Source organism: Crocodylus siamensis, chromosome 2 (genome assembly GCF_052110815.1).
Source record: "Crocodylus siamensis isolate JL-2025a chromosome 2, ASM5211081v1, whole genome shotgun sequence".
NCBI classification, from domain to species: domain Eukaryota; kingdom Metazoa; phylum Chordata; order Crocodylia; family Crocodylidae; genus Crocodylus; species Crocodylus siamensis.
Genome location: NC_143396.1, coordinates 5,927,953 through 6,212,728, shown reverse-complemented (window position 1 = coordinate 6,212,728; position 284,776 = coordinate 5,927,953). Strand labels below are relative to the sequence as shown.

Genomic DNA, 284,776 nt, shown 5'->3' with positions numbered 1-284,776 from the left:
AGCGCGAGGAAGGAGAAGTAGGAGTCAGTCCCACTGGGCAGCCTGGTTATAGCCTCTGGCAATGCGCCATCACAGCCTGCCCAGTCTGGCATGCCAGCACCCTCCGGAGAGGCAGGGTGGCTCTTGCCCTGGTCAGACGAGCAGATGAATGAGCACCAGGATCTGTGATGTCACAGTGTCTGCTATGACATCGCCGAGATTCGAGTGAAGGCTGCACTGTGTGCAGCAGTCTTGGGGCACGCACAGGAAAGGTAAGGCGGGTGCTGGGCAGGGATGTCATGATGCAGAGCAGCCCCGGGGACGCCGATGTCACACCTGAGGCAGCGGGTGATGTGTAGGGGTCTACACAATTGGCTATTTTGCAGATTTCGCAGACACTGCAAAACCGGGGATTGCCTGCAAAATTCACCTTAAAAAAAACTTAATAAACATAAAAAGCTGACTCCCCAGTGGGAGCCAGCAGCGCATGGGCCAGCCTCGCAGCCCGGGGAGGCACCCGCTGGTGGGGTGGTATGAAGGGCAGCAAACAAGATGGCAGCTGCCCCCTACTCCCCCACGGGGGCCTCCCTGCCAATCAGCTCCGAGGGGCGGGGCCAGCAGGGCAGTCTGGGAAATACCCGCATTATTTACTCTTCCTGCCACCACCTGCCGTGAAAGCTGTCCTGTCACCACGGTGTAACTAGGTCTGTGCTGTGGAAAAGTGCTGCGAATGATGCTCCCCTTTGATGTCATGATGCAGAGCAGCCCTGGGGTGATGACATCATGCTGCGATGTGAGGTCACACTCTGGTTCTGAGCAACCCTGGGAGTGATGATGTCATGCTGTCTCGTGGGGCGTGACCCCCTGGACCCAGTGGCAGGGGTGTGACGTGATGCCGTGACGTCACCCCTCAGCGTACACCCCTCCCCCTTCAACCCGCACCGCAGTGACGTGAGTGCCGTGACGTAGGCGGGGGCGGGGGAAGAGCGCGGGCGCCACCTGCCGGGCGCGGCCGCCCCCTCTCCCGCGCGCGTTCTCCTCCGCCCGGCTTCCGTCGCGCTGGAAGTTCGTCAGCGCCCCGTGGCCGGAAGTGCTCGCGAGCGGCCCAGGCTCGCCCGGACCCGGCAGCAGCTGGAGGCCCAGCCCGTGCGGGTGAGTGCTAGCGAGCCCCTCCCCCTCCCACCCCCCGGGACGCGACGCGCGAGCGACCGACCGCGGGGGGCGGCGCGGTGCAGCCCCGCGCCTGGGCGGGCCGGGCCGGGCCGGGCCGGGCCGGGGCCGCTGTTGCCGGGGAGCTCGACGGACCCTGGTTCGTTCCGTCTGACGCACGACACGGGCGGGGGACACGTGCTTGAACCGGGCCTCGCGTCTGGGTCACGGCAGAGCGGTGTCCGGGCCTTTCCCCAGTAAGATCCCGAGCTAAGAAACCTCGAGGCGAGCTTTCTGCTCGCTCCCGACTGGATGTGCCGGGCCCGCGGGCGTGTAAGGGCCGGTTCGCTGCTCGCGTTGTCTCCTCGCGCCGCTCGGGGGGGCTCCGATCCGGCTGTGGGCAGGGAGCAGGGCAGCCCTCGCCTTCAGCGCGAAGGGTCGCCCGCTGCAAGAGCTCGAGCCCCACATTGCGTTGCCATCCAGAGATAGCTAAGGCACTCGCGCCTCATCTTGGGCTTGACGGCAACGTTTAGCTCTCTCCGTGCCAGACAGGGCAACAGCGTTCAAGCTGCTGGCTCTCTGCCCCGGGCTCGGCCGCTTAGACAGCTAGTACTAGACAAGACGTTGCACAACATATTGTCGCACCATTTTTCAGCATTTTTAAAGACTTTTCCCCGTCTTCTGCAGTCCCTGCGCTCTTTGATTTCTCTCCTGTTTCCTGGTTCTGGTCTCCTTTGCTTCCTCCTTAAACTTGCATCTCTTCCTTCAAGCTTATCGCTGCGTCCTGCCGCCTCTTACCCTCCTCCTTATCCTTCTCCCAGAGAACACGATCTAGGCTTACAGCCGGCTGTGCAGTGAGGGTGAGGAAACTAGAGGACTAAATACTCTGATGTCCATCAGAGGGCACTGCTTGCTGTCTTCTCTTTGTGCATGAAATTGTGCCTGAAACTGGGTTGAGCATTCACTGTGCTTGCTTTCTTCACAGAGGCGTGACCTCCTTGGCTTCAGCTGGGAAGCTGTCTCAGTGTGCACAGTCGTAAAGGCTTCCATAGTGCATCAGTGACCCTTTAGTTCCAGGTCTCAGGGCAGAGGAATGCAGAAGCTGATACGTATCGCTCCTGTAGTGCCTTTCTCAAGCTTTGCTGTCCCTAGTTACTTATAGTCCTCTGGTTTCCAACAAGGGGTGGGCAGAATACGGCCTGTGGACCAGATGCCTCCTGCCATGTGATTGGATCTGGCCCATGGAGGGTGCCTGACGGTTGATTTTATCCAGCCCGCAGCTGGCCCTGCAGCACTCTGCATGGGGCCACATCCCGCCTGGGGCAGGCTTTACTGCACTCCTGTGCCCACGGACACCCCTGGCCTGGCACGCACAATTTCCTGTCAGGGCCACACCCAGTGTGACTGCAGCTGCCTGGGCACTGCTCTGCTCCCTTCTCCTCCATTGATTCCTCCTCCTCCTCGCTAGCACCATAGCCAAAAGGGACTTGGGGGTCATGATTGACCACAAGATGAACATGAGCCACCAATGCAATGTCACAGCTGATAATATGAGCAACGTGCATCCATAGATGCTTCTCAAGCAAATCTCAAGATGTCATCCTCCCATTGTACTAGGCCTTGGTGAGGTCGCAGCTGGAGTACTGCATCCAGTTTTGGGCTCCACAATTCAAGAAGGATGTCGAGACTCTTGAGGGAGTCCAGAGTAGAGCCATGCGCATGATCAGAGGGCAGGAGAACAGGCCTTATGATGAGAAGCTGAGAGCAATGGGACTCTTCAGCCTGGAAAAGCACAGGCTCAGGGGTGACCTGGTAGCTGCCTATAAGTATATAAGGGGTGTTCACTAGGATCTGGGGGGAACGCCTATTCACTAGAATGCCCCAAGGGATGACAAGGTCTAACAGTCATAAACTTCTCCAAGACCATTTCAGGGTGAACATAAGGAAAAACTTCTTTACTGTCCAAGGTCTGGAATAGACACCGTCCAGAGGTGGTGCAGTTACCTACTCTGGACACTTTTTAAAGAAATGTCTGGATGCTTATCTTGCTGGGATCCTTTGACCCTAGCTGACTTCCTCCCCCTGGGGCAGGGGGCTGGACTCGATGGTCCTCCGAGCTCCCTTCCAGCCCTAATGTCTATGACATCTACAAGGTCTGCAGAACCGAGCAGTACCCAGACGACTGCAACCACGCTGGAAGCAGCTCTGCCAAAAAGCTGTATGCACTTGCCAGGGCTGGAACAGGCACGGGTGGGAGCAGCCAGGGCTCGAGCCCAAGGTGGGGCAGCTGTGGGCTGGATGCGGCAAGGGAGACCATACCTGTGCCACACCGGTGTGCCCAGGCAAGCTTTGCTGCTCACACCCCCAGTCGACTCCCGGGACCTAGCACAGGTAGCCCCCCTCCCAATACTGTATACTCTTGTAAGACTTTAATTTGAGCTATTATGCAATCGCCTCTATAGACACTACTCAAACATAGATCAGAACAAAACCATATTTTGAAATAATATTGAAATACATTATGGCTGATGTTTGGGGGGTTTTTTAGTATATGATTTGGTTTTTAATCTATAATTTGTTAAAGTTATTTCTTCTGAAGGATTTTGTGCGTGTGGCCTGTAACAGCTCACCAAAACTCGTTAAGTGGCCTGCCAGCCAAAATATTTGCCCATCCCTGTTCTAACATATTTCCTCTTTGTAGCAAGAGCGGGGTGCAGATTTGAGGAAGCTGAAGATGCCTGTCTAATGCGTCCTTGAGGTTAGCAGTGCAAGATGGGGGAAGCGCATGGTACACAGCACTGGCTTTATGCTGTGGCTAATCGCCATCTGACTCCTCGTGACGGGCTCAGTTGGCCCCTCACACAGGCTGCCAACACTGAGATGCTGTCCAGATTTCCCATTGCTACCCTGCCTCTGGAGCAGTTCTGTCTACAGAAGTAGCAGGGGAGCGTTCATATGGACGGGGCCCAGCTGGCAGCTGGCATTTTAAACCTGTGTCCTGAGCCTGCTGGAAACTTTTCCCAGCTGAAAGATTTGAGTGCTTGGTTCCCTGCATGGTTCCCTTTCTCCTAAATACCCAGTTGTACCCTGGAAACAAGTAACAGCTCTGGATGCCTCCTGTTATTCCTCTCATGTTCTTCATTGTCCTCCTTTTGCTTTGGAGCTGCTTCTCTCCCTCTCCACTGTCTACCCTTGCTTTCACCAGCAGTTTGCCTTCCTTGAGGCAGCTTGTCTGTCCAGTTGGCCAGTACTCATTCTGCGGCCCCCTTTATGTGAGAGAGATTCCCAGACAGGGTGGATAAAAATCAACAATTTTTTTATTTAAATCAGACTTTTTTTTAATTTGATCATATTTTTTTGTTAAGATGCTTTTAAAAAAAAACTATATAAAATAGTTTTAATGTAAGATAGGTTAAAGCTCAAAGATGTCATCACGGAATTAGGGATTATAACTTCTACTTATATACTATTTGAAACAATATATGCATGTAGCCTTTTTAGAAAATGTTTGTAAATAGGTCACAGCAGGCTATATTAGGGGCCCAGTCTTATGGGGTTCCCAGAGACTCCTTTATAGATTAGTAAAGATTAAAGAAAACCACTCTACCCAGTGGGGCTTGGTGCTCATTCAGTCTAAAAGGTCCTATTAAGCCATCTCTATGATGCTTAGTTTCAGTTCTCAAACTGGATTTGTGTCTTCAGAGATAACATCCTTGTTAACAGCAGTACAGTATATGGCGATGAGAGAGAACAGACCTGATTTACCTACCCTTCAGCCTTCTTGTCTGTCTGCAAGTTTGTGTGCACAGAGTCAAGCCCTTACTTCTCTGTAAAAGTGCAAAGTTTCAAGAAGTTAAATGAATAAAGGATATCAAACATCAAGAAGGCACTTTTTGTAGAAAACAATGATTGAATCAAAGCTTCCTGACCAGTGATTTGAATCGTGCTTTAAATCATGTTTTAAATCAAATCCACCCTGCTCCCGGATCTACATCTCTTCCTAGTACCTCAGCCTGACACTGTTATTTCTCAATATTTTGTCTGTGAAGCTGGGATGGCTTCCAGCTTGTATTTTGAGAACTGCTTAGTTTCTGATTAGCACGTCTTCATTTGAAACACAAACTGATTGAATTAATAGCTTCAGAGATGCAAAGCTATGCAAAAATAAAAGGAGAGGGTGTTTTCAGCTTAAAATTTAGTCACTTTAAAAAAAGCGGGGGGAGGGGACTGACAAGCTTAGACCTGCCAACTGAAAGAACAGTCACATTTTTCTGAATATGAGAGCGTTGTTTTAGGAGTTCCTTGTAGCAGTGAAGCTGTCAACCATATCCCATCACTACGATGCAACAGGTCATCAGATTGCAAAATAACGTTGATGATTGACCTTGGATTGGCCTTGTGGTCTGAACTGCTGAATTCTGGACTTGCAGGCAGATGTCCAACACTCAGTCACTACTTACAAACCAGGTGGGAAATGCACCCTGACACTAGCTAACTTACTTACTGTAGTGTTATAGGCTTTGTTTTAAAACAAAATGTATCCTAATAGATGGAAACCACTCATTCTTCATCTGCCCTTTTTTCAGTACCTGGAAGCAATTCTGACCTCAGTAACTTGTGATCCATGACTACAGCGATAATATGCCGAAGACTTCCAGGAGGAGTCAGCAGGGCTGCGACATTTTCAACTGTGTCCAGGAGTGGGGCCAAGAAGATGATTCCCAGGAGAAAGCCAGAGGAGGATGGGAACCCTCAGGTGACTGACACTAAAGCAGAGGTGATTCTGAGGCTGCAGAACCCTGTAGAGTACAGAATATTTTACAGTCCATCAGCCTACATGGCCACCAAAACCACATCATATCAGAATGCAGCTGGAAGCCATGCGGCTGGTGATGAAAGGCCCTCTGTTAGCAAATTCTCCAGCATTGTCACCAAGCAAGTCCAAAATACCTACAGCATCACCTGGCACCGAAGTCTGAGCACAAAAAGCACCATGCTGCATCTGGAATTTAGCAAACCCTTTTCCACGCAAGCCAGCCTGAAACAGCCAGTTGAACCCAAGCCCAAAAGAGATGAAATGCCAGATGTTGAGGTGCAGGCTTATCACAGTAAGGAGGATAGCCGGATGTTTCAGAAACAAAGGCCTGAATACAGCTGTCTGTGTTATGACACCTCTACACCCATGGAGCCCCTACCCCTAGAAGAAAGAGACTTGATCTTACACAGTATAAGTACACTTAAAAGTGAGCTGGTCCCAGGAACTATTGTGGAGTATTTTTGCAAGCTGAGCTGTCTTCCAATGGAGCAGCACGCTCCCCTGAAGTCCCATGTCGAGTTCATGATGCTATGTCACTACTCAGTTAAAAAGATCAAGATGTTCAGCACATCAGAACTCATCGCTATTTTAAAGGCACTTGTCCACTTAACAGTTCTTCCCAACCACTTTGTGATGAGTACATACGAGAGGGAATTCTGCCTTCGGGCATGGACCATGAACCTGGAACAGCTGCTGCTAGTGGCAGATCTCTGGCGCTGCTTGGGATGTAACGTGCCTCACTACTTGCGCATCTTCTTGAGTTACATGAGCATGCACTGGGAAAGCCTCACCTTGCCCCAGCTGGTGCAGCTGATGTACATCATAGGAGAAGGCCGGAATGCTCCCCAAGACTTAATGCGGAAGCTGGAGACCTTGGTGTTGGTGAACTTGGATTCCTTCAACTTGGAGGAAATTGGAACTATTTGCCTGGGGGCCTTCAAGGCACACTACTGCTTCTCAGAGCAGGTCATGAAGGGAATCGGAGACAAGATCTCACCCCGGCTGGAAGACATGAGCAGCTGTGCTTTGGTGAACGTGCTGAAGATGTTCCGTTACACTCACGTTGATCACGTGGACTTCGTGAAGCAACTCGAGAAGGTGGTTCCACCTCGGATTCCTAGTATAGGCATCCAGGGTATTATGCACATAAGTCTCTCCTGCGCAGCCCTGCGTTACCTCAGCAAATGCATTCTGAATGCTGTCGCCGCTTCGGTGCCTTCCAGGGTGACATACTGCCGAAGCAAGGATACTGCCAAGTTCTTGTGGTCATATGGAAGCCTAAATTATGAGCCACCTAACGGGGAGAGGTTTTACAACAGCCTCATAGAGCAGTTGCGCAGGCAGTTGCATGAGTTCAGGAAGTTCCCTCAGCATCTTCTCACAGGTTTGCTGGGTCTGGCATTCACTGAGCGCTACCCATATGACCTGATTAACTATGCCTTGAACAATGAGTTTATCCAGTTAATCAATAAAACTAGATTTGACCTGAAAAGGGACCTGTTCACTCTTGATGGCAGCGTAGAAATTGAGTGCCCAAATTACAAAGGCAATCGCCTTGCGCCCCAGTTTCGGCAAGAAGCTACCGAGGTACTGTTGAGTTTTGCAGAGCGAGAAATCTACGTAAAGCCAGAAGTCCAGGAGGTGCTCGCTATCCTAGAGAACATCCTAGGTGGGCCCAAGTACGTCAAAAACCATATGATCTTACCTCACACCAGAACAAACGATCTAGAAGTTCATTTGGACCCAGACCGAAACCCAATACCTTTTAACTTCAAAACTGCCCCAGCAGATAAACAGGTGGTTAAAGATGAGCAGAAGGACATTGGAAAGAGTCCCTCAGATGATTTAATGAATCAGCTCTTAAATGGGAAATCTAGTGGCAGGTCTTCCGAGATTGATGATAAAACTGAGGTGCAGACTCACGGGCAGAAGAGGGCAAGAGACGAGCAAGCCCCATCCCCTGTGGATTATTTTGCATCTCCAGATGGGGTTCCTCTGACTGACTCCCTCCTAAAGGTTTTGACCAAGTCAGCAACCTCTCCTGAACATCCTTCCTCACCACCAACGCCGCAGCCTGCAAAAGTGAAGCTCGCCATCCAAGTAGTAGCCAGGAATCACTATTGCTACAAAACAAAGCACTTGCTGGGGCTGCACAGCATGAAGAGGCGGCAGCTGCGGCGGTTGGGCTACGTGGTGGTGGACGTGGAGTTCTGGGACTGGTTCCAGTTGCTAAGAGAGACCCAGGCAAAGAGGGTGAATTACCTACGCCACAAAGTGTTTGACTCAATTCCCAAAAAATAGACACTGTTAGTTAAAAAGAAGCCATTTGACAAGACTGATACCTAAATCCAGCACTGCAGAGGAACCTGTCTGGCTCTCCAGCGGGGAAAGTAGCTGGGCAGATCCTTCCCTCTTGTTTCTGATCCTTATTTTACTCTTCCAGTGGTTTATCAAGCTTTGCTGGCGCTTTGCATAGTCAGGGCTGGTTTGACAGCCGCCTTAGGAACCTCATCAACAGCTGTATATGCTGTGCTCTTCTCCTCTTGTAAATGTTCCCCAGCATGATTCTGTTTATAAATAAAAGCCCTGACAATATAAGATTTTCACACCTCCATCTTCCTCGGAGCGAGAGACGGTGCATTTGTTTGCCAGCTCACTTCAGGATGGTTGTTATGCTCTTCTGGTACAGGGAAGTCAGCCGGAGAGAATCCTAAGCTACGCGCCCGGTCCCTGCGACAGACTTCTTGCATGTAGTGCAGCTGTACCCGCCAATTCCAGTGCAGCTGGGCCGGATGTCAGGTCATACTCTCCCATACCTTGGCTTGTTTTCAGGCCCACTGCTTCACAGGGGACAGGGAGAGACTCCAGCGCTTCCCCTTTTCTCGGCTCTTTCCCTGCAGTGGAAGTGAGCAGGAAGGTGTGTGGATAGTGTGGAGGTGAGAGCATGTGCCATGTCAGGAGTGGGAGGGAGAGGAGAAATCTGCTGTGTATGGCAGGTCTGTTTTGCATAGGCACATCTCAGTTCAGTCTAACAGCGAGGCCTCCACCCTGTGCAGCACCCACCTTGCTGGTGCTTTTCAGCTCCATTGACCTCTCGGCCCATCTAGGAAAAAATGGAGTGAACCTAGAAATCCAGCTGCCCTGTTCCAAGGTAACCCTCCCAGTCGGGCTTGGATCACACAGGCTGGGCAGCATGGCAGGAGTTTGTGTTGCCACCAGCTAGGGCAGAGGTGGGCAATTTTTTGGGCTGGAGGGACACTTAAGGATCTGTTGTGGGCTGGGGAAGGTGGGGAGCAACTGATCCTATCTGGCCCTGGTGCCCACCACCAGGGGACCAGGTGGAGCCGGTGGGCAGGCGAGATATCCATGGAGACTGGCCCAGGACCCCTGCGGGCAAGGCGCACTCGGCCAAGTGGATGGGATGGGGCTTTGGGCAGGCAGGAAGCAGCATCCAGGAGTGGGCCAGGATCACGGAGCTGTGACAGCACAGGGCTGGGCCCTGGGACAGAGCCACAATTAGCTCCCCACACATCTCTGTGACGGACACCAGTTCCAGGTCCCAGGCTGATCTCTATGGAGACCTTGCCCATCCGCTCCATCCGGCGTCCCCAGTGGTGACAGCCTGGGGTGCCTGGGCAGTGAAGCTGGGTCCAGCGGTGGTGGCAGAGATGGTGGCAGCTGGGCAGAGTGAGCCATCACTGCCGGGACTGCCGGGAAGTCAAGTCCGGCTGCCTTGCCCTGTGCCCAGCGGTGGTGAGACCAACTGCACATGCCACGGCCCAGACTGCTCCCTTCGCCTGGGCCAGGTGGGGCTGAGGGACCTGCCATGGGCCAGATACAGCCCCTTGGTGGGCCGGATCCAACCCACGGGCCCTATTCTGCCTACCCCGAGCTAGAGTGTATACGCTGAGAAGAGGGGGTATATTTCCTCCACATTCATAGGGTTGCATCTAAAATTTGGCAGTAAGGAGTCTTCTGGGCCAGAAGGTCTCTGCTCTGTAACATGCCTGATGCAGTTTGGAGCATGTTATAAACTGCAGTTTTCATCTTTTTATGCTGCGCTGTAATTTCAAACACTTTAGTGTCACACTGGCAGGTCCAGGTATAACATTAAGTTGAATGTACATTTACTTTGTGAAGCAAAGTGAAGCTATGAAATGCTGGAACTGAGGCTGAATTTGTGGGGGAGCTGTCGGCACAGGGAGGGACTCTGTTTGGAGTTACCTCCAGACTCTCATATTAACCCTTTCATCTCACCCGATCCTGTTTTGCACTGGTTGCCCCCAAAAATCAGTTGGGAGCCTGGGTATGTTGCCTCTTCGTAAAGGGTGGGCCCAACCCCTGCCGCTCCTGGAAGGCCCTAAAAGTTGGCAAGAGTAAGGATATGGTGGAGGGGGGGCAGGCAAGGTTAATGCTGGCACTGCATAGCCATTGAGGGGTTCCTGTTGTTCTGATGTAGCTCATTTCCTTACGCTTGAATGAGAGGGAGGAAAGCACCCTGGAAATTCCCCCTGAGGTGCTTGTTGGTACCCACGGGGTTGTTCTTGGGGCAGAACCGTTGCATCAGCTGTGCAGGCCGTAGTAGCCGGCAGCAGTCGGTCCCCTTCTCTGCGGAGCGGTGAGAGAGGTCTGCAAGGCATGTTTCAGTGATAGCAATGGGAAGGGGAGACTGGGATCATGGGTGGCTTACTCTTCCCCATCCCATTGCCTACGTTTAGCGGGTGCTAGACTCCCCGCGCCTGGCCTCTTGTCCAAGTCTCTTTGCCCAGCATTTCTAGTCTCATCCATCCTGGCATCTCAGCCCAGTCTGTCCCTGCATCTCCTCCAGTCTCCTTGTCCAGCTGATCCATTCCCTTCCCCCATAACTCTACCAAGCTGTCTCACCCTCTCTTGCCTTCATTTGTGCCCGCTCCTGGGCTCCATCTTTGTCCCACCCATTGCAGTTTCCACCTGGGAGACTGATTGCTTGTCTGATCTGTCTTCCTTTTCCCTGCCAGTTTGCAGTCTCTAGTCGTTTCTCAGCCCTTCCAGTGTGCAGACTTCTACCTGCTAGTTCAGGGCCCTCCCAGGTTTTCCTGTCTTACCACTGGCCAGTCCCAACCCCTTCTGGTAAGATCAGTTCAGAATACTAAACGGAGGAAAGAGAAATCAGATGCACAGATAGAATCAGAGGGTTTAACTGCCTAAGCAGGGGTACAGCAGGCACATTTTGGGGGTTATTGTGGAGCACAAGCTATGTGATAGTGTTGCAAAAGGCAAATCTCCTGGGGGCTGCAATAATAGGAGTGTAGCATGAAGGGCATTTGCAGTATATTCTGACATAAGCTAGATGGAGTCTGGAGGAGAGTAATAAGAACAATATACTTAGAAGACATGACCCACAGCAGAAGAGTGAAGGACCTGCTTTTCTTTTTTTGTCTAAAAAAAGAGGTGAAAGGGGTTAAACACATTTTAATATGCAGCGTTGCATCAATAATAAAATATAAACATGTTGGGGTTTGTGATTCGTGCCCACCATGAAGAAAGGTGCACCTAATGAGGAAATCGGCTTTATTTGCACAAAAGGTGATTGAGAGGATACTGGGAACCTCCTCACCGGAAGGATTGGGAAGGACTGGAACGGTTGAGGAAGATTGGGTATTGTCTTCACTGGCAGTTTTTACGATTTGGCAGACGTCTGCTGGGAATTGCTTGGTAGTACTTGATTCTGCCTTGGAGCACCAGGGTGTGGATTATGTGGCCTCTAGAAGTCCTCACTAAGCCTTCATTTTATGATCAAGGACAGCAGTGCCTGATCTCCTGGCCCCATGGGCTGGAGGAGCAGCACAGAGCCGGTCCCTGAGTGCCAGCTGGCATGCTAGCTGGGCTTTGGCTGTAAATTGGTGTGCTTGGGAGTGCAGGGTCACATTATCCAGCCCCCATGACTCCCATAGATTTTTAGCAGCAAGGGAGTGACAATTCTGCCACTGCTCCCCTGCCACCAAATTTCCAGACCTTTAGGGACCCCCATGGGCTGGATCTGGCCCACAGGGCAGGGGTTAAGCACCTCTGTCCTAGCATAGGAGATGACTAAATTACCTTCCACTGGAGCATGTTATTCCTCACATTGCACCTCTTCTGCAAAACTAGCCTGAAGCACACTTTGTGTCTTGACCAGAAATCTTTCCAGAAGAGGTTAACAGTACAGTGCGGGATGATTACAGTACAGTAGCACCCGGTTTGAGTCCTCCCCCAAAAGTGTTGGGGTCCTAGCAACCCAAACTGCATTTTAATTGCCCAGTGTTCCCATCTGATAACAGTCTTGGGCACTAACACGAGATCAGTCTGTTTGAATGTGGGTTTTTATTTTTAATTTACTGACATTTCTCTCTGTTGGGATCCCAAAGTGTTGAACAGGTTATAACTGTGTGTACACAAAACAGCAGGGAGCTCAGAGGTGGAGGGGGGACCTTGCTGTCTTTATTGTGCTGTCATAATACCTGTGGATCTAGGCATGAACCCGGAGCCTGTTGTTAGGTGCACACCAGAAAGGCAGTCGCTGCCCCAAAGAGCTTACGGTCTTCGAGCGAGAGGATGCCATGGTTACAGACACACACAAGGGAATGAGAAAACAATGAGACCTTGTTGATCAGCGTGATGGGCAGGGGTCTCGGCCTATCCACAGCCTCCCTCCAGTCAAATATGCATGAGCGCAGACTGAGGCAGTTTGCAGGGGGATAAGAGGAGAGCAACCTCCCACAGAGAGATGAGAGACATGAAGCATATACTTTCTGCCTTCTCATCGCACCCCAACAAGAGAACAGGTATCTTGAAAGTCTGCCAGTTCACCAGGATGCTTTCACCTATCGGGATTTTGCAGCTAATCTCCACAAGATCTGGTGGAGGCCAAGAGCGCGGTAGATTTCCTAGGAGAACTAGGCAGGCATGCTCTCGCAGTGGATATCCCCCTGAGCTAGGATCAAGAGAGTATATTGAAGAGAATGGAATTTGGAAAATAAGCTAACTAGCCCCTGCCTAGGGACAGGAAGAAAATACCTTCATGAGCAGATGGTAACTTAATTCTCAGCTACAGAGTGAATTGCATTTACCTCTGAGTTATCTGGTAGGGGTTGTGGACCAAAAGTTTCATGAGACCTTTAACAATCAGGCTGTCGAGGCATCTGTTTCAGGTCTGGAGACACGGCACCTCCAGCACTGAGCTGTAGACGATTGCATACTTAATGTTGTGTTCAACAGATGCCCAGTTTGCAGCTGTGCAACCTTGAAAATGCCTCTTTTTGCTTACCTGGATGCAGTGCAACATTGAGCATTGCTTTCATGAGAGCGTCCGATTCGGAAAACAGCCAGGCAGGCGTTGGCGTAGCCGAACTTCCAGGCTCAGCTCTTTCAGGAAGTGATTGAGATCCGCCCCTCCTTCAACCCTCGGTTGAATCGGGCGCTTAAATCACCATTTCTGACTTCCATAGACAGGTACAGCAAAACATCATCTGCTAACCTGCCTTCTTGTTTTCCGGCCCCATTGTCCAGAGCAAAGTGTCCCCAGGATTTCCAATTTCCTTCTGGCTGAGCTAATAACCTCAACTGAAGATCATTTCAGGTGCTCTTTGTTCTTGATGGAAGTGGCAGGTTTTGTGATTTACAAGATAGCTCTAAGCACCGAGGCTGGTTTCAGAGGTTAAATCTCTTCTTTGCAGAGAGCATTATTTTTTTAAAAGAATAAGGTCTCACTGGCCTGCACGTAGTTCTCTGGATGGACATATATGCTCATCTGACTTGTTATCAAAATAGCTATCTCTAGTCGCTGTTCAAAAAGTTGCTGACATCCCTGAGCTCCAGTGCTTCCTTAAGTAACTTGGCAATGTTGTATAATGATTATTAATTTTGCATTCAGGGGCTTCTTTCACCTGAAGATCTTAAAGCACTTTGAAAACTTTGGTCCTTGCTGTACCCCTGTACACCACGAGCTGCGTGCATGGCAAGAAGCCCGGGAGGTTGTGTTTGAGATTGGACAGCACCCAGTGCAGTGGGACCTCAAACACAAGTTTCCACCTCCTGACAATGTGGAGTCTCAATAAGCAAGGCAGGCACCGGCTGGAAGAGGCAATGGGTACAGAGAGGTGATATGATTTTTCTCAAGGTCATGCAGTAAGTTGTGGCAGAGACCAAAGTAGAAGCTAGGTGTATTCCAAGCCTGATGCCCATCTGCAGAGGGAGCGTGGCCTAATGGTGAGGGCAAAGAACAGGCTGTGACTTGGTGGGAAAACATTTTCAAAGGCAGAATGAGGAAGCAGGCTATGGCTGGGGAGGCAGGCAGTTCCTATTTGTGCCTCTGGAAAATCTCCTTTGGGTTGAGTGGATACCAGGACAGGCTTGAGGTCCCAAGACTCTTCCTGTAATTACCTGGCTGTGCTCCCCTTAATAAGGCTGAAAATCAACTTGCCAGCCTGCTTGCAGATGCTGGATTTTTTCATGCCAAATACTTGTATGTTCAACTGTATGTCCATCAGATCTCGGGTGAATTATAACTTGATCTCCTGTCTTCACCTGCAGCCCCCACAACCGGTTATTGGGTCTCTTGGATTATGAACAGTCTTATTCACTTGACTCTAAACTGCATTTTTTGAGCAGACCTGGAGATCTCCTGTCACTCGGGATTATTCATACAAGCACCTTCTCTCGTTCACTGTTCACTGACTTCCACCGTTTTTTTGCTTTTTTTTGTTTCCCAGCTGATTCGGACACTTGGAAGCTGAACGCTCTCAAACTGCCAAGATGGTCATAAATGCCTGCCTCCCACAGTTCAAGCCAAGGATTCACTGCAACAAGGTAAAGTAAAAAGGCATAATGGGCATTTATGCATGTGCTCTGGGAGTTGGGGGGGTGCTTTAATTACAGCAGCTCTTAGAGCCACTCTAGTTAAAGCACTTGGAGCGTCTCGTTTATCAGTATCCCCATGCTTTAAAAATGGGGGGGCGGCACTTTAACTAATTAGTGCATTGGAGCAGCCTTGCTGCTCATATATAAGCTCCCAGTGTTTCCTGGGCTTGAGGAAATGAGTGTGTGCTCTGGTATTGGGTGGAAACAGCCTGATTCATCTTGGTTAGATTAGGCTTGGGAGCCATGGGAGGGAGCTACCTACTTGGTACTTGGTTTGAGCAAGGGGAGGAGGTGGGGTAGTGGCTTTTTCTGCTGCCATGCATATGTGGTGTAAGAAACAGCAGGTACTGCAGCTTGCCAGGCTCCATGGTGAGATTCCTTGGCAGACTCCTAAGTTTCCCTTTGGAAGCATTTCAGAAGGAGGTGCAGAGAGGCACTACTGAGCCACTGTGCTGGAAGGCATGTGGTCTCATAGTTACGGATGCTTCCCATGGAGGCTGGGCTGTGCTTCTAAGCATAAGGCCAGTAAATCCTGTGCGGTCTTTTGGCATTGCCTCTCCTCTTAGTCCTGTTGTTGGCCTCTTTGTATTTCTACTGAGGCAACATCCTGAATCCTCTGCAATAGGTACCTGCCATTGGATTCTCATGTTCCCTTTAATGCACTAGGCTCTGCCAGCTGTTCTAACAGCCCGCTTTCCCCAGGCAGACAGGCACAGCCCACTATTCCCAAGCAGCCGTACAGGAACAACTGGGCAATTCATGTGAACCAGAGATCAGAACTCACACTTGGGTTTTAACCTCCCCGGCCAGTCATTTCATCCCTTATTTACACCTTGTCTGGCAAAGACTGGGTGACTGCTGGCTACACCACGTTCCTCTCTGGGTTCGGATCGAGACCGATTTCTGCTTTCTTTCGCCACGCAGATCTCTGCTGACGGATATGAAGTGGAGAACCTCATCTCTGAAGACCTGGCGAGGAGAAATCGGGGCTTTCGCAGCGAATATTTTATCAAACCTCCGGTGCACATCACCATCTCCTTTCCCTTCAACATAGAGATCTGCAGGATTAACATAGATATCTCGTCAGGAGGCTACCAAACCTTCACCGGGCTCGATATTTACACGTCTACCTCAGCCAATAAGACCTCTTGGAACAGCCCCGAGGGTCAGCTCTCGCCTCTGGCCAGTCAGCCGGTGTCAGATAAAGACGTGTTCACCCTGGTGGGGAAGGCCGTGCTCAAAAATCAAAGCAGAGTGACTTTCAGCCACAGAGGCTTCAAGCTGAGGCCTCCCTTCCATCAAATGGAAGCTGGCTTCTCCTACCCAGGGTCTGCATCTCAAGACCTGTGGAATAAAGGCCCAGCCTCACTCAGCAACGTATCACACTTAAAGATTTGTATCACCCACGTAGCGGGAGGTGGCCTGCCTTGCATTAAGAGGCTGGAGGTCTGGGGCCAGCCAGCCAAGTCGTGCCCCCCGGAGTTGGTCGACGGTGTGTTCCAAGTGGCCTCTGGGTGCCACGCTCAGGACTTTGGCGGCATAAAGCCGGAGCCGTGGACACCAATGGAAAGCGACTGTGTGCCCTTTAGCAATGCTGGCAGCGAGCAGCAGACTCTCCGGAAGCTGGTTGATGTTATTCAGGATATCCCTGAAGAGTTCCTGGACCCCATCACTCTGGAGATAATGCCTTTCCCCATGCTGCTGCCCTCGGGCAAGGTGATCGACCAGAGCACCTTGGAGAAATGTAACCGGAGTGAGGCCTCCTGGGGGAGGGTGCCCAGCGACCCCTTCACAGGAGTCGCCTTTAGCCAGCACTCCCAGCCCCTGCCTCACCCAACACTGAAGGCAAGGATAGACCACTTCCTCCTGCAGCACAGCATCCCAGGCACCAACCTTCTCGGCAGGGCACAGGACTCTGAAATGGTCGCACCTTCTTCCCTCACAGTATCTTCTCTGAAAAGGAAAATGGACTGTATGGAGCAAAGTCCCCATGACGGCAGCCGCCTGCAACCTTCCTATTTTTCTACTGCAAACTTACTAGTCACGTCTACCTCAGAGAGCGGCGCGAAAAAAATGAAAACTGAGAGCGACTCGCACTCGGCCCAGATGGACTGTTCAACAGGTATCTTGCATTCCTAATTCCCTGCGTCTCTCAGCCCTCCTGACCTCCCAGGACCAGTCGCATGCATCTTCCCAAGTGTGGTTTTCCTTAGCCCTCCTAAGTCCTGCAGCTTCCTACGCCAGAACCGGGGGCCTTTTTGTGAGCTTGTATATTTTGCTATCGTCAAATACTTCTGAAAGGATTTTACTGTCTCATCTGCATCCGATCTCTCTTCTTCCCATCCCCAGCATAGTCATCCTGTAAACATTATCTGCAACCATTTCTGCATTGTTTGTTTTATTTTCCAGTACCAAAGCTCACTAGTCTCCCCTTGACCTTATATGATCCCCTGTTTGGGACTGTAATTGGTTTCCATCACTTGATTTCCTCCCCTGCCTTGGGTCTGCATTTCCTTTCTCCCCATCTTTTTCAGGTCTCATTGGCAAACTTTGTCAGACTGGAAGAACATCCCTTGCCACAGTAATTTTCCAACAGGTTGCAGGTTTACTAGCCTAGACACAAGCCACTCACCCAGAATGGGGATAAGCAGGGTGAAATCTTAGCTGCCTTGGGTGAGCTGGTTAGTAGAAGCATGCAGGGGCTGCTCATACAGGTGAGGCGAGGCTGAGGGTACTGGGCTTATTTGGTTCGGAGAAGAGAAGACCGAGGGGGATTGAATAGCAGCCTTCACCTCCCTGCAGGGGGGTCCAAAGAAGGTGAAGCTGGACTTGTCTCAGTGGTGGCAGATGACAGAAGGAGCAATGGGCTCAAGCTGCAGCAAGGGAAGTTGATGTTGGATATTAGGAAGAACTTTCCCACGAGGAGGGTAGTAAAGCACTGGGACAGGCTCCCAGAGAGGTGTGGCGTCTCCATCCTTGAAAATGTTTAAGACCCAGCTAGATATAGTTGGGGATGGAACAAGCAGAGGGCTGGACTAGATCTGACCTCCTGAGGTCCCTTCCAACCCTAATTTCCTATGATTCTGTGACAGCAGTTGGGCTCCTGTTCCCTGTTATGTTTCCAGTGGTCCTAACCTTATGTGGTGTTTTCTGGCTTGGAAGATTGGCGTTTACCCTAGCACCGCTTGAGGACACTCCTCGTATCCCAGTCAACAACGCTAATCTGAATTCCAGCCCTGGGGCCCCTACCAAGGACGCTCGGATGTAATAGCCAGTAGAAAGAGCACACAGGATGTCTGTCAAGCTTTAGCAAAGGCTTAGGGGTAGCACTGCACACAAGGGGCTGCTGGCGATTTAAGGGGGAGAGGTTGTTTCTGATGGAGAAGCCTTCTCACTTGCTCTGTGCAGAAACCCAAGGGAGTGTCCAGAGGGAGCAATGGGAAGCAGCCACGGTGTCAGGCTGTCTGCCTAAGATATAGTCATGGTGTTGTAGCCAGTCTCCTGGCTCCCCTGGATTGTAGCTCCTCGGGGGTGTCACTGGCGCATTAGGCATAAGGGATACTCCCAATAGGTCTCAGTACGGTGGATTTTCAAGTCCTCTCTTTGACTTCTGAGCATCGTTCGCTGCTGGGAGAGGGGGATGGCTTGGGGGCTGAGTGTGATACACAAGATAAAGGCACCCTCCTTTCCTGAAGACTGGTGGCTCTACTCTTCAGGTCTCTAACAAGGACTTCATTCAGCCTCACCTGGCTCGCAAGGGGTGGTAGCGTTCTTGACTTTTGCTTTGTCCTTGACTTAAAGTATTTTCTTTTCTCCTGGCAATTTTTCTTCCTCATTTGTGTCTTAAGTTGATTAACCCCCAGATCGCTCTGTCTGTACCTGTTCTTACCGGCACAGGGTTACTTTTCACACTACATCTTTCCTGCCCACAGTGGTTCTCAGCTGGGTGCCATGAGACCCTTTGAGGAGTGCTGCTCTCCGCATGCCTGTTTGCATCAAGCACCTGAGGAGCTGAAGTGGGATGAACAGGCAGGAGCCCTTTCTGCCACAGGACTTCCCAGTCCCACTCGGCAGGTCCCTCCAGAGAACAGAAGCGTGGGGCAGTTCCCCATGCCAAGGCAGCCTGGAGAAACACCCAGTTCAGAACCACTGCAAATCTTCACTCCATAACCGATATCAGCCTGGCTTATTTTTTCTTATCCAGGTAGAAAGAGGTAGCTTGCCACATCCTATCTCCAGTCATAAGGTTATGATCGGACCTGGAGCGAGTTTCCTGTGAAGTTAATGTGCACCAAATGAGGCAGCAGCATTGCCCACGTCCTGCAGCACTGGTTTGTTTGCAGGTTGGGAGCTGCCAAAGGCAGTGGGTGTTTCTGGGCTCCACAGTAATGCAAGAAGAGGTGGCAGCTGTGAGAGGGTTAACACAGCGGAGGGCGAGTGAGGATGAGGTGGGGAGCCTGCAGGCCCTGCGTGAGTCTGTGCCGTGGAAGATAAGACTCTGCCCCGTCCCCCACACCCGATGTGTGTTCAGCACAACCCCCTCTCTTCCCCCTGCCTTCTCCCCTCACCTCCCTGCCTATGTTGGCCAACTAGATCATCCCAGCCTAGGCTCTGGTCTTCAAGACCTCCAAGGATAGAGATCTCCCCCACCGCTCTGGGTAACCTGTTCCAGTACTTCACCCCCATACTAGTGAGAGAGTTTTTCCTAATATTCAAACTCAACGTCCCTTGCTGCAGCTTGAGCCTGTTGCTCCTTGTTCTGTCTGCCCCCGCTGAGACCAGTCCAGCTCCATCCTCTTTGCAACCAAAGGGATCCTCAAAGGAACTCTGTACTTCCTTTGAAGTGGTGTCGGCTTTTTCTTCTCATTTCAGATCTCGGGGCTGTTGCCAAAACCTTTTAAATTTATCCCTTCTTTTTATTATATCAACAGATGGACTCAGGAGAAAGTCCTAAACACACTGTGAAACCATTTTGTGTTCAAATGGAGTCTACCAGCAGTTCTCAACTGTGGTGCTGTTAAAATCAGGGAAAATTATGGAGGGGTGCCTTGAGCCTAAAAACGTTGAGAAAAACTGGGCTAGTTGCTCAGTATAGTTACTAAGTAATTTAGTAATCCCCCAGAAAAAGAGGAAAATTTAAGCTGAATACATGTTGTGGGTTGGGGGAAGAGAGACAAAGAATCTATGAGACAGTAAAATGCAGAAAGTCTGTTGCAGTGTGAATACACAGCTCACAAATGCCTGCTGGACGTAAGATTGTGTCTTTGAGGTGAGTTGAGTTTTCTTTTCCACATTTTGCAAAGGTTTCATTTCAAATCACCAAGGTTTGGGCAACAAATGACACAAACCAGGTCTGTCTGGGAGGGACCTGAACATGCTAAAAGTGAATTACAGCTGCAGGTCTTGAGCCTGAACTGTGAGTTTGGGGCTCATTGATTGATGAGTCGATAGTTATTTTTATTGCTGCCAAACCTACAGATCTTGTATCTTTAGGTTCTTGTATCTCAGTAGCACTTACTTACTTGTATCACCAAGACACCCATTTATGTTCTGTTTTATACTTAGACAGGTTAAAAGACTTTCCCTGTCCTGAATGGCATAGTCCCATATCTTCCATACTTACCTGGCCTTCATTGCTTTAATTTTTAGCACCTGGTTTCTTTGTTTATGTTCTTAGGAGCAGGTAAAGTAAAAAAACGCTGTATGCTGCACAAGAGTCCCATGTTCTCCAGTTTCCTTTCTAGTTTGGTCCCTCAATTCAGATGCATGCTTGTTTCTGAAAGAAAGTGGTAACCAGTAGCGTGACCACCAGTGGTCCTCAAATGACAATGGGGCTTTGTTTTGGCGTGATCGTTCTCTGTCTGCCTGAGCGGCCGAGCATGAGAGCTCTGAGCTAGTGCTCCAGGGCCAGAAATTGGACCTGACCAGTCCTGGCTTCCCCTGCTTGAATTGAATAGGACGTGCAGGGGCAGAGGGAGAAGGGCTGGGGTTTTCAAGAGGGGCTGATGGAGTGAGGTGCCTGAATCCTATTGTATAGTGAGCCCTGATCTTACTGAGCTGTCCACGCCTCCTGGCATTTTGAGGCCCAGATCCTCCATAACACCTAGGCGCATGCCAGATTGGAGCGATAACTGAGATTTCAGCGCTCAGTTCCCTTGCTCTGAAGCAGTGTAACACGTAGCAAGTATATTTGGGCTGCTCTTCCACAGATCTCGAAGCATTTTTCCCTTCGTAAGTGAGGTCTCATGCTCCCCCTTCTGCATATGGAGAAGTGGAGGGGAGGTGGAAGACCTTGTCCAGTCCATCACTGAATTGGCGCAGCAACAGAGCGGAGATCTCACCCCTAAATGCTATGACCTCCGCAAAGCACATTGGTTTTTCAAAACCCTTTTAAGCTGAGGGATCTCAGACACTGTTGGGAAGGGAGCTGGGAGCACTTCCGCCTGGGCGTTCAGTGAAGAAGATCCACGGCAAAGTGGCACGTACGTGGTCTCTTCCCAGCTGCTGTGCCTCTCTTTGCAGATCCGGTCTCCCACGAACAGAAACTGTCACAAAGCTTGGATGCTGCCTTGAGCTCTGCCCTCAGCTCCATGCCTTCCTTCACAGCCAGGTTAATAAAGGGCCACCAGCAGCCCCATGGCGAGGGGAGCTGCAGTACTTCGTGGACTACAAGTACTGCCCCAGGTAAGGTGTGGCCAGGGAAGCTTGGGCATCACTGAGGGGAGGTAGAAGACTAGCCTGTGGCCCTGTGCAAACTGAACAGGAACCGCAGGCTACGCTGGGCAGTGCCTGATCTGCCATTTCTTCTCTGCTGAGCTAAAAAATGATGAGCATCTGAATTTCCACAGCAGGGGCTTCCCCCAAAGTAGCCTAGTAGTAAGGTACTTTCATGCTATAGCATTTGAGTACCTCGCTGTCCTTTATGCTTCCCGTACCCCTTGCAGGGCAGGAAGGTATTGTTTATATCCATTTTACCAATGAGCATCTTAGGCACTGAGAGCCGTAAAGGTATTTATGCACAACAGGCAAAGATTTGCTTGCAGCATGGATTAAAATATTTGCATGTGCTTCAGTCTGGCTAGCAGGAGTAGTGAGCCGCAGCAGGCACGTCAGTGCAGATGTCAGCATGGACTAGCATCCTCGGTGCACGCTCACAGCCCTCCATGGGCTTGCCCAGCCACCCTGGAAGTCCATCCTGCTGTGTCTTCGCTATCCTTGCTGGCAAGACTGAAGTTAGCCCTAGCTTGTCCCTTCTCGAGCCACCGGTGCTTTGTACCCATCACTGAAGGGACTCACTCAAGGTCTTATGGGAAGACTGTGGCGGAGTGGGTATCCTGCTTCTCAAGCCGGTGCACTTCTTCATGAGCGTAATGAAGATTCTCTCACGAGCACAGAGGACTTGGGAGTTTTCTGTTGCTGTTTCTGGGTCACAAAAATACCCTGGAGCCAGCTTTGCCCCCTCAAAGGGCACTTGGTTTTGCAGCTTCATTTCAGCGTGTGTGGCTCTGAGCTGCTTTTCCTGGGAGCATTGTGCTCTTCAACGTTTTGCCACACCTCCAGAGTCACGCCTCTTGCAGTGGTATCTGGACAGACCTTCATAGCTGTTAGGTGAGGAGAATTCAAAGTGATATTCAAAGTGTGTATGTTCTCACAGTGCAGGTGACAACATCTGCAGAGCATGGAGAAAGGCAGTCCCTGGTTGGGCAAAGGGGACAGAGACTTGAATCCTGCTAAAGAGAAAAGCCACTTGCTAGTTTTTCCTTCAGTTAAATCCTGGTGGTGCCAAACTTCAGTGTGCTCCAGCCCTTTCCATACTATGATTCTTGGAAGCGGGAGGTGTGCACGTAAAGCTATTCAACTGGTTCAAAGAAAAGAGGGACCAGCCTGAGCTACCGTGAGCTTCAAGTGCTCAAAATGAGCATGGTAGGAGCGGTAGGTGTTCATTCTTCTCAGGGTCAGGCCCCATGTCGAACATCTGGTGCCAGAGTTTAACCTGGCATGGGTTTGCAGGTGATGCTGTAACCTCACCCAGCTTGGGTTGACAGAGCTCTTTCTTCTCTCTGCTTTCCAGAGCACGACAGGAGCAGCCAAATCCACGCCTGTGCTTCCTGTGGTAAAACATTTTCCGCTTACTTCAAAACAGAGCCTGTCTACCAGCTTCCCTGCGGCCACCTCATGTGTCGCCCATGCTTAGCCGAGAAGCAGAAATCCTTATCGATACTGTGCATGAATTGCAAAAGGTCAGTGGCCACCCACGATGTGCTGAGGGTCCACTTCTAGCTCCTCTCTGTGGCTATCGAAAGGTTGTGGCTGGAGAGCCCCCAGGATGGCTCAGAGGGCGAGATCAAGAGCCGCTGCTCTTCCACTTGCCTCTCTTGATCAGTCCAAGGATGTGGTCCTTTAAAGAGCTTGCCAGATGGTCGCCCATAATCTGAAGTGGACCTGGTCTTCTTACGCTCACAGAGTAGTGGGGGGTTAGAGCATCACACAGGAGCTAAGCGATTACAAGGATACTTAAGCCATAGCTTCTTTAACAAGGAAAATGTATTTATATGATCCTGACCTCCACCCAGTCATGCGCCATCCATCTCACCATTCCAACGGCTCAGTGCTTAGCATAGGTGCCTTTCGGACTGTGTGTCTAGCTTCCCTGTGATTTAAAACCATTTTAAGTATTTGACAAGCTGCCGTTCCGTCATGGACTAGCGGAAGTCCTTGTGGTTGAGAGCACGTGAACTACCCGACTTCTCCCCTTCTCCGCACCCCCACCCCACCGTGCCCGGTAGTCTCCCAGTTACGTGAAGAGCCCATAGGTCACCCATTCTGGAGACCAGTAGGCAGCGAAGAGGGGACGTGGTTAGTGCATTAAGTAACTGGCAATGATCTCATTTTGCTCATGCAAACGGTGTAGAAAAGCCATTGCATTACACAGTGTCACTCTGTTTATGTCGTACGACTGGACCAGCTCCCATCCTGCTGATAGACATTTAAGCCTTAATAAAATTATGGTTAAAGTCTCTCTCTCTCTCTCTCTCTCTGCTTTGTGCTTGGCCTCTCTCTGCGTCTCCTTAATGAATTCTTGCTCAGAGCAAAGGTGAAGAAGACAGCCAGGTCCAACAAAGGAATAGCCCTGTATTTTAAAGGTAGGGGCATGGGGGACTTCAGTAGACTGGGTCCCAGTTTGCATTGATACAAGGTCAGAATTGGCATGATCCCTATGAGAAAATGTGACCTAGCTGTTCAGACCTCTGGGCACTATTGAAAGTAGTAAATGACACGGGAACAGTATATGCAAAAACATACTTCCAAACCGCTTTCAGTTCAGAGGGAGCAAATGGCAGACCGAGCGGGATGTATCTGAAGGTGTCTGGGTTTCAGCCATCCAGCAGTGACTCACCATTCACACCTCCTCCAGCCCAGATCTTCTGGAAGCTCATCTCTCTTAGCGCTTCCAGGATGAGCACCTCCTCCTTTCCACTCCTCTGGAGCTTAATGAAGCTGAGCTCGAGCCAAACGGCAGCTCAGCCAGCCCCAAATGTTACGAAGGCGTCCTGGAAAACCGCCGCTCTGACTCAGTGTCACCTCTGGAAAATCTGTGCAGCAGACTTACTGCCCGTGGCTCCTCCGAACCCAGGGGAATGGCACAGGGATGCATTTAGCTCTTTGTGGTACTGGCTGATATTTCAGAGACTTGCTTGTGCCCAGGCCTGTCCTATAGATTTCTGCAGGGTCCAGCATCTTGGGCTCTGTGGGCTGGGAATCCAGTGCAGAGACACAGGATGTGCAAATTTCAGTGTTTGTCTGCTTTTTCTCTGGGGTTACCTAGTCCAACCCCCTGCTCAAAGCAGGAAGATGAGCCAGGGCTTTGTTGAGCTGAGCCTTAAAAACCTCCAAGGATGGAGATGCCACCACCTATCTAGGTAACCTGTTCAAGTGCTTCACCACCCTCCTAATGAGAGTTTTTCCTGATATCCAACCTGAACTTCCCTTGCTGCAACTTGAGCCCATTGCTCCTTCACCTGCCCCCACTGAGAACAGCCCAGCTCCATCCTCTTTGCAACTCCCCCTGCAGGGAGCTGAAGACTGCTATCAAATCCCCACTCGGTTGTCTCTTCTCCAGACTAATAAAGCTCAGTTCCCTCAGCCTCTCCTCGTACGTCGTGTGCCCCAGCCCCTGAACCATTTTCATTGCCCTCCACTGGACTCTCTCCAATATGTCCACATCCTTTCTGTAGGGGGAAGGGGCCCAAAACTGAACACAGAACTCCAGATGTGGCCTTCACTACTGCAGAGCAAAGGGGAGGGCTCACTTCCCTCCATCTGCTGGCAACTCTCCTACCAATGCAGTCCAGGATGCCATTAGCCTTTTTGACAACAAGGGCCAATATTCAGCTTATTCTCCACCGCAACCCTCGGGTCCTTTTCTGCAGAGCTGCTGCTTAGCCAATCAGCCCCAGCCCGCACTGGTGCATGGGATTGTTCAGTCCCGAGTGCAGGACTTCGGACCAAATGAAATCTTGTGAGGTTCAGTATGGTTTCTTAATGAACCGCATGACATTTCTTTTGGTCCAGTCTTCCAGTTTGTCCAGGTCTCTCTGAAGCCTTGCTCTACCCTCCAGAGTATCTACTACTCTCCCCAGCTTCATCTGCAAACTTGTGGAGGGTGCGCTCTGTGCCATCTTCCAGGTCGTTGATGAAGCCATTGAACAAAACCAGCCCCAGGACCAACCCCTGGGGTACCCCACTTTATATCAGCTGCCATCTAGGCATCAAGCCATTGACTACCACCCTCTGAGCCTGATGGTCCAGCCAGTTTTCTACCCACTTTACAGTCCATTCATCCAACCCATACGCCCTTACCTTGTTCACAAGAATGCTGTGGGACACCGTATCAAAAGCCTTGCTGAAGTCAAGATATATCACATCCACTGGTCTCCCCACATCCACAGATCCAGGCATCTCGTCATAGAAGGCCATCGGGTTGGTCAGGCATGACTTGCCCCTGGTGAATCCATGCTGTCTTCTTCCTAATCACCTTCTCCTCCAAGTCCTTAGCAATGTGTTCCTTGAGGACCTGCTCCATGACTCTTCCAGCAACCGAGGTGAGGCTGATGGGTCTGTAGCTCCCTGGATCCTCCTCCTTCCCTTTCTGCAGTCAGAAACCCAGGGTCAATTTGTGCTTCAGCCTCAAGGAGTTCAGGCCCACATCTCCCACCTTCCAGCAGAGTGCCCTCATCACCAGGCTAGGGGGTGGCCCGGGTGGGCGGAGGAGGAAAGGGCCTTGCCCCGCTTCCTGCTGGAGCTGGACCATTAGCCATTAGCCTTCTTGGTAACATGGGCACACAATGAGGTGGAGTTATGTAGGTGGGCGGTTAAAACGAATGCCCAGGGAACCATTGGATGCTTTTTCCGAGAACTGAGCGCTGTGTGGTTTGTTCAGTCCCTTCCAGTTGCTGGCACGAGTTCGTACTCCTGTTCGCTCCCTCTTCCCCCCGTAAACTCCCCCTGCATGCATGCTCATGATCACTAGCTCATGCACCTTCGCTCAGGTGTTTTACAGTGGGACTCTGCTTGGAAACGGACACGGCCTTGTAGGATTCTGCCTTTATGGCATCTCAGTGTTTCCCGGTAAAGAGCGCTGGGTTTATAAACAAAAGGCCTCCAGCTTCTATTGAAATACCGGTACCGTGCAGGTGAAAAACCAGGCTCGTGGCTTTGAAGCTCGGTACCTTTCCTTTGGGTTCTGGGAGGAGGGGACTGGAGCTTCAGACGAGCCCTCGGGTCTGCAGTGGGCAGCACGTACTCTCCAATTGATTGTTTAACTCCTGTTCTTGGTTAGATCAGGGTGACCGAACAAAGCATCTCAGACCTGCTCCGAAGTTACCTGGAGTCTTTGTCAGTATTGCAAAGACTTGGCCAATTTAAGGAGCATTAGTCCCATTAAAAGGTAGCATGGGTCTTGCATTTGGCAACATAACCTGCTTTATAGCTACAGAGCCCCACAGCTGAGTATTGTACGAGAGGCCTGCCTTCCTGCAGCTGTGACTGTCTGGGAGGCAGCCATCTAGTCAGCAGTCGCTGCCGATCCAAACGAGAGAGGTAACCCACACATCAAATTTCAGAAAGCAAATGGAAAGCTGCTGGGGGTTTTTTCCAAATCGATGGTAGCAACTTAGGGCTTTTTTTGATCTACAATAGCCCAGTCTGGCTTTAAACACTGCATCCAACTGTGTTCCTACATTGCATTGCTGATCATTGTGGGATGCTTGCTATGGTATGCGAATGAAAGGCGGGGTGTGGCGGGGCTCTGCGTTTGCTTACATACTACCTGCTTCCAAAGAAGAAGCACTGTGCTAGGATAAAGCACAAAAAGATTTTCCCAGAGGCCTGACTTAATCCTGGCCATGTGGAGCAAGGGCACAGTCTGCCCATCAACATCTCACCCTCCCCTTCCTACTCAGCCAAAACCTAGACGTTTAACCCCATCGCAGTTGCTGCTGAATTGACGTGACTTGCCCAGAGCCAAAAGCTGCTGTCAATTCGGCAGTGGCCGTGACAGGGTTAAACGTCTAGCTTTTGGCTAAGCCCTTGTCTCTACCCCTCCTCCATACAGCTGGGAGGGAGCCAGGCCCTGGCTCCTATCCCAGCATCCCCGTGCCCCCGGTTTTGTGACTTAAGACGTGCCCCCCAACTTTGACAGCTAGTGGGAGGGGTATGGGTATGGTACGCCAATGAATATGATATTTGCTGAAAATAGCTCTCTTTCAAGTCGATGGTGCCACTTTGCTATGACCTTCAAGCAGGAAAGCTGATAGCGTATGGTCAAGATGCAGCTTCTGAAGCCCCGGTTCCCCCCTGCCCCCCCAAGCTGAGACTTGAACCTGTCTGAACTGGCATTCCCCAGCACCCAAAAAGCGTGCAAGGAGCCGGCAAATAAAACCACACGCCATTGCCCATCTCCTGGGGACGTGGCTGTTCCTCATCTGTACTACAAGGCCTGGGCTCCATGGCTTCTGGAGGGCTTTTCTCCATAGGCATTTCCCAGGGGAGGTTTGGTTTCCCTATCGCTGGCACCATCGCTGCAGTGCTCAGCACGGGGTTTCTCCCCGGTGATGCTGTTTCCCAGGACCCTGTTTGGATTCTGCTTGAACCTGGGTGAGAAAAACAGATTTAAAAGCTGCTTTTCCCCTAGCCAGTTAATCACAATGCAGTCCATCATGGCCTGCTCGCCTCCGTGGGCCGCAGAAGTGCTAATAAAGGCCAAAGGATCAGTAGTAATCTCCTGTTAGGCTGGGGCTCAGTGGAAACATTGGAATGAAGTGAGATGCTGAAATGCCGGTTCTGGGACCACTGTTTGCTCCCTGTCACCTTGTGCTTCCCTGGCCGTGTCTCTCACCTGTCTCCGCATCACGGGGCCATTGCGTGTGCGCTAAGGCTGTGGAATAACAGTAGGGTTTGACGTTTCCAGATGTGATGGCAAACTGACTTCTGGCTGAAGGGATCTCTGAACCGACACCAGCTGATGCTACTTGGGATCTGGCTTTGGTATGTAGCAAGCTCCCTAGAGAGAAGCAATCTCCTTCGTAGGAGGTTTTCCAGAAGAGCCTGGAGAGGCAGTTGTCTGCGATGGTTCAGAAATCGTGCATCCTCCAGCTGTGCATTACATCGGAGCGTCCCAGCCGGGGTGCTGGGAGAGCCTTTGAAGGGTGCTGCTTGATATCAGCACTGTTAGGTGTGCAAGCACCTGTACGTGATTCACGAGATCGGCCCAGAGAGTTCAAAGAGGCATCCATAGTGACAAACGCCATGCTGCCCTGCTCTGCCCTTTCTGAGGGCTTTGGAAAGGAAGAATTGCCCTGCTAGTTTTCTCCATAGTGAAAAAAAATGAGTGAAAGCAAAGAGCTGGCATTTTCGGAGACAGCCGGGAGTCTAAATTAAAGATTGAGATCCACTCGCCCAGGTGGCCTTCTCAGCTCTGTGATTGCATTAAGCGCCGGGTGTAGAAAATAACCTTGGCTCGAGCGATCACAAATGGATTTAGTTTAAGTAGAACAGGGGGGGAAAAAAGTCTCCTGATTGCAGAAGGTACAAATGTGGATGAGCTAAGGGCACCAGTTAACAAAGAGGGCTGGACTGAGGAGCAGGGGGCCATGAGTGTGGAGATGGCCAGGACTTTTTTGGTGTCAGGTGCTGAGACTTTCAGGAATCTCTATCCAAGGCAAAGGGGGAAAAAAACTAATAGGACATAGCGCTAAAGGGATGAACCAACCCCCCCCCCCCCCCCAACAGAAAACGGATAATAGGAATAAGCAGAGCTTACAAAAGGCCTGACCAGCATAGAAAGCTGCGTCTTTCAGGCGAGGAAGAGTAGGGCTAAAGTGAGCATTGCTAGCTGGCAGGCTGTGCGACTAGGGGGCGGTTTTTCATCCGTATAAATAAAAGCCCCCGGGCAGAGGAAGCGTTCCTGTGCAGTAGGATGCATTAGACTCTGATGGCTAGAGACTAAAGATAATCCAAAGCCAGTACTTGGCCCCCGGCTTCATGGATGACGATGTTGACCCCCGGGGGCAATCATTAGCGCACGCTGGGGATGGGACCAGATGACGTGCACTGGTTCCTCCATTGCGTACACCAGTACATATTACGCCGGGGTTGGAGCCGGCGCACGGCTAGCTCTCCGTGGCTCCCAGTAGACACTGTTACAGCCTCCCACCCCGAGCTGGTAAGAGAAGGCAGTGGCCTGTTTGGCTGCCACAAATGCCCACGCGCGGATGGAAGCAGACGGACGGTGCCAGCGCGACCTGCGCTGGTTTAGTTGCACCCTGGATTGTTCCTGGGATAACTGCTCGGGATTTGAGTCCGATGCACCCAAGCCAGTCTGTATGGGTCTGCGCCAGGCTTACCGGGGACAAACTCACTGTGTGTCCGCATCTGAGTGGAGCAGCTCCCTTGTCCAAGGACCTGCAGGGCTCACTAAGTATGTCCAGGTGGGAGGTTAGTGCCAACTCCCTGCAGGTCTTCTTACCAGGACAGGTACGTTGGGCAAGGATGCTTTGAGACTAGGCTGTGGGTACTTCCAGGTTTCTGGGCTTTGCTGGTTCCTACATGGGACCAAGAAGGAAATGTCCCCCTTTCTGCTGCTACATGTGTCAGGATTTGATTTTTTTTTTCTTTTTGCCTTCTTCCTCAGGGCACTGGGTGTCGGATGCAGCTGAGGCCGGGGTTTGCGCCTGGGCTGTGCTGGGACTAAAACCTGGAGGTTCCTGGCTTGAGGATCTTGCCCCGCTGCTCAGTGTCAGACCAATCGCCACATTTGGAGTCAGGAAGGAGTTTTACCCCGTGGGGTTTGCCTTCCTCCCCAGGATCTCTTGAACGCCCTTTTACAGCAGCTGCCGGACGTTGGCTGCCGTGGTCTTCCTGCTTTCCCTGTGCCCAGTTCAGGTGCCGCACCGTGCAGCCGTGTAACAAGAGCTGGTTGTGTAGGGTTAGTAGTAGGTTAGACAATGGTGGGTTAAGGCTGATCCCGTCTCAAGCAGGGGGTTAAACTAAATGACCTCCCCAGGTCCCGTCCAGACCTGCTTCTCTATGACGCTAGCACCCCTTAGCTGCTCTGGGGGTCACTTGCTCCCCTGCCTGATAGACGCCGCGATTCCCAGCCGCACGCTGTGCAGCACCGAGACAGCCGCGCTGATAGAGCCAAGTGACTGCCTGCTCCGGCCCAACCCTGAGGGGTTCGTCAGCCCCAAAAGCCTCCTTTGTGACTAACTCTGCGATGAGATGCAGCCACGTGCTCGCCTTGCGCCTTGCATATCTTTCCATGATCATCACTAACAAAGGGCCCCTCTGGGGCACGAGGAGCCTCGAAAACATCTGCAAACAAGCAAGTGCCCTGAGTGCGACGCGCATGCGAGACCTGCGGCAGAGGCAGGCGCCGGCTCCCCAGCTCAGGCCCCGCTGGAGCTGGAGCTGGAGCTGGAGCTGGGCTCTGTCACTGGTCCCCGGAGCAAGTCCCAAGGCCAAGCAGCTGGGCTGAAGACTCAGAGGCAGGGGCACAAGATTCCCAGCGAGGCAAAGACCATACGAGGCTTTGCGGGGGTGACTTTTCCAAAGCACGTGAGACGGAGAGGTGCCTAAACCCCATTTCCCACAAAGGGGCTCAGGCACCTGGCCCCTGTAGCAGAAGCCACAGGCCCCCAAGCTCTGTGCCCCATGCATGGGGGAGAGAGATGCTGCAGCAGGGGATACGCCAGCCAGCGGAGCGGGGGGCTGCCTGCTCTCGCCTACAGCCAGAAACCTCAGGTACTTCCTCCCACTTGGGATTTGCTACAGAGCTCTGGCTGCAAGGTTGATGCCTGAGCCTTTCTTTCAAAGGTTGGGAAGGCCCTTCACGCCCCAGTGCTCAAGCAAAGGTCCCAAGTCCCAACTTCTGGGTGATTGCGTGTGAGGCAGGAGAGATGGACGTTTAACACGTGTCTGTCGGGCTGGGCGAGGTTTCCATAATTGCAGGGGGTAGCGCATCATAGGCACAGGGCTGGATGGGCCCTCAACAGGCCACGGCTGCACCCCCTGCTCCAGGCATGACCAGCCCTGGCTAAACCCAGCCCAGCTGAGGGGTCGTGTTGGGAGGGGGCAGCGTGCCGCCTTTGCGAAGCCCAGCAGGCTCAGGTGGGAGCCTGAAACCAGCAGGACCTGGACTTCCACACACAACAAAAGGCTGCGTGATGAAGCCGTGCCCAGGAGAGGGGAGACCGCAGCATTTGGACCTGGCAGGGATGGGTGAAGCAAGCAGGATGGACAGTCAACTGTCGCGTGACAGTGCTATGGCCCCCCACAGCCTCAGGTAGCAGTGAAGACTTCCAAAGCCCCTTCAAGACCGAGGTGCCCAAACCTGTCGGTCAGGGGAGCTGTTGGGTGCTTGGTGGCTGCGGTGCGTGGCGTAGGGACGGTATGTGTTTTGGACTCTGAGACCGGCGGCTGTGACGGGCGCTGGCCTTCATGAGCCAGGAGGTCTGTTCTGATGCCGTTGCAGGCTGCTAAGGGCTGGCTGTGCCTGCCGCGGCTGGGCGCTGACGCTCAGCCTGTAGCAACTTGCATCCTTAGAGCCACAGGTTGTGGGTCCAAACCCGGCTGCCAGGGACCTGCAGCAGGGGGAAGGCAGGTACAGAGCTCAAGGAGAAGAGCCCCAAAGTGCGTGAAGATGAAATCGTGCAGGACAAATGTCCTGACGGACCCCTACCCCAGTAGGCCAGCTGAGGCTCGGCTGCTGCTCCTTGTCTATACAGTGCTGAGTAGTAGTAGCTCCACCCGATCCTGGATGGGCTCTGGGGCAGCGATACGGGGGCTTGGGTCTTCGGTTAGTCTATATGCTGGACTTGGCCATCAGCAGACCCCATGTGATGCTCGCTCTTGCTTCCTTCTCAAGAAGCAAGCAGGCAGTCGCCTCAGTCTTCACTGACCCTCACCCTCTTCCTCTGCTGATGTTGCCCACCGGGTCCTGTACAAACCACGCAGGGGCTGCATCCCAGCCCGGTCATGCTGCAGCTACACCAGCTCACTGCCACAGCCTGGCATGCAAGCAAGCGTGGCCCAGACTCTCCCGGGGCCAGTGTGAGACCAGCGGCATGGGCAGATGGGTCGCTGCAGCAGGGCCTTCTGGACAGGGAATAAACCCTTTGGTTTTGGGAAACCAGGAGCTGCCTGGACGCTTTCCCAGGAGCCTGGTATGCCATAATGGGCCGCGAGAGAGGGACTTCCTTGCCTCTTCCACCAAGCTGGTGACAGTGGCTCACGTGAGGGCCTGGCTGTTGCATCTTGGCTTTGCTCTAGGTCCTACAGGTAGCATCTACGTGGTCCTAGTCCGGGGAGAAGGCGCAAGCCAGTGCTTTTCCTATTCAGAAGGAATAGGCTGGCTGAGATCAGCTGCCCTTTGATTCCCTTGTCTGACCTGGCATTTCTCAGCCCACATCCCGGCCTTTTTGCCTTTTGTGTCTTATCCCCCTCCTGCTCCCCCCCACGTCGCTCCCTGACTGATCTTCTGCTTGATTCCATTAAGTGATGCTGCGTCGCGGCTGTGAGTCCTTCGCCGCTCGCTCGGAAAACAGCGTATTAACCTTCCTTGACTTGAAAGAGCGTAATTGCATTTTAATCTTATATTCCCATGTTATCATTCCAGACACAGAGTCATTGGCATGCGGATCAGCTCTGGCTAACGTCATTTTAAGATACAGTCAAGGGAAGAGACGGGGCATGGGTGCGTAATGTCGTGGTCCAATTTAGCGCCGGCTTTGAGTTGTGTTCACATAAAAGTTTTTCTTTTGATGCCACCTATCTCCATATTTTTTTTTATATTTGTTTTTTTGCTGTCTTCTCTGGTGGTTCAACATGGGCTGAGTGCTGAACTCGCCAAGCTATGCACAGGATTTGAGTGGAGGATGCAGCGTTGAGTTGATAGTACCTAGCTTGGGGCTTAAGAGCATCCACTGCTCCTTGTATACATGTACCACTATCCCTGCATCTCCTGGGAGGCCAGCACATGGAGCACACACTCAATCCCCAGCCCATCTCGTGCAATTCTGAGCGTGCGGTTTATCGCCGAGAGCGAAGCCTCTCCACGTCAGGATGCCTGCATTTCTTTTTCCAGCTTTGCCACTGGTGGTCCTTGGTATCGCCCAGGGCCGGACAAGCGTGCCCCGGCCCAGCTCCTCTGGGCTTTTGAGGCCCTGAGCTCTTGGGGCTGAGTTACCAGGAGCGCAGCATCCCGAGTCTAAGCCTTGGGCTTCCCCAGGCTGCACCAGCTCCTTGCAAAGAGCTCAGTAGCCACGTGGGGTCTTGAATGGCCCCTAGATGAGTGCCCTGCTGCTCCGAGCTGTGTCCACACCCCATGGAGTACACAGCACCCTGCTGAATAATGTGGGGCTTCAACTCCTCCGTGCCTCAGTTTCCCCAACCTGTAAAATGGAGCCCGATGTGCACTGAAAACAGCCTGACCATGGGCTGTCAGCTGCACATCAAGCTAACACTGCCAGGCCTCTGAATTGCTACACCAGGAGGCGGCAGGGCTGAGCGGGGGGGTCATTGCGATGTCGAGGCATTCCTGCATCTCCGTCCGGCCTCCGATTAGAGCCGCTAAGGCAGTCGATAGCCTTGTGCTGCTCGGTCACGCTGCGAAAACCTGCACAGCGCCTGCTTCAGTGGTCACCGTGCCTGGCTTGGTCACTGGCTAAGCAGGCCTCCTGGCCGACCGCCGGGCCTGGCGCTGGAGCAGTGAGGATGGGGGTGGCCACGTCCAGCCCGTGCTGCAGCCGGAGCACCTCGGCCTCTGCATGCAGCAGGGGGTGGCTGGGATGCCTGCGACCCTAGGGGACCAGCACCTATAACCCTGGACCCCCCCACCTTGTGGGGCCAGCAGGCATGTATCCAGCGGGCCAGCAGGCATGTATACTGTCTCCCACACTGTGTGCAGTACCCAAGGGCAGGGTGGGGAGTCCTGGGACCCTCCCCACCATGCACACCACCCCCAGGAGTGGGCAGACAAGAGCAGGGTGCTGGGCTGTCAAAGTTGCACCAACCAGAAGGGCTAGTTTGGGGCATTGGCAGGGGCACAGAAGCAGGGCCCAGGGGCTGTATGCAGCATGCAGCCCCCTCCTCTAGCTGCCTAGAAGCTGGCCAGCCTGGCTAGAGGGAAATGAGGGTCAGATCAGATGCAAAAAGCCCTCAGGGCAGCAGCACTCGTGTGCCCCAGAAAGCACTGGGGACCCACACGAGTCACATCCAGCCTGTGGTCACAACAGGCGTCACGCCAAGGTGGGCTGGGGAGGGGGCTCCTGGGAATGGAGGTGGCATTCGTGTCTCGGGGGAGCTCCAGAGATGGGGCACCCACGTGCAGCACCAGTGGGCCGTGCTGCTGCTGGCCAGAGCTCCCCGCGCAGCCAGGAGACACGAGGGCACGAGCCGGCGCGGCTTGTTCACGCCCGAGCGGTGCTCACGCCCCAGCCGCATGTCGAGAACCAGAGGGAGAGAAAGTGTGAGTGTGTGCATGTGTGTGTGTGAGAGTGATTATGTGCGTGTGAGAGTGCAAGTGTGCGAGAGCATGAGAGTGACTGGGTGTGTTTGTGTGCGCACTTGAATGCCTCTGTGTGAGTGTGTGTGCAAGAGTATGTGACTGTATGAGTGAGTGAAAGGGAGAGACTGTGTGAGTATGTGTGTGTGTGTGTGTGCGAGAGAGAGAGACAGAGAGAGTATATGTGTGTGTGTGACAGGTGTGTGCATATGTGTGTGTGACAGAGTGGGCAAGAGCATGTGAGTGACAGAGTGTGTGTGTGTGTGTGTGCACTTGCATGCCCGTGTGTGAGAGAGTGTGCAAGAGTATGTAACTGTGTGTGTGAGACAGAGTGAGTGTGTGTGAGTGTGACAGTCCGAGTGTGTGTGTGTGTGAGACAGAGTATGCAAGAGCATGTGAATGACTGAGAGTGTGTGTGCCTGAATGCCTGTGTGTGTGTGCAAGAGTATGTGACTGTGTGTGAGTGAAAGCATGTGTATGTGTGTGTGTGTGTGCAAAAGAGAGACCGTGTGTGTGTGAGAGTGTGTGTATGTGTGAGACAGAGTGTGACAGCAAGAATGTGTGCGACAGAGAGTGGGCAAGAGCATGTGAGTGACTGAGAGTGTGTGTGTGTGCCTGCAGGCCTGTGTGTGAGAGAGTGCATGCAAGAGTACATGAGTGTGCGACAGAGAGAGCGCCGCACGGCGCACGCTGCCCCGCAGCTGCTTGCCCTCCTGCAGGCTGGGGTCCCGTGCCCGGGGGGAGCCGGCCCGCGCGAGCAGAGGTGCCGGCACGACCTCGGCCCCCGTGCGCCTTCGCCCTCGCCGCTGGGGCACCAGCCAGGCCTGGCGGTGATGTCGGCTGCGCCGCTCAGCCGCCTACCCCAGCGGCCGGCACCCCTGGGATCCCCCCAGCGAGCCACGGCGACAACCTTCCCTGAGTGCGGTACAGGATGAGCCGTGGCGGCCCGCCAAGCCACCTGGGCCGTCGAGGGGGGCCCTGCTGACGTGCGCATTAGGCGGCTGATTCCCCGCTGCATGTTAATCTCACGTTCCCGAGGTCGCCCCGGCAGGAGCCTGCCCCAGGCCCGGCCCCACCGGGACCCTCCCCGCAGGCCTTGCCTGGCGCCGGCGCGGGTGTTGCTAGGACGGGGATCGTGGGACAGGAGCAAGGGTACCAGCACGGCGCAGCAAAGGAGCCGGGGGGTGAGGTCTGCGGGGGTGCAGGCGAGGGGGCATCCAGACCCCGAGCGGCTGGGCAGAAAGAGGCCTTTGCACCAGGCTGGATTGCAGCCACAGCTTTGTGGGGGACCCAGATGTTGAAGCCGAGCTCTGCCGGCGAGGAGCAGGGCTGGGCTGACGCGGACCCCGGGCACAGCCGGGCTTCAAGCAGCCAAGGCTTGTGTGTGGTTTGTCTTGGGGGGGCAGCACCTCCCCGCCCCAACACACTTGCCCTGTGCCTTAAAACAAACAAACAAAAAAAAGGGGTCGGTATCACCACGTAAGATGGAAATGCTCGTTAAACAAACCAGAGGCCACCAAAATACCACCCCCGCTTCATCGTTTCCATTTCAAACGCATCTCTGCCGTCCGGCCTTTGCCACTGGCTTACGCAGGTGACACTGGCTCTTCAGGTGACACCCGTGGTTAACACGATCCTGGCTCTCGTAACACGAGTCGCTTCGACTTTCTGGCGCCACTTGCTCGGCTGGCAGCCAGGCAGCAGCGCTCGGCGAGGGGGTGTTTTCCAGCTGGGCACCAGGCACGGGTTGAGCGTGGCCAGTCCCTGGGTTGGTAAAGAGCCGAGATGTGGGCACCGGTGACTGGTTTAATGACGAGCAACCCACGGACAGGATTTAGTCTGTCCAACTGCGCAGAGAGCCTGGGGAGGAGCGCGCCGTGCTGCGTCGCTCCGTTTGGCAACGGATGAGATTGAAGACTTCACCCCCTGGAGACGTGGCTCATCGCTGACCGTACCCCCATCCCTCCCGGGCTGCACCGACGCCAGCTCGCTTGGGGGGACCCGGACCGTGACCTGGCCCTTAGCTCCACACCGGGAAACACCGGCTCACCCGTTACGGGAGCTCTTGGGTCCCTGCTCAGGAGAGCTAGGCATGAATTTTGCAGCCAAAAACCAATGAAATAGGTAAAATCCAAATGTTCATGGGGTGACAAGACAGCATGCTGCCACCAAAGGGGTCTTGCATCCTGGATAAAACTTCTGACCCTTGCCATCCAGGCCAGCCTCCCCGGGACAGCGAGCGACCAGTGTTCAAACCCCTCCTGTGTCCACTCCAGCAGGGCCTTGAACGTCAGTGCCAGCCGCGCGCCCCCTCCCAGGGCACCGGTAGGTCTCAGGTGGACGAGTTGCTTGGAAAACCCCTACTCTGGTCCAGGTACGGCACAGAGAAAAAGGATCTGAAACAAACACGCGCTTGAGAAGGGAGAACGGCTTCCTAGCCAGCCTTACCCCCACCCAGGCCCTTAGGACAGGGCCTGTGTCTCCTTGTGCCTTTGGGGCAGACCCGTACCACCGCGAGACGGCCCCTGCGGCGAGCGGTGTTACACCAGCGCCCTCAAGCACTCGGGTTAGAGCCACTTGCCTCTACCTCCCCCACGGCAAGGACTGCACGGGGGCAGAGGCTCGGAGTCACCCTCGGCTAGAGAACAAGGTCTACGGTCTCCCAAAAATAGATGTGCGTGGTGCCGAAAAACTCGAGGCATGAGTCGCGCAGCAGATGGAGGAGAGGGGTCCCGGAGGCGAGGCTTCCAGCTGGTGCCCCGGCCCCCTGCCTCAAGCACAAGCACTCGCTTTTGGTCGGAGAGCAAAGGTTTGAAAAACGGCTGCCAGTCCCTTCGGCCCGAGGAGCGTGCACCTGGCTTGGGCCCGTTGATGCTTAGCTCCTGCCCGAGCGGGTAAATCGCTGAGAAACAGGGAACGGTGACTGGTTTGCTGGCACGCAGGCGGTGGAGACCTCCACCACCCCAGCACGGAGGAAGGAGAAAAGCTGGTGCCTGTATTCTGGTTTGCTCTGCCACGTGGCCTCGGCGGGGCTCTGCGCTTTGCAAAGAGATGGGCCAAAAAAGAAAAGAGAAGGTCGGGCCTATTTTAAATGCATGAAGCCCATTATTGGCAGAGGCGAGGCAGCCCGGTTCTCCCTCTCCTGCCCTGCCTCAGCCCACGCGCCGTGCCCCGGTCAGCCCGGCGGAGCTCTTTGCAGCCCAGGTTTGGCTGGGCAGGAGGCCGAGGTCTGCGCGGGGGCTAGGAGCCAGGCGTGCCTCACTCCCACCATCCCGATGACGCCGGCTGAACCAAAGAGCTTCACCACGGGAGGCGTATCCAGTGCACGAAGGAGAAAATGAGCCGAGGCTCAGGGGCGACAGCCGGCCGGCTGGGGGCACTCAGCCGGTCCAGAGCCTCCGTCATGCCTCCGGCCCGAAGCTGGGGCTGCGGTCAACCTGGAGGCACCGAGGTGGGTTTCGGGCCAGTCTGCAGAAGCAGGGCAGAGGGGCAGAGCGTGTGCAGCGTTTGCCCCTGTGGAGCGGGGGTAGTTCCCAGGTTAGGGAATGGGACCCAAGTCTGGCCTGGTGCCACATCAGCGAGACCTGGCGTCTGCAGCCAGGCGAGCAAACCTCCGCGGGGCGCTCTGATCCGACGTGCGGCGCGGTCCTGGCTGGGAGCAGGTGCATTCGAGCCCGGTGAGGTGACGAGTCCCCGCTCCTTGCGCTCCTGGACAAGAAGGAATCAGCTGCCGGTGAGGCCAGCCAGCAGCGTGTGGGTGGCCGCTGGCTTTGGTGACGAGGGATGGCGTCGCTCCATTGGCTGCAGCAGGGGTTACGCCAACGGGGAGGTTGACTCAAGCTCTTCCGGCGAGGGGGTGGGAGCCTTCGGGGGATGCTACAAAAGGCAAGAAAGGGCACAGCTCAGGACAGCAGCTTCCCTCCTCTCCGCAGGGTTGCGCTTCGGCTCTGCAGCCAGGTCACCGCTGGTGATGGTTGTGCAGTGGGGCCGCAGCCGTGCCCACGGCTCTGCTGAGCAAACAGAGACGGTGCCTGCCCCAAGGGACCAACAGCCTCCAGGAGTGGGTGATTCTCCCCATTGCGTGGAGGGAAACCGAGGCACAAGGAAAGCGAATGCAAGAGCTGGCACGCCAACCAGAAACCCCAACCCGGCCATTGCTTTAGCCACCAGCCCAGTAGCACAGCAAGGGGGTCATCCAACCAGGTCCGAGGGGACACAAGCGTACCCTTCCGGGGCACTGAAGACCACCCTGGCCTCTCAAAGGGTCACCCCACCCCCAGCTTCATGCAGGGAGGGGCCACCTAAATGGTACAGAGTGTCACTCATTGGCAAGAGCTGCAAGGGGGCACACCTCGCTCTCCACCACGCTGTTCCCAGCACCATCTGAGAGGCATTTGCAAGCCCAGGCAGCCTGCCCCAGCTAGTCATGGGAGCGCGAGAGGCCTTGGAAAGCATCTGCACTCTTGCTCCTTTGTGGGCTGCTCTGTAAAGAGCAACGGCATCAGCAGAAATCTGTTTCTCTCCTTCCCCCCCCATCTGGAGCAGCCCACAGCTGACGTGTGGGAGAAACAGCTTCCATCGCAAGCGCTGCCTGGCGCTACCGCCAGCCGCCGGGCACCATCCCAGCCATCCCGCTGGCAGCCACAGACCCACGAGCTACGTGGCATCCCCACGGCGTCGGCAGCCTCACAGCAGGATGGATGCACACGTAACGACAGCATTTCCACCACTCCATTTTTCCCCTTTGTCAACCCTGCACACACCGCATAATCTGAGATGCTCGTGGGGGGAGGGAGGGGTTCAGTGAAGCTCCTTGCAGGTGACTTCTGAATCCATTTCCCAGATAGTGCCTCCACCCGACTATCAGCTATAGTTAACATGCCAGCTAGTGTCAGACACCCCCGGTTTGGGTGGTCTGTGGGCGGCACGTATCTCCTTGAGGCCTCATTGTTGCAGGCTCCATTTGTGACAAATGCTCAGCCGGGATGATCACCTGCAAAGCACCATCTTGCAGAGCCCACAGGTTGCAGGTACCAGAATATACATGGTAAGGTTCAGGCAGGATTCATGAGAGGGGAAGACAGGGGGCAGAGGATGATTGGATAGGCATGACCCTGCCTCAGGCAGAGGGCTGGACTAGCTGCCTCCCCAGAAACACTCCCCTCCAGGGCCTGAGTGGAGCCCCAGGGCACCGGTATATGCCACAGCATTTAATCCTAATCAATTTAAGAGGATTATAACATTTAAACATGTTTATTTTGGTGCATCGCATCTGTGTTTGCACGCACAGGGCTTTCGAATGAATTAAGCCTGTAAATTCCAGCAGGGGGAGCCAAATACCAGTCTAGGCCAGTGCTGTTTTTCCTACTGAATTACGGCAGGAGGTGCATGTCCACCAGTAAACCTGTAAGTAATACCCCACGGTCCCCCCCCTCCCTCTCAGCAGCCCAAGAGGCCCAAGCTGCACAGTCAATGTGTGTAAAACCCACTGGCAAAGTGCACAGCACCTTCCCCTCTGTGGCCTGGCTACAGAGGATGACAGACCACCATGCCCAGGTCCTCCCTTAGCTTGAGTGACAGGCTCCACACTGCGGATCAAAAGGTTCGAGCCTGCCGATGACACGTGGACATCAGTACAAGCCTTCTGGACAAAAGCTGGGATTTGCACATCATAGGATCACAGAGCAGTGGGGCTGGCAGGGACCTCCAGAGGTCACATCTAGTCCACCCCCTGCCTGAAGCAGGATCTTCCCTTTCCAAACCCATACTCTAACTCTTCATCAAACCTGACACAGCACAAGGCGTAACACCCGAACCTGCCGCAGGTAGATCAGGGGACCACGGCAGCCAATGTCCCGCTTCTGTAAAAGGTTAATAGATGCTCAAGAGATCCCTGGGAGAGGCCTTCACTCCTCTACAGCTACAGAGAAAAGCAGTCGCCGCCCCCCCAGAAATCTGACCATGGGGTAAAACTCCTTCCTGACCCCAAATCTGCTGACCGGTCAGACCCCGAGTGGAGGGGCCAAACCTCTAGCTAGGGAGCTCCAGCTCTGCTGCCAGCAGGAGCATTGGCACAGCCCAGTCGCCATCCCCAGCCTTGGCTGCACCCAGCACCTCTGATGAAGGTTTAATTTTTTTTTAAAACCCTGACACATGTAGGAAAAAGGAGGCAGAGGGAGTTTGCTGAGTTTTCTCCCAGCCCCATGCGGCACCCAGCAAAGCTCAGACTCATAGGAAATCCCCCCTAGTAGGACATGGGCGTCGCTACCCCTAAATCATCCCTGCCCAACCTCTTCTTGAACCCCGCCGCCAGTGGAGAGTCCACAGCTTCCCTGGGCACCTAGTCCACTGCCTCCCTCTCGGGACAATGGAGAGGTGTTTCTGGACATCCCGTCTACACTTACCTTGCTGCAGCTTCACGCCATTGCTCTGCATCCTCCTCTCTGCAACAAGAGAAAAAAGGCTTCGCCTCTTCTTCCTGGCAGCCCTTCAAGTAGCGGTTCACCGCTGTAAAGTGGAAGGGAATCACCCACCCCCAAGTCAGAGGAAACCTTGACGCTGGGAGGGCTGGACCAGGGGCCAGATTAAGGACGAGGGTCACTTGGTGCCTCCCCACAGGGGCACAGCCTGCTCGTGGAGCACCAGCATGTTTGGGGCACGGCCCCAGCAGGCCTGGCTCTGCCATCTCACACCCTCCTGCCTTAGCTGCACCTGGACTGCACGAGGGCAAGAGCCCCGTCCTTAGGGGTAAGTGGGTGCAAGAAGGACCACTGTGTCCCGTAGCCTGGCTGCCCCTATCACGCAGCCCAAGGGGTTGCACGAATGAGCTCCGCTTGGGCCAAGGGGCTGGTGAAAGGCCGGGGGAGCTCGCCCGAAGGCCCCGATTCCCGCACAACGCCAGTGGAAGGACAAGTCAGTCCACCGATCCCCGCGCACACCCAGCGACGGCCAAGAGCAGGAAGGCTCCATCCCACCGCCGGCGGGTAAGCAGCCCTCTTGAACCACTGCAGTAAGGGAGGACAACTCCCGCGAGTGCGGGGCATAAGCAACTGCTGCAAAAAAGACACCTCGGAGTCACAAAACACCTCTCTCTGCCTCGTGCCCCAGGGGCCCTCGAGGAGCCGGGACTCCTCAGCCAAGGCCCTTTCTACCTGGGGCCTCCCCTGAGCTCTTGTGATAGATTTCCCTTCACCCCAGCCATGCTTCCAGCCCTAAATACCGAACCAGAGGGAGCCGCAGCCCCCCACATTGCCAGCATCTGCTCCTGCTCGTGCCGGGATGTGGGGGCTCGCATACGACAGCGACGCAGAATCAGGCCCGTTCCCCCCACTCCTGTTTGGACATCTCCAGTGGGGATTTTGCACTAGACTGGCAGCATTATTCCCCGCCGAGCAGCGTGTCTGCCTGTGCCTCTGCACTGAATCACCTCAATTACAGGATTTGCTGGAAGTTGAGTTTGGGAGAGACGACGGTGAGCCCAGCCCTCTGGACGCGGTGACAAAGCCCCAGGGAGGGGCCGAGGCAGCGCAGAGACGGGTATAAAGATGCAGCAGGTTCAGCAAGGAGCCAGATGCCAACAACAGGCGCTTGGAAGGCAGCATCGCTTCCCTCTGCGCCTGCCACGATGCCAGAAGCCTCCCTCCCCGTGTACTTCCTCTGCCTCCTCGCCTTGTCCTCAGCCTGCTACATCCAGAACTGCCCTCGAGGAGGGAAGCGAGCCTTCCCCGACGCAGAGCTCAGACAGGTACGAAGGGAGTGCGGGGGGCCATGGAGGGGAGTCAGATCCCCCCGGGGCTGGGAGACCGTGTGCACAACCCGCTCGACTCCAGGGGGGCTGCGTCCCACTGGTCCGTGCTTGTGGCTACCCTCCCCGTCCAGGGCGCGAAGGGGACGAGGGCTCCTGTCCGCCAGGGCTGCGTGCCGGTCACTGAGCAGAGAGGCCGTGTGAGCCTGCAGGGGAGAGGTGCACCTTGCAGGTGACCTCAGAAATGTGGGTTCAGATGGCTGGCCCGAGAGCCGGGCTGGATTTCCCTGCAGACCCAAGCTTTCTCTCTTTGCAGCGCTCTCTGCAAACCTTGCAAATACGAACTGCTTAAGTTTCTTTGGAGAAGGGTGGGGAGGGGGGAGCTGTGTTCCAGTTTAGGAAAGGTGCTTTGTAGTCGCACGCAAAACCCTGGTCCTGGCTGAAAAGGCTGGGACTTGGCTGCAGCGGGGGGTGGGAAAGTGGCTGCTTTACTGAATGAGGGACGCCGCTCCCTTCATTGCACCCTGGCACCCTTCCACCGGCTCTTCTGCCTGGTGGCTGTGAACAAAAAGGTGAGCCCTCCTCTTGTGCCATGCGCACACGGGGCACGTCTCACAAAGACTCGAGGACCCGAGCTGGCGCACGCTGCGGTCCCAAGCCAGCTGTGAAAGGGATCGGTCCCCAACCTCCCGCACATCCATTGCCAGTGCAAAGCGAATGGTTGAGAAAACCTAAACAGAGACGGGGCTTCTTAGGTAGGTAGGTAGGATGAAATCCTGACCCCGCTCAGGCCAAGGGGAGTTTTGCCGTTGACTGCAATGTCGTCAATGGGCTCCTAGCTGGAACACGTTCCCACTTAGCATGAACAGATCTCGTCACAGCAATACCCCCAGTGCTTTTTAGACCCACCTTGACTCGTATGTGGAAGAGGCTGGCCCTTTTCAAAGGCAGCAAAGGGTTTTGTACCACTTGGATTCCCCCACCGTTTGGATCAAGCTGGCCCCAAAAAAGGCCGTGCCAAGGGGGTGAACTGGGAGCCAGAGCTACCAAGAGGGTCTTTGCCTATTGTGGAGGATGTTAGTGACCCCCCGGCCCGATTTTGAGACGAACCCTCTTTGCATGATTCGGACAGCTGAGAGTCGTCTGAGCATCTCCGTTGAAGGTGCTCGGTTCGAGCCAGTCGTTTGCTTTGAAACCAGTGGAAGGTGCAGCTGGTCCCAGGCCAAGAGAAAAGGTGATGGTTGAATGGCAACATCCTGGGACCACAACTTTACGTAAAGGTGCTTTTCTGGAGACCGACAGGGCTGTGCTAGGCGTGCTCATCCTGTGGCCGCGGCAGGAGGGGGTCGCTTGGGAGCGAGGTGCAAAGGCGCCGGCAGCCTCCGCCTTTGGCCCTGCAGCCGGCGTACCGCGGCCTGCAGGCTCTGCTCGCAATGCCTGTGGGTGTCCGGACTGTCATTCATCCCTAGGACTGCCACAGCAGGTCTCGGAGACCGCTAGCATTAGGCACATCTTAAGGTCATAGGGAAGTTGGGCTGGATGGGACCTCCATCTAGCTGCGCCAGTGCTTTCTCTTCCTGTGCTCCCATCCCCTCCAGCTTTCCCCCTGAAGCGATCTTGCTGCAGTTGTCCCTAGACATGCACATCCCGAGGGCTCGCGAGCAGGGTTTGAACCCCCGGGGCTTCGACAGGGATTTCTAGCACTCAGGCTGGGAGAATAACCCCGTTGCTAGTAACGGTAGTAGGCTGTTATCCTCCCTCCGGCAGGCCAGCATGCTGTGCTAGGATCGGGTACCCCGATACTCTTTGGGGTTTGTGGACTGCTCGCTTCTCTCCACGCAACCCGGTCGGTGGCCATATTTAACCCCTTACGCCCCCCACAGAGCCGGGGGCCACAGCCGGCGCTCTTTAGTGCTCAGCCTCCCAGCCCCACCGACCCCTCCAGCTTCCTGCTGCGCCTCGCCGAGCGGCGTCCAAGAAGCTGCCGCATCTCGACGAAGCGGGTGCCTAGAAGTCAGCCCCCAGCTCCGCGCCCGGGCCCAGCAGGGCTGTGGGGGGACGGTGCCGCTCGGCCCTGCTCCAGTCAGCGGCACAGAAATGAAGGGAAAATTTTACCAAGAAAATCTCACGGAGCAGAAACACGGGTGGAGCACTGACAGCCACGGCCCGTTCGCTTGGCACAAGGCCCTGATACCTGGCAGCACCTAGGAGTGTGGATTGAGTTGTGGGAGACACTAAAAGCAAAGCGGGGGCATGTTACAACCCTCCACCGGCCATTTCTAGCTCCTGAAGCTGTGATGACTTGCTCATCAAAAGCGCTGGGGGCCATCCAGACCCCTGCCCCGACTCCTGGGGGAAAGACGGCACACGACCTAGAGATTTGATGGAAAAGGGAATTTGCGGCTGGGTCCACCTTCTTCTGAGCGTGGGAAGATCTGCCCCCATCACGATGTGAGCTGCCTCTTTCTCGGTCTCCCAAGAACAGCCTTTCCCTACACGAGTAGCTGGAGGGTTACATCCTCCACCGGCTGCAGCTGCAGGGGATCAAACCAGTCGCCCCAGGATTTAAAGAAACAGCTGGGCTCAGACACGTCACACCTATGAAGCTCATGAATGCGCCCCAGTGGGGCTCCCAGCCCTGAGACTTGTCTCTGCCCCGAAGCTGGGCAGGGGGGGCAAGGGGAGGCAGGAGGGGCCACTGGCTGCTGGGTCAAGTGGCTTCAGCCACCAGCAATACACACCCCTAGATACCAAGTGCCTAAATGCCTTGACCAGCCCTCCAGAAAATCCAGATAAGGGAGCGTGTGCGTGTGATACACACACCCCCCACAAAAGGCAGCCCTGAGCAAGCAGCCCTGGTGCTCCGGTGGCGGGTGCAGGAGACAATGTTGAAAATCAGCTCTTCCGCAGCCAAGGAGGATGCCCAGATCCCCTTGCAACCAGGAGACGTCAGGGGGCCGGGGCCTGATGAGCTGGCTGGCATCCCCCTGGGACGCACCCGCCCTTCTGGAGAGAGGTGGGCTGTGGGCATCGCCTGCAGCAAGCGGAGAGGGAAGGAGAAGGGGGTCTGCACTCAGAGCCTGACCCTGCCTCCTTGCTCGTAGCTGCTGATCTGTGTCCTCTCTCCCTGCTCCAGTGCATGCCCTGTGGCCCTGGGAACAGAGGGAACTGCTTTGGCCCCAACATCTGCTGCGGGGAGGAGCTGGGCTGCTACGTGGGCACTGCTGAGACCCTGCGCTGCGTGGAAGAGAACTACCTGCCGTCCCCGTGCGAGACTGGGGGCAAAGCCTGTGGCGCGGGGGGCAGGTGTGCTGCACCCGGGATCTGCTGCAGTGATGGTAAGAGGGGCCACCCCTTCCATCGCACCAAGCTGGCAGGGGGAGATCCCCAGACACCAGCCTGTGTACCTGCCTGATCCCATCACTGATGCTCTTTATAGTCTCTTGTGCACTCATCCCCTCACTGAGGGAAGGTGGCACAACGGTGCACACAACAAAAAAGCTAAGGGAGGTGACCAAGGTCACTCAGAGAGTCTGTGGCAGAGGAAGGATTTGAGCCAGGTTACCCGTGGCCTCATTTGATGTCTCTGGCCCTGGGACACTTTACACCCGCCATCCAGCCACATCCTGGTCCTTTCTTTGAGAGTAGCGGTGGGCAGGCTCCTGCAGATATCACGCCATGGGATGCAGGATGGTGGGGTGGGGTTCAATCTGGGGCTTCGGCCTCAGCCGCGCTCCCCAAGGAAGGGGAGCAGGTCAGAGCAATGAGCACCACCAGGCCTAGGATGCTGCCCTATGGCAACCAGAGCAGTGACGCGGCATCCCCAAGTTCGCACAGGGCAGACCCAAAGCTCAGGACTCCCGGTCCCTTCTCCTAAGCTCTGGGCATAACCGGTTTGCCTAGAAGCACACCTGTGGCCTGTGCATGTTGCACAGAAATCCAGGCAGGGCGGGATGCCCTGGTCAATAAGGGAGACACAGCTGGAGCTCGAGCGGAGTAGGAGCCTGTTTTTGGCTGCAGCCCGAGCTGTGCCGTAGCCCTCCTTTGAGACCGGCGCCTCGTTTCAATGCTGATGTCTTGGTTTCCTCCCCTGCTCCTGCAGAGAGCTGCACCATGGATCCCGTCTGCCTGGACGAAGACAGCGACAAAAGTCGGCAGCTCTCAGAGAAGAACCTGACCCTCCTGGACGGCTCGGCCGGCGACCTCCTGCTCAAGCTGATGCACCTGGCCAACCGGCAGCAGCAGGGCAAGCACCAGGTCTACTGAAGGGAGGGTGGCGATGTCGCGAAGCATTCACACAGCCAAGGGGGCGCATCGGGTCCGCAGCCCCCCAAGGGGGGCAGGGGCACAAGCCCTTGAGGTCCTTGTAAATACATGGCCAATAAATATTTTACTGCACTGCGCTTGTCTGCTCTGTGCTGTGACGTTTGCCCTGGAGGCCTGGGCCGCAGGAGTCCGATTCACCGGGGGTCCTGCAAGCTGGCTTTAAAAAGCAAGGTGTAAACCTGCCCGGGAAACCGACTGCTGAGAGGCCCGGATGGGAGGCCGGTTGCTCCGCAGCCAGCGCAGCCCCCAGACTCGTTAGCGCTCGGCCTCCCAGCCTCGCTCAGCTGGGGGCCTGCAGAGCCCCTGTGCCATCCCCACGCAGACCCCCAAAGAGTTGCCACGTCCCTCTGCTTTATACGGCCTCGGGTGGAGGTGGCATCCTGCCAGGTTGGCGGGTAGGCCCTTAGCGTAGCCGTGCAGCTACAATGCAGCACTGCACAAAGGACGCAGGGTCCCATCATGCAGGCATGGACGGCTCCCCGCGTTTGATACAGGTACAGGGCAGAGCACACGGGCACCGAGGCCGTGTTGCAGCTCCAGCACAGCCAGGAGCTGAACAAAAGTCTTGCGAGTCCCAGGAGGTCATCTCACGGAGAGCAAATCTGCTGGGGGGTTGCTCTACACATCTCCCATGGAGCAACCAGCTCCCGGGGCTGAGAGCCAGTGAGGGTCCTGCTCACACCAGCCCCCGGGGATAAACGCAAGGCAAGTACTTGCACTTGCCATTGCACCCTGATGGCCGGCCTCAGCCTGCAGCCTGCAGCCACGCGCACGCCTGTGGCCCCCCCCCCCCAATGCTGCCTGCCCGAGCTGGAGGCTACGAGCCAGGTCTGCTTGGGGTGACGCCAATGTCACAACTGAAGCCATTCAGCCCCTCAGCAGAGAGGAAGCGGAACAAGGAAGCTCAAGGCACAAGTTTTCTGCCACACTTCTGCCCGAAGGGAATGCATCGGGTGGTGCATCAGAAACCCGCTTCCTTTCTTGCAGAGTCTGGGCCCGCAGCTGTAGGAGAGGCGTTGCTGGGCAAAAGGCTGGGAACGCCATGCCGTCTCCCCCGTGGTCCCTGAGAAAGGCTTGTTCCTTTTCCCTGGGGTCTCCACCACGCTCCCCCCTGCCAGGGGCCAGTGCCGTACTGAGACACCTGGCAGCCCCAGGCAAACTTTTAGTATCGGGCCCCCCTTCGCCACTCCGCAGCATTTTTTGGTTGCAAAAGTCTTTATCACATCCGTGGTATCGATGTCTTTAAATAATTCGTTCTCAATTGATAACAGCACCGGTCCCATATATGCACAATATTAAAACTTTTTCTTTTTGCAATTGTAATTTTTTTTTTCATTTTCAGGCCCCCTTTCTGTCTGGGCCAGTTCGTCTGGGCCTTCTCAGCTCACTGGTGCCCCTGGCTCACAACAGGGTTTTCCCCCCTGCCCAAGACACGTTACACTATCAAGGCCCAGAAGCTTATTAGTGGCTCTTTCTTTGTGCCTTTGTTACACGCAGGAAGACACGCCTGGAAGGTTTTGGTGGAAAGCACCTAGCATAACTGTGCTGTTAAAATACAGCAATACACAAGGATACAGGGTGCTATGATGGAGGAGATCCCATCAGCATGCTCAGAAATGCCAGCACATGGGCAGCGATTCTCCAGGTGCACCTTGGGGTGCCTTGAGATCTTTCCAAGGGTGCCACATAACGATAGCACACTTAAGTGCGCAAACACCTCTCATTGATTTGTGATATTTCAAAGAGGAACCTGGAGTGAGTGATACACGCCGCCCCACCATGGTCTCTCTCGGTCCTTCGCAACAGAAGAATTGCTCTAGGATTTTTCCGTAGTCAAAGAGTGAGTGAAAGCAAAGAGCTGGCATTTTGCAGGGAGGCAGGGGGCAGCCTGGACCTGCAGGGGAGAAGGGGACTTAATGTCACCCCACCTGGCCCCGCAGCAGAGGGGAAAAGCAGGCTTGACCCAGCCTCAGCCCAGCCTGACAGCGCCAAACCCAGAGAAGGAAATCACCCAGAGATGCACCCCTGAACGGGGCTGCTCAGAGGGGTGCTAGCCATGCGTGCTGGACCCTGCTGTAAACCAGGCGTAGGATCCTAAGACCGCCCCAAGCCACCCAGAAGCTAAACCTCCAAAATCAAGGTGGCCAATGCCGAAGCTGCAGCCCATGCAAGTGGCAGCTCAGAAAGACCTTCCTGACCCTGCCAGCAAGAGGACCTGGGACACGCTGCCCAGGCCTGGAGGCAACCGGGATGGGTTTGGAGCATCAGGGCAGGGCTTGGCTGGATGAGCCCCGAGGTCCCTCCTATCCCAGGATCCTGTGTGGGGCCGGCTCTGTGTGAGGGGGAGATCAGGGTTTGCTTGGGACCTTGCTGGCTGCAGGTTTGGGGCCTTGACTCCATCCACCACGATATTCCCTGAGCCTTAAAAACCAAATATGCTCATCCCAGCTCTGCCCCTGCTCAGCCAGCAGCTTTTCTTCCCCTGACTCCTCATCCCTAAGGTGTCCCAGGCAGCCGGGATAGCTGGGATGGTAGCCCAGGTACCATATTTCCCCACACACAACACCCCACCCCATAGGATTCATATCCTGTTTTTGAAAAGCAGAATGAAGAAAAAAAACCTTTTTATGCGGAAAGAAAAAGCACCCACAGCCAGCAGTCAGGGACCCCCGGCAGAGGCAGAAATAGCTGTTACCACTTTTCCTCACTTATAATGTGCAACCCAATTTCCAGGAGCTGAATTTGGGGCGGAAAAGAAAGGCGCATTGGTATATAACAGGCTATGGTAACTAGCCCCATAGTGCAGATGGGGAAACTGAGGCAGAGTTGGGAAGAGCCAGACCACAGGGCTTCAATGGTGTTTCCAGGGGCTTCTGGTCACAACCACAGCCTCTCCTTGATGCTGGATACCCAGCTGGGCCAGGGCTGTGGGGAAGCCCTTGGAAGGCATCAGGCCTTGGATCCAGTCCTCGTGCAGCTCTGGGAGAGAGGGGCAGATGAGGTACTTTGGGTAGATGTGATATTATTTATTAGACCAACTAAATAGTCAGAAAAAATGTTCTTTGCAAGTGTTTGGGCACAGACACCCTTCTTCAGGCAGAGGGAAAGTCTCTGGGAGAGACGGCGCTTCTGGGGGCAGGGATGGCTGGAAGGGGCAGCTCTTGAGAAGGGGGTGAGGGAGAGCAGAGGTTCTCGGCGGAGCAAGTCGGGGTGGGAGGGGCACTGGAGAGGCTGCGAAGGGATCAGGGCATTGGGTGCCCGCTGGCCCATCTCCCTGGCCTGTGCTTTCTGTCTGCATCGCAACGTCCAAACTCCTCCTGGGTGAGCCCTGCCGGTATGCAGAGGCAGCTGCTGGGCTCCAGGGACCCTTGTCCCCTGCTGGTGATCTACAGAAGGTCCCATGAGGATTCACACGTATGCACATGTGCGCGCACACACACACACTGCATGCCTTATGATCTACAGAAGGTCCCATGGACACACATACATGCACACGCTCACGTGCACTCCTTATGGGCACAGCAAACCTGCCCTGTGTGGGCTGGCAGCGAGATGCTCAGTAAAAAGCTACGGGGTAACCACTTGGGGCAGGTGAGGTGGGATCTGATGGTTCGAGGTACTTCGGATTTACGAGAGGGGCTCTGCATGTGCTCTGCCCAGGCCGAATGGGGCCTTTCCCTCCCAGCTGACCACGCTGCAAAGCCCCAGTCGGATGCTCTTTCAAGTCAAGTGCCAGGTGTTCGTACAAGTCTCCCTCGAGCCCACTCTGCATCTTCAAGCACTCGAATGAAACTATGCCTTTAAATCCCTGACCCTGGTTCCCCAACCCAAAGCCTCCAGCCTCTCTTGGGAGGCAGAGAGAGACCATCTCAGCTCCCATCCTGCTTGTACAGCACCAAGCCCCACCGCGGGGCACTAGCAGATCCCAGTAACACCTGGGCTCAGCATGGGCCGTGCGGAGCCTTGTGCATTAATCCGCATTTGTAGCGGCGCAAGGCCAGTGCCCAACGTCGGGGCTGGCGCAGGAGCTCCCCCGTCTCACACCAGGGCTTTGGGTCCTCAAGTTAACAACCGCTGAGAGCAGGGCAGAGGCAATCCAACCTTACACAGGGCCTGGGGTCACCAAAATACTTGTACAATGGGTTAAAAGCAATCTTGGAATTAAATCTATGGTGCTTAATTGGCAGGGAACCCCACAGGCTCGTTAGCTGGAAACAACCGGCCAATTATAAAAAGCAGAGTTGTGCACAAAGCAGATCGGTTCGGTTTGGTGACCATGCCAGGGGAGAGGGAGGGAGGGAAGGATGGGATCTTTTCACTGACCCCGGCCCAAGAGTCCTGCATTGCTTTCAGACAATGGAGCTCCCTCCTTTTAGAAAAAGCCTGCGAAGTTCAAAAGAAAATGAAAAAAGCCATTTCGAAACAACAAGGCCAGTACATTGTTTCACAACGGAGCTTTTCAACCTCCCCGCTGTTTCCGGCACAGCTTCGCCACCCAAGTCATCCCAAGCTCACCGAGTTTCAGATGTTCCCAAACTGCATCTTTTCCCCCAGCAGATTTTCTAGTCACCAAAGTAAAAACAAAAAAAAAAGCAAAGCAAAGCACCCAGGTTCAATGAGAGAGAGAGAGGAGGCTCTACCTGGACCTTCCTCCCCACCTGCTTTCTGCTTTCCAGGCAGGCGTTTTCTGCACCTCATTCCCTCGTCAAGCCCAGTGCCAAGGGGTCAGAGTCCTGGGGCCACCATAATTAAACAGGTACCTCCATTTGAGAGCTGCTTCTCATCTCCTCACCTTTCCCTGCCCCCATTTTCACCCCAGCAGCAGTGCCCTTGCGGGGGTCTGTTCCCACCGGCTGAAGTTATGGTGGTGTCGATGCAACAAGCCCGTCTCCAGCAGACTTAAACACTGCGTGCATCTCAAATGAGACAGAGAGAGAGAAGGAATCATAAGCAGTGAGGGCTGGAAGGGACCATAGAGGTCACAGCAAGTCCAACCCCCGACTCAAAGCTGGACCAGCCCCAACTACATCATCCCAGCCAAGGCTTTGTCTACCTGGGTCTTAAGCACCTCACTATAAAAGAGCACGCTTACCATCAGCGGCGGTTTGGTGTTAGCAGAGAAGCCTGGAGGCAAGTGCCCAGCAGCATCTACCACCAAGCTTGGGCAGCACCTATTTATCAACTCCTGGGTAGGAGGCAGCTCTCCAAGGGAGGTGGAGCAAGAGGTGGGACCTCCAGTTGCAAGCGTGGCATCCCCCAAGCTCAGCCAGTCCCCCTTTGTCAGAGCTTTGCATTTCAGGGTGGCAAACTCATGGAGCCAGGGGGTGAGGGAGCTTGACTGCCTAGTGTAGTGGTTAGAGCACTTCCCGTTGAATGCAAAGCAGACCAGCTTCACCGGCATCATCCCAGCTCAGGAGATGGGGCAGCCCCGTGGTCAGGGCCGTTCCACAGCCCCAGGTTCAAATTACAGCTCCAAATCAGCCACGAGGAGGGATGTGACCTTGGGTCTTCTCCCTCCCAGCTGGGCTCTGACCATGAGGATGCTGGGGAAGGGGCACGATCGGAGAATGCCTCGTGGATCAGGCCCTGGGGGTGGCCTTGGTGCTCACGCGGATTTGAGTGGCTGCGCGTAAGCCCAGAGCAAAAACACCAAGGCCTCAAGGACTTTCCCAATGCAAACTCAGGCACCTTCAGCTGACCAGAGGCTTTGAGAGTCCTGGTGCTGAATTCAAGTGAGCGTCTCCTTCCTTTTGTGCCTCTCGCCCTGCAGCATCTCACAGGAATTCAGTAGCAGAGGAGAGGTTTGCATGGAGATCCCCGCCAGGCCCATCCCTTTGGACACTGTATTATCTGCTGCCCTCCGACAAGGCTTTGGTGAGGTTTGCACCGTGCTTGGAGCTGCCTGGGGGAGAAGCAACCCCAGGGTGACACCAGCTCATAGGACACGTGCTGTTCTCAGGCTGCACCCCAGCCGGGGCAACCGGAGCAGGCCAGATTCGCCCCTCGAGGTATTACCATCACGAAGCCTCTTGATTCATCCCACTAAGAAATTAGTATCAGGGCAGAGGGATGCAGGGGAGCCCCCTCCACCTGGGTCTCGTACCAGTATTGGCGAGACGCTGGCCTTGCAGCCACAGCGCAGACGGCACCAGGACCCTCCCAGGCTATGAGCAGACACCCCCCCGAGTCCTTTTTCCCCCCCATCAATGGTGTAAGCAAGGACTTGCTCTTCCCCGCTGGCTGCCTGACCCCGCTCAGATGAGGAAGACAGGAGACAGAGCCTCTCTGACCCCTGCTATTGTCTGTCGCGCCCTCGATAAGTGGCAAATCACAAGGCAAAACCATAAGGAGGACAAATGCTACTAATTACACAACCGTTAAGTGTCCAGGCCAATGGCTTCACCAATTAAGCAGGCCGAGGGCTGCGGGGAGGGTAGATTAATAGATTAGACTCTATTAACATAAGGATTTCAGGGCACAGTCCACACCGAAGGAGTTGATGTGAGCTGGGAGCTGCTAATTGTGTTAATGAAGGTGAGGGGTGGAGGTGAACAGAGTCCCTGACTGATTGCGCCGTGCATCCACCTGGCTCATTAACCACTGGCACCGCGTCTTCTGCCCTCCTCCTCCCTCTGGCACAAACCCCCGAGCGCTGCCATACAAAGCCAGCCCTTGCCCATGTCGCTTGGGGAAAACAAACCATCTCACGGTAGGCTTTGGACCAGGCTCCACTAGCTGCAGCATGGGCAGAGGCAGGGCTAACGCCCCCCGAAGCTACTCAGCCAACACACCTCTCCTGGGCAAGACGGGGCTCAGTCTGCTCAGCACGCACCTTCTCCAATTGCTCCTCTAGCTATGGGGTCTGTATAATTAGAAACAGCACTGGAAAGGGGCTTCCCAAGCCACTGAGCCCAGTTTACAGCGCCCCCAGGGAACCTCCCAACATTGCCACCTCCAACCCTCACCCATCGCTACAAGGCACAAAACCCAAAGCACCGAAAACACCTTGTCACGTGGCACAGGGAAAAGCAGATGGTCATGGCCAATGCCCTGCCCCTGGCACGATGGAGAAGCAGCTGCTCAGAGGGTCCTAGGAAAAGTGTCCCCCACTGCAGAAACCACCTACAAATCATGCCAGTCTGACCAAATCCTCCTGACCCCAAATGTGGTTGGTGATGGGTCTGACTCCGAGAGGAAAAGCAAGACCCTGCAACCAGGATCTCCTGCAGGAGCGTGTTTTGCGAGCACTACGCCAGTCCCGAGGCCTGTTCCCAGAAGCCCCAGATCCTGTGAGGTATGGTGGTGGCAGGCGAGGCAAAGCAGCCGCCTGTGCCCCTCATTAGGGCACCGCTGCTCCCCCCAGATCCACCCTACAGTGTCAGTCGAGCCCCATGGGCACACACATTTCTACCAGTGCAAAGCTGACCAAATGCTGATGTTGCCCCAAAACCCAGCGCTGCCCAGAGCTCACACCCAGGGGCCTGAGCAGGACTCGCCATGCAGGCCTCTCCCATCAAGCGTACTTGGACGACTGCACACGTGAGACAGACAAGTGCAAGTACTTGAATCCTCCTGTCCCAAGGACGGGCCCCAGCCCCAAGGTGGGTGTCTCCCCTCGGTAGCATAAACCATGCATTGGTGGCTGGTGCACAAAGAGGCAGCCCTGTGATAAGAGCTCACGTCCCTGCTCTGGTTTAGACAGAAAAAGGACTTGAACCCAAGTCTTCTGCAGGGGGATGCGGGTTCCTGGGTCTGTCGCAGCTAGGCAGAGGTCAAGCCTTGCCTCTCTGGCCAGGCAGGCACCTGCTCCCTGAGCAGCTCAGCCAAAATCCCACTCCTTTGCCCTCCATTTTGCCCCGGCTTAATGAAGGTGCCCCCTATTCCCTTGGCTGCCTGCGGGATGGGCACCTACCTCTGCTGAGGCACTAATTAGGCTACAGAGGTCTTGGGAAGGAGGCCACATCTTACCAAGGTCCTGCAGAAAGCAAGGACCTGAACTCAGGCCAATGCCCTGCACCTCTGGCCCCCTCCTCCTCTGCATCTCTCACCTGAAGGGCCACAGAGCTGGACACAGGCTCTTCCCAGGGAAGACCCACGCTCCCCACCCTAGGTTTCACAATCCTTGAATGGCCTGCCCGGTCCATCTCCTCTGATCTCAGTGCAAGCCATCTCTCCCTCCGGGCATGACCTCTACACTCCCTTCTGCAGGGCCCCGGTGGCAGCACCCTGGACCACAAATAACTAATATCACAGACCCTTATGGAGGCATCTGCATGCTCCTCTCGGTTGCTGATCTTCTGAGCATGGCCACAGTGACTCCCTTGGATGGCCACAGGCCTGCAGATGGGCACGTAAGGAGGCCCCATCGCAGGAACTCAGCATCACTCCAAGGACCTCAGCCCACTGGCAAGGTGCAACCACGGGACTGCAGCATCACACAGACGCCTTGCACCTGGCACTGTCCCTGGCCACCTCAGGTCTTGGTAGCTCTAAATCCAAGCAGAGCTGGAGGACAAGGGCAGGAGACGGGCGAGAGATCTGCAGAAGGGGCTGGGTGGCTTGGTGCAGGGTAATCTTCCCCCAGAACATGCTGACCCATGAGGGTCAGGGGTGCCAGGCAAGCACTGATCACACTTTCATCATGAACCTGGGAGCTTCTGCATCACCTGAACACCTTCACTTACCCCCAGCTCCTAAGTCCACTGGGCCACGTCCCCCAGCATCAGGCTTTTAACAGAGGACAACATAGGAAAGCCAGGCCCAATGCAAAGTGCAGACCGCATACCGGGGCCTCCTGGTCTATTGGAGCTCCTCTATGAGGTGCTCTGGGTCCAGTCATCTAATGCATCAGGCCATCACTGTGCTCCTCCATCCACAGCTGCCGTGCTCTACCCCGGATGTAGTGAACATTTGCCTCTTGATCGAGCAGCGAGGCCTGTCGGTCGAAAGGCTTTCCGGGGACTTGAGACAGTAGATGATCTTCTGCAAAGAACAGCAGGGAAACCATCACCCCTGAGGACTCAACCTGCCACTTGGCCGCAGGTGATGCATCTCTCCCCGCGTTGGGAGCAAGTGCCAAGGAGAAGATGACTCAACCCTGGTTGACCTCACATCCTCGACCCCGGCTGATTAGCAGGGGCAGGTGGTGTGGCCAGCAATACCTTGTTTTCCTTAAGGGAAATGAATGACGAGGGAGGTGGCGTGGCTCGACACCGGCAGCCAGGCCCATATATACCAGCAGCTCTCAAACAGCGAGGATGACAATCTCTGGGTCCCCGCCCGAGCGAAGCAGAACCTGCCGCCGCTCCCATGGCCCACAGCGCTCTGGCCGTCTGCGTGCTTTGCCTCCTGGCCCTCTCATCGGCTTGCTACATCCAGAACTGCCCCATCGGAGGGAAGCGGTCCGTCCTGGACATGGATATCAGAAAGGTGAGGGTGGCGGGCTCGCCTTGAGGCTGGGCCGCGGTAGCATCACCCAAGGTGGTGGCAGTCATGAGGGCACAGGCAAGAGGCACGGTGGGGAGGGAGTAGCATTTATGGGACCAGTTTCACAGACAAGGGTGATCTTTATGCACCAGAGCTTGACAACCCCATGGTGAAGCTGGCTCTTAAAGGGTATTCCTTTTACCCCACAATTTGGGCCCCTCCTGTCTTGAGGTGCAGCGCAAGGTGGTCAATGGGGAGCCCGCAGAAGCAGGACGGGCTGCTCCCACACCACACCAGTAAGATCGTGTGCATGGCATGAAAGCAGGGGTTTCAAGCCATTGCAGCCCAGGCAGCTTTAGTCTACAACGGTGATGACCAGCAGCCCATGCCCACTACATGTGAAGTAGCTGTCTAACCTCGAGGCACTTTCAGGCTGGGCAATACCAGCAGCCTAGACCTTGGGGCTCACTGATACTGCCAGCTCTGCTGTGGTGTGTAAAGCTTCTGCCAGAACTATTGCATTTGCCTACAATTTACCTGCCTCTCCCCCTCCCTGTGTTAAGCCAGCAAAGGAACCAGAGACTCCAGTGCATATCTGCTGGAAAAAGCTTCCTGTAGCTGTCAGGGTCCCTGTTCAGCTGGAAAAGGTGTCGCACCATCAAGGAAGGCACAACCAGAGCAGCTAAGACAGAGACAGGGTGGATGCACTGTGGAGCAGGTGCTGAGCCCCCTGGTCTGGTAAACAAGGATCAGAGCATGTCCCCAGCCTGCCTGGTCCATTCAGGGCAGGGCAGGGCTCAGCATCTTGAACTGCAGGGCTGCATTTTACTGTAATCCCACTCATGATGAGCAGTGCTGTACCCGTGGCCAGCAGAAATCTGTAGCAACAGGGAACAGGAGATGCTATGACATCTTATATAGCTTGTAAGGCTGAAAAAAAAAAACCAAACCAGGGTTATTTAGTCCTGAGAACAGAAGACTGAGGGGGGATTTGATACCAGTTTTCAAATACCTGAAGGGCAATTATAAAGAGCATGGAGATGAGTTCTTCTCTGGACAGGACAGGACTAGGAGCAATGGCCTCGAGTTGCAGCAGGGCAAATCTAGGCTGGAGATGAGGAGGATGAGGGCAGTCAAGCCTTGAACAGGTTGCCCAGAGAGGTTGTGGCATCTCCATCCTTGGAAAGATTTAAAATCAGATTAGACAAACTCAGCTGGGACGGCCTGGTCAGGGGTGAACCTGCCTTGAGCATGGGGCTGGATGAGATGACCTCGTGATCCTATGGCCTATTGTGGCATAGGCAGCACCACTGAGGATGGGATGCCTGGCACGCGCCAGAGTAAAGCACAGCTCTCCGGTCCTTACCACACTGTAAAGCTCTAACCAGCTCTCTGTTGGGTGCCTTCTGCTGGCTGTTTTTCAGTTTCCATTGGGAGAGGCCACTCTTCCCACAGAAAAATGAAGCACTGGTTTGCCCACGTTAAAACTCCCTGAAACGGTGCCAGCTAGAAGCTCGTGCCCCATCCTGCTTTAGATGAGGGAGGGCTTGAAATTCGACAGCAGAGACAACTCGTCAGGGTCCCTTATGAAAACCATCCAAATGTGGCCATGCTTTAAACCTCTGGGGAGAGGCAGGGTGGGGAAGGGATCCGAGTTTGTGTATGTTTGTTTGAGGCCCGTTAGACCCTAGCATGCTGCAGTCTGGAGCTAGGGTTTTCCCTAGTTGCCACTGCCAGGAGCTTCTAGGCTCCTGTTGCAATGAGAAGTTTACCCCTTGGGCGCTGACGCCATCCAGCACAGACACCTACAAAACACAGACAAGAAGCAAAAGTGGCCAGCTGGGAGGCTCCAGAGGCGTAGCACCAGCAGACATGGGACCCAGTATGGTCCCCAGATAGCCACAAAGCCTGGGCCACACTAGCTTAGTAAAACTGACTATCTGCCAGCCAAGGGTCACAGCTCATGGAGCAACGTCAGGCAGGTGAGAGGTCTCACAGGAGGGCTGGGCTGGGCCCACTGAATGATTTTGCATCCAGTTTGCAGACAACACAAAGCTGGAGGATGGCATCACTGAAGCACTCTGGAGAACAGCATACCCCTTCTCCTGGTCGCCCTCTTGCCTACCCACGTAAAGCCCAGATCTAATCCGTATGCCTGGGGAAGGTAGCAGGGAGTGTTACCCTTGCAGTGACGTGCAGTCCTGCAGCTTTCAGCAGAACCTGAACTGGGATCGGCTGCAGGACTCGCTGCTCCTGGTGTCGAGCTTCAGGTTGAACCCGCAGCTGTCTGGATTTGTTCCTTGAGCTGGATGCACACTTGAGGTCCTGATAGGACAGGAGCCAGGACAGCCACTTGAGCGATTAAACGTTGTGCTGAAGAAATGCAGAACAGCAGGCTGGGCAGTGCAGCACACACTGCCCAGGGGTCAGAGCCACTGGCATCAGACGGAGGTCCAGCCAGGTGACTTCTGACCATTCAGAAGGGTCTCAGCTGCTAGAGGAACCCCAGCAATCCACTCCATTTCCAAACAGCTCCTTCCCTCCAAATGATTACCTACCCCCCAAGCTATGTTTGGTTCCCTTTTTCCTAAAGGCATAGGTCCAAGGGGGTTCACTCCCTGGAGGTGTCACCTATGAGGTGCTCTGGGTCCAGTCATTTGATGAGTCAGGCTCTGCCACCCCACAGCCACCTTCCCAATCCTTCCAGGCAGCCGAGTTCATGGCTTTCCCACCTCCAGGCTTATTCCATAGTGCGCTAGCTTCAGCAACAGCTTTTCCACAACCTCTGATCAGACCCCTGGCATAAGGAGCCGCAGCCTTCCCCCCGCTAACCGGCCCCTGGGTCTCTCTCTCCGAACAGTGCCTGCCTTGTGGACCGAGGAACAAAGGCCACTGCTTTGGCCCCAGCATCTGCTGTGGGGAAGAATTGGGCTGCTACTTTGGGACCTCAGAGACCTTGAGATGCCAGGAGGAGAACTACCTGCCCACACCCTGTGAGTCTGGCCGCAAGCCGTGTGGCAACGCCGGCGGGACCTGTGCAGCTGAGGGGATCTGCTGCAGCTACGGTGAGAACTCCCCAGCTCCACTACAACTGGAGCTTCCCATTACCGCTCTGTGCCTCCCCACCCCACCCCTTACCCAGCATCACCCACTTTAAGGCTCCCCCATAATCTTAGCTCAAGGAGCAACAGTCTCCGAGCTCAATACAGGACTGAGACTCCAGAAACAAGCATCCAGCTACAACCCCTCTAGGCCAGTTGCTTAACTGTGTGGTGCCTCAGTTTCTCCATCAATAATTAGACCCTGTCCCACTTATGGAGAAGGCTAAAACTGATGAGCAGGTTGCTTGGAGATGCACAGGTTGGAGGGAAGGGGCTGTCTAGCAGAGCAGCGTGGTTATCTCACTGCCAGCACAGGTCCACACAGCAGACTGCAGAGAAGACAGATCAGAGCTGGCTTGTCCAAAGCTAGAAGGTCAGTGTTAGCAAGTCCAAGACTTAAGCCAGGTCCACAGCAGAAAGTGGCTACAAACAGGAGTGATGGCTGGTCAGCTCCAGGCTTTGCAGCTCACCAGTTCCACCCAGCGCAGCATTTTACTGAACCCCCGTTGGAAAGGTGCCACATCCACCTAAGCTCAGGCCTCAGCTACGTGAAGCCACAAATCACCATTGCCTTGGATAGGGTATTATCCAGATCAGCTGTGCACAACCGGGGGTGGTGGGGCCACAGGCACAGCTCAAGCTCTGCTTGCCTTCACCTGCCTGTGTTCCCCTTCAGAGGGCTGCATGATGGACTCATCTTGCGACCAAGCCTCCATGTTCTCCTAGACGACATCAGGTGCCAGACCCACCCCTGTGCAAGACCAAGACAGCGCTCCCCATGGCAGCTGGGACACCTCAATTGACACCTCCAAACACAAATAAACCTTGTACTGAAGGGTCCTCTGGCTGACTCATTCTTTCCCAGCTTTGCAACATGCTCAGCTTTGCTTTGCTCTGCAGCCTCCCCACCTGAGACCAGTGCCTCTGGTCTGGGGAGACTGCTTTGAAGAACAGCACCGATGAAGACTGACACAGCATCCACTAGTGGAGGACCAGCCTGGAGTTTATCCAGAAGCTGAAGGCAGGGCTGGCACAAGTTATGGACCTGAAATGGCACTCTATGAATTGGGAGGATGTGGGGCCCTGCAGGAGGTAAGAGCAAGGCGCTGGCAGCCAACACTCTTCCCATTAGTTCCCAGGTGCTGAGCGTAGGATGGAGAAAAAAAAAAGGCAGCTCTGAGTAGAGAAAGGGATGAGTGAGGGACATGAGGCCACTGCTCTGAACCTGAGCACCTATTGGCAGCATCCATGTCTAAAGGCAAAGGCCTCAATGTCAGTAGAGGCTGCAAAGAGGTGGGAAAGGGACAGCTGAGGTGACCACGTAGGACCCCTAATTTGGGGATCCACCCACAGCCCCCAGTCACTCACACTGCTCCAAACCATTGGTCACACTGGGATCTGGCTTGCTCCTTTCACAGGCAATTCTGACATGTGAGGGAAGAGTTCTGCTCCAGTTCAGAACAAACCCAGCTGGACCCAGACTCCCACCCACAAGAACCTCACCGGGTTTCACTGTGATGGCATCAAGAGGCTTTAGCTTGGTCTTGGCTGGTCCTGGTCAAAATTAATCTGAATATGACAATATGCAAATCAAATCCAAATGGATCAGTCGCTGTCACAATTAAATGTTTCCATTTCTTTCCTGCTGAAAAGTTCAAAGGTCCTGTGTCTTCCCATGAAATGTTTCAGGGCAGAGGGCAGCAAGGCCTCACTACAGCAAAACGCCAACTAGAATATGAGAAAAGCAGGTTAAAACAATACACCTCTACAAGAATTAGCAGAGCACTTCAGAGGCAGCATCCCTGACTACTAAGCTCATCCTGTTAACACACAACCTGAGGGATCTAGGAAGGATCTAGCGCCAGGTACAAGGGAGGGGTTGATTCCATGCTGCAATGCAGGTTGGGGACAGAGTGCCCACTAGTCACACCAGAAAGGGCTAAGACAAAGTCATCAGATTAAATGACTACTAATAAGCAGGAAATGCACAACTGACCAGTAAATCCTCCAAACCCTGGGTCTGGGGAGCAATGGTTCTGTCACATGCTACAGGAGTAGGACTCTAAATCCCAAGTGAGATATAGCAGAAGCTTTAAACCAAGGGTTGGTGACCCCCAGCATGGGTGCCAGAGCACACGTGCCTCGGGGCAGATGCCAGGGAAGGGGCTGGGGCTGCACTACCACAAGGATCAGGCCCCTTGTGGCTCCCCCAACATCTTACAAATCGAGGTTATGGGTGCTTTTGGCACTCTGCCCAAAAATATTGCCAATCCTGAACTCCTGATGCCTTTCCACATTGCCCAGGAGGAGGAGTGCAGGGCAAGCCTCCCTCTCTTACAAGCTGCCACTCAACCTCAGGCAGAGACACAGGATGGACTGAACTGCAGGACCCCAATGAAGAGCTCTGTGCCCCCAGACTACATCCATGCATCAAAGAGGGGACTCCATCATGCACAAGTTCATCCGGGATCCACAACTCAGGAGAGCAGGCACACAAGGCCCAAAGGAACTGGAGAGCAGTCAGAAGGAATTAGAGCAGCAGGCTGTAGGCAATGAGCTGGGTCACTGCCAATGGCTCCAGGGTCACACACTGAGGAGAAACACACAGGAGAGCCTGAGGGCCACCAGCCTGGCATGAGGCAGGGATGGAGGAGAGGGGAGGCAGAGCACTGTGGCCCCCAGGGTTTCAGCTGTGTGTTTCCGCAAGGGCAAGTATCAGGGCTTCTCTTAGAGAGTTCAATCTGGACATGACTTGCCCCAGTTCTCAGGGTTTCTTCCCTTTTTCCCTTGAAAACTACAAGAGTTCCCGGGTGGGGAACAACCTCTGCTCTCAGCCTTGACTCCAGTTCCAGTAGAGAAGTGCACAACAAGGGGAGACAGCAGTAAGACCAGAAGGAAATCGCTCAAGACAGACATTCCAGCTGTTACCAGTTCACAGCTCCCCTGACCCTTGAGATCTCTGGACACAAGAGGCAGGCGGCAGACACCCCCACCCCTGCCGTCCATGGATGGAAAAGCCAAATGGGTCACAATCCCATGGAATACTATGCCAAGAATAATCCAGATGGGCAGAGGATGGAGACCCTGAGACCCTGCAGGGACACAGGTTGCAAAGGCCCTAGGGAGAAGCCTAGGGAAGGAAGGACCCAGCACCATACAAAACGTATCCCTTTATTTCCCAGATACGAGTGATTAGTGCTGAAGGAAAGGGCCGTGACCCGGCCAGTAGGTGAGACCATTTCAAGACAGGAACCACACGTGGCCACCAAAGGCCATTTGTTCAAATGAGAATCCCCTGGCTTATCTGTGTCCCCAGGGCAGGAAGCCCCCTCCCTGCCATGAGCTCAACACCTGGACAGAAACTGTTGGGCCGAGGTGCAGGCAGCGCTCCTAGGACAGGGCAGTGCGCCTGACGATGCGCTGCTCTTTGTCGATGGCAAAATTGTAGTTTTGGGGGTTGTCCAGGCACTGCTCAATCCGCTCATCCAGGTTCTCAGGGGTGATGAAGGTTTGGGCTTCCTCCTGTGAGCAGAGGAGAAGATGCAGCAACTCTGAGCATGGGGGTATTTGTGCCAGAAGGGCTCCTGTTTGAGCAGGACCTGCTTGCTGTAGCATGCTCTGCTTGCCTTTACCCCACAGGGTTGCCATAACGAACCCTGGCATCATCCAGGGCTTCTCTCTTGGGCATTCCAGTGACCAGGGGACTCCAGCCCACCCCAGTGCTGCCCACAGGACTGCTGCTTCCAGGGCACTGGTGCAGGGTACACAAAGTGGCTACTCTATGGCTCTTCAGGAGGGCAGAGCCTGAGTGGCTGCAGTGAAGATGCCATTTCACCATGTGGGCAAGAGTTGGGGGCACCTCAGAGACACAAAGCTTCCCTGGTTGCCACCTGCAGCTATTCCCCAGCCTGCCCCACGCGGGATGACCTACTGACGCAGGCAGTGTGGTGGCAGCTAGGAAGGCTAGGGGCACTCCTCAAAGCCATGCAGGCCTCTTCTCCAGAGAAGCCCAATAGTGGCTATGCTTTCAGCCCCACCTCAGGCCACAATGCACTATACCTCGAGGCCCCATAGTCCCCTTAGGCCTGTGCTCAGCCTCTAGCCCTCACCTGTAGTTGGAGGACCTCCTTCTCCTTCTCCTTCATGAAGTCCTCCATCAGCTTGGCTTGGTTGATGGCCCCTTGCAACTTCTGTTTCTTCAGCTCTTCCTCTTCTCCCCTGATTCGCTCCTCCCTGCCACACACATGGGAAAGGGGGTATTAAGAACCCTCCATGAGACAGTCAGTCACAGCAGAGCTGCCTCCTCGGGAAGCACTTAAAGCTCAAGAAAAGCCTGCGGCCGTGTCGTGGGACCAGGAGGAAGACAAAGGGTGAGCTGGGCTGACTTTACCAGCAGGCCAGACATGAAGCCTGGAGTCCTACCAGTTCCCAAAGCAGGGGCAGAATGTTCCTTGCATTGGTCACAGCCGTCCCTGTACAACACCTTAGCACAGGCTCTGGATAACAGGCTGCTGGCTGGGCTGGTTGGTGCCATGACTATCATGTGCTCCCTACACTGGGGCTGTGAACCCAGCTGAGCACTCGGAGGCAGCAGGACCTGCTGGAGCAGGACTTGGAGCCCTCTCAGGACACCGCCACCTTGTTCACAGCCTGTGGGGACCACAGTGGATGGGGATGGCCAGGTCTTTTCCCTTGGCTTCTCTTTGTTGTATGGGTGGTTTGGGGGACGTGGCTTCTCTGCTCAGCTCCTAGCGTGTTCGTTTTTGTAGTGCTATACAGTGCTTTGGTTTTGTACAGTGCTGGGTGTGGCACCTCAGGAGGGACGTCGACAGCACGGAGAGGGTCCAGAGGAGGCCACTCGTGTGATCAGGGGGCAGCAGGACAGGCCCAACAAGGAAAGGCCAAGGGACCTGAACCTGTTCAGCCTCCACAAGAGAAGGCTGAGGGGGATCTAGTGGCTGTTTACAAACTAGTCAGAGGGGACCAGCAGGCACTGGGGGAGTCCCTGTTCCCCCGAGCACCGCCAGGAGTGACAAGAAATAACGGTCACAAGCTGGCAGAGGGTAGGTTTAGGTTAGATATCAGGAGGCGCGACTTCACGGTCAGGGCGGCTAGGGTCTGGAACCAAGTTCCAAGCGAAGTAGTGCTGGCTCCTACCCTGGGGGTCTTTAAGAGGAGGCTGGCTGAACACCTCGCCGGGGTTGTTTGACCCCCGTACTCTTTCCTGCCATGGCAGGGGGTTGGACTTAATGATCTACTCAGGTCCCTTCCAACCCTAGAAACTATGAAACAGCCTGGGAATCATGCCACTGCTGCTGGTCTGATTCAGGAGTGCTGTGAGGAGAGCAGGCAGCTGCAACAGGTCTCCAGCGTTTCAACTGTGTCAAACAGGTGCTACTAGGACCCCCCTCATGCTCTGGCAGGGTCCTCAAAGCTCCACACAGGGCTCAGGATCCCTAACCCATGGCCCAGGTGGAGAAGTAGCAACTGCAGTAGTTGTGACACTCTACTCAGCAGTGACAGCATGTCGCACAACTCACTTAGCTCCCTTCCTCTGTGCCCTGCACTCACAGGCCAAGATAGGAAGGGTAAGAGGGAGCCATCCCCTTGGCTTAGGAGACAGCTGGCAAGCATCAGAAAGGTGAAACATGGGCATCTCCTTGGGTTTTATTTTTGCCCTGGGAGAGAGGAACCTCATGCCAGAGAGGAGCTGTCAGCAAAATGACATGCAACCGCATCTATGGTGTGTGTTCTCTTGAGGACAAAAGGTGTAACGTGCTCAGATGGCAGCAACTCCCATTCACTGTCCAACAGACGTTGGAGGAACCAGCAGCTGTGTGGACAATGGGCGACAAATGGGAGCATTACAGCGTTAGAGGTGCCTTACAAAGGGATGCAGGGGGCAAGATATTGCTCGACGACAGGGGTAGAACTCTTGTTCCCTTGGGTCAGCTCATGATTCACAGCTTCACTCCAGGTTTGAATTTTGTCATGAACGGCAGCCAGTAAACACAAGCAGCACCCACTGGAACTGCACCCAATGACAGCCACAGCTACGGCCACACCATACTAGGGATAAGTGGCTGCAGCTCAGCACACCGACCCAGACAGTTGAGAGTACACATGCTGGAGCTAGCTAAGTGCCAGCCATACTGGCTCTCTGGGCAGGACCCCGCAACTAGGGCCAAACCAGCCAAGCTCCGTGACCAGGGTTGCCCTGAGCTGGCTGTGAATCAGCTTGGGCAGATAAAAGATTTAGAAGGGGGTGGGGGGAAATGGAACTCAGCACTCATTTTATTCCTGTTCAGAAGAAACTAGAAGCTTTACTAGTAGGCTAGGGGGCTATCACATTATTCAGTTTAAGATCAAAGCAAAAAACAAATAAAGCCATTGGAATGTGCACTAATTTGCTAGACTATATACAAATTTAAAAAACCCACAGCAGGCTAGGAAAAAATAGTCGAAGTTATTACATTTTTAGGCCTGCAGTCATTACAGTTAAATGTAGGTCTCCTTCAGATTTGTAAAACAAAATCTAGCCTTGTTGAGCATGTTGACCATGCCTCCAATACTGCACTGTCAGTCACATCCACACCCGAGTTATTACTAGACCTGAGTTAAGGATTTTAAGACAGAGCTAGAAAGTCTGCAGGGCTGTGAAATGGAAAAGACATTACCACAGATGGCTAATAGAGAGCAACATTGCAAAAGAAAGGAGAGTTTGACTAGTGAAACATAAACGTTATTAAAAAAAAAAAAAAAAAAAGAGAGAGAGAGTGTTGTTAACACCTCTGCAGAGGAGAGAGATTAGCAGGAATTAGGGAGGCAATAATAAGACATGAAATCAATGGACTCTTTCAGCACTACCTGACTAAAAATGCTGCAGCCACTGCCAAGCACTTGGTTTTAAACTTCACACAGAGCAGAAATGAAGGAGGGGTGCAAGTGCACCACTCCTTCCCCCCGCCTCACCAGCTGCCCCTGTGAACCAGCAGTTGAGAGGTAGAAGACTCCAGAAGCCATCAACCTGGCCCAGCATTCTTCTGTGTGGTAACCAGGCAGGATAAAAATCAAGGATTACATTTTGAAAGAATTAATAGATTTCTTAATTAAATCAGCTTTCAAAATATTTACATTCAATGTTTCAAAACATTTACATCCTGCCCACCAGGCAACTAGTGGGCAGGATCGCATGGGAGGCCAGTCCAAGGGGGAAAGGAGTCCACGAGAGCTGGCTGAATTTTAAAGAAACCTTACTGAGGGTGCAGGAACAAACCATCCCCATGTGCAGGAAGAATAGCAAATCTGACAAGCGACCAGTTCTGGCTTAGCAGAGAACTTTTCAGTAAGCTTAAACACAAAAAGGAAGTTTACAAGAAGCAGAAGCTTGGATAAAACTTTGGAGGAGTATAAGAATATTGCTTGGGCATGCAGGAATGAAGTTAGGAAAGCCAAAGTGCAATTAGAGTTGCAGCTAGCAAGGGACGTGAATGGTAACAAGAAGGGTTTCTCCAAGTATGTTAGCAACAAGAGGAAGGCCAGGGAAAGTGTGGGTCCCTGACTAAATAGGGAAGGCAACCTCATGACAGATGATGAGGAAAAGGCTGTGCCTTTTTTACCTCAGTCTTCTCAGGCAAGGTCAGCTCCCAGACCACTGCACCGGGCAGCACAGTTTGGGGGAGGAGGTGAGCAGCCAGCAGTAGTGAAAGAACAGGTTAGGGCAGGGGCAGGCAACTATTTTGGGCAGAGGGCCACTTACTGAGTTTTGGCAAGCCATCGAGGGCCGCATGACAGGCAGCCCAGGGCAGACAAATATTAATTTTCTAAATTTTTTTAGGGACCCTGTGGGGCAGATAGAATGGCCTGGTGGGCCGCATCTGGCCCCCAGGCCACATTTTGCCCACCCCTGGGTTGGGGCTATTTAGAAAAGCTGGACACGTGCAAGTCCATAGGGCCAAATGTAATGCATCCAAGGGTGCTGAGGGAGTTAACTGATGTGATTACAGAGCAGCTGGCCATTATCTTTGTAAACTTGTGGCAATCAGGGGAGGTCCCGGATGATTGGAAAAGGGTAAGTATAGTGCCCATCTTTTAAGAAAGGGAAGAAGGAGAATCTAGGGAACAACAGTCTGGTCAGCCTCACCTCAGCCCCCACAAAAAAACATGGAGTAGATCCTCAAGAAATCCATTTCTAAGCACTTGGAGAAGGCAGTTAGGAACAGTCAGCATGGATTCACCAAGCGCAAGGCATGCCTGATCAACCTGATTGCCTTCTATGATAAGATGACTAGCTCTGTGGATGTGGGGAAAGCAGTGTACATAATATATAGAGGTGCACTGATATATCAGTTACCTATCAGATCAGCACCGATAAAAGGAAAATTATCAATGGCTATCAGCTTTTTTTGGCCGGCGTAGCTGATAACATCACCAATATATAGAATCTGCCTTCTGGCCAGGGCCCCGGAGGCTGCATGCATGTGCACAGCCGCAGCCTGCACGTGGCTAGGAATGTAGCCAGGCAGCGTGGAGAGCAGCACCCCACAGGTAAGTCTGTGGAGGGATGGGGTGTGGGGGAGGGAAGGGGTGTGGGTGGGTGAAAGGGTAGGGGGCACTACCCAGCCAGGGCAGTGAATGGGAAAAGGGGCTGGGGCTCATCCAGAGGATCAGTGTCCCAGCACTTAAAAAGGGTGGCAGGGTTGCTTGAACTAAACTTCATCCAACAAGCCTTAGTTCAAATGCTGCCACCAGCATTTTTAAGCACAGGGACACAACAGGAATAAAGCAAGGGTGGATGCATTCTGCTTGCTGTGGGCTCAGGGCTCTCCACTCTGATGCCTTTACCCTGAGAGCCTGGCAGCACGAGGCACAACTGTGCTGGTGTGGGGCTCCTGGTGTGAAGGCAGCAGTATGGAGAGCCCCAAGCCCACAGCAAGCAGCCCAATTCCACCCTCTCCCCCACTCTGGTTAAAGGCTTAAAACTGGTGGTGGCAATAGTGCTTGAACTAAAGACCATTCATCACCCTGGCTGGGCAGCATTTTCCCCACTCCCTCTTCCCCACTCCCTCCATCAGCGTGGCGGCCTCAGCCTGATCTCCCCCCACATACCCCCTCGCCTCCACAGATTTACCTGCAGGGCACTGCTCTCCACGCTGCCCAGCTACATTCCCGTAAATTGGTTATCAAATCGGAATTGGCCAATATGGCTGGTTAATAATTAGCTATCAGTACTGGTCATGAAAATCTGTATTGGTGCATCCCTAATAATATACTTTAACTTTAGCAAGGCTTTTGATACTATCTCCCGCAGCATTCTTGCAGGCAAGCTAAGGAAGTATGGGTTAGATGAATGGACTGTAAGGTGGCTAGAAAGCTGGCTGGACTGTCAGGCTCAAAAGGTAGTAATTAATGGCTCATAGAATCATAGAAGTAGGGTTGGAAGGGACCTTATAGATCTTCAAGTCTAACCCCCCACCAGGGCAGGAGAAAAAAAAAAACTGGGCTCAAATGATCCCAGCTAGGTAGGCATCAAGCCTCCTCTTAAAGACCCCCAGGGTAGGAGCCAGCACCACTTCCCTTGGAAGTTGGTTCCAGATCCTAGCCGCCCTAACTGTGAAGTAGTTCTTATGGATGTCTAATCTAAACCTACTCTCCAACAACTTGTGGCCGTTATTCCTTGTTATGCCAGGGGGTGCTAGGGGAAACAAGGTCTCTCCCAAACCCTTCTGGTCCCCCCTTGTGAGTTTATAGACTGTCACCAGGCCCCCCCTCATCCTTTTCTTGTGAAGGCTGAACAGGTTCAGGTCCCACAGTCTCTCATTACAGTGTCTGCCCTGTAGTCCCCGGATCATTCGGTTGGCCTTCCTCTGGACCCTTTCAATGTTGTCCACATCCCTCCTGAAGTGGGGCACACAGAACTGGACACAGTACTCCAGCTGTGGCCTGACCAGTGTTGCATAGAGGGGGAGGATCACCTCCTTGGCCCTGCTAGAGATGTACCTGTGGATGCATGACAATGTTTAGTTGACAGCTGGTAACAAGTGGAGTGTCCCAGGGGTCAGTCCTGGGGCTGGTTCTGTTCACTATCTTAATTAACAGTTTGGAAGATGGGATGGATTGCACCTTCGGCAAGTTTGCAGATGACATCAAGCTGGGGCATGTAGTAGCTATAATGGAAGGTAAGGCTAGGATTCAGTGACCTAGACAAATTGGAGGATTGGGCCAAAAGAAATCTCATAAGGATCAACAAGGACAAGTGCAAAGTTCTGCACTTAGGATGAAACACTCCCATGTGCTGCTACAGGCTGGGGACTGACTGGCTGGGCAGCAGCTCTGCAAAAAAGGACCTGGGGGTGACAGTGGACAATAAGCTGAATATGAGCCAGCAGCGTGTCCTTGTTGCCAAGAAGGTTAATGGCATCCTGGGCTGCATTAGTAAGAGCAGTGCCAGCAAACTGAGGAAAGTAATTATTCCCCTCTATTGTGTACTGGTGAGGCCACATCTGGAGTCCTGTATCCAGTTTTGGGCCCCACACTACACAAAGTTGAAGATAATTCAGGAGGGCAACAAAAATGGTTGGAGGCTGGGGCAGATGACTTCTGAGGAGAGGCTGAGGGAACTGGGCTGATTTAGTCTGCAGAAGAGAAGACCGAGGGAGGATTTGATAGCAGCCTGCAACTACCTGAAGGTTGTTGCCAAAAAGGATGGAGCTGGACTGTTCTCAGTGGTGGAAGATGACAGATAGAAGGAGCAATGGTCTCAAATTGCAGCAAGGAAAGTTTAGGTTGGATATCAGGAAAAAAAAACAACCTCTCACTAGAAAGGTGGTGAAGCACAGGAACAAGTTACCCAGAGAGGCAGTGGCATCTCCATTCTTGGAGGTGTTTAAGCCCTGGCTAGACAAAGCCTTGGCAGGGATGACGTAGCTGGGGCGGTCCTGCTTTGAGCAGGGGGTTGAACTAGATGTGACCTCCTGAGATCCCTTCAACCCTCATTTTCTGCGAGGGTATGATTTTTATTTTGTAAAAATAAACCAATTTGAAATTCCATTTGAAACAAATTGTACAAAGGCCTCACCTTGCTCTTGTCTATTCCAGTCATGTAAAATAAAATACAAATATTAAGCTGTGCACAAGGACTGGAAGCCACTGCCTGATCAGCCAGAACTAGAGCCAATTCAAATGCTCACGCTGCCCATGGCAGCAGGTACAGGGATTATTTTCTTCACTTCAGTTTATTTGGCTCATTCAGTTCAAAGCCTTGTTCATTTAAAAATAAGAACTGAACAGAAAGAGAGCAGGTGAGGCAGCCTATGAACCAAAAAAAGACCCAATCTCCTCATTCCAAGATTCGCAAGGAAACAATGGCCAGACAATCAGTGCAACCGACTTGCGGGGTGTTTTCCTTTGCGCTGTTCAATGGGATTTCTCCAGCTTTTCGATACCAGTTTTATGCCTCCAAGCACAAAGCACACAACAGAAACGCTGCCAAGTCGGCAGCTTCCGACTGAGCTGCCACTCGCGGCCCTGGGACGAGCCGCGTCCTCACCTGCGCCTCCGCTGCCGCTCATTCTCGGCGTCATTCCAGGCCATCAGCACCTCATCGATCTCCGACTCCTTGCGTGCGTTGTTCAGGCGCTCCCGCTTCTTCTGTGCTGCCTCCGCCCTGAACGCAGACCTGGTGGAGACGACAGTGGTGCCAAGCACGTCACGGCCGCTCCACGGTACAGCTTCCCCGCCGGCACCGACTCCCCTGCCCCGGGGCAGCATCCTGCCCAGTGGTTGCAGCACCCCTGGACCCCGCAACCGCCCACAGGCCCCGCCCCTTCTGTAACAGCCGGCCCTGTAACGGCAGCCTAGGCTCCGCCCGCACCTTAGGGCCCGCACTATGCTGTAGTACTGGCGGTATCGCTCCTGCACCACGAGCAGCTCGGCCGGGTCCACGGGCGGCGGCACCTTGACGCGCTCGGCCTTGGACTTGGCGGGCGGGTCGTGCCGCGTCTTCCGGCCCCGCGCGGGCACCAGCACCGCGGCGGGGAAGGGGCCGGGGCGCACCGCAGCCCAGCAGCGCCTCAGCGCGGGCAGCATGGTGACGGTGGGCGACCTCAGCTCGGCACCGCCATTGCCGCGACCCGCGCTCCGGAAGCGGAAGTGTGTGTTGGGGGGGCTGAACGGGGCATGCGCAGAGCGAGGGCTGGAAGAGAGCGGGGGGGGTGTTCTGAACGGGCGCATGCGCAGAGGAAGGTGCGGCTGGGAGCTGCCCCCGGCCCTCTGCCCCGTTTCGGGGACGGGAGAGTGGGGTCGTTCTGAGCGGAGCATGCGCAGACGGAGATGGGAGCGAGTTCCGCCCCGCGGTGTTCCAAGGCGCCCTTGCTGCTCCTCCCTAGAGCCAGCCGCATGTCCCTGGCGCGGTTTTAATCCGGGCAGGAGCACTAGCACAGCCCAGTCACAATCCCGCATCTTGGCTGCGGCCAACAGTCCGTTGCATCAAAACTACTCTGCCCTGATGTGGTCTTTCTGAGGTCTTCGCCGCAGTAACGTCACTGTTATTGTTCATAGTCAAAAACCAAGTGAAAGCAAAGGGCTGGCCTTTTTTGGTGGGTGGGGGAGCCTTCAGTGTAGTGAATCAGGCCTTGAGCACAATTGTGGGGGTGGGGGGCAATGCCTTGAGTCTAAAGCCATTGAGACTCCCTGGCTGCACACTGATAACGTGGCCACATCTGGACTAGCGCGTGTGCACTAGCATCCCCTCGACGGCCTGGGGAAAACAATTATGGCAGGCAGACAAGGTGGGGAATGGGAGGAAATGACCCAGAGTTGGCAGGATAAGAGCACCTAAATTAACACCTGTCCCAGAGAAGTCCGAGCTCTTCTGACCCCTTGTTTCCTAACACAAAAAGGAAGGGGCATGCCATGAAATGGGGTGAGAAATCTCGCTGGCAAAGGGAGACACTGTTGTACCTGATGTTGCCCTAGGAAGCTGTGGGAATAATTTAGCAAGATTCCCAAAGGACTGGACAGACAGAGATGGGCAGGAAAGCCCAGAGTCATCACAGTGCATAGGGACACGGCGCTGACTGCAACCGTGTCTCCCTTTGCCAGCGGTGGATTTCTCACCCCGTTTTATGGGATGCCTCTTTCTTTTTATGGTAGGAAATGAGGGAGTTCTGCTTTGGGCCTTAGGGTAGTCAGATGCTCCTGGATTTGCTTGGCCTGAAGAGCCTGGCGCCTTGCTCTGGTCCCGGTCATCCCTGGATCTGAAGCAGGCTGGCAGTGCCCAGGCTGCTTTGTGGATTTCTACCTATTTCCATCAGATTTACCCTGAGGTGCTTCCAGCAGTTCCTGTGGAGTCACTTCTGGTTGGCCAGATGTCTCAGTGGACATGGCAAGGTGTAAATCAGTGCAGAATCCAGTCCCCATTAGCAAAGAGCCAGTCTGCTCTCAGTGTGGTACATCTGAAGTAACTTCCACATGCACGGAGTCAGTGGAGTTATCCCAGGTTAATTAGTGTGACATCTGGCCTCTGCAAACCGCTTAGGGATCTCCTCAGAGGGAGGTGTTATACAAGCTGGGTTGGAAAGAGGAGAGTGCTGTTCGGTAGGAACGATTGTCTCCATTTCTTCCCCACCCCAAGTACCTTTAAACTGATACGCTAGCAACCAGTTAGGCTGCTCCTACATCTGCCCGTGTTACCGGTTTCCGAACAATCAGTAGGCAGGTCGAGAGCAGCAGCAGGGTAAGACTACATCATATCTGAGCACTGTTCACATTCACGTCTGCTCTGCCCATTGCTGGTCAGCCTGGGTCTGAGACCTCAGTGTGTGCGAGCTCCCGGCAGTTTGATTGATGGGGCCTTTGCCACTTTTGCACCTGGGTAGTAACCTACATTTAGCCCTGAAAATCCACATACCCCTTCCCCCTGCTCTGCCTTGTCTTCTGTGCACTGCTGCCTCAGGGAAGTCGCTTCACCAGGAATGGAGTTAGACGCAGCCTGCTGCAGTGCTGACGCACACGGGACTTGATGCCTCCAGCTGCTGTGGTCTTATTAGGGACCTCTAAGCACTTCGCAGTCCTTGCTGACCTAGCCTCACCCCATGCCTGTGACTTGTGGACAGCCCGGTTCCCTACCTCATGTTCAGAAATCAGGGCTGGCTTAAAGTGACGCTTTTTATTTTCCAGAGAGGTGAGGACACAAACGTCCCTGGGATTGGGTGTGTAGCAAAATAAAGTCTTTTATTTAACGTGGTGGAGTTGCAGGAGGGTGTGAGGGAGACTCCAGGCAGGTCCTCGCTCAGAGATAGACCCTGAACCTTGCTCGTTACCTGTGCTCTTAGTTGTCGAGTTGGGCCAGCTGAGGCCTTCCCCTGTTCTCACCCCATCGCACGCACGCACGGGATCCACAGACACGACACCAAGCTGCAAAGGACACGATGGGGAGGGCTGCGGGGCAGGCAAGCATTTCATGAGCAGGCTGTGTGGGGGTCACTTCTTCTTCTGCAGCTGCCGCGCCAGCATGTCAGCCTGCTCGGACACAAAGGGCAACATGGTGCACAGACTCATTGGGAAGTCGGGCTGGAAGGGACCTCGCAAGGTCATCTCATCTGGCCCCCCACTAAACCATCCCACCAAGCATCCTTCCAACCTGCTAACAACAATTCCCAGGGATGGAGATCCCACAACTTCTCTGGGTGCCTGTCCCAAGGCTTGACAGCCCTCGTAGCCACAATGTTCCTCCGAATCTCCAACCTAAATTTCCCCCGCTGCAGCTTGAGGCCATTGCTCCTAGTTCTGTCCCCTCTACAGCCACAGGGAAAAGCCCATCTCTACCTCCTCTACAATCACCCTTCAGGAAATTTGAAGACTGACAATTAAGTCTCATTTGATTAGTCTTCATGGAATTTTACTTGACACTATGCAGTGGGGTCCAGCTCTGGGGCTACCCCAGGACAAGTAGCGGTAATAATAATGTTGAGCTAAAGCAGTTGTTCCACCTGGTATTCAGCTTGGCCTGTGGCTGCTTCTTTCCCAGATCTAATGAAAGCTGCTTGAAACCCGAAAGCTTGTCTCTCCCCACTCTTCAGCTTGGTCCAGTAGAACGTATGGCCTCACCTCCCAAATCTGGCTTCTCTCATCTCCCTGGACCATCATGGCTACAGCAGGAGTGCTGCCACAATCATATTATTGCTACTCTTGTTATGAGAGGTTCAGATATGGCCCGCTTATCCAGCCTTCAAAGAGGAAACTCCACTGGGGCGGCCCCGAATATCTTCCCTGACTGGTATTGACCATCTCACTTCTTCCAGTTCACTCCCTGCCCCACACCTTAGGCACATGCCAACCCCTGGGTGCACTGCAGTCCCTTACAATCAGTAATAACCATTCATATGTAGAGTGATAATCATCCTGAGGACAGAGATGCCATGTTCAGCTCCTGCGCTGGCCCCAGCAGGAGCTTGGTGAGCTGCCTGGCAGGCCTGACTCTTACCAGCAGGGTCTTCACAACGTTCATCCTTGGGCTCCTCAGGTAAGCGCACTCCTCCCCGTCACAGATCTTGATTTCTTCTGAAGCCTAAACTCACAAACAAAGCAGAGCGTGAGCCCCACCCCAGGCAGTGTGGGGAGACCAGGGCGGCTTTCATCATAGGTTTGGAGCCCAGCTCCATGAGAACAAGAGACTCAGGCACAGCTCGACCTGGGAAGGAGCCAGACAGGCTGCAAACCCTCCTGCAATAAGTCGAAACCGAGTCGGAAAAGACCTTCCCCTCTCCGGGGGGGATCACTGTTTGCTGGGGGGTTTCGAGCTAGTACTGCCTGTGCGGGACCCTTGTCTATAGCTGAGGCACTGTGGCACTTCCGGTGTCCCTAGGGCTCAACAAATTCCCATCTGAGGGCGGCTGGCAGCCTGCAGGAGACACGTTTTTGGCCCTCGTGCAGCTCTGGGCAGAGACGGGCCCTCCCGACCGCCCTCAGTGTCCCCGACACTGTCCCCTGCTGGGCTGCAGCCTGCGGGTGGTGGCTGGTGATGAGGTTCAGTCAGGGAGAAGCAAACCTTTCCCTCCCCTCCAGAAACCCTGAGGTCTCCACTCAAACCCACCTCCGCCAGGCAGGGAACCGGAAGGTAGAAACCTCCCGGGAGAGGCCGCCAGGACTCTGCCCTCAGCATGGCTGTCGGCTTCTCAAGGTTTGGTCCGTCACAATGACCCAGCTGCCCCGGAGGATCACAGGGAAGGGACTTCAAAAGCCTGTACCCCTGCCCCGTGGCAGAGCCAACTCCACCCACTCTGAAGGATCCCAAAACGGTGGCAGCCAGGTGACAGGACCCCCCGCCCTGACCTCCTCCTATCCTACGGGATCCCACCGCCATGAATCTGCTCCAGTGCTGAGCCCTCCGCGCGGTCATGGGCACGGAGCAGCAGCACAGAGCAGCAGGCCTGCTTGAGCCAAAGCCGAGGGCTAGAGGAAGCCCGGAGTTTGGGTCCCTTGCTGCATCCATGGTCTGTGGGCTGGTGCAGTGCTGGGAAGCAGGTGGTCAAATATCCGAGCCAATACATTCACAGAGGACTTGCTCTCAGGCCCCTGCCAGCCCCCACAGGACCCGTGCAAGCAGCGGGTGCTTGGTGGCGGCAGTGGAAATGGTCACTGTGGCAGAGGCTGCAACATACCTGTGGTGCCCGCGACAAGTCCAGCTCCCTCTTCCCGCCAGGGTACCAGCCGTGGGACCAGTGCTGGGCTCGTGCCAGGGGCACGCCGATGGCCAACAGGAGGACGAGCAGGAGCAGGAGGGACCTCGGGCATGCCATGGCGCTGTCTGTGGGGTGGGGGTGGCCGGCACGGTGCACTCTGCAAGGGGAAGGGGGTCAGATGGGTTGTGCCACTGCTCCGGGGCTTGACACATGGACTCCAGGCTCCTTGCAGGCCTGGACTCCTGGGTTCACTCCCAAGATCTCCCACTAGCTCACTGGGGAGCCTCAGGTATGGTGCTCACCCTCCTCGAGTCCTCCTTACCTTGGCAAGGATGGCATCCGCCTGCCTGGCGAGGCTCAGTTGGGTAACGCCAACAAGAGGTGGTGCTCAGAGAAATGCTCTCACTGGTGCCCTGACATTGTTCCTGGCCATGGCCATGGCCCTACGCTGGCAGGACCATTCAGGACCTCTAAACCATTATCCCCAGAGAGGCTGGGAGAGCACATGATGGTGCAGCCCCACCTCAGTCCCTCCACCATGGTGCCAAGGCAGTGGGCATAGCGGGGCATTAAGGAGTGCTTTCCCCCAGGAAAGCAAACCAGACTGGCTCTGGACTGACACCGCTGGCTATGTGTAACACCCCACTGGGTCCAGGGCACTGCTTTGGGGTCAGGCCAGCGCAGCAGGGGAGGGGAGAGCTGGGCTGGAGCTGGGGGGGTCTGTCCTTGTACCCTGAAGGGACTGAGACAGTAAGTCAAAGCCTCCTCAAGGGCTCCTAGGGCATGACACCCCTCCCCGCCCCCCACCAGTCCAGACCCTGGCTCCAGGGAACAAATCCCACCCTCGTGCTAAGCTGCAATGCAGAGGCACGGGGGAGCAGGGGACTTGCCCATGGCCATGCAGGATGGCAGTGGCAGAGCTGGGGCCACTGGTCTGGGGTCCCAGTAGGAGACTGGAACAGCCCTAGGCTGCATCATCCCCTGAGCAGCAGCCACATGGCTCTGCCCAGGGTGTCTGAGAGCTCAGGTCTGGAGAAGGGAAGCTCGTTCCTTCCAAAGGTGATGCCCAGAGGCCAGATCACCTCAGATCCAGCTCCCAGTGCTCTGCGGCTCTCTGGAGGGCTCCGATCTGCATCTCCAGAGTGCCCAAACTGCTCAAAACCTTGAAGCAATGCCTCTGCCCCAGCCTCACGGCTGTGAGCCCAGAGGCTCTGGGACTGGAACCGACCAAATAAGCTCAGGAATAAGGTTTCTGTTCCCCTCTTTGGTGTCAAGCAGCTGCAGCACGTGGGATAGCCCCTGGCCTGGGACAAGGGGTGAACGTGCCGTCTCTGCTCCTCCGCTCCCCAGCTGTGTGTCAGGGCTAAAATCCAACTTTCCCTGGTTGGTGGTGGGGCAGAGAGGAGACCGGCTGGACCCGCAGGGGCCCGCTCCACCCAAACCAATCCTGACCTCTTGGATAAGGCTGGAGGCCTTCTCGAGCCAGGCTGCCAGCAGAAGGCGGCTCTGGAAAGAATCAGGTGCACTCACCTGTGGCCAGTGCCCCCTGCTCTTCCCCACAAGCAGCCCGTCTCCCCCTTGCCCAACAAGCCCCGGCTCCCTTGCCGTCCTCACTCACCCTGCCCCAGATCCGCCTGGCTCTGTCCTGAGGCTCGATTGCTGCCAGCCCCGCGCACTGTCGATATTTATACGGCCGTGTCACCGGGCTCCCCTCCGTGGGGACTGCAGGCTGACGCTCACTGCAGGCTGCCGTCTGACGAGGATGCATTTAATCCCCCTTGCCAGTGGCCTGTGCTCTGATGAAAGGGTCTCTGGGGTGTGCCTGTGACCTGGTGGCCAGCCCGTCAGCTGCCGGAGCGCCTTTGAACTTGGCAGCTTGTGCAAGCAGATGGGAGCGGAGCCACTCACGTCCCTGGCGCTCTCGTGTTGCGGGGCAATCGTTCGCAGTGGCTTTGGGCAGCCAGCAGCCTCACCTGACGGCTGGGAGTGGGGCAAGCAGGCAGGCTCCTGCAGAAAGTCTTGCACCGGGTGGTCTGGCCTTGCCCTCTGATTCGAGGGCAGCAGGGATGGGGGTAGCCGGGGATCAGCGCGATTCCCATCCAGGCCTCCCCGAGTTCTTAACTCCTGCGCCCCTCCCGGCCCACCCTGGGCTGGATGATGGGCATGGGGAAACTGGGGTGATCCTGCTTCAGGCAAGGGGTTGGACTACGTGACCACTGGAGGTCCCTTCTGGCCCTGCTTCTCCGCAGATCTGATTTCTCTGAGGGGCTCCCAGGCCAGGCACTGGCTGGGGAAGATGCATCTCATTTAAGTGATGGAGGTGGCCAGGGCTGCCTTCCAGGGGTGCTAATGTCCTCCAAAGACCATCATGGCACGGCCAGTACAGGAGGGCTGCCCTGAGCCCCACGATAGGCAGCCTGCATCTGCCCCCGCCACGCGCACAAGCCTGGGGTGGCATGTGCCTCTCATGCCCCCCCACGGATGTGCTGCAATTCAGCCAGAGAACGGAGAGCCGTTTCAGCCTGGGTGCAAGGGTCTGCAGCTCCCTGGAAAGTCAGTGGGAACTGCTCTTGCATGCACAGAGACTGCCTCTATGTGTGTGCATGCACACGGGGGTGGGTGTGTACACGTGCATGCACCTCCTGTGGAGCAGAAGGTAGAAAACCAGGAGGGGAAAGCAAATCACGGAGTAAGAAAGAGATGCTGCTTACAACTCTCACCATCATGCCGCCTGCCCCAGACCTCCGGTCCCAGGATGAGGCCTCCGACTGGGAGCGGGACGTAGCAGGTACGTTGGGCTGCCACGCACCCCGTGGCCACCGGCTTCCCTCCCCATTCACCCCATCAGCAGGGCTGGAAAGCTGGAGCAGGACCTTGGCCCATGCCTTTGCCAAGAGCAGCATCCCCCACCTGGGCAGCTGGTCCCTGCAGCCACAACCACCGTGCTGCTGCCTGGAGGCAGCTGGCACTGCTACAGCCCCAGGAGGAGCTGGCAGCAGGTGGCATTACCCAGCTCAAACAACACGCGCCCGTGAGAGCTGTTTGCCTGCAAGGGAGGCATCACCTCTAGAGCCCACGGGGTTAAACTCATCAGGGCAAACATGGCTTGTGCTAATTGAGCTGCCGCAAGGCCCCTGAGGCATCACCGGTCCTGATGAGCTCAGCCAGCCCTGCCCGCATACTTGGACTCTGCCAGTCCTCCCGTCCCTCCTCCCCTGCCGGGCCATGGGTGAGCGTGAGGCCTGCCCAGGAACTTGCCGTGCCACTCATGTCATGAGCCCCCACCCCCATGACAAGGAGACACACTAGGGGGACCACTTTTGCAAAATGGAAAGAAGGACACATGTCTGCCTCCCTCCCTCCCCCAGAGCCCAGCAGTGGGGGAAGATGCAGGCTGCCCACTGCTGGCTCCGGTCTCCCCGCCCTGCTGCTTTTCCCCCAGGAATCCCATGCCAGCCGCACACCCTCTGCCCACACAGCAGCAGCAGGGTGCACAACTCCACGCTGTCACTGTCCCCGCTGCTGCCAGGCAGACAAGGGGTGCCTCGCCATCATGGCACAGCCAGTACAGGAGGGCAGCCCTGAGCCCCACAACAGGCAGCCCGCACCTGCCCCTGCCCCGCGCACAAGTCTGGGGTGGCATGTGCCCCTCATCCTCCCCCAGGGATGTGCGCAGTGACAGGGAGTTGCCCATGTCTCCATCCTGCTCCACATCCTAGCCCCTGGCCCCATGCACTGCCCTGGCTGGGCAGTGCCCCCAGCCCCTGCCGCACTCCCTTCCTCACCATGGGGGGGCCTCAATCTGCGCCCCCATGCACCCTCACCCCCCTTAGATTTACCTGCAGGGAGCTGCTCTCCATGTTGCATGGCTGCGTTCCTGGCCACACACGTGTATAGGTGTGCACATACACACAGTGCCCCCTGCGTCCTGCTCCCGGCAGCCCCAAGCAGGCTGGATCGCTGCCATCCTGCAAGGGGAACCCTGCTGTTTCCCAATCCCCAAACAATGCTGCGAATCCAGGACAAATGTTGTCCTGCGGTCATGCAGCCCGGGACTAGGACTTGATGTTCCCATTCTGGGACTGTGCCACCCAATTAGGGATGGGTGGTCACCCAAAGACACCTGCAGCACAGAAACTTTTGCTCAAGGGCACGAAGCTGCGACGCAATCTCCATACGTGTGGACAGTCATGTCGGTGGCTTGTTAGGGCCAATGACTGCATTTTGCCAGGACGCCAGTGTACTGCCCCGTGCTATGATAGGGCCCCGAGATCTCCAGACGTGTGGCTGTCAGAGCAGAGATGATGAGCTGGGCAGGACCGAGGGGGATCAACCTCGTGGCTCAGAGCCCCACACAGGGGCCAGCGAGGCCCAGCCTGGGCTGAAGCAGGACAGGGGTGTCCAGCTTCCCTCCTGCAGGGCCTGGGAACATGCCCATGCCATGCCCTGGGAACTCCCACATGCCATCTTGTCCAAATCTATCAAGCAGGGTTAAGGCTGCTGGCACTTGCCCCAGAGCCACAACCACGGGCACAATGGCCTGAAGGGAGGCTCTTTCTGTGGCTGAGCTGCCCCATGCTGCCGTGTCAGGTGGGGCTGAATGGGGCTGGCAGCCTGGGTTAGGGGAGTGCCTGAAGCAAGAGCATGTCCCGTGAGCATGTCGCAGTCAGGTACTAGCGACTGCATCTCCCTGGGCAGCCATGTCCCCCTCGTGCCTCAGTTTCCTATTCTTCCAAAACGGGGCTGGTGACTGCCCCCAGCATCACTGCTGGGAAAGGACATACCATGGGACCAATCCCAGAATACCCCTCGGGGGGTGGGGGGCAGCGCTGCTTAAATGCAAAGTGATGGGTTTCTTTTGTTGCTGGTGCTTGCAGTCTCCACCCCACAGGCAGCTAGAGCCCATGCCTCTGAGGCACGAAATGGGTGAAACAGGGTGGGGAGGAGTGTGGGGAAGGACCCACGAGCTGACAGGCCTCAGAGTGCGGAGAAAGGCCGGGGCTTTCATTCATAGACATCTCCAGGCATCTCCTTCCAGAAACACTCTAGTCTAAGGTGAGACCAACGCTACCAGCAGGCAGTCTTCCCTGCTCCTGCTCCCAGCCATCAATTAGTTGCCACAAGGCTCAGAGAGGGAGGACTCCCCCGCTTGCCCCCAGGCAGCTGGGCATGCTGTGTGGGGGAAAGGAGGGCAGAAATATGCCCTTCTCCCAGGTCAAAAAGGGGTGGACAGAAGGCACAAACTCCCCACTGGGGGAGCTGGGCCCCGCCGGGGGAGAGCGCCCCGAAGGAATGAGGGGTCTCATTAGATACAACGGGCTGAAAGGGACCTCCAGAGGTCACATCTAGTCCAACCCCCTGCCTGAGGCAGGATCAGCCCTGTGCAAACCATCTTATCCAAATCCAACATGTCAACTCTTCCTAAAACTATTGTCAATCCTGACACAACACAGACCTAACACCCAGACCTGCTACAGGGAAAGCAGGGGGTCCGTAGCAGCCAGCATCCTGCTTCTAGGAAATGTCAATATATGATCAAGAAATCCCAGGTAGAGGCCATGCCCCCTATTACAGAGGAAGGAAAACCTCCCCCAGTCTGTACCAATCTGACCATGGGGGAAAATTCTTCCCATCCCCCAGAGCTGGCGATCAGCCTGTCCGAGTGGAGGGGCAAGACCCTCTAGCCAGGAACCTCCAGCTTTGGTCCAGGCACGAGTACAGGCATGGCCCAGTCAAAATCCCCAGCCTTGGCTGTAGTCAACACCCAGTACCACTGAGAAAGGCTCAAAAACATCCTGACACATGTAACAGAAAGGGCAAGGGGGGGACAACCAGCAAAGCCCAGAAGTCTGGAAAATACCCATAGTAGGACAGGCATCGCTACACCTAGATCACCCCCGACCAGGGGCTGTCCAGCTTCTTGAACACCTCCAGTGATGGGGAGTCCGCACCTTCCCTAGGTGTCTACTCCACTGTTCTGGCAGCACGACTCAGTATTTTACACGACAAAGAAGCCACTCCCACCACAGGCCTACCCCAGCACAGCTGCACATCTGTCCAGCCCTTGTCCCAGGGCATTTTCTACGACTGCACAACACTCACAGGCATTACACCTGGGCATTCATCTACCCGCCTGTGTCCTCTGCATCAGCTGTATGTTACTGCCAGAGGCAACAGCTCACCTGTGACCCACTGGCCTGTTCTGTGTCCTAGGGCAAGACCCCACCAGGCTTCTTGGTGTTCGGCTGACAGCGATGCCTTGTGGCTCCAACTCAGACCTGGCCACTGTACAAACAGGCAGCTGAATCCATGCCCAGGCACCCGACACAGACCAGAGGCACTGCTGGGATCCCCCTTTGCCTGGGGACAGTAGAGACACAGCATGATCAAGGCCCACTGGACTCAGTTTCATTGCACAAACCAACGGACTTGTGCAGGTGTCAAATGGCCCCCAAAATTCACAGCCACGGCGGCTGACTGACAGTCCATGTCCCGCGGCTGCAGCTGGGAGGGGGCACTAGAGAGGTCCTAGTGCTGTCTGCTTGTTATTGGTGCTGTAGGGGTCGGCTCCTCGGGGGAGAACGGTCATTGCCCGTGTGCTTGAGCCAGGGGAGGCATTTCTGTGGGTTTATGCCAGGTGTTCAGATCCCCTGCAGTTAGGTTGGGTCATGTCATAACAGCCAGCACTTGTGACATACATGTGCTATGGGAACGCTAATGAGCAGAGCTCATGACACCCCCAGCTGCGTGTAGGGGAGGCATATTCCTCATGGGGTTCACCCAGAGGTAGAAACCAACCTCTGCTGCCCTCAGTCCTGGGCACACCTGTCCTCCAGGCACAAATCAGATCTAGGGGCCTGAGAACAGGGCTGGAAGCGAGGACGCTGGCAGCTTTGCCCACTCACTCCATGATCTGAAGCAAGTCACTCCGCTGCCGGGCCCAGCCTGCACAAGAGAGATAAGGAGCTCATGCCCAGCCTGCGCAAAGCGCTTTGAGCCGGGCAGATGAAAAGCTCCATCTTGCTGGAGAGCAAAGGCGTTAATTAGTGCTGGGCACACTCGGCTGCTGGGATGAAAGGAGCCACAGAAGTGCAAATCACGTGAAATCAAGGCCATGCTGCTTTCAGACATTCCCTTTGACGCATGGAGGGCTCGGGCCAGGGTTGCAGGATGAGGTCTTAGCTGTTGTCACCTAACCCCAACCAGATGGACGTGGGGGGTGAACTCGCCAGCAGCCAATGCCGGGGACCTCCATCCTCCTTTCCAGAACAAAAGGCTTGCAAGTAAAATGGTTAAGTGTGACTGTAGCTGTCTCATTTCTCTGTGGGCTCCCCCTTATTCTGTACATAGTCTTAATTGGATGGCACTGGTGAGAAAAAGGCGGCAGAGCATTAAAGAAAGAGCAGAGCCATCTTGAAAGGCCAAATTGACTCAGGGAGCCAGGGCTCTGCAGCTGTAGCACAATCAATAACCTCATTTCCTTCCATGTCCCCTCATTGCCATCGGGGAACGCGGGCACACGGCTGGGGGAGGAGAACAAGGCCACACTGGGAATTCAGCCCCTGCATTCGCTGCAGTCAGGACTCCCACTCCTGCCCTGTTCAGGAGGCTGTGCTACCTGGTGATCAGTTTGCAAAGGCAAGCAGCAAGGATTCACATCCTCAGCCAGGCGGCTGGTCCCACAGGGCGAGAGCCTGTCCTTCCTCTCCCACTGTGCTCAAGCTCCTGACCAGCCATTAATACAAGAGGGGAGCGGGTCCTTGTCCTTCTCCTTGCTGCTTATCCTTAGTTTTGGGGTGAAGACGACAGTGTGGTATAGAAGTTGGTGCGTTCATGCTGTTTCAGGGGCATCAGCAGGGCTGGGCAAGGTCACAAGCTCAGCAGGGCAGGATTTCTGTGGAGTCTTAGATCTGGAGACCAGCAGGGATGGGTTCGATTCCCCCGTCTAACCTGCACCCAGGCACTTTTATACCTGAGCTAGACTCTGGGTTCAACTCCCCATATGGACATGCTGCATTACCCTGGAGGGCAATCAGACCTTGGCCATGCTCAGGCAGCACAGGCCACTGTCCATCAGGCTGTCCCTCCCCTTGTCTTACACAGAGCATGAGCAGGGGGCACTGCTACGTTCCAGGTCTTCAGCCCCCAGTCCTGGCCGGGACCAGGGCAGTGATAATGTCATAATGAGAAATGGTCATGAAGGCAGTGGGCAGCAGAGGATGCCATGGGAGCACTCTGCCATAGGAAGCCATTTACAGCTGACATGGCATCTCCTGGCTCAGGGTCTTTGTGCAGTTGAAGACTAAGTGCCTTTGCAGCCCAGGAAGGCACTGACAGTGAAACTGAGGCATGGAGGGCCCCAGCTCCAAGGGCCTTATGGCTAAGGGCAAGCACAACGCAGGGCCATCCGAACCCCAAGCCTCCGGGCTTGGGCCTGCAAGTAGGATGCCCGCCAAAAGATTTGGAAACATCTGAAAACTTAGGTGTGGGTGGAGGATGTCTGCTGGCAGTACGGCCACTTATGGTTCTGGACTCTTGGATTTGGAATTAGTTTTGGCTAATTTGGCCTCGGATACAAGCTATTTAAAAAAAAAGCCTGCCAAAGGATCTGGAAGCATCTGAAGCCTCAGGCGGGGTGGAAGATGCTTGCTGGTAGCAGAGCCACGTACAGGTCTTGAAGGACTCACAGATTTGCAACTGATTTGGCTGATTTGACTTGGAACACAGAAAAATTTCCTTAAGACTATGGAGACTCTTCCCTAGCTTGCTCCTGCAGCTATACGGCTGAGGGCAAGCAAACCTCGGGGGTCATCCAAACCCCAAGTCTCTGGGCTTGGGCCTGCACGTAGGATGCTCGCCAAAGTATTTGGAAGTATCTGAAGTCCAGACAGGGGTGGAGGATGCTTGCTAGTAGCGGGGCCACATATGGTTCTTGAATAACTCCTATAGATTTGGAATTGATTTGGCTGATTTGACTTGGGACACGAAACACTTTCCTTAAAAAAAAAAAGGTATGGCAGAACTGGAAACAGGATCCTGATGCGGGGCAGCCCAGTCTGGGGTTTTCTCTGGATCAGGCATCTTCCTTTCCCCTCCCTGACACTTGCCGGGGGCTGAGTGGAGGGAGCTGGGTACCCAGGGTCAACCCCCCAACCCCGCTGGGTGCTCACCCTGTGGACTCTCCCCTGCTGAGTGTGCTTGAGCAGGACCCATGAGCCCAGAGAGCCTGGGACTCCCAGCCCCACACTCCTGCACCCTAAGCAGGCTTTGCCCTGGGCCAGCTCTGTCACAGCTCACACTGGCACCCCCAGGCAGGGGCAAATGCAGCACAGAACCGCAAATGGCTCCAGCTTCCCCCATCCATCCCCAGGGCTTGGGGCCCTGCCAGCAAGGCCTTAATCCTGCGGCTGTGGGTCACAGCTGTGCCCAAGCTCCCCAGGCAGGAGCCGGAGGTCACGGCTATGTTGCTGATATTTGCTCAGCTACAGACTGTGCCTGGGGGGAGCAGCTGGGGCTTTGTGCGTCTCAGCCGGCAGGCAGCAAAATGTCACTGTCTGCTGCGCCTCTTGTGGGGTGAGGGCTGGGGCAAGCCGCAGCACACTCGCTACACCTGGCAGCCGGTTGGTGTGCTGCCCTCCCTGGGGAACAAGGCCTGATGGATGAAGTGGCGCGAGCTGCTCTTTGGAGAGGGGAAGAAAGATTCCTGAAGCCATGCAGAGGAGAAGCTGCGCTGGGTGCCGGCCCGGCCTTGGGTGGAAGCTCGCTGCTCTATCAGCAACAAGCCCCATGTTTGCCCCACTACAGGGAAATTGCCCTGGCGAAGCGGTGCCCTGGCTCCCTGGAGCTGTCAGAGACAACAGGCCTGGAACCAGAGCAACAGCAAGGACCCGGCTCTGCTCCCAGCTTCGCCACGGGACCTGGGACAAGCCCCTGCATCTCACTCTGTGCCTCAGTTTCTGTAAGCAGGGATAACAATACCAGCCTCCCCTGGGAAGCACTTGGAGGTCTCTGAGAACAAGCATGGTCACAGCAGAGGCACAGAGGCACAAGTGGCCATGAGGATCCTTCCCTGCTGCCTGCCCTGGAGTCACGTCTGTTCAAACAAAAAGCGAAGTGTGAGAGCTGATCACTGGGTGTTGGAAGCCCAGGGGTTCACCCCCTTCTGTCGAACTTCAACCCTAGCCCTTGGCTCTCCCTGCACTGGCTGCCCCCTAGCATGACACTGGGGCTCAGGGTTACAGCCCAAGATCAAAGCAGGGGTGGAACGGGCCTCCTTTCATGCTCCTGGTGATGCAGACAGCAAGGCTAGAGCCATCACCACTAGCAGGCAACCCGACAATAGCTCAGAGGCAAGGGATCCTGCTCTGCAGAGGCTGAGCCAGGGCCGGGAGGTTTCTTGCTGCTGGCAGCCCCCAAGGTGCAGTGCATGGTGCCGTGGGTGCCTGGGTACTGATGCAGAGACAACAGACTGCCAGTGACCATGGGCCCCGGTTTCTCCATCACCGTGAGAGGGTTTGGTACCGATGACTTTAGGTGGTGACAAGCTTTGGGGCAGAAGCAACTATACCGTAAAGCTCAACACTGGGATGCCGGGCACTGTGGGGACTGGTACCCTGGGCACCAGTGCTGATGGGGGGAAGTGAACGTGGTGGTGCTATAGTGATGGGGCGGCTGAGCTGTGAACTGCCTTTTGGCTGAGGGGGACAAGCTGCGGGCACAACAGACCTTTTGTGCCAGCCTAACAGGTACTAGAGAGTCGGAGCAGTCTTCCTCCCTGCCTGTTTCCGCTAAGACGAACAGATGATGATGATGAAGTGGCTGGAATACAGGCAAATGAGAAAAGGCTGAGGGAACTGGGCATCTGGTTCGGAGATGGGAGATAAAGGGAGAGACATGAGATCAACTGTCAAGTATTTGAACAGCTGCCATGAAGAAGACAGAGGACATCTGCTCCCCCCTGCCACAGAGGCAGGACATGTGGCTGTGGGCTTAAGCAAAGCAGATTTAGACTCAATCTTGGAAAGAAGTCCCCGACTGGCACAATAGCAGGATGGTGGCACAAGCCGCCCAGGGAAGCTGTGGAACTGCCTTTGCTGGAGGGTTTCAGGCAGAGGCTGGATGGGCGAGTGGCTGTGATGGGTTAGGCAGGAACAGTGTGTTCCACCTTGGGGCAGCGGGTTAGATTGGGCAGCCCTGGAGATCCCCCCCATTCCTCTCACCCTGCGGCTCTGTACGAGCTTGCTGACTTCTGCACCTTGTTTCTGCTCTTGTTCTGAAGCAGATTCATTCAGGGACTTGCAGAAGAAGGTCCTCAGTTGCCAGGGAGAGTCTGTAACAGCAGCTACAGCTGGATCCTCAGCATGGAAGTCCAGCAGGGACCTGTGTGTGGGAAAGCAGCCCTGTCTGGAGTACAGTCTTTCTAGGCTAGCTCGAGTATGTTTAGCTTCTCTAGTGTCCTGTGGGTGTATGAGCAGCAACTGCACACCCATGGGAATGGACAAACCCTCCCTCCCTCCCTCCCGCCTGAGCCCCAGGGCACAACGCAATGATCTGCAGTGCTGCACACAGAAATGTGGGAGGCATCTAGGATAATTTACTACTTCCCACCCCGCACAGGAGACCAGAACCTGCTAAAAACTTCACATACAGGGAGGGGACACAGAAGAGCTGGACTATCGGGGATGCTCCTGAGGGCAGGATGTAAAACCTGTGGAGACAGGGGCCCTGGAGAATGGATCCCCATGATTCAGGAGACCTCCAGATGGAGGGAGCTCAGAGCTGAGCCCTGCTAACCACTGTGCTGAAGCAGTGCTGGGACTGTGGACTTTCCCTCACTGGAGGCTCTTAAGAAGAGGCTGGCCGGGCGCCCGGCTGGGCTGGGTTAAGGACAGGTTTCAACCCCACCGCCTGGCCAGGGCCCTCTCCCATTTAGTAACATGAGAAGAGCAGTGTTTGTAACAGAGTGAAGGGGCATCGATGCAAGCTGAGAACTCCTGGAGCAAGGTCTCGGACAGGCGTTCAGCCATCCTGGGACAGTTTACCTCAAGTTATTCTCCAATGAAAGCGACACCGGGATCCGGAAGGACACATGCAGCTCACCTGGTGCAGCCCACCCAGGAGGTGGCTTGCGCTGCCTTGCTGCTAGGGGGCCTCTAGCAGGCAGCTACCCCAGGGTGGATGAGGACAGATAATACAAACAGATGCAACTTATAGCAGAAAGGTGTAAGCCCAGATTCTTCCAGGGTTGATTTCTCCATTGGGCTGGCTGAAATTACCCTGGGCAGTGGATTTACACCAACTGTCCACTATGCTTTTAAAGCAATGCAAACATTTAGTCTGTACAGGGCATAACATTCCTGGTTATGGTTTTAGACACATTCCATCTCTCTCTCTCACACACACACCAGCTGTTCTCAACCTTTTTAGGCTCGAGGCCCGCCTTGCAAACCGCCAGCCCTTCGCTTTCGCTCATTCTTTGGCTACGGAAAAATACTACAGCAATTCTGTTGCAAGGTCAAAAGACTGCAGGAAGGCAGAATAGTAATACAATGGATGCTTATTTGAAATCTCTGGGTTTCTATTGCAAATCATGTGTAGGTGTTTGCACACATAACCATGCTAGTATTACCCAACACCCTTAAAAGGATCTCAAGGCACTGCAGCCCCCTGGTTGAGAATCACTAGCGCATGGACATACACACACCCATGCACCCCAACACAGCAGCATTCAGCAAGCACAACATGCCCCTGCTACCCACGGACCTGCGGAGGGGCCTGGTTTCTTTTGGAATGAGCACATTTATTTCAGAGTATAACTTACAGCTTGGCCAATGTCCCCAGTTCCGGATTCAGTGAATTTACAACACTAGCTGTCGCGGATGTTAGGATTAATGGAGGAGGCTGTGCCCTGGTGGGTGGGGTCATTAGAAACCACACAGGCCTGGTTGTTGTAGAAGCAAGTCTCTGCATGCAGAGGCCAGAGAGAGCTCATCTCACCACAGTTAAATAAAGACAATACAGCAAACGGGGAGGGGAGGGCACTTGGAGGAAACACACTGGTCCATTTTGCTGCAGGGCAACGGTCTAACAAGGAGGGCATCTTTGGACTAATACAGAGCTCCACCAGGCTTCACAGGCCACAAGTGCCCAGCTGCCTAATGTTAGGGACATATCCACTGGAAGCAGCACTGCCTTCTCTGTTTGGTATGGATGCCCCTGCTCTCCCCGGTGTCTCAGTCCTTTCTCTAACAGAGCCAGAGCTGCAGATGCGTTGGTGCCGGGTGGCAAATGCTGGGCCAGTCTTGGAGCTGCCCGTGTCATAGCACAAGGGAACAACCCTCAGGAGTACTTCATCCCAACAACACATGACGCTATCTAGGTGGCAGCCTGGAGCCAAGCCCTGTGGCTAAGGGGACTGGCTTCTCAGGGGCTTCCCTCAAAAAAACCGTCAAGCCAGACCTTCTCAGGCCCAACTGTGTGCAGTGCAGGGTGTTTTCGGCACCCCGTGGCCAGGTCCATTCCCACATCACATCCAAATCAGCCTGGAATGAACCTGTTTCACTGAACCCATGCCAATGAAACCCCCTTTACGATCCTGCTGCCAACATGGGTGGAGGGGACCCGGTGCCTCTCAGCATCCTGCTCTCCTTGTCGCCTACCCTGCCCTCTGCAGGTCAGCAAATAGCCATCTGGCACTGATGAGAGAACTGCGTGGCTCAAGGGTTACAGCTCTGTTTCCTTGGGGCAGCTGAGGAGAGCAGGAGGTGGAAGGAAGGGGGATGACTCTTTGGAACATATTTTGACCTGGTGCAAGGCACTGAAGCCAGTATGTAACTAGTGTAAGTGGGAGGAGAAGCCTTCTGCACTTGCTGTGCCTACAGCTCAAAGGCTGCTGGGCACAGCAAGATGCAGCTGTTTCATCTTTAACCTTCCAGGTGGAAGGTTTGGACGTTTTTCTTTTGGGAAGGACAGAGAAGTTTTAGGATAAGTAGGGTTGTTGCCCCATCAACAGAGGTTAAAATCTGGGAAAACCCTACTGACCTAGTGCAAGCTAATGAAAGCCCTTGGGTACAAAGAGGCCTGGTTTTGTCAGTGCAAAATGCCTTTGAGCCAAGGCTTTAGGAAATACCAGCCACTTGCAGAGTCAGGGGAAAGGGAGAATGAACTATGCTACTTTGTAAGCCTTTTGGGACAGGGAAGATTCTTTTGTTCTGTGTTGCACAGCATCCAGCGGAGCAGGGCCCTCTGTCCATCATACAAGTTTGGAGGGACATCAGCAACACAAATAGTAACTAGTTTTTTAGCACCAGCATGTCCGGGCCCAAAACCTGCCACTGGACCCACTCAGGTCCTGGCTCATGTGCTATCTGAATGGGCAGAACATGCCTTACAGGGGAAAAAAAGGCTTTCCAGGGTTTTAAATACTGAAACAGGTTATCCAGAGAGGTTGTGGAATTTCCATCCTTGGAGGTTTTCAAGAACCAGCTGGACAAAGCCTTGGCTGGGATGATCTAGTTGGGGATGGTTCTATTTTGAGCAGGGGGTTGGGACTAGATGTGACTTCCTGAAGTGCCTTCCAACCCTCATTTTGTATGATTTCTATGAAATACAAGCTAGTGTTTTTGTTCAGAACAGACCACTTGCTTTTACCCACCCACTCTGCTCTGTCTCGATGATGTTGCCCCCTACCCGCAAGGCATGTGGTAGGCTGTCCATCACTTGAAGGTTTTAAACTAAAGGTGTGATGCATTTCTAGAAACCAGGCAGCAGCTCAGCCATAAGTCTTAGGCCTGACAACGGCATCCCAGGAGGAATTCCCTGGCCCCTGCTCTGGGGAGGTTAGACTGAATGATCAGAGAAGTTCCGTCTGGCATTGAAATCAATGACTAGTGATTTTATTTATATTTCTAAGGAGTGATACATTCATGGAGGATCCTCCTTCCTTCCTATCCACTGGTGATAGCCACCGGAGGTCTCTCTGGTTGCTAGCAGAAAGGTAACCATGGCCCAGAGCCACCCATCACTGCTGCTGACACCAGCTGGATCTCTGGCCCTTGGTCCTGCAAACTGACCTGGTAGGCAGGCCTCTGGACCCTTGGGTCTCAATCAGGAAGGCACTACCATTCAGAACACCACGCAAGCACATGAGCAGTGCTTCCCTGGCCCAGGGTCAAGCAGAGCCCAACACACACATGAGTGTGGGTGCAAGACTCCATGGGCTTAAGGGTCCAACAGTGTGGCTCACAGGGTGTGTTCAAACCCCTGTAGGACAGTCTGAAGGGAGGCAAAAGTCAACAGCTCCCAGAGAGTGAAATCTTTTCCCCTCCAGGGGAAGTGGGGCACTGCACTCAATGAACCTGAATTTCTGAGCTATCCTATTCCTATGACTAACCTGCGATGCAGAGTCCGTCTCTGGGCGAGGTGCCTACAAGATGCTCCACAGGAACGCTGAACACAACCCTGGTTTGCCCCAGCTAACTCAAGAGAGCTGAGAGCTCCCACACTGGCCCCGAAGCCTGGGGCTGGTAGCTATGTGGTGCGCTGCCTGCCCGAATGCCACAGGTGTCCTCTGCTTTATTTGACTTTTCATTTTGGTGCTAAAAATATAAAAATTGGACACATGAACACATGATTTTTGGCATGAAAAGAAATTGTTACCCTGATGGGCCTGATTCTGACCTGACACCCACCTCACTCTGGACTAAACCCACTGCCTTCAATGAACTCACCCCTGATCTTCACCAGCAGGGGAGGGAATCAGGCCGAGAAGTGCTAACGGCCCATAGTGGGGGGGAAGGACTCTGTCCAGGGAACCTCACTGAATGGAGGCTCTCCTCTCTCTTCCCTTCTGATCTGAGCAAAGTTCAGTGCCTTCCCCAGCCCTGGGAGCTTTGGTATGTTGACAGTCACCAAGCACCCAGCCAACGTCAGCAAGCATAAAGGAAGCAGGGGTTGGCAACTCCAAACTGAGCTGAGCCGACAAGCATCCTTGGGTGTTGTCAGGCAAACATGGAACATACCGCTCATGGGAGTCCCAGCCAGGGGCCTCATCTCCACTATGGACTCACTGCAGCAGCACCAGGGCAGGCCCTCCTGCGGTTAGAGCTGCTCTGAGCCAGGATCTGCACTAGCACAACTTACCCCAGTCTCGGGCAGAGGGACCCCGAGCAGCTTGTGGGGGCCCTGCCTGCATCTACCAGGCTGGCACTCCTCCACCCCTTGCTAGGTTGGCAGTGACTGATGTTCCCTAGTGCGGGCAGGGCTACAATGAGACGTTGGGCTTTGTCATTCAGAGGGAGGAAACAAATGCTGACACTAACAACATCCAAAGCAGCTACCATTCACTGGAGAACATGGGCACAGGGGGCCAGAGGGTTTCGATTGCCAGCCTTCTTCAGGCACAGGCCCTGTTTGGATCATTTTGGTGCCCACGTACATAACTGCCTCTGCAGTCAGCTAGGCAATGAAATGACCTCCAACACTGCCTGCCTGTAAGTGCACAAGGCAGGCCTGTGAATAAGTGAATAAGGCCAGCCTGAAACCTGGCACACAACACATGGAGGTTTCCTTCAGGGAGCAAAAATCCTTTTCTTTTTTGGCTGAAATCCCAAGCATTTGCTGCCGCTTGAGGGTCCATTATCATTTCCAATTGGTGACACTTGGTATTTCACCCCAGAGGAGAAGCTTTGGGTTTTTTCACTTTAATTATATATAAAAATTGGGATATTTACAGAATGAGATTTATTCTTTTTAATTCCCCAAGAGCAGAAGGGCAGAAAAATGTGAAACCATTTCCCCGTGGGTCCAGGAAGGCTTGTGCTTGCATTTTCAGATGAGAGCCAGGTTGTTATCTTTGTAAAAAGGCTTTACTCCCTCAAGAAAAAAAAAAAAAAAAACAGAAAAAGATTTACAAACAACATCCTGTATTGGCTCTCCAGCAGAGAGCTGCTTCAACAATATTAATCCAAACATCACGCTATTCAATTCCCCAATAAAACATTGGAAAAAAAAAAGGAGCCAACAGTATCTGCGCTAACACTTTTGCTACATATAAAATCTCCGGCTAATATGAAGCTTATGGTACCAACCTCTAAAACAGTTAAGATATATACACATATTTGGGGGGGTATATTAACAAAGAGAATATTACAAAATATTAAAGAAGGCAACTCTTCTGTCGTTTCATTTTGTTTTTTCACTTGAAGTTGGCGTAGTCTGAGAAGGCGTCAATGTATTCCTGCACCACCTTGTAGCAGAATTCGTACTGTTCCTGTTGGATTTGGAGAAGGGAAGCACGCTGTTAGATGACGAAAGCTATGCTCAAGATACAACTTTAGTGCTTTGGCATCAGTGGCCTGTGATCCGCAGGGGACATGCTATAAATCCCTTCCTGCGTTACACCTCTAAAGGTGAAGTTGGATATTACACTTTTGCTACATTAATGGCACCTAAAACTTAAGTGTCTGCATATTAAGGCTTGTTAACTCATGCAAAGTGCCCTCTGAGCATCTCAAAGTTACACCACTTCAGATGAGGGTTAACTCTGGGCTGTGTTACCCAGCTCGTGTTATGGTAACTTCAGTCTGCTACACTGAGATAAAACAAGCAATTTGCAGTCCTCCAGCATCCCTGCTCCTAGCTCCCCTTTCCCCCTCAACAGGGAAAGAGCCCCAGTGTCCTGACTCCTAGCCACACCCCTGCTCACCAGCCCTCTAGGGGCAAGTCAGAGCCATGAAGGCAAGAAACAGTATTAACCCTTGACTGGCTGCTCACAGCACATTCTAATGTTAACACCACTTAACACGCCACAGAGTTAGCTTGGTTCACGGATAACATGTAACATCACCATACGTTCTTTGCAAAAAAAAAGTGAAGTGCATTGTCCCCCTCTGGAGACGTGGGGAATCTGAGTTATGGGGAAACCAGCTGCCCAGTTTCAAAGGTGCTAAGTCTCCACAGTTCTGGGAACCTACATTTGTTTGACACCCGTGAAAAGCAGACCCTGCGAGACTTCCTAGGATCAAACAGCAGAGGCTGACTCGCAGCCCCAGACTCCATCTGGTGAGGCACAGCTGAACATGCAGAGGCCAGCAGTCCCAATCACAAATCTTCTGCTCTAAGGCACAGAGATCCTGGCTGCTAATTGCTGACATCAGAAACCAGAGCTCTGTGCCCTGAACCAAGCTCCTGACTCTGAACAGCCCTGAACCCTGGAGTGCTAGGATGCAGCCCAGGCTCTGGGCCATCTCTGTGAGATATCTGGATTCTCACCCTCCTTACACTGGGGTCCTGTGGACCTCAGCAAGTTTACAGGAAGTGGGAGATGCTCCATAACCTTCACCAAGCCCCTGCTCTTCTCAAAGTCTTCCATTCCCTCTAGACCTTCTCAGGTCTTTGCTGATCTTCCCCACAGCAGGACTCTCCTCTGACAAGCTAGCGGAGAATATGTGGGGTGGAAGCACTACTCTTTCCTGCTCCACCATGGGGGATTACCTTAGTGGAGGAGATTCTCACTCAGCCTTGCAAGCTGAAGGTACATTAGTGAGTGTTTTGTCCAGGGTTGGGGGTGCCGAGGAGGTATGGGAGGAACAATATTTTGTGCCTACCAGTGTCTGCACCATGTGCGGCCTCTGTAACCTCAAACTCTTCACTGTCTGAAAGACATCCAGAATGCCCTCAGCTTTTACCCTTTCCAGGACAGTGCTCAGTGCACAGAAGGTTCCTGTTCTTCCTGCTCCCGCACTGGCAGAGAGAAACAAAGAGAGCATAAGGAAAATGATCATACAAAGCCGGGGCCTTTTGGCTGCACAGAAACTCCACCTCAGAAACAACTGGTGGGAGGAGAGGGGTGGTGGGTAATAAGATGAGCCTCCCACCATCTCTTCTGGGCTTTTCTAGGTCAGCCACCAGTTCTGTACTTTGAACTAGCCACTACAGTGCAAGTGACCCTCCATCTTTGGGCACCAGTTCAGACACACACCACCCACATGGATCCAAGAAAGCCAAATGCTGACTAGGGCCTGGAGAGCAGGCGGACACCTCCTTGGAGGAGCAGCCCAGGGCAGCTTGAGCTGGGGCAGTAGAGACACCAGCAGTGCTGTGCAAAGAGGAGACTGGCCTCCTGCCTGGTGTCTTGCAGTGGATCCACTAGTTACCCCATGTTCTGTCACGTGTTCTGCCCGTCTCACCTGCAGTGCACAGTGATGGGGTGGTTCCCAGACTGCTGCTGCTGCTTCTGCACAGCTGCGATGATGTTGATCATCCCTTTCCCGTCACTGGGGATGCCGACTTCTGGCCAGCCGTGGAAATGGAACTGTCGGATCTGCCGGCTCTTGTTTTCCTGGCAGAGGAACAGGAATGAGAGCTTTACACCCATGGGATGGATACGAGGAGCTGGATGACTGGTCACCAACTGCCTCAAAAGTGTGGGAAGCAAGTCAAGTGAGAGGGTGCTGGTGTGGGGACTGAGGGGGATTTTGGCAACTACAAGATGAAGCAGGTAGGGACCCTTGCCTAGGGTCATCCAGCCCAGCTCCTGCCCCATGTTGCTGGAACTCCTCACCTGCAGAGGGGCCTCTGAGCTTTCTGGCATCCGTCACCACATGAATGGTTAAGACAGGGATTAGAAGATGGGAGATGAGTCAGTAGAGCACATAAAGCATGGCAGCAGGAGGGAAAGTGCTAGGGAGAGAACTGGCAGGAAAAGAGAAGTCTTGTTCAGGGGACGGAGTCAGGGACAGAGACAACAGGGAAGTGGGTGCATCTTGCATGGGTCGAGGATGGCAGAAGGGAAGAAAGGGTAATGGGGACAGGTGCCCTGCAGGATGAGAGGAAGGGCCAGTGCCGAGTGGAATGCACCATGGGGTGACGGAAGGAATGGGGAGCCTGAGTGACAGTACAGGGTGAGTTGGGTGAGAGGGGCAGGAGCAAGCCAGCAGTGGAAGGGACAGGTTAGACACGATGACTGAGGTTTTGGTGGGAAACAGAAGTCAGCAATGACAAAGGAGGGGTCAGATGTCTGGTAAGAAAGGGGCTGAGTTAACAGTGGGGAAAACAGCAGGATGGCCAAGCACAAAGGGGTGAAAGGGTGACAGAGAAGGAAACTGGCAGCAGAATGGTGTCACTTTGGGGCTGATGTGGAAGAGTACACGGAGGCAACCAGTGTTTGGGACATGGCTGCAGGAGCAAAGTGAAACTGGACACCTACATACAGCACCAGGGGCTAAGCACAGCAGACTCCAGAGCTGCCTCCTGTGGCTGGATGAGGCAGTGCTTACCCTGGTGTTCGTGACTAGCAGGTCCCGTACTGTGTAGCTCTCACATTCCTCCTCTTTTTTCAGCTCCACCGTGATATCCCCATAGGACACAGAGCCATCAGATGGCCAGTACTGAGCACACTTCTCCTGGGAAGTGTAAAGGAAGGTGATGAGGTGGGAAACCAGTATCTCCAGATTAGCTTGCATGAGGGAGGGGGAGGTCTCTGCCCTGCAATCAGCTAGATGGCAGCTTTGCACAGCCAACCACTGAATTCCCGGGGTTCAGAGAGGAGTCTGGATGCATGCACTCTGGGTGCAGCAATGCTCTGTCCTCACTGTGGACCCACTAGAAGTGGTTGTTTAGCTCCAGGGGTTTCTGGGAGCTGCAGGTCCAGAGACCTTGTTTCATGGGTGCAATTCATGCTGTGTCTGTGGGCAGATGAACTCTCTTGGAGTCTCAGAGGGGATCTCAGAGACAGCATGACACAATTTAGGAGATGTTGGCATAATGTAGGGAGAACATGTGTGACAGCCATCAGAGGCTGTGTAATTCCCTGCTGGAGTCATAAGGGCGCTGCTTCCTTTCACAGGATCATAGTCAAGTCAGGCTGGAAGGGCCTTCAGGAGGTCAGTCTTGCCCAACCCTCCATACAGGGCAGGACCATCCCTATCAAACCCATCCCAGACAAGTCCTTGTCTATCCTACTCCTAAAACTACAGATACCCTGTCGCACCTTAACCTGCCACAGGTAAAGGAGGAGGGTGAGATTCATGCCTCTCAACTACAGAAGGCGGCAAACCCTGCCCCAGTCCACGCCAATCTGACCACTGGGTAAAAATTCCGTATCTCAAATGTGGCGACTGGTCCGACCATAGGCAAAGGGGCAAACCCTGTACCAGGAACCTCTGGGTTTTAGTCCCAGCAGAAGCACTGGTGCAGCCCAGTTAAAATCTCCAGACTTGACAGCAGCCAACACCCAATGCTTCTGAGGAAGATGGAAAAAAACCTCGACACTTGTAGCAATAGGAGGAGAAAAAAAATATTTCCCAGCCCCATGCAGTGACCAGCACAACCCAAACCACAGGAGAAAGCAAATGCCCTCCAGTCTGCTCTGCAACCTGGGTACAGCAAACAACTCCACACATCACAGCCCTTCTCTGTCATCCTTTCCTCTATACATCATTCCCTTTCATCCTCTTTAGTAATAAGCTAGCTGTGGAGCTCTGCTTCATTCTCCTGCTGCTGAGCATGGTCTTCATCCACTTGCTCTCAGCTGCACAGCTCTTCTCATGATCTTCCCCTGATCCAGACACTTACCTGGCCTCTTTCTTCCAACTCTGTTAACATAACTATGGAGCAGGACTTCCACTCCCAGATCATCCTCCAGAAATCCTCTATTGTGTGATGCAGAGGCCCCTGGCTGGCGATGTACGAGTCCTTCTGGCGGTAACCCTGCAATGCCAAGCTGCAGTTACCAGGGCAGCAGAACAACGAGCAGGCTGGAGATTACCTCTGTGCTGACAGCCTCTCCCGCAAAGTCTGCTCTGCGTGGTACAAAGCCCTGCTGCAATAGACTCCCTCCCAGCTGTCTCCAAACCACGCCATAAGAAGGGTAATATCTGAGGGTATGAGAGCATGCAGGCAGGGAACGGGGTGCAGGTAAGTGACACTGCACGGAGGAGTGGGGGAACATGGATCTGGGGGAGAATCAGGGGTAACCTCTCATTTCCTGGAACTCTAGTGAGGTGTCAAAGAGGTAAGGCTCCCCCTCCCTTCATGAGCAGTACTGTGAAAGCTCAGAGGCCCCATGAGGTTCCTGGTAAGCATCTCAAAGGGGCAGTGGAGCCTCCAGGAGAAGCCTCCCTAGTGCTGGTGTGACAACTGTGAACTCTGTCTGTGCAGTAGAAAGGGCTACACACAGGTCTTGTCTACACAAGAGAACAGTGCTGATTCCAGTTCAAGCAGTGTAAGCCCGACAACATAGACACTCTCTGCTGGCTGACACTGTCCTGCAGAGATGGCTTGCTGGCTTAACAAGCTTTGTTTCTAAACCCGCGTTGCAAAGCTGGTACTATTTCCTTGCACAGACATGGCTGTCTCGGCTGTGCACAGGTTGGCTTGGGTCTCCAGCCACACTAGGCTCAGCATAAAACCTTGCTGCAGTAAGTCCCCAAACAAAAGAGTGTGTTTAAGAACAAGGCTTTTGTCAGCTCAGCCATGGTTGTCCACCTTAGTGCACAGCCAGGGCTGCCTTCTGAGCTGAACTGCGTCTCTCCGAGGTATTTGGACTTGTTGCTGAGTGGCAGGCTGCCTCCCCACCTCTGAGAACAAGCATCAAGAACCCTTTGGGATCCTGGTGAACACCTGTTGCTAGCATGTCTTATTCAGGAACCAGTTCAGTTTAGACTGGGTGGAAAACCTTCTCCTTGGGCTCAGCTCAAACCTACTAATTTTAAGGCTGATGTGACTTACTGTGGATTTTAAGGGAAAATGAAATCTCTCTGGTAATGGATGCAATCTCCAATGTGGGGAGACTCCTGCTGTTCTCCACCCCATAAGCATTCCCACTTCCAAGAGTACAAGATTCTGTTCTTCTCTTTGTTCACAGTTTGCAGCAAGGACACAAAGGTGCTTAGTCATTTGGAGCTTGTCACTCAAGCAAAGTTCAGTAGAGCCAGGAAATTGAATTCTCAACAAAATTGCCCACATCACATCAAGGGCTCTCTGACCTAGATTCACAATGAGCAAATAGAGCCAGGAGGCTGGACAGGCTGCTCACATCCTGCTGCATCTGAAACTAATGCAATCGGAGGGGTAACATGCCAGGACAAACCCAGTGTGGATGGGGGCAGTGTTCTCAGGGGGACATAAAGGACCTTTCATGGGGTCAGATCTAATCCACAGCAGGGATTGTCGCTGCTAGAGCATTGATTAGGCATTAAAGGACCTGACTTCTATGCTGCTTACTCATTCCTGGCCAGCCTGCACATGGGGGAAGACTAATGCAGGATGTCCCATGGCAGTCAAAAGGTGCATTTGTGAGTAAGAGCCGTGTACTGCTTGTTTAGAGCTAGAAATTACAACCTTGCTGTCTCATTTCTTCCTGCCTAAGAGACAGAGATAACAAGGATGACCTGCTTTGGTTGGGGCCTAGAGATCTGCGTAATACTGCACCATATTCCCTGGCCAAATGAAAAAGACTTGTAGCCCCAGTTCTGCTCCTTCATGCCTGTGTGAGGGCTAACAGCAAGGGCCAGGGAGATGGGGGTTGCTGGGTTTGTACAACCGGCGATGGAGTGCTGAAGGTCATGAGATGGCATATGGAGAGGACAGCGTGGATGCTCACTCCATTCCTGGCTGCACCCTACCTCTTCTGAGGACAAACAATGGCCCCCATCATCCCGGCACTTCCCACCACCACTGTTCACCAGCAAAGGAAGCAGGACTGCTAAACCCCAGACAACTGTCTGGATGCAGGGTTATTGAGCATAGGCCATGGGTGGTCAGGACATGGAACTCACATCGATGAAGGAAGCATTCACGTAATCCGTGTTCTCCTCGCCTCTCTTCACTGGAATGATCACTCGGTTAAATTCATCTACAAAGGAAGACAGGAACACAGGTTGGCCTTCTGGACAACGCTCACGGATAGCAGGTGCTCTCTATCTGAGCATGAGCCTGACTGCTAAGGCAGCCCCAGGGGGGCCATCCCACAGGCCCACCAGGCAGCAGAGGGAAATGAAGAAAGTGCGCCCAGTGGCCAGGGATGAGACCAGGGTTTGATCTCCTACTCTGCCACGCATTTCCTGTGTAACCTCAGGTAAGTCTCTCAAGTCTCTTTGTGCCTCAGTTCCCCAGGCACTATAGGTGAGCAATACAGGCACTACCCTGTCCCAGACAGCTCAGTGTGGAGCAGAGCATCCTGTGCTGCAGGGCACAGGCCCTCTGTCCCCAGGGTGGGCTGCTGTGTTACACTGCGCTGTCCTTTGTCTCCTTAGTCTGTGTGCTATTGCTTAGCTTCTCAAGTCACCACAGTGGCAGAGCTGGTCCTCATGGGTCTGGATTCAGCTGAGCACACCTTCCCAGGGGGCACGTGATGGGAATACCCAAAACAGAAAGGATCAGAAAGGGCTCAGAGACCTCAGGCAGAGGAGCCAGGGGAACAAGCACCCAGGGGGAGGGAGGATGGGAGCAGGCCAGCTAGAGCCAGGCCCAAGCCCTGGAGCTGGGATGCCAGCCAGGAGTGCTGCTGCTCCAGCCAGTCCTCCAATTCACTTCAGGATCTGCCTCAAACCCACCTCATTTGTTCTCAGGGGCTAAGTAAAGACAGTCAAAAAATGTGAGGCTGAATTGATTCAATCTTCACAGGTTACCCTAAACTGCATAGATTGAACCAGTAAGCCAGGGAACAGACAGTCACTTTTGATTCTTGGAAAGCAGCTACATGCCTGCAGTGGCCCAGGGCAGAAGCCACCGCCCTGCTCTGCCGGGGCAGACAGCTTGAGCCAAGGCTAGCCCACCCAAGGGGGGTTGGCAGAGGAGGTACAATGTATCCTGGGATGCTGGGGGACTCTGAGTTAACTTGAATCTAGAGGGGATCTGGGACAGAAGTTCAATAAACTAATTTAACCTGAATCAGTTAAGTCTGATACTGTATCCATCCAGGTTTATCTTTATCTAGTTTTGGCCATTGTGGAAGTGGCTTATGTGTATTGAACTTCTGTTGTGTTACAGATTCGAACTGGTTTCTGATCACTTAAACCAGTTTATGCATAGTTTCTGTCCCTAACCAGAAGCTCCAGTCCACCCCATTGGCTCCCCACATCTCTGCTCCCTGAATGTACTATAGGTCCACTCTGTGTCCACCATCCCACCCTGTTATGATCCCTTCAGCAGCTCCGGGACAAGCTCCCATTCACCACAAAGACCAGCCTTTCATATTCTCTCAAGCCCCAGCCCAGCGTGTCCTGGTCCTGGGCCAGGAGGCAGAAGCAACTCACATGGAATTATTTGAAGCACCCTGTTCTTCTTCATGTTGGCTGGCAAGTTGCCTGTTCTCATCTTGTCGTTCTGGATCTTGATTGAAGTTAGTTTCTGTGGGAACAAAGATAGGCCCAAACTAATGGCTTCTGGTAGGGCCAAAAGCAGGCACAAGGATAATGAGCTACGTGCCCTGGACTGAGCCAGGTGGCCCACAGAGATGTACTCCAGCTACAGGCAGGAGCGTAGGCATCCAGAAGCATTATTCTAAGCCATCTTCTCCTCCTTTTGGAATGCAGGGGGTGTGGAAAAATCACACTCACTTGCCCCCACAAAGCTAAATCTGGATACAGACCATGGTGATGAGTGGTAGCGGCGGGATAAACTGGTAGCCATGGGGGTTAATGTAGCTGTCACTCACCTGCCACCTGTAAAACATCTCCCCAGTGGGGCTCCATACCCCTGCCCCTAAATTCCTGGCCCTTCCAGGGGCCCCTTGGCCAGATGTTTAACAGTCCTAGCTTACATGAAGTGTTATGAGTCCCCCTTAGATTATCACTGTCTGCTTCGCACTCAGTTGTGCGTGTCCTCCCATGCAAAGGAGCCATCAGAGCTACAATCACTTCCCTAAAAAGGGTCAGGAGATCTGGAGTGACAGATCCACAAAGGATTTCTGTGTGACCAGTTACTTCCTTGCTCTGTGCCTCAGTTTCCCATCCGTAAGGCAGAGATGGCACCAATGTTTGCAAGACTCAGGGCAAGGACAGACTAACACACACCCAGTGCGACTTGCACTGGTTTAGTATGCCAATGGGAATTGCGCTGGGATGAGGAAAAGCCAAACGCTCTGCCCTCCTGGGCTAGTTCACACTGTATGTAGTTAGTACTGGGCCAATTCCCTCACTCTGCCAACTCCATCTCCCACAGCCAAGCTGTTTTTCTGGGAATCCCATGTGGAAAGGTATGAGGGGCTTGTGCTGAGAACCAGGGAAGGTTTTGGCCTTGGTAGAAACTCGCTGCCATCAGGAGTTTCAGTCCACGCAGGGTTTGTGTGCACTATGTTGTCTGAGAGACGCCATGGGGACACTTCCAAACGCATCCCACTTTTTCCAAAGCTTTTGGCTTGGCCCCACCCATCAGTCTCTGCCTAAACCAGAAAACCAGCTGGATCCTGGGAGTCATGAGACAATGAGACAGATCACTACAAACAAGCTCCATGGAAAAGCAGCTTGCAGGCAAGGGACCTGGAGGCGAAGCGCTCCAAGGACTTTCATTACAAAGGCACAGATCCCTCAGCCTCCTAATGCCACAAGAGGGTTGTTGCATTTACAAAGGGCTGCCTGGTGTTTTGCCCAGTCTTGCCCTCTATCTCCCTTGAGATCCTGCTGGCCCTAGGCAGGCTTTGATGCAGCAGTCACTACAGCAGTCACTAACCACTGCCCCGTTCTCCCCTCCGAAGGGTGCCATGGCACTCTGGTTCTGACTCACCCACCTTGAACTCTTCCTCCAGTCCATTGCTGCTGGTCCCTGGCACTTTGTTGTAGATTTTCTGGAGGTGGATCTCCAGTGAGGTCACTTCCAGCTCTGTGTCCCCATACAGGTAGTGCTCCAGAAGTGCTTGGTATATAAACACATACTGCATCTGGAAGGGATGGGGGTCAGATTAAGTGCCCTCAAGAACACACGGTGCCAACCCAGGCCAGTTTCCAATGTCAGCACCACCAGCACCACCACCCAGCAAACTGGCTATGCCTGGGCCCAGTCCTTCTCTATAAAAGTCAATGGGAGTTTGCCCTGATCAGAGAGGAGTCCCACTATCAGGTTCCCACTGGGAAGTACAGAGCAAGGTCATCATCTGAGAGATGTACAGATGCTCAGACAACAGCTCATGGGGAAAGGGAGGGAGAACAAGGGCTGGCCTGATGCACATGACCAGCAAAGCGTGGCTAAGAGAAGTTCATTATTTTCAGACTGATGGGGTCAAAAGAAGGGAAGACTCAACCAGGAGAGTTGGGGCCAGGAATTAGCTGGTGTTGGAGACTATTTCTGCTCTGCCACTGGCTCACTGTGTAACCTTGGGCAACTCATGTCACAGAACCATAGAGAAGTTGGGCTGAAAGGGACCTCCAAAGGTCATCTAGGTCAACCCCCTGCCTGAGACAGGATCAGCCCTATCCAAACCATCCTAGACAAATCCACTGTCTAACCTCTCAGCAAAACTACACAGTTGCCCCTGACACAACCATGAGACATAATACCCAAACCTGCCACAGATAAAGCAGGGGGACAATATCAGCCAGTGTTCTGCTGCTGCAAGGCTTGTTAAAATATGCCTGAAAGATCCCAAGCATAAGGCCACCCTCAACACACACAGAGGAAGGCAAAAACCCCCACAGTCCATACCAGTCTAACCATGGATAAAATTTTACCAGGGGTAAAACTCCTTCCTGACCCCAAAAATAGTGATTGATCTGACCTGAGCAGAGAAGCAAGACCCTTTAGCCAGAAATCTCTAGCTTTACGTCCTAATAGGAGCAGTGGCACAGTCCAGTCACAATCCCCAGCCTTGGCTGCCTCTGAAGGAGGCAAAACAAGTCATGTCCCATGATGGCACCTAAGTGACCCAATCTGTAAAATGGGGACAGTGCTTCCCACTCCTGATGGGGCTAGGTTTGATGAGCAGCAGTCTGCCCAGTGCTTGGAGCATGGGCAGCATCAAATGCTCAGTGCTGTCAGGAAGGCCCTACCAGGTCCAGCATGCTGAACTTACATCTGTCTGTACCATCTGGCAGCGTTGTGCCCGAATCCGGCTCACGAAGCCGTACACGTCCACCTTCCTCTCCGCATGCATCATGTCCAGCATGGCGTCGATGACTATGAAAGTGCCTGTGCGTCCCACCCCAGCACTGCATCAAGAGGAGCAAACAGTTAGCACAGCACCTGGGTAGAATCCCTATCCACAGCATCAGGCCTGCAGCGGAGGGGGCAGAGCTAAGGGGCTACAGCCAGGCAGTGAAATGGATGGGAAACTCAATTCACTCCAGACAGGATAGCAAAGGGGCTCTTACCCTGCCAGAAGAGGGACCATTCTCAGTTCACAGGACACAGCAGAGATGCACAGACCTTTCCAGGCTCCAGCAGCAGAGCAGGTAAGGTTGCATGCTGGGGTAACCCAGAATGAAGCCCTGGAGCCGGTTACAACTAGCAGCCAAAGTGCTGCCTGGAGTTGTCCCCCTAACTCCCCTGTGGCACACAGGTGTGACCAGCCCTGTGACACACCAGCTCTTTTGCTCCTCTGGACTCTGGCATGTTATCGATGATACTGAACTCAGTCATCAAGCAGCACGTGAGGGGGACAAGGGCTTGACCAGGGATCAGAAGGATGGGAACTTTCCTCTGGAAGTTTGTGCACAGCTGGAGAGGCTCAGGCTGAAGTCAACCAGCTGTTCTGAGGTGGGCAGCTTAAAAGAGTCTCCAGGGTCCAGCCCTCATGGGGAACCTCAGAACTCACTCCACGCTGCAGGGTGTGGGGCCTTTCTGCACACGGTGCTGTCTGTCATGCAAGAGGGATTTGCCCAGCGTTCTCTGATCCTCCCTGTTACACTCACAGCCATGCTCCACCCTAGAGGTGACTGCATGCCAGTTCTTCACAGTCCATACAGAATATGCCAGGTTTCTCAAACTTCACAGTCACAGCACCCTCCACAACTTTTCTTTGAAGGTGGCGGTACCCCCGGTTGAGAAACATGGCTCTGCTGCCTCAACTTACCTCAGTGCTTCTCAACCAGGTGTTGCAGCCAAGTAAAACTGCCCCACACGCCTCCTGCATCAACAGACTGGGAAGGGCCATGGCACGTGTGTGCTCTCCTGCCTTGTTAGGACTCTAATAATTAAAGCAGTAAGGACAGCTGGCTTGTGCTGCCGCCCTTCCTGTCCAACCCTGCACGGCATCTCCAAGATACCCCAGTTGAGAACCACTGGTATACATGAAGGATAAAAGGGGCTACAGAAGTGTACAGACATTACAGGCAGCACGCTTAGTGGTTGGAACAGGGGAACGCGAGTCAGGACAACTCCGTTCTATCACGGCCGCGGCCCCAAGACCCTTAGAAAGTCCAGCTGCTGCGCCCTGGTTGGGTCCATCTCCAAGGTTAGGCAAGGAGCAAATAACCCATGGGGGATATGACTGACAGCAAGCTGTGCATCCTCTGCTTTGGGGAAGCTACCAAATGCATCCCCATGATTATTTTGGGTGCAGAGGGAACCTGGAGTTCCCTGGTGTGTCTGGGACTCCAATCCACAAAGGCTTAAGGTGTTAAAGCCAAAGCATCACTCCCACGTTGCTGGAAAGCTATAGCTCTTGGTAGGTGAAAGGTGATGCTGCCTCCCAGCGGCTGAGCCCTCACAGTGTCCAAGGGGAGCTGTCATAATTAAGCAGCTATGTTCTCCAGTTCATTTGCAAAGTGGATTAAAGCCAAACCAGCCCAGGACCACTCTGGTTCTGAGCAACCGTGCCCACACAGAGCTTGAGGGAGTTCACCTATGCCACTTTAAAAGTGAATTTGGATTAAGTGTCCTGAGTGGCCCTGTGTAAATGAGGCTGTGAATCAGTTAATGGGATCATAGGACAGTCAGGCTGGCAGGGACCTCACAAGGCCATCTAGTCCAGCCACTTGCTCAAGACAGGATTAGCCCTGCTTAACCCACCCCAGCCAAATGCCTGTCAAGTGCCTGATAGACAGGTTCCCCTCTGCCAGCCCCTGGCCATCAACAGATAAAACTGGCTTTCCAGATCGCCCCAAGAGTCAGGAGGGGGGTAGGTGGGGAGGAGCTCTGAGAGGCCAAGCCCCACACTGACCTGCAGTGTACAACGATCGCCCCTGCATACTGGGGGTTACATGTCTTCACCTTCTTCAAGAACTTCAGCATCCCAATGGGAGTGAAAGGGACCCCAAAGTCCGGCCAACTGGTGAAGTGGAACTGAGTCACCAGGCGCTGTGGCTTTTTGTTTGTGACATCGCCAACCTAGAGAAGAAGCAAATACAGTGACTCCTGTCAGACCAGCTGCTGGAAGCTAACCTGCGTTGAATCAATGGAACAGGGGCACTACCCACCAGCTGAAGCAGTGCTCCCTGGTGCTGGAGGCAGAGGCCGTGGGCAGATGCACCCCTGCCACAACCCCTTTTTGAAACCTACAACTGTCCTTCAGTGCATTCCCAAAAAGGAGGTGCTGAGACACCAAACCCAGCCACAGGGCCCCAGACCAGGCAGGCATTCCTTTGACTCCTACCCTAGAACTGTCCCATGAACTTCAAGCTGAACCCAAACCCCAAATCTGCCAGTTTTCACGCAGAGGCACCTTGAAGACAAAGTGACCCTGTACTCTCCAAAGCAGCCTGGGTTCACTCAGCAGGTTTCACTGCTCCACTTCCACAAGTCCTAGTGCTATCCTCTCCCCTAGCTGTGAAGGGGAGGAAGGAAAACTCAGGGAGGAGGATCCAGGTACACATGGGATTGGAGTACACCAGTGGTAAGGGCCCATGCCCATTTTATTGAGCAAAACCGGTCCATATAATGACATGGCCGGGTCCTTTGCCGCAGTAAATCATTTAGAAGAGGCAGAGTCCAGTAGAGATGAGTTATGGTAAAGTGGCAATAAGGACTGATGGCACTGCCACTCCCAGGTGCCATTAGTAATGCAGCAGTAGCATAGCCCTGTGATCGCAGAGTAAGAGTATTCAAGCATCATGATATCTGGAGCTTCCCAATGAATCAGACGATTCCACCCCTCCCACTTCTCTCAGGACTAGAGGGGAGCTAGGAGACACAGAGGGCAGTAACCGACCCATCGTACCTGCTGAATGCAGAACTTCCGTACTGTGTAATCAACCAAGACAGTCACATCCTCCACAGACACCCGGATGTTTCCATATGTCCAGCAGCCCTGATCTGGCCAGTACTGAGCACATTTACACTGGAGAGAAATGACACAAAGGCAAGGGTCAGCGCTTAGAGACCACAGAACAGCCTGCTAAAAGGAAGTCCTGGCCCCCAGGCTTGATCTCACAGAAGTCAGGGGGAAGGAGGCTGGCAGCTTCAACAGAGATAGCTCAGCCCTGACTTCCTTACCCTTGGGCATGGGTTTACACCCAGACCATGCTTTGGGAAGTCTACAGAAGCTCATGTGCCCATCACCATGGGTAACCCAGGATAACCCACTTGACTTTGTCCCTCTTCAGGTGGGTCTCATATAAGCTCATGTGTTTAGATGCAGGCATCTCAGGCACTCTGGGATCTATTGCACAGGCGAGCCTGCTAGGGGCCTGGCTTCACCCACGTGAAATAGTAGTTTCTTCACCGTGTGAGCCCCACTCTGACACTCACTTCCTTTCTCTCTTTCAGGTTTGTCACCATGACGATTGTTGCTGTGTTTTGCTCCCAAATCATTCTCCAGAAATCATTCACGGTTTCTTCTTTTGGTCCTAAAACAGAAAAGAGCAGGTGATTAAAAAGCACTCAAGGCAGAGGCGCAGCCCACTGTTAGCAACTCCATACAAGGCAGGCAGAAGGCAGAGCACGCTAGCACCTTAGGGCATTTGTGCATGTGCTTGTGCTGCAGCACCAGGAGTTTTTAAAAGCACCCGGCATTGCGATGCATACATCTGTATAAATGGCAAAATGTGCGTCAGCGCTGAGAAAATGTCGGCAGTGCGCTTTTGAACTAAAACACATCCAAGTTGTTTTAGTTCAAAAGCACGCCACTGCCATTTTCTACATGCATTTCACCATTTTTACAACTGCATGTGATGCAGCAGTGTGCGCCAGCTCACGTGCAGAACAGACTTGACTAATCATGCCTGACCTCCAGTACGTCACAGCACAAAAATGTATGTGTATAAACGCCCTTAGAGACTAACTAGTTTGGAGAGGCATTAACTTCAGCAGCTGCAACTGGACTGGCAGAAAGCAGGGGGAATTTAAATACAAAGAAAGGGTGGGGACAGGGGAATGTGGGCTGAATAGGTCAACAGGTATAAACAAGGCAATTAACCCACGGAGAGCACAGAGCTATAAAAGCTAGGCCATGTAAATGGGATAAGAATCCATAATCTTTTCCAAGACCATACTTAGCACAATGCAATCTGTGGATGAAGCTCCATCAAAGATTTTTTGCTTGTTGCCAGCAGATGGCAATAGCAGGCTCCCTTTGGCTCGCCTGGGTACATTTGACTTCGGCCATCACAAGGAATGAACAAGCACATAACATATCTGGGTTTTTAAAAGCAGATTTTATGTCATGTGATAAAAGTAGTCAAAATCCAAGCTGGGTGTGAAGGAGGAAAGTGAGGTACAGAGTAAAGAAATGACTTGCCCAAATTCACACAGGGAGATCAGGGCAGCACAACAGACCCAGTGTTGGTCCTCCTTCAATGTGCTGCTTGTTGGGGTTAATTATTTTCTGCCCCCAGCCCAGTGGCTGGGCTGCACCTACGCATCCAGCCCCAGCCGCCCTGGTGAGGGTGGGCTGAGGAACTGCACTTCAGCCACCTGGGCTGGTTGCACGATCGGTTCTGTCCTCAAGGATGTTAACACTGGAAAGCTGCTCCAAGTTACATCAGCTGCCAGTGGCCCACAGGCTTGTTAGAGCAGCTGAGGATCACTGGGTTGCAGAGAGATGGTGGCGGCAGCAGTGGGTCACTCCATGCCAACACCAATGAGATGGTCATGCTACACAACTGTTAATGCCATACACAATGCAATGCTATGCCCCCAGTCTCAAGGGGGCATAGCAGGTACAGAAGTCCTGCTTCAGACTAGGTTTGGCAGTACTCAAGGTACTTGGTCTCTCTATTATTATGCAGCAGTCCTGTCTCTTGTCATCATGGGAAACCTCTCCACAGTGAAGGCTGTAGCTAAGATCCTGTCTGCTGGCACACCACCACACTGTCTGACTGTGCTCCATCAGGCCCGGCTGCCCTGAAGCTGCCTCCGTGTCAGCAGGCTTCCCAGCTTTTATGATGAGGTTTTATTCCGATACACTGCTTGCAATGTTTGCAGGAAGGAGAACAGGGCTCTATGACTCTCAACAGCCCTGCCAGGACTGGGGGCCAGTTGTAAGGATGGATGATCTTTGTGCTTTGGGGTGCAAGTGGAGCATCCATTGAGACGAGGCAGGGACTCCCTGGAGCGCCTCGCCATGACCTAATATTTCAGAGGCAGGTACCTGGAGTTCTGCCTCTCTGCTACACCCAGCACAGGGCACTTGGAAAGCCCTATAATCTGTCCCTTACGTTCCCTCTCTGGTGACCCAGAGGACAGGCCCAGGGCAGATGAGCTGCAAGTCACATTTCACAGTCCCACAGATGAGGAAAGGACCCCCCAGCCTAATGTTCTCTGGACACAATGACTAGAGTAGTTGATTGGTTGTACCTTGTGCAGCTATGAACTTGTTTTTTTCTTGGTACCCCTGGAAAAAAAGAGAGAGGAGAAAATAAGTCACTGATTGAAAGAGCAGCATGCCTCCAAGGCAAGCCATCTGCACTGCAGCCTCCTCTCTCAGCAGCACAGCATCATGTATTCAGCAGGCCCCCGACTTCCCTCACACTGCTTTTGGAGGTCACACAGTCTGGCCCCTGCAAGCTGGCCATACCCACACAAGGAAGTGCATTAGTGCCATGCTGTAGTCTCAGCTCCCAGAGCTGAGGCAAGTCTCAGCCATATGGCACTGAATGGCCCTGGTGCCCTTCAGTTGTTTCTCCACCTGTCATTGCTGCGAGCTGTGAAAAAGATGCCATTGTGTTGCAGCTGATAGAAGGCTGTAATTTCTGGCCACGTGCAGAGATCCATATTTAAAATGCAGCAACTTTCATCTTGAAGGATCCCACAGCACCTCCCAAACTCTCTCTTCCAACTCTAGTCCCTGTTAATCCTCTGCAAAACACCCAGGGTCCATGCAGCTTGACAAATTATGTAAAAAAAGTGACCCAATATCCCCCAGCAGATGACACTCTGTATGCTGCAGCCCCACAGACAGCGACCTCTGATAGCCTTTCTGAGTACCTGGACTTAGCAGGAGGAAGTGCCGTGTTACTACATGTTGCTGGCTGCATTTCCAGCAGACAGAGAATAGAGGGTCTCTTTATAAACCTTGCTCCATGCCCAGGCAAACGCACTAGGAACATAAGAGGGGAGAGCCTCTCTGACCTAAGTTGTAGTCATTATTAGTAATCTCTCAATTCAAGGATGATCTCTCCCACAGCTCACTGACGGCTCTTGAGGTGACTTAAGAGTCCATTCCTTGAGCCACAGACCCATCTGCAGAAGTTGCAGATCTTCCCGCAGGGGAGAGTAGCTGTAGGCTAGAATTTCTCTCCTTTTCCTTCCTCCATTCTTTTCTCTGCTTTGAGGGCAAGACACTTTACCCTGAAACGGGCTGCTGCTTGATCGAAGTTGCAGCACCACTGGAGTTGGTCAACAGCCAGTTCCCTCCCAGCTCTTGATATTGGTATCCGTTCTCTTGAGGTGCACCTTCAGTGGGTCCTTGCAGTATTTCCTCTGCCCATGAGATCTCAGGCTGTTACTAAGCCAGGAGGAAAGCACTTTTTTCGGGAGACAAGACTAGGGTATCCACACATAGCATCCAGTCCAGTGAAGTTGGTGCATGACTCAATGCTGGTAACACTGGCTTCAGCAAGAATGCCGGAGTTTGCGTAGCGATCTTCCCATTTGATGTTGAGGATTTTCCAGAGATAACACTGGTGATACCTCTCCTGGCTCTTGAGATGACAATGGGAGATCAACCATGTTTCACTTCCATAGAAAAGAGTGGAGATGATGGATGCATTGTAGACCTTGGTGTCTTTCTGGAGAGTGCGATGAATAAAAACATGCCAAAGCAATTTCTCCAAGAAGGCAATTGTGCCCCAGATCCTGCACTGGATCACCTTAATCTTCACTTTCTGAGACAGGTGGCTACTGAGGTAGGAGAAGTCCTTACTACCTCCAGGGTCTTTTCCATGATGGTAATTTGGGGGTCACATTCATGGCCTGGGGCAGGCTCACAAAGCTCTTCTCGATGTTGAGGGAAAAGACCAAAGTTTGGTAGGCTTCTCCAACAAGATCCAGCACGGTTTGGAGATTTTCTACATTGTGCGCAAGGATGGCGCAGTCATCTGTGTATTGAAGGTCAAGTTCTTTGACCAAAAATGTCCCAGATTGAAGACCCCTCCACCTGTCTGGTACTCTATATCAATTCCAGAAGGAAGGCAGTCCTTAATGAGAACTAAAATGACTGTGAAAAAATGGGGAACAGAGTTGTGGAGATGACACATCCTTGCTTGACCCCAGCTCAGATGACAAATGGATCTGTCCCCAATCTGCTACACAGAATGGCCACAGGCATTTGGTCACAGAGAAGCCTCAGAACCACGATGTACTTTTCAGGACATCCAAATCTGGCTAGTACTTTGCACAAGGCTTCAGGATCAATGGAATCAAAGGCCTTAGTGATGTCAATGAAGGCCATAGACAGGTCCTGATGTTGTTCCCGATACTTCTCTTGGACTTGTTGGGCAACAAAGATCCTGTCAACCGCTCCAAAGGGTGGTCTGAAACCACAGATCACCTGGTCTGAGATTCCAGCAGGACTTCTTCAGCAAGAGGTAGAACAGATCAGGAGGATGCAGGCAAGGGTTTTCCCTGCTGTGGAAAGGAGGGTGATACCTCAATAGTTCCCACACGCAGACTTATCTCCTTTCTTGAAAACAGTCATGATGTTGGTGTTCCTCATGTCCCCAAGGATTTCTTCATTGTTCCAAATTCAATGAATAAATGTGTAATGCCTCAAAGAGCTCTCCATCTATCTTTGACAGATTCATTGTCTTTGAGGAATGTATGCATTCTACAAGTATACCACAAGCATACATCAGGATTTGGGGGAGCATCTATTCACCAAGGCCCAGGGGAAGACAAAAAATAATGGGCACAAGTTGACTGAAGATCGCTTCAGGCTAGACATATGGAAAAACATCTTTACAAGCTGAGTACCAAGGGTTTGGAACAGGCTTCCCCCAGAAATGGTAGTCATCCACCCTGGCGCTCTTCAAAAAACTCCTTGATACCCGTCTTGCTGGGATCATTTGATCCCAGCAGTCTTTCCTGCCCGCATGCAGAGGCGCTGGACCTGATGATCTGTAAGGTCCCTTCCAGCCCCGAACAACTATGAAACTATGATCACAGGAAAGTAAGACCATGGGAAGCTGGGCTGCAGATAGCCTTTGTTGCCCCCCAAAGCTATACATATCACGTTTGTCAGCATAGAGCTGGATCTCTTTGGCTTTATCTTGCCATCCTGATTTTTGATTTTTCCAGGTCTTCCTTTGAGCTTTGACTTTGAGGAGTTGATACATCTCCTCTGGTTGAGATGAGGTGTCATCTTGCCAAGCAAAATGACTTCTCTTCCAGTTAAGGAGGGCTTGGATCTCAGCTTCACTCTCACCGAAACAGTTTTGGTGTCAATGAGTGTTATTTAGCACAGGCCATACGAATAGTGGTTTTAAAACTCTTCCAGAGTTCCTCAATGTTGCCGTCATTTGTGGACAGGGCAGAGAGCTTGCCATGGAGACGCTGTTGGAGATGCTGACAGACATTCAAATCTTGAGATCTGTGGTTAAGAGTCCTTTGCATTGCTTTTGGAAAGTCAAACAGGTGCTGGCACACAGCTACTGAACTGAGCTGCTACTTTCTCCACCTGCTGCTGTCTTGCCCGCTCTCCTCCCCTCCTCATAGATCCTGAACTCTGCAGGCTCTCTTAGGTGACCTGCACTACAGGGTGGCTGAGCATAGGGCAGATCTGCTCCAGAGGAAGCCCAACCTGTGTAGTGAGCTGGGGGAACTGTCTAATTGGCCTGGAAAAGGGCCTAGAATAGAGACGCTGTCCCCAAAGGCAGCCATGCTAGCATCTGAACACCCTGCAGCTGAGCTCAAGCACTGAAGTCTGAGCACTACCTCTGCAGGCCTACAGACGCCCTCTGGACTGCAATGTTCAAAAGGGGAGCTGCTGATGACAATATATGTTTGGGGAAAGTAAAAGGGGTCTCAGATCCTGAGCACTGATCCCTCACTCCTGCACATTGTATGAACTGACACTTCGCCAAAATATGTATTCTGCACACTGCTCTGCCACTGGAGCCATTTATCATTATTAACTGATTGTGCTAGGTGCTGTACACAGACACTGAAAGAAACACTTGCTGCCACAAGATTTGTACTAGACATGATAAAGGGAAGAATGACAAGTTTCCAATACACAGATGAGATACAGAGCCAGAACAACTTGCCAGGACGTCTACGGCACCACCACGTATTAAGCCGAGAACTTGAGCTCCAGGTACCCTAATCCCAAGAATGACAATTCTCCTTCTATCAGCATTCACCCATGCTACTGATCTTTGGGAGCAACTGGCAGACAGAACCGTCTTAATGGCTTGCTGAATGACTTTCCATTGAAAAGATTTTGTCTGGAACCAGGGCTCTGAGCCCAGTGTTCTGTCCATCTCGGAAATCAATATTTCCTTAGTGAAGGCACAGTCTTTATCCCACTCCAGTCAATAGCAGAACTCCCATCTACTCTACTAGGAGCAGAGCAGGCCCAGAATTTAATTGGTCAGCTGTGTTTGATTCAGTCCCAATATCCTGCAAGCCCACTGGATGTGCAGCTCCTGCTGGCTACAATAGGAGTTCTTTGTTACTGTTTCACATGAAGAAATGGGTTCAATCATCTAGCTGACCTCTTGCACAACTCAGGACAGGGAATTACACCCAGTCATCTCTGCACAAAGTCAGTGACATGCATCTGAGCTAAGCATATCTACCAGAGATGCATCCATCAAAGAACTAGAGAATCCATCATTTCCCGTGACAACTTGGTCCAACAGTTTATTTCCCTTTTTGTGACCAAAGTCCCATTCATCCCAAAGTAATCTCATAACGCTATCTCCCCAACACAGGGGAATGTGGCAGCTACACTTATCAGCATCCTGTAGGTTAGATGTTATCTTTTTGGGCCTATGTTTTCTCATCTGTAAAATAGAGTCATGACTAAAGTCACAAACTAGATCAGTGGCACAGCCAGAAAGAGACTACCGTAGTGCTGGCTCTGTGCTCCATACTCTAATCACCAGACTGTATTCCCTTTAACACCAGGGCAGAGCAGATCACACCTAGCTCCCACTGCTAGGCCAACCCTGCAGGACTGAAGAACAGCACAATGCTTGGCCAGTGAACTAAGCAGATGTGAATCATATACTCAGAAAGCTGGACAGCCCCAAAGGGCCAGCTCTTCACAGTCCCTTTTTCCAACTACAGTCACATTCTGGGTAAGCTACATGCACAGTGGTAAGTGTCTAGTGAAACCGGCCACTGCAGAACCATGCCCAGCAGACTGGGGTTTGCCCCAGAAACAATTAGTAACAAAGTCCAGACAGAAACTCACATTAATGAAGGAGGCGTTAATGTAATCGGAATCCGGGACCCCTTCCACGGGAGTCAGGTGAACCCTGGAATGATCATCTGGAGAAGAAGGAAAACTGGGCATTAAAACTGGGCAGCCCTATGTCGAGGTCCTCGAGGTTTGGGCATGCATAGAAGAGACTGTGTCCAAATTTAAACAGACAATGAGCTCCATGCAGAAGAGGGTTCTTCCTGCAGAGGGCATGACCTTGAATAGCTTCTCCATCCAGCTATCTTTGCTCTCTAACCCCCTAACCATGCAAGTTCACTGGGGACCTCCAGGTACATGCAGGTAAATGAGGTTTCTGGCCCTTGCCACCTGATTCCTCATCTCCACGCTTTAAAGGCCTCAAAGCGAAAAGGGGGTTCATTTTCCAGGGTCTCCTCTACCCTCTCCACAAGGGGCAACAGCAGTGATGTGAACATCTATCCAGTAGAAGCCAGCCTGAGTCCTTCCCTTTGACCTGAAGCAGCAGAAGACTCTTTCTATACATCAGCTGGGTTAAGAGGAGATGCAGCGACTTGCTAGAGGAGGGAAATCACCTGACCTCTCCTGTTGTTTTAACTCAACCCCTTGTACATGGCTTCCTGTTCCCTAGCAGCTGCCACTCCCTGGGCCTTTTGCACACCTTGCTTTGGCCATACCAGCCACACAGAGTGGAAGCGCAGCCCAGCAGCAGTGGGTGGTGCCACTGAATATGAGCCTCACTGAAGCAATGGTTAGAACAAATACCTACAGGGCAAAATGTTCACGTATCTGTTCTTCTCTTTGTTTTCCTCCTTGGAAGCAGCTTCACATGTGGCCTGGATGGGACATGCTGGCAGAGCCTGAAAGGGCAGGAAAAAAGAGATGGTAAGTAAGTACAAAGCAACTGGCTCTTCATACAGCTGGCAGCTCTACTGTACTTCACATGCTTTGTAGCTAAAGATCTCCAGACACTTTACAGGCATTAACTTAAGTAATCCCCAGAACCTCCAGGGGTAGCATCTTCTGTACTGGGAAAGAACAGGGTCCTAGGACTTACCTGATGGGACAGCTGGAAGAACTGGGAAGAGAATAGGAGTCTGGACCCCCGACCCTTACTCTAATTAGGTTATACCAGGAAGGCCAGGCAGAACAGACTATGTTCAAGTCTAAAGAGACAATGAACTGCACACTGTACACATACAACAGTGAAGGGACAAGGGGAGGCAGCCTGGGAACCACTCTGCTCTGCTGAGCCCCTGCCTGGGTCCAGCAGGAGACCTTTACCTCGAGTGTGAAATACAAGCTCCCACTATAGTCGATACTCACTGTCCTCATCCATCTCATACCAGAAGACCCAAATCAGCCCTTGGCGATGAGTTTTACAGGTCTATGATGCCCTGTTCTCTTTGGGACCTGCTCTGCAGGAGACCTGCTTTTGTCCTAAAGGTAGCATGGCTCACCCAGCTCTATTCTTATCTGGAAGTCACCTCTGAGCACAGACCACTCCACTTCAGGATGGGAATAACAAGCCCGTGTACCCCGTGGCCTTCCCCTCAAAGAGCAGTTGAGCCAAGCTGGGCCCTCCTCCCTGGGAAGCAGGGTGCCATGTTATCCAGGAGCACATGGTGGCAGCAAAGTTTCCTCCAGCACAAGCCCCGAGCCCTCAGCAGCACAGAGAGGCAAGGCTGGCAGCTCTATTCTTCATATTGCTTCTGAATGAGAAAATACCAAGTGCCACCAGTTACGCAGCAGACTGAATTAGGAAAGGAGCTGGCTGGTCCTCCCAGCTTCTGCTGGCTGCCTGGAACATTATAGGAGGGCAGGGAGTCAGCTCTGAGCATCAGAATCTGCGAGGAGCTTCTTTCATTAAAAAAAAAAATGAAAGTAGGATAGAGTTGCACCTTTTAGACTAATTAAAAGTGAAATCATCAGAACTGAGTGATCAGTAACAAGTACCAGTGGTACCAGGTCCTGGGGAACAAAGTCCTCTCTCCACAGAACCTAAGCAGTAGTGGAGCAAAGCTACCCTTATTTCCCCACCAAGTAGCCCTACCTCTGGCCTGAGGAGACCCCCATCCCAGGTTACAGGGGATCCATTCTCTGCTGCACGTACCATATTGGCCCTTCCAGGGATAACTAGAGCTAAATGTGCTGCTGTAACGCAGACTGCTCTCCAGAGTGCCTGGATGGAGGCCCATCAACTGTCCCATGCAAGCCACCGAACAGCCAACAAGAAGAGACTTGAACACAATGGGGGGAAGGGGCAGGTATTTATGCCTGAAGGGAATGGAGTGGGGCAGGGTTCCCAGCCTTGGAGACTTCACAATGCCCAGTTAGGGCTCTTTTAGTGGCTGGTTCACATAAGAGAGGAGCCTGTTTCTTCAGGGAGCTAAATAAATCATCCTCCTAGTTCTGGGGACAAAGGTTTGTGATCTGGAGACAGAAATTCTCACTGCAACCCCTCTTTCATCCCAAAAGAGCACCAACATGCAGCAGCGCTGATGCAGCAACTGCTGCTACCCTCCCTCTCAGTGAAGTGGTTTCACAACAGTAGGGAGAAGGGAAGTGTTTGGTTAAGGAGACACAGAAAGCTTAAGGCTCTTTCCAACAGTTGTGTACTGCATGTCTGTCGTGTGGGCCCCTCTGTACTCCAGGTCAAGCTGGACCAAAATTCTCCATCCTTCCCTCACCTGGCCTAAGGCTTGGGCCCTCCCTGGCTCAAGCAATTCTCCTCAGGCCCACGCTGTTTAACATCTTCATCAGCGACTTGGATAAGGGGGTGGAAAGCACGCTGGCCATGTTTGCTGATAACACTAAGATGTGGGGCGAGGTGGACAAACCTGAAGGGAGAGGGAGCCTGCAAATAGACTTAGACAGACTACAAAAGTGGGCAGATGAAAATAGGATGGGGTTCAACATAGACAAGTGCAGAGTGCTGCACCTTGGGAGAAGGAATCCACAGCATACATACAGGCTGGGGAGCTCCCCTCTTGAAAGCACAGAGGCGGAAAGGGATCTTAGAGTCACTGACTCCAAGATAAACATGAGCCCCCAATGCCAGACCGCAGCCAGCAAGGCCAGCCATACCTTGTCATGCATCCAAAGGTGCATCTCAAGCCAGTCCAGAGAGGTGATCCTCGCCCTCTATGCGACTTTGGTCAGACTGCAGTTGGAGTACTGCATCCAGTACTGGGCGCTGCACTTCAAAAGGGATGGGGCCAGCCTGGAGAGGGTTCAGAGGAGGGCCACCCGCTTGTTAAGAGGGCAGCAGGACAGGCCCTACAAGGCGAGACCGAGGGACCTGAACCTGTTCAGCTTCAGCAGGAGGAGGCTGAGGGGGGACCTGGTGGCTGCCTACAAACTCATCAGGGGAGATCAACAGCAAACAGGTAGAGCCCTTTTCTCCCCAGCACCACCTGGGGTGACAAAGACCAATGGTAATAAGCTAATGGAGAACAGGTTTAGGTTAGAGATCAGAAGGCAGTATTTTACAGTTAGGGTGGCCAAAATCTGGAACCAACTTCCCAGGGAAGTGGTCCTCGCCCCTACCTTGGGCAAATTCAAGAGGAGGTTGGATGATCACCTGTCTGGGGTCTTGTGAACCCAGCATTCATTCCTGCCTGTGGCAGGGGGTCAAGCTAGATGATCTGTTCAGGTCTCTCCTGACCCTAGCTACTATAAAACTATGAAACCTGCTGATGGAAAGTAGCTGCTGGGTAGACAGACTCACAGGCAGGGTACCCAGTCACTCAAAGGCACTTTCACCCCAAAACCTGACCTGTGATCCCCAGCCCCAAGTGTGCCATCCTCCTCAATGGGACCGTGTACAGACATTCACACCCCCAGGCTGTTCCCAGGTTATTTGTCTCCCACAGTGGCCATTTTTGCTCTGGGAGAAAAACCCTGAACTTCTGTACGCTTGTGGTTTCTACTGGGAGAACACTGCCTCTCCCAGGAGAAAATGAATGTCCATAGGTGGCTTTGGTCTTTGATTAGTATAGAAAATGCTGGGGTGAATCAGTAGTGCAAGGTACTATATAATACATCTATGCTCTGCTGTGTGTCATAAGCCCTGTACAGCTAACAGCTGTCTCAAGTGGTAGCAGCTGGAGCTGTGGACACAGAAGGATACAAGGTCTATCCCTGTTACTGCCTGACCAGGAAGCTCCTCAGTGGCCTCAAACTGTGATTACAATATTGTAACCACATGAAACACTGTCTGTTTCACAACACTACAGAGGAACGTTAGTGTGAAAGGTGAATGGTGGCCTGGTCTCACTTGGCTAGATTTGCTAGAATGAACACATTGACATAATGAACAAAACACCCCTTTTACTGTTCAGCCTGATCAGTCTCTCTGGCAGGACTGAGCCACATTTGGACAAGAGAGGATTAGTAAGCACTCACATTGAATTCCTCCCGGAAGAGCTTATTGTCGTCTGCCATTCGCCGGTTAATCTCCTCTTCCAATTTATCGACAGGCAGCGGTGGGTATTTCCTGTTGGTGCTGGGAGACCGGGCCAGCAGTGGCATGCTCTGAGGCTCTGCAAGATCACACATGCACAACACTGTTTACTTCTCCACTCACAAAGCTGGCAAACAGGTTCTTATAAGACCACCGGTTTATTTTTGACAATCTTGCCTCTCTGAGGTAGCACTGATTTAGTTTGCTCTTTCTATGTGGTCTGCTGTGCAAGGATCTCTGAGTGCTTTGCAGACATTAATGAAGTCTCTCAGTATCCCAGGGGGAGTGATCTTTGGGTATCATTCTCTTCCTTTTACAGAACGATGATGCTGGGGGCAGAGCTACATTTTCAATTTAGGATGTCATAAGTCACTTAAATTCATACTTTGCCCTTATCCATGTAGCTATGCTGATTTTACACACACACACACACCCTTTTCCTGTGCAGATTTTCTTATTCCAGTATCAGACTGACTTTTCCAAAAGGAGCCTCTTGTGCAACTATACAGGGGCACACATGGGGATTGAATCAGCACAGTTGTGCTAGTCTGCATTCATAGCTTAGTTTACACCAGTTTAACACTGACACAAAGAAGGTCTTAGATACTAAAAGGCTGATTTTCATGCTTATTGCACTACTAAAAGTTGCTAAGGTATGGCAGAGATGGGCTCTGTATGAAATCTTACATAGAATACAGAAGTGAAGCACACTCATGTCAGCTCTAATGTGCCTAAATATAGGATTAGGTGGCTAACTTCAGGTTCCCACCAGGTAAATTTTGGCCCGAAGTCACAAATCAAATCATCCACAGGGCCAGAAGAAAATCCAGGCATCTTGGTTCACAGGTATGCTCCTTAAGTCAAGCAGCAGCAGCCCTAGATTTCAGGAGGGTGGACTTCAATGAGCTAAGGAAAATAGTCGGGGAAGCACTGAGGTCCCAGAGGGGAGGGGAGCCGGGTGTCCAAGGAGAGTGGTCGCTCCTTAAGGAGATGATCCTCCAAGCCCAAAGGGAGGTAATCCCAATGAGGATCAAAGGGAGCAGGAGGGCACACAAGCCTCCATGGCTCACCAAAAGCATCCAGGAATGTCTCCTAGCTAAAAGAGAAGCGCACACCCAATGGAAAGGAGGGGACATCACCAGGGATGACTACACTGCAATTGCTAGGGGATGCAGGGGGGGGTCAGGGAGGCCAAGGCAGAGATGGAACTGGGACTAGCTTCCCAGATTAAGGACAACAAGAAGTCCTTCTTTAAATACACAGGGGGTAAAAAGAAGGTTCCGGGTAATGTGGGGCCCCTGCAGGACACGTTAGGAAATTTGGTCATCACACCAGATGACAAAGTCAACATGCTGAATGATTTCTTTGCCTCCATCTTCCTAAGCAGGGACCGGAACAGTCACCCCCCCCCCCGCTGGGCCCCCCTCAGGCCCCAGGGGAGGCACACCTGGGCCACGGGTTAGTGAGGAACTAGTTAGGGAGCTTCTGGAGGGACGGGACATATTCAAGTCAGCCGGTCCAGACAATCTCCACCCTAGAGTAATAAAGGAATTGGCCGAGGTCATTGCAGGACCCCTGGCACGGCTGTACGAGCACTCGTGGTGCTCTGGCGTGGTGCTGGAGGACTGGAAGAGGGCCAACGTGGTTCCCATCTTCAAAAAGGGGAAGAAGGAGGACCCGGGAAACTATAGGCCAGTTAGTCTTACCTCAATCCTAGGCAAGCTGTTCGAGAAAATTATTCTGGCACACATCCACGAGGGGCCAGCAGGGGATTTCATGCTTAGGGGCAACCAACACGGGTTCATCAGTGGCAGGTCCTGCCAGACCAACTTGGTGGCCTTCTATGATCAGATCACTAAATCATTAGACGCAGGGGTAGCAATGGACATCGTCTTCCTGGACTTTTGGGAGGCCTTCGACACTGTCTCTCACCCCATTCCCATTAAGAAACTGGGGGCTGTGGTGTCAACACCCACACAGTCAGATGTGTCGCCAACTGGCCGGAGGGCCGCACCACGAGAGCGGTGGTGGATGGGTCATTTTCAGCCTGGAGGGATGTGGGCAGTGGGGTTCCCCAGGGCTCGGTCCTCGGGCCCGCACTGTTCAACATCTTCATCGGTGACTTGGACGAGGGGGTAAAAAGCACCTGTTCAAATTTGCTGATGACACTAAGACATGGGGGGATGTGGGCACGCTAGAAGGGAGCAACAGGCTACAATCGGACCTAGACAGGTTACAGGGGTGGGCAGATGAGAATAGGATGGGATTCAACACCGACAAGTGCAAAGTGATGCACCTGGGGAGGAACAACCGGCACCATCCCTACAGGCTGGGGAACTCCCTTCTCATCAGGGCAGAGGCAGAAAAGGATCTTGGAGTCATCATTGACTCCAAGATGAACATGGGCCGGCAGTGTGGGGACGCGGTCAGGAAGGCCACCCGCACCTTGTCGTGCATCCACAGATGCATCTCGAGCAGGACCAGGGAGGTGATCCTCCCCCCTATGCGGCACTGGTCAGGCCTCAGCTGGAGGACTGCGTCCAGGTCTGGGCACCGCACTGCAGGAGGGATGTGGACAGCATGGAGAGGGTCCAGAGGAGGCCACTCGCATGGTCAGGGGGCAGCAGGGCAGGCCCTGTGAGGAGAGGCTACAGGACCTGAACCTGTTCAGCCTCCACAAGAGAGGGCTGAGGGGGATCTAGTGGCCTGTCACAAACTAGTCAGGGGGGATCAGCATGCACTGGGGGAGTCCCTGTTCCCCCGAGCACTGCCAGGAGTGACCAGGAATAACGGTCACAAGCTGGCAGGGGGGAGATTCAGGCTAGACATCAGGAGGCGCGACTTCACGGGCAGGGCGGCTAGGAGCTGGAACCAACTTCCAAGAGAAGTGGTGCTGGCCCCTACCCTGGGGGGCTTTAAGAGAAGGTTAGATGAACACCTTGCTGGGGTCATTTGACCCCAGTACTCTTTCCTGCCAGGGCAGGGGGTCGGACTGGATGATCTGCTCAGGGCCCTTCCAACCCTTGAAACTATGAAAAGGGACCTGCAAAGGCTTTTGAACATTTGGGCTTGTGTGTTTCTCTGTCTCAATGATGGACAAAGAAGGAGCAAAAAGACTTTTAAAGACAAGAACAGCACTTTTTTTTCTTGCTTTTACCTTCAATATCAGTAATGTCAAGTCTGACACTGGGTTTGCTGAATGACCTTACAGTTCTCATCCAGTTTTTTTCCCACACTTACTCTTAAATGGAAGTAATGGAGGGTAGTTGGATCTTTAACAAAGATGCATTTTCTCCAAAATATTCATTTCCACTGGAGTCAATCAGATTTTAGCGAAACAAAGAGCAGCTTTAAACAGTGTAACTATTAGAGATGGCGAGATATTTTTCATCGTAATGTTTTTAGGGAAAATGATTTTTCAGTTCAATTCAATAAGACATGTAAACCCAAATTTTGCAAAAAACCCTGATGTTGTCAAAATTGTTTTTGTTCAGCACCAGAATATTTAAAAATCAGTTTTTTAAAATAATTTCCACAAAAGAAATACAAAGAAAATTTTAGTTTTCCACCAAATGTTATATGGAATAAAATAGTTTTCTGATCAACTGTAGCACCAATTAATTTCCTCCCTTCCAGTTGTCCAGTTTTCAATTTACTAATTCTGATGGTGCCCTCATTCCATTAGCTCTCCAGAACTAGTAGAGTGCGAAAACCTTTTCTTTGAAATGATTTCAAGCAACTGCCCGCAAAACCATGGATCCTACAAAGAATGAGGCACACACTTTACAGGCTACAAGTCATTTGCCCGTGGGACTCTTCATAATATGTAAATTAAGCTCAAGCACAAGCAAATCAGTGCTCCCGTGACAAAAAGAGTGCATGCGAGTCAATCGTGCATGCACTTCTTTTCGAGACCAGGGCTAAGATGATATCTTGTGGCTGACAGTGAGAGTAGAAGAAGATATCCTGAGTGTGAAAAGAAACCACCTCTCTCAAACACCATTCTGAGGAGAGCTTTAAGGCAACCAGCAGTGGGGAAAAATTAGATTTGGTGTCTCATCTTCTCCCCAACTTGCCCCATGGGATATAAGGAGGGCTGGAAAGAGTGATTATCATTGGCATAAGAATTGCAATAGTGTTTACAGGACCAAACAAAATGGGAGTCTAGCACACTATGCACCATATTGGCATTCTGTTCCCTGTTGCAGACTGAGATCAAGTCGTCCCTTAACTTCCTCTGTGTTAAGCTAAACTGATTGGGTTCTCTGAATCTTTTATAACAAAGCCTGACCACTTCAATAGTAAGATCTAAATGTAAGATTTTCAGGCCTGCTTGAGCTAAAGGATAACATCTTCCCCTATTTTGCTGATTCAGTAAGCCGTCTTGTGAATCACCCACTCAGGGAGACAAAACCGCAGGTCCTCCAGGTGGTTACACCCTCAGACGAGACTCACCTGTATCATCTGTGCGGCCGTTGGACAAACGGAAGGAGTTGGAATGGCTCCCAGCTTGCTTGTATTTTTTGAATCTAAAGAAGAGTTCAGAAAATTACCACTGGAACATAAGGATCAGCCAAAATGGATTTATTTGTCGGATAAATGCCCCCAAATCTGATCTAAACTCCACAGTGATTTTTATCCCTCTCTAAAGCTTTGGCTGGGAATCTAAGTGGTTTTGAGGTCTTGTGCACAGCAGTATCCCCTCAGTCATACAGCAATTAGTTTTCTCCATCCATGGAGCTCTTATTGCAGTCACACAGGGTTTCAGTTAGGGCACCATTTGACCCAAAATTCATGACCCTCAGGTCTGGAGGAAGTAGAATGTTTCCCATTTTACAGATGGGAAAACTCAAGTACCAGGAGGTCAAGGACAGAAACTCAGTGGCAGAGCTAACAAAAGCCCCCAGGAGGGCCTGCCTCCTATGCCTCTCTCCAAAGAACTAGCTCATGTGTCCACTGATTAACAGCAGATAGTCCCCAAGGGAAGCAGGTGTCTGCTCCAGGCCACACAGTGAACCCCAAATTCAGCATTTCATCCTGTTCCTTTCCTTTAGTTGTGCACCAGCTCTCACTGTACTTTACAGCAGATGTTTTGGGCATCAATGCAACGCTGTGGGAAACTCTCGTGGGACCCATTTAGAAGTGTAAGAGCAAAGTCAGCCAACATAGGGTGGTGATCTTTCTGGAAGCCAGCTGCTGCATCCTGAGAACAGCTGCAAGGATGCAGCATCCCCCTTTCTGGAGTTTTCATGAACTCACTATCATTTGCCTCATATACACTTAGATACTATGGTGATGGTAGCTATAAAAACCCTAGAAGAGATATGGACCCCACCTCCAGGACAGGACACTCCAGAGATGTGTGTTTTATGGCCTGATGCAGCAAAGCCCTTAAACACACATAGTTAAATCTCCCCTCATCCAGCAATATGTTTAACCACATGCTTTTAATTTCAAGCACATGCTTAACCCACTGCCCTGAAGCTAATGGTTTTGCTGAATCTTGACCTGTAAGTAGTGGGGAAGAAATCAGGTAATGCTATCGCTTCATATGGGCTAGGAAGTTGTCTGAAGTTCCAGGTGGCCAGGGCTCAAAGGCAAAGCTCCCACTGACCCCCTGGTGCTGGACTGGCCCAACACCAAGGAATAACATGGACTTTTCCACCAACAAAGGAAATTGCATTTTTTTTTCATTTACTAAACACTGCAGCGACTATGTAAAATGCTTACTGCCAGTGAGCAAACACTTACTCCCGGCTGCTGAGATCTGCATTCAGGGCTGGGGGCCACTTACAGAGGCTGTGATTCAGAAAAAGGCCAATCAATTGCTCCGATCCTTTAAAAACCTCCCCATGGAACGTCTGCTGCTCTATACGTGCAGCACCGGTGTCACCTTGTCCTGCTAATGAGCTACCCTCGCAGATCATCTTTCAGTCTGAAGATTCCCAAAGCTCTTTGCAAACCAGACTGGCCACTTTCTCCCACCACAGAAATGCAGCTGCCTGACACAGAAAGCACAGCTGGTTAAAGGACTGAGGCAAAGCCCACTGAAGTCAGCAGAGAGAATCCCACTGGTTTCACTGGGCTCTATCAGGATTGTGGAGGCTGAGATGGAAATGAGTGTCACAATCAGCTGTAAATGTAGAAGGGGATTGAATAGGCTTAATGCAGCTTTCTGCATTTCAATCAGGCCACTAAGTTAATATGTTATTTTTGAAAAAAAACAATGCCATGTGATTTTTAATGACACAAGCAGTCAGGTTCTTGGTTTATCCACCGTCCACAGTAATAGAGGTATTCTCAGACTCACATATTCTTAGCTCTGATATTCTGTCCATCTGTGAGCTGTTGGATAAGGCAGGATCTCAATCTCAGTAATGAGAATGATGATTATAGTGCATCCCCAGCAGCATAGCACGCCCCGCCACATGAGGAACTGGCTTCATATTGATTTATAATAAAGAGCATCACCTACCAAGTCACCAGCACATCTCCTGCATTGTCTAGGACAGGGTGTCAAATATACTGGATGCAGCCCACCGAGCTGTTCTGCCTTGCCTGCTGGTAGTCCGGGCTACAAGACACTGTGAGGCATAGCTTGCACCCAGACCTGTGCCACTACCTGCTCTCCAACCTCCTGTCACCATCAACCACCCAGACTCCTGCTGCCACCCACCCCAAGACATGCATACTGCCTGGCCACAGACATGTGCTGCCACCCACCACTGCTGTTGCCAGCCCCACAGATTTGGCTCAGGAGGAGTCCCCAGGGTCCAGATGTAGCCTGGAGCCCAGGATGAGTTTGACACCCCTAGTCTAGGATTGGGGTGGGGGGGAGCAACATTTTTGGCAGGTGTGCCATGAGGTAAGCCCCACACCTAAATGCTGCTCTGATCCCCTTTCCTTGCCCCAACCTACTGGTCTGCTTCCTGCTCCCTGCTCTGTCTGCTGCTACCTTTTCTGCTCCCTCCTACTTCTGCTGCATGCCACATACAGAGGCTGCCCATACCAGCTGTGGCACTCGTGCGGTAGGTTAGCCACCCCTGTTCGAGGATGTCTTCCTTCCAAGCACCGGACAACCCAACCCCTTTGCTTAGGGAACAGAGTGAAGGGTCCAGGCTAGCAAAGGCCCAAGCTTAAACCTATGTGCTCATTAACTCCTATCACAAGTCTGAAAACACATCTCTATTATCAAGCAGGAAATGTCTGTGTACAAGTATTTCTTACCTTAACATGTATAGCACAATGATAATAAATACTATGACTAGCAGAGAAGATAGGGCCACCATGACAGCTATAATTGGAGTCTCATCTGAAATAAAGAACAGGAACATAATTATAAGAAATCAGCAATAACATTTCACAGATCAGAACTGTCTACAAGTACTGGCCTAAAGACAATCCAACTGTTTAATAAGATGGTGCCTGCAAGTCCCACAGAACAGACAGACACAAACTATAAAAACAGTGCTACTGATCTCATACAGACCATAATTTAGACACATCAGACTATAACCCAGGGGTGGGCAATTATTTTGGCTGGAGGGCCGCTTAATGACTTCTGGTGAGTTGTTGAGGGCCATAAGGTGCCACTCCCTGATTGCCATCTTGCCCACCCCCTGACACCTGACCTTTGACACTGGAAGTCCGTCAGTCCGTCTGTCCGCCACCCATCCCCACCCCGGTCCTCCTCCTTCCTTGGAAGTACTTCTTTTGGGAGGGAGGGTTTCAGCATCGCCAGGTGTATGATCATTACCATAGCGGTTCGATAATTTCAACCCTTGTATGATATGCAATAGATAATACTAAAAGCGTTCAAAATGTACAATAATTTTTGAAGCAGCTAACTGATGCAGCATATGCAAAACCCAAGTCACTCTTGGGGATTCTTAACTGACTTTCGGGTTTGCCGTTAGCGCTTTCTTAGGGCTGCTGGCCTCAGAACATAGAAATGCTTCAACTTTGATGACCCAATTCTCACTCACTCCCTGGAGACTTCCAGTGAGCAAAAGAAAGTAAAGACGACGACGATTTATTTGCATACTTATTTTTCCAGCATACGATAGTTCTTCAGAAAGTATGGTAGTTTGAGCTTCCCATATGATCATTTCATATTTAAGACTTGGCAACACTGGACGGGTTTGCCACCTTGGAATCAGAAAACAACCCCAAATCATAGACTAAAACTCAAACATCTACTATAACATACTTTATTTCAAAAACATATTTTTGTCCTGATTTGTGTTTGCATAGTGTAGATAGAGGTGATTGCATAATAGCTCAAAATAAAGTCTTACTCTTTTATATTGTGTGTCTGTGCATTGGGTGGGGCTGGGGGTTGGGTGGGCTGTGAAATGTTGGAGGGGTGTGAGAGGGTGTTGGAGGAGTATGTGTGGGTGGGTGTGGGGTTTGTGGGTGCCCTCCCCCCATGGTGCACAGCCCCTGCCACCAGTGGCAGCAGCAGGCCCTTGGGGCACTCCGAGCCTGTGGCAGGCAGAGTCCCCTGGTGGTACAGAGCTCTGCCTGAATCCCAGGAGCTGAGTGGTGGCACAGATCCGGCCTGTCCAGGATCTGGCCTGGCCTGGCCTGGCCCGGCCCGCTGGCACACACCTTTGAAACAGAGCAAACTGGTTCCGAGCCAGAACGTAGGGCTCCCAGCACCACAAGCAGGAGCCAGGCGCCATTGGGCTGGGGTAGCTCCATGCCTCCATGTGGGGCTCCCAGCACTCCAGTGGGGAGCCGCACGTGGAGGCACAAAGCCACCCCAGCCCGACAGCGCATGGGCCGGGAGCCACGGGGAGTCACGTGACACTGGGCCAGGCAGGCTCCATGCTGCCATGTGTGGCTCCCCGCTGGAGTGCTGGAAGCCCCACGTGGAGGCATGTAGCTGGTCTGGCCTGACAGTGCGTAGCTCCCGCCTGCAGTGCCAGGAGCCCCACATGCTGGCACAGAGCCAGCCTGGTTTGGTTTGAAGGCACGTGCCACTGGGTCAGGCTGGGCAGGCTCCCTGCTGCCACGTGCAGCTCTCAGGATTCAGCCGGAGCCGCGCGATGCCGGGGGGCTCTGCCTGCAGCAGGTCAGGAGCACAGCCCACAGCCTGCTGCTGCCATTGCCAGCAAGAGCTGTGCGCCATGGCAGGGGGCCTATACCCAGCCACAAACCCCACCCCACCTACCTCCTGCCCTCCTACAGGCAGGAGCTCCCCTCCCCACTCACCAGCTGTCCAGTCATGCGCCATCGCGCTCGGTGCCTTCACACGGGGCTCCCAGCTGGAGTCCTGGGAGCCCCACAGAGGTGGACGCACAGAGCCCGCCCAGTCCAATGGCATGCAACCTCTGAAAGCGCTCGTCTCCCTCTCGCTTCAGAGGGGCAGCTCCGAGCCAGTAATAATGGCTTTTTTGGAGGACCTGGTGGTTTGAACAGAATGACATAGTGGGCCATATTTTGCCTGCCCCTGCTATAACCTGTAGGAACAATGTTGATGGTCTTCCAGGCCCGGTGCACCCTCAGCTTCCCTGAAAGTCATGTACCAGACAGCTGGACCCAGGCAGTGCAAAATGCTTCCAGCAACAGAGGGAAGAGAGGCCTGAGTGATGTTATAGATATTTTGCACATCTCCCCTTCCTCCCTACGTACATTAGAAAGGCAATGTGGATGAGCTGCCATGCTGAGATTACAATCCAGAGGGGAGCCAAGGGTTTGGTTCAAGAGCCCTCTCCATCTCCCAATTCCTGAGAGATGGATAGGCCTGAACCTAACACTGAGGTCTGATGCCATGGATGCTGGGAAGAAAGGAGGTATCCAAACCCAAACTCTTTCAGAAGACAGCACAATTTGGCCCTTGACAGCACGTGAGCTGCAAGCTGTAACACTGCGCTGGGTTCCGGTGCGTGTGTCTGTTTCTCTCCTTCCGCAGATACTTGATTTATAGAGTGCAATTCCAGACAACCCCCAGTACATGTTGCAGCTCTTAACACCTGCAGGCTATTAGCTACAAACTTGATTTAGATGTGAGCTCACACACACACAACACGCGCGCGCTTTTCAAGGGCAGACGCTGTGAGATTCCTTTGCAAACACACTGTAGATTAATACACATGAAAAACTCCTTTCCTTTGGGACATGCAACAGTTTTGACAAGGAAGCTGCTTGTGGCTTGCTTTGGGGAGCTGCTGCAATGGTGGTTAGTGCTAGCAACCTATATGGAGACAGCAAGCCTGACAAAGTCAAACAGACTGCAAAGCAGCCCTGAAGGGCAAATACTCTGCATTTGCAATGAGCCAGAGGAAGCCCGGGTGTCTGTGATATCAGCTGGGAAGAACAGCACAGCTTTCTCTCTTAATAAACCCACGTCCTTCCCAGAGTCCCACCCCTCTCTCCTTTCTCCTTCCTCTACATGCAGCCCCATCCCACACCCAGTTTTGTATTCTGGTCCACGTCTCTCCATCATTACATCTAATCCATTGTTCCAAACTCATGAGGTTGCTTTGCATGCACTGAAATACTGGTAACAGATACGCCTGATTTTGGGGGTCCTGACCCATTAGGCTGCACTCCGTCATAGCTCCAAGATTGCTTCTGAAACAATAAAGGCAGAACGCTTTCCCTTATTTTCAACAGAAGACAAGAATCCCAAGCAATCCCATGACTCCAGGAGCTGATGCTTTAAGAGAAGCACCGGCTGCCCTGACATATAATCAAGTCACTGACGCTGGTGACACCATCCTCTGGAGCAGGTCTCGCTTCCTGCCCTATTCTAGATTTGTGTCTCTCCGCATTTCCCTTTGGTCTCCTACCCCCAGCCCCTATCGGTTCTTATCTGGCTCAGTCTGCCAGCTACATAAACTGTTCTGCATGAACCATCTTGTCTGAACATCTTCAGCCACTCATCTCCGACTGCAAGATGACCCTCCTCCTCAGCAAGGCCATCACAGGGATGGGGACACTGAGGCACAGGAGCTGAAGTCACCTGCCCAGTGTCACACAGCAGGCAAACAACTGAGCCCAGAATAGGAGCCACATCTCCTGAGTCCCAATCCAGTGCTCTCGCTAGAGCACACTGCCAATAAACAGCAGTCATTTTTCCAAGCATTAATGGAAGGCGTATGTCAGAGCCCTGTCCCGATGTCTACCTGATCCCCCTCAGGACAGGAGGCAGTGTGTTGGGCTCAGGAAGACCGGCCTCTTTCAGGGCTTATGAAGGATGTGCAAGCGAGGAAGCAGAGAATTCATTTCAGCCCAACTGCTGGCTGTGCAATGTAGTGGGAACAGGATCTGACCAACGAAGGGACTTGGCTTTGACCTTTGCTACCTGCCCCCCCGCCCCCCAACAAACACTGACTTATGATTATTGGATCACTTCATTTGTGTCCGTTGGAAATGCGGCCCCAGGAAGAGACCGAGCTCGTGATCACCCACCCTGCCCCGCTGAGAGCAAGCTTTCCCCATGGCTGCGGTAGCAGCATCGGTTGGCAGGCGGTTACCGCAAGGAGTGATTAATGGGCAGGGCTCTGACAAGGGTGCGTCTGGCAGCAGGATGCGGGGAGCCTGGGGTTTTTCACAGCTTTCCTTTCCACACATCTGGCCTGAGGAGTTAGAGCATTTCCTCCGCAGCCATTAACCATCATCTTGCTGCCCAGCCCACCCACAAAACCCCAGGAAGGAAGCACACTGGAGCGCTCCCTAGCTGCTTCCCCAGCCCAGAGAGAAGAGCTAGCTCCTGCTCCCACTGAGGTCAAAGGCAGGGGGTTTTCCACAAGGATTAGTGATTTTCTAGGGCCTGGGGGAAGGGCTCAAGTCACTTCTCTACCACACACCTTGTGCACCCCTGGACAAATCACTTACCCAGATCCTCAGAGGTATCAAGCTGCTGCCTGTGCCTTATTCAACGGGCCTCAGCCTCATGGTGTCTCATGTGTAAAAGGGGCACGGTGCTTCCCCATCCCTAGGAGGTCCTGTGAGGCTGAACACCCTGAGAAGGGAAGCTCCTGTAGTGACAGGAGGCAGATGAACCATAGTGCTACCACCAACTCACATGCAGCAAAAGGCAGCGGCTGCCCCCAGGAGCTTCCCACCTCTGCAGCCGAGACAAAAGGGTGGAAGGAAAAATGCTCGCCATCCTCACTGTACAGAGGGGAAGTGAAGCACAGAGGGACGAAGGGCCAGAAACTCAAGTACGAGCAGCCCACGAGGACTGGGCAACCTTGTTCTACAGCACCGGGACCAGGCCAGGCAGGGAACCCGGTAGAGGTAAGATCCGCACCCGCTTCCCCGGCTGTGCCTACAAGACTGGCCATGCTCTTTGCTGGTGCCACGCAGGCTGCAGGGTGGATCTGTGCTCAGTCTTGTTTGCTTCTCTGCATAATCTCCCTCGCAGTCGCATTTTGGGGAAAACACAAAACCACGATAAAAACAGTCAGTTGAGACACACCGAGGCGGGTTTTTTTTTCCGTGCAAAATCCCAGTGAAAGGATAAACAACAAAACGAGGTGCTCTGAGGCTCCACCCGCTGCCCTTGCTTTTCCAGCACCCGCAGCCTGCAGCAGACAGCGTGGCTGGGTGGGGTATGGGAAGAGGGAAAATAAACCAGGTGCATTCTGCTTGGATATTTTGATTTAAAAGGACATGTTGACTTTAGAAGTCAGCACGGGCCAGCAGGGTCCAAAGTCAACAGCAACCCATCACTGTCAAGAAATCCCAGGGAAAGAAAAAAAAAGGCAAGAGCCATCGGGGCTGTGTTATTAAGCCGTCTGCACTGGCTCCATCCCTCACTGATCCTAACACAGCTTCATTGTTAACGTGAGCTGTTTGCCTTTTGTCAGCACCTCGGAGAAGGTGTTTGAAAGCGCAAAAGGATTACACATGTGCAAATACGTGGTCATATTATCTGCATACATTATGGCAAAGATGGCAACAGTTGCAGTCAATGTGCCCACAGCTAAATTAAATCCGGCCCTGGGCACAGGGCCAGCACAAGGCCCGGGCACCACTGAAATCCATCCAGTCCAGAGCAGCTGACTCAACTCCCAGATTTCCAGAGGAAACTTGGGATTTATTCACAGTATTTTGCTGGGGCACATTTAGACACAGCAAGGACAATTTACCTTAGATGGTTAAGTTCCTTTCCGTTTCGCCCATTTCTATTGGACTGAACTACTCAAGACCAGGCTTCTGGTGCGCAAGGCACTGTACACAGAGCAGAGACCGTTCTTCCTTCCAAAGAGCAAGACGGACAAAGTGGGAGAGAAGAGAAGGATCACTACCTCCATTTTACAATTAGGGAACTGAGGAGACAACAACTTGTCCACAGTCGCACTGAGTTAGCTTGTAGCCGAGCCAGGAACCAAAACCAGGTTTTGCAGGCCACGGCTTTCACACCAAGAACATCCTTTCTCTGAGTCAGGAGCTCCAGACAAAACATTTAGAGGTTTCTCTCTACAGTCCTTGCAAATACAGAGTGGGAAGGGTGTGCACACCAGTGGGATCCCTGAAACTCATCCACCATCAAAGGAATGACAGTTCCTCCAGGGATGATGTCTTTGTCTCATTAGTGTTAATTCATGAATTGTCAATTAAGTGATTAACAGTCAGAGTTCTGGGGAAAGAATTAAAGCGGGGGGCGGGTCAGCTTTAAAAATGGGGGGCCTGGTTCAACTCAGGTTTTCTCTGCATCTAGGTTTGGTTGTATTTAGACTCCCCGTCCCGCCATGCACCCATCTATAACAATGTACAGGGCTAGCACAGAAAAGCTCTTTGCATCCTAGTAAACACAGCAGTGTCTGATGTTAAGTTCTGCTGGGCAGTGTTGGTTAATTAATAGGTCTGCATCCTGTGTTCTTCCTGCAGACATGCCAGCACGGGCATCCCAGGCAGTCAGAAGGGCTAGACTTGAATCAGACAAAGTAGGTGCCATGCCTAGCCTGGGGAGGAATGTGGTGCAACCGGGTAGAGGAGGCTAGCTCTAGACTGCAGACACACACACGCTCGCCCAGTCCCCAGCTGGCTGTCAGATGGGAATCGCAGACTGCAGATACCACCTGGGACTTCAGAGCTTGGGGGTTAGAAGGGGGAAAGGGTTGGCACCAGGGGAAAAGGTGTCATGGATATTATTAACAATTACAACAGGTACAGCAGTCCTTGGTCCTGATGGCATGGAAGCAGAGCAGGATTTTTGGCTTCGTGCTACGGCTGGCAGTCTCTATGCAGAGCTCCATTACTCAAAATGGCAGCCTTCAGGATACCGGGAGTAGTGTTTTGAGAAACTCATTTTCTCCTCTCCCCAAACCCATCCAGGAGTCCTGCCTCTCCCACTGCTCCTACCTCTGTCACACGCCAGGACAGCCTGCCTGCCTACAGCCAGGAGCCACATGCCCCCCAAGTGCCACCAGTCCCTGCTCTTTGTTGGTTTGAAGTCAGAGGCTCCTGGATCCCAGACTTTTCTCCACTGTGGCCTGTTCCTGGTACAATCACAACCCAAAATGGACATGTGGGTGGGATTCATCTGTCCATGGGTGCGACCTGCAGAGTTTCATAGTTTGTAGGGTTGGAAGAGACCTGAGCAGATCATCGAGTCCGACCCCCTGCCATGGCAGGAAAGAGCATCGGGGACAAACGACCCCAGCAAGGTGTTCATCCAGCCTCCTCTTAAAGACCGCCAGGGTCGGAGCCAGCACCACTTCTCTGGGAAGCTGGTTCGAGATCCTAGCCACCCTGACCGTGAAGTCGCGCCTCCTGATGTCTAGTCTGAATCTACCCTGTGCCACCTTGTGACTGTTATTCCTGGTCACTCCTGGCGGTGCTTGGGGGAACAGGGACTCCCCCGGTGCCTGCTGGTCCCCCCTGACTAGTTTGTAACAGGCCACAAGATCCCCCCTCAGCCTTCTCTTGTGGAGGCTGAACAGGTTCAGGTCCCATCGCCTCTCCTCGTAGGGCTTTCCCTGCTGCACGTGATCATGCGAGTGGCCTCCTCTGGACCCTCTCCATGCTGTCCACATCCCTCCTGAAGTGCGGTGCCCAGAACTGGACGCAGTCCTCCAGCTGAGGCCTGACCAGCGCCGCATAGAGGGGGAACAAGGCCTCTCTGGACCTGTTAGTTTTGCCCCTGTTGATGCAGGACAGGGTGTGCAGGGCTCTGCCTATTGCTTCATCACATTGGCGACTCATATTCATCCTGGAGTAATCCTGACTCCAAGATCACTCTCTGCTGCTGAGAGGGTCAGCCCCTAACCTATAACTGTAATGCTAGTTCCCTCTCCCCAGGTGCAGCACCCTGCACTTGTCCTTGTTGAACCGCATCCTGTTCAGATCCGCCCACTTCTCTAACCTATCCAGGTCTGCCTGGATGCGGTCCCTGCCTGCTGGTGGATTCGCTTTCCCCCACAGCTTGGTGTCACCAGCGAACTTGAGCAGGGTGCTCTCCCCTCCCTCGTCCAGATCGCTAATGAAGATGTTGAACAGCGCCAGCCCAAGGACCGAGCCCTGGGGGACTCCACTGCCCACACCCTCCCAGGTCGACAATGACCCATCCACCACCACCCTCTGGGTGCACCCCGGAGCCAGTTTGCCACCCGTGTGACTGTGCATTCGTCCATGCCGCAGTCCCTCAGCTTGCCCACCAGAATCGGGTGGGACACTGTGTCGAAGGCCTTCTGGAAGTCCGAGAAGACAACATCGACTTCCTCCTTCCCATCTAAGCTCTTTGTTACCGGGTCATAGAAAGAGACCAGGTTAGTCAGGCAGGATCAGCCTTGCACGAACCCGTGCTGGTTACCCCTCAACATCACTTCCCTTGTAGGGGTCTCACAAATGTGGCCCTTGATAACTTTTTCAAAGACCTTCCCCAGGATAGAAGTGAGGCTGACTGGCCTGTAGTTGCCAGGCTCTTCCTTCCTCCCCTTCTTGAAAACAGGGACCACACTGGCCCTTTTCCAGTCCTCAGGGACTTGGCCCGAGCACCAGGAGTCCTCGAACAACCGTGCCAATGGCTCCACAATGACGCCAGCCAATTCCCTCAGCACCCGCGGATGAAGGTCATCCGGGCCCGCTGACTTGGACACATCTAAGCCCTCCAGGTAGTCCTTAACTAGGTCTGAACTAACTATTGGGGGACTCACGTCCTTCCTGGGCCTCTCTATGCTGTCACCCGAGAGCACGCCATTGTCAGCAGACAGGAACATGGAGGCAAAGAATTTGTTGAAGAGTTCTGCCTTCTCTTTCTTTTAGGTCTTCAAAAACACTAATAGTAACCTACAAGTAGAAAATGGGAGCAATGAAGGCAGCAGCAGAGTCCAGGACCCTGCAGTGAGGGAAGTTCATTTGGTAGGACATATCCACATGAACCTAGCAGGTGTCCTATAGCTGGGAGGGCCAAGCCTTCGGTGAGGTGTCAGATCTTTAAAAAGTGAATTAACAAATGAATTTATTTTTATTTCTTCATTTATGCAATACATATGCTACCCCTTCCCAACAAAGGCGCAGGGTGGCTTTCAGTAAGAGAAGAGGACAACTTCAAGAGGCAACTAGAATATCAGAAACAACCCCCTGAACAATACCTCAGCCTAGGTTCATTTGCCAAATGCCTACCCAAATAGGAAGGTCTTACAGTACCCCCAAAAGACATTCCAGCTTGGGCTCTGGCAGACCTTGAAAGAGAGGAGATTCCACAGCCAAGCAACAAATGAGATCAACCCCCCCAGCATTTTGCCACAAAAACCTGACATACCGATAGCTCTTGCAGGAGGTAGCTCTTGCACAAGGAGGTATAAAAGGAGAAGGTGATGCCTTACTTACATAGCCCCCAGACTATTCAGGGCCTTAGGTTAAAACCAGCACCTTGAATTGTGCCCTGAAAGCTACTGGGAGCCTGTACAGACACTGGAGGACAAAAGCTATGTGCTTCTTGCTCTATCTGCCAGGGAACAAAGCATAAGTGAATAGTCCTTGCATGGCCACAAGGCTTTAAATGGAAAGCCCTGGCCAGGGAGAAGAGGGGTTGTCAAACTAAGGAGCAACCCTTCTGGCCAGCTCCACCCAGCGCACAGCACCCTCCCCGAAGAGGAAGACAAGGTTTTTTAACTGGCCTGCCAGCTTCTCATTGGCGAGAGACTCCTCCTGGTCCCCACAGGTCCCTGAGGATAAAGTCTCTGTTCGTAGCTCAGGCTGAGAGGGATGTTCTGCTTTCCTGCCTTGGAGATGTGTCAAGGGCAAGAAGGCCCCACTGACCTTGACCTCACCACAGTGCCCTGCACGACAGAGAAAAGGGAAACCCCAATCTGACCTGCTGAGAAATTCCTTCCTGACCCCAGATCAGGTCCTCAGCATGACCTTGAACTCAGGAACACACCGGTCCAGCACCTGGGCAGATTCCCTGTGCCCCTTCTTAGTGCCATGACTCCTGCTGTGGATGAGCTTGGCTGAGATGGAGAAGGCACAAAGCAACATTATTCACTGGGGAAGAAAACCTTCCTTTCTGACCCCTACAGAACACCAGCTAAAGCCCTGAAGCATGAGATTTGGTGACAATCACCATCTTAACACTGGCCACAAATGTTGTGAGGATAATGAGGGCAATACAAACAATTCTGTTCTTTCTAGAGCTCAAAAGGAAGGGGAATTACTCAGGTGACTCAGCTCCCACCCATGTACACTAGGGTGAACAATTCCTCCTCCATGCCAGCTCCAAACACACCTTTCAGACAGCTCTCCTAGCCTACTATCAACTCCAAAGTCAATGATGGCTCATTCCCAGTGGCCTGGTTGTGTGCAATGATGAAATCCAAGATTTAGGATAATATATGAACATTGCCACTTGGAAAACGCCAAATTAAAATAAACAACGTGAATGACAACAAGGCACAAATTTCCTGGCATACCCCACCAGGCTCAAAGCTCTCCACACAATACAGTAATGTCTCTTTTTCAGTAGTACTTCATGCAAGGAAATCCAATCTTGAGTGAGCCAAAAAAGACTAAAAATAAAACAGGGAAATCAGATCTTTTCAGACTTCAGGTGCGTATCACCTTCTAGAGACAGTGTTGGGGAGTACGAGGTGGGCAAGAGCTGGGGAAAGGTTTTGAAATGAAAAGGGCAATGGTTTGGATTTTTTATAGCAGCTCTAAATAACAAATAACCAAAGTGTGATTTGTTATATAACATGTACATCTCGGGCCACTTCTCTTGAAAGTTTAATGATCATATGAAAAATATACAGAATGTTTCCGCTCATTTTGGATAAAAAACTCCTTTATCTTGCTTGCCTTTTGAGATGGCACCAGCACTTTGCTAGGAGTTTTTAGTGTTCAAGTGTCAGGAAAAAGGATATCACTATAACTTTCTTGACAAGAACACCAGCCACTTCCCTCTTCCGCACACCAGGACCTTTAAATAAAGCTTTTACAAGCTCCCGAGGGGTGTCCAGAATTAAAAGAAGATGAATTATATATGTTCAAAGTCTTCTCTTCCTTGTCAACCCTTTGTAATATTTGCTCATAATGCTCCTGAGGTTTAAGGGGAAACCTCCAGTGAAACTGTAGAGGTAGTCCATCAGTAATGGACCTTATCCTGCACCAGTTAAACCGGCAGAAGTTACCAAACTGAATTTTAAAGTCCACCATTATTTTAGAGTGTTGCAAAACAGATGACTTGATTTTACACCTATGAAAAATAAATCAGGACTGGGACTGGTGGAGGCCCTAGTATGAGTAAATATAGTACATTCAGCTCCATGGGCTTCATGTGCAGCGACCCCAGCAGCATCACGTGGACAACGCCCAAACTGACGACTTGTATCAGCAAAGAGTGTCAGTATAACTGGAATTGTATTATGGCTTCTGTCAGCACGGATGTGTTGATCAGGGGATAATATTTTCCTCCACCTAATGAGTGTTGCTATGCCAGCCAAATTTGTGTCGACCAATCCGACATGTAATTATTTAGAGAAAAATCAGTTCTGTTCTGTTCAGTGTCTATGTTACTGAAAGAAAAACTGAAAATGCCAGACTGGGTTCTCTGTTGCTGTAAAAGTGTGATTGATGCTCCACTATAGCAAATCAATGACATCAGCTTGACTTGCATCAAGAGAAGATCTGGCTCTAAGGGTAAAATTATACCCTCAGATACATGGATACAGTTTCACTGAAACCCACACAGATGCATCTGACATCAAAATGTAGCCAGTTCTGTCAAGTTTGGGCCAATAAATCACGTTCTACCAATCAAAACATTGGAAGCACAAAAATTAACAGGAGCAAAGGACCAGGATCCAGTCAATATTTTTTCCCAGTGTACTGCTTTGTGCTCATACATGTAAGGATCAAAACTGGCAGACTGCTGAATAATACGGGCTGCTCTAAAGTCAGGGACTTGTGCAGAAAGTTTTCACAGGTGACCATCCAAATTTAAAACTAATTCACTTGGCCTGCATCCTTTTTGCTAAGAACATTGCAGTAAATGGGTTTATTAGTAAGAAGCATAACAGAAACAAGAAATTTCTCTCTAGTTACCCGCATCAGAGCTGCACACCGAAGTCAAGTGCTTAACTATACGCTGAACTCAATATTTCTGACACATGCACTCAAGCAAATGCTAAGGTACAGAAAAGCAGAAGGTCTGGCAATTCTTGCATTTGAGTTAATTTGTAACTGCAAATATTCTCCTGGGGAACCACCTGAGTCTCAAAGCTAAATGTATCCAATCACAAACCAGAATACTCTGCCCAATCAACACAGCTGGATTGTTTTATTATTTGCCAACAAAACTGCCGTGACTAAGAAATATTCAGAGGAACTGGGCAAATTTGAAGAATAAAAACTGAAGAAAATCATGATCAGAGCAAACTACTCACAGCAGAAAGAGAGCAGGGGAATGAGTCAAATAGCCTCTTACCTACAAATTATCCACCCAGCTCTGTGGATGGCTGCAATGTAAGCATTTTCAACGGCGCTCAGACCCGACTCATTAGCTCCAGGAAGGAGGCACGACAGGAGTCAGATTTGCGAGTTCAACAGTCACGTAAAAAAGCACAATAAGCATCAGGATTTCCCAAAGAATTTGCCACACCAGGTGCCAAGAATTTTGGATGGGGGCTGCTGGGCACCTGAGTGTGAGTGGGGATGAATGACCCCCATAATAAGTGCTGAGTCCTTGAAAATATAGCCCTGAGCTCAATGCGTGTCTCTAAAAGGGGGAAAATGCCAAGTAGTGTTCTCTGCTTTTAAATACAAAATGATATTAAAAAATCCCAAACAGAAGAGTTTAGGCTTAGTGGGGAAATGCAGAGTATATGGAAGTAACATGGTGATGAAGGGTGATCTTACCTCTTCTCCCATCTGAGTTAGGGTCACCTGCAAAACAGAAAGAAAAAAAAAATCAAATGGGATTTAGCCATGAGAAAATAGAAATTCCATGGCAGCAGAGGCTGGAAATGGAGACAGAACTAGTACTATATATTCTCATGATTCTGTTAGGAGTATTGCAATATTTGCTGTTTCTTTACGTATACCAGTTACTTGAATCATATGATTAATGACAATGTCAGGTTTCATGTCAGTAAACCACACTTATAGCTCTCATGGTTGTAGAGGAAAGGTTAAAAATGTGATCTGTGCATCCTCCTAATGACTCAAAAACCGGAAGGCAAATAACATAAGCCCATTTTCTTCCTCCAAATCTCATTATATTTAAACTGATCTCATGATGTTTTTTAGACTTGACTCATGACTTGTGAGTGTTAGCGTCTTGGCAGTGCTATGAACATATCCTTCATCAGACCCACAAAGGACAGGCAGCTCTGGTTCTGATGGTTACTGAGATCAGCTACAGAAAAATGACCTGAATGGAACTCAAGATACTGGGAATAAAAATGAACAGTGGTGTGGCAAATAAAATGGAAGAAAAATACACACCTAATACTGAAGAAGTCTTTATGGCAAAGAGATGATCTGTTTGCAGGCAGAATGATAAATACTCCTTCCAAATGGAATCCAGGCTTTTCACTGGGTTTTAACAAGTGCCAGCTTGCAGCATTCAGACGCGTGATAAATTTTATTCTGAATTTTACTGCACAATGGGGTCTTGGTCCCCAGCTTACTGAGAACAGAACTCCTTCAAGAAAAAAAGCTTGTGCTTGTCCTGTAGCTCCACTTAGTAGTGAAGGAAGCAGGATCTGCCAGGAGGCAGCAGGATGAACCCAGTAATCACTGCAAGGCTACATGGACTACTGCTGTGGGATTTGGAGGTTTTTCTGGATGAGCCAAGGCTCAGTGAAGGACACGTACCCCTCAAAAATGTAAAGTGGAATGGACTATCCATTGGATGTAATGCTACAGCCATGCAACAGAGAACAGCAGTCTGCTGTGTGCAGCTCAGAAGATACAGTGCAGAACAGCTTAGTTTCCCTGACTGCCAGCGGGGCCATCCTAGTTTACGCCACTGGATATCTGGTCCAATAAGAATGCAGAGTCAAAAGAATCCAGGGACAGTTAATGGTCAAGCTATATATTTTTCAGACAAAATCTGCAAGGAACAGCCGTGGTCTGGGGTTTTGAAGTAGATGTGATCCAACAGGCCTTTCCCTACCTACCGTTCTTTGCAGTTTTCGTACTTTGCCACATCCACTGAGCAACAACCGAGCAACAGTGTGCAACAAGCTTCGGCTTAAATGCAGTGACATGGATGAAGCAGACAGTCTGAAAGAGGTGGGGAGGGCAGAAGAGCTGGACAGGTCATCAAGAAGCCAGATCATTCACTAAATTCAAAGCTAAGGTCTCAGGTAATCAGGAAGGCTTTAAAAAAAAATCACCATGGAGAACCCAGCGTTTCTAAAATTGGCAGGTTGGAAACATTCAGGCGAACAACAGCAGGACTGGATAACGCCTGTGTCGCTATCAAATGATGCTGGCATAGGCTGCTCTGATGCAGCTGTTACACCTGCGTAATTCGAAGGTCGAACGGTCACAAACTCCTGCAAGACCGTTTCAGGCTGGACATAAGGAAGAATTTCTTTACTGTCCGAGCCCCCAAGGTCTGGAACAGTCTGCCAGCGGAGGTGGTTCAAGCACCTACATTGAACACCTTCAAGAGTAAATTGGATGCTTATCTTGCTGGGATCCTATGACCCCAGCTGACTTCCTGCCCTTTGGGCAGGGGGCTGGACTCGATGATCTCCCGAGGTCCCTTCCAGCCCTGATGTCTACGAAATCTATGAAATTCTGTAACAATCAAATCATCGCAACTTCAGCACTGTTTCATTAGGATTTAGAATGATATACTTAACTTGCATTGCTACAGGGTACTCTAAGTGCTTGTTACATTATAGCCACTGATGCAGTTCCTAAGCAGAAGCAACTCCCTCACCCCTTTTGAAGCTGTTGGTTGTGTGATAGCCTTGCCTCCCTCCAACAGCTCCATTTCAGTGTAGGAATGGCAAGGCAGAGACTATGGATAAGTGTGCCTTTTAACTGCCTTAAAAGGGGAGAGGGAGCTGCTGGAAGACAGGGAACATCAGCTGCTATGATGTAACTGAGACATTTGAAGGCTCCTGTAGCAACGTTAGCATCTGGGTTGGACTGTACGGTGGATAGAAAACTGGCCAGATCATAGGCTCAAAGGGTAGTAATCAGTGGCTCAATGTCTAATTGACAGCCAGTATCAAGTGCAGTGCCCCAGAGGTCAGTCCTGGGGCCATTTTTGTTCAATATCTTCATCAATGACCAGGAGGATGGCATGGAGTGCACCCCCAGCAAGTCTGCAGATGACACCAAGTTGTGAGAAGCAGTAGATACACTGGAGGGTTGCGCTAGGATTCAGTGACCTCAACAAATTAGAGGATTGGGCCAAAAGAAATCTCATGAGGTTCAATAAGGACAAGTGCAAAGTCCCGCACTTAGGATGGAACAATCCCATGCTGAAGACCAACTGGATAAGTAACAGCTCTGCAGAAAAGGACCAGGGGCTTACAGTGGATAAGCTGAATACAAGCCAACAGTGTGCCCTTGTTGCCAAGCAGGCTAACGGCATACCGGATGGCATTAGTAAGAGTGTTGCCAGCACATCAGGGAAGTGATCATTCCCCTCCATGTGGCACTGGAGAAGCGACATCCGGAGTCCTGTGTCCAGTTTTGGGCCCCCCACTACAGAAAGGATGTGGACACATTGGAGGGTCCAGAGGAGGACAACGAAAATGGTTGCGGGGCTGGGGGACATGACTTGTGAGGAGAGCCTGAGGGCACTGAGTTTATTTAATCTAGAGAAGAGAAGACTGAGAAGGGATTGAATAACAGCCTTCAGCTCCCTGCAGGGTGGGTCCAAAGAGGATGGAGCTGGGCTGGTCTCAGTGGGGGCAGATGACAGAACAAGGAGCCATGGGCTCAAGTTGCAGCAAAGGGAAGCTGAGGTTAGACATTAGGAAAAATTTCTCACTGGGTGAGGGAGTAAAGCACTGGCACGGGTTACCCAGAGAGGTGTTGGAATCTCCATCCTTGAAGGTTTTTAAGACCTGACTAGACAAAGTTGTGACTGGGATGCTATAGTTGGGGATGGTCCTTCTTGGAGCAGGGGGCTGGACTAGATCACCTTTTGAGGTCCCTTCCAACCCTGCCTTTCAGTGATTCTATGAATGTGAGGTAGTTAACCATTGTAACTTTACCCTGAATGAAACAGGATTACAGTTGAGAAAGTTTTGTTACGGTTGTATCACTACAGGAGCTTGCAAATATAAGTTATATCAAATTGTTGCACAGCACTTTCCTCAGAAAAATGTAATGAGAGAACAAACTTGAATAACAAAAGGAAGAACCAACCAGGTAGAATCAAGGCTTATGCTTTAATTCAGGATCCACTTATTCATCATTTATAAACTACTGATAAATTTGACATTTTAGTAAGTAGCGAACTGCCTGTCACCGAGGCACCAGGTTGGTTATAACCAGTATCGATGACCACCTAGAAGCATCTCTGACTAACATGCTTATAACAACCAACCAAAGCTACTTTTGTCTGTACCAGGAACATACCCACTAATATTTTATTAGCCTATTCTAAAGGGAACTTCAATGTACAGTGATTGAACTGAGGGTTTTCTTCGAACTCGTTAGGTCAAAGCAGGAGCGCACGTGTGCTTACCTGGGTCTTTGGATGTTCCATCTGAAAAAAGCAAAGCAAACCAGAGTGTCAAGGAATGACCCGCTGCTCTTTTCAGCCAAGCTTTTCACACCAACCCTCTCTAATTCTATAGCTTTTCCCACTGAAATAGTACGAAGTGCTTGAAACTTCTGTCAGTGGCATTGGCAGATTCCCCATTTCACAGATTAAGACTACAAGGATGGGCAGTGACTGGCCCAAACACTGTGGGGAGGTGGGGCTGGAGCCCTGATACCTCCACCCTGCATCTCAGCCACATACCATTGCTCTTCTGCAAAGCTATCTTGGCTTTCATTTCCCTGCCTTCTAGGAATAAAGGCCAAATCCTCAGATAGCATAAATTTGCCTGGATCTCTTCAGTTTAGTGGAGCTAAGCTTTTTTACAGGGGCTGTGCATCTGGCCCTAAAAAGTTTCCTTTTGCTTTGTGAATGCTCTCAACACAGAAGAGAGGAGGAACAAAAGCTCAGTTTTAAAGGAAGAAGGGAGCTCAGAGAAGAACCGCGGAAAGGATCTTCACCATACCTGGGCTGTCAAGGGATTCTGTAGTCATAACTATCGTAGGACCTGTTGCATTCCCCTCTGTAGGCGTTGTTCCTCTGTCTTGCGCAGTTGTGTGTTGAGAAGGCAACACTGAACTCATTGCAACGGAGGGGGTCACAAATGCAAATGTAGGAGAAGCTGAAGCCATCTTAGAGGTGGCATTCTCAGTACCCAGTGAGCTGAAATTGTAGGGCTCCGTAGCTGCTGTAGCACCAGATGACCTCACTGCCCCGAAAGAAACAGTCACTGAAGAACTAGCATTTGTGCTGGTTGCACTAGTGCTCTTCCCACTACCAGGTTGTGTTGCAGAGGCTTCAGTGGAACTTGTGGAAGAGGTGAGGTTGGTGGTGTGTGTCACTGGAAGGCAAAAAGCAGACAGCCAGTGAAGTCTCCTCCTTTTGTCTTTCCTTTTCTATCATGGAAGTAGACGAAGGGAACCTAAGAACACCCAATGGACCCAATTCTTCTCTGTTTCACCCTCATATAGATCCCTTGACTTCAGTCAGGTAGCAGCACTCCAGTGCATGAGGAGAACCCGTCCCTGCATTTCCAGCACAGGTCTTCAAAATGATCAGCCCAGCTGAGCTCCCAGTGGGTCAAATGGAAATCAATGCGAGTGAAAAGAACTCTTTTCTCCTGTTCGCTCTCAGCCACAGATCACTCAAGGCAAGTTTCTATCTCAGCATTCATTTGACAGAAGCAAATGTTTGCCCAGGGTTTGGCACTGTACTATGCTCTAAACATAGAAACCCGGGGGGAGGTGGCCTCTCTTGTTATACTCTGTTTGGCAGCAAGATCAATGAGGGACTGTTGCCAACAGGAAAATGCAAAGGTCGCCAATGCCCATCACCGATACCACTTGGAAGTTTGTCCTGTGGGATGTGCCAACCATACTCAGCAGTTGAGAGGAAGGCAAAGTATCACACAGAGTCCTAATCTAGGGGACTCTGCACTGATATAACTACTCTGACATGTTACGCTGCAGTAAACCCCTACCATAACCAGCCAACCTGATGCACACTTCACTAGTCCACTACGCTAACATCAGTCCCATCTTGCATCACTGCAGTGTTTGTAAACTGGGGATCTGCTTTCATGCAGCTCTCGCACTGCCAAAGGCCCAGCCCTTTGAGTACAAGAACCTAAATTCTGCCTGAAGTTCAACTGAGGCACCTGTGACCTTTCTTCTTGTGTCTGGCCCTAAGAGCCCTTATGCAGGTAAAGGTGTGATGGGATCTAATGTGCGATCCACACAGTGGTGAATCCTGCTATACCACACATGCGTTGCAGGGGGAGTGATTATGGGATCATGAATCGGATGCTATCGCACCTTATTGCTGGTGCAGAGGGAGCCTGATCCCAGGCTTTCCCTGCACCAGCAAGAAGCAAGCTCCCACAGCTGGGAGCCCACTCAGCTGATGGGACTCCCAGCCATGGGGGCACCCCACGCACTCAGGAGACCGCAGCTGCTGTATCACTGCAGGAGCTTACAAATGTAATGGATGCATGGGGCCTGAGAGATCGCAGCAGCTGTGGTCTCCCAGCCATGAGAGTGAATGGGGCCCTGCACAGCTGGAAGCCCTATCAGCTGGGAGCTCCCCGGCTTGGGGGTGCACGTGGGCCCCCAAGCTAGGAGATCCTATCAGCTGAAGGGGTTCCCAGCCGTAGGAGCCCCTGGCCACACGTTCAATTAATGATGTGATAGGAAGCAGCTACAAAGTTATTCCACATTCTGTGCGATATTCTGTGGAATAACTTTGTAACTAATTCCTCTTTTTATCACGCCATTAACTGACTGAACGTGTGGCTAGGAGACAGCTTAAGATGTCATTAATGATTAAGGCGGCAATCACTGGTAGAGTGACTGAGGGCCTCTTTGTTTAATTCCAACCACCATTTTCAACCAGAGGGAGAGGAAGTAAGGAGCACGCCATACCTGTGGTAATGTTGTCTGCACCTAGCCATGTCAGGCCGCTTCCAAGCAAGAGGACAAAGAACCACAAATCCATGTTGGCCTGGGAGAGAATGGAGAAGAGTTGTATTAGAAACCCTGTGCGATAAGGGGACATTACTGACCACAGTACCCCCACCGTGGAGGACAAAAGCCCAAGAGGGAAACAACCTCCTACTAGGTCTTTGAGCACAACTCCCTGACTCATCAAATGCAGGGATGCTTGTAGAACTGCTCCTCACTCAAAATATTCCTTTGTCCAATGCTGTTTGAAATTCTTTGTCTTTGGGGGGGGGCGTTTCTTCTGTAGCTCTTGAAATGGGCAGCTAATAGATAACCAACAGGCAAAGTGTCTTGCCTAATGTTATTCTGCCAGCCAGAACGTAACCCAGGTATTCTGCATCTCAGTTTAGCGCACAGGCCTAATCATATTCAGTAGTTTCATTCCAATCCACCTGGACTTGACGGAGGCACCACCTAATCTCAAGGCAGAGCTCAGTTGACTCAGAGAAGCCAGAGATGCAGGGGTTCTGCTGCAACCCATTTGGCCCATCAGCTTCCCCTTCATGGCAACTCCCTGCAGTTCAAGCTCTTGGCATTTGTCCAAACTTGAAATATATCTCCTGGGACAAGGTCTCCCCCCACTCCCAGGAGACAGGCCACCCTGCAAACAACATGGCTGCATTTTAGCCTGAGAGGAAGCCAAGTTTCCCTGCTCTTTAATCCATCCTGTGATGTCTCTTCTCATTGTATTTATACTAATCTGCTTTAACCAAGCCCATCCCAAGTTCTGGGCGCGCAGACAACGCTGAAGTCACAAACTGGAAACAATGTCCAAAATATAAGGTCCTCCCTGCTCCACCCAGACTGGGACTCTTCTGCCACCCAGTACCACCCATTTAGCTCTTTCCGGAGAAGCCCTGGAAGCATTGAGACTTGCAGGGTGAGCAAAAGGTCAACAAATCCTGGACAAAGCATTGCATTCCCCAGACAAGACCCTGCCAGCCCCTCCTTATGGAAGTCCGGCTGCTAGCTTCAGCACCTCACATGAGCCAAACTGAGGCTGGATCACACACAGACGTGTCTCAGAAGCCTCATCTACACTACAGGAAGCCAACCAGTTAGCAGCCAGAAGAAGTCTGCAGAACCGACAGCAAAAATGTCCTCCAAGTGGCCTTGCAATCAGTTTGAGCACCCAGCATCTGACATGGGCATCTGAAACTAGAGCCCAGAGCAGATCTACAGTTACACCCAAATCTGTTGACTCCTCAACTTATGATGAACTTGCCAAGCAGATGTAAAGTCAGCAACAAAAGCAGCTCCAGGGACCTCACAGAGCCCAGCACATGACTTGGGAGAGGGTTCCTGCCATCACCATCACGGCTACATGCTCTCTACATCGTGAATGGCTAGGCCTGCACAGGATCACCAGCAGAATACAGAGCAGACCAGGTCCCCCGATTTCATGCCGCTGCCCATGTACTGGTGAAGTGCACAGCTCAGCTTCACTGGGGGCTTGCTTGCCCAGAGAAAGGTCCTGCCACCACGATCATCCGATGGCCACTGAGAAATGGCTTCCAAGCCAAGGCTTAAAAACCTGCCTGATGGTGGGGAGATTTCCTAGCATGTAAAGACAAGGGGTTCTGTTTGCCTCCCCCCTGCAATACCCAATCTGATGCAGTGCATGTCCCATGAAAATAAGGTAGAGACATCAAGGGTACACAATTCCCTGCTGTTCCCTTCACAGCAGTTTTAAAGAGCATTAGGCATTTCCACACCTATGTCAACAGTGCTGTTCGAGTAACATTTTGTACTGGGAACAGCCAGATGAGTCACTACAACTGGGAGGCTTCCACCTCCTGTTGAAACAACGCTCAGTACTGGCAGGGCGCTTTTGCTCTTCCAGGCTCTGTGGGACTGTTATCAAACTGATCGATGGGAAATGTATAGACTGCGCCTCCCAGGGGCCTGTTTTATTTCAGAGAGGCATTCTGGACTGTTTGCATAACCCAGTGCCCTGGTTTCTCCCGTTCTTGCCATGTGCCAAAGAACATCACATACAGAGATAATGGCATTGTCAGCTCAGGAAATCAGGTGATATAATCAATTATACAGTCCACTCACAACCTAAAGTTGTTCAACAAATCAGAGGCAATGCTGGGAATAGAAGAACCAAGAGATCCCACTTCACCATCCTTTCCTTCTACCAGCAAAAGCTCAGCTCTCTGGGGATCTATCAGATAGGATGGATGGGTAGGTAGATAGCTATGGTGTTACTAAGGTTTTGTACTGTCACCCAAAAGAGCATTTGAGCAGCTTCCACATGAAATCAGTAGCAATAACAAAGTCTCTAGTGGAGCTCATGGAGATTTGGGTTCTTCCACCGACTCTACTGCATCTACATTCGGAGCTGGAAAGAAGTCAGGCTTTCTACTTTTGGCAAAATGCTCTCAGGTTTCCTGACAACCACCACTTGTCATGCACAGATCTCCAAGGGGTGCTTATGTTGTGTCCATTTTATAAATGGAGAAACCGTGGCACAGAGCAATGAAGTGACTTGTCCTCCATCTGAGTCGGAGGCAGACTTGGGAACAGAAGCCAAGAGTCCTGACTCCAAGGACAAGACCTTGCTTCCTGGATCAAGCAACATGTCTTCCATGACGGGACAAAGGCTGCAACCCCCTTCCGTTTCTCACTTTGACTTTCCCCTGACTGAACAAATGCAGAGAAGCTATGATGCTGTGGGAGCAAGAAGGATGCTCTCCAGCCATGGCCATTACCGCTCTGCTGACAAGGGCTGCAGGCACCTTCGATGAAGGCACATACCGACTGCTGAAATGCTCAGGGACACTTGTTAGAAAGCCCCTGCTAGAAGAAGGTAAAAGGACACAGGTCTCTGCTTGCCTGCGCAGCTGAGCTGGCGAACGCAGCAAGGACAGGCTCTAGGATTACATCAGTTGCAATGCAGCTGTCTGCTTTAACAGCTCCCTTGATGGTATGCAAAAATAAAAAAGTTCACCGATTCTCCAGCAGCTTGCAGGGATGAGGGGAAGGCTTCAGAAAGGGGCAGCCCAAGCCCCCACTTGCTGCAGGGAAAGCTCTGAGCACAGACAGTCCAGAGAGACCGTGACCAGCTCTGTATAATTGATTATATCACCTGATTTCCTGAGCAGTTGTGAATGGACACGGGGCAACCCAGTGCCATCATTGATTGCTAGAGAGACCGTTAAATAAAGCCTTGAGAGCTGCTGAGGTCATCAGAAATCACTTGCCAATGCTGTTTCATCACCGTAAAAATGGATCCAGGCTAGAGCTGCAGAAAGAGCCATGTGTAACACTGAGCCCGCCCTAGCCTGAGCCCCGTCCCTGAGAGAATCACTCCCGGCCCGTTATTTAAATAAGCCCTCTTCCCAAATGCAGCATAAATACATGTGCTGTGCCCAGTTCTTAACATAAAAGGCCCCGGGGCCTCCCCTCCCCCAGCTCCCTCTCCTGCCGACTCGGAAACGGAGAGGAAATACTTGTAATGTTATCAACACAAACAGAGCTCTTGGCTGCCTGCGACATCCTGTGCACTCTGCACAAAAACACCCTGACGTCATGTCTCTGGATCCACCAGAGAAAAAGGGCCCGACTGCAAGATGGACCTCAGCGGCCAGCTTTAGTCCAACCAGGGAGGGCAGGGAAAGCGGGTGGGGGTAGCCAGCTGGGAAGCGTTACCACAAGGTGGGGGTCCCAGCTCAGGCAGGAGGCTTTGCAGTTTCTTCCGAGGTATTTCCATCTTTGCACTGAATGATCACTGTGAACAATTAGAGAGCCGTGCCTGGCTCTGCGTGCAGGGAGGAAGCAGGGAACGCTACAGCCCCTCCGGCGTTCAGCCAGACAGCGTCCTGCCGCACAGGGCAGGAGGCCGGCTCTGGGATCTATTCGGTTGTAAATAAACACATAACATTAAGTTGATTGACATCCCTCAAAATTACCACCTCTGTGAGAAGCCAGACGGCTGAAATGAATGACAACCTTTTTTTTTTTTTTAAATGATGTATATATTTCATGTTCTAGGACAAATCAGCCAAATCAGTTCCATGTCGTATCAATTGAGCAGAACTCAATGGTTCCAAAAACCGTATCGACTGAGCGGGCAGAACTCAATCATTCTGAACACCACGTATGGCACGACAACCAGCAAGCACCCTCCATCCCAGGCTCCCACCCTGGGACTTCAGATACTCCCAAACCCATTGGCAGGCATCCTACGTGCAGGCCCAAGCTCGGAGGTCTTGGGATTCAGATGCCCCTACTGAGACACTTGATCTGAGCCAAATTGGTCTAGGTGGGCAGGTGAAATCCAGTGTTGGGACGCTAGCACCTTGCTTCTGCAGATACAGGTAGCTCCTAGTGAGATCTGTTCCCCACGTGGAGCAAGGAGAGAACAGAGCCTCTGCTCATTAACAATGACCTTCTGCTTCCACTGGGGTCTGTTCATTAGCATGGCACATAGGTAGACCAGGTTATTTGGGTAAATATGATCTCTTTTATTAGACCAACTGAATAGTTGGAAAAATTGTTCTTTACAAGCTTTTAGGCACAAGCACCCTTCTTCAGGCCTAGGGAGAAGTCTGCTGGTGTTTGTCTACTCTCTAGGGTTGAAAAGAAGCTCAACCTTAGCATGTCACACGTGTTCATGCTACAAACCCCACCAGGATGGGAGGCAGGGCTTGAGCAAGACACTGGCCTAAGTCTCTACTTACAGGTTTCCTGAGACCTACTGGGTCATACTGGGCAAGTCTCTTCCCCTTCTACTCTCCCTGCCCGAGCTATTCAGACTGCAAGCTCTTTGGAGCAAAAACTGAGCTCTGTTTTAACAGCACCTGGCACTACAGGGCTGGGAACTCAGGCCAGTTCGTTCTCTTAGGTGCTTCCATAATTAAAACAACACTTAGATACACATAACACATATACATGATCTGGAGGAGAGAGGTTTTACTAGGGGAGGCCTGCTCCATCAGTACTTCAGATGGACCTGCTCTGTAGACACCTGAACTACAGCCTCCTGCATTTCAGCGGCACTGGAAGAAAAATGGCTTTGCAGGATGTGTCGAGGCCTCTGCTGAAAGCAGAACTCCTTGCAATGAAAGCCCACTGGTGAGGACCTTGTGCCCAACCAGGGAATGGGCTGAGCCCTTCCAGCAAGCAGTTATGTGCGGCTGGCTCTCACCAGCACCAGTTGGAGCCCAGGGTTGCCAAACCTTGAGCAGATGTTCAGAGGCTCATAGGATGGGTCCTGTAAAATGTGAGGACTTGAATGCCACACTGAAGGTTCCAGAAGCCTTTGCACACGGGATAGTACTAGAGCAAGTGTGGGCAAACTACAGCCCATGGGCCACACCTGGCCCACCAGGCAATTCCACCTGGCCCATGGGTGCCCACCGATTAACTGTAGCGTGTGTACTCCCACCCCTGTTCGCAGAAGGACCTGGCCCAGCCAGCACGCAGCATCCAGGCAGGGCTGCTGTTGCCACTGCTGCAGCTGTGGGGGGGTCTGCGTGGCTTCCCCGACATCCAGCAGGTCCTCCTCGTCTCCCAGCTGCAGCGCTCGCTCTCAGCACCAGGTAGGGAAGCGGAAGGTGGGGTGGGCTGCAGCTGGGTGGGGACAGGGAACATGGGGCTGGGGCTGGCAGGAGTGCGGAGCCCATGCCCAGGGGAGTAGCAGGAACATGGAGCTTGGCTGGGCAGGTGTGGGTGTAAGGGAGGGTGCCATAGGGGGTGGGTGGGCAGGAGGTCCCCACACACTGTCCCCACACCCCCCCATGACACATACAGGGGGCGGGGCACCTGTCAAGGGGTGGAGCTACCCTTGCAGCCCTGTCCACTGGATTTTTGCTTCTGAATGAAGAGATCAAATCCACACGAGCCACAAGAGATCCACAGGCAGTTGCCTGGACCAGACAGGAAGGACAAGCCTGTAGTTATGGCACAGGACTGGGAAACAAGAGATCTGGGTTCGATTTCTGGCTCTGCTACAGGTGACCTGAATGACCATAGGCAAGTCCCAACCTTTCTGCACCTCAGAGCTCCATCAGTGACATGGGTTTAGTGTCACTTCCTTGGTCCTGTCCATTTATACTTAGTTGTCTTAAACAGAGACCATCCCACACTGTGTGTACATACGGGACTTTGCACAACTAGATCAGATTGTTGCCAAAGTCTCTGTGACCTCCAGAAACAAAAATTATGAAGTACTAATATATTCTAATAAAGCCTGGTAACCCCAAGTAAGATCAATGTTGCATTGTCCTAGTCACCATACAGCACCCTAAAACAAGACCACTCCTGTTTCAGTGAATTTACAATTTAAACTGATCAGACAAAGGCGAAGCCAGAGAGGAAAGAGCAGCAGGTAGCTGTGTAGCAAATCATCATAGTTGCTGAGCAGCCTGGTGACAAAAGTACAGTCTAGGACAGGGGTGGACAAAATGGCAGATCCAGCTGGCAGCCACACTCCATTTCCCAGCAGCCCCTGCCTGCATGGCTGGGCCCAGTTTCCCTGGACACCCAGCAGCAGCAGCCTGGGATAGCATGGGGCCCGGGTTTCCATGGAGACTGGCCCCAGCAGTGCTGGCAGGGCAGGGAGCTGCTCAGGGGTGGGGCTGGGATCTTACAGCAGTGATAGTGTGGTTTGGAGCCGGGGCAGAGTCGTGATCTGCTGCCTGCATGCCCCTGCCTGGAGCACACAGGCTCTGCCCTGGCTCTGGACCACGCTGTCATCACTGCAAGCAGCCCCCAAGCAGCTCCCCACCCTGCCAGTGCTGCTGGGGCCGGTCCCCATGGAAACTCTGGCCCCATTATAACAGCGGGCTGCTGCTGAGGTCTCCATGGAACCCGGCCCCAGCCACGTGGGCAGAGGCTGCTGGGAAATGGAGTCCACTGCTGGCCGGATCCGGCCCACAGGCTAGACTTTTCCTGCCCCTGGCCTAGGGGCATGTCTTGTGGAGCGAGCACAGGGCTGGGAGCGAAGAGACTCAGATTCTGTCTGGGCCACAAATAAAATACGCCATCTCTAGTCATACAGTTTTGCTGGTCTCTGGGATCTGCCCACCCTACCAGGGGCCCCAGGTTTAATCCATGCACGGTTTGGCAGTGCTCTGAGTCTCACATGGAAGGCATTAGAAGAGAACACATTTATTATTATATGCCCAGGCAGCACCACCAATAATGAAAGGTGCCTAAACAAAGACTCTGTTTGCAGTTGCTTGTAACTTTATAAACTTTTGACTATTTGGGTTGAAATGCTCCAAGACGGGTACCGCCTCTGCCCGATTTTTTTTTTTTTCAATAGAACAGTTCAAGTGTTTCAAAGAAGGTGGTTAAGACAAAACAGTCTTTTGTCCAATTAAAAAAAAAAACCCATACAAACATGCTACTCAGAAGCTCTTTCACAACCATATTTTGCAGCATGAACTTAAAGCCCCACGGAGGATCTAGTGCTGAGATAACCTGACCCACTTTGCTGGCCTGCATTATGATGATACAGCTTTTAATTACCTGATCAAATATTTTCAGCACCAGGACCCTGCTTTCTCCTGTGCACAGGATGGGCAGTGTTCTGGGAATGAATCAAGGCCGTCTGTAAGGCATTGTGTCATGCAAGTTGGAAGGTGTCTGGCATTAACGTGTTCAGACTGCAAGTGCTGCTGTAACTTAATTACAACAGCTGGAGATGTCCTTGTTCTGGTGAACGAGGCAGGAAGGGAAAGACAGTCTTGCAGACAAGGAGCTGAATGCTGCCCAGAAGAACGCCTCGCAGCCCTGCGGCTGGGCAATGCTAGATAAGTCGCTTAAAGCCCAATTTTTGCAGGTCACTTCTGTGCTTCAGTTCTCTGTGTGTAAAATGGTGACAGCCCCACTTCCCCTCACAGGGATGGCATAAAACTAAATTCCAGTCTGCCCGTAGAGTACTGAAAGCACTCATAGAAAACTACACAGGGGAAGGAGCAACTCTATATTCAGAGCAGGAAATAATGCATTGCACTAAATCACAAGGACAGACAATCCTGAACACCTCTCTAGTCAGCACCATCTGTACTGAGGCAGGCAGAGGAGAGGCAGTGCTTGTTCATGCCACCAAAGCATTATCACAATCCAAATTCTGCACAAGGGGCCAACTCAAGCCTGCACAGGTAACTTAATACCAAGGAATGCTACAGTAGAAAAGCTTGATTTTTTGTTTTTATATAAATACAGTTCTAGGCCAGGACCACACTAAGCCAGGCTTCATACACACACAGAGAACCAAAAAAGATAGTTCCTGGCCAAAAAAAAAAAGCTACAGCTTAGCTTATGACTGCAGCTGGACAGATGGGGGAGTACCAGTGGTATCGTTACAGGTCTCAGCACACCAATGGCCTTGCTGTCAAATGAATTGTCACCACCACAATACACACTAGTTGTGAGAACAATGAGGCAGCTGTGCAGATGCTCACAGGAAACTCTTCTCAAGCACAAGCAGCAGCCAGGGTGAAAGTGGAAGCTTGCACTATGAGCCAGAGCCAAGAACCAACTTCTCGGAAGTGAACAAGAGATTGCAGGCAAAGCACCGTTAGACTTGGAAGGACCTTGGAAGTGCAGCTTCTGCTTGATGTGGTGGTGCGGATGGGGGAACCCGTGGGGAGATGCTAGGAGTGTATGCGGTACGGTCAACAAGAGCATGGCTAGGAAAATGATCACTGCAGCAACTATTCAAAATAGAAAGGAAGGTGGGAATATTGCATTTATAAAGGCCAAGAGAAAAGGATGTTGAGACATGAAAGTAAGAGCTTAGACAAGAGCTTGCATTGTGTGGAAAAAGCAGGGTACAGACACGAGAGACTGACTCCAGAATAACCTGGCTTTATCTGGGGGTAAAAGTGGAGTGGACAGAAGTTGTACTGCCTTAAACTGATGCAAGTCACTCCATGTTCACATAGCTGATCATCACAAGGTGAGGAGTAACCATATGCCGGGGTAACTTGCACTGGAGTCCCAGTCACATGCTTTCTCCCATACCTGATTTAGTGCTCAGTGCAAACTAGCTGCCCTGCTACCTGTTGGTCTAACAGTGCCTACTGCAGCCAGGTGACTTGGGAGAGTTGCTTGTGTGTCTGCTTCTTACTGGAGAGTAAAATTAGGATAAAAAAAATCACTCCACAGTAACCGTGGCCTATGCCCCCATCCTTCAACACGAGCCAAATGTGAGGTCTGAGTTGAAGGTGACACCTAGATCATGGTGCTGAAGGACAGTCAGGATGCTAGGGTTGTCTGCAGCGATCAAGAAAGGAGGCAGGGAGAGGACCAGGCACCAAAAACAGCAACAGTACTTTCAAGTGTTGTGTCAAGCTGACATTGTTAGTGTTATACATATGGGTGCAGCACAATAAGTCCTACTCAGAGACCACAGCCCCAGTGTGAAGGTACTGTGCACACATGCACAAGAAAAAATGATAGTCCCTACCCCAGGGCTTATGAACTTGTCTGCTGTTTCTTTTGTGAGCATGCTCCCCCTTCAGCTGTTCCTTCCACTATTCAAGGAGGCTGTGGGGAGTCAGCCAGCATTTGTGACCGGTGCTGAAAGCAAAAGGCACCTAAGTCCCAGCAGTGCATTGGGAAGCCAAGTCCCACTGCCTTTCAGCAAGCTCGTCTTCTAAATGCATAAGGGTTTGCTGCTTTCCCTGTATTGGCATAGCTAAGGCAGCAGCCACCTGCTATACCACTACACGGCGATCTTTTAACAACTGTAAGAGGGGAGGGGGAGCCTACACCCACTGTTGGAAGGAACTGCAATAGTAATACAAATTAGCGACGGCACCGCAACTTCAACCCTCAACTGAAATGGGTCAAAGTTGCAAACATTTGGCTACACGTGCATCTCTACAGAAGCATGCAGATACATCAGTTCCACTGTAGCAGCCGGTACTGATATTGTTTGATAGATCCATTATTACATCTGTCTATACACTAGAAGCGTTTATTCTGCCACGACTTCTGGTTCAGCAAACCAAACTGCTTGCTTAGTCACTGTTACTCATTCTTAATCTGACAGTGTCTCATCTATAACATGTACATATACTAACGCCACAGTACCAACAGCTTCTCTCAAAGAGTGCCATGCATCTGTGCAAGCCACCAAGCAAGCATCAGCATAGCTATCATGCCTCACCTGATTAAGCTATTTAAAAGAAAGCTGCTACAGGATATACCACACACATCTGACCTCCTTCAAATCCTGTTACAGCAGCTAAGCTCCAATTAGAAGGCACTTGTTCTTGCTCTCTTCTATAAAAGATACTTAATTGTGGAGCTCGATCACACTGAAATCCATCCTAGACACCCAGATGGTAACAGGAAGAGAAGGCTGTTCAGCCCCTTGAACAGGCTTGTTAAGACACCGCAGTGTGTACCAGGAATAATAATTTACCTGGTGAAACACAGCAACCACTTGATAATTTCACCCCTGTTGCCACAGCAACGCTTCTGGCACACCAGAAATCTCTAATTACAAAAGAGGGAAATCGGAGTTTGCAAATTAAGACATCCCTCCTGCTCTCATAAGGCTCCATATTAACTGCTTTGTACCTGCAAGCAGAAGAAAGGGAAGGTCTGGAAGCAACATGTGGCCTGGTACTATCAAGGCCAGGTCTGGGGGCAAAGCAGCTTTTGGAAGGGGACCAAAAACCCCAACACCTGCCATGAGAGCGAAGAGATGCAAAGCAGAACAGGCCCAAAAGCTTCTCCCCATCCCATTGCTTTGTTACTTTGCAAAGTATCTGGAGATACCCCCTCCTGGGATGGCTCCATGAGAGCAGCACCCCAGCCGGGCACAAACACTCACGTGCACACTCAGAATAAATGACTGGCACCTGCTCCGAAAGCCAAGCAGGGGCTGACAAATACTACAGACCACTCAATGCTCCCAGCAAAGCAACGGAGCTGGAGAGATGCTGCTTCACCCTGCATAGCCCCTTATCTTTCAAGCTCTCACTAGGTTACACTTGTCACTCTCCCAAACTGGGAGACAGGAGGATGCAGACCCAGCCACGGCAGCCTCTGAGTGGGGCTGGTTGCTGCCCAGGAGGCGGTAAGTAAAAATGCAGCCAAACAAGTTGCTCGAGCCCCCAAATTCTGTCGCTGCCAGGTAATGACATTCTTTTCTTGGGAAGTGCCAGCCCAGAGCACGTACGGCATGCTGTTCCATCAGCGGGACCTGATCTCTCATTTACACCGCTCCAGGCGGGCAGAGAGTCAGAGACTCCCTGGTTGCAAAAGGCTCCCAAGCCAACGGCGCCCGGCTACAGTTGTGAAAGGCAGAGACCCGGAGGAGCTGCTTTAAGCCTACAGCCAGATGACAGTGCTTCAGATCACAGAGCTCAGTGTGGTTGTACACACACACACGCTTTCACAAATCCCTTCATCTGTGCTTGAAATGCAGCTGCCTCAGGTTGGCAGCCGGAGCCATTTAACAGCACAGAGAAATACTGCCCCTGAATTCAAGTGCAGCATTTAGCCCACTGCCCTGTGTGGGAACACAGTGGGGAGCGCTGGCAAGACCGCTCTCTCCTGACGCTGCTCCACAAGCACGGAGCTATCTGCCTCTCTTTTTAGAGCAAAATTAATGTTTCTCCCAGCGGGCTGGTGCATCCTCCTTCCCTCCTCTCTGGAGAACTAGTCCTTGGGAACTGCAGGAGCTAAGCAGTCCCAGCAGGTCTCAGGAGGGCAGGGACTGCTCCCTCAAGAGCTGGAGCACAGTTCTGGCAAGCCAAGCCCATCGGTACAAGAGCTGCTGGCCTCAAATGTCTAGGATAGGGGTGTTCCATGTCCGGATTTGGGCTGCAGAGCCATAGCATGCAGCCCACAGGGCTCCCTATGGGTCAGAAAATTTGGTGGGAGGGAAGCAGTGGCAAGCAGTGCTGCCACCCCTCCCCCACTGCCAAATTCCCAAGTTCCGCGGGGCTGGATCCACGATACCCCTGCCCTATAACCTCTGGCCCCCACGTGCAGCTAGATAAGGGCTGGGCCATGCTCCCTTCCCACCCATATGGCTGGATAGGACCCTCCCTTGCCACTCCATGTGCCAGATCAGGACCACTGGCCAGATACAGCCCACGGAAGGACTGACCACCATCCATGTGGCTGGAGGGGGAAAAAAGGTTGGGCACCATCAGTTTAGGACAAAAAATAAGGGAGAATATTCCTGCTGAAAGTGTGAGAGAGGTTTAGGTAAAGGATGCATGAATGAAGCAGCAGCTAATGACAAGCCAGACACTCAAGAGGAGGAGTAAGATGCTCCTGGGCTGCTTCTCTTCCCCCAGCAGGCTCTTAAACTGGGCAGATACAAGGCTGTCTCTGCAGAGCTTTGCATGGTTTTGGCTTACAGCTGGACAAGCTGATGAGAAGCAGGCACTAGAAGTGGGGAAGGGGAAGGGCTCCATTTGGAGCTGGAGGTGGTATATGGCTGTCACATACCTTTTTAATACCCCAAGTGTGAGGGTGAGTAACCTGGCTCTGCATTACCAGGCTGGTCCCTTGACAGACTCAGTGACCCCAGTGCCTGCAGTCAATGGCCTTTGATCTCTACCCATTTCCAAGAGGCCCTGTCCTGAAATGCAGCCCAGCCAAGAAATGTCTCAATCCCTTCTCGCTGGGTTAAAAGAATAAAATGAAGTGGAGGAAACTACAAAGGGCTGCTGTTGACTACAAATGGGGTAGAGAGAGGACCAGATACCTGGAGCAAGCATTAAAGAAAACTACTGGCACAAGAAGGGCAAATCATTCAAAGGGCTTGCCACCAAGCCCTCCCCCAGCTTGCCACCGGCACACAAGAAATGCGTGTGCAAGTGTCTTGGTCCCAGTGTCCAAAGCCCCATTTCTCTGCCCAGGGCAGTGGAGACAGGCTTTGCAGCATACAGAGGACAAAGGGGGACCCGAAGCTCCCTCCCCACCTTCTCTTTTTCTTGTGACTGAAACAACTGCTTACAGAAGCAGATTTAAAAAAACAACAAAACAGGTCTGGACAATGTGGCCCATTGAAATACTGAGAAGGAAAAACATCATATGATGAGACAGAGGGTTAAAACTGCCAGCTTGACTTTAATACAAGAGATGCCTTTTAGAGATCTGGAAACCAGAGGGAAAGCCATGAAACCAATAGCAACTGCTCAATTATCAGCTGGCAATTAATCAATGGGGCTGCCATTGATTACTACTGAACAACCCAGTTAGCCCTCATTAACTTCTCATTCTCGGGGCACATAGGATTAATGCTGACAATTAGGCTAATTAGCTTGCATTCAGGTAACTACACTTTTCACTGGCCACTCAACCCAGTGGGTTTAAGCAACCCTCACTCCAGAACGAGCCTCTTTCCAGGCCACTGCAGAGAGCCCTGCTGGAGGAGCAGTGGGAGATGGACATCGGGCTGCAAGCTCTCTGGGGCCGGGAATGTGGTTTCCTAAATCGTGCAGCATCAGCCACGGGGATTCCCAGCCTCTTCCTTACCACGGGCTGTACCGTAACAGAGAGTGCCCATGGACAAAATCCCTTCCCATTTGCAATCACGCAACATCCCAGCAGTAATAGCTTACAGAAGGAAAGCATTTAATGTATTGCTAGCTGCTGCTTAACATAATTTAGCAACTGGAAACAAGGCTAAGAGCCAGGACCATGTATGCTGGGAACTCACTGACTACAACTTAAGAGCCAATGACCCACCTCGAGGAGGCTTCAACGGTAACCGGATTCTTTAGGGACTGCCATGATGCAAATGGTAGAAAACCTTACTGAAAAGAGTGGGCTCCAGCTGCGGTCATCTTAGGTAACAGCTTTATTTTTTTAATAGGCTTAGCATGTGGAATTTTTTGCTGTTCCGCGTAGAAACGGCTTTCATGCATCGTATCTTCGAGTTAAGAATTATCCAAACATGACAATTAGAGGGAGGATGGAGAAGAGCAACTGACTTATTTATGAGGAAAGACTGAGGACTTCTCTATGCACGGGGTTATGCTGGAGTAGCTATTCAAAAAGAGCTACTCCAGAGTAAGTCTGTGTGTGACTGCAGTTATTCTGGAACAAAAGTACTCTTTGCCCTTTGTAAGTGGGTCAGACTAATTTAGAAAAAAAGGTGCTCTTACTCCCAAATAAGTGCATTCACACACAGAGTTATTTAGGAACAACCTGAATTCACAGCAATAATTGTTATGTGTAGAAAAGCTGTCAGTGCTTGGCTAAGAGCAACAGAGAGGGTGGGGGGATATGGTAACAGCATCTAAAAAGACCAAGGGTGCAAACACCAAAGGGGAGGAATTCAAGTGGAGCAATGAAACAAGTATAAGTAATGGGATAAGATTAAGTAGGAAAACATGACACAAAGCTTTTTGACAGCAAGATGTATTCAACTGTGAAATCTCCAAATGAACGTAGTGCAAACTCCTTCTGGCTGGGACACTGAACCAAAAAAAAAAGACTTAAAAATCTCCTTAAAGGAACAATCCTCCAAGGACAGGGAGAAAAGCGAGAAGACCTATTTGCTGTCTCCGTATTGCCTGCGTTTTGGCAACTGATAAGGAAGCCGTTCGTTTGCTTCTCTCTCAAGACAGGTGAATACAGGAAAGAGCAAGTGGAATCCGTGTCTTGGCCACAGACCAGACCACACGGAGCTGCTCTGCAAACAATTTGCACCAGGTCACACACTCCACCGCTTGCCCTGCAATAATGCTGCAGTCCCAGACTAGCCAAAACAAGCTCAGAAAAACATCCGTGTTCGGGATGGAAACAGTTTACCAGGTTACCCAGCTTCGTACTCCCTGTGGTGCAGATAGAGGAAGGACAGAGCAAATTATGTTTCTCAGGTTTTTTCTTCTCATATTTAGTTAATGTTTCCCTTCATTTATACACAGCTACCCCGTAGCACAAGGCCGGCACCCTCCTTCAATACCGCAGTGGGGCTCTGGAGTGGATGACGGAAAAAGCAATGGGACCAGCTTTGTTCATTTTTACACCTGCTATCTCAGGCAGTGGTTCTTGACCTCTTTTGTATCAGGGCCCATTTTTAAACATCGATGGCCAGTCCCAACCCAGTGCCCCTCACTCCTGACCCACTGCCCCTCACCCCCAGGCCTCAGCCCCGCAGCATGTAGGGCAGGGGGTGTCTGGGTGGGACATGGGGGATCCCAAGCAGCCACTTGCAGGTGGGAACTCTGCCAGCCTGCAAGGGAAAACCCATGGTTCCCAGATTTTGCTCCTTTAAAAGGAGAATTCATTTTTAAAGTTTGCTCATGACCCTTTCATATATTTTTGCAACCCACTTTCGGGTCACAACCCATGGGTTGAGAAACACTGATCTAAGGGCAGGGGCAGCACACCTCTTTCCCTCCCAGAATCACAGACTGGGAGTGGGGGGAGCCATTCCCCCACATCTAATCCTTCCTCTTACTAGATTTCATAGATATTCAGGCTAGAAGTGGCCTTGGAAGATCATCCAGTCCAGCCCCCTGTCCCAGGGGCAGGAAGTCAGCTGGGGTCATAGTATCCCAGCAAGATAAATGTCCAATTGACTCTTAAAGGAATCCAGAGTAGGTGCTTGCACCACCTTTGGTGGCAGTCTGTTCCACGTCTTGGGGGCTTGGACAGTAAAGAAGTTCTTCCTTATGTCCAGCCTGAAACGGTCTTGGAGAAGTTTGTGACCATTTGACCTTGTCAGCCCCTGGGGCACTCTGGTGAACAGGCGTTCCCCCAGATCCTGGTGTACACCCCTTACATACTTATCTCCCCTGAGCCTGCACTTTTCCAGGCTGAAAAGTCCTGTAGCTCCCAGCCTCTTATCATAAGGCCTGTTTTCCAGCCCTCTGACCATGCGCGTGGCTCTCCTCTGGACTCTCTCAAGCTTCTCCACATCTTTTTTAAATCATGGAGCCCAGAATTGGATGCAGTACTCCAGCAACAGCCTCATCAAGGTTGAGTACAGTGGGAGGATGACATCTTGGGATTTGCTAGAGAAACATCTATGGATGCAAGCCAGAGTTCTGCTCACTTTGCCGACTGCAACGTCAAATTGGTGGCTCATGTTCATCTTGTGCTCAACCATGACCCCCAAGTCCCTTTCGGCTGTGGTGCTAGCAAGCGTGGCACTGCCAAGCCTATAAGCATGCTGCAGGTTTTTCTTCCCAAGGTTGAGTACCTTGTATTCTTCAGAGTTGAAGGTCATCAGGTTTTTGTCAGCCCATTTTCCAAGCCTGTCAAGGTCGGCGGTGGCGGCAGAAGCGCAGAGGTGAAAAGCTAGAGCTCCCGCAGATGCTGCAGGCACTGTCAGCAGCAAGTGGAGAGTGCTGACCAGGGGTTGGCGCCCACCTGCAGATGTCACCGACAGCGTAAACCACCCACGGATGCTGCTGGCAGTATTGGCAGTGGGGTGGCGAGCAGCGACTACCCACGGGTGCTGTCGACCGTGTCGATGGCACCTTTTTCTAGGGGGTGCATGTGCACCCATATGCATCACCTCCGCGTTGTCCCTGCAGGGCAGCCAAAATCTTGGGGTTGACTTGAGGGTTCCAGTGGTGGCAGACGACAGAACAAAGAGCAATGGTCTCAAGTTGCAGCAAGGGCAGTTTGAGTTAAGTACTAGGACAAACTCTCTCACTAGGAGGGTGGTGAAGCACTGAAACAGGTTCCCCAGAGAGGTGGTGCAGTCTCCGTCCTTGGAGGTTTTTAAGACCTGGCTAGACAAAGCCTTGACTGGGATGATGTAGTTGGGGCTGGTTCTGCTTGGAGCAGGGGGTTGGAGTAAGTGCGAGATCCCTTCCAACCCTTTCTATGATTCTAAATTCCCTCTGCATATCTCCTCCCCCTAATATGGATTCAGATGACTAATTTTCACATGTCAAGATAAAGTTATTCATTCACACCAGGTTTCAAACCCCTATCAAAAAGCTTAGTTTAACTATGATGATTTCCATGGGGACTTGTACATCAGTCTTTCCCCTGTTTGGGGCCTGCTGATGAACAGCAATTCCCAGCACAGAATAAGGATATGAAAGGGATCGTAAAAGAACGCTGCTGCTAAGGTTTATAATCACACCAGTGGCTGTGTGATGGTTGCAATCATGTGCCCCAGTATTGCCATGTTAAAAATATGCCAGAATTAGGATTCAAGAGGGCCGCGGGAAGTACCTGATATTCTGCCTTGCACTGTTTCTTCTCCAGAGACAGTATTTCAAACCGCAATGTTCTGTACCAGGGTTAACCTGAAGTGAACTCCTAAAGCAGGCTGTCAGTTTCAGCAGATGTCACTTTTCCTAAGCCTGCACTTTCCTCTGCTTGCATCTCCGCTCTCTGCAAGCCAGGCCTGGGAGTCCCCTCATCCGTTAGAAAACCCAGGAGGAGGAGCAGGAACAAAAATTGCTGGAGTTAAACATTCAGGAAGCTTCAAGACACTGAGTTGCAAGGGGCTTTTTACAGAAAGGGGGAAGAGGAGAAAAGCTGCCCACAACAGCTGCTTTGGCAAGTGGCTGGGGGGCACTGCGTTATCTTCTTAACTGCCTGTGTTCAGTTATAGTCAGCCTCAAGTTTTATTTCCTCACTATGGAGGCCAGTGAGAACTGGGGCCCCTTTGAGTGAAAGGAGCAACGAACTAATACAGAAACCTTAACAGAGGTCTCTAAAATTGCACTCAAATAACAGTATCGCAAACAAGAGAGGCTTCTCCCCCTATGCAGACGTGGAACAAAGCTGAATCGCTTCTTGGCCTCTTGAAGGCTCAGGTCAAGTACAGCTCTGCCCCTAGGTCCTGGGATGCTGACTGTATTAAAGTTTTCAAAATTTCAATTGCACCGAGCTGGTTAAAGCTTTTAGATGCATGTGACAAGCTGCTGGATAACAGCTCTTGACTATTTCATACCTACACATACAATACTGGGATAAGAGCTCTTACTATGAGACCCTGGGTGATGGCTGCAGACTGACATACTTTAAAGAGATACCAAGACTGGGGTATCACTGTGACTCGGTCTCAGTGGTCTTGTCTGTCTTCTTCCTTTCTGAGGATGAGGCAGGCATCTGGTGCCTGCCACTTCTAATTACAAATTAGTGGCATTTCAGTAGGGCAAAATGGTCCCGACAAAGATCGTGGCTCTACTGCATTGGCAAAATACATTCTCCTAGCAGTCCCTGTTCAAAGGAGCTTATCATGTAAAATGAGAGAGAAGGAAAGGGGTGGCAAAATGAACACTTTCCCTGTTTTAAAGAGGAAGAATTGAAGCCTGGACCCTCAAATACACCCCATTCCCATTGGTTTCAATAGCATCTAAGTAGTGTTGAGGTTTTAAGCCTGAGAGATTAAATGATCTACTTAGGAAGTGTGCAACAGGGCTAGGAAATGAACCCAGACTTGGGAATCACATTCCAGCACTTCCTTGTGAAAGCAGCATTTGTCCAGTAAAAATAATGGAAACTGGAGACCTAGCACTCTGCCAGAGATTAATGTTTTAATTCCTATATAAAAGCAATGTGCTGGGCTAAGAATCTCTGTTTTGGTATCTTTTAAAGGGATTAATGTTGGAAGTAGCATTTCACAGAAAACATCCATTTCCACTATTCCTCTCTCTAGGAGCATAATGCACAGAAGGTTCTTCAGTGTTGCCATTAAATGAGAGATTCCCCTAACCAAGCATTAAATGGTACAGGAGATTAGAAACAAGAAGGCAACAAAGAGAGCTTTCTGTAATAGCTAGCTGCTGAAAAAAATACAAGACAAACTTTGTTGCTAAAGACCAATATTGTATTTGTATACACGGTGCCCAGGCCTAATCTCATTCTGACCGCCTGACATCCAAGCTGCTCGAGGTCAGAGGGTAAGTGGGGTTGCGCTGAGGCAAATCTGAAGTCAGACAAGCCCACTAGGACAGCATTTATCCCATATCCTCTGTATGAGACAACGGATGCCAGGGATCGGCTTTACTTGCTCTGTGACCAAGCCTGATACCAGCCGGATCACAAATAACAGATGCATCTCAAATTTCAATCCGTGAATTACTTGCTGGGGCTTCCAGCAACATCCTCAAGGCAGCAGCTTCTCAAGTTGTGCTCTGCACGTGATGGTGCGCTCCCAAGTACTTCCACGTGGGTCCTCAGGACGCTTCCATCACGGTGGAGTAGAGATGTGGTGCCGTGCCATGTCCTCACAGCTAGCTCCTTGTAGAGTACACAGAGGCTCTGTTTTCCACACCAGCTAAATTACAACTCAAAACCTCCCCCCTACCCACTGAGACTGTTCCTCAGATCCTTTCTCTGGAAAGTCTGTTCTGTGCAAATTCAACCGCAGTGATATTTGCAGATGATGCCAAAACAAGAAGTGGTGGGGAAGCAAACACTCAATATTTATTAAGCACACGAACAAAAAGGGAGTGGAGTAGCTAAGCAGCTGAATTCACTGGATTAACATGTTGTTTTGTGAAACAGCTAAGTCTTAATGAAGAAAGGACCAAGGATGGTCAAATGCCTTCAACTAAATTTACAGGATTTCCAAGTTTCATTTTCAAAAGCAACTTAGGTGCTCTGGACCTTATGTCTCACCAACTCTCAATAAGAGTTTGGCTTATATTCCTACCATTAGTGAAAATGGGGCCTGAATGCCCTAGAAAATCTTGTCCCCTTCTCACTCCCAATTCCATGAATTTTCCAGGGATCACAGTGAGAGCAGGATCTGGTTTGAGAGTCCGGTCCACAAGGCTGGATGTAGCTTTGGGGAGGACTTTCTCCTCCAAGCAGGTTCCAGCAAGTGGTTACAATTACCAAGGATAACAACTTTGGCCCAATGTGGCAAGCAAATAAATGCACAAGGGAAATAGGGGCTATTTCAACCATATTTCCACCCCCACCAAGAACCGGAACTGAAAACCTTCATCGCCTCTTTAGCTACAGCCCAAGATTTCACACATCTCACTGAACTTCTATCAGCACAAAAGACTTGAAAGGATGTTTGCTCAAGGGCCCAGGGTCTTCATCCTAGTGAGTGCAGTGGAGAATCAAGCCAGAACTGTACTGGGGGCCAAAGGAAACATCAGCATAGACCCTAAAAGCTGGGAGTTGTTCTCTGGGTGCATCTTGGCTGTAAAGCTGGCTCAAGTTACCTATAAGCAAGTTGGCCTTGTTCAAGTGAGAACAGTCACACACACACACACACACTGGAGCTATACTGAGCAACTGGATTAACAGCACACACTTGCTGCATCCCCGCTGGATTACTAAATAGCTCTATCACCGCCAGCATTACAGCCTCAGCTGATACCCCCAACAAACCGGCCAACTCAAAGCACCGCCCAACTAGCACTAAGTTATCTGGTGTGTAGATGCAAACTGTGCTGGAGAAGGGTTCAAACCGAAGTGCAGAAACAGTCACAACAGTACTTTCCTAAATGGATTAGCATCACCTGAAGAATGTCATTACTGGCAGCTCTGGAGCCTGAAGCTTTTTATGTACAGAGGAGGCACAATGCACACAGAAGTTGCATGAGCTTCCCCAAACCCTTCTTACAAAAGATCTGACTCTCGGGATGAAGTCACATTCAGTCTGCAACCTTTCCTGAGCCAGCTAGAACAGATACCTGCTAGGGGTCAGACTGGAGAAATCCTTTCTTTTGGGGCAGAGTCTTTTCACATAGGTGATTAAATGTGAACTGAACAAGATGCTATTTCCTTTTCTGCATTAAAACTAGAGAAGGTTTCTGACCATCTTCCTGGCTGCTTTTGCCCTCAGTTTTATACTGCAGATCTATAAACAGGCACCCTCAGACAGAGCAGGGGCACGTGTATGCATCCCTGAGTGCAAGTCTCAGAAAACTGGCAGGGATGGGAGGCTTATGTTTTAGCCCCAGTAACCTAGTGGTGAGGACACTCCCCAGGAAGCTGGAGACCCAGCTCTTGCGTCCCCTCGCCTAGACGGGGATGAATCTGCATCTCTCCCAGCACAGCGTTCCACCCACAGCACCCCAGACCAGGCACTATTCAGTCTCTTTTCCAGCTCAACTTTTGAGGCTGAGCCACTGCGTCTTGTAATTGATAATCATTGCAATACAAGGGCAGCGAGGAAGTTTCTACCCCACTGGGAGCAGGGATCTGTGCTAGAGCACTGTGCTGGGAGAGATGCAGGTTCAAACCCCCTCTGGGTGAGGGGAGCCCACAACCCAGGTCTCTGGCTTCCTGGGCAAGTGCCCTAACCACTCAGCAATAGGGATGAAACATGGGGAGGGGTCCCCATCTGACCGCTTTTGCTCCCAAGCTGAAGACTCACTAGACATTGTCAGGACTTAGACATGTGTGTCCAGAATGGGCAGCTGTCCATAGCCCAGCCAGCACGCACCAGGCTCATGCTATGTGTAGACACTTGCATAGCCCCACTGTTGGGGAAGCAGAATAGCTACCTACAGCTGCCATTTTTGTGGCTGGAAAGCTGCCTTTTAGACCCACAAGAGGAAACAGAATTTCACTGTATGCAGAAAAAGACTCCCAGCCTCCTCTCCCCGGGCCAACCAGATTCCCCATTCCCACCACTTCTGGGTACTGAATTTAGAGAGTCTCACTCTTCACACTCATTGTCTCTGTATCATTCAGGCACAGAGCCGTGGTCCTTAAGACAGCTTTGAAGTCCCAAGCGCTGCACCCCAGCAGCCATTTCAGCTGCCTCCATTACATTCCCCCCAGCCTAGAAGTCATTTCCAAGGACAATTAATACCCACCATTTAGGTCAGGGGAGTTTGCCCCCTCTCTGGGCTCCCTTCCAGGGTCTGTGGAATCACACAGGCATGCACAGGCAGGGGGACGGGGAGCTTCTTTATTCCCCATGATGTCTGTGGCAACTCCAGCAGTCATGAGAATCAATAAAACTCATGAAAAGGCTCTTTTATACCAAAGGAGAGACCCTTTTATACAGAAGGAAAGGAGACTGTCAAATGACCCAATTTAGAGATGCAGTTCTTCCTGACAGACTTGGACTCCTCTTATCCCAGATTACCCTTTTTGAAATCAGCCCAAATAACAGCAGCCAGCAATATCACCTGCTAGGAAGTGACTGGGTTTCACTGTCAGAGACTAGACAGCTGTGCTTTTAACCATGCAAGAGATAGAGCACTGGCTTTTCAAAGCGAAGACTACACAAAAATCAAAGGTATCAGGCTCTCTGCAAGGGACTTCACTGAACACAGACACCTTTAATTTTTTTCTCTGGTCAGCTGGTTTAGTAGGGGTAAGGAAAAGGCAGGCTCTTCCCAGTCAATGCTTTCCCCCCAAACCAGAGACAGAACTGAACTGAAACAATGTATTCAACACTCACCTTTACTAAGGTTCAGAGCCCAAACAAGGCCTAAGCTTCAAAGCTCAGATCCATTTCCAAAGCATCAGACGGAAATGTCACACTTCTGCTACTGGACTGAAAGCAGAGATTGCAGACCACTGCCCCCTTTGCCTTCAGGATGTCAGATCAAGCACTGCCTACGCAGTAGGAAAGTAAATCCACTGCCATCTCAGGGCTCCTTCTTAGGTTACATGGCCTAAACCTTATTTCCATTCAGTTTTAGTGGGACAGGTCCCACCATAACTAACCCTTAACTGGTGCCACCCTTGGGTCTCATCAGGCCCGCTGCTGGAAGTGCTCTGTTTCAATTAGGCCTGCAGTGGATGCAATCAATCTTGCAGGATCAGATTCCTCTCTGGGCACCACTGCCTGAGTCACTGAAACCATCTTTGCTTACTGCTAGGGATGCCATAGTTGTAAGACATCGCAGCGGTGTAACACAGGTGTAGGTCAAGCCTGTCTCTTGGCCTGCCACTCCCTAGGCAGGTCTGGCTGGCTTATCTCAACAGCACAACACTTACACATGCAGGAGCTGTTTAAGGAAGTAAAACCAACCTCAGCTAGATAACAAATCCCCAGAGCTTGGGGCAACAGTCACCAACAGGAAATCCTGTGAAAAATTAAGCTCACGCTTCTCATAGAAATCATAGAAATGAAGGCCTGGAAGGGACCACGAAAGATCATCAAGTCCAACCCCCCTGCTCTGGGCAGGAATACTGATCAAATGATCCCAGCGAGGTGTCTGTCCAGTCTCCTCTTGAAGACTTCCAAGGTTGGAGACTGCACCACCTCCTTGGGAAGTCTACTCCAGATTCTGGTTCCCCTTACCGGAAAGACGCTCTTCCCTGCATCCAACCTGAAACCATCCTGACAGTTTATGGCCATTGCTCCTTGTCCTCCCTTGGGGCACCCTAATGAACAGTTTTCCTCCCAGCTCCTGATATTCACCCCTTACATACTTATAGATGGCTACCAAGTCCCCCCTCGGTCTTCTCTTCCCCAGGCTGAACAGTCCCAGATCCCTTAGTCTTTCCTCATAAGGTCTGTCCTCCAACAAACCTTCTCCAGCAACACAGAAAGGTGCAAACAAGTCTTCAGGTTAAAATGTTCCCATTGTTCCCCTGAATACCTGCCTTACACACAAGGATTAAAGCAGGGGTGGGCAAAATGCGGCCTGCCAGGGCATTCTATTTGGCCCATGGGTCCCCTAAAAAATTTAGAAAATTAATATTTATCGGCCCTGGGCTGCCTGTTATGCAGCCCTTGATGGCTTGCCAAAACTCAGTAAGCGGCCCTCCGCCTGAAATAATGGATTAAGGCAAACCCACCCCTGGATTAAGGCAAGCCCCTTTCAAGCTGCAGCAGGATGCAGCAGTGAGACTGCATGCATGTACACACGTATGTCCCTTCCCTCCAACAAAGACACCAGGAGCAGGATTCAACCACTGGTTCCCCTTTCAATTGAGTAACATTGCATTTTTCTTGAAAGGCGCTTGCTTTAATCCTGGACAGTATGGCCAAGCATGGAAAAGCGAATTGAAGCAACTGTTCTTAAGGCGCATTTGAAGGTACATTAGACAAGTCACACTTCAAATGAAGATATTGCATTAAGAGCAGGTTGCAGGAAGAAGGTGCTGATTAACATCAGAAAAAGACAGTTGGAGCTTCTTAGACACTTTATGAGGAAAGAGGAAATTGGAAGTGTGGTCATAACTGGAAAGACTGAAAGAAGCAGAGATGGTGGAAGACAGGTTGACTTATGTCAGGAGTTTATCTAAATGGATGAATGCATCGACACTGGAAAATCTTACGGCTCAAAGAAAAGGGATCTGTGGAAGACCAGCGTCACCAACGTCTGGTTTGGATATGGCACCCAGAGAGACAGGTACATTTTGTGAGCAAGGACAGGAGTCTGGGCCTGTGTATTTAAATCAGCCCTGGGAAGGCTGACCTGAGGCAGTGCCATTTTGACCAGGACAGTTTCTTGTATTTTATTTTGTGGATTTTACACTAGAGGGTCACGTACTATGCTGCTGCTGGAGGCAGAGCTCCCTGAACCCAACAGGGCCTGTTTGCCGCCTCTAGTCCGCGGCACGCTACTCTCACGACTCCTCTGGCAGTTGTGCTGCAAGTGGGAGAAGCCATGGGTCCAAATAAAGTCAACAGCAGCGTGTGCTTCACTGAATTCACTTCCCCTTTCCCAAGCTCACAGAACTTACTCCAGCAACAGTTTAATTCCACATCAGCTCTCTGGGGCAGGGACGGCCCATTATACACATGTATTCTGGACTGGGCCTTGGGCCACGGTTGCAACTCCCAGGTGCGACTGTAACACAAGTAAATAAATCAGCTGCTTTTAGCAGAGCACTGGTTAGGTTCATTCTCACCCTCCATGGTCAGCACTCCAGAAGTACCAGGTTACTGGCCTCAGAGTATTGTTGACCAGAGGAGAAACTGTGACATTATTTTTTTAGGCACACATGCATGCATGCAAGTGAAGAAAACACATACACCTGGATGTGTACAGGTACCTACATAAACATGTGTGCATGCACACACACACATACACACACACACACACACACACACTCGTTAAGCCACCATTCCCCAGGCAAGGCTTCTCCTGCAGATAAGATGACGTATCTTCCCAGTCTCTCCTGCTGCATTTGCCAGACATCGCCATTACTAGTGATATATCAATTCACTCCTCCACTAGAAACCTGTGCCCGCTGCTGACACCTGCTCAGTGTGAAGATGGATCTTTCACAAATTATTTTTAAAAGTCAAGGCCGAACTTCTTCCATTGCCACCAGACAATGGGAGGAGTTGCTGCTGACTCCTATTTGATTTCAACAGAAACATATAGTGTATGTCTAGTCCCTTCGCCTCAAGTTTCTCATCATCCTAGTTTTCTCTAAATCAGATTTTCCACCAGATTTTAGTGATCACAGACACTGCAGGATCCACTGGACAAAATCTCCACTTTACTCTGTTAACAGACAGTTGGCAGTGCAAACTTCGCCCCACCCCAAACACAGTCCCTCCAACAGGTCCCCATTTGAAGCAGGAAAGAGCACTCATGCAGCTAAGAGGACAGTGTCAGATGCAGTCTCCTGATCAAGCCCCTCACCTGGTTATTTGTGACCTCCCAGTCTAGGACTACAATCAGTAGTAGTGATTAGTGCTCACAATCTAAATCAGACAGGATGGATGAAGGATCATTATTCCCATTTTACAGGTAGGAATTGACGCTAAGTGCTTTGCCAAAGCTCATACTGGTTGGACCAACCTAGTATCCTTAACCCAGGGTTGTCCAACTTCTCTGTGGCAGTGAGCCGCATGCCCAGCAGGCTTATCTAATGTGAACAGCGAGCCTCCAGGCCACCTCCTGTGCAGACCTCCCTACCCCTGCTGAACAATGTGCATGCTCCCCCCATCCAGCGCTCCACTGCAAGGTCATTCCCACACCCACACTGCCCCGGACTCACCCTCAGCTCCCCGTGCTATGCCATGCCATGCTGACCAGCCCTGCGGAGCAGGCACAGAAAGCAAAACCCAGAGGCTGGAGCAGGAGCCTGACTCCTGCTGCTACAGCTGGAGCAATGAAAGCAGCAGTAGCCAGACCAGAGCCCAAAGGCTGCAACTTCCCCCTCACAGGCCACATGTGGTGTGCAGGCTGCCAGCTGGCCAGCTCTACCTTAACCCATCGACTATCCTTCATCATCATATACTAGGAAGGCTTGACTTGGCTTCTCCCAAGCAAGCAGCAATTGTTTAAAACAAAATAAGTTGAACAAATTTGCCAGAGTTTTTTCCAACAACCTTCTCCCCCCCTCATCCCCCACTCTTAAAGCAGCCTTGGAAATCCATGCATCCTCTTCCCTCATTTCTATGTGGGAACTAGTACAGAAATCACTAGTGGGGACAAAGCTCTTGGTTGGAAGGCAGAGTCTGACCTCAGGGACGAAGTAGGTATCAATATAGTCACAAGCCTGCTGTACTTGCTCACCAACAGGTTAGCTCTCAATAGCTCTTCCCAAATTGTGGAGTCTCGATCTGCTCATCTACATCTCTAATTCCAGAGAAGTTTCCCTTTCTAGTCAAATGTGCCTTTGGCTCTCAGATGTAGCCCAGAACACTTGGCACGGGGTTACACAGCCCCGTCTCCTTTTGAATGTCACTGCACTCGGTACAAAAGAATCAGGGAATTACAGAGCCAAGCAGAAATTGCTCCCTGCTCTCTTGAAAGAAGAAAGCCTGCAGAAAGGAGGACTGATGGAAGGAAGGAGTGATAGAGGGGCAGAATGATACCTTGTCCAGCCTCTCACAGCTAAGAGCATCACTGCACCAAAGAAAATCCTTGGAAGAACAAACCAATACAGCCTGAGTTTCTCGGGAACCTGTAGTGTAACATCTCTCAAGGATGATCTAACCCAAAAAGAAGAGAAATAAATACAGGAAGTTAAGCAACTGCAGCAAGGAGGTGAATTCCTACTTATCCCTTGGTGCTGCTGCCCCAGGCAGAGGATTACTCCACAGAGAACAACTTACTAAGCTCTAATAAGAGAGAGAACTTTTTTTTTCTTTTCCCCTAAAAGACTGCAATATGAAAAGCATCCCTGGCATTTGACTTTCCCAGGTCCACTAGCGATTTCTGTGGTTTTCTGTAGAAAAAGAGCTAAAGGTTTTTAGTGCAACTTCTTTCCCTCCCTAAACCAGTCTACCCACTCTGGTTTGTGGAACAAAATTTGCAGGAAGAAGAAAGAATTGGCTCTTTTGCTTTGTTTTAATGGTATTCATCTCACATAGTTCCCACGATCCTAAAGGATCCCAAGACACTTGAGAGGTAACCCCCAGCTGGTTGCTTTTTTTTGTATCCAGAGGAAAAGAAGAACACCTTCATGACTGGGTCATAAAATACTAATATTCAAAAAGCTGTATCAGCCTCAGGCTGTGTCACGCCAGACGTTATTCAGCATGACTCCTCATGTAATCAATTAGTTTTAGAGACCATCCCAAAAATGTTAAATTTGGCATCTGATTTTTAACACTGCCCAATACTTACCCCCTCCCAAGAGTTACTAGCAACTTGTGGGTGGAGTAGAAAAAGAACGAGCTTTCCCATAACCGAATACTGCTTCACTTCCAATGCCCACCCCTGGCAGTCCCTATAACAGAGGTAGAGCACTCTGCAGACTGGCAAAGGAGCTTGACATCTTTCAGAGAGGAAAATAGAGCACACGGATGAGGAGCTCTTGAAGGTGACTCTGGGGACACAGCCCAATTTTCAGACACTTTAAACCTGGTTCCCTCTGTTTCCTTGCATCTGAAAGCAGCTTTCAAAGGCTCCATGTAGCCCATTCCAGACTCATTTAAACAAGCATAAAATAGCTGGAACAGCACAGGTGGGCCCCAAAGGTAGGAGCTGGAGATTACTTGAGACCCAAACTAGAAAAAATGGACTCAGAAGACCACAAAATCGACCTGCTTTGCTTCTTTTAGAACAAGAGTCTTCCTCCCCTATCACAGGGCAGGCTCACCCACCAAGCCCCACCACCAGGAAGGCTGCAAAGCCACAGCGAGCAGCTACACAAGAGGAGATCAGCGGCAGAGGCAGGAACAAAGGCCTCGTCTCCTAGCTCCTGGTAGGTGACCCAAGCACCAAAGCTAACAGTACTCGATTGCTTTTATTGTTCTCATCCAGATATTTGCTTTGGGCTGCTGCTATTCTACATGGCATTTTGATACAGTACTAGCAAAGTGATGGGGATGTGCCCAAGCCAGATCATCTCCAGTCATGCCCAGAAGCAACAGAGCCCAGATATGGCTCTGTAACTATGTTACAATCCATGAGAGATGGATAAGGCACACTGGGCAAATGCTCAGTTCAGCAAAATGGCAATGCTTTACCATCGACAGAAGGGTTAACGAGCTGTCCCCTTCCCCCTTGCAAATTTACTCTGCAAGCACCATGAAATACCTGGCTTTTGGCACCAGCTGATCACAACGGTTGCCCAACTGACCCAGTTCTCACAAAGTAGGTCAATAAGGACAAAAACTTTTTTTTTTTTTTAAACCAACCAACCCAGATTAGCCAAGGTGTATTGCTGCCATTGGTCACATCCCCCGGCTTTTCGGGACCATTTATAAAATGTTTAGATCACACACACTGTACAATCTCAGAGGGGGGATGGCATTCTCCCTGGCCTGAAAACCTGCCATTACACTCTCTTGCAAAGAGACAGGATAAATTGATCCCCCTTAAGCAAACTAGTTGCCAAGCTTTTATCTTCTCTTCATTGTTAACTTGCAATGAAGTGGAATAATTAAACGACATGGGGCTATGCAACGCACTAGCAGAAAACCCTGCCTTAGCAACTCAATTGTAACTAATGTCTGCGTTGACTATTATGTGTGTCCAGTGATTTGGAACACTTGTTCGGGGCCTGCTTCTGATCTCACACCGGTTTTACACCCATGCCACTGCTATGATTTCAAAAAGATTACTCCCCCTTTATACAACCATCTCTTCTGTAACATGTTTCAGCATCACAGAACTAAAGAGAAGGAAGTGACTTCTTAAGGAGGGAGTGAAGAATTGTTCTAATTATATTCTCTAGTTCTTTATCACATTTGTATTTAAAAGGCTTGAAGTATTGGACTCCTGCCCACTCCGACTTGGAGTTGGTACCAAAGAAGTTGAGGGGACAGGAGCATCAAAAGAATGATTTAAAAAAACACTCAAACTGTTACTAAATACACAGGAAGCAGCAAATCACGGGGCCACTGATCTTAAGGAGAAAAAAGTTGTCAGATTAAAAAAAAAAAGTTGTTGTAAAGATTATTAGGAAATCAAACTTCAATCAATACCTGAGGTTCATAATAGCTTTAAAATTATTGACTATAAAAAGAATAAGAGGGATACAGATAAATAGGGCCCATGCCACATGGCCACGGCAAGACAACAGGGTGATGTGCAAGCAACAGACTGGAGCGTACCAATAAAGGATCATTCAAATGTCCCGGGGGCTTTTCTCCATCTTTCCCATATGCTTATTTCCTGTATCTTTCTCAGGGAACAGTGAAAAACGGGCCGCTCAGTTTGCCCTCATTTCTAGTCCGCTTCACTCTCAGGCCCTTACGTTCCAACACAATGCTGCAAGGTTTGGGTGAACAATGATGCTGAGTTATTTAAAAGAACAAAAAAACCTCCCAACCATGGGAACATTTCCATTGGCTTCAGGGGTGTTTTACAAATCTCAGCCACAAACTAAAATGTCACTTAACAGCATCCTCTTTAATACAGAAAAATATTCTATCTTATGCCCATAAGGAAAAGGAGGATTAGCATAGTTTTTTAAAATGTCATGGAAGCAAATGAGAGTGCTCCTGGGTGAGAACGCTGGTAGGGTTGAGCAGAGGTTGAATGCAACATCCATCGCTTTTCTTCCCTGCAGACAGTACCTAGCAGCGCTGTCCAAAACCTGACTTCACACTTGTGTGTGCGCGTGCAAGCAGGAGAGAGTTGTTCCCAGATCACCTCCTCTTAACAAGCCTGGACCCAAAGAAAGACCCCCAAGACCTACTTGTCTAGGAAATGAGAGGTGGAAGTGCCCACAAGCAGGCTCTCAATTCCTGGCTCGGAGAACAGGAAGAAATAAAAGATCTACCATCCTTGCATCAACCCACACTGAAGTCCAACTGACTGCTTCAGCTTGAGACCCTGAGTAGCAGAACATGCAGGTGTTTGCATGCATAATCAAATGTGAATGGCGACAGGAGTGCTCATACACCTAAAATGAGACAGGGAGTCATGCACACCTCACATGCAGACCAGTGGTGCTGCGTCTGATCTCACACCAGTAGCCATTCCCAGTTACCTCCACTATGCAACATGGAAAGCCATCAGTAAAGAGAAGATAACGTCAGAGTCCTTTGAGATGTGCAGGGTCTACGCCCTTTCCAAAGCTCGGAGACTTTCTGCTGTAGCAGCGGCAATGGGCCCTGCCCCTCCTCATACCCCACCCCAAGGACATAAAGAGCAGTTAGTATTTCCCAGTCAAGTGACTCTCCACTGCACGTGGTACTCGAAGGAAGAGAAGGGAGGCGAGATGTGGAGTGTGAACATGGACAGCATCTCTCACAGAGCTCCACTTCCCAGTACGCACACAGTCTTTCTCCTGAGCGACTGCTCACATGCATGTTCCCCTCTTGGCAGCACAAAAGACCTGGGGCCAGAGACTATTTTCTAAGCAGGCTCAAGCTCAGCAGGCTTGGTGTTTCGATGGCAAGAGGAATAGCTGGGATTTTGGTTCCAGCCAAACTGCCAAGTCACTTGGAGTCACAGACCAGACCAGACCAGCACCACGGCAGACAGGGCAGCAAGAAGCCACTGAGATGTATCATGTTTCATTCGAGGAGATGCAAGAGCCTGCGTTCACAGCTCCAGGGTGATGGATCCACTGTAAGCAGGGGCTGGAGGCAACGTGAAGAAATGCCTTGGGCACTTGTCCCTGTGCTTTCCAGGCACTGCCAGAAGGTCCTCCTGGACCAGGAGGGGCAAGGAGAGAGATCTTCTCCAAGAACCCCAACGCAGGGCCTATCTCTGGGTCTGCACTCACTGAAGGCTTTCTCAGACAAGGAGGATGAAGATGGCCTCTGTAACAGCAAACTGGTATTCCTGGAGCCAAGAAGCCATGCATTCACAGAAGTTTAGGGCTGGAAGGGGCCTTGTGAGATCATTGAGTCCAGCCTTCCTGCTCTGGGCAGAGAAGACTCTTTAAAGCCTGCCATACTTAATTATGATCTTTAAAATATAGTTGTATTGATTGTTCTGGTCTGACACCAGAGGCTGCCCTCTTTGACTTACCCAACAGATAAGCATGGACCTAGGCCTCATGCTCTTTTCTAGCTCAGGGGGGTGGTGCATTTCCCAGAGACTCCCTGTCAAAGCACTCTTAAGTATTGAAGTATGCCCCTCCATGGTAGGCACAGCTCTGCTACAAGATGGACCCAGCCTGAATCCCTGGGTCTAAGCCATAATGATGGAAAAGGGCAAAAGGTTGGAGAGGGGGAAAAGCATCACCAAAGAAATGGGCCTGGCCAAAGAGCAGGAAAAATGGAGCCTCACTCAGCTGGAAAGCTCCATGCCAGAGCCTGGGATGCCTCGGGTCTCATTGTAGAGGATGATGGAGACCAAGGGAAAAGGGAGAAAAAAAAGTGATCAGAGCATCTCCCCCAAAAACGTTCTAGAAGAGAAAAAGGGCCAAGAAAAAATGTCAGAAGGCAGGGAGGTTGAACGTGCCAACCCAGTCACAAGGAATGGTAGAGGGGAAAGACATGCCACCCCCGCTGTCCGCAGCATGGAGCGGGGAGACACAGTGCACACCAGCTGCATGGGCACTGTCAGAGCAAAAAACTCAATTGCTGGAGACACCCACAGTGGGATGTGCGGGAGGACAAGCCCTCAAAGGACAAATCTTGCTTCCCTACAAACTACGTGTCTTGAGCAGAAAACTTGCACAGATAAAACCTATAGGATTCAGACACTTCACAAATGTTCCTCAGTTCTCAGACCAAGTTGTTGAGAAAGGGGCAGCCTGGGGAGAAGGAAACAACATTTAGTGCCGGTATTTCCCCAAGCTCTGCCTCCAACTTGGACCCACTCACAAGTTGGCACAGTGAGATTTCACCCAAGGGGATGCACAGATCACTAAAACAGGACCCTGCCTGCTTTGACCCACAATGAAGTATTATTAATATTCACAATGAAATGACTACTCATCGGTTTCAGAGTTGCTACTCCACAGAGATTAATAAGGTTCATGCTTCTCTTACAAGCAGGTTTGTAGGGCGTTACAGACTTGGATACTGCTGCATTGGTTTCACCCTGTTCATATTTGGAACAAAAACCTGCAGAAGACAAGGACAAGACTTTTTAAAAATTAGAAATGGACATTTTGGAACAGCAGAAGGAGCAAACGGAAGAAAAAAAAATGAGTCAATCATAAGCTACTGGGACCAATCTCGGTTTTCAGCCCCAATACCTAGAATCACTCACATCCTTTCCAGGCTTTTAGCAAAAGGAAACAAAAACCATATGAACTGGAGAGAGAAGGGACCAATTAGATCATCTTGTCCCATCCGCCAAATGCTGAGAGAAATTTGCTAGATGGTCTCATTCAGTCGGTTTTCAATTCCTGAGCACTAGAGTTTCCACCTCTTCTCTTGGGAGACCTCTCCTCCTGCCTAGTGCATCTCACTGCCAGGAAACATTTCCAGTCTAAACCTTCCTTCTGCACATTTCTAATTTTGAAGCCGCCCTTGCCCTTGCTTCACTCGCGCTCGGCAGGTTCTCAGCTCTGCCCTGGCAACATCTCCATACTGAACAGGAACAAAAGAAACCCAACCAATAGGATGTTCGACTTTTGTTCCCTGTAGAAATCCCAACTTGTCTGTGACCTTCTCCTTTTCTTAAATTGCATCCATTGTTCCTAACTACACCCCCCTCCTGCACCAGGCAAACTGATCCACACCCAGATATTTGACATTAAGGGAAAGAAGGGGAAAGCTTAGTCCCGATTCAGAGCCGTGTTTAAATACATCCCCAAGTCCCAATGAAGACAATGGAGCTTGGACACGTGCTTCAGGTTCTGCACATACTTCAGTTCTGCCATGAATCAAGACCAGGTTCCTGGCAACTGCTGCTGCTCCTTTTAACAGTCAGAACTACAGCCCAGATCTTCAAAGATATTTAGACATTGAAGGCCACCTTTAGCTGCCCGCAATATCCCTCAAAACTCTCAGCCAGGGGACGCTTTTCTTACCTTCCAGGCACACAGCCATTTAAGCACTGATGCTGCTCCACATCTAAGGCCCCTGGAGTCGTACGTCAAACAAGCCTCGAGACCCATAAAACAAACTGCTCAACATAGGTGGTTCCCTACTTATGTTACAGGAGCGTAGGTTGTAGCCATGCTGGTCTAAGGACATAGGCAGGCAAGGTTCGTTGGGTGAATCTAGTATCTTTTATTAGACCAGCTGAAATAGTTGGAAAACAATGATTCAGCAAGCTTTCGGGTTCAAAAACCCTCCGTCAGGCTAAGGAAGTCTCTGCAGCTGGTGTGTGCTCTTCCTGGGTGGAATGAAAAGTAAAGGAGCCAGAGGCCGGGCTGGTCTGCATGCAAGAAGGGTAGTCAGTGAAAATGTAGATTGAGGAGTCGATGGGTGAGAGACAGGCTGGGGGTGGGGGGAGGAGAGAGAGAGAAGGGGGATGAATAGTGAAGAGTTACCTGGGGAGTCAGCTGTCAGGCAGGTTAAAATGCGTCATAAATCCAATGTCTATATTTAGTCCATGATTTTTAGTATCCAGGAGGTTGATGAAGTGGAGTTCCTAGGCTCGTCTCTGAGAAGTGTTTTGTAAGTTCCCTTTGAGGATCAGGACTGAGAAGTTGGATACAGAGTGGTTTTTTTGCAAGAAATGTGCCCCCTCCGGTAACTGGGTATTCCTGTCTTTGATAGAAGTCCAGTGTGCGTTCATTCTGGTGCGCAGGTGTCGTTTGGTCTCCTACGTATTTTCCATTGGGGCATTTGGTGCATTGGATGACAAGGCTAGGATGGGTGGCTCTGGGAAGATGTCTTTAAGAATACGGTCTCTTCCTAGTATGGGTTGGAATTGTTTGAGGATTTTCCGTACGGGTTCGAGGGAGGGGTGATAACCAGCAATCTCTCTCTCTGGAGGAGTGTCCTTGTTGGTATATACAGCCAAGCCCTCAGATACCACCGAATTTACACAGAAGAAAACACCCAGGATTACCACCTCACCAATCTTAAAAAGGCTTTCACCCAACAAGGGCACTCCTCCAGAGAGAGAGATCACGCATTTGAAAGAGCCACCCGGATACCATGGGAAGAACTGCTGCAATCCAGAAGAAAACCCCCACAAATCGCACACCGCTGGTTATGACACATCACCCCTCCCTCGAATCTGTACGGAAAATCCTCAAACAATTCCTACCCATACTAGGAAGAGACCCTATTCCTAAAAAGATCTTCCCAGAGCCACCCATCCTAGCCTTCAAACAAGCTCCAAACCTCGCTAACCTCATCTCCAGAAGCAAACTTCCTCAAGCCCAGAACACACCGAATGGATCCAGACCACGCCATGACAAGAAATGCAAAACCTGCCAATACATCTCCTCCACCTCCACAATGACTACACCCCACAACAGAGCCATCACCATTCCTGCATCTTACAGCTTCACCTCCAGAAATGTCATCTATCTCATCCAATGCACCAAATGTCCCGATGGAAAATACGTAGGAGACCAAACGACAACTGCGCACCAGAATGAACGCACACCGGACTTCTATCAAAGACAGGAATACCCAGTTACCGGAGGGGGTACATTTCTTGCAAAAAAACCACTCTGTCTCCAACTTCTCAGTCCTGATCCTCAAAGGGAACTTACAAAACACTTCTCAGAGACGAGCCTAGGAACTCCACTTCATCAACCTCCTGGATACTAAAAATCATGGACTAAATATAGACATTGGATTTATGACGCATTTTAACCTGCCTGACAGCTGACTCCCCAGGTAACTCTTCACTATTCATCCCCCTTCTCTCTCTCTCCTCCCCCCACCCCCAGCCTGTCTCTCACCCATTGACTCCTCAATCTACATTTTCACTGACTACCCTTCTTGCATGCAGACCAGCCCGGCCTCTGGCTCCTTTACTTTTCATTCCACCCAGGAAGAGCACACACCAGCTGCAGAGACTTCCTTAGCCTGACGGAGGGTTTTTGAATCCGAAAGCTTGCTTAATCATTGTTTTCCAACTATTTCAGCTGGTCTAATAAAAGATACCAGATTCACCCAAAGAACCTTGTCTCCCTACTTATGTCACCTTTAGTCATGCTCCAAGCCTATCGAAACAGTGTGCAGCCCGCCCCAGAATAACCTAATGATTAGTCCATTCGCCTGGAATGAGACCCAGCCTCTAAGGCTTCTTCTGCCTGATCGATAGCAGAGAACTGAACCCAGCTTCACATGAATGCTCTAATCACCATGTTATCGGCTATTCTAGGAGGCGTTACAATTCCCCCTGTTGTGTCGTTCCACGTGTAAAAATACACACGCACACACACGGGAGAGAGACTGACTCTAGTGCCCAGCTGTTAGGGCATTCAGCATGGATACCTGTCATTGAGGTGCAGGTGGTTTCTCTAGTAAGAGGTTTAATTTGATACAACATAGAGCTGCTCCAACAGGAGAGACAGAAAAGCCCGCCCATGGAATATCCAGTGAGCTTGGTCAATGGTTTTCAACTGCAGATACCTGGGGGTCCGCAGACTATGTCTAAGGGGTCTACTATGATCAAAAGTATGTGAATAATCACACTTACAATTCAAAAGGGTCCACGCCTCCGTTCAAAATTGTTTAGGGGTCCACAGATGAAAAAAGGTTGAAAGCCACTGAGCTGGATCATTAAGGCATGCCCTTGGATATAAGTTCAAATCCTTGCTCTGTACCAGGGGAACTCAGAGCTCCCATAGCCTACATAACAAAAATTCAGATGCATACTATAAGATAAATCTGGATAAAATATAAAAGAAGTTGAATGAACAGGAAAATGAAGCTCATCTTTCCCTCTTGACATTTCATCGGCTTTTAGCTGTTAGGCTCTGCAAGGAGGCAATTATAGAGCAAATTATTGGAGTCACAGCCAATAAATCCATCAGCAACACTATTCCACAAAATCATTTGTTCCTTACTGGTGGGATTCACTGAGGCAAACAAGTCCAACAAGAAAAGAGGTATTTGGCAAGAAGGGGAGCATTGGACTTCACTAATCCTCCCTGCTCTTACAAAGCTCCATACTGTGTGACCTTCATAAAACAACTGGGGTATTCCTCAGAGTTTCAAGAGAACTAGGAAAAAAAGTCCCAAAAAAGGAGAGGAAAGTCACTGGTGGCATTGAACGATTCCCATGCAAGCCCAAGTTAATAAGGTCAAAACTGTGCTAGGGAAAATATTAATAAGACTATTACATAATATAAAATAATGAATGGTTTTGGAAAGGCCTGGCAGATTCCTCCTATCATCTCTTGGTATAACAAAGGAGATAAACAATAAAAGCAACAAATTTAAAGTCAATCCAAGGAAATATTTTTCATGAAACTCAAAGTCATATTAACTAATTATCTTGAAATTTCATTGGATACAATTGCATGAAAAATACACATTTATATCACATATCATCTTGTACACTTTGCTGGGATAAAAATCCTCACACTACAGAGCATAAAGCTATCACTAATTTATTACAGGGGTCAGAAAGAAACTATCCTGTGAGGAGGTTAATCCACAACTATTCACTATAGGGTTTCTTACGTGTTCCTCAGAAGCAAGGCCCATAGCTTCCATGAAAATGATAGTACCAGTGAGCCTTTATGTGCTGGGGATCGTCATTAACGATCATTATTTATTTTATAGCAAAGCCTAGAAGTCCAAAGCAAAATTTATTTTCTTTGTGCTGGCTACTGCATAAAGCCATATTGAGAGATGGCCCCTGACCCCGAGAACAAATGATCCACGTAGATAGACAGGGTGGGATAAAGCAAATGTTATTCATTTCCATACCCAGATGGGAACTACGGCACAAAAAAATAAAGGGCTAGATTGTCAAAAGCATTAGGCAGCTAGAAGGCAGAACAAACTCTTGTGGGATTTGCAAAAAACTCCTGAGCAGGTTAGATACCCAACGCTTACAGGAATTAGTAACTTCAGGCCCATAAATACCTTTAAAACCTGTCCATGAGCAACTAGGCCAAAGGGACACAGCAAGTCTGACGCAGAGTTGGGAAGATAACCCAGGGTCCCTTCAGGGTATTTATGGTCTGATGAACCAGTTACTGCAAGGTAAGATAGGGGGTCACCTTACAACACAGCAGCTACTCACCTGTAATTGCCTCTATATATGCTCTTCTGCTGGAATAAATGCATCCACCAGCTCACCTAGCGGGACCAAGCTTGAATAGCTGCCCCTTGAGTGGTGTGACACACCAGGGCCACATACTTTGCAGGAGGGGTTCCTGTAATTCCGCATCACATGCTCCCCAAGTCCTTCTTCTCCAGCTCCTTTTATTTCAGGGACTCCCAGCAACACTCACGGTAGAGACTGTATGCCTCCCTTTCTCTCCTTTGCACCACGGCTGAGACTGTCTGCCCACACCCCCTCTCTGGGACATGCCACGGGCTCTGCGTCTCATCCTTCTCCATCACAGCCCTGTGCTTCCACCACCACCTGTCACGGGCTGGATGAGTTACTGACTGTCATCACCAAGTTTAACCTCTACAGCAAAGACATTTTGGAACGGAGGGGATTTGGTACATTTGCAGTACACACACACGATCAAATAGAGACTCTGACTCCACTTTCCTCAGCCAATGCTCATCACTGTTCTCCTTATGCTGGTTGCTTCTTGCTATTAAAAAAAACAAACCCTCCTATCTGCACCCTGCACCATACCCTCGAAGTGCCCTGCACCAACTGGAGTGCTTGATGAAATGCAGAGGTTACATGTAAGGGTTTGGATAAAGATGACAGGGTGCAAATGAACTGGATTGAAAACAGCGGGTGGGTGAGGCCAAAGGATGACATTTCTTCTTTTGCATCTGAGCTGCGATCAGACTTTGTGTTTATTTGCTCATCACCACCATTGGTCTGCTCTCTGTCAAGGCCACAGTACTAATTTGTTCTTCTCGTCTCTGGGCCTGCTTTCCAACAACAGACTGTGCCACGTCTGTCCGATCTCTCCCTGTGTGGGGCATCCAGCTGTGTGGGGCAGGGTTAAAAGGGTTGCAGCGTTTAGTAGCTTACTTGGTTAAGAGGCGGCTCTGGAAATGAAAATGGTCCCAGGGCTGGGGCACATTTTTTGAAGATGGAGGCTTCATCATGGAAAGGAAAGCTCCACTAAATACAGGAAGCGCTGAATGGGAATCTTCCACGCAAAGTGACGATACCTTGCTCTGGTTTACTGATGAGCTTGCTGGAAAAACAGGGCAGAGTGGGGCAAAGTGCTCAACTGGCAGATCATTGCTGTCATACGACAATGCCACTCAGAGACCCCAACTGGAGCAGGGCCACAGATTGCTAAGTGCTGCGCACACTAGTAAGAAATAACCCCACCAGGAAGAGACTGTCATCTGAAAAAGATGAAGCCTGACAGCCCTGAGATCCTTATACTGGAAAACGTACCAGTTTAAAGAGGATACAAATGCATGTGTTTTCATAACTAGTACAACTGGCCAGGACTTGGTCCTGGATCATGATTTTTCTAACAGGAAAAACAATTTGTACATATGAATGCATTCTAGAGCAGGGTTTTATTCTGTTTCTGGGTGCTCCTGAGATTGGAGGCATTGGCAGAGCAATCATGGAAAGGAAGAGATGCAAGCAAGGTACAAGCATACACCACACTTGGGAACATTAAATCGTCCTTGGTATTTCCCATGGCTAGGGTAGTATTCACATGCAAAAGCTATGTAGGGCTTAAGTCTCACATGAAGTCAGGGTAGGTATAAAACCAAGACACAAACAAAGAACATTAGATATTTTTAAATTAAAGTGGATTTTTAGTTATGTCAGGGCTGTCAAACTCATCCAGCCCCACCAGTGAGCTGAGGAGCATAAGGCCAGTCGGGGCTGGATTGGGTCCACAGACTGGCCCCACGTGCCGGATCTAGTGTGCAGGGCCAGTCTGGTGTGGGCACCATATGCAGCGTGTGCCCAGGACTAGGCCTGCACACTTGCTGCTTGTAGCACGCAGGCTGACTCCACCCCACAAACCACATGTGGCATGCGCTGACCCTGGCCCTGCAAGTGGCACATGGGGTGGGTCTGGGACACATGCACAAGGCACGTGCTGGAAGCAACACCTATACCAGACTGGCCCTGCACCCGGCCCACGTGGCTGGGCTGTGGGCCCAATTCAGACCAGCCGATGATCCAGCATGTCAGGCCATTCCAGCCTGGCCACCACGCTCTGGACCAGCCTGCGTGCCTTGTGCAGCACACGTCCCAGACTGACCCTGTGCGCTGTGTGTAGCCTGTGTCAGACTGGCTCCAGGCACAGCAGTGGGGCCAAGGCTGGCATGTGCCACGTGGAGACTTGCAGGCAGCGCGGTGAGCTGGCTGATGGGGCTCCGTGGGCCAGGTCCAGCCCACGGGCTGTATCTTTGACTTGCCTGATTTACATCAATATTTTTTTCCCTTAAAACTAAATATTTAAATTTAAAATGTCAACCACCTGCAACAACTTCCCTATAAGCTATTAACTTCCCTATAAGCTATTAAAATTATTCCAGTAAAATACTCCAGCAACACACCCTCTTCAAACATTAATGGAGTACAGGCGCTGAATATTTCATTACACAGAACCAGGGGGGAATTCTAACTTTTGATGTTCCCTATGCTTTATACATGCTTCTCAATATTACATCTGAGTCACCTTCAATCTTTTCCCATTGAACTCAACGGAGCTGGACCAAGTTAAGTATTTTTGATAAGCTTATCTGCAGGAAAACCTTGGAAAATCCAGCTCATGTGACAACCCATTAATTCAGTACCTCAAATGAACACTTCCTTTATTTAATAAATCATTTCAAAAGTATGTCCAAATGTAAAACAAGTTTAGCAATTTTCATAATTTTTTTGCATAACCAGCTTTTTAAGAGTTATTTCATAAAATAAATTTTCAAGGGAGTGTTTTCCCTTGAATTCCACATTCCCATCCAAATGTAACTGAGCCCAAATCACAAAAATGCATGTCTAGTGACTAAGCATCACTTGCTTTTCTAAATCAAAAATGTAGAAATTCATCTGAAAATATGTATGCTGGACTATAATAATTGCAAATGCATGTACAGTTGTGAAACATTCTCTTGGCTACCATGAAGTAATACCAAATTTAGCACAAACTGCATTCAGGCACAAGTCAGCATGTTTGATCGGCTATACCCACCAATGAAAAGTAATCTTAAATGCACAACCATTTCAAGCAAGGTTGCCTGCTTGCTGGTTTAAAAGATTAAAATGCATTATTTAAATAATAGTTCTACTCTACTTTAAGACTTCAACCTTGGCCAGCAAAACTAGCAACATGAGTTAGGCAGATTTTGGGAGCGCATAGCACTGCTGCCCTCCTCCCTGGGGCAAATTTCAGACTCGGAGGGAAGCTTCTGGAGCCCTGAACACTAAAATTAGATCCCCCCCCCCCATTTTCCATGGGACCTCATTTACAACCCTTTAGAGACAGACAACTTCTATTACATAATGAAAACCATCTTAAGTAACTGCCTCAGGGTCCAAGAAAACAAAGCAGTACCTACTAGAGATTGTCTTTAATTAAAGGTCGGATAAAACTGTACTGGGTACCTTAGGGAGGCCATTTTAAAACAGTCACTACTAAAGAGTGCGAGTTGCCTATCAGAAGGGTGTCTGTGCCCGAAAGCTTGCAAAGAACATTTTTCCAGCTATTTAGTTGGTCTAATAAAAGAGATTACATCTACCCAAAGAGCCTCGCCTGCCTGTGTCCTTAGACCAACACGGCTACAACCAACACCCTGGTTACTACTCCCAGTGTCTTCTCAGGCAATATATTGGAGCCCAATCCAAAGCACATCAAGTCAATGAAAATAATTCCACTTAATGAAACAGGCTTTGGAGCAGGCCTCTGGCTGGTACTTTGGAAGAGGATGGCCTCTTAAAGCTCAGTAAATAGCCTTTTGAAACAAAGCAGCATGCTTCTGGGGAGCAGAAGGAAACCCCAGGGGCTAAACAAATTCCTCCCCAAGCAGCTGGCTCAGAACCAGTGGGGCCTGAGCTTCCAGTATTTGTGCTTGTGGATGTTTTCAAGCCTCCCTGCCCGACATTTGTTACCAGTTTTGGTGCCTGAGAGCACCTGTGCAGAGACAGGCCCAGCTGGGACAGGGGTCCTTGCTACAACCCAAGAGCCTCCTGTGGCTGGGCCAGCAGCCGGAGAGCAGAAAATCTGTTTCATGTGATCGGTCATTCGGGGAAACAAATTTGCATGATGCATAATGCATATCTGTGCTTTCATCTAGCAGATGTGCGGCTCTGACAGTTGGAAATCTTGGGGGAAAGCAGCAGCAGCATGGGATGCAGAGCTCTTCCTGTAACCCAAGACTGCTTCTCACATTCTCTTGTGCAGCGAACAACCTGGGGCCCTTCCTTTCCTTGATATGCAAGTATGTAAAAGGTGGTGACAGCATAATTAACTAGTCTGAAACGTGGAGCAAATACCTATTCGGCCGAAGGTGGCTATTCATTATAATTGAGAGGTTATTTATTAAATGCATTTAGACTGCAATCTGGACAGGGCTTTGTATTGTTTCCATAAGGGAGCATGGTTTCCTGACGGGAACTAAGCATTCAAGCAGGAGCGCTGAATTCCCTTTGCAGCTGAACACCCAGGAGCTACAGATGTTGCCAATTCATAAGCGTGAAACACAGAGTCATCACTGACTCAGCACCTCCGCATGGCGCTGGGGCCGGCTGGGCTGGGCTGGGCTGTGCTGTGCTGTGGGAGCTGCCGTTTCCAAGACTCGTGCAGTCTTCAGCACAGCAACTGTCCCAACCCTGTGTTGACACAGACTCCATCCCCCTTCCCACCCTCCTCCAACAGACACATTTCAGCCTCAGCTCAAATGAAAAAGGCCAGAGGTCTTCCCTTCCAAACCTTCCTTATGGCTCACATCACAGCATCCTAACCCTTGCTTTGCCCCACACATGCAGGCCATGTCTTCTTCCTCCGGCACATCTCTAAGCTCAGACCTTTTCTCTGTTCATTGAGCAGAGTGCTAGCATCTGGGCTCCCCACCAACTCCCCTCTCGATTGCTGCAGCCTTCTCTCCTAACAGCTCTTTGGATGGGTATCTCTGCCCTGCCCTAATTCTGAATCCCTGCAATAACTATCTCCATTACACTGCTCTCACACTTGTCCTCTCTTCCCCTTCAAAGCTTTACTCATACCTTCTCACCCGCTCACGTCTCTTAATTAAATGCCCACTGCTGTCTCCATTAATGATCACAGCTTCTCCCACAGCTGTCTTGGAGCCAGTCTACATTTGAAAGCCAGTGCAGATGCAAAGGGGGTGCATTGGCATGGCTGTACCCTCCTTTCATACTGGACCATACTGTGGGAGCCTCTGGGGACTTCTTTAAATGTCCCCAAAGCAGGTAGAGGGGAAGGTGGGGGCGTTCTTATCTGCTTTGGGGACTTTAAAAAGTCCTCAGAGGTTCCCCCCAAAATGGTCTTCCCGCATCTCCCTTTGCCAAATCCTGGATCTGCCCCTGCCTGAGAGTCAATTTACATCCTTCCTTAATCTGAACAATGCACAATACCTGGTAACGAAAAGCCCCACGTATAGGCACGTCCCTTGTGTCTTCTCCTCTGTTATGTTCCACGGCCGGATCACCGTCCCCAGACTGATGTGTAGAAGACACTCCCTGCTCTTCTTCCTTCAACCCCCTTTGCCGGAGCCACCTCTGCTGCAAGGTCTATAACAAAATACCCAGCTAAAAAGCTGATTCCAAAAGGCCCAGTAACACAGCAAACAATATACTTATGCACCTTCTACATTTCATCCCTTTCCCGAGCCTTTCACAGATTTCTTGTTCTCCTAGTTTAGGGCATGGTTGTTAAATGCTTCCATGCTAGGACCCTATTTGTGACCCTGTTCAGTTGAGCAGCTATGGCTTAGCATGTACTACTGTAACCCCAGTTAATAGTAATTGTGAACCTGGCAAAGGACGTTTTGTAAGAATCAAGATAAGCTGCTAAATGATTTACAACTGCAAAGAGACCTTTCTTAGTTGCTCTTATCTGTGGTTGGAAAACTCAGCCACACAATTTATTAGTTTTGCGATTTTTTGTGGAGGGAGAGGCAGGGGCTGCAGGGGAGAGAGCTACTCAGTGCATTCATCACTAGTATTTTCCTATGATCCACCCATCTTCAGCTCAAAAAGTAAGAGTCCCAAGGTCAAAGCACTAAGGATCTTAGTGGTCCTAAATGGCCCTATAGTATGTGCTTGTTCACAGAATTTAGCACCTTGAACTTCTCTGCCCCAGTCAGGCACATGCATACACATAAAATAATACAATTTGATGCCATTTAAAATGGGCCAGGTTAGGATCCCATTATAACAATATAAGAGTGTTCTATATGGCAAGCTGTCCAACTTCTAATTAGCCAACGGCTGCACATGCCCAGGTTGCAAGTCGTGGGGACCATATGCCATGCCCCACTGCACTTTGCAGCGGACCCTTGCTGCTCTGCACAGTGAGCACCATCCCAATGCAACGTGCCAGTGCCCCTGTGCCCTGCACACCATGCCACGTGCCCTCTCCTCTCTGCTGTGCTGTGGTTGCCCCTGCTGTACTATGCCAGGACATCCACACCTTGCCCTGCAAGGGCCCAGGTCCCCCTGAACCCTCCAGCTGTGGGTTCACTCAACCCTGAAGGCCACACCACCCACCTCCAGGGCAGAGGCAGGAAGCAGAAGGTGGAGAAGGGTGGAGGAGCCCTGAGACTTGGGCAGCAGCAGCTGAAGCAGTGGGGCTAGTGGCATCCAAATCAGCAGCCCAGCCCATGGTGCAGGTTAACCCCTTGGGGACTGGATGTAGCTCACAGGCCATCAACTGGGCAACCCTGCTCTACAGTACTGAAACTTCAGCTGATTTCAGACCAGGCTTATATTATAAACTTTAGTCCTGGGTATGACCATAAATCACATCCAGCTGGAGGGCTTGATGGCAATGTGGTGGGGCTACTCGTGGCAGGGTAGCTCCTATAAAATATCACAATGCTGCAACCTCCAAAATAAGGTGAGTATAGGGTGCCTCAAAGCCCTAGCCCCACTGCCTTGGTTGGAGAAAGGCTAAGGGACATCGCTCTAACAGAAACACACCTTCGCTGAGGCATTAGGCAGTCAGCAGTAACTCTAAATTGTTGCTCTCTGGCAGAAGCTACAGCCATCGAGACACTGAACATCTGGACTCAGTCTGGCCTTTGGACTCTGTCTCAATAGTATAAAGGAGTGATGGTAGGTCTAGGGCAGCCTCCACTCCTCCCTACTCTTGCCTAGGCGTACATGCTGAAGGTCTTGGTGCAATGGTCGCGTGGACTTCTTGTGTGTACACCATGACCCAGAGGATTGATGGTTACCAAAAGGATACCATCAACTTCCACTGGCACAGCCATGTTGGCCAGTGATCAGAACTCATTACGCTCCTACCTGGCACGAGGCGGGCTGGGAAACTCTCATACAATGTAAATGCAATTACTCCAACAAAATGGCACTTGCTTGTTCTGCAAAGGGTAGAGAGCTGGAAGAGACATTGGTAAAAGCACCATTTAGCCGCTATAGCAGTGACTAAACCAGGGTGCCAGGGCATCGTGGGGTGCTTTAAGATCTTCTGAAGGATGCTGCAATGCCTAAAGAGATAAGCAGACTGTGAGGAGATAAAGCAGATAAAGAGGAAATAAGCAAGTGTGAGGAACCCTGGCTCCACTACCCAGTCCCTCTGCAAGATGGCAAGCACTATAAATACATGCATTTGTTGTTGAAATGAGGTGCAGCTCAACCACAACGTTACAGAAGGGTGCCTTGAGTCAAACACAGGATGCCTCACGTCCAAAAAGGTGGAGAACCACTGCACTATAAGCTCCACCGACAGTAGAAGTACCCTGGCCAGCAAACCAATCAACCAGACTTGGTGTTGACCTGGCTCAGCTTCACTGAGTGGTTTTACCTATAGGAAATTGCCTGCAGCCTCACTGCATTCCTACCATTTAGGAGATCGCTGCGGTCGAATACCTGCTAAGGGAGTTGGAGAATGCACGTCAAAAATTTTCCAGCTTTCTCAAGGCACGAAATGGGTTTCCTGTTTATAAAATTTCAACAGAATAAATAGAACGTTGCTCTTGTTCATTCAAAGTATTTACCCAGCTTTCTGCCTCATTTAAGTGCTGGAGCAAGCTGCTACATATCAGGCCTTTGTGAGCATATTTCAGACATACAGATCCTGAAAACTGCTGCAAGTGAAGAGCTGGTGTTGTGTGGATCACAACCCGCCCATTTATGCTGTGCTAGGATATACACAGACACATGATAAAACAGCAACGTTTCTTTAAACACCTGCAGGAGCAAGCCCACGAGTTGCACAATCTACTGCTAAAATTACTAACCCCAAGGAGTTCCTCAAGACAGACGGTGCATGTGTTTTTTTGTACAAACAGCTCAGGGTAATGGTAACAGGCCCCCGCTTGCTTCTTGGCACAGTCTGCATAAACAGTGTTTTATTCTACTACACAACCTCCAAGTGAATCTAAAATGCTGTACACTGGTCCTGTGTGTTTAGCATCAATGCTTTATAACTGGCAAAAAACTCAAATGTAGACACTGCTCAGTCTACCAGAAGGGTCCAATAAAATCCAGAACAATTCGCAGGACTCTTCTTTCAAGAAATACATATTTTTGCAAGCTTTTTTTTCATGTAGGCACAATTTTCCAAAGGGTCTAAGCGACAGAGTGCGACTGGTCCTGCCTAATCATTCAGGCCCTTTAGAAAGTTCCACCCCTTTGTCAATTTGCCCATCAAACCAGGCATCAACTTAACTCATTTTCAAAGGGGCTAAGAGTTTGACAGCTCCCATGCTGGCTCCAGGGATGCATTTGGACTTCAGCCCTCTTCTCCCAGGCAACAAACCAGATCCTAAAACACACCTCTGCAACACCAGCGTGGCTTCTGAGTCAGGCCTTGCATGCTCTATTCAAATGCTGTTGCCCTTGTTGGCTGAGGAGCACGGGTTCCCCAAGCCACATCAGAGAACTGGCGGCACAAAGCATCCAGGCTCTGGCTGGGCCCTGCAGCATCCCACCAACACCCAGAACAAAGCCCAGCTGCAGCCACGGACAACTGATGATAAGGACCTCCCTGCCCAAGCGCAGTTGTTAAGAACCTGCAGCTCCCACTGATACCAACTGAGGTTATGGAAGCTAAACTCTTCAAGAACTTAGGCTTTATCAATTTTCACATAATTCTGATGTCAAACCAGCTTGAGCTACAGATTCCAAAAGCAGCTAAAAGGTCTGGATTATGACATGACCAGAACCAAGTTAGGAATGGATTCTCCGCACACAAATCCTTTGAATGCTGACAAAACTATAACTCATTTGTGAAATATCAAAGGGAAGCCTCCATCTTACTGCTTTGCTTTCTTTCATTGTCTGTGTTGTTTAAATGGACTGCTAGGATCTTCTCAGCTGTGGACATAACTGATCAGCAACAGGAAACTACCAACACCTTCTTTGGTGCTGCGTTTAAGGCAGGCTCTCAAAAAGGACAAAGATGTTGATGGCTTCTGAAAACTACTTCTAGCTTTGACTGAAATATTACAACATTATCTGCAGACCTGTGACACGTGCTGACTCAAGTACTGCCCGCCTGCTTAAAACTGAGCAACAGATCAACCTGCTTCCACATGATTCAGCACTGGCCCCAAGAATACTGGCTTCAGGATTGTGAGCCCTTTTATTCTGGAATGAAGCTTTCCTTGACCAAGCAAATATGCCGTCTTCCAGTTGGGAAATGCTCCAGCAGAGGTGAAGGTTTCTCATCACCCCTAGACAGCAGAATCCATTTCATTTGGACAAGGAACTCTTTTTTTCAGGTAAGCAAATAGGAGCAGGAGTGTCTCGAGTCCCACCCAACCTGTATGGTGAGAGTCTAAACTATGCTACGTTTCTGCAGGAACAGCTGGCGCTATATTGTCCTTTAAAGAGACTAAATTTGTCCCATCTAAACTGACCTTCAGGACCTCTCTGGCACTCATAACTGGGGTGTCTGAGTCACGGAGGCAGAGAGAGACCACTTGACTAAAGGGATCTCTGTACCACTTCCCTGCTGAACTCAAGCCTGAATTCAAGGCCTTCGCCAGCTATTCACTTAGCCCAATTACTGGGTTTGGGTACATGGAAAGCAGAGTGAATCTGTGGGGCTGTTCTCTGTGGCGATGCTGAGCTTGGCAGGGAGGCAGTAGAGCAGGGGTGGGCCAGATGCGGCCCGCCAGGCCATTCTACCTGCCCCGTGGGACCCCTAAAAATGTAGAACGTTAATATTTATCTGTCCCTGGCTGCCTGTCATGCAGTCTTCGATGCCTTGCCAAAACTCAGTAAGCGGCCCTCTGCCTGAAATATTTGCCTGCCCCTGCAGTAGAGGTATCCTCAATGCACCCGACATCACACTGAAGCAGGGAATCAAACCCACATCCTCCAAGTCCCAGGCTGGCAAGTTTAGGCACCGATACAGCTTCTCTGCCTGTCTCTGGCTGTATCAGTGATCACTCAGCAGTGCCATGCAGGAGATCTTGAGTTTAGGTCCCTGAGCCTGGATTCTGACGTGGACTGTCCTCAAGGGACATGGGTTTTGCAGAGGAAGCAAGACACGTGGGGCATGATTCTCAATTGTACCCAGGCCATAATGCATCGCTCTGTGTAAAAAGCTCTTACAAGCAGGCATAAAGGTAATTTAAAATGACAGCCATCTCAGAGGAGAAGGGGTAAAGATCCCCAGTGATACTACCCGCCCTCCCCCCACAAAAGCCAGCACAGGAATAGTGCTCTACAGTCAGTTCATGAGGCTTTTTCCACAGTTTTAAATGGTCGCAAACATCATGGAGGTTTTTCACATTTCCCTCTGCAGACCCCCACACACTAGACACTTAACCCCAAGCTGTTGTTACAGGGAAGTGCAATGACTGTGGTGCTGACACAAGAACGTTCCCATCTGCCCTAGTCAGAATTGTTAATACAACCCTACAATTTAGTGTAGGTGCCGCATGAAAACATTTATCCCAGGACAGACATTATATTAGTTTGACTCGAGGTAATTAAGAATTAACTAACACATAACTATCAAGTACAGACACATGCATTTCAAAATAAACTCTCTGGACTGGCAACATCCCTCCCCCTTTCAGCTTACAGTAGCTCTCTCCCTAACCCCGGGCCACCGAAGCATGGGTTAGCTGTAGTCTCACACCTGTACTTGTCAGGTTGCGCGTTACGCATTATGCAATTTGATTCTTTGGCAAATTACTGAAATGGGGGAGAGTCTCCTACTTGTCAGAAACAAGCTTTATGATGATGAATGTCTGAGTAGCTGACATGAGCCTGTAAGCACTTGAGCGAGGTCAGGTCTCCCCTCCTTTTCTACCTGGCATCTAGACATGGAGATGACAAGTATTATAACCACCTGATCGGATACTCTTGCCGTCAGTTGAATTCTATAATAATCTGCATATACAGGAGCTGACAGCAGTGTTCACTGGACCCAGAATTTTAAAATTTATGGTTTCTAAGGGTAGTTTTACTTAAACCTTTACATGACCTTTCATAGATTTCATAGACGTTAGGGCTGGAAGGGACCTCGGGAGATCATCGAGTCCAGCCCTCTGCCCCAGGGACAGGAAGTCAGCTGGGGTCAAAGGATCCCAGCAAGATAAACATTGAAATGTCTCTTACAGGAGTCCAGAGTAGGTGCTTGCACCACTCGTGAGCCTTTCATTATTGTAAGTGTTATCTGGGTACTGTTAGCTGGATCTGCGGTGGGGTCAGCAACATTTTGGGGGCAGAGTGCCAAAAACACCTGCAACCTTGACTTGTAAGGTATTGGTGTGCCAGGGGCAGACAGTGGGGGAGCCATCCTTGCTATGGCAACACCGCTCTGGCCCTTTCCTTGCCGTCTGCCCTGAGGCACACGTGCCAAGCAAAACGCCTTCACATGCCACACTCTGGCACCCACGCCAAGGGTTGCCTAACCCCGGTCTACAGTTTTCAGCCTACCTGGTTCTTATAGAATTCACCTACTTGCTATTTTAGTCACAAGACTGAGCATACAGTAGCCAATCTGTGTAACTGATGATTCTCAAAAAAGAAGATGCCTCTAAAGGAACACAGAGCCACCTGCATCAAGCAGTCTCTCAAGCGAGAGCTTAGCATCATAGATCCCTGAGTGTTAAGGTCAAGAGGTATCACCCCCTCCCATCACCACGATTTCAGGCCATGCGGCTTCATCCAGCCATTTCTACAGTTGAACGAATCACTCTTCTGAGCTGCATAAGCAAGTGCTAGAGACCAGACATGACTGCTCACACTTCTCGCCACTTAAGATTATTTGGGGCTTTTCTTTAAACTGCATTTGGATGACAAAGAAGAGGTTAATGAACACACTGGAGATCTATAGAAAAATACTTCCATACCTCCCTAGGGTACAGTTCTGTAACAGAGGACACTCCTTAATTTTAAGCACTGGCTAATATTTTACCTAGTTTTTCATCAAAAAGGCTACCTCTCCCAGGGTCCAGACTTAGGGAATAGGCTCCGACTTCCCTTTTGCCTGACTTCTGACTACCACAGCTATCTACCTCTCTACGCCTTCTTCTGGCCATCATTAGAACCGCAGTATACAAAGCTACCTTTTGGGTGCTCAGCTACCACGGAGCACCACATGAATGCCTAGACAGGTACTCATTTTGTAAGAAGGAGTCACTTACCTAAGTCCCTGCTTCAAGCACATTCCACAGCAGCTCCTCTTATCTGAAGCCAAACAAGAAGTATGAATACATGAGAGATCCACAAGCCTGTGGTAAAGCATCTGCTCTTGCCCAAGCTTGAATTTCCTCCTCTCCCTCCAACTGCTAAGCCCAGAAGCTATCAGCCAATTCTTTTATACTGCTGAACAGTTTCCATCTAACCTAGTGCTGTGAGTGGTGACCCCAGAAGGTCCCACCCTTAGTGTATTGGGTGGATTTGTGTGATTGGTGTATAGTGGCCACGCTGGACAAAAATGCCCAGGAGTCCCTCCTGTAATCAGCAGAAGTGCACACATGGAAAAGGACAGGATCTTGTTCAGCGCGTGTCCCATGGGGAGACTTGCCCTTGGGAAAGCCTCACTGTACATCCAGACACTGCTGGATTGAAACACTGTTATATCGGAAAGAATTTAAAGGCGAATGCACATCCACTTCAGCCTCCTGAAAGACTACAATGAAAGCTGGATAAGATGTCTAGCAAGATAAAGTAATTCTCTGTCAGATCAGGGTTTGTAGGGTGCAATGTCAAGCGCACGTGGGAGAAGGGAGAGATTTTGTGCAACCAGAAAGGAATAACTAGGGAGTTGTAAGCAAACCTGAAAAAGAAACACTTTGGCTGAATATCCGGCAAAACTATCCCTTGAGAGGCCTTATAGGCTGCAAACCATCAGCCAAGGAAAGCAATGGAAATGTTCAAGCATCACAGGCAACAACAGGGGCCAGCAGATTGTTCAAGCTGTGAACCAGAACAACCCAATTCTGGTCCAATGTGGGCCGGGTGGCTCCCATAGCACGTAAGGGGTGGGGACTTTCCCTGCCCCCACACTGGAACCAGGCAGCTGGGAGCAGTACCTGTGCCACTCCTGCTTCTCTCTGCCCACCACTCTTCAGAGGGCCTGGGTGCAGCTTCCAGCTGATAGGGAGCTGCACTGGGGCCAGGCAGCTGGAAGCTGTGACCTCACTGCCACTTCTGCACTGCAAATGGCAGACAGAGTGGAGGAAGCAGGAAGGGCAGAGGAAGAAGTGGCAGCAACGTGAATGCAGCTTCCAATTGCCTAGCCCTGGCACAGTGCCCACTGGCTGGAAGCTGTGCCCATGATGCAGACAGAGATGGGGGATCTGGGGTGAGGGAAAAGGTGGGGGAGAAGCAGCAGCAACAGCAAAGGCATAGTTGGAAGATGCCCAGCTGCAGCACAGGTCCCCACTGCTTAGCCCCAGAGTGGACAAGGGCATGAGTATAGGCAAAGCCCTCAGGCTCTGTGGGCCAGATCCAGCCTGCAGGTGGTATGTTGCCAATGCCTGGGCTACCTGTAAGGGAATTCACGGGCAGGAGATGACTCCTCAGGACTCCAATCAGTTCCATAATCCCTTTCTACTATCTATAGTATGACTTTGGAAACACCATGCTGACATCACCTACCATCTCCTTCTGGTAACAGCTATGAGTTACACAGGGCAAAAGGTAAAATGGATCAGGAGAAAGGAGATCAAAGAAAACCAGTAACCATGCAAACAGAATGAAAGGATGGATGGCTGATCCCTGCTGGAAGCCTGGGGAACCAGTCTAGGTTTAAATACAGGACCTCCCCAGCCTACTGCATCTCCTTCCAAGTCACTTCCTATGCATGAAACATGCTCTCCATCTCTGTCCTCCAATGTACTTCCCGATCATCTACAGTCTTATGGCTGACAAAGAAAACCATCAAAATGTGAACCCAAGGATAAGTGGTACAATGCTTCTCTGCTCTTGTCTGCAGACAGTCTAGAACAGCAGCTTCAGAAGGTGTATTTGACTCTCACTGCAATTTCAACATAGCAGCCTGGTGCTCTTGTTCACAGTGTCACCCAGGCCTCTCTGAGACAGGGCTGTCTTCATTTGGAGTCAATCTGCTCTCCAAGGAACCCTCAATAATTTCCCCCAAAGAAGTCCAATAGAAAAAAGTACTAAGCATAAGTAGGGGCAACAGTTTCTGGCCCTTTCTGCCAACTTTCTCAGGCTACTGCACTGTGATAATTGTGTGCGACATCTCATCTCTCAGGTAAGTGGATCCTTTGCAAAATGTCTTCAGAGATCTTGCGACAAGTCTACAGTCTGTGGAAATTTAATGCAGGAATGGCCACAGCACACTGAGTGCCATTCTACCAGTCAGTGCACAGAATTGGTGAGGAAGTTTCCCTCTGGTGCTCCACCAAAGAGTATCAACAGCAGGAGCACTAATGCAGACTCACAGGGTGATCAGTGAATGGGTGCGGTACTACGAAACTCGGGAGACCGATGTTCTATTCACAATGATGTTTTATTTGCTCCACTGGTGACCATCTAGGTAATACTGGGAAATCACTTCTCCTCAATGCCTGTTTCTCCTGCCCCTTTTGCTACTCTTCAGTCTAGAAATACTTCTGGATGGGGACCGGCTTGTTCTGTGCATTTATACAGCGATTGGCACAAGGAAGCCTCTGGGTACTAAAGTAATACAATAAATAGACAGGGCAATGAAGCTTTTAATGCTATAAATACTGAATTCTGAACTGATCAACATTAGAAGTGGCCTGTTGACAAGTGCATTCTTTCCTGACTATCACAGGCAGAAGGGTGACCCAGAAAGCACTCTGACAAATACCAACTTAGACAAAGCTCCAACTACTGCAGTAATGGGCATGACAAAAGTGACTATAAATAAATGCCGAGCCTGCATGTAATGACGGTAGAAAGACTGGAGTGTGAACCAAATGTTACTAGACTGCACTGCGTGGGGGTTCAGGAGAATGCTATGAAGGAGAAAAGAAAAACACTTGGACTAAGTTGTCATGCGGACAAGAGCAGCCACCAGTGTCTGCACAGCTTACGTTACATATACATGCAAGTCTAATGTTTCTTAAACATTTCCAGCATTTTATCTGATGTTACATATGATATTACACTGAGTGCATTTCTATTTATTTTCAAATCTTTGCCTATTACATTTACATTTTACATTTCAAACATCAGGGACCCTTCTGCATCTCATGAACTGGACTCACAACACTTCTGCATCTTACTAGCTGATCATAGCCCGTCTAATCAATGGAAATATACTAATAAAATACGTTTTTAGTGTTGCAAAATGACTTGTCAAAACATGAATGCCAAACCCAACCCCTTAGTTGCAAAAACACAAAAACACTGCTTGAGCACTTTCAGGTAAGTTACTCTATTTCCCATTGTGATGCAATCAAGTATTTCTTATTATACATAGGGGAGGAAGTAACACTTTTTCCATTTTGCTATGTTCCAGGTTGTTCATAAATACAAAACATACTTTTCTTCTCCATTTAAAAAAAAACACTTCTAACAAGTTACTACCTTGGCAATATCCTGACGAAAATGTCACCCCCTGGATTATTGTTTCCAAGTGGGTGAGGACTATAATTTGCATGCTAAATCCCAAACCCTATTTCAAGAAGGTAGAAAACTGGACTATGTTAAAATTAGTAACTCTCTCCCTTACCTTAATTATCGTAGGTACATCATCCATCCACATGCCATCAGAATTCCATAAAAGTTCTAGGCCTGTGCAAAGCAGCAAGTATTCGCTGCGGATTTGGAGATTTGAATCACTGTCCCGATTCAATTTGGCTTATTCAGATTCAGAGATTCAGTTCTGATTCAGAGATTCAGCCACAGACTATAATGGGGAATCACTAAAATACCTATAAAACTTTTTTGTCTTTTTGTGCAGATTCAATTGAAAACAGCAGGGATGGTAGCCCCTTCTGAAGCCATGAAGGCTGCCAAGTGTCAAGGAGATAGAGGCAGGGGTTTCTATGAAAGTGCGCCTCAAGGCTCTGAGAGCAAATATAAAAAGCAAACAGGTGCAGAGTGAGGAGGGTGGCACTCACTCTGTCTGCATGTGGAGCTTGGGGAACCCCAGCAGCGGGAGGTTCACCTTGAGGAACTCCAGCTGCTCCACCAAACCAGGATCCAAGCAGGTGCAGAGGGGTGTCACTACATCACTCACAATGCTGGACACCCTCTCGCTCACAACACTAGTCGGTGGACAGGACACGTGTTCCCAGGCAATCGTGGCCAGATCCTGCCACACCAGGCCGTGGGGTGCTCCAGAGGCCAAGGGGTCGCAGTGCAGCAGCTCCACATCCTTGGCGAAATAGGTACCCACCGAGGCCTCCACGCTACCTGCCTGATGATGGGGTCTGGTGCCTCTGGACCCCAACGCTGAAGCCGTGCCCTTGGCCCACAATGGCAGCAGCTGGGGTGGAGATGATTGGCTCAAAGTTGGAGTGCTGGCATGGGAAAATGTATCCCCCCTTTTTCACATCCCCCCACCCATGCCCTCCTGCCGCCCTGACTGTTCACAGCACCTCCGTCCAGGGATCGTGGGTTTTGCTGTTGCAGACACTCCTCTTCACCCTTGGGTCACACATGCCTGTCGGCACATGGACCACAACAGTTCCAGCTGTTTTTTGATGCCCTCCTTCAGGTGCAGACACTGGTGAAGCAGCTTGCCCCAGCCAGGACCATCAATTCCCTAGAACTTCTCCATTTCATTCTCAAGCTCCTTCACTATGGGGATCACCTGGCTAAGGAGGGCATCATCAGTGCTGAGGGTCTCGATGGGCTTGAGGAACAGGTTAAGTACCACCAAGATCTGGGAGCTGGTATTCCACTCAGTTTTGTTAAGGGGGCCACTGATCCCAATCTCCTCAAGCCAGGCCATCTCATGGATGGCCTTCTGTTGCTCCACCAGCCTTTTCAGCATCGGGTATGTGGAGTTCCACCAAGTCTCCACATCCTGCATCATTTTGTGCTGCAGGATGCTCAGCTCTGCCTGTTTGTCTTGCAGCATCTTGCCCTCCTTGATGCTGTGGTGGAAGTAGCCTGCCACCTTCCTGCACTTCAAAATGAGCTGGCTGGTAGTGATGGTGCCATCACTGGGAGCCCTGTCCCCCTCCAAGGCCTCCCTGACTATGAGGTGGAACTTGTGTGCCACGCAGCGGACGCCAACTAAGTTGGCACTATGCATCACCTTGACCATAATGGCCCCATTGTCACAGTTTCATAGTTTCTAGGGTCAGAAGGTACCTGAGTAGATCACCTAGTCTGACCCCCTGCCATGGCAGGAAAGAGCACCGGGGTCAAACAACCCCAGCAAGGTGTTCATCTAACCTCCTCTTGAAAACCCTCAGGGTAGGAGCCAGCACCACTTCTCTTGGAAGTTGGTTCCAGATCCTAGCCGCCCTGACCATGAAGTCGCGCCTCCTGATATCTAGCCTAAACCTACCCTCTGCCAGCTTGTGACCGTTATTCCTGGTCACTCCTGGCAGTGCTCGGGGGAACAGGGACTCCCCAGTGCCTGCTGGTCCCCCCCGACTTGTTTATAACAGGCCACTAAATCCCCCTCAGCCTTCTCTTGTGGAGGCTGAACAGGTTCAGGTCCCGTAGCCTCTCCTCGTAGGGCCTGCCCTGCTGTCCCCGATCATGCGAGTGGCCTCCTCTGGACCCTCTCCATGCTGTCGACGTCCCTCTTGAAGTGCGGCGCCCAGAACTGGACACAGTCCTCCAACTGCGGCCTGACCAAGGCCACGTAGAGGGGGAGGATCACCTCCTTGGACCTGCTCGAGGTGCATCTGTGGATGCATGACAAGGTATGGTTGGCCTTCCTGACTGCCTCCCCACACTGCCGGCCCATGTTCAACTTGGAGTCAATGATGACTCCAAGATCCTTTTCCGCCTCCATGCTGACAAGAGGGGAGTTCCCTAACCTGTAGGTATGGTGCTGGTTATTCCTCCCCAGGTGCATCACTTTGCACTTGTCAGTGTTGAATCCCATCCTATTCTCATCTGCCCACCCTTGTAACCTGTCTAGGTCCGATTGTAGCCTGTTGCTTCCTTCTAGCATGCCCACATCCCCCCACATCTTAGTGTCATCAGCAAATTTGAATACGGTGCTTTTTACCCCCTTGTCCAAGTCACTGATGAAGATGTTGAACAGTGCGGGCCTGAGGACCGAGCCCTGGGGGACCCCGCCACCCACGTCCTTCCAGGTTGAGAAGGACCCATCCACCACCACTCTCTGGGTGCGGTCCTCCGGCCAGTTGGCGACACATCTGACTGTGTGGGCGTCGACACCACAGTCCCCCAGTTTTTTAATGAGAACGGGGTGAGAGACGGTGTCGAAAGCCTTCCTGAAGTCCAGGAAGACTATGTCTACTGCTACCGGTCACACCAGTGCCCTGTGAGGGAGAGGTAGGGATGATCTCTACCCTGGCTGCTCCAGAGGTCCCAGATGAAGTGCAAGGCTACCTCCGGCCCTGCCTTCCGCAGCTCCTCCATGCATGCCTCATACAGGGAGGGCACCATCATCCCGCTAAAGGTGGTGCATGCGGGCACGTGGTACAACGAGGCCACAAGTGTCATGAGCTGCCTGAACCCTGGACAATCAACAAAGGAGAAGGGCTGGCTATCCAGAGCAAGCATCTCCCCAATGCTCTGGGTGATCTCGCTCGTCTTTGGAACGCGGCCCCACTTTGCCTCTGCCTTTCCCCCACCGCCTTCCCTCTGCTTTGTGGGGATGGGGTCTTTGGAGCTAGAGGGGGACTTCTTTTTGGGCACGCTCCCAGTGGCGCTGGTCTGAGGTGGAACAAGGGCAAAGGGTGCTGCCTCCTGAGATGCAGCAGCATCGCCGTGGTGGTGAAGTGTTTCACCACCTTGTTCCGCTGATCTGCTTTCAGCAGTGCTGGCAGGTAGCATACCTGGGAACATCTCATTCTTCAGCAAGGTGTACCACAGCCCTTACCAAGCCTCCTGGGCCTTGCTTCATCAGAGCCCTGAAACATGTGACCTACAAAGTATGTGCTTATAAATCCCATGGCATGTACTGCCTGGAAAAGCAGGTTCTCTTCAACAGTCTACAATGAGCTCTATCGGAGTGAGGAAGCTGAGATCAGAGCTGGCTCTGGCTGTGTAGGATCCCCAGACTTGATGGGGAAGAGGTGCTGTTTTTTGGCTCGACTCTGTGACCTCCCTCTAAAATCCAAATACTTTCACATTTTAGTTGCAAGTGTCTGCACTCAAAAGACAGAGTTGGTGGGTTGGCTGGTGCGTGGGAGACCAGAGAGGCAGGTACAACAGACAACATCCATCAGAGATGGTTCTGACAGGTTCTGGAAGTCCGAAAAGGAAGGGTTTGCCATACCTTAAAAACTCTCCCAACAATGTTTTTCTGAGCCTGACCTCAGAATCAGTTTGTCTTAGAAATGGATTACTCAAGACAGCTAGAGGACTTTGAAAAGGAACAATTGCTTCTGAAGAGTCTCTCCCTGCCCTGCTTCAAGATGCCAGTTCTGATGGCAGGAAAGCCACCTACAGAATATTATTTGTTGGTCTTATGACTGGCCCATTACAGACCTATGGATGGCCCACACATTTCTGATGGGTTTTCAAAGGGACCCAAATGATGCCCAGGTACAAACTGTTGTATTTCCCCCCCACCATGGCACATATGCAAGCCTCTAATTCTTCTTTACAGAGAGCTTTAATACCAGTCACTAGGAAAGGACTTTCCATGCTTTTCACGGTTTGAAACCCCACCTCCTTTCTGAACCCCTTCAAACCTAGTTCTGTTCTCTGATAATGCTTTTGGAAAGAGGCTGTTCTTCCCTGAAGTTGCTTAAACATTCTCTTAGCCTTCAGATTTTTGCCTGAGTATATACACTTTCCCTTCAACTTTTAAATGTAGAGAGATGCACCATGTTAAGAAACACAGTCCAATAAAACTGAAAAACAACAGTTGTATTTCCCCTGAGTATACCCAAAAGCCACAGCAACTGTGAAGTCGATATTACAAGCAGAAGTTATGAACTCAAGACACTTAAACATTAAGTCCCAGTTGTGTTTCACTGCCATCTGGCTCGTATTAGAATCACAAGCCCGCTTATTTTCCATTTGAAGTTGCTCAAATACCAAAGTCCCTTTAGTTTACCGCTATTAAAACTATAAATAAGATTCAAATTAAAAAAAACCAAAAAAACTTCAGCAGAGTCAGCATGCTGGAGGCCCTGGGATCTTGGCAGATCCTGTTCCTGTTTACCCTTCGGGGCACAGGCACTCAGCTGAAGATGAGCTGTGTAGTGGGTCTTAAATCTGTTCTCCATGCAGGTCGTGTCAGTATTTGAGATGTTCCTGAACACAGAGGTGACATAGCCTTGTCCAAGGTAGCATTTGAGTCCTGTTCTGTGCCGTGCCCACAAAGTGCAACCGGGCCCTACGTCCTGGAAAGGAGGATGGCAGGATTCAGCCTCATCCCTGCCACCCAGGCCTTAAGAGTATTCTTGCCGCCAGAACTCAGACCAGAAATCTCCACATCCAAGATCCTCTAGTCTTGACCTGGACTAAAATCAGCAACTTAGAATTCAAAATCTGGTCAAAATCGTTTTGTCCAAAAAAATTAAAACCCACATATTCACAAACCCCCAAATCCTCCAGTTTTCCACTAGCTCTCACCTTTTCCATTACCGAGTTCTCCCATTCACCATAGGAGCAGCAGTAACACGCGAGGGCAGGGGAGAGGTAGCGTGGTCTAACAGATAGGGCACAGGATGGCGTGCTGGGTGACAAGGGTTCTGAGAGTGACTTTCTTCATGACCTTGGGCAAATTATTTCTCCCTTCACCCTTTGTCACACCCATACAGACTATAAGCTCCTTGGGGTAGGGACTGTCTGCTATTAAGTGTTTGTACCAGGGTTAGGTATTTGACTGGTCAAATAAAGTTTGGTCAACTGACTGGTCAAATATCAGTCAAAAATAGTTCTAAAAATTGCCAACTGGTCCAGAAAAAGCACAGCTCTGACATTAAGAAATGTGCCAAAAAACAATAAAAATCATACATGTCTCAAGAAAACTACAACAAAATGTAGTTTTTGGTATGACCCTGAGCAGAAGAGCACATTTCTCTAGCCAGGAACCACTGGGTTTTCTAGGTACTGGCAGGAGCATCAGTGCAAACCAGCAAACCCCTGCGGATTTAACTCTGGCCTCGTGCCTCTGAGGAAGGACCCTCCCTCGCTCCCTCCCCCCAAAAGAAGGCAGTAGCATTTATGAGTGGAAAAAACTCTCCTGGCCCAAACTGGATACCAGCTAAAGCCCTGTGGTACGAGCTTACCAGTACAAGAGCTACTTTTACACCCCAGGTGGGGACTGCAAGCATGTGACTTGGCACCTCACACGCTGACAGATGAGCCTGAGCTCCCAGTCCTATCGGCCCAGTGCTTTCATAAATTTATCCAGTTCAGGTGCATGTCCTTGGGCAAGCTCAACATTTCTACGTGTGCACATTTCACTCCCTCTCTCCACTCCACATATCCCCGGGTGGCATGAACTTACTGCCCCTATTTGGACTGCAGGGCTCCAACAGCCTAACTCAGAAAAAATTCCTGGATGACTCATTCTCTGAAGCTCAGGGCTGCTGCTGCTGCCGTTGCACAGAACTGAAGGGAAATCTCTATTTTTGTTACAGGCTTAGGAATTCATCCCAGCGGCCACACTGAGAGCTTGCTCATGGATATGTTGCTGCTGTCCATGACAGGCAAGAGCTCTGGCCAAATGCAGATTTCCTGGAATAAGACCATGTGCAAAACACTTTGGGAGTCAGCACGAAACAGGAAAGATCCAAACGGTCACAGTGCAGAAGAGGTGTAACGCTGGCGTAATGCACAGGAGGGCATTCAGAGCGGGCAAACAGGACCGAGCCTGCCCAACACTTTCCAGATGTGGCCGATTTGCTCTTCACTTCCCATTCAAATATTTACTCTGCCCTGTGTTCAGCTAACAAGCCAGAGCACGGCTGCGCCCACCAGTCGGACGCAAGCAGAGATCCATTTTTCTCTTCAGAGACCAGAACGCTAAATGTAAGATGTGCTGGTGCCAGGATGTGCACAGCTCGGAAAGTCCAGTTCACACAGAGATTGCTTTTAGGCCTTTGGCAAGTCACTTTGAGCTAGATTCTGACTAGCAGGATGCACCAAGGCAAGGGAATAGGAGCCTCCCTTTACCCCACAAGGGCCTGGGATCCCGGCATACAGGAAAAGCAGAGCCACTTGCCTGCTTGCTTCCTCCCCGGAGCAGTGAGTGAGAGGAGAACAGGAGAGACCCTGGCTTCATCACTCATTCACTGGGCCAGAAGAGCTGAGCTGGAAGAAGGCAGAGATAGTATTTAACTGGGGGCACAGGGAAGCAGTAAGTTCCTGCCCCCCAGGAGAGAAATGACAAGCCACTGGATTACTCTTTCAAGTCACAGTGGCCCTCAGGGATACCCCTCACTCATCGCAGAAGTGGCGTAAAGCTAGTGTACCTCACACAAGCATCCAGGGCAGCAAACCCGTACTCCGCCATGGCTACAATCTCATCTCCAACCATTCTGTGCCTCCGTTTCCCTCCTGACCTCTGCCATTGCCTCTCAGCTTCTCCCAGAGACAGTGGGTAAGTACCCAGTGTATTTCAGATGAATAAGTTTGCAACCAGACATCACAAGTCCGAGACTCCGGCATTTTATGCAAGTATTTGAATGTTCAATGCCAGTTATTTTTACTGTGATAACTTCCAGAGGCTTCAGTCAGAATCAGAGCCCTACTATGCAAACACGCCGTGGTCTTTTCAAGAGCAGATTTCTGTTTGCCTTCTTTGCCTGCTTTTCATCTCTGTTTGTCACCTCCCGAGGTTTCTGGACCAGCCCCGAATCGCATGGGCCAGGCTCTGAGTGTGGTCTCAAACAGGACAAGGAAGAGCAACATAAAGGGAATGGGAGAAAAAGGAAGAAGATTAAAATGTTTCAGGGCCTTCCAAAAAGTTCACATTGGTTTTGGGAACTGGAAAAGGATCAGGAGATTTTCCCCTACCAGTTTGCCAAAGGTGGAGGAGCCAAAAGGAAAACAAGTCACCCCCAAGCTTGACACCACTTGATGCTGGACATTTTCCCTGCACGTCCAAGCATCTCTCTCCTACCAAGAGTGAACCACTGCTGTGGCGAAAGGGAGATGGAAGGGTGGATTCTGACTGAGCTGAGCACTGAGGTCAGGATTTTAAACACTGAGTACTGTATATTTCTACTGCCTTTCACCTAGAGATCTCAAAGCCCTTTACAAATGTGCCAGCCTTATGAGAAAGGTGCCAATGCCTCTATTTAACAAATGGAGAAACTGAGGCACAAAAAGGTCACCTCACAAAAACAGAGACTATGGGCCTGACCCAAAACTCAATGGGAAGTCTTCGCATTGATTTCAGAGGGCTTCAGCTCTCCCCTTCCCCCAGACTTCAGATACTGAGAGTGAAGTTGCATCAGCAATAGGACAAGAAAAAGGAGGAGAGGAGGCCTGACTCCCAGCCTCCTACTCAAACTTATAGCGCGAACTCCCTCCCTTGTTCCTTTTTAGCCACAGTGAATGCATGCTGTGCAGATGCATTCAGAGATGCTGAAGCAAGGAATAAGTTAAAATTGCAGCACCTGCCCTTGGAGTTCCCACGCATTCAGCTTGTGCATACAGGAACTGTGTTTCCATTGAGCAGGTCTGGACTGCAGCACGGGAAGGGGGCTGATCGCATGCCCTGCGTTCAGCTTATTAAGCACCAGCCACTCAGGAGTATTTTCTCTAGGCTGCCTCACTATGATTCGACTATGACACAATGTGCCTGCAATGTAATCCGATTGCCAGATAATCTTACAAAAATGCAATATCCTGAGGATATGAAAACAATGCAATCTTGCCACGGTGCAGTCAGCTGACTCTGATAAGCCATGTCTGTAACTCAATGGCCTCAACACAATGTGATCTAAGCAAGTTACCACTGTCCATGTTTAACTGAAGACCTTTTTAAAAGGGCAAACATCTGTAGTGCTGGGTGAACACAAAGCACGAGGAGTGGGGTCATGGCTACAATGAGGAGCAGGAGCCAGCCTTCTACAGCTCTTGCAACCTCAACCTGCTTGCACTTGCAAAGCTGGAAGTGCGGCTGCAGGCTGAGTGCAAGAAAATGGCTAACCTAGTCACTCCGGGCACTGTCGTTCACTTCTGAAACGGGGATGACCGACACTGTGAAGTCACGTTGCACCTTTCATCCAAGAGCTTAGAGTGCTTTACAGAGGAATATGGCAGTATCCCTACTGCGTTGGAAAGAGGTAGGCAGCTACTGGCATGGATTCTCAGGAGAGCCCAAGGATGTCAGGCATCAGCACCCAAAGGACCTAAGGGATACTGAGCCCTTAACTCCCTTTGCCTTATTTGAAAACAACAGTATTTCTCAAGCCATGGTTTGCAACTCAAAAGTGGGTCGCAAGAATACGTGAAAGGGTTGTGAACAAACTTTAAAAATGGATCAACAAACTCAAAACAGATTCTCCTTTAAAGAAGAAAAACGTGGGAAACCATAGGTTTTCCTTTGCAGACTGGCAGAGGTCCCACCTGCAAGGGGCTGCTTGGAGCCCCCCGCCCCACACTTTCACCCCCTGCCCCATACCCCGGGGGCCAGGGGCAGCCGAGTGAGGGGCACTGGCAGGGCTACAGGGCTGCTTTCTACTTAAACTATTTACTGAGTCAGGACTGGCCATCAATATTTACAAATGGGCCCTGGTACAAAAAAGGTTGAGAACCACCAGTTTAAGACACTTGCCAAAACCACAGAATCAGTCAGCAACAGGCCAAGAAACAGGACTCCCTCCAAGTATTGCTCTGCTCTAACCACAGGCCCACTGTTGAATTTTTAGAAAGATGCAAAAGGCGTACACCTTTAATTTGAAGAAGCCAAGGCAATGGAATTACAAAGGGCCGACCTTCAACACCAACAAGGCTGCAGGACCTGGGCACTCCCAGATCATGGGCTGGGCCAATATCAACTCTCCAGCTGCCCGACCAGAAGTCAAAGTGTGGAGAAAGAATTAATCTTTCCATCTCCCCAGATACCCAACTACTGGCAGAGGAGATATCTCTCCGTCCAACCACAGTACTGCTGGCAGCTTAGCGGTTTAAAGACTGGAACTCTAGCAATGGCCTTATCAATACTACAGCATTGTCCGCCCGAGTCCCAGTCCTTATTTATTATTTCTACCACATTAATAATGGAAGACCTCCAACTGAGATGAGCGTCCCACTGATCTAGATATCATAAAGACACACAGCAAGAAACAGCTCCTTCTCCAAGAAGTTTGCAAATTTATCAATGGACAATCAGAAAGGGAGGAGCAGAGACAAAGGCACTTACTCAAAGTCACACAGCGCAGGAGTTGCAGGACAGGTCTCATTACCAGTCCAATACCCTCATCATTAAGCCTAACTGCTTCTCAGTGTGAAACTCAACATCTTCTGCATAACATAACTGAGATAATATATATCTAGTTTCCAAAGATGCCAGTGGGAAGATGCGTTTTTGGAAACTGCTTTGAAAATAGACGCTATATTAAATTACTTTCTATATACTGTGCCTATTCACAGATACTATTGTTTGGCCCAATCCATCCAACTCCCAGTGCACCTCTAATACAATACACTCCGAGGCACAAGCGGTTGGAGAAGCTCTAAAGACTGTTTTTTTATTCATCCAAGGATGACCCAGATGACCTACAGCTGTAGGGCTATTTCTATCTCTTCTTAAAATAATTAAAATAACATTAAGCCAGGTATTAGTTGGCTAGACAGACTCAAATCCCACCTCCTGTGTAATCCACCTGAAAGCCAAATGCATCATGGCAAACTAAAGCTGCCTTTAATCCTTTTAAATCTCAGGACAAGAATCTTTTATCCTTTGTTGCCTCTTGCCCTATTTATTATTTCTATCAGACACCTGTTCACTCTGCCAGAACAGATGAAAAACACACAAAAACTAACATGTTAGTAACATAAGAAACACTGATAACTTAGAGCATGATTTACAGTGAAAGATCTCCTCTCCTGTTTTCCAATTAGTTAGTGGTGAGTTCAGATTACTTGTCACTTGCACAATACCATTAAGTTGAATAAACCCAACATAAAACTCTATCCATATCCATTAACAAGTATAAATGAGGCCCATTTGTGCATAAATTAGGCAGAGTTATTATCATAATTTGACAGGTCTGATTTTATTGAGTCTATGTTTGCAATCTGCCACAATCCTCAGGGACACAACTGTAAGCAAGTTGTTATATCTGAACATGACACCTTTACGCTGGCAATCTGCCACGCTTCTCACAGGTAAGGATTGCAAATGAGCAATTATATATTCCCCCAAGCAAACTCCATAAATATTAGAGAAGAAAGGGCAGAGAGCAAAGAGCCCTTCTAGAATTACTGTTCTGCAGAGTTTGCTTTGTCAGATATTAATCACCCTCGTTTTTCTTTCTCTGACACTGTAATAATATAAAAATAACCCTATTTCCCCCAAAGTCCTTCTTAGAAATCCTGCAAGATGGGCAGAACCACCTAGGCCAAGCCACTAGCTCATATATCCTTCTCTACCTGCCCTAGGCTTTTTCTTTATAGACTATGATCAGCGTGCCTGGCCCCAATCCGGTTGCATGGGGGAAGGAGGCACGGCCTGGCTCTTACACACCATGCAGGGCTTGGGAATCTGGCAGTGTGGGAGGGTGTGACTGGGAAGCCACCACAAGCTGAAACTTATCTCTGGCACTGGAGCAGGGGGAAAAGTGGTGGACGCAGAATGCTGCTGAATATCAAAGGCATGGCAGTGGAGATGCCACCACCAGAAGACAAGTGGCATCAGCACAGAAGTGGAGGGAAAAGCAGCAGCAGCAAAACGCCACTGAGCCCAAATGCGCTCCCCTACGCCAGTGTGGGCACACTTTATGGATGTGTGCTGATGTCAATTTACCAGCTGGCCCTCCGAGAGAGGGATAAAATCCCCACTGGCCAACATCGGGAGAGGACCAGAAGTGAGGCCTCCTGACAGCCTGGAGCGGTGGGAAGTGAATGAATGCCACTACAGGGGCAAGTGGTGGTAACCCAGAGAGTTGGGGTGCCCAGCTAAGGCTGGCTAAGAGGAGCCAGGATACGTACCTCTCACAAAGCTGTGGATCCTGAACGAAATCAATAGAGACTGGGACAGCCGTGAGCCTGCGGAGACAGGAAAAGAGGAAGGATACTAAAAGTTGTAAGCAACTCCTGGGGAAAGAGCCCTGAAGGCAGGCACCCTGGGGTACGGGCAATAACAAGCCACACCAATGCGAGGCCTGAATAAGGACAGTACACCATCTGAGCCACAGCTGAGATTAAACAGGGGCTAAGGCCCAGCCGCAGCTGCTGATTTTGAGTTTGCCTCAGCCAAGACATAACATCATCTCTGGTGGGTGTAAAGCGGGGTGTAGGGGAGGCAGAGCCCCACGACAAAGACCTAAGCTAAAATCAAAGAGGGAATGAGGAGAGGCAGGATTCGAGAACTTCCTCCCAGCAATAATCCTGAACATCAAAACGTGGCAGACGAGAACCCCTAGGGACCTTACAGACTCACGTTAGACGGGAAGCTGCCAACCCACAAGGAGGCAGCTGTGCCCAATCAACCCGAAAAGGCAATGCTCAAGCGAACACCACAGGAAACTACAGAGGGGTGGCAATATTACTTGCCACTGCTCCCCTGACACCAAATTTCCTCACCCATGGGGATCCCCACGGGTCATATGTCATGACTCTGTGGGCTACATTTGGCTCCTAGGCCAGAAGTTGAGCATCTCTGGCTTAGACAAAGAGACAGGAGGGGAAATGCCCATGGAGAAGTGACACCGACAAGCAGATTGTGGCTAGCTTCCCCTTGGCTGTAACGCTTGCAGAAAATCAGTCACTCACAGCAAAATCACTTTACTATTACCTAGACCTCCTCCCCTACTTCCCTTCTCCTGGCCAACTGTATCCTCCTGTTGGACCTTGTAATAAAGTAAGGCTGAAGCCTCTACAGCACTTAGCACAGCAGAGTCACAAGACCCAATCAAGCCCTCTAGCTACTACTGTGAACCTGCCAACACTCAGTGTTCATAATGTCAGAGGCCATCAACTGTAAACTCTGTTGGGTACAGGCCAGATATTTACTTAGACAGCACCAATCATATTTTGGGAATTAAAGGAAACTATTCAGCGACTCTTACCACAGCCAGGTCACATAATATTACGACTATTTGTCAAGTGGAATCACCAATGTACTGACAAGGATTCCGGCTCTAGAAGCTAACAAGCATGAGATGGAAAGCCCGTTAAAAGCTCATACAATTTATCTTCATAGATCCAAGTAGGAATGTCCCTGAAGTATGTTCTCTGGCACTCCCCGTGTCCACAAAGAATTTCCTAAACTAATTTAAAAGCTAAATCATCTTTATTGTTTAAGGGTGGACAACATGTGGAGCAGACTCCAGAATTAAAGCTAAAACCTGTTTTTTTTTCCAGACTAAATGAACTTCATGCTATATAAGTTATAAATAAGACATTATCTGCCTGAGACAATTTGTAATCAAGTCTCTGGACTAAGGCAAGCTATGACACACTGGGCAATCCAGTGGAAGGTATGAAAGTCTGTCTGTTCCCACTTTCTATTATTTCCTCTTGTCTCCTTGTATAATAGCTGGAAATAGAAATTTAAAGGGGCATCACACACTGAAGAAAATCTTCTTAAATGACATTTACTACAACAACACCTACAGACCTCAATCAAGGCCCATTTGTCCGCACACCAGACAAATGTGAAATACAGACAGTCCCAGCTCTAAGGATCCTCAAGGAATGAACGTTTGTAGGAACTTACAGGAGTTAGTCACCTGTGATGATCTTGGTTCCGACAAAATACAGCACATGGACAGACCGAGCCAAACGTGGAAAGAAACAGGGGTGAGAGTGGCACTCAGATTCCTCAGAGAGCGGTGTTCCGCACAAATGTCTACTTGGACAGCTCTGCAGGCTGAAATGATGGGGGATCAGCACAGTTAAATCTGGAGGTACCTACATAATAGATGAGGTAAGGGATGGATTCAAAGGAAGGCCATGAGGCCGGCAGAGTAAAAGGGCCAAGGGGGAAACAGAATAAGAAAAAAAAACACAAAACACCCTCTATGGGAGAAGGGTGAAAGGTATTGCCATCAGCAATTAAAAAAAAAAATCCACAAAAATCCTTTCCACTAAAGAGGCTGGTCGTTCCCTAACTCTTCCGGTTGCACACCCCAGCAAAATGACCCAAATCGATTCCTTCCTCCCAGCAGTATCCATGCCCCACAAATTCTTTTACAGCTCAGCAGCATGGGCTACCTCTCTTCTCCAGAGGTAATCTTGATGCTCAGCAGGACCTTAGACACAGCTCTATTTGGCTCCCACCACCCCGCTCCACCCCTCCCAATGGCACCAGACAACCGCATTAAGTTACAGCAGCAGACTGGGGGCACTTCAGGGGTTGCATTTCCTCCCCACGGCTGTTGTGTGATCTGACAGACTTACATCTGACTCCATTCCAGATACCAACAAACCAGCGAAGCTGAACCAGGTTTTGACTGAATGAATTACTCAGATGCCAGTCAGGACAGAAAAGGGAAGGGGGACAACAACCCAACAAGTAGCTAGCTGGTTTCTCTAGGAATGTACAGAAAGCCTTCAGCAGAGCAATGAGGACACAGCAAGGGTACAAGTGCAAGCTGCACAACCACAGTGTGTTCTGGCCCTTACATCAGATACACACCCGAGTCCCGTTTCCATCACAGCAGTTCCCACTAGCTTCAGCTGAAACAGGATCAAGCCCAGGCCCCAGTTCTACATACCCAGTACCAACAAACTATGCTCTGACACCCAACAGATTCAGGTTCTGGTCAGTAAGCCACCATTTGAGAGGCTCAGAAAATAGGAACGTTACCGCCTGATTTCCATGCTGGGGGCAAAGAGCACTAATCAGTATTGGCTACTGCTGGTAATAAATTGCTGAATGGAAGGACATGTGAACCAGCTGGCGATGGCCAGTCTCATGCCATTCAAAGCTGAAGAACACAATTGTTGGACTGAACACGGAGCAGCATGGTAAGGCGTTCCCTCATTCTCATCTGGATCCAGCTACCCTCACCAGCTCCTTCCGGTCACAATTCACTCTGCTTTCTGCCAAAATCTAAAACTAAACAACCCGCCTGCATTTACTGTACACAGCTTAACACAGTGTGGCAAAGCAGGACATGACAGTGCCAAGGACAATGAAGGTCTGTTTGTAATTTAGCCCACTGATGTTTCTCATCTCATGTTGGCAAGAAACAAGCCAAAGCTAAAGGAGCAGACAGGGACAGGGGAAAAGCCTGTTAAGAAAGCTGAAGCTAACAAGACAAACTGGCAGCTTCACGACATGGCCAGTCCAAGTGAATGGCACTCAATCAGCCTCACTCAGGTGGCAGCATTCTCCCAGCACAGCGCTACCTTCATGCCCATGTCCTCTATGCTTCTGCGTTCATCCAGATGTGTCTGGAGGCATTTCCCGTGGTTCTTTCGACTGAGAGGCTCTCAGATTCCTCCTTGTTCAACTGCAGGAGAAGCTACCTGTCCTTTGGAGGGGAGCTGTAGGAGGGCCAAGGAAGACTATCAGCATTCAGATAATGTTGCCCAGATTCACACTGCAAAATGGGAAGGCTCCTTCCTTAGTGAAAGCGGAATCCATGCTCAAATCTTCCCTACAGGAGGGTTTGACAAGAGAAAAAATGGCAGGGGTCGGTTCACACAATAGAGGCTAAGGAGGAATAACTGGAAACAATGCACCAACAATTTGGTCACAGTTTCTGGAGACAAATTTGAGCTCACAAATGCATGCTTCTACCCAAGAAACACAAAGCCACCCAAACCCAGCAACGCTTCCAGTCATTCCATTAAAGAAACTCACTTTGGGGGAGGTACTTCAAAGCATTTAGGCCCTGACTAAGCTAAGGATATTTGCACTGATGTTTTAGGTGCACCACTATGGCTATCCCAGCACAGAGTCCCTTGGAATAGGCAAAGCCTAATCTTTGATCCAGTGAAAGCATCTCACCCTTTATTCCCATGCCTTGCAGCCTCCTGGTCTAACCACCGTGCTGAACATTCACATGTGTATTTACAATTCAAAGGAGCTGGCTAAGTAAAGCCTTTCTGCACAGCTGGGTTTGATAGAGCCTATTTATCCACCCCCTCCAACTTCCCTTCTCCTGCCGAATTGGCCATATGCTTTTATACAGGTAGGTTATCTATTTCAGATGCTCTCTCCTTGTAGCTCTGGGGTTTACTGCCCCCTTCCCTTTTTAAGTGACTATTTTCATTTACATAATGGAGTTAAAATCATCACTTTACCAGGGATTTAGCTCAGACCGTACCTTCTTTTCTAGTCCTGAAAAAGGGCTAGTCCTGAAAAGCTTCTCTAACATCCCTCCCATTTATGGTATACAGTTGGTCAAATAAAATTTATGCGAGAGGCTCCGGACCGTCACAGCAACACTGCCACAACACCATTTCACTGAAGATATTTGCTCTCTCTGAACAGTTTCCTTTCAGCGTGCCAGCAAGACATCATGCCTGTCTCTGGCACTGTAATTAAGGCAGGCAGCGTGCTCTGGAGCTTGGGACTGATAGGGAGAATCTCTGATTCTGCTCAAGGCTGCATTAGAGACTGGACAAGTCACACTACCTCTGTGGCTCACTTGGGATATAAAGCTAATCCTAATCCACGAAGATTAAAGACACTTATCTCACAGGGGTGTTGTGAGGCTTAACTCATTAACCACAGATAAAGCAGCCTGAGATCTTCAGATGGAAGTGCAAAGCTGGACTGGGTTCAGAGAACAAATGACAAGAAGAGGACTAGATGCCTATTTAAAAAGTTAGCGGAAAGTCTCCCGTTGACTGCAATGAGTGTTGCATCTAACCCTTAGAGAACTTCAAAGGAAATAAAACACTAACCATGAAGACCCGAAAAAACAGCAATCAGGTATTTCCAGAACTTTTAGATACCAGGGCTTTCTGTCTTTCTGAGCAGACAGCACTTAACATAGCTTCAAGGTTTCCCTTTCTGTCTGTGAAAAATAAACAGTGGAGTAATACTGCTTCTTAGTACTTCTTATCCCTAGATCCACAACTGCATTGAAAAAGTACTCTTCTCCGTGTGTGAATACAATTAATCCAGATGAAAGTGCCCACGTTATTCTGAAAGACCTGTGTATATAGACAAGCTCTTTCATACATAATGAGCCTAGTCTTGCAGTGTACCATGCACAAGGTTCTTGTCATTTCCTCGGTCCCTAAATTCAGATGATTGCTATTCAGAAACCGGCAACAGCTCGACAAGAATTTGAAGACTGGTGGGTTCAAAATGAAACTTGCATGATTATTAATGGTCAAGAGGTTGCAAAGAACTGTGGAATGCATTTATTTCTTGACTTATTACAAGGCAGCAGCCCTAACAAGCCAGTCTCAATTAGCAGAGATCTTATCTCTGAAGATCTGACACAATAAGGCATTCCTCAGGCACTTTCATGCAATATAAACTGCATGATAAAAATCAATTTAAGGTTTCAGCTTTCTCAGAAGCCTCTGATTTCCTGTCCAGTCTCCTTTGTACAGAGACTGCAAAACTGGGGCAGGAAAGTCAAGCAGGCTTTCAGGAAGCGGAATCAAGGAAAAAAGCCCGAGCCAGAGCTTTCTAAATTGGTTATAGCTTCAGACAGCAATAGGATGGTCTTCTTTCCTCTGCACAGCTGGTTTACATGGATCGTAAGCATTAAGACACAAATAAAATGTTGTACCCTGGATATTGTGCCTTTCACCTCTAGATGAGCAACTCAGATCTCCAGATTGTCTGCACCGATCAAAACCTGTTACCACTTGGCAGCTGCTATTATGATGATTTTGATGACCATAGCTCCTATTAGTTGGCCTAGGAGAAATGATCTTATGTTGTAAAGTCTCTGTCCAGAAGACAGATACCCACATTACACAATTTTCCACCACACTGGATGCTAACCAGGCCCTGGAACTCCTGCCGAGAGCCTCAGCAGCAGACAACAGATTTAGGACCTGGTCCTATTCCAACTGAAGCAAACAACAAAGCTGCCACCAGGGTACAAAGGTGCAGGGTCACACTTCTAAGGGGCACAATGTCTGCATGTGTCAGGGGCTGTCTATTTAAGTGAGGGTTAATTTCCATCAGCAGAGGAAGACAAGACCTGTCCAGGGATTCACAGTCTACCATGCAGCAATGAGGTTTTGCTTTTATCCATTATCATCATTTCCCCTTGCTACTGAAGAAGGTGGAATACAAGAAAGTTCTTGGTGGCACAGAGGAGGACACAGGCACCAGGACAGAGAAAAGACCAGAGCCAGCAGGGAGTAACAAGCAGATCCTCAGAGGATCTATCTGCATATAAGCCTGCACTGGCTAGTGAAAGTGGCACAAGCTTCCTTGAAGACTTTAAAATATGTGTATGTGTGTATATATATATATATATATATATATATATATATATATATATATATGTGCCCCTGCTACATATTATTTATATTACGCAATTACCTGGTTAACTGCACAATAAATTTAAACCAGCCACAGGTACAAAGTAACTATCACATGATAAAAATGACTCTCCAGTTGTAAAAAGAGTGAACCAGCTATTAAGTTAGTACCTGAAAATGTGGAACAACTCTATAACTGATTTCTAACAAGTTTTCATCTAAATGTGTAACAGGGCCCTACGAGTCACTTATTTCAGCTGAGTCTAAACCTAAGAGACCCCTATTCCTCCAAGACCTCTTCCTAAGAGACATAAGCTAAACCAAAATAAACCTCTCAAATGAAGACAGAAGTGCCCAAACAGGAGTTTGTACCAGCTCAAGTCCCAGCCCCTGGTGAGCTTTCCATGCAGCCCATGCCAAAGGTCCCCATTCCCTTCCTGACCATCAGCACTTATTTGATTCAATCTACTACCAACATTTCATAACCATTTTCTATTGATGACATTAAAGCACATGAACAGCTGTCTGGAAATCCAAGGAGAGTTGTTTCATTACCCATGTGGACCAATTGTCAGCACTGTTACAATTAGCATCTCTCCCTTCTACCAATGTTCCTTGCATAGCCTTGCTATACAGCTGCAGTATAGCAGTCTTGAAGCAGAAACCACCAAAGGCCCAGTGCTTCACTATCTGCCTGTGCCTAGCAGATTCCCTTGCACTTTTTAGAAGATCAGGCACTTATTCCAATGGCCTGGGCTAACGCTCCATTTCCCTGCCCCCATCACTACACAGTCTATTCATCCGACATCCCAGAGATACTCATGTTACAGTTCTCTTATACTGAGTTTAGTAAGAAAAAATAATGCTGATTTCATTGATTTAGAGACAGAAGGAACTATTAGGTCATCTAGGCTGGTTCCTGCTTAATGCAGGCCATCAAATTTCAAGCAGGTAACCAAGCCCTGAGCCACGCACTTTGTTTCTAGATAAGCAGTTCTTATGTGAAGACCTCAAAATGATGGAGAATCTCCCACTTCGTTCCACCAGCTTGCAACCTTTGGTTCTTATGCCCTACCCTGGGCTCCATGTCTTCTGAAAACCAAGGAGCACAGGGGACACAGGGGTGGCAACCTAGAGACAGATGGTGCCACTGAGCACTAGAACTGCCCTGCAAGCCTGTGTATTCAGAAAACTTGTAAGAAGTGCAGCAGAAACGGTGCACCTGCCTGCATAATATCACGTAGGCAGCGTGCCTTTCTGCTGTAGCCATTTCTCGGCTTTTACAGGCCTGCTGAAAACAGACACATGGAACAGTTTATCTGCTCTGTGCGTCTTCGTTTCTGGGATCAGAATAGGAAGGACTACGGCAAGAGCACACACTCCTGCCATAGCTGCTTCCCAATCTGGTTCTGTAGGAGGGGCCAGCACAGATCCACCAGGCTGCAGCAGTGGCAGTGGGATGAGTATATGGATCTAACCAATTAATAACTAATCAATCATTAATGTAGTTATGTTTAGAGTATAATAGTCATAATACATTTATATTAGTTTTTTTCATGAGGTGCTGCAAAAAATTGTGAAAACTTGTGGATGCGTGCCTTGAGCCGAAAGAAGCAAAGCACCGCTGCCCTACTCTTATAAGGAATACACATTAGCCCCTTTGCCCCAGTCCTATATTGGGAGCTCGGGGTGAGTCACTTACCCATTTTGATCTCTTCTGAGAACCGCTGGTGCTGTTCAGCCCTGTATCTCAAAGGGCAGGGATACACATATTAAGGGACTCACACCAGGAATCAGTGGCAAATATGGGAACAGAAGACTCCAGCCTGCAAAGCAACCAGGGACACAAACCAAAGCCAGGGAGGAGAATCTCTCATACAGCAGCCCTGGAACTGAACTAAATGATTTTTTGCACTTGTTGGTGCATCTGTTATGAAGCTGTAGCACAATGGAGAAGAATTTTTTGCAGATTACATGATTACTTGTCAGCTGCCTGAAGCCTGGTTAGTAAGATCAGAGCAACTTTGTAAGAGGATACATTTAATTTAAAACAGTAACTGTTCTTTGTCTCCAATGAAGAGAGCCTTTCAAGATCAGTCTAATGACCCAACATGATTTATGTGAGGCTCTTAACTAGTGTAATTGTTTTTCTGGGTAGACACATGATACCAAAGAGCAGGGGTGGGCAATTACTTGGCTGGAGGACTGCTTAACGAGTTTTGGTGAGCTGCTGAGGGCCACATAGGTAGCCCCACCCCTTGACAGGTGCCCTGCCCTCTGGCCATCTTGGGACCAGAAGTCCTGCTCCCTAATCCCTGACCTTTACCACACCAGAAGTCCCTCCCCTGGCCCAGGAAATGCTCTGGGGGGAGGAGGAGGGGAGAAGGACTGCCATCTTGAAACCAGAACAAAAGCTAATAATTCATTTTTAAAAAAAAAATCAAACATCTACTATAACTTATTTTTATTTTATTTTAAAAAGTATTTTTGCCCATATTGATGTGTGCTTGCATAGTATACCTAGAGGTGATTGCATCATACCTCAAAATACAGCCTTACTCTTGTATACTGGGGGTCATGGAGGGGTGTGGGTGCAGGGTATGTGGTTGAGGTGGGGCTATATGGGAGGGTGCGGGGGGTATGGTGGGGGTGGGGGTGGGAGTGTGTAGGGACTGTGGGAGAATGTGCATGTGTTTGGGGGTGTGGTGGGGGGTGTGGGTATGGTGGAGGGTGGGAGTGTGTGTAGGGGCTGTGGGAGGGTGTGCATGTGTTTGGGGGTGTGGTGGGGGGTGGGGTGTATGGGTATGGAGCGGGTGGGAGGGTGTGCATGTGTTTGGGGGTGTGGTGGGGCTGTGGGAGGGTGTGCATGTGTTTGGTGGTGGGGTGTGGGTACGATGGAGGGTGAGTGTGTAGGGGCTGTGGGAGGGTGTGCATGTGTTTGGGGGTGTGGTGGGATGTGGGGTGTGTGGGTATGGTGGGGATGGGACTGTGTAGGGGCAGTGGGAGGGTATGCATGTGTTTGGGGGTGGGGTGTGTGGGTATGGTGGGGTGGGAGTGTGTGTAGGGGCTGTGGGAGAGTGTGCATGTGTTTGAGGGTGTGATGGGGTGGGGAATGTGGGTAGGGAGGGTGTGAATGTGTTTGGGGTGGGATCTGTGTGGATATGGTGGCAGGAGGGAGTGTGTGCAGGGGCTGTGGGAGAGTGTGCATGTGTTTGGGGGTGTCGTGGGGGGTGTCCTAGGAGTCCCTGGAGTGTACAAGTCCCTGAAGCTGCATGTGGTGGCACCAAGGGGGCCAGCCGCACCCAGTCCCATAGTGCACAGCTCCTCACGCTCCCACCCCAGTCCTAAACATGGGTGGCGGCAGTGTGCGGGGCCAGCTCCACCCGGCCCAACAGCACTCTCACCCAAGTCCCCAGCTGCACGTGATAGCCAGCTCTACCCAGCCCCTCAGCGTGCAGCTCCCATACTCTCACCCCAGTCCCTGGCTGCACATGGTGGCAGGGTGTGGGGCCAGCCCCAGCTGGCCCCATAGTGTATGGCTTTCCACACTTCCACCCCCGTTCCCCCAGTGGGAGTCCCTGGCCTCGGCCCAGTGGGGCTGTACCTGAATTCCCAGTCTCACAGAAAGGGAGGCTGGGAACAGCCTCGGGGTGACCAGGCACATGCCGTGCCAGGCAGAGGCATTTTGTCTCTAGTGCCCCTGGCTCAGGGCTAGGGGTGGGTCAGGACAAGCAGGGGTTGGGGGGCTGGTTGCTTAACAACCAAAGCTACACCCCCTGCATTGGCTTGTAGAGGGGCAGCGAGGACCAGGGCTTACAGACAGCTTAGGGAGGGGCCCCACAGGCTGGACAGAATTGCCTGCGGGCCGTGTTTTGCACACCCCCGCTATAGAGACTATCTGGGTCTTTAAAGAACTGTTTGTGTTAACGCATCAGGTTTGCTAGAATCATCGGCTACAAGAGGTGTCAGAAGAAACAGCCTTGCAGGAGGCGCTGAAACCTACTTGTGACACTGGAACATCCTGAGCTGCAGAACTGCATCTCCGAGTACCCTGCACTCTCTGCCACTTCAAAATCAACTAACATCTACCTGGAAGAGAAAATGATGATGTTTACTTCATTGTGTATGACGGCTTATACATCGCTGATTTAGCTAGTTTATAAGGTGCAAATCTACCCTGCCTTCTTTAGCTCTGCCACTGACCTGCTATGTGACCTAAGACATCTCACCTCTGTTTTCTCTCCCAATGTTTGCCTGTCTTGTCTACTTAGATCATCAAACCTTGGCTAATGGGATCAAAGCGCAAGCTGTACTTTGTTCCCATAAGCAAATATTTGAAAAAGAAAAAAAGAAAAACCCATGAAACAATTGAGTCTCCTCAATAATATGGTCTATTCAAAGACCAGGCAAATTATCTATGATGAATTTAATGCAAGTGAAATCAGTATTCTGGCACTGGAAAATGCCTGGAATTACTGCCCATGTACCTAACTAGATGAGCAACCCAGATGATGTCCCTTTCACTTCCTGGTGATTGTACGTGTAAACAAGTCTATAACTCTGCACATAATGAGGGTCTTTTAACACCTGAGACTCCACTCACTTCCACTGCAACACATCTCATATCTGAGTGAATCATAGAAAAGTAGGTCTGGAAGGGACCTCAGGATCAGCCCCAAGGCCTGCTGTAGAAGTGTTTGTCTAATGTATTCCTGAAACTGCAACGTTCATCCGCAGCTACCAGGCACAGGCCAAAGATATATTTTTGCTCCCAGCTGAACTGCTGTTTCTATCCATCCAGCCTCACAATGAGCCTGTGAGATGATCTGGAGAATGGGTTTATGGACAGTGTATGGATTCCAGTTGATGTTAATGAGCAAGAGCTCATTAGTAATGCAGAATGCAGGATGGTGGGATGTAAATTTGAAAATGATATCACTGGGGAAGCGCTTAAAATTTCAGCAGCAATAAAGAGGACGGTGACCTGAACATGTTGGGAATATCAACGCTGCACAAAGCACTGAGCCGGGGCAGCTGTTTGAGGCAGCCAGGTGTTGGCAGGCGGTATCGCAGTCCATTGGAGAGGAGGAACAGAAGTGAAGGTTTGCCTGATAGCAGTTATCAAGCTTGTGCTGAGACTCCTGCTTATTCCCTGTAGCAGGATCATTTCAGTGGTTATCTCGTTGTCCTCTCTTCCCCGTGCAGCATGCTTGTTCTATATCATCTCTCTTATTTTAAAGTCTGTGCTCTTTAGGGCAGTGGCAAGTCCTCTTGAACACTCCCCTCACAATCATGCAAGCCTTACAGACACACAACAGAAATCATTCTTGTAGGTGCCTCCACTGAGGGGCTGCAATGCCCAAAAATGAGGCACCTGTTACAGGTGGAGGAGGGGAGCGACCTGAACTGGCAAGGTTAGACACCCAAGATGGCTCAGCAGCCAAGCGACAGAGCTCAGCGCCTCCATGGGGCAATCCAGAACAGCCAGGTGCTGCGCAAGGAGGCCTCTCCGATTCTTCTTCAAGGCTTAGATGCCTGATGGGATGCAGACAGAAGACACTTAATGCACACCAAGAGCACCACTGAAGCTCCAAAGCCCAGCACCCACAGTTGCACTCTCAAACATACACAGTACCCAGCCTTTGCATACCAGCTTGGTCAAGACAGAGAAGGCTTGGTTCTCGGGTCTGCTCAGCCCAAGCAGAATTAAATCCAAAACTCCCACACGCAAGGAGAGAGCCCTGTACACAAGGCTACAGGACAGTGTGGATGGAAACCCCTTCCACACCTCCTGTTGAAATTGGGGCAGTGCACAGCCAAGAGTATGAGATTAATGGGGCCAGAAGAAGAGTACAGGAGAAGGACCTGATCGCAGCCTAATGGTCTGGGCCTTCAGCTAAGGGGAGAATCCTGGGTCCTCATCCCAGCTGACGGGTCTTCCTTTCTTTTTTTTTTTTCCTTTTTTTAAACCAAATCGCTGTCCAATATAAGATGCAAAACCAGTCCTGGAAGCAGGCACCAGTACCTAGGACAACATCTCCCACACCTCATTGCAGCACAGCGCCACTATTCCTAGGCACTCACAAAGAGTCAGGCTCCCTCTTGTCTGGGGCATCCCCGTATGTGCACAGAAGCCTGTTCACATGAGTCAAGTAGGTGATAAGCGAGGTAGGTGCCTGACACCCATCCAAGCTCCAGTGATGCAGATCAGAGCTGGGAAACACCTCAAGTCCACATCAATTCCCAATCTGTTCTACACCAAGACCTAGACCGAACTCCAGCTAAAGCTCCCACCCCCCATCACTTCAAAACACAGACGGTCACAATGGCGGTTCCCGTTTTTTACACCATAGCCTATTGGCTACTGCTACTTTCTAGTGGCAAGTCAAGTAGCAGCATGCACGAGGATGGCTAATTAATACTGTTACCAAGCAGTGCTGACTCATCTGCCTTTAGAGCCATGTGGATGGGAAGCTATGCTGATTCTGTTTGGGATGGTTAGTACATGTGGAGTTGCACAGCCTGTTTGGGGGCACTACTGCTGGGCATGGTAAATTTGCAGTCCTGACAGGGTCTACACTGTCCTCTCATCCTTTCCATTTGTTTTCCAGGCTTCAGCCTCACCAGCAAGGACCAGTGTGCCCAAATCTACATCTGCTTCTGCCTAGATGTTGCTCACATACTAAGAATTAAACAGTCCGCATACTCAGGGCGCCCAATCCAGGGTGCCAGCTCCGACGCTAATGTAAAAGGCAAGACAAGAGACAGAAGTTACTCCATGGGTTTGACTCACAAGGGGGCAATGCTCTATCTTCATCTCAGACCCCATCACTTCTATCTAGTGTGTGCTTAAAGGACATTTTCTCTCAAAAACTGCTGTTGGACAAAGTCCTGTTAGGAGGCTCAATGCAAGATAACTCGGAGTAATGTGCATTGAAAGAACCTACATGAACGAGCATTCCTAGGAGATCCTGACGGCAAGATCAATCTCAGCTGCACACGCACAAACGCTGGAATCTCGCCCTCGGCAGAGTAGCTAACAATCAGTCCGTATGTTCACTGAGTAATGACCACCTGGATTTCCAAGCACCAGAGTTTGCTGTAAGTAGGTAAAACAGAAAAAGAGAGCTTCACAGAAAGAAGAGTTGCAGATAAACGTGAGCCAAGGGGCAACAGCACCTAATCTAAGACAGAAAGGAAAAGACTGTTGAGTTCCTTCATACCTCACTTCATGTGTTAAATAAAGCATATCCATGGTGATGGCCAGAGCAAACAAAAATAATTATTTAAAAAGGTCTATGTAAATTAAATATATTTATTTTTAAATAAATACATTTAAAATTAAATTGGAAATTAGACCAGGCCTTGACAGAGCTTATACTATTAAATACCATCAATATAAAGATATGATGTATTCAATATCAGACAAAAATAAAGTGTAAAAGATATACCCAGACCTGAAGAAGGGTACTTGTACTTGAAAGCTTATCTAACAGCGCTCCTATCTGCAGTTGGCCCAATAAAAGATATCACCCCTTCTTCCCCAAAAGCCTGCTTTTAACATACTGAAACCTTTGGACTTCTGCCAGATGACAGCTGCCTGATGGCTGACGCTCCTGAAATCTGGAGAGAATTTCAAAAAAACAGTGCAGAGATGCCCAACAAAAAAGTTAAACTGCAGACAGTGAAGCAGCGAGTGAACCAAACACTAACTTTGCCTCATTTTCCTGCCAGTGTAAATGCCTAACCACTCAAGAGAAAGATGCTGCTGTGACATACAGCATCTCATCCATCAAACACGCCAATGGGGTGTGTATATTTATATACATTTATATAGACAGATAGATAGATATAGATATATAATGGTGTGTATATATATCAAATGTTTCAGAGCTGGAGGTGAAGCATTCAGGCGGCACAGGTTTCTTGTGAATTTTTACAAAAAGTCAAACCACTGAACTGGTAGAAGCCACTGGCCATTCACCTGGAACAGGAGCCTGACCATGCACGAAACCAGTTCCTGACAGTAGTTGTCTTTCCTGCAGGTGCAGAGAAAATATCTTACGAATTTAGCTTAAATTGAGAAAACTAAGGGGAGGTGAAAAGGAGGAATGGTTATTTTCCTTCTCCACTTTCTGAAGAAAAGCAAGAAAAGAGAGGATGAATTCTACTAATTTCAGAAAATAGAAGAATGTGGTGACCAGAAATAAATTAGGTCAATTCACTAACAATATTGGCATTTGTTTAATAAACCTTGTTTAAAAGCCTGGCTGGCAAACTTTTCTTCACAAAGATAGAATTTTAACCATTTTTGTTCAATAAAATTATTTTAAGTGAATTCCACTTTCCATCTAAATAGGAACATAAAAGTAAAAATCAATCTAACAAAAAGATGCATCATTCACCATTTTACCAGCAATAAAAGTGTAGAAACTAACAATCAAAATAAGTGTATAGTAAGAATACTCATATAAGCAGTTATACAGCTTTAATACGGCCTCAAGATTGGCAAAGAATAGTAACAGAAGGCCTTAATTCAGTGGTAAATAAAGTGGTTTTAATGTATTTTAAACCAATTAGAATGAAAAGCTTTTAGGATCATACAATATAAACAAAAGATGATCAAAACAACTCATTTTTATTGAGGTCCCTGTTTCCTGATTTAAATAAGGATGAGAGTGGTTTAAATTCCCTCCCATTGACAGCATTTTGACTTGTTCAAATCAAACATAATACGTTTTGCCTGAAGATGCCACCTGGAAAGCCATATATTTGGCTATTGTTTTGTCCAATAGCGCTTCACCTAACTATTCTACACTGCTTTCTGCAGACTCCGTTAAGGTAAAATGCTCACCCCAGACCCAATTTTGCTCCTACTGAACTCAAAAGAAACTGCCATGGTCTCCAAAGATCGACCTCTCTGCTGCATTGGCCCCCTCAGATCCACAAAGAGCTGTCCTTGGACTTCCCGGTGCTTTGGGTCAGGTCCATAAGACACAGCCACTGGCCATATGGCATTAGGCAGTGCATTGTGGAGATACCCAGGTGAGCTCTAAGGCACCAGCTCAGGGGGTGAAAACAGTACAGCTGCAGTAACACCATATTCCACCTATGCTCATTCATACAACTGATGTACGTACACTGCTGCCAGCCACCAAGCCAGCACTGCGTTCTGCTGTTCTCTTCCAAAGACAAAGCCAGATTCAGGTCATCCGTCAAGGGGAAAAAGGTTTCCACTCTGGACCTTCCCCCCTGCTCTGGTGGAGCTAGAGATTACACTTCATCAGAGCCTTCTTTCTTAATGGGATTTCTTGAGGAAGGGTGTGGGGTGAGATTGTTCTCTGAAGGATCTCTCTCCTTGGAAAAGAGATAGAAATTAAGTTTTTCTTGGATTTTATAGACAAGCCCAAAGCCAAGCTGGAGCGCCACATTGTGTAAAGCTATAAATCAGAAATGATTTGTTGAACGCCAGCCATAAGCTCTGTGCTGCTCAGTGTGAAGCCAGACAACAGCCCTGCCCTAAGAAATCTTCAGTTTCAGTAAAAACTTACTTCCATCCCTCCCATGTCCACAGACTCCTGTTCAAGTAGAGCGAAGGAAGGTCACAGATGATGAGACTTCAGTGCTGGGTATAACAACTGAAACGCAAAGTCAGTTCATCAGCTGGTATCAGCCTTTGGCGCTCCACTTATTTTAAATAAACTGCTCAGATCTGCACCAGCAGAGAACCTAGCGCCAATGTCCTTAAAATATCAGCCACCAGAGCAAATGCATTCAGATCAGAGGGGCACAGCCAATATGGAGATGAAAATTTGAGACAATCTGCCACAATCAGGGCCTGGAGAGTTTCCATTGGGCTTCCACATCCGCTTCAATCTTCACACTGAGCGTAGGGATCCATGTGTCCTGACTAAGAAGCAGAGGGCACAGACCAACCCTGTACCACTTGTAGGGTAATGAGAAAAAGCATCTCTTCCCTAGTGCCCCAGCAGCATGCTGTTGAACCACAGAGAACCATGAAGCACAAGACCCAAATGCGTTTTGTTCCTGTGGTTCAGAAAACAACAGAGGTAGGAGTGGCAGAGGTCTGCCCTGGAGTCCAGCAGGCAGGCAGGTCCTTGTCAAAAAGAGGGATCAGGGAGAAGTGGTTAAATTAGTTCAAATCAGAATAGGGAGTGGGTGGAACTGTCCCATGCACTTTGGCTGCCGGGAGGAGCACTGGGGGTGCCGGACCGGGAATCGCAGCAGAGCGCGAGCTGCTTTAGGCTGATGAGAACAGAAGGAGCACACAGGTTGCACGGCCCTTCCTGGGCTTGACTTTGCAGGTTCGGAGAGCAGGGGGGCACATGGAGCAGGGGGCACGGGGTCCAAGAGCCAGAGCAAGGGGAGTGCCAGTCCAGGAGCTGGGGTACAGCAGGCTTGCTCACCACAAACTTCAAAACAGCCCCTGCTGAGGGGCTTCCTCCCTGGCTCTGTTGCTCTTCAAGCAGCAGCATCCAGGAACTGCTTTGGAGTTCCCAGCACAGGCATGCTGCCAGGCACAGACTCTGCGGGGGTGAGGGCAATTCCAGCACCCCTCCCAATTTGGTGCCTGGGGTGAGTGCCCCTCTCACCCACCTCTGGTTGTACTGCTTTCCCAGTTTGGCTTTTGGCCCCTTCATTTCACTGAGACTGGTCTAAAAGTGCCTGATGCTCCCTGGTTTAATGCTTCTCATCCTTGTTGGCACTGCAGCTTTGTCCCCCCAACAACCCATCAGCCATCTTCAACACAACTAGCCATGTCATTGAAGTCTTGTCCTCCCTTTCCTTCTTCAGCTCCAAGCAGGAATCCCCAAGACTGCCCTTGATCCCTTTCTCTTCTCCCTAGAGACGTAACTATGAAGCTAGGCGCCCTGGACAAAACCTTCTTGCAAGGAGCGCGAAGAACTAGGAAGCAAGAGGAAGGGAAAGGGGAATGCACAGTCTTACCTGTCCTGGGGACTCAAAGCCACCCCCTCCCCAGTGCTCCTTCCTCAGTATACCCAACTCCCTTCATTTATTTCTTCTCCTGATGGAAACAACCAGCAAAACCTTAAATATCGGCTAATGCCCAGAGTCAAGACTTGGAGGCCCTGTTCCCTGCCATATCAAGCTAGCAACCATCTCTCCCAGCACTCTCCTACTTCCCACCAGACACCGTGTTTCAAGTATTTCTCCTCAGACCTATATATTTCTCAAGTGGCACACTCTTGTTCTTTCCAGTCTCATAATATTTAGCTTTTCATCTGTAAATATTCAAGTCATTTTGCAAAGGAAAGAAAAACTGATTTTTCCCCACTCTGCAGATGAGGGAAAACTGTGATACAGAGAGCGGGGATGCAGGTAACACCAGTTTAAATGCAGTTTACACCTGAAACGGACAGAAGCATAATGCAATTAAACACATTCAAAGCTTCCTGGAATGGTTCAAAAGTGTAGCTGGAAAATCAAGCGCTGGCTGAACCGGTTCACTGTGAACCAGGTCATCGACACATGTGGACATCAAGCCTTCTGTGGCATAGGTCTGGTCAGTCCTCCAGACATCCCCCACTGCTCTAATCAGTTGCTCTGGTACATGGCCCCAGATTTTTTCCACTTTTTTTGGCATGTTTTATCAATGAGCTCCCTTGCACTGCTTGTTCAGTAAAAGCTATTTTTCTAACAAGCAGCTGTCCTCGGTCCCTACTTCACCGTGCCCCCCCACCCCAAACCCTGGCAACTGAAAGCTGTAGGTCCAAGCGCTCCCCACCTCCCAAAGTCAGGCAGGCACACTGCAGAGTTCAATCATGTGCACGCTACCAAGCTTGACTAAACTCATGTTTAGGAGTCAAGGGAAAGCAGAAACTGAAAATACTCCCAGCCACAGGTCATCCATTTCCTGGGATCCCCAAAGCATGGGTGCAAGCACTCCCTCCTCCCTTGTCCACTGCAGTGCATGCTGGGCTGGGTGCTCTCTCCCAGCCCCTCAGGTCAGATCCACAGCACTTCAGCCCCTTTAAGACAACCACTCTAACTGGACTGCAAGGGCACTGGATGCAAGGAAACCTCTGACCCATGACGGCTGTGAACTAGTTCCCAGTCAATGACTTTTGGGAACAGTTCAAATATTACATACATCCACACCCAGAGCAATGAAATGGCACAGAGAGATGAAGTGGCCAAAAAAGCCAGCAGCAAGTGAAAGGCACGGCTGGAAGCACACATTTTCCTTCGTGCGGGTACAGCCCCCAGTCCACAACAACAGGGTGCCTACAGCACTCAGCCCCCCCTTTGCATGCTCGGTAGGTACTACATTCACCACGCTAGCGCCATGAGCTCCTATCAAGTTAATAAAACCAGCTTCTCTCCCTACCTTTTCTGTCTGCAGGAGCAGTCTAAAAGCTGGGGGTTGCTCTGTTCATGAGCATTTCTATTGTATGCACAGCTTAGGGTTCAATAACTACTCAGACGCACTATCAGCATCAAATCATTTGCAGGTTTGTATCCATTAAACATGTTAAATAACCCTGGATTTAACATTAAGCCTAAAGAAACCTCCAACCCCTCCCCACGCTCGACAGGCTTCAGTATCTCATTGTCCTGTTGTGCGTGGTCCTTCAGGCAGAACATTTATCTCCGCTGCACTTTGAATTCACGCTGAGTGCAATATTTGGTGACATGCTGTCAAATGCTTTTCCTGAAGCCAGTGTGTTGGACCTACTGATTTTTCTTCCCACATGGATTTAGTATCCCTGTCAAAAGGAAGCAATGAGTTAGTCTGGCAAACAGTATTTTTCTAAGCCCAAGATGTTTAATGTTCCCAGTTCCATTATCTTTCAGATCCTTGGCAATATTTCCAAAGGGAGGTTATGCCACTCTTCACTACCACTGCATAAATCTCTGTTTTACAGATCTTAATTTATTGGTTTCCTCCTCAACCTACTGTATTTCATAAAGGCAAAAAATGTGCATTTTTTAAGACCGTCTTCCATATTGGCTTCTGGAAATGCCAACACAGACAAAAAACACCATCATATCCATGTCGTGCCACTCCCCACAAATTAAAGCAATCAGAGATGCAATCAGAATTAAAAGTAAGCAATGCCAGAGAGAGGGAGTGAAATTAAAGCATTATAAGCATAAGGTGAGCTAATAATAAAACACGTGCAGCACTTTTCATCCACTGATCTCACGGCATTTTCCAAAACAAAGGTCTTTAGAGGTCTACAGACCATTTTGCATCTGCTCCAAAGTGACCTGCCACTTTTCTCCAGCAGATAAAGCCAAGTGCATCCACATAGGAGGTGGTTCAAGCACCTACACTGAACACCTTCAAGAGTAAATTGGATGCTTATCTTGCTGGGATCCTATGACCCCAGCTGACTTCCTGCCCTTTGGGCAGGGGGCTGGACTCGATGATCTCCCGAGGTCCCTTCCAGCCCTGATGTCTATGAAATCTATGAAAATCCAAAGACAACAGTCATGAAACTGGTCCTGCAAATGAACAGGTAGTGCATTTTTTTGAGGAAAAGGTAAGTGATGGCACCTTATTTCAATAAGGATTCTTGGTTAATTTGTGTTTGTACAGCAGCTCGCACAACAGTGTCTCCACCCCCTTGAAGCCAGCCCTCCCCCATGGAAGTAAATGCAATTCAGCCCAGTGGACAGCACAGGAAAAACAGACTTGAGAGGTGAGACAGAGAAGCACACTGCAGTAACCGAGAGCTTTGTCTGGTATATAATCTTAATGTCTCTCGGATATCTAAGAGTTGGAGATGGCTACTCATTCATCCTGGCCTACAATGACTGTAAACCCACAGACAGAATAACCTAGACCAAAATAATTTGTGGTTAATATAATTTAACGTACTCCCTCCCTGCTGATATTTAATCAGATTTATAATCCAAGGCATTCCTGGCGAAGCAATATTATAATAGACCATAGCTGCAAAGCACTCTACGCCTGAGCACAGCTTACACCTGCAATACTGTGGTTTGCCAGGAGAGCTGTCTGTTCCCAGGCCTTTGCTAGTCCAGCTGCACTGGTCCCATGTCACACCCCTGACTGACACAGCTAGGCCACCACGTAGCCTAGTCTGAGTGAGAAGAAATGACAGCATTACTGACCCAAAACGGCAGTAGCCTAACATGGGGCAACTGAGCAGGACACAAGCCCTAGACACTGCTCGAGGGGATGGATACCAGAAAGACAGGGAGGGGGCCACCATGCAAGCATTTCTTGGCTGCAGGAAGCAGCAATGCAGGTTGGGGAGCCCAAGGCATTCTAGAAATCGTAGTTTTGTAGCGTAGCAGTGGAGTTTCCCGCTGCTGGAGGGAGAATTGATCCCATTTTTCGCTGCCAAAAATCATCATTCCCCTCCCTTGACATAGGCTTCAGCAGCAGAAAAATGGGATGAAAGTCCGCCCAGCACCCGAAAACTCCATCACTGGTTTAGAGAAGAACAGGTCCCAGGATCCCTTGCACTCCGTGACGCGACCTGCCCGGCTGCTGCTCCTGCATCCTGCGGAAGGCAAAAGCTAGGACAGGAGGAGGGGGAGAAAGGTGGGAGAGGACCGCCTGGCGGGGGAGATGGGACTCTTCACACGTGACACCTCTGCAGAACTGCCCCCGCTCCGTCTCTGCTGGGAGTCTCCAAACAGGATGCTCATCTTGCTGGGGTGATCGTACCCTTGGGCAGGGGGCTGGACCCCATGATCTCGCAAGGTCCATTCCAGCCCTAAGGTCTGTGAAACCTACGGATGCTAGGAAAGTGGGACTAGGTAGGTTTAGAAATGTAGAAGGGAGAGGAAAGTTCAGAATCCAGGATCCAGCACCATCAAATCAATTAATCTGCCCAGTGATGCTACTTTAACACGTTTGTTACCCTTCATATCTAAGGAAAATCACTTAAAACAAGCCGGTTTGGTTTATTAAGGCTGATGGTTTCATCATGAATTCCAGATGGCCTTTGCATTTTTTAATCCATGCAATACTTAATCTTCTTTGAAAGCAGTCTAAGGTAAAATTTCACAAACACAGAGCATAAGTAAAAGCCTGTAACTCTTGCCAGGAATTAGGGAATGTTTTTCTCTCTCAAAGTTTAGCAGTATTAAAAGATTATTTAAACAGTGAGGTAATTCCATTCTCCCCAATTGTCAAGGGGGTGGATATTAGCTTCCTGTCTTCCTTTGGACAAAAAAAGTAATTACAGGAAGTTATTTCTATCCCGAATGACTTGAATCTGCTGATTCAAATATTGGGAACGTCAGCTATAATCTTTAATAAATTAATTTCTCTTTCCCACTTTTAGGTTCAGTCCCAACCTGCACTGGGTATAAAATACACGAGTAGAGAGACAAGTCAAATTCAGACATACATTAAATTGATCAGCCAAATTCTGCCCTCAAATAACTAACACATCAACTACCACCTTCATAGCTATGCTTTTCTGACGCAACAGACTTCTACAAGGACAAACTTCTTCGGGCAGAGACAAAACTTTCCTCAAGGGCTGAAATGAGCTCTCCAGGAACCGAAGAGCATTAAATACCTTACTATGTATATGGAAATGCTGCTGTGTGCGTCCTTTAAGACGCTGGGCTGCAAACACTTCTTTCTTCCTCCGAGAGAATGAGGCCTCCGCCGCATAACGTATGCTAGTCACATTGCGTAATGCAGTGCTCGGCACTGCCCGAGTACTACAGAAAAAGGCTCAATATGTCAGTAAAACATCTGATACTAGAATGCAGCAGTCGGTAGAGAGATTCCTCCTGGACTTGATGGAAATATTTAGCCACAAACTCTAGAGCGTAACTGGATATAAAAGGTAAACTACCCTTTCACTCTGGACATGTGACAGTTCCAGCAAAAGGAACTGACTGGATTTGATTAAGTAACCTCATAAAAAACAACAATAGGTTTAATAGAAGTCCCTTATTGTGGGTGGTTGGTATCCTAGGAAAAACATACTGAAAAACAAAAGCCAAGGGATACGGGGAAAGAGTGATATTAAGATCCAACTCCTAGGGCAGTGGTTCTCAACCTTTTTAGATGTGATGCTGCCCCCTTGTCAGACTCACAGCACCTTCAGAAAATGGCACTGCTGTCATTCATTTCTTGACTCCAAAAAAATAATAGAACAATTCTGTTGCAAAGAAGTCAAAGACTGGGGACAAAAGGCTTTTGACACTGTTGATTCCTATTTGAAATCTTTGGTTTATCTTGTGAATCATATGTAGGCGTTTTCACACCTAATAGTACTAATGTAGAGCAGCACCCCGCAAGACCCTTAAAAGGATGTCACAGCATCTTTGTTAAGAATCACTGCAAAGGGCTCGGGCTCAAAATAGGACCCAAGCTCCAAAAGACGTCTACAGCACGAACGGCATAATAATCAAAGGTTACAATTTTCCAGGTTTGGGTTAGCTGCAACTCAAAGCTGGGATAAACAGAAAAACACACCTGCATACCCAGAAACGGAGAACCTCCCAATACCAATGCCATGAAAGAACATGAAAGACTGCTCTTGAACCATATGTAGTTTCGGCTGCACCCCAGACCAGGGTACACCGAAGTTTCTTACTAGAACAGCGATGCTCCATAGGATGCTGCTCCAAAGCTCTTCACAAACTACAGGATGCTCCTGCACACCATCCTACCTGTTGGTAAATTAAATTTGTTGAAGACTAGCTCGAAGAGCAAGTGCATATCTTTCCCCACAGAAAAGCATGAAAATGTGATATTTTTGAGCTCAAGTAAGTTGGCTCATCCCTCTCTAACCTATAACCTAATGTGGTGCTCACTGAAAGTTGCTTTTTGGTGTTCTCAGCACAAGGGCCAAAAGGCCCTACTGGGATGTGGACCCTAAACTCCTTTCTCATTCTTAGGAGTGATCCTGCAGGGAAATACTGAAACTTACTGGTAAGACAGTGAGAGAAGCCGAGTATAGAGCCAGCACTTAGAGACTCCACCTGAGATCAGAGTCTTGTTGGGCTGGGCATTGAACCCTGCAGAAGAAAGCAGCAACAGAGCTGGAAAAAACAAACCCAGATTTCCCAGGTGCAAATCCAGCGCTTCCGCCACAAAATTATCCTCCTTTCTCAAAGCCAGATTGTGACAATTTTCTGGGGCTACTCCAGAGTCACTGAACAAAAACAGAAGTAAGTTGTTCATGATTTGGTCCAGAGAGAGAATGTTTTTATGACTCATCTGCCCCAAAGCTTTCACTACCACTATCACTACCCTGTTATATCAGGATAAGCTACTTCAACCTGTCACTTTTTATAAATTTCATACAAAATTTCACTTAAAAACAAAGTGCCAAGCCAAAAAAAGGAAGAACAAAGTTAACATCTAAAAAATAAATGGATTTTAAAAACATGCAATTATGGAACACACACGCATCTGTGGTTTATGGAGAAGGCAAAAAGTTAAAGTTTCAGTCACAAAAAATTAGAGATGGAAAAGATTCATGAAGTCATTTAGTTCGGCACTATTGAAGCAAGCTTCATCTCCAGAGGTTATTTGTACTGTTCTGGGAGCCCTGAACTCAGGACACACAGAATGAATACTGTATCACCCTGAAAAGAAAAAAGGGAGGGGGGAGAGAGCGAGAGAAACCTTTCAAAACTACCCATCCAGTTCCAGCTCCCCGGTTCTGGAACACAGCATTTTATCCTGTTTTGCCAGTCACATAAAAGTCATATGGTCTTCAGTGCTGCAAGGTTTATTTACCAGCTAAAGTACCTTTTGTATAAAAGAAGTCTGATCGACAGCAAAATGGCTGCATTTTCTTTTCTCTGTGACCACCCTCACTCCTCCCCTATAAAAGGTTGGAGAGATTCCAGTTCACTTTAATGTAAACTGTGATCAGAAGTGGTATTTAACATAGTTTAATTTTAAATCAGTTCTAAAAGAAGCTACTCTTTAACCTCAATCTGTCTGTAAGGTCAGGACTCCAAAAACCCAACTTCCTCCCCAATACATTTTATGGCATAACAGGGCTCCATTTGACAGATCCACAAATAACAGTGCGGGAAGAATCCTGGAGAGATCCTATTAATTCTCCCAAGTTTTAACTACTGTCACCAGACATGGCCTTTCTAAGTGCTTCCCCAGCTGTGCTCCTAATGCAGACCAAGGTTCAGAAAGTGTGTCGGTACTACAGCTCTCCAAGTCTGCAAATCAGATCTGTTTTGTGAGCAGACTCACTTGACAAGAAAAAGAAAAAAAGAAAAAAGTGAGATTTGTATTATTTTTGCATTTGGCATTTTACGTAAGTCCTGCAACCTCAAGGGCTGTATGCATTCAGATGCGGGAAAATGGGGGAGGGAGAGAGGGGGAATGGCAAGGATGTAGAAACTTTTTATTTGCTTTCCAGCACATTCGGAGAAATTTCAAAACAATTTCATTTGAAGAAGCAAGAGTTTGATTCCCACGTCCACCTGTTAGGGAAAGCAACTGAGCTTCAGCAGGCTTCTCCTCCAAATCTGCATGTGGAAAAGCAATTTTAGTGCCCCGAGTAGAGTTAGTTAGCCATGTTAGTCTGAGGCTGCAAACAGACGTCGCTTCTGCACTACGACAAAACTTTTATGGCAGCACAAAACCAAAGTGAACACATGTCTTAGCCCTTTGATGCAAAACAACTGCCCAAATTTCTGAGCACAACAATTCCTGGTCATAGTTTGTGCCGCATTTTCATGACAGACCTCTGATCACTTATGGCAGGAGAGAGTGGGCAGCCTGGAGCTAACATGCCTCACATTCAGAAGTTGGGGCAATTAACACCGTTTCAACCCGTCCTTATATTAAAGCTGAACTTGGTTGATTCCCTATAATCAGAGCTTGGTAACCTGCTGCAATACTAGAATACAGACCACAGAAGCAGATGTACAGACCTGGTTCAATGAGGGGGCTGTAGGACACAAAGGCTGCGATCAAGGCACATGGGCAGTGTCTGTAACTGGGACAGGAGGGCATGCTTCAAGCTGCTTACGTGAAGTACCTGTACTGCAGTTAGCTCCTGTGGCCCCAGATTTAGACTTAGTGAAAAGATATTTCAGGTTAGTTTCAAAGTCTAATGAACAGAACACTGCCATGATTTTAAAGAGTCTAAAAAAGCAGCTCTTGGTCTGGATTTAAAACTTCCCCCCAAAGTATCTGGAACCTGAACAACTGTGGCACTGTGTTAACACAGGGAAGTCAGAAAGTGAAACTGAAAATGCCTGGGTGATTAATCCGGGGATGTTTCACTTTCTGCTCTAATAGACACACAACCTGGACAATTTCTAGTAGGGAATTTAAGATGGCCTAATTCCATACTCCATAATTCTGGAAACACATGGTGCGCTAGCAATGGAAATGCCCCATTCTTCCGAAAATGAAGGCATTTTGCCTGCAACAAAACAATTCCACAAGAATTTCCTTCTCCTTCTAAAGTCTCCACATTACATGTTCATCTTAGCAAAAAAGCTCCATCAGACCATCAGTTTGCTCCCAATGCTATAGAAATATGAAACAAACAGGATTATTTTCAAGCCTTGCCTTCATAAGGGACAGGCTTTTTCTTCTGCCCCCGTGACATCTCTTGCAGTTTGGATCTCCCTTGACCAAGGGGCAGCAGTGTCACAGTCTCATTTCAAGTCTTCCTCTGCCAACTGGAAAACTTATTCTTACTGCTCTCATTAGAGTGCTGCTCTCATCTACTGACACCCTCTCAGCTTACAAAGAGAAAGTCTCATTTCAGTGGCTCAAGGGAACGAAGGCTGAATGGCTACCAGTCTGGGTGGGGATATGGCTGCCTGGAAGGAATCCCAAGAGCTAATGATTCCTCCTGTTATAAACTATTTACATGGGAACAATCCTATGCCAGGGGCTCTCACTTTCTTTCCCATTCTTACCACCAAGACACAAAGCCACATATAGGCCACAAGCTCACTGTGCCCAGCACCACCCTTAAAAGTGCCATTTGGCTCCATGCATGACTGCCCAGACTGGATGGAGAGGAGCTGAGTCTGCATGGTACTGCGGACAAGCAAAACAGTGTGGAAACTCAGCTGTAGCAATTAGCCTGCCCTTGGCACCACATACATGGTTATGCTCATTCCCGTCTAGGCAGTATATGCACATGCAGAGCCAGTGGCGCATTTGAAGTTGCCTGTGCATGACACAATAAAAGCTGCAGGCTTGAATGGCATGAACGTGAAAGCAGAAAATCTAGATTCCCCGAGATACCTGCTCTAGCATTAGACAACAGCGCAAGTCAAGCATCCCGGGTTCTGATTTCTAGTGTGCCTGTGAGATACTTACGGCAAGACTCTATAAATTGCGGAGTGATCACCCAACACAAATCACCCCAAACAAGTGACTTCAACCAGTGTTAGAGATCCTACTTATTGATCCTAGCTCTTCATCCCACTATGCGATGAGCCCTTTTCTGCCAGGCTCAGGACAGGCTGACACCACACTCAGTTCAGATCTTTTTTCTCAGCTTTATTTCTCTTGCAGAAAAAATTAGCTAAGTCCACATTAACTGCCCTCCCCCAGAGTCTGGTAATTTCTTGCAGGCTTCCATTTGCTAAGCCAGGGGTAGCTAACCTGTGGCACGTGCACCACAACTGGCACAGGCAGGCTTTGTGTGTGGCACAGGGAGGGAGCGGGCAGCACTGCAGCAGATAGAGCAGGAGGCAGAAAGCAGAGCAGCAGCGTTGGCAGGGATAGAGGGCAGGAAGCAGAAAGCAGAGCAGCAGACTGGGCACAGTAAAGCATGAGAGCAGACAGGGAAAGGGGCCTGGAGTGGCACTAAATGGGGTACATGGCTAATTTGTAGCACACCTGCCAAAATGGTTGTCTCCACTGCTCTAGACCACCTGCCTGAATAATAGAGAGGCTGTCTGGCAGAGAGCCTCCTGCTCCAGGGCTTTGGTACAACAGTCTCAGCTGGGACACAGCCAAAAGGCAGGTGAGGCTGGACCCCAGCTCCTTTTAAAGAGCCAGCTACCTAACAGGTACAGATATGCATGTGTGTACATTACCCCTTAAGAAATGCAAACATCTAGAACTCTTAGTTCAGAAATGACCTTTTATTAAACCAACCAGGACATCACAAATAAAAAAAAAAAAAATCTTTTTCTGCAAGCTTTCAGGCTCAAAAGCCCTTCATCAGGCTCAGGGAAAATTAAAAGATGGTAAAAAGTCCCCATAGGTAGGAAATAAGCTTCATTTTGCGCAGAGGAAGCCAAAGATGGAAATCTGTCCCTTTGGGTCCATGAAAGTGTCTTTGTGAGTTGTTCTGAGTTGCTCTTTGTTGTGAAGATCAGGTAGGATTTCCTTTCCTGGAGGTGTCAGATGGCAAGCAGGGAAGTGTAGAAATCTTTCTTGCTGTTCAGCAATGAAGTTTAAAATCCAAAATCAATGCACATATGGGGAAACCAGAGAGAAGGGTCGAATAACTTACCCAATGTCATACTTCAAATCCTCAGCAGCTTCATAATTAAAAATCCTTGTTCCTTCTTGTTCTCTAACCACCAGGAATGCTGTCTCTTTATACCAGTGGTTCTCAACCTTTTCTAGACTCGAGACACCTGTTGGAAAATGCCACCTCTTAAAATGTTCACTCTTTTTTGCCTTCAGAAAAATAGATCAGTTTTTCTGTTGCAAATAACTTTCAAAGACCACAACTATGAATTTCTATTTGAAATCTCTGGGTCTATTTTGTGAATCATGTTTGTAAACCTAACAGTGCTAACATTATGAGACCCCTTGCAACACCCTTGAAAGGATCTCAAGACACCCCAGTTGAGAATCACTGCTTTATATGGTAAACCCTGGCTAATTCACCTGTAAAATAATTGGCCACAGTAGTTTAATTCACCATTCTTTCAGTTCCCCATTAATGCCCCTCCCCATCTACTCCTCATAATTGGTCACCACAAAAAATTGCCATTATTTGCATTCTCCTTGGAGTGGCAAATCATCTCGTTTCCTGGATGCATTCTACTCTATTACTACATTAAACTACTTGCTTCGGAAAGACCAGGAACCAGTATTTTCACTGCTGCCAAAAATTAGAGCAAATGAGATTTTATTTATCCTCCAAGATAAGCCATTGTTCCCTATTTCTCTAGGCGCACACACCTTAGAGAATTGGCAGTAGTTTAAACATGAATGATTTAAATCTTACATCACTGGTTTTCAACCCTTTTAGACTCAAGGCCCTCTTTGTTTTGCCCTTGAGGGCTGGCAAGGAGATACAATGCCTTTAATCCCCGAGTTGCCAGTTCAGTTCAAAACTAGCCAGGGCTCTAATGAAAGCAGTCACCATGAGAAAGGCCTACATGAAGGAAGTTGTAGGTCTCTGCTGTGCACCAGCATCCACGAGGGAGTTTATCTGACAAACAGCCAGGACCTCTGTGCATCAGGCTCAACACCAGCAAAAGAATTCAAATGTATTAGGGACAATGAATGACAAGCTCATTTTTAGATGCGCAGGCCATGACCCTGCTCTGTAAGAACTTCAGTCTCCAAGGCAGAGAAAGCAAAGGCAAGTGCCTATGATCTTGAAAGACTATTAGCTCTCAGTGCAGGGTGGCTCTGCCAAATCACTCATAATTGTACGCTGGACTTTCATGTGATGCTGCGACACCTGCAGAGAGCACGCACTACACCCCAGCACAAAGCTCGTACCCAGCGAAGCCTTGTGTGTTATAGGAGTTGCTAGACTCCATTCACACTAACTAGTCTTGCGTGTCACAACAGAAAAAAGCCTTCCCTGCAAACAACTCTTCATTTCACTTTCGTGATATATGGAGACAGCAGGGATCTTCTAGCAGCCACTTTCAGATCTCCAGTGAGCCAGGGTCCCTGCTGACGCTGTCTCTTCTCAAGAGTTAAAGGCTGCAGATCCGAGTATTCAGTTAGCATTTGGGAGTCAGCAAACATCTAAGGATCACCATACATCCTCAACACTTTCCGCTGGTCCCCTGTAAATCACGGAGGAGGCCAGCCTCCCTAGCATTTGTAAAACCTCCACTGCTGCACCCTCTCCTCCCCATTCCCTCCCCCAACCAGGGCAAGGGGCCAGGCAAGGATTTTTTTTTTTTTTTTTTTTAAAGAAACATGGCTTTATCTGAAGGCTCTTCTTGAAAGTTATTCAAATGTGTGCCAAGCTAAGCTAACAATCTCAGTATTGTCTGAAAGAGAAATGCAGCCCAGGCTTTGGCGAGACCTGGATAAAAGGGGAAAAGCACGTGGGTGAAAGAACAACACCAGTGAAATAAAGCAGCCTGCTCCAAGTCACATTCAATGCGTCCTTGTTATTGTTGTGTTTTTCTTTTCATCTAAAGCCGGGGCTTCTGCATTCCTGCCAGGCCAGGCTGCACGGCACGACAGAGCAGGAGGAGGCTGCCCCAGGACGGGGGAAGTGGAGAGCTCAGAGGGGCTGGTACAGACACAACCCAACAGCAGCCCAAAGTTATCTTCATCCTGTCCACCTCCCAGATGCACCTACGGGTCAGGAACTAGTGCAAGTTGGAAGTCGGGCTCAATATGCCAAAGACTAAATGACTGAGCAGCTCCCCTCTCTCCTCGCAGTCAGAAAGGATGAACCTTGGCAGGGCAGCATGTGGATCAAGTGATATCCCAGGGGATTTCATGTTGGCATCTTTTGTCAGCACTAAACTCCCTTGAAACGTCTAATGAGCACTAGTCAACGTATTTACTAAAGTAGTCATGATTTCGCAGACTGCGGGGATACCGCAAAATTAGCATCACACCACAATTTTTTAGGGTCCTGAGTCTGTGCCAGAAAAACAGGTGAAAGTGCAGGTTCCCCTTTGCAGGCTGGCAGCATTTCAACCTGCAAGGGGAAACCTGGGCTTTTGCACCTTTCCAGCCTGCAATCAGCTGCTGGGGGCATGGCCAGGTTGTGCCCAGGGAGGGCCACGGGAACATCCCCAGCAGCCGGATGAAGGTAAGCGTATGTGGAGGGAGGGAAGGGAGTTTGGAGGGTGAGGGTTTGGGGACTTTTGGGAGGGCGGGCAGTGTGTGCGTACCTGCCATACACGTGCGTGGGTAAAGTGTCATATTTCATGGAATATTCACAGAACTGCCGGGACACATTTGCCAAGATTAATGATAGCTCTGTGAATATTGCGTGAAAAAATACACTTTACCTGCGCACGTGCCGTGAATTTTGTACAAGAAGTCTGCAATTTTCTCGGGGCCCTAGATATTATTTACAAGGATAAGCTCAAGAAGGAGGAACTGTTCAACCACGATGTAAACAGGCACAATTCTGAGTTGTGTCAACCTCCACAAGTTGAAACCCTGACTCAGTTCAACCACCACCTCCAGTGCCACCTGTATTTTAGCTGTCAGAATGTCACATACAGGGGAGCCTGCAGAGGATGGTAAGATAGCAGATGACAAATGGCCTGGCAGCAGGGAAGAGATGCATTTCCTCCCAAGCTTAAACTGTCAGCAAATATGAGTTAGAGAGAACATAAAAAGTGTGCTTTGTTATGTTGCTCCAACCTCACTTCTCTTCTCCAGCACCCCCCTCTTCTCTCTGCATACACAGATATGCAGCCTAATGTGGGAATCTGGTTTGGTTTTAGCTTGAGTGAGGCATCCTACAGCCTTGTCTGCATTATACAGGCATACCTCGTTTTATTGCGCTTCGCTTTATTGCGCTTCGTGTGACTCGCTTTATTGCGATATTCGCTTTATCACGGTGGTCTGGAACCGAACCTGCAATATCTCCGAGGTATGCCTGTACTTACTTTTCTGCCCATCTTGGTAAGAGGAGGGAGTCTGGCTATGGTGCATTGGCTCCTCAGACCAAACCAAATTAAATATTTGGGGAGTTTTTCTGCAGAGAGAAAATCTTTACGCAACCATTTGTTTAGTAGAAAACTAGGTTTTCCAACAAACTTGTCATCAAGCCCTATGCTGGGTCTTCCTCCACATGGGAGCAAGGCAGCTTAAGAAGAAAACATTCAAATAAATAAGTTATGTGAACATCTCAGCCATTCACCGTCTGCCCTGGTTCAAATAAAAAACAATCAAAACAAGTTACTCAAGCATCTCAGCTGTTCGCCATCTTCCTCTGGTTCAAATCAAGACCTGGACGTACTAGGAGGAGCAAAACTAGAGAGAGGGTTCAGGAAGAATTTATATTGGCAACTGTCCTAAAACTGGGAAGTCATCTTAGGACTGGATGTTGGCAGCACAGCTGCAGCCTTTAATACTGACATTCAAAGAGCTTAAAACGTCTTCATTTCTTACCAGGCTGTCTACTTGCTGCGTCACATACTGATAACACAACAATGCAAAATGTGAACAATGAACCAGTTTAGCCTATTAAACAATTACTTAATTGTATCTATTTTTACAGCAACTTTCATCCGGAAGCTCTGTCCTGTGCATGTCATCACAGTGCCTGCCATTGAAATGCAGCAGTGTCTGGGATGAAGACTCAGCAACACAATGTACTCACTGGATATCTACCCAGAAGAGATCCACTGAATCTGCAAGCTGAGCAACATGCTGTCCCTAAAACCTCTGCTCTTGCAAGAAATGCCATGGGGCTTTTAAGTCATGTTGTATCTGTGCACTTTTAGAGCCCAGAGATCATGCGAGAGGCAAGGATTTCTTAGTAAGCTTTTTGATCGCAAGACATTCTTTTTTGGGTCTCTGATCACAAGAAGCCAGGCACAGCATAGGGAGAAAACAGCAGAGGGGAATGCTCTGCCGAGAGAAAATCTCAGGGGTTGCAGAGACACAACTAGCTGAAGAAAAGCAGCTGATTACTGGAGATCAAGCCCTATCAAAAGGGAGGAGGATCAGCCTCACTTTTTTTCCCCCTTGCCTTTCTGAGCAAAGAATTCAGGAGTTGGATCAAACATGATGTGCCATGAACCCAAGGATTCAGGACCACTTACTTGTAGGTCACAACCCAGAGATGGTTAGGGTTGTTCTGTCCTGGCTGAAATCAAAGCTTGGAGTCCAATAACACGTACAGTACAGTACAGTGCGAGTTCCTACCCAGTCAGTATTACTTAACACTAATCCTTGTATTTATTCTGGGCTAATAAGTTTGTGCCATGGTCTTCAGTCACTGTCACCACTGACAACGTAAGGAGCCTTCAAGTCTATAGAAACCTGTGCCTGAAGGATGTGATCCAATACAACCTTGAAACAACCGTTTTGTTGTATAAGGTCCATATCTGAAGGCTTTCAGGCCTCTAATCAAGTAGGTAAAAAAAAACCCGAAATGGCTACTTAATGATTTATCATTCAAGAAGGACTTTAATGGTCCACAAACTACATCCATATACCTCAGAGTGCTTCCAGCAGGTAAGGATCACATTCACAACCCCAATTTACTAGCAAACAGTACCTGACCCAGAATTCATGGAAGTTAAATGGAAAAAGCTCTTTCTGCAACTCCAGTGGGCTTTTGACAAGGCCCAGAGTTTAAGGCAGGCGAGACAGCCTAGCTCTCCAAACCAGGTCTGCGATGAGTTACTGGCCCACACTGCTTCAAAATGCAGCACCCTTTTCGCCTGGGCTCATCTTTGCAATTTTTTTACCCAGGAAGGGTTTGCCCATCCAAAACAGTGCTGCTGGGAATTTCAAGTCAGCCTTAAGTTAATGTCTTGCTTGGTGCTGGAGAGTCCTGCGTACCGGAACAGCCAATCTCTGGAGGAGAGCCGCTAATCAGTGAAGGCATTAGGGATATCAGAAATCAGCTTGGTTTCTCTGGCCAATCATGTGAGATTACACCCTGCCTATCAAAGTCCCATGACAGCTTCAGTTGGACGTGGTATTCCTCGCTTTGCACCCTAAACTAGCACGGCAGCATTGTTGTGCACTGTGTAACAGTTAAATCAGACTTCATTCATGAGATGCCTACTCATCAGCATTAGTCTGTACTTGCTTCACTAAACAAACACATATAAAAAGTGCTTTAGAAAGGCACAATATCTGTATAAAGGTTTTATTTCCTCTCCCCTTGCTTTATTGCCAATAAAGTTAATCATAACTGTTTCCATATTTTCTCTAAGCTTCAGCCAGGTACATCTGTGCTAAATTAGTTATTACAGGAGAATGTAAAAGTTCTTAATGCCATTAAAAGGACTTTTCTTATCACTTAATGCACATTCTGAAGTTATGCTTCATTGAGCAGAAATTCCTCATCACTCCCCACTTTGGAGACTCCCTTTTCTTCGCTGCATGTTACCGAAGCTGCTTGATACAGCTTGTGTAGGTCACAGAGAAGGCATGCACAGGGGGAGGAAAATAAAGCCGCTTGACCAGTACTATTGGTGAGTGCCAGAGATTCACATGGGTGATCCAACACCCACTGGAGTCTAGAAATCTAGTTTCCGGTACGTACAAGGGATAAAATCTGAGCCACTACTGAATTCAGAACATCTGCACCGTGGATCACACAACACTGGAAGGAGCAGACAAAGGGTCAGGGAAGGAGTCATAATCAAAGACAAATGTGACAAAGGAGAATATCAGTGTCCACCAGAGCAGAGAACTTCAGATGATTTAATAGGAAAGATACAAACTCATCATCACTGAAAAGTAACATTCTCCAGGTAGACAGCTGCAGTGCCCACCAACCATGTTTCAACTTTATGCAAAGGCATCACTCCCAGGAGCGAAAGGAAAGTTCAGTGTCTGGGTCCATTCATTCACCTTCCACTTCTCTACTAAGCCTGCCAAGGAGGTTTCTTTGTGCCAGTCAACACCAGGTTACCGTGACTGTAGGAAGCTTTATTGTTATGCATGCCTCCTACTGCTCTCAGCTTTGGTGATGCCTTACGATAAAAACATCATGTGCTTCATTAATGGTCTGGACTAAAGAGCAACAAGTCATTTCACAGACATCTTCATAGCCATTTTCAGCAAACATCTCTTTTTTTTCTTAGCCTCATTCAATTTAAGCTTGATGTATATATCTGCAGTTTCCCTATATGATGATCTATATTGGTGGGCGTAAAACACCAAAGAGGTTCCAAATCAAAATAAATGTGCTACTCTTAACATAATAACAAATAATAACTCTGTCTTAACTCATTCTTAACATAATAACACATTTGCCAGCCTTAACACGATAAATCTGCCAGCCTACGGTTTCACCTGGAAGCATATCAGGCATTGAAATGTAAGAACAGAAACAAACTTATTACTGTTGGCCAGCTCCAGCTCCTTACTGAAGCCAGACCCAGGCTGGACTCTACGGCGGTGTGTAGACGAAACAAGAGGTGTGTGTGCACAACACTTTAAAGCAGGTTAAACGCTTTTGCACCGCTTCAATAGTGTTGGTGTTTGCATGCATCAGCAGCGTATTGCGTAGTAATTCCAGCCGCTGTAGCAAATTCAGCAGCGTAGTGCACCTTAAATGACTTGGGGCGCAGCAAACTAAAACTCCTCCACAGAGTTTTAGTTTGCTGCTCCTACAGCCACGGAGCAAAGCACCGGGCTCCGTGCAGCTCAGGGGCCCTGCAGGCAGCCTGGCAGCTGCCTGGGAAGGCAGGCTCCACCCAAGAAAAGCAGTGAGCCTGATCTCCTCCCCCGCCACCCCCACAGCCTTCCTGACTGCCTGAGCTGTGTGGGGTCCCCCGGCTTCTCTCCGCAGTTGTGGTGCCCCCCAGGACTGCCCAAGCCAGCTACACTGCCTACTGGGGGCGGCGGGGGTGGGGGCTGCTGCTGCTGTGGAGGGAAGCACCAGCCCGCCCTGCAGCCCAGGGACCGCTCCGTCCGCCGGCAGCTTGCTCTCCCGTCCCTGCTGCCAGAGATGCGGCTAAGTTTGGGTGTGTGCACCACATGGGTTTAAAGGGCCCTAAATTGAAGCAGTGCTTTAAAAAAAAAATTTAAAAAAATCAACCACTTCAATTTAGGGCACCATTTCATCTACACATGCCCTTCATGGCCCGAGGACTCACAAGCCTTACCCCTCATTACAGTAACTGAGCATCTCAGAACCCCCTAAGAGCTCTGTTTTGCAGGGGGAAGGGAAGCCTAGAAAGTAGAGTGACTGGCACAAGGCTCAAAAGAGCATGGCACAGGGAGAAATACATTTTAAGTTTAGTCCGTTGCTTTAAACACAAGTCGACTTTAAATATTCTCTAAGTTTTAATGCCCAGGTTTTCTTTTTCTTCAATTTATTTTTATGATGTCTCACGTACTGATGCTTGCATCACTTCCTTTATTCTGGGAAGGCAGCACCCTTCATCTAAAGATGCTGAACTGCCTCTTCTACATAAGTCACACTTGAGAAACCATGAGATAAATTACTAGAAACATCTAGTAGAGAACAATGCTGGCAGAAATGTGCAAGACAATCTAACAGATCATATCTAACATTTACTTTTCTCATAAGACTTACAATATCCCCAGAGAACAGTATTAAGTATCTTATAGTCAGCTACAAAGAATGCATCATTCCCGTACAGTACAGGAATGCTGAAGTACTCTTACAGATGATGAAGCTAAAGCACAAAGCAGATGATCGACTCGCTAAGGGCCACAGAGGAAACCAATGAGAGAAGTGGGATAGGAACCGAGTACCAACTCCGAGCCTCCTGGTGCAGCCGTTAAAGATGCTGCTCGCACAAGGGCACGGGTCCCCCTAGGTTGCAGAACAGAAAAGTTCTCCCTGGAATTCGGAGTATTTAAGAGCTGCACTGGCAGCTTTGCAACACACGTTCTTAAAGCAACTAAGGACAAATGCAGAGTGCACTTAGGGCGTAAAAATATCCAGCACACCTACTGGCTGGGGACTGACCCTCTCGGCAGCACAGAAGTGGAAAGGGATCTTGGAGTCCTAGTGGACTCCAAGATGAACATGAGTCGGCAGTGTGACAAAATCATCAGCAAAGCTAACCGCACTTTATCATGCACCAGCAGATGCATGACAAATAGAGCCAAGGAGGTGATACTTCCCCTCTCTGTGGCACTGGTCAGACCGCAGTTGGAGTACTGCGTCCAGTTCTGGGCACTGCACTTCAAGAAGGATGTGGACAAACTCAAGAGGGTCCAGAGGAGGGCTACTTATATGGTTAAAGGTTTCCAGGCCAAGTCCTATGAGAACCTGAGGGACCTGGACCCCTTCAGCCTCCACAAGAGAAGGCTGAGAGGTGATCTTGTGCCCATCTACAAATTCAGTAGGGGGACGCAGCAAGGGATGCTCTGTTCACCAGGGCGCCTCCTGGGGTAACAAGGAGCAATGGTCACAAACTGACAGAGCAGATTTAGGCTAGACATCAGGAAAAACTTTTTCACAGTGGGGGTGGCCAAATCTTGGCATTGTCTTCCAAGGGAAGTGGTGCTCTCTCCTACCCCAGGGGTCTTGAAGAGAAGGTTGGATAGGCACCTGGCTGGGGTCATCTCACCCCAGCGCTCCTTCCTGCCCAGGGCAGGGGGGCCGAACTTGATGATCTGTTGAGGTTGCTTCTGACCCTAGCATCTATGAACCTATGAACTTCATAGTAGCTAAGCACATTAAGTCACAGAATTTATTCTATCATTGGAAAAGTTAGAAACAAGAAAAACCCAGCAGAACAACCTGTCCAACTGCCCAAGAGATGACTGATCCCTAGAGTGCATATTCAACATTTTGCTGAACACAGCTATTAACATCTATTATTTGCAATGCTTGCTAATGATCACTGCACAGTAAGCAGGTTCCCCTATAATCATCGCTCAACCTGACAGGATCGAGATGAGGGACCTGTGTGGCAGAAACCCAGAACGAGCGATCACAAAGCTATTCTGGTTAGAAATGTAAAATGCTGAGGGACTCGTTCCATCGGAGAACTGATTTTCTGTATGTACCCTCAGCTTTACCATTCTTCATTTTAGATGTAAACAATTTTGAATTATTGAAGCGACTGCAACACAAAATCTGTGTCAAGTACAGGCAACTTTGGAATTGTAATGAGCTATTACAATTGGGATTACAAAGAGCGCTATTTACCTTGACATATATGTATGTGTGTTTATATCTATATGCTTATTACTCACGCATACACTATATACAGTGCATTAGATTATATCCCTGTTTAGTACTTATTTACCTAGAAAACTGTCTAATTCTACACAGATTTACATGCCACATAATCCTACTGCCTTCAGAGGAAATGTGGTATATAAATCACTAGACTCTGGCCCTGCAGCAATACAAAATGAATCCAAGCTTTCCTTTTTTAAAATTGTGTCATATAAACAGGTGCCTCAGCTGGGACTTGAAATGCCAAGTTACGGTTCTCAAGCAACTATTTACCTGTCTAAATTATAAACTTCTGGAAAGAAAACCTAACCAAAATGGATACCGGAACTGCTGACAACATAAAAACCAGAGCCGTGCAAAACCCATGTCACTATATGGCACACGTTTGTGTATGTGCAACAGCTGCTCTGGCTATTGTGTTATTTGGGGGTAGAGGGAAATGAACTCTTATTCAAAAGGCCTAATTAAATCCAGTTATAAAAACCATTCAGCTCCAAGGGCACCAAGTATTTTTCTCAGGAAGGGCAGGTATAAATTACCTCCTAACTCAGGCTGCAAACTTTTGTATTGTTACTTAAGTCTCTCACTTCCTAAGATTTCAGCATTTCCTTATGATAAAAAAAATAGTCTTGTTTGCCAGCTCATCCTGAAATTTCATTCCAGAGGATCACAGCAGAGGTAGTAAACAAGATTTCCCCCGATCCCCGCATAAATTGGTGCCCTGCGTCTTCCACTACAAATACCTATGCACAAGGCAACTGCGGACCCCACTGCCTACTGTAAACACAGCTGTTATTTATGGTACTAGCAGCACACTGGGACAGAAACTAATAAATAGTTAATGACTGGGTAAACAGGGATGAGTTTATCTACTGCCAATTTAAAATCCTGACCAAAAATACTAATCTTTTGTGCTTCTGTGCGAGGATGCGTGCAGGGCATTGTGGACACCAGGAAAGATCTAGGCAACAGTTGCATAATGAGTGAAAGAACCAGACTAGCTTTAGGGACCCTGCAGTTCCTTATGCCAGTGAGAGATGGCCATGACCACATTTCTTGTCCTTTTTACATGATGCTGTATAACTCTTTGCTCACATTAACCTCAACAGACCTCAATTTTTTGCACGCTGAACTTTGTTGTTTCTAATTTGTACACTATCACGGCAAAGAGTTTTCCTAAAGACCCTATGGTGAATCAGAGCTTACCAAACCATAATTTAAACTTAACAGCAAGAACAAGACAATCAAACTCCAAAACAGTATAAGTGCCTTTGCTAATGAGACCTTACCAGTAGTTCAGGGTGCAGCCAAGCACCGTCTTTATGGCATTTCTCACATCACGGCTCTATAGTCTTCTAGCTCGTCTGCAGACGCTACGTGAGGTTGGATGATTTGATCTATGCAGACCTAAGTAACATGGATCCTTCTCTCAGCTCCTCCATCATACTGAGAAACTGCAGTCCTCCAAAGCTTACATTAGATCCAAGAGATAGGAAAGTACAGGTTCAGAGGACTGTGCTCTGTTCCAAGCCCTGTCAATAAAGCTCTGTGTGATGATCAGGGACAACTTGCTTTGCTTTTCTGTGCCTCTTTTCTCTTCCATCCCTCTCAATATACTTTTTCAAATTTATTTAGACAGTAAAGTCTTTGGGGAATGACTAACTGTATGCACAGGGCATAATGCCTCCTGTATAAAAAACCCTCTACAGGTACAATAACCTGCCTTAGCCCACAGTGGGGAGCTTTCAAAGTAGAATGGACGTTGCTTCTCACTTTGATCTAAGTGAATTAGTTTTAGAAGCTAGAATTATCCTGCAGGTCTTTAAAACTCTCAGCGGTTCATCCAATCTAACACAGAGCACCTCTGCTGATAACGCTGGTCTGGCAAGCCCAGGAACAAATGTGCTACCTGCAAGGTAAGCTATCACCACGGTGGGATTGTCCGATTAAAAAGCCCTGAAGCCAAATAAAGGACCCAGTCATCAGGGCGTTCCCTCCTGGGTATTACCGGCGGAGCACCACACACGAGTTGCTTCCGTTCTCTTTGCAGAACATTTTATTTTGCATGGCTGAGAAGCTGTTACAGAGAATGCTTTAAAATTTACTGAGCTGCCAAAAATGTCAAATTAGTCCACAGCAAGAGTTCAAATAAATCCACCCAAGCTAACCGCAGTGCTTTTCAGATGCTTTTTTGGGTGAAACCAACAAAATAAATGCAAATATCTACCAGCGATTACACCCAATTCACTTCCTGTGTATGCATTAATCTCTGTTTTGTTTAGGTTTTGGTGGTGAATGGGGCGAACAAAGTGCAATTTCTGCAGGAGATTGATTACAATTACTAATGTGCAGCATGCTGTTTTTTTCCCCTCTAAACAAAGATAAAGAATGCACTAAAAATGCCACTAAAAGGCTTTTGTTTAAAAACTGTTCCTGCAGTCAAAAACGGTAACTAAAAATCCATGGTCTTTAGTTTGTATCCTCATTTACAAGCAGTAAGGGAAGGATAGGCCTAAAATAAGAATTTTCCTCTTGCACATGATACTTTAAAAATGCAATGGGGAGGAACTTTTAAAAGACCCTGGCAAAACAACACACATAAAATAATACAACTTATGCAGGAGGTAGGCTGAAAACAAGAAGAACAATGAAAGTCAAGGAAATTTGGTCAGAGGAGACATCTGGGAAGGTGCAAAGAGGAACCGGGAAAGGAAAAACAAGCATAGGAATACAAATTCATTCAGACAAAACAGCAAGAAAAATGTATGCGAAAGGAGTTGGGGTACTGATCTAGGATGTATATACTGCTGCATCTGGACAGCCAAGATGGTGACGTGCTTTGGGACAAGCTATCTAGCTAAACATGCTGAAAATACAAGTACCCAATGCTGGTGTGACAGCCAGATTCAACACCGCGCCTCCCTAGAGCTGCACACTGGCTGCTGCAACCGGATGGAAAATCCAGCTGCAGTCTAATCTCTCCAGAACCTTCCCCTCCCGTAACAAGCTGCCATCTACTTACTTGCAGGGTTAACTGACTTGCTCCTGGGGATTCTCAGAAGAGGAACCAAGAATCCAGAGGGCCAAAAAATTGGAGAACTTCCTTCCTTCCTGGCAGGCAAGGTTCTTGGGGTAGATGTGATATTTTAAAATAAAATGTGGTATCTTAAGAACTTAGGTATCTACTTGCCTGCCTGCATCCTTAGACCAACACAGCTACAACTAAAAACCGGCTTCCTTCCAGGTGCATTTCTATGGACTGATGCTCCTCTCTCAGTCTGTGCTCAGAGGACTTCTTCAGCTTCCAGGTCTGCACTTTCCCTGGGAATTTGTACCTGTATTACAACTACTTTAAATAGCAGTTTCTTTGATTCAAGTGGGCTTTCTCTGCCAGAATCTATAATGGCATGTTATAAACTTCCCCAGCAAGATGACACTGATTTCCAAAAACAAGGCACAGGATCGTAAATCTGCCCAAATCCAAGCAAGAGTTAGCACGTGGCCTGGCTAAAGCGCTGTGGGTGGAGAGCAAGCTCTTCGGTGTAGTTTTGGGATGAGGAGGGATCTTTCTGTGTGGATGCTGAAGCATTCCAAAAAAATCAGTTCTGTGAAGTCCATCGCCCTTCCAGACATGGAGACGCAGGCTAACAGCAGCTCTGGGGAATCTCAGGTATGTGGCAATTTGTAGATTAGCAGAATGCCCAGATTAATCTATGAAACCAGGGACCAGAATCAGCAGACACAACATTTTAAAATCAGTTTGTCTAAGCAGTCAATACAAATGAAACACTTCTCTATTTAAAAACTAAATTAATGCATCACTATACCTTGAATATTTAGTCACTGGAAACCATGCATCCATTTTGCTTTGAGGCTTACACTTTTAAGTGGGGAAAAAAATCTTGCACCTACAAAGCTGGACAGGTGAAAAATATCAAGTGCTCCTGACATTTTTATCATATCAGAGCAAAATCATAACTGAAAAGTTAAGCTCCAAATACACAGCAGAGGCTCTAAATTGTGAATCTGAACACAAGATACAGAAAAAGTGGATGAAGAAAGGTGTCCAGATTTCTATGCACCGGAGGGGCACGCACGCCTATGGAATGAAGACACAGCAGAGCAGAGTGCAGCAAGGCCAAGAGGGCTGTGGGGTGGTGATGAAAGGGATCAGCTCTATTACTGTACAAAGAGCTGACCAGGAACATAAGTCCTAGCAATGATCATGCACTGCTCCTCCCCCTCTGTCCAAACCATGGTTTTCACAGATGCTCTCTCACTATTGGAGTAGTCTGCCACAAAACAGAGGACCTCTGGTTTGAGTAAGTACATACTTTTAGGGGACATTCTGTCCTTCTGTCTATACTCTTTGGAAAAAGTCTTCTGCATGTCTCAGTGCCAGTGTTGCCAGGTGTACGATAAGTATCATATTTGTACAATAATTTCAACCCTGATATGATGTATGATCAATAATACTGATCATACCGCCCACATTGGTGCATCTGAGTGAGGTAATAGGACCTCCTATCATTTCTATAGCACTTCAGCTTCTGCAGAGGAAAACATTCGATCCAAAGCAAACCACAAAACTCGCTTTCATCTCAGGAAAGCACAATTTGTGTGATCATCCCCCGCAGCTGTGAAAAATCAGTTCCTCAGGGTGAGAGCTGGCTAGAAGGGTCCTACCGCCTCGTCACACATCAGATCCCTGAACATTTCAACTGACTGCACCCCCACGAGGTGGTTAAGTATCTTCCTCCTCATGTCTCAGACACAGTATTTACCCGGGATTTGTGTCGCGTCGAAAGGAAAACTTGTGGCAGACCAGAAATAGAAATCAGGACTCCTGGTGCTACTCTGGTGTTTTAACTGCTAGCCCATCCTTTCCCACTGAAGACACCGCAGCATAGGGAGTTTACTATTTGCGAGCCCTCTCGTTTGATAGCACCTAGCTGCACAGCTCCACTGTGGAGTGAAAGCATGCGGCTGCCAACAGGCCACCAGCAGAGCTCTGCAAGGAACCACGTCCTTCCTCCTCTCCCTGCGAGTATCCCTGCAGACAGGGGAGCAGAAGAACTGATCTGAAATGGGAAAAGGAAGGAGAGGAAAACAGTCACTTCACACAGAGTGTGGGGCTAGGAAAGCACAAACTGAATACAAAAATAGTTTTTAATCCACCCTCCCATCCCGTATGTCCTTTCTCTTCTAATTTCAACATTGCCCATATCCAAGGCACTACTTGCTATAGACATCGCTGCACGCTGGCAAGCCAGGAATGAGGTAGGATCAAAGCACTGAGTCAGATTTGCCTTCCTACAACATGTGGCATCACCCCATCACATTCCTGTCTCAGACAACAGGAGGAAGGGAGAGACCGTGGTATTTAAATTGTTCCTGTCCACAACGCACAAAGATCTGTTTGGAAAGTGTCTATCCCAATGAACATAATGGAGACAGAAAACCCCGGTTCAGATTCCCAAGTTGGCCACAAGTTGTCTTCTGATTGCAGACAAGTCTTGGACACTTAAAGATGGACACAGGCGCCATGAGGACTTTTCACAAACATCTTTAGTTTATTCTTTTTATTTTTATTTTTTTTAAGCGCCATGCACCCCAGAAAATCTGGACCATGACTATATTAGTGGTCTTGCTTCTATTCTAACTCAAGCAATGTCTGTCAAATAACTTGATAATCCAAAATGCATTTCTTCCTTGTCCTGATTTGTCAGCCTTCACCAAGGTAATCAATATCCTTGAGTCACAAGAGTTACAAGAGCAAATCTGGTCCAGGCAATGACTTAACCTCTCTGCTTTTGCTTTCTACAGACAGTCGAAAAGCCAGATTGAATCAATTCAGTCTTTGCAGGTTATTCTAAACTGCAGAGGTTAAACTGAAAGAGAAATGAACAGACATTCAGGCAATGCAGCCACATGTCTGCAGGGGCTCTGGCCAGAAGCCGTGGGGTGCTAGAGCATGGCTCTTTGGCACATCCAACATGGGCAGTGTGTTTGCTTCCCCTTCCTGCTGCCCCCAGGGTCTCTGGGATTTTCAGTCCAGCATCACACTATCAGGACTCTGCAGGGTTGCTCATTATTTCCTTTTCCTGCTTCCAAGTACCTCTGGGATTTGTAGTCCAGAGTCACAGCCAGCAGTAAGTTTGTGCAAGGGATGGGGTGTTCAACCCACCTACCTGGCCCCAGACCACAGCTGGGGTTTGTCTGGGGGGGGCAGCCCCCCCACTATCTTGCAGACTGGGCTGCATCCACAGCTGGGCTTGCCTCCTCCACCCCCTTGTCAGCTAGCCCTCATTGGTCCAGCTAGGGAGCAGAGGAGCAGGATAAGCCCTGCTTTATGGAGCAGATAGGGATGCAAAGCATGCTGGGATGCAGGGGGATTCTGATTTAACTTGAACCAGGAAAGGGTCTGGGACAGAAGTTTCATAAACCACTTTGACCCAAATCAGTTAAGTCTGATACTACATTCAACCAGGTTCATCTTAAACCAGTTTCAGACATTTTGAAGCCAGTTTATACACACTGAGCTTCTGTTCTGTTACAGCTTTAAATCAGTTTCTGATCACTTAAACTGGTTTATATGCAACTTCTGTCCCTACCCTTACAGACAGGCCAGAAAAGAGTTATCATCTCCACACTAGTGACTTGAGTTATTGCTGATTTGGGATGACATCATAGCCCTGAGGTCAGAATTTCACCCCTGGATTTTAACAGTCTGTTTCATCTAGGGTTGTGTATCCTTTGTGCTATCTCTAGTCTAAGCCACGAAACCTGCTAAGAGAAGATCATTCTGGGGGAAGGGGATGATCTTGTGGACAGGTAGTTCAGAGTCCTGGGTCTAATGACTCTCCTACGGACTCGTTATGAACCTTACGTTGAGTAAATTATCACCAGATCTTCCAAAGGATATTTAGGTACCTATCTCCCACTGAAATAACACACCATTAGGCACCTGATACCTTTAAGTCTCTCTGTATCTTATCACCCTGCCTAGGAACATGGGGCTGGAAAGGGTCTCCTGGGACATCAGTTCCAGCCCTACAATTCCAGGCAACCACATCAGATCATCCACCCATAAATGAGCCAAGCCCAGCCTTGAAGCTAGTTCACTTCCTTGCCTCTACTAGTGTTGCAAACCTATTCTGGAACCTTATGCCACCCACAGACAGGAATGTCCCTTTAATTTCCAGCCTGAAATTATTCATGACCAGTTTATTCCCATTTGTTTTCATATCAAAATAATCTTTTAGTTAAATAGCTCTTCTCCCCCACTTTGTTTTGCTTGTTCAAACAATCCAAGACCTTTGGGATCTTCTGATGAGATGCTGTATTTACAGGATAATAATATATTAATCCTTCCCTCCTGCATAAGGGTGTGGTGAAATTAAGTCCTAAATGAATGCAAGGTGTTCAAATACTACAGCAACTACCGTCCCCCACACAACATCTGAAGTCCAACGAGAGACTGAAAATTTTCAAATTGGGAGGAAGAGGGAATTAATAACATAGACTTCTCCCTTTTCAACCAGATTAATCCTTTGGAGAAAAAAAAAAAAAGCAAAACAATAGTCACTTGAGGTAAGCACTGACTCTCTTACTCAATGCCTGTTGAGCTAGTCAGCACACATTCAGATAAGAGCATAAATCAGACCTTAAAGCAGAATTCTTGTTCTTCACTGCATCAGGGAAAGGGAAAACCAGACTGAAAGATAACATTTGTTCAGAGAGACCAAGGCAGGCTTGCAAATATACTGGGTTCAAACAAGCAAGCCAATGCAAAGGGAATACTGAAACACGCTCCATGAACACCCCAGGTTTTGGGGAAGTTCAGATGTGAATCCAAGAGTCAGACCCAGCTCTGATGATATTGAGACACTTTTTCCCTTCCAGTCTCCTTTCCCTACATATACCTTCCTAAAATGATCATCTGCAAATCAGACACTAACTAAGAAACAGAGTCAGTGTGCAAAATGCTCTGTTTATAACTACAGATGATCCCCCAGAATATGCTACAAACTTTTGGAAATTGCTATTTCTGTTTTGCAGATGTTTGACTCTGGAAACTTTCTCTGGGTCCATGTCTGGGCAGAATTCTCCCTCTCTCACCCCCTCCCCCAGTTCCCTTGGTAAATGGGGCAGGATTTGGAACATGTATTTTGTAGCACTCCTGCTGCAATAATGATTATGAGGTCACACAGCTGGCTGACTTCAGGTGAGATGGTGAAATCCTTAAGGACAAAATATTTTGCTTATTCAAACCTCCCAACTAATTACAAGATGGAAAAGAAATCCAGGTGATATTATACATGTAAAAGCAGGATCCTCATCACAAAGAGCTCCGCTAGTAAAGAGAGTACAATCCAGGGATTTCAAAACAGAGAAAAGATAGTGTCAAGACTCTTGGGCTCAATTCCATTGGCTAACTGCAAAATATTGAGAAAAGCCCTTTAACTCAAACTGAACAGGTGCCATCTCCTGCAAAACAGGGATAATAAAATACAGGTAAGATTCTGGGGGGCAAAGATTTCTTTTGCTTGCAGAAAATGTATTTAAAAGCAAAGGGCTGGATTCAGATACAAACACCAAATAAATAAAATACATTACAACGGAACTCACCAACCAAGCAAATAATGGACAGAAAAATTATAGAAGCAACCAGTGCTTTGTAGCAGGCAAAGTCAGAGGTTAGGAGTTGATTCTATTAAGTTAAGGTTGAAAAACATATTAGATCATCTTGTCCCCTAAAGTATGTTATTTCCTACTGCTTTCCTCAGCCAGATTTTAAATGTCAAAAGCACTGAGGTTTTATTACCCTTGGTCTCACAAAACTGGACCAGAATGAGAAATCTGGTTTGTGTTCTGCCTGCACATTAAAAATGCAATTATCAGCTGAAGTCTGATGCCTGAATCTGCATGACAGAGGTGGAGTAACAGGCAGAAAGAACAGCTTGCTTTTCGGATGCAGTAAGCAAGATGAATGCAATCCTTTCCATTCTCAGTGTTCGCATGCCAGCAAAAGTTAAGAAAGGCATGTGGGAATGCTGAGAAAGGAACATCCCTTAAGAGAAATCTATTCTGAGGGGCTTTTTTCTTTAAAAAGGCTGATATGATGACTGAGGGAAAGTAAAAATGGATGACAAAAAGATTCAGCATATCTAGAACAAGGCCTGCAGACACAGATCAGTTGTCTGCCATTTGCATTCGATGAAATACCAGCTGATTTGGGAAACTGGTTGCAGATCTATATCAACAGTGTAAGATGGCACTGTAATTTGCCTTATCCCTTGTTTTCAACTCAGCCCACAAGCTGGAATAGGCCACAACAGCCAAATGAACCAGTTATTAGGGTACCAGCCTAGGACTTGGGAGAGCTGAAATCAGCTGTCTCAGAGTCCCTGCATGGGAAAGTCACTTAGGCATATATATATCTACAAAGCCTACTTCTGATTGCTCTTCCACCCAGAAAATAAGCTGTGCCCTCTGGTTCTAGCTCTGATGCATCATAAACCTGCAACGACAGAGTAAATGCTTTGGAGAAGTCCTCAGTCCATGCCCCAGTGCAGCATTCAGGCTCTCTGCCCAGGGCTGAGATGCAACTTGTCTGCCCCGATTCACTCAATGCCACTCCTAAGCTTTCTGCTAGGCCAAAGTACCAGTCTTCCGCGCACTGAAGGAGAAGGAAGCAGCAAGTGGGCAGGGTTGATCTTGTCAGCAGAACTAGGATCACAAGGGAAGCCACACAGATATGGCCTTTGTTTCCCATTTTACATATATGGAAAATGGCACTTCCCTGCACACTGGGCTTTGTCAGCACAACTATGTCAAAACTGGAGAGGGCTCAGATCTCGTATGAAGCCATGCACGTGCTTTAAAAAAATAGATAAAGAAAAAAGAGCCACAATTCAACTGATTCCAGCTCCGAACAAGCTACTGTGGGGCAAGACAAATTCCAAACTCAGATGGCAGTGATCAGACACAGGAGAGTCACCTTCCAGAGAGGACCTGCTTTCAGTTTAAGGAACTAGATACATGAATGCAAGGAATATGAAATACAGATATACAGCAGTTCACATGGATATCTTGGCTAGAAGTCAGCTAATAAAACTATTAAAGGTCATGTTTTCTTAGCAGTAAAAGAGAGGTGGCTTGGCTTAGCAGCACAGTAATTGTACATGTAGAGCTTCATCCCCATATTAATGGTAAAAAGTGTTGCTGTTTCACAGTCCGTTATGCAAAATGAGCTGATGAGTCCTGGTCCGGATCACAGCAGACTAGTGCCCATAAACTAGTGCCCATTATCACCAGGTACCACCTCACCCCACCTGTCACCAGTCCCATGAATGGGACACAAAGACTGGACCCAAACAGGTAGCCCTTTTGGGTACCCCTGAGCACCCTTGCTACTCATGCTATAAACATTCGACAAAGTAGACGGTTTCACAGATATCTATCCAGTTGACAATAGTGACACTGGAGACAAGTTTATTTGTAAAATTAAAAAAAAATTAAAATGAAAACTATGAGGCTAGTTTTCCTCCCAAGCACACACACCAAAGCTCTGTGACGCTTTGGTGCATCCCAATTCATTGATACATTGGCCCATTATGCATATGGACTGGAGTGTGAGTTCAGATGAAAAACTGCGTCCAAATTTTCACAATGGTTGGAGCATCCCACCCTATTTCAACTCCAGTCTCCAAAGAGAACATGAAAGAATGAAATATCAGCACTAAGAAAAAAAAGGAGGGTACGACATGCACAGAAGCCTCATTAATTCATGCTCTAGTAGCAGTGCATCCAAAGCACTCAGATAAACTGAGGCAGTCAGATGAATGGAAGAAGGGCTGGAAAGCTTTGAAGAGGCTGTGTCTAGGTGCACAACTCTAGCGAAAGTCACCAAGAAGACAGGCTCATTCAGACAGCAGATAAGACACTCAGCCTTTACTGTTCAAACTTGGCTCCCTCTCTTGGCAAGCCATTGACCTTTGGGGGTTTTCCCAGGGAAAACATAAAAGGAAGTGGGTAGTTAAAGTGCAAACAAACAAGTATGTCACGGTATCCAGAGATGCATCCTAGCCAGAGACCAGAACCTCGCAGGGTTTGAGCTCCCTTGCAAATAGCCTCAGTGGAGCTCACAGGCTGGATGAGTCATGGAGATTTGAGTCTCTCTTGACATTTATGGAGGATTCCCACCTCTGATCTGAAGGACATTCCTGTGATCTGGAGGAAGTATATTACTAGCACTTCCTCTGCTATATCTGTTCAGTCAAATCGAACTTCAGTTCCTAGAGCCAGTTTTCCACAAACATTCAATTCATGTACATTTAAAGCCCCAATTACAGTTCCTTAACTAGTGTACAGAGACATATATTAAAGCCTCTTTTTTGGCAGCACGTACCAATCATGCTCATGGGAAGAGAGGCAAAGCACCTGGAATTCTTCACTGCAACCATAGCATGCACTTTGTACTGCTCAAAATAAAGAACATCTCAGAGTTATCACTGAGGGGTAGAACCAGGCTGATCCATGGAAATAAGTTGATTAAGCTTCTATTGCCTAAAAAGAGGAAGCAGGGACCTGCAGCTCAAGCCTTAGAGGAGCAGATATTGATATTCAGAGGTCTCAAGTGACACCTCCATTTACACCCAAAGGAGACTGCTGTCACAAGTCACTTCTGATACCTGCACTTGTTTCTATACGAGGCCCCAGACAAACCACCTCATGGGACTGGTTTATCTCTCCCCATACCTTCTGCTCACAGGTTTCAGTATCTAGGTGTTCAGTCTCTGCCTTGGAAAAGCATATTGTTACCTTGGAGGAAAAAGAAGAAACTCTGTGATAGGGCCACGCATCCTGCATGGATCTAGCTATTTGAAGGAATCTTCTTTAATAGATAAGGAAAAAAAAACCCTTTACGTTAACTTAGACACCCAAATACCCCTTCAAGCATTGTGGCCCAAGCCCATCCAGCAAACCATCTGGGACCAAGCAACACAGTCGGCTACTCTGCTGGGTGAAGGACTGGCACCAAAACTGCACTGCTACTGTATTTTTCCTGTCCCAGGCACAAAGAGGACCCCTCAGCAGTCTGTCACAGCAACAGAAAGGCAGTTCACTACTCCAAGCAGCAGTGTTAAACAGTGTAATCTATTTTGAGGCTTTCTTCTTTCGTGCTAGTTGGAAATCATGGTGCTGTAAAGCAGTGGAGGATGGACTGAGTCCTGAAAGAGGAAGGTACAACAAAACAAGAGACAACAAAACACAGCAAACTCCCCCACGTACACATCCTCTTACACACAGTTCACCGCATGGTACTCGGCTTGAAATTTAACGAAAGAGAAATGTGAGATGCTACACTTGAGAAAGAAAAATCCTAAGTACAAATGCAGAATAGGGAATAATTGGCTAGGCAGTAGCACTGCCAGGAAGGATCTGAGGTTATATGGGATCACAAACTCAACATGAGTCAGGAATGCTATGCAATCACAAAGAGAAAATGTAATTTCAGGCTGTGTTAACAGAAGCTTTCTATATAAAACATGGAAGAAAATAATATCAATCAACTCGGTTCTGGTTAGGCCTCAGCTGGAATACTGTGCACTTTCTTGCGCTCTACATTTTAAGAAGGATGTTGAGAAACTGGAGGGGATCCAGAGGTTCAAAGGCAAGCCATATGAGGAAAGGCTGAGAGAACTAGGTGCGTTTAGTTTGGATAAAAGATTAAGAGGGGACATAATAGCAGTTTTCAAATATTTGAAAGAGTGCCATAAAGAAGAGAGAGAACAACTGGCGTTCCTTCCTGCAGAGGATAGGACACAGGACAAAGGTTTAAATCGCACTGAAGCAGATTTAGATTAAATCCCAGGAAAAACTTCCTAACTGTAAGAATCGTAGGACAATGGAACAAGCTGCCCAGAAAGTTATGAGCTCTGTTTCACTGAAGGCTTTCAAAAAGATGCTGGGTGGGCATCTGCCTGGGATAGGTGAGAAATAACACAGTGTACATTTGTGCATGGAGTTGAACTAAATGAACCCTGAGATTCCACAGTACCCCCTAGGCCTTGCTTGAACAGCATTGTAAGGAGCCTTCAAATCTCACCAATATTACAAGAAAGTTCTTCCAGCACACTAGTCAACTGCTTAGAAAAATGACTGACAAGTTAAGACACATAAAGGCTCAACATTAGGTAAACCAGGCACAAAAAGAAACTGAATGTTATTTGTTCAACACTTGCCTACACTACTAGATTCAGTTTGTACAGCCAGCTAGACTGCAAAACCACCAGGCTGTATTGGAAAAACCAGTCACTTCCTGGTAGCCTAACAAACAACTTTCTCATCAGTCACAATGCAGGATGTGATATGCAACCCTGAGAAATTTTATTGAGTTATTCAAGCCCTGTGCACAGCGGGGAAAAGTACCCTGCTAACTGCATCTGGGTTCAGAAACAGTTGACTATTTTTCTGGCAGAAGGACGGTAGACTGTTTTCCAGCATAGCTGGTGTCCTGCACAGAGAAGATTTTTTTTTCGAAAGAAAGCAGCCAAAGTTAGGAGGTCCACCCCTACCAAATCCATAGCATAGCTTCTTGACAGCTCTCATACGTTAATACCTACCTACTGTATAAGACAGGGCATGCTATTTGTTAACCAGGATTCAATGTGGACACAAGCACTTGTCACAGCTTTGCCAGCCTCTTTGCATTACTTGCTCAGGGCAAAAAAATTTCTCCTGGCAGTTATCCCATAAATGCTGATGGCACAACTTCTCACTCCTCCCACTGGTCACTGACACAGAATACGAGATCAAATTAAATTTTAGTCTGATACAATCAAATAATTCCTACAAAAGCAGGTTTAAAAACACGCCTGATGACAGACTGCCAGACATGAACAGGGATCTGAGGACCCACCTACAGAAATGAAGTCTATGCGACAGTATGTTAACACACAGGCAACACTAGAAAAGCAAGGTAAGAGAATGCTGTTAGGGACTCCTGTACAGGCCACCTTAGTAGCTGATGTGGCTAAGCTTTCTATACATCTCTACTCCCACATGAATGCTTCTCAACCAAGACATCTTGGCAAAGGCTACCATCCAATATTAGCCCAGTTGGTGTAGAACCTTTATACAGTATTCACAATATACACCCGGAGGTTTCAAATAGTAATACATAGTGTCAAAACCATTATGACCTACAGAGGTTTTTCTGAGATCTCTCCAACAGAACAACTACTCTATTATTTTCCCAGAGTCACAAAACAAATCAAAACAAAAAACTGATATTTTCCAGGGGTTCTTTGAGTCTAAAAAAGGTTGAGATCCACTGATCAACGTGAACCTTTGTATGACATTCAGAGTACTATTTGATGCATCAGAGTAGGTAAACCAACCATGAAATTGCCAGTTTAATTCTTCTACTGAGTCCAGTTCTCTGATTTACCATAGTGACTGAAAGCTTTTATCATGTCATAGCTGGTTTCTGGCCTCCAAGGAGTGATTTGTTAGCCTCACAGCTGACACCTGTGAACAACTACCACAATAATATCACAAAACCATCACCACTTACACTAGTTTGTTGAAGGCCAAAGCTATATTAGCCATGGCGAATGAGCCACCATTTCCCTGGAAAACAAGGCCGTGTGGCAGAATTCAATGCCATGGGGACAGATGCACTGCCGCTGTTTCGGTCACTGCCTCAACCACTTTTGGCTAAAAAACACTCCACAGCTGTCACACTGGAAAACTTCACCAACACCAAATCAACAAGCCAAAAAAAATCCTGAAGGCTCTGTTTATACACAAGGAGTAATCAGTGGGCAAGAATCCCGCGCTTAAAACAAGATGAGGCAAAAACTGCGTGTCCTTATAGAAACAACCGCAACCGAAATCAAGGACCAACCTGCAGGTAAACCCCTGAACTGTTCATCTTTCCTGTAAGAGCTGAAGCTTCTTAGTCTTACAAACTCCAGTCCAATACTTTAATCACAACTCCAGTGCCCATTAGCTATGTACAGAACCTGTTTCATTATTCACTTAGGCTTTCCCTGCTCCTTACAGCATTTTTTGTTGGGGAGTGTCCCTCTACTCCATGTCCCAATTCTCTATTCAACATGTAGGTATCAGCAGTCTCCTGGGTACACATTTCATTTTTCTGGGTTAGATGTCAAGGAGGAGTTTTGTTTGGGAACTGGGTTTTTTGGGTTAGTTCCCATTGGTTTGGAGAGAGGAAATGAAAAATGGATGGTTTCAAATGCTCTAATGGAGAGGCTTTCCGATGCTGTATAATTACCCAATACAGGCAGGTTGTAAATCCTGGCAGCATCAGGCCCGCAATTACTCTTGCATGTTCAGTGAGCTGCTTTCAAAATGACTAATTAGCAGGAATGAGCCTAGCAAGAGAAGTGAATGGCTCCTTTTAAAGTTTAGCACAGCCTGCAGTAAACAATGGCCCTGCTGATTTGGTGTGTGTGAACTCCCTACCAACTGCTGAGCTCTTTCTCCCAGGAACCAAAGGTCCCCGTCCTGCAAGATGCTACACTCCCTGGTTCCCCTTGACCTTCATGGTAATCAAGTGCAAGCAGCACTCAGCCATATCGGGCCACAAAACAACTGTCCCAAGTGCCAGAGACTGACACATGCAAACAAGAAATCCAACCCAGGAAGCTAAATTCTGGCTTCTGCTGGATCCAGCTGAAGAGACATAGCGCTGGTTGCACATGGGAATGCAAAATGGCTCAGGAAGGCCAGGAAGGAATAACTAGAAAGGAGTATGTTGCTATTCCTTTGAAGAGAAGCCACAGCTGTTCCCAAGAACAAATACATGCTAATGAGCTGGCTGGTGGTTCACCATGCCCTCTTTCCAGGCGACCATATTGCCATTGGGCAACAGAAGGGCATCAGCTACTACAGCCAGGCCACCTGGTAGGATTCTCTGTTGCTTACTGTATACAGATTCTGTCCAGCTACTCTGATAGCAAAAGGGGGACTAGGACAGAGGCTTCCCTATACTCCCTTCCTTCTCCTGCCCTGAAACACAGCACATGATTCAGCCCAAAGCACATCTCTTTAAGGCAAAGCAGCACTTAATACTTCATTACTTACCGGTCCTGGCTCAGATTCCCATGGTATTCTAATTATCAGCTTTGAGGCTGGCCTCCCAAGAAAAGCAAGCTGTGAATGCTCCGTCAGTTGAGACACTTGGCTTTGAGCAACACTATGGAATATTTTCTGAAGAACAGTCCTGCATTAGAGATCTACAGTCTGGTGGTAGAATAGTTCTCTCACCAGTAGGCCTAAGGCTAGCGGGATTACAAATAATATGCATTTTTAGGACCACGCTCAGACTGTAAGAGACCTCAAGCATACTGACTTCTCTGGAAGAGTGATAGGATTCCCCATTATTTTTTGCATACCTGCTTGGTGCTTAATACGACCGGAAGCTCAATGTAGTTGAACCCTTTTAGTACCACTCAGATACAAAATAACTCCCATCTCCTTATGAACCAGGTGCACATTATTCTACCGCCCATTGACTACATACAAAGTTTTCACAAGTTCACAATTATAAATGAAATCCTGCCATAAAATTAATATTTTTAATTTCTGTCTTCGCTAAATCTTTCAAGTCCATAGAGAAATGCAAGTTAAAATGAGAGGTTCTTTCTACAAGGCCCTTATCAATTCCTACACTCAGCCCCAAAAGAAATGATCTTGGAAGCCTGCTTAGAGAACAAAAAACACTCAAAATGGTACCAATCTGTTTATGCAGCTACAGAGACAAACTAGAACAAATGATGCAGCCTCGCTTGCTGCTTCTCTCTTCAACATACTCCTAGGTATACTGAAAATAATCAGAATCGTCTAATCCACTAGTCAGTCTATCCTGATAGCCAGCTGCATATATGATAAAGTTTGTTCCACTGATTTATTAATTATAACTATTTCTCCTAAACCACCACCCCTTCTGAAGGAAAACGGAGAGTTCAGCAGGCTGACTGGGATTAATCATATCTTGCTGTATTCAGCTAAAGAGGCTAAATTCTCCTCTTGGGAGAAAAGCTTGAGGATTATCCACACTTTCCAATTTATTATTAATCTTCAGCCCCTTAGACATAATGCATGAATGTATTCTAGCAAACAGACAGTAAACTGCAGGATTTAGGAGAGTGCAGACATAGGCTGCCAAGAACAGCGCTGTACACACAGATCTGACAATAGCAGGGACAAGGACAAAATAAAGCCCCTCTCTTGAGACCACAGACTAACTGCATATTTTGGCCAGAGTGATATTCTAAATTGCATGCATATGCATACCCATGTTCAGGCCTTAAGTCTATTGTTTGACACTTAAAAAAAAAAATTGATACCCCAATTTTCAAATGTTAGGAATTCCTGACTGCTCTGATAAACTATATTTGAAGTGCTCAAAACCACCTAAAAATAATAAAATATTCAGGACACTTAGGTGGAGAAGTAAGAGTTTAAGCGTACTACTTTAAACTTGTTTAAGCTTGAGACACTTAAATGAGACTGTTGATGAGGTATGCAGGTTTTCTCATTCACATGTGGTGAAGCCACAGGCAAGTTATGCTAGTTATCCAAACAAGTACAGATATTATTACCTACACCAGCATCAGAGCACCCAGCAGAGCTAGTAATGAACCATGACTCCCTGGTCTAGTGCAGGACAAAAGACGGGGCATGTGTCAAACAGATGAGAGAAGCACAGTATCTGGCCAGAGACCGTAAGACATTCTGCACACACCACAAACATTGCAGAACATAGCAAAAAAAAAAAAGGGGGGGTGGGGCACAGAGTAACAAAACCCCCTTTTTTTACATCTTGGCCCCAAATTTTTTTTTGTCAGAAAAAAGTCCTTTTTTTTTTTTTTTTTTTTAAACATTCTTCCACAGCCACCTACTTCCGTCATTCCCCACCCAAATGTGGCGGCCTTAAAGAAAAAATCTTAATATCTTTTAGAAGTCTTTAATGAAAACACAGACCAAAAGGCTCTGAAATTGTTTGGAGTCTCCCAATGCATGGAAATGGTGTTAAAAGCAGTGGACTGGAGACCAAACTAGGACTCACAAGACCCAAGTACCATTCCTGATCCTCCCACTGACGTATTATGTGACCTTGGACAAGTCCCTTCCCCTTTCTCAGTTTCCATTTCCCTTCCCACCCTTTATTGGGCTGGTCTACACCGATAAGCTCTTTTGGGCAGGCACCACCTCTCAGTAGGCGTTTGTACAGTGCCTAGCACAATGGGGTCCCAATCTGTTACTGTAATAAAAATAAAACGAGCAGCCAGCAAGTGCATGGTGAAGATGGTAATCTCCCTGTTCCTACCGCAGAACATAAGGAATCCTGCTGCCAGTCCAGAGAAGTCATGATATATTGCACCTGGATGCTACCACTGGCAGACGGTACAAACGTTACCTGTTTTGTGCATCCAAACAGGATGTTCCTTTGGGGATTGGGGAGGGATTCCCACCTCCAAGGGTGGGAACAGTGGAAAAGCAAATATTTATGACACTGATGGGAAGTGCTGAAGGGAGTCTCACGCACACACAATTAGTTGCTATTTGAAGCTGCTCAAAAGGTTGGAACATGAGCTGGAGCCTACCACAGCTGTCACCTAAAGCTACCAGGGAAGGAAGTGTCTCACTCTCAGTGCTTCAATCAGCATTTAAATATCTACCTCAAATGTGTGCCCTACTACTGCAAACTTGTGTCATGCACACAGATTTGCTATGCAAGTCATTACAAGGATTCCCACTGATTTCAGTGGGCACTAGCTCAGGACCCTTACATGCTTAAATCTTGACCCACCGAGCCATTCTCTCTGCTTTCTGCAATATTTAGCAGGTGCCAAGAGGCTGCACTCAAGCTAGGGACTACATAGTATTGGACCTGTACACCCACAGTACATACTACCCACAAGTAAATAATCCATGAATAGTTTCAAATGGCCTGGGAGTAAGACTTAACACCACAGTCAGAGTGGGAGAGAAGAAAAGGACAGTATACTGGCCAAGGCACAGCACAGGGACTGTCATGGCTGCCTGCGTGCAACAGAAGTGATGACAAAGCCCTGTTGACAAAACTGAAGTCATGAGATCGCTTCTGCACATCCACTTTCCCACGCAGAACAGCTTAACCACACAATGATTTCCACCAGCCCAGCAGTTGCACTACTACAGATCTCAGAGAAAGCGGAAAAACCTACCAGCCCCTAGTGGTGATAAAGGTCCATGCTGTGCTGCTATCTTGTTTCTGAGTAACTCTTATTGCCAGCTTCACTTCAGGTGTCACTAAGTGACACAGAAACAAATGCAGAAAGCCTGAAGACAATGGCATTCCACTGTGAAACGGAAAGAACTTAGGAGCAGGTCTTGACCACCTCTGAACCCAGCTCAGTCATCAAGATGTACATTGTCCATTGGCTCCTGCTCTGCATTGCAACAAATGTTAAAAAAAGGGAAAAAAGTGAGGTAGTTACTACCTTCCTCCGTCCCAAAGCAGACAGACGGCTGCTAATAAGCATATTGCTCTCAGGCATGTTTATTAGCAAACGCTAACAGCAGCTACGTTACCCTGATTTGGCATTTGGTAGGTGGGCTGTGGAAGCAAAAGTGTCGGGGACACGTTTTCCCCTCGCACAGGCAGAGGTGGCATGGACATGCCTTAAACATAGTTCTTTCCACCACCGATGCCATTTCCTTCCGACATCTCTCTCCAGTTACACCGCAAGAATTATACTGATTAGCAAAGCTTTGTTCCCTGCTCATGTCTTTGCCTGGTTCTTCTCTAGCCCGCATCTACAGCTCTTGGATTGCAAAACATTCCTAGTAAGAGCCAGAAGCAAATTAAGCCTCCTTGTCCTCCCATCCTCTCTACCATCCATTCCTGCAACAGGGCAGTACCTCTACTGGGTTTCATATGCTGTTTCTCAATTTCTGAACCAACACATGCTCAAAAGACCAGCCCTAAGGTGCCAACTATCCCAACCACGTTTGCTTCGAAGGGAGGCACAGAGTCAAGACTCCCAGCAGCAGCTGTTGACAGAGGAAGTTCAGTCAATGCCACTGCCCTTCTCTTGGGCATTAGAAATCTCAAGCTGACTTTGAATGTTAACCCTTGGTATTTTCAGATTACTGACTGGCAATTTGTTTCAAGGTCATTCCCCTCAGTGATGCACCACCTTACTGTCTGGCAGGCCAGATGGGCACTGCCCAGCCTGTTCACAGGCCAGAACCAGCTGGTGGTCCTGATCTAATCCCGGGCAGGGTGTAGTGGGGCCACATCCAGCTGATTGGAGGGGGTCTGAGGGCAGCCTGGTTCTACTGGGGTCTTATGTGGAGAAGGGGGCTTGACCTGGCCCCACCAGGAAGAGGGGAGGAAGGGGCCCAGCCCCATGGGAAAAGGAGCAGGGGAAGGGGCATGGCCCAATCCCGCAGGGGAAAGGGGATGCAGCACAATACCAATCTGTCCTCATTGAGGAGGGTTTGACCTGGCCCCAGGGGGGGCGGGCGGGCAGGGAGGGAAAGGGGGCTTGACATAGCCACAACCCACTGGGGGAAGGGAGCATGGCCCAGACCCACACCGAGGGAAGGGGCACGGCCTGGTTCTAACCCACTGGGAGGCTTGAGGTGTGGGAATTTGGCAGTGGGGAAGGGTAGCAGTATTAACTGCCATGGCTCCCTTCCCACTGATTTTCTGGATCTGTGGGGAGTCCCATGTGCTGGATGCCAAGGCTCCACAGGCTGGATGGTGAGCACCCCTGCTCTAACTCATCACATTCAGTGCCCTTTCTCGCTTTTGTCTTTCCACACCTCTTCCATGCTGGCCCCTTACCCAACCTAACATCTGCAATACAAGAGGATAAAAAACCTAAAACACACAAGAAGTCACACACAGACCCAAACTATTTTGGCCCAGTATCACTTTACCTTCACATTGCATACTCCCCCGCCCACCTTATTAATGCTGTAATATCTTCAGAGCAGGGACTGCCTTGCTAAGGGCATTTCAGTAACCAGCAACATGGAGTCTCTAATCCTTATGTTTGTATTGTGTGTACAGAAGTCTCATTTATTATTGCATGTTTTGTGTTTTGGGCTAAAACTATGCACCTGCACTCTAAATCTGGCCAGTTTACCAGCAGACTGCCATTTCAGAAGCCATTCCTCATTATGAAAAGGGGGATCACTGCTACACTCATATCTACCTGGGTGTAGCAGTGATAGGGTGATTGCTAGATTTGTAACTGTGCTATTAAATATTCCTTTTACTGAATTCTACTATTTACTAGACAGATTGCTAGTACTGTGACCTATATGTACAGCACATGGTTTTGCAGTGGACTGGTTTCTAAAGCAACCAGATCTGGTGCAACACTGGCCATGCAGGCTTCCAAAGTGAGTCCAGCTGCAGGAATGGGGTTCTGGTGCCTAGTGGACTTTGCAATGAAGCAATGTGTTATACTTCAGCTCTGATCTGCAGTCTTCAACACTGTGTATGAGCAACAAATGATCATCATGTTCTGTATAACAATCTTTTATTTGCTGAGGACTTGTACCACCCCTCAGCCTTTTTTTTCCCCCCTAGAAAATATACAAACCCAATTTCTTCAAATTTTGCAAAATAGGAACTGTGTGGAAAACTACTCATTCCTGTTGCTCTCCAATTTGTCTACATCTTTCTTGAAGTACAGTGCTCAAAACTGGGCATAGTACTCCAACTGAGCTGCACCTGTACTGTATAATCATCTCCTGTTTTTCAAACAACACTTAAATACATTTCAGAATGCCATTTTTTGTTCTTGCAACAGCACCACATTATTGACAACTATCAACTCTGTGGTCTAGGATGCTCCTTAGCTTTCATCCAGTACTGGTGCTTAGAGCATATTTAGTATTCACCACTTCGTATCTGATTTTTCCTTATGAAATACTCCACTTGGTATTAGCCTCTCCCAAATTTAATTTTATTGATTTCAGGCTGTATCTCCAATTTCTCAAGATCATTTTGAATTCCAAGGCAGTCATCTGAAGTGCTTGCAACCTCTCCTGCCTACAGTATCAGCAACAAATTTTATAAGGAGTCTCCCTAATTACTTAAATTATGGAGTAGAGGACAAGGGACCAAACATAGGACACACCTCCATTGGGCCTCTGTGGAAATAAACTTCCAGATTAGCAAAGAACTATGACTACTCTTTGAATATTTTTTCAAGCAATCCTGCATTCATTTTATTTTTAGTTTGCTTAGGGGTATTTCAGATGGGAGAATGTCAAAAGCCTTACTTAAGGCAGGACACATCAAATCCACCACCTTCCCTTTCGCCGCTTGGCCAGTTAGCTAGTCAAAATGAGGAAATTAGATTTATTTGATACAATCTGTTCTTGACAAATCTATGTCAGCAATTACTAATCAACGTTATCCTTCAGGTGCTTACAGACTGAAGGCCAGATCCTAACCTGGCTGGTAGATGTTTAAGTGCCACTTTCAGGTTATTCCACCTGGCTCCAGTCCCTGAAAAGCCATTAACTTTCAGTGTACTTTTATCCACTCCTTAAGGCTAAGGACACAAAAGCAGCAAAGAAAAATCCACTCACTTTTTGTATTAACAGTTTTGGGGGACTTGTGCAGGGTAGAACAAGATTACACTTTGGCATCTAAAGGTGGAAAAGGATCTGGCCACAAACAAATTAGTTTGTTCAGCACTTTACCAGATATTAAAATAAGATGGACTACACTGTAATTGCATAGCTCCTCCCTTTTGAAAATGGACTTTACTTTTGCCCCCTCCAGTCTGCTAGAATCTCCCTCCCCTGCCTTCCACAACTCCTGAGATAATAGCTACCTGAACAAATGAATGAAGTGAGCGATCGGGTGAGCAGCCTGGGTCCCCAGAAAAGAAAGGAGCTCCAGCTGGATGGATGAGAGTGTGGAGGACAGGAACAGGGCCTCTACAGGAGATCATAGCTCCTACAGCAAGTGTTAGGAACTGGCTGTGCCTGCAAGGTCCATTCACTGCATGTAACACCGCAAACGAATGCTTACACAAACTTATGCCTCTGAATTAGTCTCTGAGATGCCACTCTGCCCTGCTTTTGGCCATATATTCGTCAGAGATCCTCTCACCCACAAACCCAGTAGTGACACCAAATCTCCTGATTGACTTGGCTTCTTAATCTGATAACTTTCTGGCCTGTTGAGCACATACAGTCCTAGAGACCCATGAATGCTCCTGAAGGTCCAACAAAGTACTCCCAGCAGATACTGGATGATGTGTTAGCTGCACTAATAGTTTTAAACTTAGTTCTGGAGTACTCCAACAGTACTCACTGTTAACTGCTAAAGAGGCAGCCATACGAACAAGAACAGATGAACGCAATGACCCTTACTACCCCTTGCCCCACCAGGCAAATACACAACCTCTGCTTCAGCTTGCCAGATCTTAGCTCCTGCCCCCTTCTTCCCCTCTGCCCAACCAGAGTCTCACACAGTCAAGAGGAAAGCACCACAGTAAGACTTAATGAATGAAAGGTACTTTTATTGCAGCAGCAGATACAAAAAAGATAACATCAAAATCATTATTTGGGTTCAATTTCATTTAATGAGATTTGAGCCAACCGGAAACATCACAAGTTGTCATCCATCTCATGTTACAAAACCAAAAGATCAAAGGCATTTGCCTTCCATCCCTTTTAAAGTTACTGAAGATCCCATCTATTCTGTAGTGCATTTTATGCTGGTCTGGTCCACCGGTGCCAAGAACAATGCAGGCCAAGGAGTGCTCTGTTTTAGCATGGCGATTCCACAGCACTGCCAGTCTCTGGGCACTGCCAACATAGCTTGCAATTCCCTTCCATCCCCATACCATTTCTGGACACTTGACTCTAGCAGATAGCAGTGAAGCATGTTTTCCCTGCTCGCACGCTGCCGCTCTGAACAATCATTTTCTGCCTTTTGAAACCATGCCTCAAGGTAACATCTGTGAAAGAACAGACGGCCTGTGGAGGGGCACATGCATTACTAGCTTGCCTCTGCTGCCACCCCTCTAGCTGTCATCCCATGACATATGCACACTGAACTGCTGCCTCTATTTTAGCTATCCACCCTCTAGGCAGCATGCCTACTGCCCAGACATTTATTAACTCTTTCTCATGGTTGCCACTATCACGATTCCCAACTCACCTCAGCCATCACATAAGCGTAACTGTCCTAGATGAATAGGGAAAGTATGTGAAAAGTCACTTACCAACACCAAAGTCAACACCTGGAAAGAACCCATGGGACTGACTCCCAAAACCCAGAATGATAATTTAGAAAAACCAAGCAGTTGTTTGTTCATTCCTGTCCCTTTTTTCTTACAAGGCCTGACACTGTAGCAACCACAGAGGGGATGCTAGCCACTCTTGGCCAATACACAGAGGAAGGGGAGAAGGTGGGGGAAACAAAAATTGAATGCTTGTATCTACATCAATCGATTAAAAGAACTTTTCCAAAGTGTGATCAAGAGGGAGATTGCTAGGACTTCACAGACACAGCTGCTAGGTGAGGTGAACCACTCTGCTGAAGAACATGGTGGCTTTCCAGTTATGGTCTCAAACTGTGGTCTGCAGACGACCACTGGTCTGCGAGCTCCATTCAGGTGGTCTGCAGAAAGGTTGCAGAACAACTGAGAATATCTGCACTTGGCCCTGCACTTGATTTATTTTTTCTGATGATGAAAGACCCTCAGCAATTTTCACTAAGACCCTCAGCAATTTTCAAGTGGTGTGCGAAAAAAAAAAGTTTGAGAACTACTGGTCTACACCAATTTACAGGAGCCTCCACAACATAGCACGCCCCACGTCATTGCTACTCCAAGTAATTCCTGTTAGATATTCCATGCAATGGACTCTTAGATCCCTTATTCCCTTACTTGACCTGCAGTCCTACCCACTTCCTGCAGAGAACATTTGACTTCCACTCACTTTCATGAGAGATCAAGTACTTATCCATAAATAGCAGTGCTTTAGGTTTTAGCTTGGCACTGGTAATGCATCCCCCAAGTTTTACTGCTTAATGTTCCAGTTAATGTAATAGGTATTCAAGAAATTCTCGAGAACATCTTAATATTCATGTCATTGAGTCTTGGACAATTTGTGATACCTCCACAGTCAAGATTCACACATATTAAGCTGTATGCAGTAATTAAAGTGAGAGCCTTAAGCAAGAACACATGCATTGTTCGCAATTGGCCTCTATTCTCAAAGTAGGAGCTAACACATCACTGACTATTCCTGCACATTTCAGGTGTTGTCATATTTCAGAAGTTTCCTCTCTAATAACTGTTCAGGTATTCACCAAGTCTTCTCACCTCCTGCTGCCTCCTACTCTGTAGGCTTTCCCCCTTACAGGATAGTCACTTGCTGTCTTTCTGCACAATAATATGAGACAGATATTGCTCACTGACTTCAGGCCCATCCATCTACCTTTCCCTCTTCCAGGTGCACATCCCATTGTCATACTTAAGAGTTATTGCTCCTATTTAAGTGCCCAAACAGTTCATAAAGTCAAAGAATCACAAGGTAAACTGGATCTCCCTGAATAAAAAAAAGCAATTATAACAAATGTCATGGCCACTAGAGCGAGAAGTATTTCTAATCATGTAAACAGGCCAGTTTCTAGAGGGCATCATACACCCCATATTAATACTGATGAACTCCATATTAAGACTGAGTAATTAGCTAAATCCTGCAGCATCATATCAACATAGAAACACCCCTTTCTGTGCTGAACTTTAAGGCCAGTCTGAAGAAAAAAGCCACACTGGCCACATCAATTATTCAAATACAGAGTGGGTTTGCATGGCTAGGGTTCCCATTAATACACTTGAATGCCCCATCCATCTTTGTGACCAAAGGGAAACAGCAGCTTTAGATACCTGCCCAGGGCAGGAAGTCAAACTTGATGATCTGCTCAGGTCCCTTCTGACCCTACCAACTATGAAACAACCATGACTCAAGCAAACCATTCCCATAAGACATCCCCAGTAGTTTATCTTCCCACAATGGACTGTGTGGGAAAGCCAAGCTCCTAGATATCCAAAAGCGATGCGCCTTGCCACACTGAGATGAATCCATCCCCACTCACATGTGAACTGCACACCAGTTCCTAGGACTGACCTTTAACCTCCCCCGGTTTCACGAGTGCTTCTATGATGCCAGGTCTGCAACAGCAGTCACTGCCAGTGGGCCAACCCCACGTACAAAAGTGTGTCAAGAGAAGTCATTTCAGGAAAACATCTAGAAGCACCAACTTAATTTCATTCTCTTCCTCAAGTATCTGTATCATTCTGGTTCAGAAGTCACTTGGTTTCTATTCAGCACTGAAGACTACAGCACTCAACGGACCTCTAAGCGGCCTGGCTGCGTTTTAAAAACATCACTAGCTCACATAAAACAAGGACGTGATGGTGTGAAATGTGATAATACAGTACTTCCCCAGACCCAATTGCCTTCTTGTGAAGGCCCGTTTTAAACTAGCTAGTTTGAGTATAGACAGCAACATAGCAACGGCAACTCACAGTGGGCCAGCCGCTCAAGTCCTGGGGACCGGTTTTACAGACCGCATTGAGCTCTGTATTGCCATGGCAATATAGCTAGCTTGGGTGCTGAAAGCAGTGACATACCTTCGTACTGCAGCAGAGAAGCGCTCGAGATGCCTAGTTCTGCGTGCACTGCACAGGGAGCGCGGGCACCGAACTGGGACGTTACGAATTCCACTGAGCGCTGGACCCTGCAGCCTCTAACCCCTGCTGCCTGGCACAAGCAGCTGGTGACTAGCCAGTTAGGCCAACTGACACTTCACCAGATTCACCCCTTCAACGGCTGGGCTCACAAAACGACTAGAAAACAGCTCAGACCATCCATGTTTACTTTGTTAGCAAAGCACAAACAGCTCAGTATGTCAAAATAGAAGGGAGGCAAAGTTTCTTAACCAAGTTTCCTCCCTTAATTTCTTCCTAGGGTTGCACGGTCCCATTGGATCCAAAGCCTTTCTTCTAAAATACTATCCCAAATGCTTATTTGAAGATGTAGCTTTTAAGGGGGAGATATTAAGAAAACTTCTGGCTCCCTTTGTGCTTGGAGTCTCTGAAAAATAATCCAAGCCAGCTTCTTTTTGGTCCTTGGAATGTGTCAACCAGACGAGATCTGACAGTGAGAAACTTTCCCTCTGCTACACACCTAGTTCATTACTATTAGATTGCAAGCCATCCCCTAGCTTATAAATTGGCCTCCTCCCCAACCTGATACATTTAATAAATTCAACCCCACTTAGCTTTAAAAAAAGTGTGTTGGTTAAAGTTAAGAACTGGAACGATACAGAGGCTCTGACATACTGCACAGGGCAGTATATCCAGAGATACAAACCACCAAATAGTCTCAATATGACAAACCTAGGTTCTTCTAATAACAGGGCTTTGAAATCCATGTTTGCAATGCACAAAAGCAGCACTTCCCCAGCTTTGTACCATGGAAGAGCCAAGTGTGTTGCAAGCCCTTCAGAAATTCAAAATTGGGCTCATACAGCCACAGGAGACCAGAAAAGCCTGTAGGCCTTGCTAAACAACACTCAACAGTGATGCTTTATAGCTACCTACAGGTCCTCTCCCCAGTTTTCTTTACAGGCTGTAACATCTTGTATCCATATAGCATCTTTCACCTAAAGTTTAGGGACATAGGGGCTGCAATACAAGATCAGACCTGTATGCAGATGTCTTGTCCAGGGCCAGCTCCATCTGCCTCTGAAGAAGGTACAAGAAACCCTGCAACATACAATTACCAGGGGCTCTCTAATCCCTTCATCTAGCGATTAAGCACAAGGTTTTTATCCCGTATATTAAATATTAATCCCTTCTAATGTAACTGCTGATGTTTAGACATGTATGTATAGGGTTTCCCCCCTCAAATGCCCTCCAATCAGAAACAAAGAGACACAATCCTGCACTGGTCCCTGAAAAGCAGCTCTAGATAGCAAATCATGTTCCAACTGCTGTTAAAAAGAAGAGCGCAGAACAACTTGGCCACAATCCTACCAGACAAGTGAGGTGTTTCCACTAAACACAGCATACTATGTAGTTTGCATTTTTAGTTAAAAAAAAAAAAAAAGAAGAAGAAGAAGAAGAAAGTCTAGTGACCTAGCACAGTAGTTAATAGCACTCTGATGAGTCAGCCCACTACATTAACATGGGCATTTCCTACCTCTTAGTCCTATTGTTTCTGCCCGTCAAGAGACAGTCTGGTACGTACATATGGAAGGTTTACTCAGCAAAAGGAATGGGTAGGGCTTCTTTTTAGTCTAAAGAAAAGCTCACTCATAGTTTGAGACCACAAGGGACCATTACGATCATTAAGGCTGACCTCGTTCCAACAAAACAGGCCACAGAACGTCACCAAGTGAGTCCTGTATCCGGCTTACAACTTTTGATTTAATTTAAGCATTTCTCCATTATAATCTACCCTGCAAAGATGAACAGTGCCAAAGAGCGCTACCCCAGTACAACAGCTTAACAGGAACTGGAGCTATCACACCCAAGTGAAACTGCAAGGAGAATTTGGGGAAGCAGGATTCAATAATTCACTTCAGTACCGATTAAATGTGCAGAGGAATTGTTAATGTTGTGTTCATCCAGGCGCAGCCATAAAATAAGGTGATTCAAGCCACACGTGTGGGTAAGTGCTACCATGCTGGCCAGCACTGAGTACATTTTAAACATCGAGTAACATTACAAATTAATTGCCATTGACAGATTCAACAAACAAATTAGGCTTAATTTCCCCTGTGCATATTCAAATATTTTACAGTTAGGTGTGTGTTAGTCTGAAGTCAGACAGCAAGCAGGGCAGGGAGACACCTCAGACACCAGAGACAGTGGTTGCATGCCACCTGCTCACCTGTAAATTGCCCCCTCCCCTGCCTCATACACTTGACACATTTGAATCCCGGGTAATGTAAAAAGTTCGGGGAAGCTGGGTTTAATATTCCCTGCAACCAGATAGCTTCCAAGGTGTTCCTCTGCCCTACCTACCTTCTGATGAAATGTGCTAACATGGAGAAAGGGCGTGCCACAATCATCCGTGGTCACAAGTTGTCATTACACGGTTGGACAGATTGAAATTCAGAGAGCTGGGCTTATCACACGGACCAGCTCCTCATAGTCAACATTATGCTGCAGCACTGAAGCTTGAGCAATGACTACTTATGCCACAATCTTTCATCAAAATGTGCGCCCAACCTGAAGCAGTCTATTATTACGCCAAAATAAACCATTTAACCTGGTTCACCAGAAACAGGGTTTGCTGCTCTTCCAAGCACGATGCAAGGCCCACCTCCTTGGGCCTTTGAACACATAGTTTGGAGAGGACGTAGGTATTTGGCTTGAGTTGGAAGGGATTAGGGAGGCTGCCCCCAGTAGGTTATCCCCTGGACCAGCACACTAAACACCATAGTTATGAGTGGTTTCTATTTTAGAGAATGCAGAGCCATGAATTTGTAATCTAAAAACAAGATAATAAGGACAAAGCCAAGCCAACAGTCATGGGGAAGTCCCCTCAAGGGACTTCCACAGCTCCTGCTGGCTTGGCAGCACTTTGTTTAATATCTACAAACAGCAACTACCACCGTGGGCCTCCCAACAAGATCCTGTGCGCCAGCATTCCCAGCACATCCAAAACCATGGAACAATGGGAAGCAGAAGGGGTGCTGCCAGGCAATCCTCTTTCCCTCCTTACACAGCTACAAAAACGTTCTTGTGTGCAATCCCACCATCTCCTTCAAGTGGTTGACATGCATGTCACTCTATGAGAAGCGTCCCACTTACCCATCCTGGACACATACCAGCGTAAAGTAATGGCTTCTGAGTTTGATCAGGATCTGGCCACAGTGACCACATTTTCTGAGCTCTCCCACTTCCAGAGATACAAATGAAGATGCCTAGCCCTCTTATCTTAAGTACTATGAGCAGCCCTGAGACTCCACACAACGCGTGCAGGCGTTGCATCCCTACTAAACAGCACTGCCACATATACCAAGATGAGGACATAGTTATTAAATATCAGCAGAGTAAAAAAATAAAGAGGTTACACCTGTAAGCACATACACCCTATGCCTACAGAACCATTTGTACGCAAAGGCCAAAAATGCATCCCCTTCTGAAGTGGCCTGCAGACAAATTTCAGGACCCCCAGGGCAGGTAGAGGGAAGAGAAAGAGGCCAGCACACAATTCTCTAATTAATTCCCCAGCCTTGGGGTTGTTGTGTCCCTCCTCCCCCTAGCCCTTGAGAAACGTGATCCTTTCTCTCAATGCAGTGGTATCCCATTCATTATAGGGAGACATACAAAGATAACAAGTCCAACACGCAACAGAAAGAATCGAGTTCTCCATGCACAGAAGAGACGCAAGCGACACTGGGAAGTCTGCTTAGGAGATGGGAAGAAGCATATGACAATGGCCGTTCATTTCACCTGTTCCAGAGTCCAATAAGGCAAGCACATTGGCAGCTAACAGCATGCTGAAGCAGTTAAAATGAAGGAGGGGAATGGTAGCTGGCCATGCAGATTTAATTCCTAATCCCCTTCTATCCTCTGCACAGAGCTGGGGCCACAACAGCTCCAGTTAATCTACAGTTTATCACTTTAAATCAATATATTTCGGCTAACAAACACAAACACCAGAACAGAAGCTTCTCTCTGCGTGGGGGGGGTACAGCATTGCTTTACATCTGTCATATTGTTCTGTAGCAGCAACACCCCGCAGGTTCTAGCTGATCTCCATGCTACCACCTCTCCTATTGTATGTTGTCTTCTAGAAGTCCCTGACCAAACAGAAAACAATTTCACACATTCAGAACGCTCCCAGCAAGCTGTCCCATCAGCTGAGAGGGGGAAAGGCAGACAGGGTGGTTAATTTTAACTTAACTGAATTATTTAGACGCTGCAAGAGTACTATGAGCTGCACCAAATCAAACTCTGGAGGCCCCCGCAGGATCAGTGTCTCCCAGAATGAAACTGCAGGCTAGCAACTCTACAGCGGACAGGATGAACAAAATCCCCTCCCTCCTACCCCGCCTTACACACCCACATCCCCATCCACCTAACCACCTGATTAAAATAGAAACCAGACTTAAATGACCTGGAATTCTTTTTCCCACTGATATCTGCTATACCCAGATTTTAATGTTGCTCCATATTTAGCGAGAGAGAGAAAAAAAGACTCCCTTCCTTCCTGTCATATTTTCCATCCTTGATGACAATCCAGATCAGAAAAAAGCAGATCTTCATTTAACTGTGGGTTTTCCATCAAAGTACGGGAAAGAAGAACCTTGCTTTAGGAGTTCGATTCATCCACTATGGGTGTTCAATACACGCATTCACACACAGGGGTACAAATCCATGGTATCTCATCTGTACATGTCTACCCTCCCTGTTCTACATTTTGTAATGGGAAAGGGAAGAGAACAAATGCTTAAAAGAGAGGGGTAAATCCTTAGCTGTGGAGCATTAGCACAGCTGCGCTGACTCACATGGGAAATGTGCACCTCTCAGGAAGTGGGTCTAATGGCCAGATCCAGCACTGGCGTAAGTCAGCACAGTTCCCATGCTGATGGGAGCCACATTGGATTTACACAACCTGAGGATCTCACTCTTAAGCTCCAGGAGTTAGATTTTACTTGCATCAAGTGACACACTTACTTCACACAAGACTGGGAGTTTTTAGCCATGCAACAATAAAGAAATATTAATCATCAAGTGCAGATACCGCATTCTATACTGTGTTCCTATATTGCGTACTTGGTTCCTATCCCATGTGCTTCGTCTGTGTAGGCATTTTATTGGTGTGCAGTCCCCAGAACAAGGGAGGAGAAAAAGAAAAATTTGCTCTTGGTGTTTCACAGCAACACACCTTGCAGTTGTACAATGGGGTTGTTTGTGTGTTGCTCTAAGATTAGGTTAGACAAGCACTTAAATGGGACGGTCTAGACAGGGATGATCCTGCCTTGAGCACCGGGTTGGACTAGATGACTTCCAGAGGTCCCTTCCAGCCCTACGTCTCTTTGATTCTATAAAAAATTCTGGTTTACTTGCTAACAGCCCTTTTTACCCCCACAGCGCATTCAGCTTGGTGTATCAGTTTACATAACATCAAGCCTTGGAAGCTGCACAGATATATCATCACCATTTCACAGATGGAGAAATGGAGGCACAACGAGGTGAAGTAACTTGTTTAGAAGTTCAGGAAAAGTTACCGGCAGAAACAGAAAGATGACTCAAGCATACCACATCCCAGGCCCCTGTTTAAAACTGCAAATCCTCCCTTGAGGAAAAGGGATTTACATGAACACAAAGACAGTTGTGTGCTTGAGACGCAATCCCAGGGCACCAGAGGTCTAGCGTCTGTTCCCAGCTCTTCAATGATCCCACAAATCACTGAACAGGAGTATTGCTTGTGAGGCAGGGAAGTCATTCTTCTGTACTATTCAACATTGGCAAGGCCTCACCTGGACTACTGAACCCAGTTTTGGGCATTGTACATGAAGAAAGATGTGGAGAAGTTTGAGAGTCTAGTAGAAAAGAGCAAACATGATCAGAGGTCTACGAATCATTGCTTATAGGGAAAGGCTGGAAGGAACTGGGATTATCTGGTCTGGAAAAGAGAAGATTGAGGAGTGACTTGATAACAGTCTTGAAATACCTGAAGTGTGGCTATAAAGCAGGCAGCGATAGACTGCAGGGAACAGGACAAGCAGTAATACGTTGTTTTAAATGGCAACAAGGGAAACGTAGGGTGGATACTAGGAAGAGCTTTCTAACTGTAGGGATAGGTGGGCATTGGAATAGATTGCGTAGAGAAAAAATTGTGAAATGTTCTTTCTTGGAAGTTAAAAGCAGGTTAGAGAAATGTTTGCCTGGAACAGTTTAGACGAGGCTGGTCGTTCCTTCAGCATGGGGCTGGAGTACACGACCCCCTGAGGTCCTGTCCAGCTCTACCTTTCTACGATTGTAACCCTGAATCCTGCTGAAATCACCGAAGCATCGAAAAGGAGGGCTGGAAGGGATCCCGGGAGGTCACATCTAGTCCAACCCCCTGCTCAAAGCAGGACCAGCCCCGACTACATCCTCCCAGTCAAGGCTTTGTCTACCTGGGTCTTAAACACCTCCAAGGATGGAGCTTCCACCACCGCTCTGGGTAACCTGCTCTAGTGTTTTACTACCCTCCATATGTTAAAGTCTGTTCTAATATGCAACCTCAACTTCCCCTGCTGCAGCTTGAGCCCATTGCTCCTTGTCCTGCCACCACTGAGAACAGCCCAGCTCCAACCTCTTTGCAGCCCCCCTGCAGGGAGGTGAAGGCTGCTAGTCAATCCCCCTCGGTGGTCTCTTCTGCAGACTCAATCAGCCCAGTTCCCTCGGCCTCTCCTCACCAGTCACGTCCCCCAGCCCCCGAATCATTTTCTTTGCTCTCCGCTGGACTCTGTCCACCTTGTCCACCTCCTTCCCATAGGGGGGGGGCCAAAACCAAACACAGCGCTCCAGACGCGGCCTCACCAGTGCGTGAGCACTCAGAAAGTGCGGGTCTGCACTGATGCTGCTCCGCATGGGTTGTGGGGTCTGCCACACAAAAAGCTCGTCACACCTCACAGCCTTAACCCCTGCAACCACATCTGCACGACAGGGATAGCACCGCTTCCTCTCTGGTGCCTTTCCTCTCAGCTATTTAAGTTACAAACCCTCCACGGGAGAGTCCCACTCAGCCCTGCGCCAGGTGCTGCACATAACAACGGCATCCAGCGGCCTCAGAGGATTTACCAGGCTTTTCAGTTGGTTTTTCACAGTCAAGGCTTTAGCTTCCCTCTACCGAAGAGACGGAAACGGCGACAGAGCTTGGCTTAACCCACGCTGCCCCGAACGACGCATCTGAAAGCCACCGGGGACCTCAAGGGAGCAGAGGGAGACCCGGGCACACGCCCACCTGGGGACGCCAAGCTGCGGCGGCTTCACCACTTCCTCTCCGCTCAACCTCCTCCAGGCCCGTCCCGGTGCCCGTCCCCGATCGCCGTGGGAGTGAGTTGTGGTGGGAGAGGCCGGGCCGCGCTCGCACTCACCCCGCCGCGGGCTGCCCCCGCCGCCGCCGCCGTCACTCCGCAGCGGCCCTCGGCGCCACAGCATGGAGCCCCGGCCCCGGCCCGCCGGGACGTCGCCCCCCGCCGCGGGGCTCGGCGCCGTCAGCAGCGGCAGCGGCCGCGCCGCGCGCTCCCCGCCATGGTGCCGCTCCACGCGCGGCGCGCGACTGACAGGCGGGCGGGGGCAGGGGGTGGGGCCACGGCGGGCGGGGGGCGGGGCAAGGGCCGCCAGTTGAGCTGGGGTGCGGGGCGGGGGAGGAGGAGCCAAGCCCCCCCTTTCCTGTCCATCAAAGCGGATGGAGGATGAGAGCCGCCTGCCGGTTGGCTGTCTCAGAGGCCCGCGCGGATTGGCAGTACCGGCCCACGCCCTCCCCCCGACAGGCCTGTGCCATGCTGGGTGGGGTCGCCGAAATTACCGTATGTCTACGAACATTTCCACCCGAGCCCGGTAACCGTGCGATATCCTCCCCGCGCTCCGAACGCACCATCATTTTGGAAACGCACACCTGGGCTGATTTGTCAGCAGAGACAGCCCTCGTCTCGGGTCAGCGACTGCACTGTCCATGGCTTCACAGCAGGCGTTACAGCCTACGTGATCGAGGTGATACCTCCTCTTGGACCGACTAAGAAATCGCAAAAATAAATAAATAAAACCTTTGATTTTTTTCATTATATTTTTTAAAGATAATTTTTATCTTTACATTTTTTAAGTTTTTAAAAAAATCTTTAATTTTTAAAATCTATTAATTTTTAATTTTTTATCTATTTTCTTAATTTACAAAATTAAAAATAGAATTTTAATTTTTTCGGTTTATTTTTTTAAAGATTGCCTGTATTTTTTATTTTAAAAACTTTTAAAGATAATTTTACCTTTAATTTAAAAATCTTTCATTTTGAATTTTTTAAAAAGATAATCTTTATCTTTAAAAACATTTTTCAAAAATTTAAAGATGTTATCTTCAATTAAAAAATCTTTAATTTTTAATTTAAAAAATATTTTTCTCTTAATTTTCTTAATTTAAAAAATATATATTTTCTTTAATTTTTTATTTAATTTTTAAAAGATTTTTACTTTAAATATTTTGTATTTAACAAAATTAAAAATTGATGTTTTAAAGATAAAATTATGGTTATCTATTTTCTTAATTTAAAAACAATGAAAAATATCATTTATCTTTATTTTTATTTTATTTTTAAAAGATATTTTTATGTTTAAATATTTTTTATTTTTAAAAATGTAAAAATTTTATCTTTAATTTTTTAATTTTTAATTTTTTTAAAAGATCATTTTTATCTTTATTTTCTTAATTTATAAAAACAATTTCAAAGATCATTTATCTTCCATTGTTTTTAATTTAAAAAAATAAATAAAAGATGATTTGGGGGGGGATTTCTGAGCTGGTCTAATAAAAGGCATCATCTCTGAACCAAGAGTTGCAGAGTTTGCATTTCTTTCTTGTCTCAGGCCAACACGGCCACCAAACACGTCCCTGCGAAAGTTTTATATCAGTAGCTGACGCAGCACAGGCAAAACCCGCGTCGCTCTCAGGGAGTCTTACCCAGGTGCGTGGCTTGCTGTCAGCGCTTCCCTAGGGCTCCTGGTCGCCAAAATAAAGAAGTGCTTCACGTTTGATGACCCAGTTCGCACTCACTCGCTGGCGGGTTATAGTGGGAAGTATAAAGTACATCAAAAGAAGTCTTCTTTGCATGGTTATTTGCATCAGTTTTCAGTGTGCATTTTGAGCTTCCAATAAATGACTTCATAGTTAAGACCTGGCAGCACTGGCTGGGCCCCCGCCGGGTGTGCAGTGCCTGGGGCAAGCTCCTCTTCACCTCCTGGCCTTGCTCCCAGCCCTGGGTGGGTGCACCCCGCTGGGGGCTGCTGCCCCGGGTTCCCGCAAGCCCCCAGCCTCAGAGTACCTTGGTGCCGCCCAGTCCGAGCGGGAAGCGCCGGGGGGAACCAGCCTGGTTTTGTGCCTCCCGCATGTGCTTCCCAGAGATCAGGCCCCGTCCTCCAGTGGGAACCGCCTACGTGGAGCCCCAGCCCCTCATCTCCTGAAGTCATGCTGTCTCGACCCGTC

General features: G+C 49.7%; 7 protein-coding genes and 1 long non-coding RNA gene across 17 annotated transcripts; 4 read left to right on the top strand and 4 right to left on the bottom strand.

Moving 5' to 3' along the window:
* The first annotated feature begins 1,006 nt into the window (after nt 1-1,006).
* Nucleotides 1,007-23,840, top strand: UBOX5 (U-box domain containing 5). Of its 3 annotated transcripts, none has more exons than XM_090035070.1 (5): nt 1,007-1,131; nt 14,674-14,770; nt 15,746-16,943; nt 21,344-21,505; nt 22,893-23,840. In XM_090035070.1, the coding sequence occupies exons 2-5, from the start codon at nt 14,717-14,719 to the stop codon at nt 23,099-23,101; spliced, it is 1,623 nt and encodes a 540-aa protein (XP_089891196.1). In that variant the 5' UTR covers nt 1,007-1,131; nt 14,674-14,716; the 3' UTR covers nt 23,102-23,840. The 3 variants fall into 3 exon arrangements, with proteins under 3 accessions (XP_089891196.1, XP_089891198.1, XP_089891199.1); XM_090035072.1 differs by lacking the exon at nt 1,007-1,131 and adding an exon at nt 8,739-8,880; XM_090035073.1 differs by lacking the exon at nt 1,007-1,131 and adding an exon at nt 8,752-8,861.
* FASTKD5 (FASTK mitochondrial RNA regulator 5) lies at nt 1,028-8,245 on the top strand. 3 transcript variants are annotated; one of them, XM_090035065.1, is made up of 2 exons: nt 1,028-1,131; nt 5,715-8,245. In XM_090035065.1, exon 2 carries the CDS (start codon nt 5,753-5,755, stop codon nt 8,243-8,245), a length of 2,493 nt encoding a protein of 830 aa, XP_089891191.1. In that variant the 5' UTR covers nt 1,028-1,131; nt 5,715-5,752. The 3 variants fall into 3 exon arrangements, with proteins under 3 accessions (XP_089891191.1, XP_089891193.1, XP_089891192.1); XM_090035067.1 differs by lacking the exon at nt 1,028-1,131 and adding an exon at nt 1,364-1,385; XM_090035066.1 differs by lacking the exon at nt 1,028-1,131 and adding an exon at nt 4,606-5,595.
* Nucleotides 23,841-41,206: 17,366 nt separating the features above from the next.
* On the top strand, nt 41,207-47,257 carry AVP (arginine vasopressin). The gene is made up of 3 exons (XM_090034666.1): nt 41,207-42,624; nt 45,761-45,962; nt 46,727-47,257. Exons 1-3 carry the CDS (start codon nt 42,451-42,453, stop codon nt 46,888-46,890), a joined length of 540 nt encoding a protein of 179 aa, XP_089890792.1. The 5' UTR covers nt 41,207-42,450; the 3' UTR covers nt 46,891-47,257.
* An 8,972-nt stretch (nt 47,258-56,229) lies between these two features.
* LOC149869822 (uncharacterized) lies at nt 56,230-59,322 on the bottom strand. Its single transcript, XR_016440639.1, has 3 exons — nt 58,558-59,322; nt 56,914-57,554; nt 56,230-56,358 (listed from the first exon to the last, which is right to left on the bottom strand). It is a non-coding gene; the product is annotated as an uncharacterized LOC149869822 (long non-coding RNA).
* On the top strand, nt 56,258-59,541 carry OXT (oxytocin/neurophysin I prepropeptide). The gene is made up of 2 exons (XM_090035064.1): nt 56,258-56,379; nt 59,237-59,541. Exons 1-2 carry the CDS (start codon nt 56,260-56,262, stop codon nt 59,531-59,533), a joined length of 417 nt encoding a protein of 138 aa, XP_089891190.1. The 5' UTR covers nt 56,258-56,259; the 3' UTR covers nt 59,534-59,541.
* Nucleotides 59,542-61,073: 1,532 nt separating this feature from the next.
* Nucleotides 61,074-71,628, bottom strand: MRPS26 (mitochondrial ribosomal protein S26). Of its 2 annotated transcripts, XM_090035060.1 has the most exons (5): nt 71,350-71,628; nt 71,026-71,154; nt 63,587-63,710; nt 62,829-62,999; nt 61,074-61,205 (listed from the first exon to the last, which is right to left on the bottom strand). In XM_090035060.1, exons 1-4 carry the CDS (start codon nt 71,562-71,564, stop codon nt 62,868-62,870), a joined length of 600 nt encoding a protein of 199 aa, XP_089891186.1. In that variant the 5' UTR covers nt 71,565-71,628; the 3' UTR covers nt 61,074-61,205; nt 62,829-62,867. The 2 variants fall into 2 exon arrangements, with proteins under 2 accessions (XP_089891186.1, XP_089891185.1); XM_090035059.1 differs by lacking the exon at nt 61,074-61,205 and having other exon boundaries at nt 62,633-62,999.
* Nucleotides 71,629-73,691: 2,063 nt separating this feature from the next.
* Nucleotides 73,692-82,494, bottom strand: LOC149869819 (progonadoliberin-2). Of its 2 annotated transcripts, none has more exons than XM_090035062.1 (4): nt 82,342-82,494; nt 76,139-76,316; nt 74,962-75,045; nt 73,692-73,997 (listed from the first exon to the last, which is right to left on the bottom strand). In XM_090035062.1, the coding sequence occupies exons 2-4, from the start codon at nt 76,274-76,276 to the stop codon at nt 73,959-73,961; spliced, it is 261 nt and encodes an 86-aa protein (XP_089891188.1). In that variant the 5' UTR covers nt 76,277-76,316; nt 82,342-82,494; the 3' UTR covers nt 73,692-73,958. The 2 variants fall into 2 exon arrangements, with proteins under 2 accessions (XP_089891188.1, XP_089891187.1); XM_090035061.1 differs by lacking the exon at nt 82,342-82,494 and adding an exon at nt 77,778-78,278.
* An 8,532-nt stretch (nt 82,495-91,026) lies between these two features.
* PTPRA (protein tyrosine phosphatase receptor type A) lies at nt 91,027-282,886 on the bottom strand. Of its 4 annotated transcripts, XM_090035056.1 has the most exons (24): nt 282,678-282,886; nt 211,056-211,112; nt 145,951-146,029; nt 143,997-144,371; nt 143,456-143,476; nt 139,651-139,677; nt 126,565-126,649; nt 123,793-123,866; nt 119,280-119,416; nt 115,642-115,732; nt 114,888-114,964; nt 109,826-109,862; nt 107,780-107,877; nt 107,250-107,369; nt 106,254-106,420; nt 104,166-104,301; nt 102,888-103,037; nt 101,416-101,509; nt 99,937-100,013; nt 97,733-97,867; nt 96,436-96,561; nt 95,347-95,498; nt 94,765-94,900; nt 91,027-93,428 (listed from the first exon to the last, which is right to left on the bottom strand). In XM_090035056.1, the coding sequence occupies exons 3-24, from the start codon at nt 146,021-146,023 to the stop codon at nt 93,354-93,356; spliced, it is 2,463 nt and encodes an 820-aa protein (XP_089891182.1). In that variant the 5' UTR covers nt 146,024-146,029; nt 211,056-211,112; nt 282,678-282,886; the 3' UTR covers nt 91,027-93,353. The 4 variants fall into 4 exon arrangements, with proteins under 4 accessions (XP_089891182.1, XP_089891181.1, XP_089891183.1 ...); XM_090035055.1 differs by lacking the exon at nt 211,056-211,112; XM_090035057.1 differs by lacking the exons at nt 211,056-211,112; nt 282,678-282,886 and adding an exon at nt 282,545-282,668.
* Between the last annotated feature and the right edge of the window lie 1,890 nt (nt 282,887-284,776).

Coding starts and splice junctions, on each gene's coding strand:
- FASTKD5 (XM_090035065.1), top strand. CDS start 5,753: ATGACTACAGCGATAATATGCCGAAGACTTCCAGGAGGAGTCAGCAGG.
- UBOX5 (XM_090035070.1), top strand. CDS start 14,717: ATGGTCATAAATGCCTGCCTCCCACAGTTCAAGCCAAGGATTCACTGC. Junction 14,771..15,745: donor CAAGGATTCACTGCAACAAG/GTAAAGTAAAAA, acceptor TTCGCCACGCAG/ATCTCTGCTGACGGATATGA. Junction 16,944..21,343: donor CCAGATGGACTGTTCAACAG/GTATCTTGCATT, acceptor CTCTCTTTGCAG/ATCCGGTCTCCCACGAACAG.
- AVP (XM_090034666.1), top strand. CDS start 42,451: ATGCCAACAACAGGCGCTTGGAAGGCAGCATCGCTTCCCTCTGCGCCT. Junction 42,625..45,760: donor CCGACGCAGAGCTCAGACAG/GTACGAAGGGAG, acceptor TCCCTGCTCCAG/TGCATGCCCTGTGGCCCTGG. Junction 45,963..46,726: donor CGGGATCTGCTGCAGTGATG/GTAAGAGGGGCC, acceptor CTGCTCCTGCAG/AGAGCTGCACCATGGATCCC.
- OXT (XM_090035064.1), top strand. CDS start 56,260: ATGGCCCACAGCGCTCTGGCCGTCTGCGTGCTTTGCCTCCTGGCCCTC. Junction 56,380..59,236: donor TGGACATGGATATCAGAAAG/GTGAGGGTGGCG, acceptor CTCTCCGAACAG/TGCCTGCCTTGTGGACCGAG.
- MRPS26 (XM_090035060.1), bottom strand. CDS start 71,564: ATGCTGCCCGCGCTGAGGCGCTGCTGGGCTGCGGTGCGCCCCGGCCCC. Junction 71,155..71,349: donor AGCATAGTGCGGGCCCTAAG/GTGCGGGCGGAG, acceptor CGTCTCCACCAG/GTCTGCGTTCAGGGCGGAGG. Junction 63,711..71,025: donor GAGCGGCAGCGGAGGCGCAG/GTGAGGACGCGG, acceptor TGTGTGTGGCAG/GGAGGAGCGAATCAGGGGAG.
- LOC149869819 (XM_090035062.1), bottom strand. CDS start 76,276: ATGGCATGCCCGAGGTCCCTCCTGCTCCTGCTCGTCCTCCTGTTGGCC. Junction 75,046..76,138: donor ACTTGTCGCGGGCACCACAG/GTATGTTGCAGC, acceptor TTGTGAGTTTAG/GCTTCAGAAGAAATCAAGAT. Junction 73,998..74,961: donor ACGTTGTGAAGACCCTGCTG/GTAAGAGTCAGG, acceptor GTGTCCGAGCAG/GCTGACATGCTGGCGCGGCA.
- PTPRA (XM_090035056.1), bottom strand. CDS start 146,023: ATGGATTTGTGGTTCTTTGTCCTCTTGCTTGGAAGCGGCCTGACATGG. Junction 103,038..104,165: donor GCCAGATGGTACAGACAGAT/GTAAGTTCAGCA, acceptor CATCCCTTCCAG/ATGCAGTATGTGTTTATATA. Junction 94,901..95,346: donor CCCATCACTGTGCACTGCAG/GTGAGACGGGCA, acceptor TCTCTCTGCCAG/TGCGGGAGCAGGAAGAACAG.